The sequence below is a fragment of the Salvelinus alpinus genome, chromosome 3, assembly GCF_045679555.1.
Source record: "Salvelinus alpinus chromosome 3, SLU_Salpinus.1, whole genome shotgun sequence".
NCBI classification, from domain to species: Eukaryota; Metazoa; Chordata; class Actinopteri; order Salmoniformes; family Salmonidae; genus Salvelinus; species Salvelinus alpinus.
In genome coordinates this window covers 71,404,838-71,659,560 of record NC_092088.1, presented here as the reverse complement: position 1 = coordinate 71,659,560, position 254,723 = coordinate 71,404,838, and the positions used below count along the sequence as shown (strand labels likewise).

General features: G+C 42.4%; 1 protein-coding gene across 1 annotated transcript; it reads left to right on the top strand.

Annotated features, from left to right (window-relative positions):
* Nucleotides 1–14,511: 14,511 nt before the first annotated feature.
* On the top strand, nt 14,512–236,017 carry LOC139571246 (calcium-activated potassium channel subunit alpha-1a-like). The gene is made up of 29 exons (XM_071393917.1): nt 14,512–15,587; nt 64,267–64,422; nt 119,865–119,926; nt 145,647–145,740; nt 148,342–148,453; nt 161,837–161,912; nt 165,667–165,742; nt 166,581–166,751; nt 169,263–169,354; nt 171,756–171,866; nt 172,421–172,526; nt 182,794–182,876; nt 183,155–183,224; nt 183,418–183,573; nt 183,895–184,004; nt 184,197–184,265; nt 185,380–185,466; nt 185,889–185,965; nt 203,300–203,393; nt 214,938–215,061; nt 215,628–215,852; nt 216,264–216,456; nt 217,639–217,755; nt 223,016–223,146; nt 224,226–224,420; nt 224,780–224,907; nt 225,127–225,348; nt 230,795–230,823; nt 232,360–236,017. The coding sequence occupies exons 1-29, from the start codon at nt 15,351–15,353 to the stop codon at nt 232,533–232,535; spliced, it is 3,579 nt and encodes a 1,192-aa protein (XP_071250018.1). The 5' UTR covers nt 14,512–15,350; the 3' UTR covers nt 232,536–236,017.
* The last annotated feature ends 18,706 nt before the right edge of the window (nt 236,018–254,723 follow it).

Here is a 254,723-nt window from a genome sequence, read left to right as displayed (position 1 = left end):
GCAATTTTATGAATTGTTCAGCAGTCTTATGGCTTGGGGATAGAAGCTGTTGAGGAGCCTTTTGGTCCTAGACTTGGCGCTTCGGTACCGCTTGCCGTGCGGTAGCAGAGAAAACAATCCATAACTTGGGTGACTGGAATCTCTGACAACTTTATGGGCTTTCCTCTGATACCGCCTATTAATAAGGTCTTGGATGGCAGGAAGCGTGGCCCCAGTGATGTACTGGGCCATTCGCACTACCATCTGTAGCGCCTTACGGTCAGATACCATACCAGGCGGTGATGCAACCGGTCAGGATGCTCTCGATGGTGCAGCTGTAGAATCTTTTGAGGATCTGGGGACACATGCCAAATCTTTTCAGTCTCCTGAGGGGGAAAAGGTTTTGTCGTTCCCTCTTCACGGCTGTCTTGGTATGTTTGGACCATGATAGTTCGCTGTTGATGTGGACATCAAGGAACTTGAAATTCTTGACACACTCTACTACAGCCTCGTCGATGTTAATGGGGGCCTGTTCGGCCCGCCTTTTCCTTTAGCCCACGATCAGCTCCTTTGTCTTGCTCACATTGAGGGAGAGGTTGTTGTCCTGGCACCACACTGCCAGTTCTCTGACCTCCTCACTATAGGCCGTCTCATCGTTGTCGGTGATCAGGCCTACCACTGTTGTGTCGTCAGCAAACTTAATGATGTGGGTGAACAAGGAATACAGAGGGGGACTAAGTACACACCCCTGAGGGGCCCGAGTGTTAAGGATCAGCGCGGCAGACGTGTTGTTGCCTACTTTACCACCTGGGGGCGGCCCGTCAGGAAGTCCAGGATCCAGTTGCAGAGAGAGGTGTTTAGTCCCAGAGTCCTAGCTTAGTGATGAGCTTCGTGGGCACTATGGTGTTGAATGCTGAGCTGTAGTCAATGAACAGCATGGCGCTGAAGAACATGGCTGATGTTTTACATTCTCCCAACCAGTTGTGCTATTTTGTTATTTTTTTTGCGTTTTGTGTAACTTATTTCTTTACTTATTGTGTACATAATGTTGCTCCTACCGTCTCTTATGACCGAAAATAACTTCTGGACATCAGAAAAGCGATTACTCACTGTGGACTGGAAGAAACATTTTCCTTTAACGAGTGCAACGAGAAGGATATCCTGCTTTCACTGGAACAGGCCCAGATCCACGCCTTTTGCATGAAGAAAGGACGCCTGAAAAGGGGCTGCAGATTGGGCATCCTTCTGAGAATCCAGAGGCGAGCGAGTAAACTCCCACTGCCTTCCTTTCTTCTTGCTAACGTGCAATCATTGGAAAATAAAATTGATGACCTACGATTACAATTATCCTATCAAAAGGACATTAAAAACTGTAACATCTTATTATTATTATTTATTTTTATTATTTATTATTATTATTTCACCGAGACGTGGCTGAACGAAGATACAGACAATATAGAGCTAGTGGGATTTTCCATGCACCGGCAGAACAGAGACGCTACCTCTGGTAAGACGAGGGGTGGGGGTGTGTCTTTTTGTCATTAACAGCTGGTGTGCAATGTCTAATATTAAAGAAGTCTCGAGGTATTGCTCACCTGGGGTAGAGTACCTTATGATAAGCTCACCCCAGATGATTCTCATCTGTATTATTGGTAGCCATCTATTTACCACCACAAACTAAGCTGGCACTAAGACCGCTCTCAACCAACTCTATAAGGCTGTAAGCAAAGAAGAAAATGCTCACCCAGAAAATGCTCACCCTCTTAGTGGCCGGGGACTTTAATGCAGGCAAACTTAAATCAGTTTTACAACATTTTTACCAGCATGTCACATGTGCAACCAGGGAAAAAATCCTAGACATGTACTCAAAGCATGCGCGTACCAACTGTCAAGTGTCTTCACTGACATTTTCAACCTCTCCCTGACCGAGTCTGTAATACCTACATGTTTCAAGCAGAACACCATAGTCCCTGTGCCCAAGGAAGTGAAAGTAATCTGCCTAAATGATTACCACCACGTGGCACTCACGTCGGTAGCCATGAAGGGCTTTGAAAGGCTGGTCATGGCTCACATCAACAGCATCCACCCGGCCACCCTAGACCCACTCCAATTAACATATTCCAGCAGCATACCACCCTGCATCCCACTGCTGGCTTGCTTCTGAAGCTAAGCAGGGTTGGTCCTGGATGGGAGACCAGATGCTGCTGGAAGTGGTGTTGGAGGGCCAGAAGGAGGCACTCTTTCCTCAGGTCTAAGAAAATATCCCAATACCCCAGGGCAGTGATTGGGGATGCTGCTCTGTGTAGGGTGCTGTTTTTCAGATGGGAAGTTAAGCAGGTGTCCTGACTCTCTGAGGTCATTAAAAGATCCCATGGCACTTATCATAAGATTAGGGGTGTTAACCCTGGTGTCCTGGCTAAAATCCCAATCTGGCACTCATACCATCATGGTCACCTAATAATCCCCAGTTTACAATTGGCTTGTTCATCCCCCTCCTCTCCCCTGTAACTATTCCCCAGGTCGTTGCTGTAAATGAGAACGTGTTCTCAGTCATCTTACCTGGTTAAATAACAATAAAATGGATATATAAAATACTGCCAAAACAGATCCACAGATGATGCAATCTGAATTGCACTCCACACTGCCCTTTCTCACCTGGACAAAAGGAATATCTAGCAGTAGCATAGCCAGAAATGATATTCACTCTCATTGGTGGCCAATAATAACTGACTGAAATGAGAGTGAATGTCATTTGATTTCATCTGAATGTCATTCCAGTGCACTGCAAGCTATTCATTCTATCTGATGGTGTTTGCATGTTTAGATAAAAATACATATAATGTCCCCTTTGGAACACTGACAAGTAGAGAGCATTCCATGTTTTTTTGGTATTTTTTTGATGCTCAATCTGATTGGATGGGCCTTGGGCTTGGTGATAGCACAGTGATGATCAATGAATTGATTGTTTTTGAAAACATTCCAAATACACTTGAGCTATGCAATTGTTGGTCATAGTTGAAAAGTCATTACTAATTGATTGTTTCAATACTGATCCTGATATGGTAGCCGTGCTTCTACACCTGCATTGCTTGCTGTTTGGGGTTTTAGGCTGGGTTTCTGTACAGCACTTCGAGATATTAGCTGATGTACGAAGGGCTATATAAAATAAACTTGATTGATTGATTGATAGCCTGTTCCTCTGAATAGCCATTCCATTATCAGTCCATGATGTACCAACTTTACAATGAAGATAACAAAGAGACAATGGATATGTAGGTCAAACAGGATGTTGTGTGTGTTAGCTAGTTTTTTCAGAATGCCGTCCCACGGTCTTGATTGAATGGATTTTAAGTAAAAACCTACAAGTGCCAAGCTGGACGTGAATCAGACTATCCCGCAGGTGAAAAAGCTGGATGTGGAGGTCCTGGGCTGGCGTGGTTACAGAAGGTCTGCAGTTGTGAGGCTGCAGACCTCATGGAATGAGATTCGAAATTGCTATGAGATTCGCAATTGAGCTCAGGTGCATCCTGTTTCCATTGATCATCCTTGAGAAGTTTCTACCACTTGATTGGAGCCCACCTGTGGTAAAAGCCTACTTTTTGAAGTGATTTGTTTGATTATCAGATTAAAATATCATCACACAACACCCATGATATGTGAAACTGAGCCTGTGCAGACCGCTAAACAACAGTAAACGCACTAAAATATGTACATGCCACAGTATCCCATCTTCGATCAGCTCAGTCTCTCCCCCACTACAGGGCTTAGAGCTGGTAGTGTACTGTAAGGCCCAGCCTCTCCCCCGCTACAGGGCTTAGAGCTGGTAGTGTACTGTAAGGCCCAACCTCTCCCCCGCTACAGGGCTTAGAGCTGGTAGTGTACTGTAAGGCCCAACCTCTCCCCCGGTACAGGGCTTAGAGCTGGTAGTGTACTGTAAAGCCCAGTCTCTCCCTTGCTACAGGGCTTAGAGCTGGTGGTGTACTGTAAGGCCCAGCCTCTCCCCCGCTACAGGGCTTAGAGCTGGTAGTGTACTGTAAAGCCCAGTCTCTCCCTTGCTACAGGACTTAGCGCTGGTAGTGTACTGTAAGGCCCAGTCTCTCCTTCGCTACGGGGCTTAGAGCTGGTAGTGTACTGTAAGGCCCAGTCTCTCCTTCGCTACGGGGCTTAGAGCTGGTAGTGTACTGTAAGGCCCAGCCTCCCCCTCGCTACAGGGCTTAGAGCTGGTAGTGTACTGTAAGGCCCAACCTCTCCCCCGCTACAGGGCTTAGAGCTGGTAGTGTACTGTAAGGCCCAGTCTCTCCTTCGCTACGGGGCTTAGAGCTGGTAGTGTACTGTAAGGCCCAGTCTCTCCTTCGCTACGGGGCTTAGAGCTGGTAGTGTACTGTAAGGCCCAGCCTCCCCCTCGCTACAGGGCTTAGAGCTGGTAGTGTACTGTAAGGCCCAACCTCTCCCCCGCTACAGGGCTTAGAGCTGGTAGTGTACTGTAAGGCCCAGTCTCTCCCCCGCTACAGGGCTTAGAGCTGGTAGTGTACTGTAAAGCCCAGTCTCTCCCCCGCTACAGGGCTTAGAGCTGGTAGTGTACTGTAAAGCCCAGTCTCTCCCCCGCTACAGGGCTTAGAGCTGGTAGTGTACTGTAAAGCCCAGTCTCTCCCTTGCTACAGGACTTAGAGCTGGTAGTGTACTGTAAGGCCCAGTCTCTCCCCCGCTACAGGGCTTAGAGCTGGTAGTGTACTGTAAAGCCCAGTCTCTCCCTTGCTACAGGGCTTAGAGCTGGTGGTGTACTGTAAGGCCCAGCCTCTCCCCCGCTACAGGGCTTAGAGCTGGTAGTGTACTGTAAAGCCCAGTCTCTCCCTTGCTACAGGACTTAGCGCTGGTAGTGTACTGTAAGGCCCAGCCTCCCCCTCGCTACAGGGCTTAGAGCTGGTAGTGTACTGTAAGGCCCAACCTCTCCCCCGCTACAGGGCTTAGAGCTGGTAGTGTACTGTAAAGCCCAGTCTCTCCCTTGCTACAGGACTTAGAGCTGGTAGTATACTGTAAGGCCCAACCTCTCCCCCGCTACAGGGCTTAGAGCTGGTAGTGTACTGTAAGGCCCAGTCTCTCCCCCGCTACAGGGCTTAGAGCTGGTAGTGTACTGTAAGGCCCAACCTCTCCCCCGCTACAGGGCTTAGAGCTGGTAGTGTACTGTAAGGCCCAGTCTCTCCCCCGCTACGGGGCTTAGAGCTGGTAGTGTACTGTAAAGCCCAGTCTCTCCCTTGCTACAGGACTTAGAGCTGGTAGTATACTGTAAGGCCCAACCTCTCCCCCGCTACAGGGCTTAGAGCTGGTAGTGTACTGTAAGGCCCAGTCTCTCCCCCGCTACAGGGCTTAGAGCTGGTAGTGTACTGTAAGGCCCAACCTCTCCCCCGCTACAGGGCTTAGAGCTGGTAGTGTACTGTAAAGCCCAGTCTCTCCCCCGCTACAGGGCTTAGAGCTGGTAGTGTACTGTAAAGCCCAGTCTCTCCCCCGCTACAGGGCTTAGAGCTGGTAGTGTACTGTAAAGCCCAGTCTCTCCCTTGCTACAGGACTTAGAGCTGGTAGTGTACTGTAAGGCCCAGTCTCTCCTTCGCTACAGGGCTTAGAGCTGGTAGTGTACTGTAAGGCCCAGCCTCGAGCCTCTCCCCTCCCAGGGACAGCTGGCACTCAGCTGATGACAGAGAAGGCTTAGCTTCAGTCAGATCCTCTCAATGTTCACTGCTGCCACTGCATCAGTGTGTGTGAGAGAGACAGAGAGTGTGTGTGTGAGCATGTGCGTGTGTGTGTGTGTGTGTGTGTGGGTCAGTCAGAGAGAGGGAGCGTGTGTGTGTGTACACGCGTCCATAGAGAACCACAGTGCTTGTTTCAGCAGATTTAATCTTTCCTCCAATTACAAAGGAAAATGTCAACCAGAGATCTTCAGTGATTCACAATTATGCTGCCTGCACTAGCCAACGCAGGTGGAGTAGAGAATTGTCGGCTAGGCCCATTTTAAATTAATTATATTTTAATCACTTTGATTAATCAGATTTGGAACGTGTCCATGATGTGAATGAATCTGAGATAATCAAGTTGTGGATAATTTAATAACTCATTTTATAGAAATGGAAGTGCACCTAGACTGTCACAGAAAGACAATTAGACATGTAGACAATAATAGACTACTGTTAGTCAACTGTGAAAACAGCGTGGCAGTAGATGAGGTAATGGTAGGAGTTTTTCCAACCTAGCCAATACGCTTCTGCTTGGCCGTTGTGATGTAGGCTGAGGTACTGTTAAGCACTTTGTGACAACTGCTGATTGTAAAAATAGCTTTATAAATGCAGTTGATTGATTGATGGCATTGTTATTGGTAACTAGGGTGTTCTTTAGGGGGACTAAAGTAGATTCATGACAATAGGGAATTCCATGAGGCAAAATACATTACAATACCCCATAATATCAAAGTGGAATTATGTTTTTAGACATTTTAGAAATTAATAAAAATGTAAAGCTGAAATGTCTAAAGTCAATAAGTATTCAACCCCTTTGTTATGGCAAGCCTCAATAAGTTCAGGAATAAACATTTGCTTAACAAGTCACATAATAAGTTACATGGACTCACTCTGTTTGCAATTATAGTGTTTAACATTATTTTTAAATGACTACCTTATCTTTGTACCCCACACATGTAAGGTCCCTCAGTGGAGCAATGAATTTCAAACACAGATTCAACCACAAAGACCAGGGAGGTTGTCCAATGCCTCGCAAAGGACACCTATTGGTTGATGGGTAAAAATAAAAAAGCAGACATTGAATATCCCTTTTAGCATGGTGAAGTTATTATTACACTTTGGATGGTGTATCAATAAACCTAGTCACTACAAAAATACAGGCGTCATTCCTAACTCAGTTGTCGGAGAGGAAGAAAACCGCTTAGGCATTTCACCATAAGGCGAAACAGGTACAGTGTTTAATGTCTATTATAGGATAAAACTAAGGATGGATCAACAACATTGTAGTTACTCCACAATACTAACCTAAATGACAGAGTGAAAAGGAAGCCTGTACAGAATAAAAAATATTCCAAAACATGCATCCTTTTTGCAATAAAGCACAAAAGTAAAACTGCAAAAAATGTGGCAAAGAAATTACCTTTATGTCCTAAATACAAAACGTTATGTTTGGAGAATATCCAACACAACACTGAGTACCACTTTTCATGTTTTCAAGGTGTGTTGGTGGCTGCATCATGTTATGGGTATGCTTGTTATCTGCAACAAGGAGTTTTTTTTTATAAAAAGAAATGGAATAGAGTTACGCACAGGGAAAATCCTATAGGAAAACCTGGTTCAGTCTTCTTTCCAACAGACACTGGGAGATGAATTCACCTTTCAGCCAGACAATAACCTAAAACACAATGCCAAATATACATGGAATGCTGCTGAGTGGCTTAGTTACAGTTTTGGCTTAAATTGGCTTGAAAATCTATGGCAGGACTTGAAAATGTCTGTCTAGCTGTAACGTTCGTCGTCTGAAGATGAGGAATCATCGGACCAAAGCACAGCGTGGTAAGTGTTCATGTTAATTTATTAAAACAGAACACTAAACAAAATAACAAAGATAATGAAATGAAACAGTTCTGTCTGGTACAGACACAAAGACAGAAAACAACTACCCACAAAACCAAAATGGGAATGGCAACCTAAATAGGATCCCCAATCAGAGACAACGATAAACAGCTGTCTCTGATTGGGAACCAATTCAGGCCACCATAAACCTACATTCCCCTAGACCAGGGGTCGGAACCTTTTTGACTAAGAGAGCCATGAAAGCAAAAAATGTGGAAATTTATTTCAGTGAGAGCCATATAATATATTTTAAAAGTGAATTCAACTAAATGTCAGTATAATAAGCCTCTGAATTTATTCTTAAATAATGTTGTTATAATACTCACCATTAATGCGACTTCTGGTGCTGCATGGATTTGCTGATGTCTTTGTAGTCTGGTTGGTACTTGGTGAGGTTAAGCTTCATGCAAGCGTTGAGGCTTTCATCCGTTAAACGTGATCGTAGGTTGGACTTGATGTTTTTAAGATGTGAGAATGACTGCTCACATGCATACGTAGATCCAAACATGGTCAATACAGCAATACTCACACGCTGCAATGTGTGGTATGTGACAGGAAGCGCGTTCCAAGTTTTGAGAATCAGCTGGTCTTCGGGTTGAAGTTTTTTCATTTCTGTCCACATGTGCTTGCTCGCCAACTCCGCTTTCTGTCGTGTGATTCTTTCCAAATCTTCATTCAGTGACTTGAACCTATTCACCCACATGTCTGAGGCCTTCAGGTCAGCCACTCCTGCTTCAAAATCTCTGACGGAGACACCAGGAATGTAACTCAGGTCGGCTGTGTTCAGTGAACACTCGTTTGGAAGGGTGATGAACTTAAAAAGACGAGTGTGCTCACGAAATTCTCCAAAGCGTGCTTTGAAGGACTGTAGGAGACTGGATGTGCAGCGAGCTAGCTGGTGGAGATCAAAGTTTTGAATAGGCTCACTTGCTGTGCATGCATCTTTAAATTGGCTCAGTTTTTCAAAATGTAGTAAACGACCTGTTTCAAGATCCATGATGAAAAGTTCTAGCTTGTTTTCAAAAGCAAACACAGCTTGTTGAAGGGATAACACTGTATTTCCAATGCCTTGCATTTTCACGTTGAGCTGGTTCAGATGTTCAGTCATATCTACGAGATAGTAAAACTTGAGGAGCCACTCAGTTTCGGCTAGCTCAGGATGCTCGATGCCTTTCATTTCAAGGAAAGTCCGGATTTCTTTCAGGCAAGCCGCAAAACGGCTAAGCACCTTCCCTCTTGACAACCAACGCACATTGCTGTGCAAAAGCAGACCAGGATAGTTATTTCCAACTTCATCCAGCAGTGTTTTAAACTGGCGATCATTTAAGGCTCGAGCAACAATAAAGTTGATCACACGAATGACCAGCGACATCACTTCCCCAAACTGCCTGTCACACATCTGAGCACAAAGTGCCTCCTGGTGTAGAATGCAATGGAAATTTAGGATGGGTCTATTTTCATGTTCACGGAGAAGCGCCACAAATCCTTTTTTATTCCCCACCATACACGGAGCACCATCAGTACACACTGAGAGAAGTTTATCCATAAGTAGATTTTTTTCTTGAGCAAACTCCATGAAAGACTTAAATAAATCCTCACCACTTGTGGACCCTTTTAATGGCAGAACTGCAAGACTTTCTTCGCACAGTGTGTCACCAACAGCATAAATTGCAATCACGCTGAACTGCGACAAATGGCTCACGTCTGTTGACTCATCCAAAGCCAGGGAAAAGAACGGCGCTGCATTTATGTCCTTCACTTGCGTTTCCTCCACTTTGTTTGCCATCACGATGGTACGATCATGAACAGTTCTTGCCGACAGAGGCATGTCTTGTATCCATTTAATTACCTTGTCTTTGTTCGGAAGATCATCAAAAAGTTCATTGGCTACATCCAGCATGAACGTTTTAGCATACTCGCCATCTGTGAATGGTTTTCCGTTCCTCACTATTGCTAAAGATCCAGCAAAGCTAGCGGAATTATAGTCACCTTGCCGGGTCCATACGCGGAGTTGCTGCTGGCTAGCTTGCACCCTGCTCAGTAGCTCTTGGCACGCTTTCTTTCTGCTGTCTCCCGCAGGGTATTTTGATGCAAAGGTAGCATGGCGCGTGTCGAAGTGCCGCTTTACATTCGACCGTTTCATCGATGTAATTTTGTCATTGCAAATTAGACACACCGCAGAACCTGCTCTCTCCACAAAGGCGAATTCTTCGGTCCATTCGTCCTGAAATGTACGATACTCGTCATCTTTTTTTCTTTTCGCCATCTTCTTCGTCGAAGGGTTAGCTTTGAGCTAATGACCGAGCAGACTGATTCAAAAGGAGGCGTTTACCTGTTTTACCTAGCAACGGCCAACGTAGGCCAGTATCATTTAATTAAAATAATGGACAATTGCTCCTGCAGCCCTGAACAGGACATGAGCAGTGAAAAATCGATGGATGGATTAAAACAAGTGAGAATATTTTGTTTTATCTGCGAGCCAGATGCAATCATCAAAAGAGCCACACCTGGCTCGGGAGCCATAGGTTCCCGACCCCTGCCCTAGACAATACAACATCCCCATAAATAAACAAAAAAAACCTAGACAAGACAAAAACCCCTAGACAATACAAAAACTAAACAAACCACCCTTGTCACACCCTGACCTAACCAAATAAAAAATAAAACAAATATAACTAAAGTCAGGGCGTGACACTAGCAATGATCAGCAATTACACTTGTAAGCAAAGTCATGGTGCAGTTGGCTAGCTAATGCCGTGTTCAAAACAACTGGGAACTTGGAAATCTCTGACTTCCGACCTCAGTGAGTCCAATGTTGAATGTTTATGCTTTTAAGCTTGGAAAATTGACCCCCTTAAATCCAGACCTGGACCAAATCAAATCAAATTGTATTTGTCACATGCACCGAATACAACAGGTGTCGACCTTACAGTGAAATGCTTACTTACAAGCCCTAATCCAATGATGCAGTTTTAATAAAATACCTAAAAAATAAAAAGTTTAAAAAAGTAAGAGATAAGAAAAACAAATGATTAAAGAGCAGCAGGAAATAACAATAGCTGGGCTATATACAGGGGTACCGAGTCAATGTGTCAATGTTCGGGGGCACCGATGTCGAGGTATTTGAGATAATTATGTACATGCAGGTAGGGTTGTCAAAGTTATAATAACAGAGAGTAGCAGCAGCGTTGTGGGCTAGCCATTTCATTAGCTGTTCAGGAGTCTTATGGCTTGGGAGTAGAAGCTGTTTAGAAGCCTCTTGGACCTAGACTTGGCGCTCCGGTACCGCTTGCCATGCCGTAGCAGAGAGAACAGTCTATGACTAAGGTGGCTGGAGTCTTTGACAATTTTTAGGGCCTTCCTCTGACACCGCCTGGTATAGAGGTCCTGGATGGCAGGAAGATTGGCCCCGGTGATGTGCTGGGCCATACGCACTACCCTCTGTAGTGCCTTGCGGTTGGAGTCTGAGCAGTTGCCATACCAGGCAGTGATGCAACCCGTCAGGATGGTCTCGATGGTGCAGCTGTACAATCTTTTGAGGATCTGAGGACCCATGCCAAATCTTTTCAGTCTCCTGAGGGGGAATAGGTTTTGTCGTGCCCTCTTCACGACTGTCTTGGTGTGCTTGGACCATATTAGTTTGTTGTTGATGTGGACGCCAAGGAACTTGAAGCTCTCAACCTGCTCCCTGTCGATGAAAATGGGGGTGTGCTCGGTCCTCTTTTTCCTGTAGTCCACAATCATCTCCTTTGTCTTATTATGTTGAGGGAGAGGTTGTTGTCCTTGCACCACATGGTCAGGTCTCTGACCTCCTCCCTATAGGCTGTCTCATTGTTGTCGGTGATCAGGCCTACCACTGCTGTGTCATCAGCAAACATAATGATGGTGTTGGAGTTGTGCCTGGCAGTGCAGTCATGAGTGAACAGGGAGTACAGGATGGGACTGAGCACGCATCCCTGAGGGGCCCCAGTGTTGAGGATCAGCGTGTCGGATGTGTTGTTACCTACCCCTAACACCTGGGGACGGCCCGTCAGGAAGTCTAGGATCCAGTTGCAGAGGGAGCTGTTTAGTCCCAGAGTCCTTAGCTTAGTGATGAGCTTTGAGTGCACTATGGTGTTGAACGCTGAGCTGTAGTCAATGAATAGCATTCTCACATAGATGTTCCTTTTGTCCAGGTGGGAAAGGGCAGTGTGGAGTGCAATAGAGATTGCGTCATCTGTGGATCTGTTGGTGCGATATGCAAACGTATGATCTCTGTAATTGCAAACAAAGGTTTCTGTACCAAATATTACGTTTTTAAGTAATTAATTTGCATTTTATTGCATGACATAAGTATTTGATACATCAGAAAAGCAGAACTTATTATTTGGTACAGAAACCTTTGTTTGCAATTACAGAGATCATACGTTTCCTGTAGTTCTTGACCAGGTTTGCACACACTGCAGCACGGATTTTGGCCCACTCCTCCATACAGACCTTCTCCAGATCCTTCAGGTTTCGGGGCTGTTGCTGGGCAATACGGACTTTCAGCTCCCTCCAAAGATTTTCTATTGGGTTCAGGTCTGGAGACTGGCTAGGCCACTCCAGGACCTTGAGATGCTTCTTACGGAGCCACTCCTTAGTTGCCCTGGCTGTGTGTTTCGGGTCGTTGTCATGCTGGAAGACCCAGCCACGACCCATCTTCAATGCTCTTACTGAGGGAAGGAGGTTGTTGGCCAAGATCTCGCGATACATGGCCCCATCCATCCTCCCCTCAATACGGTGCAGTCGTCCTGTTCCCTTTGCAGAAAAGCATCCCCAAAGAATGATGTTTCCACCTCCATGCTTCACGGTTGGGATGGTGTTCTTGGGGTTGTACTCATCCTTCTTCTTCCTCCAAACACGGCGAGTGGAGTTTAGACCAAAAAGCTCTATTTTTGTCTCATCAGACCACATGACCTTCTCCCATTCCTCCTCTGGATCATCCAGATGGTCATTGGCAAACTTCAGACGGGCCTGGACATGCGCTGGCTTGAGCAGGGGGACCTTGCGTGCGCTGCAGGATTTTAATCCATGACGGCATAGTGTGTTACTAATGGTTTTCTTTGAGACTGTGGTCCCAGCTCTCTTCAGGTCATTGACCAGGTCCTGCCGTGTAGTTCTGGGCTGATCCCTCACCTTCCTCATGATCAATGATGCCCCACGAGGTGAGATCTTGCATGGAGCCCCAGACCGAGGGTGATTGACCGTCATCTTGAACTTCTTCCATTTTCTAATAATTGCGCCAACAGTTGTTGCCTTCTCACCAAGCTGCTTGCCTATTGTCCTGTAGCCCATCCCAGCCTTGTGCAGGTCTACAATTTTATCCCTGATGTCCTTACACAACTCTCTGGTCTTGGCCATTGTGGAGAGGTTGGAGTCTGTTTGATTGAGTGTGTGGACAGGTGTCTTTTATACAGGTAACGAGTTCAAACAGGTGCAGTTAATACAGGTAATGAGTGGAGAACAGGAGGGCTTGTTAAAGAAAAACTAACAGGTCTGTGAGCGCTGCAATTCTTACTGGTTGGTAGGTGATCAAATACTTATGTCATGCAATAAAATGCAAATGAATTACTTAAAAATCATACAATGTGATTTTCTGGATTTTTGTTTTAGATTCCGTCTCTCACAGTTGAAGTGTACCTATGATAAAAATTACAGACCTCTACATGCTTTGTAAGTAGGAAAACCTGCAAAATCGGCAGTTTATCAAATACTTCTTCTCCCCACTGTACATGGCATTTCAGCAACTTTGAAAAAAATACGTTATATCAGAGTTGTGGCTGTTGTCATAGAGATAAAGGTCTCATCATGGATATAACCCATTTTAGCATGGACTTTGCCATTGAGGGCTTCCAGCATTTTGAAGTAGTCAACTGGGTGGGGATTTTTAGGCGCAATCAGCCAATGAAAAATGTAATTTAAAATGGACTATTTTAACATGCTGTCACAGATGCCAAATAGCACAGATACAAAGATGTTCTTCGTGCGTATCTGCCCTCTCATTGGCTAGAATGGTACTACCTGATCCCGCCTCCCCCTGCACCTCTTTCATTTTTGAGGCCATGTATTTCCATTGTTAGAGCGGCCACTCGACTATCTTGTCAATATAATATACAATTAAGAGGCGTCACTACAGTCCCTGGTTCGATTCCAGGCTGTATCACATCTGGCCGTGATTGGGAGTCCCATAGGGCGGCGCACAATTGGCCCAGCGTCGTCCGGGTTTGGCTGGGTTAGGCCGTCATTGTAAATAAGAATTTGCTGACTTGCCAAGTTAAACAAAGGTAAAAAAATAAATAATCTTTGCTAGCTCAGGCTCACGATTAGGGGATCGATGCAATATGTGACCACCAGGGAGAGCAGAATCTCCACTTTATAAATGAGTACATTGTAAAAAGTAAAACAGTTGTTTTTAAACCTGACTGACGATAACGGTCAGAACAAGACGTTATATATTTAAAACGACAATTGGCGCTGCATAATTTCCGAGCTATGAATGAATTGATTTAATTGCTTAATTTCATCATCATAATTCATCTTTAAAATCAATAAATGTAATCATGCTTTAAATTATACATTTTGTATGGATATCATTATACATGTGACAAAGCTACGTATTTCCACTTAAATTCTAGGTAGCCTACTTGTTTTCTTGACATGAAGAACGTTAAAAGAGCAACAGATTGCTTTTGTGTGGCTTGTCAACAGGTCCTATTCAAGCCGATGTGTGGACAACATATTTCTGCTGTATTCTTTTCGGGAAAAAGTAATCCTCTCCGTCTCCCTCAGACGCAAAACGCTTTCAAGACATTGGGTTTAGTGCATATTTGTGTAAGGATGTACGGATGAGAACGGTCGCCACCATGGACGTGGAATCACCAATAAGAGAATAATGTTTGAGGATCGCCGAAACGCATGAGTTGGCCGGATCTTGTTGATGGCTCCACCCCCGCTACCTGTAAATCGCCCTCCCAGTTCCTTATCATCTTCCAAATAGATCTGACAGTCAGCCGCTATCATCTGGTCACCACTGAAGCAAGAAGATGACTAGAAAACCTATGGAAAGCGTTATTGAACAGCTTTAATGAACGGAAATAAACAAGTCATCTGCGGTCATAAAGAGAGAAAGTAGTATTCAACACCTAGCGAGAGCGCTAAATGGACCAGAAATAACGGACTCAGAAAGCGGCGGTTGGTTCTCAACAAGGTGGAGTTTTGTGAGTGAGGGCGAGGGTTACCATCGATTGCCTTTACGCGATTTGGTTACCTGATGGAGAAACCAGAACGACAGGTGACTCGAAGATAATTGCTGCCTTTCCTGGAAATATTGAACTATTACATCAAAAGAAACAAACAAAGAAGAACAGCAACGGGATTTTCAATATATAATTATGTGAACGAGTTTTGAAGAAATATCTGATTTCGCATACAATTCGCATATAACTTATTGTACGATCTGTGAATGACTTAATGAATGACTTAATGGGACGATCATATCCTGTCCTTTGAAGTGCAGTTTCTGCGTCACAGGTCGCTGAGAACACAACATTTACATTGAAGGACTGATGTAAACGAACAGGGTAGAGTACAGGAAGGAAGGGTGGTAGTTAGTTGAAGCAATATGACTGAATTGTGGGGTATGGGGCACTGGCTGGAACTACCCAAATCGTCTGGATACTAGTTATAGAACATGGAAACCTATCCCTGGGCTTCGGTAGCCTCAGAATAATGCCTAAAGGTAAACATAGTTACTACCCGGACTCTCCCTCTATCCGCATATCCAAGATGGATGTGATCATCCCGTTCTCCCCAGATGTGCCCTGTGATAGCAATGGGCAGCGCATGTGGTGGGCTTTCCTTGCCTCCTCCATGGTCACGTTCTTTGGGGGTCTCTTCATCATTCTGCTCTGGAGAACTCTCAAGTACCTGTGGACCGTCTGCTGCCACTGTAACACCAAAAAGAAGGTTGGTCATATTCACATGTCCACACACAACACATTTCCAATGCCTTCATAACTTGTGACAGAAATTGACTAATGTCTATGTTGCTGTTTTAGTGTGGCACTTTGGCTTCATACCATTGTGATGCATATAGAATTGGGTATTTTCTTTACTATAGGCCTGTGACAGTCTGTGCAATAATGCTTCCCCACCAAAAATCACTGAGCCACATTATTACCTTTCCCCCAAATGAAAAAATAACAGTTATAACATTACAATACAGTTATAACACCTGCATAACATTGTAACAGTGATACTTGTGTGAGTTATTACATTCCAAGTGTATTTTATTACGTGTGAATTAGAGTATATGCGTTTTAGATGTGCAGATTTTTTGTGTAATGATTTGGCATAATATTACTGAAGCTCTTGAGCTCTGCCTGTATTCTTGACACCTGTTGTTCCAAGTGAGAATTATTTGACCTGTCAGAAATCAAACATCTAATCATCATATCAAATCATTTCAATACCGAAAGTAGATTTTTTTTTCATTTATTCATTATCAAAATGTTTGTTGGGAATTTTAGTTTTGTTTTTAGGGAATGTTTGTTTTGTTTTGAGGTAGGACACCATTTAAAAAAAAACACTCTGTGGCATATTTGGCCTAATGTTGAATGAACACACACAGATGTATCACTTACAACCGCGTGTCATCTCGTTTCTTCATTGTCTGAAATTACACGAGCAGGTTTAGAACCAAAGCAACTTGTTAAAGCCATTGACATCTGTAGGCCTGTCATGTAGGCCTGTCATGTAGGCCTGTCATGTAGGCCTGTCATGTAGGCCTGTCATGTAGGCCTGTCATGTAGGCTTGTCATGTAGGCCTGTCATGTAGGCCTGTCTTAGCAGTTGATGGATGAAAGGCAGCTGTGGTACTTCATACTATATATACATGCAGTATGTATATTCAGTTTATTTAATAGAAGTGTAACTCGATCAGACTGTGACAAATACACTAATTAAGAAAAGGTGAGATTGCATCTGAAGAAATACATTTTAGACACCTCTGGATATAATTACAAACTTTTCCATGAAGCAATGTTGTCCACACACACACACACACACACACACACACACACACACACACACACACACACACACACACACACACACACACACACACACACACACACACACACACACACACACACACACACACACACACACACACACACACACACACTGTTAGTTGACAGGATTCCAACAGTTAGTCAGGAATAGTTTTCCCCAGTCTCTACCCTGGACACACCCCCACCACTGACAGCTGCTGTTCTATTACACCAGTCCAGCATTGTTCTGTCTCAATGAGACATTCTTTAAAAGCATCATAATTTGCCAGAACCATACTGTGTGTGTCACTAGAGTGACCAAATCTCTATATCAATAGTTGATAAAGGTGGCAGCAACACTAACAAGTTGCTGTAAATTTACAGCAAAACTTTTACAGTTAGCTACTGTAATTCTATATTACAGTACAGTACTGTAAGGAGCAATGCATTTTGTGGGTTGAATGGCATTCCACTACACTTCACAGTAAAGTACTGTATTACCTGTTTTGCTGTATATTTACAGCAGCATACTGTGAGTTGTGGTGCATTGTGGGAAAATATTGTGGGTGGCAAAATAATCTAGGCTACATTAACATATTTTGAGGCATGCCTTGTAAGATGCTATATTTGTTGCATTTGTGAGAATACTGTACCACAGAATACAGTATCATACCATATTTTTTAAATAAATTATATTTGGCCTGTAAATTGACAGTAATTTACTGGCTACTGTGCTGCCAGTAATTTACTGTAAATATTGCAGGATTTTATTTACAGTGAATGCAGGCTCACCACTAGCAGTGCAAACCTTCATCCTACTACTGCAGTCTTGACATTCCCATGGCTGTGTATGGACTGTGTTTGCAGTCTTTACATTCCCATGGCTGTGTATGTACTGTGTTTGCAGTCTTTACATTCCCATAGCTGTGTATGGACTGTGTTTGCAGTCTTTACATTCCCATGGCTGTGTATGGACTGTGTTTGCAGTCTTTACATTCCTATGGCTGTGTATGGACTGTGTTTGCAGTCTTTACATTCCCATGGCTGTGTATGGACTGTGTTTGCAGTCTTTACATTCCCATGGCTGTGTATGGACTGTGTTTGCAGTCTTTACATTCCTATGGCTGTGTATGGACTGTGTTTGCAGTCTTTACATTCCTATGGCTGTGTATGGACTGTGTTTGCAGTCTTTACATTCCCATGGCTGTGTATGGACTGTGTTTGCAGACAATTCTCTTTGTATAATGCTGCTGTAAGAAGGGCAGCAGGCACCCTAGCGGTTAAGAGCGTTGGGCCAGTAACTGGTTGCTGGTTGCTGGTTTGAATCCGTGAGGCGAGTAGGTGAAAAATGTCCCCTTGTGTAACGCTCGTCTTCCTCCTCGTCTGAAGAGGAGCAAGGATCGGACCAAAACGCAGCGTGGGTTGAATACATAATAATTTTAATAATAATAACGAAGACGAAAAAAACACTTGAACAAACTACAAAATAATAAACGACGTTAACAGACCTGAACTTGAGAACACATAAAACATGAACGCACGAACAGGTAGGAACAAACGAACGAACGAAACGAAACAGTACCGTGTGGTGAAACAAACACAGACACAGCAACAATCACCCACAAACAAACAGTGAGAACAGCCTACCTAAATATGGTTCTCAATCAGAGGAAACGTAAAACACCTGCCCCTGATTGAGAACCATATCAGGCTAGTTGAATGAACCCAACATAGAAACACATAACATAGAATGCCCACCCAGCTCACGTCCTGACCAACTAAACAAGATTAAACAAAGGAAAATAAGGTCAGGAACGTGACAGTACCCCCCCCCCCCCCCAAGGTGCGGACTCCGGCCTCAAAACCTGAACCTATAGGGGAGGGTCTGGGTGGGCATCTGTCCACGGTGGCGGCTCTGGCTCTGGACGTGGTCCCCACCCCACCATAGTTAATCCCCGCTTCCGAGGCCTCCTCCTAATGGCTACCCTCCATATTAACCCCACTGGATTAAGGGGCAACACCGGACTGAGGGGCAGCACCGGACAGAGGGGCAGCTCCGGACTGAGTGGTAGCTCCGGACTGAGGGGCAGCTCCGGACTGGCTGGCGGCTCTGGCAGATCCTGGCTTGCTGGCGGCTCTGGCAGATCCTGGCTTGCTGGCGGCTCTGGCAGATCCTGGCTTGCTGGCGGCTCTGGCAGATCCTGGCTGGCTGGCGGCTCTGGCAGATCCTGGCTGGCTGGCGGCTCTGGCAGATCCTGGCTGGCTGGCGGCTCTGGCAGATCCTGGCTGGCTGGCGGCTCTGGCAGCTCCTGGCTGGCGGGCGGCTCTGGCAGCTCCTGGCTGGCGGGCGGCTCTGGCAGCTCCTGGCTGGCGGGCGGCTCTGGCAGCTCCTGGCTGGCGGGCGGCTCTGGCAGCTCCTGGCTGGCGGGCGGCTCTGGCAGCTCCTGGCTGGCGGGCGGCTCTGGCAGCTCCTGTCTGACGGACGGCTCTGGCGGCTCCTGACTGACGGACGGCTCTGGCGGCTCCTGACTGACGGACGGCTCTGAAGGCTCAGGACAGACGGGCGGCTTTGACGGCTCAGGACAGACGGCGCTGGGCAGACGGCAGACTCTGGCCGGCTGAGGCGCACAGTAGGCCTGGTGCGTGGTGCCAGAACTGATGGTACCGGGCTAAGGACACGCACCTCAAGGCTAGTACGGGGAGCAGCAACAGGGCGCACAGGGCTCTGGAGACGCACTGGAAGCCTGGTGCGTGGTGTAGGCACTGGTGGTACTGGGCTGGAGACACGCACCAAAGGGCGAGTGCGTGGTGTAGGCACTGGTGGTACTGGGCTGGGGCGGGGAGGTGGCGCCGGATATACCAGACCGTGCAGGCGTACTGGCTCCCTTGAGCACCGAGCCTGCCCAACCTTACCTGGTTGAATGCTCCCCGTAGCCCGACCAGTGCGGGGAGGTGGAATAACCCGCACTGGGCTGTGTTGGCGAACCGGGGACACCATGCGTAAGGCTGGTGCCATGTATGTCGGCCCGAGGAGACGCACTGGAGACCAGACGCATTGAGCCGGCTTCATGGCACCTGGCTCAATGCCCAATCTAGCCCGGCCGATACGAGGAGCTGGAATGTACCGCACCGGGCTAAGCACACGTACAGGAGACACCGTGCACTTTACCGCATAACACGGTGTCTGCCCGTACTTTCGCTCTCCACGGTAAGCTCGGGGAGTTGGCGCAGGTCTCCTACCTGACTTCGCCACACTCCCTTGTAGCCCCCCCCCAAGACATTTTTGGGCTTGACTCTCAGGCTTCCAGCCTCGCTTCCGTGCTGCCTCCTCATACCACCGCCTCTCGGCTTTAGCTGCCTCCAGCTCTTCACGAGGGCGGCGATATTCTCCAGGTTGTGCCCAGGGTCCCTTACCGTCCAGAATTTCCTCCCATGTCCAGAAGTCCTGTGTATGCTGCCGCTGCTGTCGCTGCTGCCCGTTACCACGCTGCTTGGTCCTTGGTTGGTGGGTGATTCTGTAACGCTCGTCTTCCTCCTCATCTGAAGAGGAGCAAGGATCGGACCAAAACGCAGCGTGGGTTGAATACATAATAATTTTAATAATAATAACGAAGACGAAAAAAACACTTGAACAAACTACAAAATAATAAACGACGTTAACAGACCTGAACTTGAGAACACATAAAACATGAACGCACGAACAGGTAGGAACAAACGAACGAACGAAACGAAACAGTACCGTGTGGTGAAACAAACACAGACACAGCAACAATCACCCACAAACAAACAGTGAGAACAGCCTACCTAAATATGGTTCTCAATCAGAGAAAACGTAAAACACCTGCCCCTGATTGAGAACCATATCAGGCTAGTTGAATGAACCCAACATAGAAACACATAACATAGAATGCCCACCCAGCTCACGTCCTGACCAACTAAACAAGATTAAACAAAGGAAAATAAGGTCAGGAACATGACACCTTGAGCAAGGCACTTAACCCTAATTTCTCCTGCAAGTCGCTCTGGATAAGAGCTTCTCGTAAATGTAAGAACCGGTTCATCTCCATTTCTGATTCTATAGATTTGCTCTGGATTATGTCATCTGGCCGATCATGAATAACGTTACATTACTTAATACTGTTTGTTTGATGAATACACCTAGTATCGCTTTATTGTACAACTAATGAGGTGAGCAGTTAGTAGTCAGGTTACTTTAGCAGATTATTAGATCACAAATTAAGTGCAATCAATAGGGATACCTCCCTGTAGTGCACTACTTTTGACCAAGGCCCATAGGGATCTGGTCAAAAGTAGTGCACTATATAGGGCATATGGTGCCATTTGGAACAGAGCCTTATTCTCATCCTCCAAACTTGGAGAAAAACTCTAATGCGTAAAACTCTACAGTACAGGTAACAATGCATCATAGATGTGGCTAGACATTGAGTTCCGTGTGTAATCATCCAGTGCAGTAATCACCTCCCAACCTAATGCAGATCAGTGAGAGAGATGGCAAAGAGAGGGGAGGACTTGGACCTTCAGTTCTGTCTCTCTGTCTCTCTCTCTGTCTCTCTCTCTGTCTCTCTCTCTGTCTCTCTCTCTGTCTGTCTCTGTCTCTCTTTCTGTCTGTCTGTCTCTCTCTCTCTCTCTCTCTGTCTGTCTGTCTCTCTCTCTCTCTGTCTGTCTCTCTCTCTCTCTCTGTCTGTCTCTCTCTCTCTCTCTCTCTCTCTCTCTCTCTCTCTCTCTCTCTCTCTCTCTCTCTCTCTCTCTCTCTCTCTCTGTCTCTGTCTCTGTCTCTGTCTCTGTCTCTCCCTCTGTCTCTGTCTCTGTCTCTGTCTCTGTCTCTGTCTCTCTCTCGCTCTCTCTCTCTCTCTCTCTCTCTCTCTCTCTCTCTCTCTCTCTCTCTCTCTCTCTCTCTGTCTCTCTCCAATCATCGTATCAACCATGTCTAATATAGAGGATTCAATCACTCTAATGAGCATGGATCTATTTGACAACACAGATTTGAGTTAGTCAAGAAAATAATAATCTTGTTTTGATGAATTATAGTAGCTGAGATGACCACTGCTGTATGAGCCAACAGTAAGATAACTAGACCAGTGAGAAGAGTAGTGTGTGAGGTGTGACCCAGTATGAAACAAGACCAGTATGAGATTACTGTAGTACTCTCACTCATGTTTGCATATACAGCTGGTGAGTAAAATACCCATCTAAAAGTCATTATCCTCACTAAGCTCTTTCCCATCGCCTGCCTGGACGGTTAATATGAAAATCATGATTATTACTACTACGAGGGAAATAATGCTTTGTAGACATTACTAAGGGAAAGGGGTTCTTTGACTATCAACCTGTTGCACTATAGTCTGGTTCAAAACTGTATGTGCTGCTTGCAGCCCACTGCAAAGCGTTTTAACTAGTTTACAGATATGAAACAAACAGACAATCATATCTCTCAAAAATATCAAATTACCAGTTTATGCTACAAAACCATCTTTATAAGAGGCTTTAAAGATATGTTCTATTTGACAAAAAAAATTCATGACGTAGAATAAGGCGTTGTTGGCAGAATAGATGGATGCAGTTCAATGCCTGGTTAATATAGCATATTCACCAATACATTTCTTGGTAGTTCAACAAATATTGCTATCAGGTTGTAAATCACAGCTGACCTGGTATATTGTTTGCTGCAATCAGTCCTTCGGAGAGAGAGAAGGAATAGAGAGAGGGGGGGCGAGAGAGAGGGGGGTGGAGGGGAGAGAGAGAAAGAGAAAGGGGAGAGGGGGAGAGAAGGGAGAGAAAGAGGAGAGAGAGGGAGAGAAAGTGGGGGGAGAGAAAGAGTGGAGGCGAGAGAGAGGGGAGACAGGGGGGAGAGACAGAGAGCGAGAGGGTGGAGAGAGAGAGGGGGGGGAGGGAGTTAGAGAGAGGGAAGTAAAAGCTGCTGGGGGGATGTCATGTCATTGGTTACAGCTGGTGATTTAAGGTTTGATACCGGAGCTCTGAGGCATGCGTCGAAATCGCTGAACAGTTTATCGCTTTATCAGAAGCATGTGATCAAGCTTTGTTTCATTGAACAGCCACCTGATTGGTTTGGTATTGGTTTGGCAGAAGACAAAAATGCTATCCTGTGCAGGCGCTATGGGGTGTGGGACGTTGTCTATAATAATTTGGCTGCTCTAAATTATTTTGATCAGCAGGTGCCAAAAGTGTACACTGTGTGGCTCAAAGCCTGGAGTAATTAACTTATTTTTGACACAATTGGCTGGAAATGCTCAATGCATTTCACAAGCTCAATGCATTTCACTCAATCACAGGCTAGAGCTAGAGATGCAGGTGTCATCTGGTTAGCTAGCAAGAAATGGGAATCAGTTTGCTAGCTATTAAGAAATGGGAATCCATTTTCTAGCTAGCTATGCTGAACTTGAAAGACTGTTATCCACAGTTAGCATATCTCTTAGTTGTCAATCAAATGTATTTGGCATCAATCAAATGGGAGGGCAGGCATGTTTGCATTCAGTTGTCAAAACGTAGGTTGGGAAAACAATACATTGGCAGGCAAGCTGCAGAAGGGCGAGCAGTCTACTATTCCTATTGTTTATCAATGCAATTTTGTCTGCCGACTACAAGCTCATTTCTTGGGGGGAGGGTTTATCTATCTGTTCCCTCGTTAGATTTGAGCTCATTATGCTCTGGCTAACATTAGTTGTTGATCTTGTTGTTATTGTTGTTCTTGATGATGATGTTGTTGTTGATGGTGTGCATAGGCAACTGAGGGAGCGACACCCTACCTGTTCATGGTTGTTTGATCAATAGAACTGTAAAGTTCCCAAATGTAAGGCACTCCCATGGTATTTACATATTTGCAAAAATCCACTATTTTGTGGCTTTTGGCGAATGCTTTCTAACGATCTAAAGTCACGCTGGTGCTACTGCCTGTAAACATACAGTCCAGTTCAAAGGGAATGATGACAGGCCTATGTGGCAAATGGCTTATTTAGCTCTGATTGGCTATGGCACCCCAGTCTGTGTAGAGTCTATCCTGAGGTGTGTTCAGTTCACTTGAACGTTTTCTACGTTACGGAATGGTTTGTACTGAATGACACATTCCCCAAAAACATTCTTGTACGTTCTTGAACAGACTTTGAGGTACTTTTGTTCCTGTTTGTTGGGTGTGACGAGGTGTACCTTGAAGCAATGAGTGACGTATTTAAAGGACAGTGGCTGTGCTGACAGCGCTCCCCAACCCACAACCCAACCTCTCCCCTCTTTTCAACTGGTCGTTCAGTACAGCACCGTTTCCGTTCAATTGAACGTTCCAGAACGTAAAAACATACTGAACATAACCCTGGACAAGACTTGACACATTTTTATTAGGTTTTATTTACTGTAGTGTCTATTAATTGTCCAAACGCACGGCCGCTTTCCCACTCTATATTGCTATAGAATTTTCACAAATGCCTTGCTTTCATTCCCAAACATTCTATCAAAGTATGAAAATGTGAAAATGTCTATATCTAAGTGCTCGCTTCTCATACATAAAAAAAAAGGCCTGATATTCTTTCAGCGGGTGTATATGAACTGATTTTATTTCACGTTGCTAAAACGCTGTCAGTTCCACTTTAAAGCACAATGAGAGACTGGAACACTAGGTAATGATGAGTAAGCCAGCGTTTTTTTTTTTACCAGATCGAACCAATGGAACGAACATTAATCACTCTTCCTCTCCCGTGTGTCATCCATCTCTCCCTTCCTTCTGCCCTCTCCTCTTTTGCATGTCACTCACTCACTCACTCACTCACTCACTCACTCACTCACTCACTCACTCACTCACTCACTCACTCACTCACTCACTCACTCACTCACTCACTCACTCACTCACTCACTCACTCACTCACTCACTCACTCACTCAATCACTCACTCACTCACTCACTCCTGTCTTCCTCTATCCTCTCTCCCCCAAGAATCACACACCCACACACACAGAAGTAATGTCAATCAGTCGACAGGCAACTGGCACGTATGTATGTATACAATGTGAATCCGTTTTTTTTGGTTGCTAAGCAACAAGCAAAGTAATTCATTTTAAGTGAAAATCCTTCCCCTTATGCAATTGTCTAGGCTCAGGATGTAACAGAGAGCTGGTTAGTGTAGGAACAGGAACACCGTTTCCCACCCAATCTGTGCATGTGATTAGCATCACAAACAAAGCACCTAGAATAGAGCAGGTACTTTTAGCGTTTCATAGATGGAGGCTGATAATCTGTTCTGTTTCTCCTTGTTGTTTTTAAGTTGGCCTCTCTCTGTTTATGAGGGAGATATCTCCCCCCACTCGCCCACTGCAGTGTCCTGAAAGGGGAAGCTCCAGGCTGCTCTTTGAGCTCTAGGCTGCATCCCAATTGGCACCCTATTCCCTTTATAGAGCAGTACTTTTGACCAGGGCCAATAGAGCGCTGGTCAGAAGTAGTGCACTATATCGGGAATATGGTGCTATTTGGGACACAACCCTAGATTGACTGTATTCTCTGCCCTCATTACCTCCCTTTTAACATGTCTGAGACAACTGGATAGGTCAAAACAATCTCTCACATTGATTTCACTTAGACCTATACAGTCCAATCAGATCTGTGAAGAGGAGTGAAGGAGGGTAGAGGGGAGGGAACATCTATCCTGGAATGGAACAAAGCCAGATCTCTTCTCTCCTCTCCTCTTCTCCTCTTTCGCTCTCGCTCTCTCCCCCTTCCCCTCACCCTCTTCCTCCCATGGATGTAGTTTCCTCATCTGATGACAATGCTGTGAGATTAATGAACTGCTGATGAATAATGCCCATTATCAGACTAACTGTCAGGTCAGCGAAAAGAAGAAAGTGGTGTTCATGGTGAACACCACAGTGTCTGCGTCCCAAATGGCACCCTATTTCATAAATAGTGCACTACTTTTGACCATGGTTCTGGTCTAAAGTAGCACACTATATAGGGAATAGGGTGCCATTTTGGATGCAAACTATACCTGGCAATGGGAACCTGCTGCTACTGGTGAGCAGGATTGGGTAGGCAACTTTCAAAATGTAATCTTTTACTTTTGGTAATGTTTTTTATTTTATTTATTTGTTTTTAATTTCACCTTTATTTAACCAGGTAGGCTAGTTGAGAACAACTTCTCATTTACAACTGCGACCTGGCCAAGATAAAGCAAAGCAGTGCGACACAAACAACAACACAGAGTTATACATGGAATAAACAAGCGTACAGTTAATAACTCAATAGACAAAAGAAAGTCAATATACAGTGTGTTCAAATGGCATGAGGAGGTAAGGCAATAAATAGGTCATAGTAGCGTAGTAATTACAATTTAGCAAATTAACACTGGAGTGATAGATGTGCAGATGATGATGTGCAAGTATAAATACTGGTGTGCAAAAGAGCAGAAAAGTAAATGAAAACAATATGGGGATGAGGTAGATTGGATGGGCTATTTACAGATGGGCTACGTACAGCTGCAGCGATCGGTTAGTTGCTCAGATAGCTGATGTTTAAAGTTAGTGAGGGAGATATAAGTCTCCAGCTTCAGCAATTTTTGCAATTCATTCCAGTCATTGGCAGTAGAGAACTGGAAGGAAAGGCGGCCAAAGAGGTGTTGGCTTTGGGGATGACCAGTGAGATATACCTGCTGGAGCGCGTGCTACGGGTGGGTGTTGTTATCGTGACCAGTGAGCTGAGATAAGGCGGAGCTTTACCGAGCAAAGACTTTTTAGTGTAGTGTAACTGTATGTGGACACCCGCTGGTCGAGCATTTCATTCCAAAATCATGGGCATTAATATGGAGCTGAACCCCCTTTGCTGTCATAACAGCGACCACTCTTCTGGGAAGGCATTTCACTAGATGTTGGAACATTGATGTGGGGACTTGCTTCCATTCAGCCACAAGAGCATTAGTGAGGTCGGGCACTGATGTTGGGCGATTAGGCCTGGCTCGCATTCGGCGTTCCAATTCATCCCAAAGGTGTTCGATGGGGTTGAGGTCAGGGCTCTTTGCAGGTCAGGCAAGTTCTTCTAAATAGATCGACAAACCATTTCATTATGGACCTCACTTTGTGCACAGGGGCATTGTCATGCTGAAACAGAAAAAGGCCTTCCCCAAACTGTTGCCACAAAGTTGGAAGCACAGAATCATCTAGAATGTCATTGTATGTTAAGATTTCCCTTCACTGGAACTAAGAGGCCTGAACCATGAAAAAATGATTCCTCCCCCACCAAACTTTACAGTTGGCATTATGCATTCGGGCAGGTAGAGTTCTCCTGGCATCTGCCTAACCCAGATGTCTCTGTCGGACTGTCAGATTGTGAAGTGTGATTCATCACTCCAGAGAGCATGTTACCACTGCTCCAATGGCGGTGAGCTTTATACCACTCCAGCCGACGCTTGGCATTGCACATGGTGATCTTAGGCTTGTGTACTGCTGCTCGGCCATTGAAACCCATTTCATGAAGCTCTCGATGAAATGTTATTGTGCTGACATTGACTCCAGAGGCAGTTTGGAACTCGGTAGTGAGTATTGTTTTTATGTGCTACGTGCTACGTGCTTCAGTACTCTTAGGCCCTGTTCTGTGAGCTTGTGTGGCCTACCACTTTGTGGCTGAGCCTTTGTTGCTCTTAGACATTTCTACTTCGCAATACCAGCACTTACAGTTGACCGTGGCAGCTCTTAGCACAGTAGAAATTTGATAAACTGACTTGTTGGAAAGGTGGCATCCTATGACGGTGCCACTTTGAAAGTCACTGAGCTCTTAAGTTAAGTCATTCTACTGCCAATGTTTGTCTATGGATATTGCATGGCTGTGTGCTCGATTTTATACAACTGTCAGCAACGGGTGTGGCTGAAATAGCCGAATGAAGGTTGGTCCGCATACTTTTGTATATATAGTGTAGTTGTCCAAAATCTTAATCAGTAATGTAACTTTTGGATTACCCAAACTCAGTAACGTAATCTGATTACTTTTCCCTTAAGAAGAGTTAGAACAAAAATGTATATTACCAATTGAACAACATCTATTCCAGGATAAATCAATGTTAAAGTTTACATAATTGGCCATAAATGAATGTTGCATTTTACTTTATGGGTTGGTTATGTGTGCTTCTTATATTCCAGAGGAAAAGGACCCATCGTCTTGACAGTTTATACTGTGAGTCCCAAATGGCACTTTATTCCCTTTGTAGTGCAGTAATAGGATGCCATTTTGGACGCAGCCTTAAACTGATGGTGGTCTGGGTTATGTGCAGACATGGCTCCATCCATGCCCCTTCCATGCCCTCACTAATCAATGTGCATCACTGCTGGGTGTCTCAGTCTGTCTAGTGCAGCGGTTCACAACCTTTTCCATTCCGGTGACCACCAAATCACCAGGTGTCAGTATGAGGGTTAACAGACAGTAGTCAGGCTTGCCTTTAAGTCAGGTGTCAGTGTGAGGGTTAACAGACAGTAGTCAGGAATGATCTTCAGTCAGGTGTCAGTGTGAGGGTTAACAGACAGTAGTCAGGCTTGCCTTTCAGTCAGGTGTCAGTGTGAGGGTTAACAGACAGTAGTCAGGTTTGATCTTCAGTCAGGTGTCAGTGTTTAATTTTTTTAATTTCACCTTTATTTAACCAGGTAGGCCAGTTGAGAACAAGTTCTCATTTACAACTGCGACCTGGCCAAGATAAAGCAAAGCAGTGCGACAAAAACAATAACACTGCGTTACACATGGGGTAAACAAACGAACAGTCATAACACAATAGAAAAATCTATATACAGTGTGTGCAAATGTAGTAAGAGTAGTGAGGTAGGGCAATAATTAGGCCATAAAGGCGAAATAATTACAATTTAGCATTAACACTGGAGTGATAGATGTGCAGATGATTATGTGCAAGTAGAGATACTGGGATGCAAAAGAGAGAGAAAAAAATAACAATATGGGGATGAGGTAGTTGGGTGGGCTATTTACAGATGGGCTGTGTACAGGTGCAGTGATCGATAAGCTGCTCTGACAGCTGATGCTTAAAGTTAGAGAGGTAGATATAAGACTCCAGCTTCAGTGATTTTTGCAATTCGTTCCAGTCATTGGCAGCAGAGAACTGGAAGGAAAGGCGGCCAAAGCAAGTGTTGGTTTTGCGGATGACCAGTGAAATATACATGCTGAAGCGCGTGCTACGGGTGGGTGTTGCTATGGTGACCAGTGAGCTGAGATAAGGCGGGGCTTTACCTAGCAAAGACTTATCGATGACCTGGAGCCAGTGGATTTGGCGACGAATATGTAGCGAGGGCCAGCCAACGAGAGCATACAGGTCAGGTGGTGGGTAGTATATGGGGCTTTGGTGACAAAACGGATGGCACTGTGATAGACTGCATCCAATTTGCTGAGTAGAGTGTTGGAGGCTATTTTGTAAATGAGATTGCCGAAGTCAAAGATCGATAGGACGGTCAGTTTTACGAGGGGATGTTTGGCAGCATGAGTGAAGGAGTCTTTGTTGCAAAATAGGAAGCCGATTCTAGATTTAATTTTGGATTGGAGATGCTTAATGTGAGTCTGGAAGTTGAGTTTACAGTCTAACCAGACACCTTGTTATTTGTAGTTGTCCACATATTCAAAGTCAGAACCGTCCAGAGTAGTGATGCTAGACAGGCGGGCAGGTGCAGGCAGCGATCGGTTGAAGAGCATGCATTTAGTTTTACTTGCATTTAAGAGCAGTTGGAGGCCACGGAAGGAGTGTTGTATGGCATTGAAGCTCGTCTGGAGATTTGTTAACACAGTGTCCGAAGAAGGGCCAGAAGTATACAGAATGGTGTCGTCTGCGTAGAGGTGGATCAGAGAATCACCAGCAGCAAGAGCGACTTCATTGATGTATACAGAGAAAAGAGTCGGGCCGAGAATTGAACCCTGTGGCACCCCCACAGAGACTGCCAGAGGTCCGGACAACAGGCCCTTCGATTTGACACACTGAACTCTAACTGAGAAGTAGTTGGTGAACCAGGCGAGGCAGTCATTTGAGAAACCAAGGCTGTTGAGTCTGCCGATAAGAATGCAGTGATTGGCAGAGTCGAAAGCCTTGTCCAGGTCGATGAATACGGCTGGACAGTATTGTCTTGTCTAGTATTGTCTTTTATTGATGGCGGTTATGATATCATTTAGGACCTTGAGCGTGGATGAGGTGCACCCATGACCAGCTCAGAAACCAGATTGCATAGCGGAGAAGGTACGGTGGGATTCGAAATGGTCGGTGATCTGTTTGTTAACTTGGCTTTCGAAGACCTTGGAAAGGCAGGGTAGGATAGATATAGGTTTGTAACAGTTTGGGTCTAGAGTGTCTCCCCCTTTGAAGAGGGGGATGACCGCGGCAGCTTTCCAATCTTTGGGGATCTCAGACGATACCAAAGAAAGGTTGAACAGGCTAGTAATAGGGGTTGCAACAATTGCCGCAGATAATTTTAGAAAGAGAGGGTCCAGATTGTCTTGCCCAGCTGATTTGTAGGGGTCCAGATTGTGCAGCTCTTTCATAACATCAGCTATCTGGATTTGGGTGAAGGAGCAATGGGGGAGGCTTGAGCAAGTTTCTGTGGGGGGTGCAGAGCTGTTGACCGGGGTAGGAGTAGCCAGGTGGAAAGTATGGCCAGCCGTAGAAAAATGCTTATTGAAATTCTCGATTATCATAGATTTATCGGTGGTGACAGTGTTTCCTAGCCTCAGTGCAGTGGGCAGCTGGGGGGAGGTGCTCTTACTCTTCATGGACTTTAGAGTGTCCCAGAACTTTTTGGAGTTTCTGCTACAGGATGCACATTTCTGTTTGAAAAAGCTAGCCTTAGCTTTCCTAACTGACTGAGTATATTGGTTCCTAACTTCCCTGAAAAGTTGCATGTCGATGCTAATGCAGTACTTCACACAATGTTTTTGTGCTGGTCAAGGGCAGTCAGGTCTGGAGTGAACCAAGGGCTATATCTGTGCTTAGTTCTACCTTTTTTCAATGGGGAATGCTTATTTAAGATGGTGAGGTTAAGCACTTTTAGAATAAACAGGCATCCTCTACTGACGGAATGAGGTCAATATCCTTCCAGGATACCTGGCCCAGGTTGATTAGAAAGGCCTGCTGGCTGAAGTGTTTTAGGGAGCGTTTGACAGTGATGAGGGGTGGTGTTTGATCGCGGACCCATTACGGACGCAGGCGATGAGGCAGTGATCACTGAGATCCTGGTTGAAGACAGCAGAGGTGTTTTTAGAGGGCAGGTTGGTCAGGATGATATCTATGAGGGTGCCCGTATTTACGTATTTAGGGTTGTACCTGGTAGGTTCCATGATAATTTGTGTGAGATTGAGGGCATCTAGCTTAGATTGTAGGACGGCCGGGGTGTTAAGCATGTCCCAGTTTAGGTCACCTAACAGTACAAACTCTGAAGATAAATGGGGGGCAATTAATTCACATATGTTGTCCAGGGCACAGCTAAGGGCTGAGGGGGGTCTATAACAAGCGGCAACAGTGAGAGACTTATTTCTGGAAAGGTGGAGTTTTAAAAGTAGAAGCTCAAACTGTTTGGGCACAGACCTGGATAGCATGGCAGAACTCTGCAATTCTGTCACTCTGCTATCTCTGCAGTAGATTGCAACTCCACCCCCTTCGGCAGTTCTTTCTTGGCGGAAAATGCTGTAGTTGGGGATGGACATTTCTGAATTTTTGGTGGCCTTCAGACACAGCTAGGACATCAGGGTTGGCGGAGTGTGCTAAAGCAGAAAAAAATAACTTAGGGAGGAGGCTTCTGATGTTAATATGCATGAAACCAAGGCTTTTACGGTTACAGAAGTCAACAAATGAGAGCGCCTGGGGAATAGGAGTTGAACTGGGGGCTACAGGGCCTGGGTTAACCTCTACATCACCAGAGGAACAGAGGAGTAGGGTGAGGGTACAGCCGACGGCTATAAGAACTGGTCGTCTAGTGCGTTGGGGACAGAGAATAAAAGGAGCAGATTTCTGGGCGTGGTGGAATAGATTCAAGGCATAATGTACAGACAAGGGTATGGTAGAATGTGAGTGCAGTGGAGGTAAACCTATGCGTTGGGTGACAATGAGAGAGGTTGTCTCTGGAGGCATCAGTTATCCTAGGTGAGGTCTTTGCATGTGTGTGGGGTGGGACGAAAGAGCTATCTAAGGCATTTTGAGCGGGAGTAAGGGCTCTACAGTGAAATAAAACAATAAAGACTAGCCAAAACAGCAGTAGACAAGGCATATTGACATTCAAGAGAGGCATAAAGCAATCACAGGTGTTGATCAGGAGAGCTATGACAACAACAGGTGAATGGCGATGAATGGGCCAGTTAGGCATCAGCTGTATAGCCGAGTGATCATAGGGTCAAAAGAGCAGCAATAGGTGAGTCAGGGTGCTGTTCGGTAGTCACTACTACGCTAGGCGAGCAGGGGACAAAGCATTCAGAAAAGCTAGCGGGCCGGGGCTGGTAGATGGTTTTTCGGCAATATCGTAACAGAATAGCCTGTTGAGACCACATCGGGCGATCACGTCGGCACCGTGTCGACAATAAAGGGTCCATGCCAATTGGCAAGGGAGGTATTGTAGCCCTAGAATTAGCTGGTATATGGGCCTAGCTCAAGGCTATCTCAAGGCTAGCTGGTGCTTGCTTCGGGACAGAGGCGTTAGCTAACAGTAGCCACAAGCTAGCTGTGATGATCCGGAGTAATGATCCGGTGTAATGATCCAGAGCGGCAGGAATCCGGTGATATGATAGAGAGAAGCAGTCCGATATGCTCTGGGTTGATATCGCGCTTTGCAGACTGGCAGGTGATTGTCTAAGCTAAGGCTGACTAATGCCGGGGAAGAAAAAGGCGAGGACCGCTAGCCGTGGCTAACAAAAACTAGCAGCTGGTTAGCTGGCTAGCTCCTGATGGAAGTTCCAGTTATAAGGAATAAAAATAGCAGATCCGTACCACATTGCGTGATGCGAGTTGCAGGAAAGTATATTTAGTTCGTAGGTAGAAAGAGAGATTAAGATATATACAAAAAAGACCGGCTATTTACACGGGATAAGACATAGGATAAGACAAAGACAGATATACACGTCCTACTGCGCTGCCATCTTGGAAACCTATGTTACCTACTAGAGGTCGACCGATTATGATTTTTCAACGCCGATACCGATTATTGGAGGACCAAAAAAGCCGATACCGATTAAATCGACCGATTTTTATATATATGTATATATATATATATTTGTAATAATGACAATTACAACAATACTGAATGAAGACTTCTTTTTTAACTTAATATAATACATCAATGAAATCAATTTAGTCTCAAATAAATAATGAAACATGTTCAATTTGGTTTAAATAATGCAAAAACAAAGTGTTGGAATAGAAAGTAAAGGTGCAATATTTGCCATGTAAAAAAGCTAACGTTTAAGTTCCTTGCTCAGAACATGAAAACATATGAAAGCTGGTGGGTCCTTTTAACATGAGTCTTCAATATTCCCAGGTAAGAAATTTTAGGTTGTAGTTATTATAGGAATTATAGGGCTATTTCTCTCTATACCATTTGTATTTCATATACCTTTGAATATTGGATGTTCTTATAGGCACTATAGTATTGCCAGTCTAATCTCGGGAGTTAATAGGCTTGAAGTCATAAACAGCGCAATGCTTGAAGCACAGCGAAGAGCTGCTGGCAAATGCAAGAAAGTGCTGTTTGAATGAATGCTTATGAGCCTGCTGCTGCCTACCACCGCTCAGTCAGACTGCTCTATCAAATCATAGACTTAATTATACTATAATAACACACAGAAATACGAGCCTTAGGTCATTAATATGGTCAAATCCGGAAACTATCATTTCGAAACAAAACTTTTATTATTTCAGTGAAATACGGAACCGTTCCGTATTTTATCTAACGGGTGGCATCCCTCAGTCTAAACATTGCTGTTACATTGCACAACCTTCAATGTTATGTCATAATTATGTAAAATTCTGGCAAATTAATTACGGTCTTTGTTAGGAAGAAATGGTCTTCACACAGTTCGCAACGAGCCAGGCAGCCCAAACTGCTGCATATACCCTGACTCTGCTTGCACAGAATGGAAGAGAAGTGACACAATTTCCCTAGTTAAAAGAAATTCATGTTAGCAGGCAATATTAACTAAATATGCAGGTTTAAAAATATATACTTGTGTATTGATTTTAAGAAAGGCATTGATGTTTATGGTTAGGTACACATTGGTGCAACGAAAGTGCTTTTTTTGCAAATGCGCTTGTTAAATCATCACCCGTTTGGTGAAGTAGGCTGTGATTCGATGATAAATTAACAGACACCGCATCGATTATATGTAACGCAGGACAAGCTAGATAAACTAGTAATATCATCAACCATGTGTAGTTAACTAGTGATTATGTTAAGATTGATTGTTTTATATAAGATAAGTTTAATGCTAGCTAACAACTTACCTTGGCTCCTTGCTGCACTCGCGTAACAGGTAGTCAGCCTGCCACGCAGTCTCCTCGTGGAGTGCAATGTAATCGGCCATAATCGGTCCAAAAATGCTGATTACCGATTGTTATGAAAACTCGAAATCAGCCCCAATTAATCGGCCATTCTGATTAATCAGTCGACCTCTATTACCTACCCTTACCACCTGGGGGCGGCCTGTCAGGAAGTCCAGGATCCAGTTGCAGAGGGAGGTGTTTAGTCCCAGGGTCCTTAGCTTAGTGATGAGTTTTAAGGGCCCTATGGTGTTGAACTCTGAGCTGTAGTCAATTAATAGCATTCTCACATAGGTGTTCCTTTTGTCCAGCTGGGAAAGGCCAGTGTGGAGTGCAATAGAGATTGCATCGTCTGTGGATCTGTTGGGGAGGTATGCAAATTGGAGTGGGTCTAAGGTTTCTGGGATAATGGTGTTGATGTGAGCCATGACCAGCCTTTCAAAGCACTTCATGGCTACCGACGTGAGTGCTACGGGTCCGTAGTCATTTAAGAAGGTTACCTTAATGTTATTTGGCACAGGGACTATGGTGGTCTGCTTGAAACATGTTGGTATTACAGACTAAGGACAGGGAGAGGTTGAAATATCAGTGAAGACACTTGCGAGTTGGTCAGCGCATGCTCGGAGTACACGTCCTGGTAATCCGTCTGGCCCTGCGGCCTTGTGATTGTTGACCTGTTGGGATATGTACGTACAGTCACTGTGGGACGACGTCATCAATGCACTTATTGATGAAGCCAGTGACTGATGTGGTCAGGCTTGATCTTCAGTCAGGTGTCAGTGTGAGGGTTAAGAGACCGTAGTCAGGATTAATCTTTTCCATTCCGGGGACCACCAAATTCACCATCAAAAGCTCTTGAAGATCACCATTTGCGGAGTCGGGCATCTTTTAAACATGAAGTATCTTGGCGGTCAAATTTTGAGTTAGTGTTATCAGTGAATGCAACAGATTAAAAAAATATTAAAGGTCCCAAACAGTAGTGATGGGGAAAATAAGTTTCCTGAAGCATTGAGCATTTCCAGCCAATTGTTGAAAATACTTTAGGTTCATTAAGCGAGGCTTCGATCAACACAGTGTTCACTAGTGGCACCTGCTGATCAAAATAATTTAGAACAACCAAATTATTATAGAGGACTTCGCATACGCCTTTTGTCTTGTACCGAAACCAATACCAAACCGATCAGGTGGTTGTTCGACAAAACAAAGATTCAGACATCATTGATCACGTGCTGTTTCGAAGCAGACTTCTTAGCGATTTCGACACATGCCTCAGAGCTCCGGTATCAAATGTAACATCACTACCTAACAGTCATTCCGATTCCCGTGTAAAAATGCCCTTTTTAGTGACAAAAACATCACCCACAATATTTTCTACCAGTAGAAAGTGATTTTAAAATTTTTTAAACATACTTTTTCTTTGTCAAACTACTGAAAAGACAGACTTAGTGGGAGGGGAGCTTACCTTGACTTTTTTTTTTACCTTGACATTTATTTGAAATCGCCTTGGACTCTTCCGTTTGGCATGCCTCTTGTAATAATGACATGACAGCTGCATTGGAGTTTTGGGCAACCCTTCCCCTGACACACTGCAGTTAAATTTTGGTACCAATAGACTAGCTATCCAGCTATGTAAACCACGCACCTCTGCGAACACGCCTTCTGCAATGTTGGTTAAAAGACGGTACTTAAATGAGGTAAGAGAATAAGATGTTACCATTGGTGTTTTAAATTGAGAAACTTTTTGTGACGTCACAAAAAGCAGTTAACAATCCCGCCTCCTGAAGTGTTTGACACGGGGGAGGGGACCAGTAACTTTATGATCAAACTCTATCAATTTAGAAGCAACAGTAATTTTTTATACTTTTGTAGTCCTACTTTGATCTGGTTTCATCCAAATATCATCTCATAAAAACCTGATTTTGACTGTGCGGGACCTTTAAAACATTTCAACTTTTTATAGACCACCTGCAGTACCCCTGTGGACCTCAGGTTGAAAACCACTGGTCTAAAGATGTGGAGGGGGGAGTGAGGAGGAGGGTGGTTTGATGGAGGAAGAGGAGAGGGAATGAGGAGGGTGGAGGGCATAGAGAGGGGAGGAGGGAGGATGGAGGAGAGGAGGGTGGGGAGAGTGGAGGACTGGAGAGGAGGGGGACAATTATGGGCGGAGTGTGTGGTGATGGATCTGTCTGGTCATAGAAGCATAAACACAGAGAGGAAGGTGAATAGACAGGAGGACGGGGGAGGAGAGAGGAGGAGGGCTGGATGGAGGAGGAGAGGGGGCGATCTGTGTCTGGTCTGCCAAAGGGATCAGACCATGTACACACACGTAGTCCCATTATCACACCATAGGCATGCCATAACATTAACACACTGATACTTTAGCTCAGGAAGTCAACTGACCACACTGTTAATCCTCTCAGTCATTCTCTGAGAGAATACTCAAACTCTGTTATGGATAATGTTTGAAGATGGTTGTACCATGGATAATTTATTATTTGATTTAGAATTTTTTGGACCCCTGTAGGTATATAAAATATAGAATTTTGGCTTTACTACGATAGTACATTGAATTACACATTCATAATCAGCAAAAAATAAAATAATGAATATGGTTTTGAAGTGTCTGTCCTATATCAAGGAGATAATAAGAAACACATAACTTCCTCCATACTTCCATTTGTTTGTATGGGTTACCTTCAGATGAGTCCCGTAGAGCAAAACGGAGAACACTATTGTGTTCGTGACAGTCTAATTTTTCCAGAGAGTGGCTAAACCGTTCAGACGCTACAGACGTTTTCATGAGAAGGCCGATTTTCGGATGTCTCATGGTTTGACAAACACCGTTGGAGCTCGGCCACCTTCCACCGCAGGTGCGGAAGGCCGACATAGGAGGATGCAGTGGATTGAGAGGCAGCCCATTCAAAAAACAGATATCTGTAGCTTAAATTGATGGATTTTGATGAGGATTTCTTTATTATGTTACATACACTACCGTTGAATAGTTTGGGGTCACTTAGAAATGTCCTTGTTTTTGAAAGAAAAACAAATTTTTTGTCCATTAACATAACATCAAATTGATCAAAAGTACAGTGTAGATATTGTTAATGTTGTAAATGACTATTGTAGCTCGAAACAACAGATTTTTTAATGGAATATCTACATAGGCGTACAGAGGCCCATTATCAGCAACCATCACACCTGTATTCCAATGGCACGTTGTGGTAGCTAATCCAAGTTTATAATTTTAAAAGGCTAATTAATCATTAGACCCCAGCCATCCTACAATCTAAACTTGATGCCCTCAATCTCACACAAATTATCAATGAACCAACCAGGTACCACCCCAATTCCGTAAACACGGGTACCCTCATAGATATCATCCTAACCAACTTGCCCTCCAAATACACCTTTGCTGTTTTCAACCAAGATCTCAGCGATCACTGCCTCATTGCCTGCATCCGTAATGGGTCAGCGGTCAAACAACCCCCACTCATCACTGTCAAACGCTCCCTGAAACACTTCAGCGAGCAGGTCTTTCTAATCGACCTGGCCGAGGTATCCTGGAAGGATATTGATCTCATCCCGTCAGTAGAGGAGGCCTGGATATTTTTTTTAAAATGCCTTCCTCACCATCTTGAATAAGCATGCCCCATTCAAGAAATTTAGAACCAGGAACAGATATAGCCCTTGGTTCTCTCCTGACCTGACTGCCCTTAACCAACAGAAAAACATCCTATGGCGTTCTGCATTAGCATCGAACAGCCCCCGTGATATGCAACTTTTCAGGGAAGCTAGAAACCAATATACACAGGCAGTTAGAAAAGCCAAGGCTAGCTTTTTCAAGCAGAAATTTGCTTCCTGCAACACAAATTCAAAAAGGTTCTGGGACACTGTAAAGTCAATGGAGAATAAGAACACCTCCTCCCAGCTTCCAACTGCACTGAAGATAGGAAACACTGTCACCACCGACAAATCCGCTATAATTGAGAATTTCAATAAGCATTTTTCTACGGCTGGCCATGCTTTCCACCTGGCTACCCCTACCCCGGTCAACTGCACTGCCCTCCCCTCTGCTACTCGCCCAAGCCTTCCCCATTTCTCTTTCTCCCAAATACAGTCAGCTGATGTTCTGAAAGAGCTGCAAAATCTGGACCCTTACAAATCAGCCGGGCTAGATAATCTGGACCCTTTCTTTCTAAAACTATCTGCTGAAATTGTTGCCACCCCTATTACTAGCCTTTTCAACCTCTCTTTCGTGTCGTCTGAGATTCCCAAAGATTGGAAAACAGCTGCGGTTATCCCCCTCTTCAAAGGGGGGGACACTCTTGACCCAAACAGCTACAGACCTATATCTATCCTACCCTGCCTTTCTAAGGTCTTCGAAAGCCAAGTCAACAAACAGATTACCGACCATTTCGAATCCCACCATACCTTCTCCGCTATGCAATCTGGTTTCAGAGCTGGTCATGGGTGCACCTCAGCCACGCTCAAGGTCATAAACGATATCTTAACTGCCATCGATAGGAAACAATACTGTGCAGCCGTATTCATTGACCTGGCCAAGGCTTTTGACTCTGTCAATCACCACATCCTCATCGGCAGACTCGACAGCCTTGGTTTCTCTAATGATTGCCTCGCCTGGTTCACCAACTACTTCTCTGATCGAGTTCAGTGTGTCAAATCGGAGGGTCTGTTGTCCGGGCCTCTGGCAGTCTCTATGGGGGTGCCACAGGGTTCAATTCTTGGACCGACTCTCTTCTCTGTATACATCAATGATGTCGCTCTTGCTGCTGGTGATTCTCTGATCCACCTCTACGCAGACGACACTATTCTGTATACTTCTGGCCCTTCTTTTGACACTGTGTTAACAACCCTCCAGGCGAGCTTCAATGCCATACAACTCTCCTTCCGTGGCCTCCAATTGCTCTTAAATACAAGTAAAACTAAATGCATGCTCTTCAACCGATCGCTGCCTGCACCTGCCCGCCTGTCCAACATCACTACTCTGGACGACTCTGACTTAGAATATGTGGACAACTACAAATACCTAGGTGTCTGGTTAGACTGTAAACTCTCCTTCCAGACTCACATCAAACATCTCCAATCCAAAGTTAAATCTAGAATTGGCTTCCTATTCCGCAACAAAGGATCCTTCACTCATGCTGCCAAACACACCCTTGTAAAACTGACCATCCTACCAATCCTCGACTTCGGTGATGTCATTTACAAAATAGCCTCCAAAACCCTACTCAATAAATTGGATGCAGTCTATCACAGTGCCATCCGTTTTGTCACCAAAGCCCCATACACTACCCACCACTGCGACCTGTACACTCTCGTTGGCTGGCCCTCGCTTCATACTCGTCGCCAAACCCACTGGCTCCAGGTCATCTACAAGACCCTGCTAGGTAAAGTCCCCCCTTATCTCAGCTCGCTGGTCACCATAGCAGCACCTACCTGTAGCACGCGCTCCAGCAGGTATATCTCTCTGGTCACCCCCAAAACCAATTCTTCCTTTGGCCGCCTCTCCTTCCAGTTCTCTGCTGCCAATGACTGGAACGAACTACAAAAATCTCTGAAACTGGAAACACTTATCTCCCTCACTAGCTTTAAGCACCAGCTGTCAGAGCAGCTCATAGATTACTGCACCTGTACATAGCCCATCTATAATTTAGCCCAAACAACTACCTCTTTACCTACTGTATTCATTTATTTATTTTGCTCCTTTGCACCCCATTATTTCTATCTCTACTTTGCACTTTCTTCCACTGCAAACCAACCATTCCAGTGTTTTTTTTACTTGCTATATTGTATTTACTTCGCCACCATGGCCTTTTTTATATTTTTATTTATTTATATATATATTTTGTTTGCCTTCACCTCCCTTATCTCACCTCACTTGCTCACATTGTATATAGACTTATTTTTCACTGTATTATTGACTGTATGTTTGTTTTACTCCATGTGTAACCATGTGTTGTTGTATGTGTCGAACTGCTTTGCTTTATCTTGGCCAGGTCGCAATTGTAAATGGGATGTGTTCTCAATTTGCCTACCTGGTTAAATAAAGGTGAAATAAAATAAAATAAAATAAAATAAATTAGAAACCCCTGGCCAAGAAGGCTAGCATCCCAGAGTCGCCTCTTCACTGTTGACGTTGAGAATGGTGTCTTATGGGTACTATTTAATGAAGCTGCCAGTTGAGGACTTGTAAGGCATCTGTTTCTCAAACTAGACACTCTAATGTACTTGTCCTTTTGCTCAGTTGTGCACCAGGGCCTCCCACTCTTTCTATTCTGGTTAGAGCCAATTTGCGCTGTTCTGTGAAGGGAGTAGTACACAGCGTTGTACGAGATCTTCAGTTTCTTGGCAATTTCTCGCATGGAATAGACTTCATTTCTCAGAACAAGAATAGACTGATGAATTTCAGAAAAAAGTTATTTGTTTCTGGCCATTTTGAGCCTGTAATCAAACCCACAAATGCTGATGCTCCAGATACTCAACTAGTCTAAAGACGGACAGTTTTATTGCTTCTTTAATCAGATCAACAGTTTTCAGCTGTGCTAACATAATTGCAAAACGCTAGGTTTTGGGCGTCTTTAAAATGTGCTCTGTAAATGCTTTTCCTGATCAGATTTTCACACAGAGAGAGAGAGAGAGATTGTGTATGACAGTTATATTCTTACATGGAAAAAGTTATTCTTGTTATCTATGTGAATTACATGTTTTACTCACTGTTATATTACTCTTCTCTATCTTCTGAATTTGCACATTCAGAACATTCCCTTTCATCCCATTCTTGCTTAGAATATCCTGTATCTTATAAGAGTTATGCCTACACAGTCTCTGATTGAAAATTATTATGGGCAAAACAAAAATGGGATGAATGGAGATATTCTGGTAATGTCCAAGTTTAGCAGTTACAGAAGTGTAAAATTATATGAGTAAACACTAAGCAATCTGTGTGAGTTTTTTGTTAATTAACTGCCAAAATATTGGCATTTATTGGATTATAGCCCAAACAGTGCTAATAACAGGTACTTTAATACCACTTTTGAATTTTTTGAGATTCTTCCATATCTTTTAGTTTTCACCATAGAGAACGGATTAATTTATAATTGAGATCTTGTGACATATGTATTAATATGTTTTTGAATAATGCAAAGACTTCTGCAGAAATTGTATCAAGGGCCGCATGTTCTATTCCTGTTTAATGTCTTCTTCCTTTAAGAAATGATGTTGAAGGATCCAGAGATTATAGTGCTGATCAATCATGTCTAATGTCCGATGTGGTAGAGGCTAGATTTAGTTTGGATGAAAGTGTAACCTAAATTTAGAAGTGACTGCATAATGTATCAAATAGTCAGAAAGCAGATAATTTACAAAGCTAATGATATTGCAATGATTAATGATGTATAGTGTTACGAGAATATATAAAAATTGCAGTTTAATGTTCAATTGATGTTACTAATTAACAAAGTAATTTTTCTAAACAATTTGTTTATACCCTGGCTTTCATCTATGCAAAATGTACATAAAAACTGCAAACACTACAGAACGACTCACAAACAGGAGTGAAATAGGCTTACCTGAGAGCATACAATTGTCCATACACGACCAGCCCTTTCAACTTAGAATAGATAGAGGGCTTCATGGGTCCACCCAAACTCAAATACCCAAGATCCGGGTCCAAAGTTCAAACTTTTCCCCCGGGTCCGGGTCAGTCCTGTTTGATTGTCATCAGGTCTCGGTTCTATGTAACTACAGCTGATAGACCCGAGTGGACCCAACCACGGCTCTGCATAGCCTATACCATATTTATTTTACTCTATTAAATTTCCTTATAGAAGGGATATCCAACATAGTGGCTTGCGAAAGTATTCACCCCCTTGGCATTTTTCCTATTTTGTTGCCTTACAACCTGGAATTAAATAGATTTTGGGGGGGTTTGTATCATTTGATTTACACAACATGCCGACCACTTTGAAGATGCTTTTTCTTGTGAAACAAACAAGAAGTAAGACAAAAAAACAGAAAACTTGAGTGTGCATAACTTTTCACCCCCCCCCCCCCCCCCAAATCAATACTTTGTAGAGTCTCCTTATACAGCAATTACAGCTGCAAGTCTCTTGGGATATGTTTCTATAAGCTTGGCACATCACTGGGATTTTTGCCAATTCTTCAAGGCAAAACTGCTCCAGCTCCTTCAAGTTGGATGGGTTCCACTGGTGTACAGCAATATTTAAGTCATACCACAGATTCTCAATTGGATTGAGGTCAGGGCTTTGACTTAGCCATTCCAAGACAATTAAATGTTTCCCCTTAAACGACGGGAGTGTTGCTTTAGCAGTATGCTTAGGGTTGTTGTCCTGCTGGAAGGTGAACCTCTGTCCCAGTCTCAAATCTCTAGTAGACTGAAACAGGTTTCCCTCAAGAATTTCCCTGTATTTAGCGCCATCCATCATTCCTTCAATTCTGACCAGTTTCCCAGTCCCTGCCGATGAAAAACATCCCCACAGCATGATGCTGCCACCACCATGCTTCACTGTGGGGATGGTATTCTCAGGGTGATGAGAGGTGTTGGGTTTGTGCCAGAAATAGCATTTTCCTTGATAGCCAAAAAGCTACATTTTGGTCTCATCTGACCAGAGTACCTTCTTCCATAAGTTTGGGGAGTCTCCCACGTGCCTTTTGGCGAACACCAAACATGTTTGCTTATTTTTTTCTTTAAGCAATGGCTTTTTTCTGGCCACTCTTCCGTAAAGCCCAGCTCTGTGGATTGTACGGCTTAAAGTGATTCTATGGTGTCACGTTCTGACCTTAGTTCCTTTGTTTTGTCTTTTGTTTTAGTTGGTCAGGGCATGAGTTGGGTGGGTAATCTATGTTTTCTATTTCTGTGTTGGTTTTCTGTGTCTGGCCTGATATGGTTCTCAATCAGAGGCAGCTGTCAATCATTGTCCCTGATTGGGAACCACATTTAGGTAGCCTGTTTTCTGTTGGGTTTTGTGGGTGGTTGTTTTCAGTCTTTGTGTGTCTGCACCAGATAGAACTGTTTTCGGTTGTCACTTTTGTTGTTTTGCATTTTGAGTGTTCACCTTTATTAAAACAAGATGAACAATTACCACGCTGCGCATTGGTCCTCCGATCCTTCTAACTTATCCTCCTCAGACGAGGAGGAAGACAACAGCCGTTACATATGGACAGATATTCCAATATCTGCTGTGGAGCTTTGCAGCTCCTTCAGGGTTATCTTTGGTCTCTTTGTTGCCTCTCTGATTAATGCCCTCCTTGCCTGGTCCGTGAGTGTTGGTGGGTGGCCCTCTCTTGGCAGGTTTGTTGTGGTGCCAAATTCTTTCAATTTCTGATATTTTTTTATAACCCAACCCTGATCTGTACTTCTCCACAACTTTGTCCCTGACCTATTTTTTCCAACAATTGTTTACAAACAGATTATTTCACTTATAATTCACTTGACACAATTCCAGTGGGTCAGAAGTTTACATAGACTAAGTTGACTGTGCATTTAAACAGGAAAAAATTCTGAAAATGATGTCATGGCTTTAGAAGCTTCTGATAGGCTAATTGACATAATTTGAGTCAATTAGAGGTGTACCTGTGGATGTATTTCAATGCCTACCTTCAAACTCAGTGCCTCTTTGCTTGACATCATGGGGAAATCAAAAGAAATCAGCCAAGACCTCAGAAAAAAAATTGGAGACCTCCACAAGTCTGGTTCATCCTTAGGAGCAATTTCCAAATGCCTGAAGGTACCACGTTCATCTGTACAAACAATAGTACGCAAGTATCAACACCATGGGACCACACAGCCATCATACCGCTCAGGAAGGAGAAACGTTCTGTCTCCTAGAGATGAACGTAATTTGGTGCGAAAAGTGCAAATCAATCCCAGAACAACAGCAAAGGACCTTTTGAAGATGCTGGAGTAATCCACAGTAAAACGAGTCCTATATCGACATAACCTGAAAGGCCGTTCAGCAAGGAAGAAGCCACTGCTCCAAAACCGCCATAAAAAAGCCAGACTATGGTTTGCAACTGCACATGGGGACAAAGATCATACTTTTTGGAGAAATGTCCTCTGGTCTGATGAAACAAAAATAGAACTGTTTGGCCATAATGACCATCGTTATGTTTGGAGGAAAAAGGGGGAGGCTTGCAAGCCGAAGAACACCATCCCAACCGTGAAGCACGGGGGTGGCAGCATCATGTTTTGCGGGTGCTTTGCTGCAGGAGGGACTGGTGCACTTCACAAAATAGATGGCATCATGAGGCATGAAAATTATGTGGATATATTGAAGCAACATCTCAAGACATCAGTCAGGAAGTTAAAGCTTGGTCACAAATGGGTCTACCAAATGGACAATGACCCCATGCATACTTCCAAAGTTGTGGCATAATAGCTTAAGGACAACAAAGTCAAGGTATTGGAGTAGCCATCACAAAGCCCTGACCTCAATCCTATAGAACATTTGTTGGCAGAACTGAAAAAGCGTGTGCGAGCAAGGACCTGACTCAGGTACACCAGCTCTGTTAGGAAGAATGGGCCAAAATTCACCCAACTTATTGTGGGAAGCTTGTGGAAGGCTACCCGAAACGTTTGACCCAAGTTAAACAATTTGAAGGCAATGCTACCAAATACTAATTGAGTGTATGTAAACTTCTGACCCACTGTGAATGTGATGAAAGAAATAAAAGCTGAAATAAATAATTCTCTCTACTATTATTCTGACATTTCACATTCTTTAAATAAAGTGGTGATCCTAACTGACCTAAGACATGGACTTTTTAGCAGGATTAAATGTTAGGAATTGTGAAATACTGAGTTTAAATGTATTTGGCTAAGGTGTATGTAAACTTCCGACTTCAACTGTATGTTTTGGGTCTAGGTCTAGTTATCGTCAGGTCCATTTGGGTTCGGGTCGGATTGTTCGGGTCCAGGTCCACCTTTTTAATAAAATGATTGGGTCTGTTCGGGTCTGATTATCCTTCGGTCCATTTAGGTTCGGGTCAACTTTTTGGATCAGAGAAGACCTCTAAACAGGAAATGGTCCCATTGGAAATACCAATAACAGGTGGAACCATTCCTATCCTCACATGAAACAAAAAAAGACACCTCAAAACAAGATACAAAAAAAACTTTTATTTTACTACAACAAATATGATGGTAACTGGTAATAATATTTTACATTTTAAATAGCATGAAATGTAATATTATGTCACTGACATTTCAAAATAGATTATTCCAGATGAAGGAAAAAGGAAACTGCAGACTGTTCTTGATAGTATCACTGATCTTTGATAAGCTTACGTATCGGCCTCACGGCCTTCGTCAGAGCTCTGCAGCTGTAACCAGGCACCTGCAAAAAGGATTGCTCAGATGTGCGAATGCCTTTTGAATTTTAAAATAGATTATTCTAACCACTGCACGCGCACTACACAGATAAAGTAGTGGACGCGCTCTGTAGAACACCCCGCCATCATGTCATGAGACTCACGCAGGATAGTTACGGTAGAAGTGTTACAAACTAAAACATGTTTTTTAGTCAAAATAAGCAACGTAATGACTCGATATAAGCCTGGATGTAAAGAACCACCATTGCTAACACGTATAAACACAAGCTGTCATCTGAACATGAATAAATAGGCAATTTAAGTTTAAAAACGTGTATTTCTGGCGCGAGTCTGCATCCTCACAAGTTACATCCATCAATGCAAATTTCACTGATATGTTCACTTCATTCATTCTATATTAATTAGTGGTATTATAATCTAGCCATTTTGCCATGATTGGGAAGTTGGGAATCCAGTAGAAATGAAAGGATCTTCACATTGGAGTCCACTTTGGACTCCTGAAGGTGAGAACAGTCATCTTGGTTCCCCGAGGAATAAATCTTTGATTTATGAGGGGATCTTTTCACTATACTAATTGGTCTGAGGGATGTCTAATATCACCACTGGCCATTTATCTCTGAACTCTGGCATTTCTGCCATACAAAATTCATAGAGAACGGCTTTTTCATGCTACATTTTTAGACTTAGTCATTAACTATCTGAGAGGGTCACAGTTTGAAGCCAATTATATGAATTTAATGCCACTTTTTTACTTTTCCTTCATCAGATTCTCTCGTTGACTACTCAGTCATTATCTCTGTGAAGTACGTTCAGGGTACAATTTAACCAGGTGCTGTTTGAATGTCATATGTGTCAATCAAAAGCAACAACATTTCCCTGACCTTGGCATAGAACTATGTGTAAAGAACCATGTGTATCTGATAGAAAGAGCTCAACTGAAGGTTCATACGTGTATTAGTACTTCTTTCTATGTAACACTATGACTAAAAACATGTTTTTTTAATTCTAATAAATCAATGGTTGTGAATGACTCCTCAGCTATATTGAAGACAGGTTGCACTAGACTAAATCAAAATGGCTTCAAGCTTTACAGAGTACCATGGCCAGAAGGGTAATTCAGAGTGTAGTGTCACCAGAGATGGGCAGTATTTCTGTTACATGTATTTAAAATACGTATTTCATTACTTCTGAACTACAGTCCAATGTATTTTGTAACAAGATACTTCAAGACCTGTAATTTGTATTTTCAAAATACAAAATACTTTTCTATACCATGTTTCATAACGGTTCACAATTTAGTGGCTCTCTTTCACCCTGCATTAGTATCAGAAGTCTGATGGCACTATGGTGTGATAAGAGTGTCTGCTAAATAACCTAAATGTCAATGGTATTTGTATTTTATATTGATACATTGGTCTTTAGAGTATTGTGTAATTGTAACAAGATACATTACATATCTTTGCACATCTCTGAATGTAGCAGTGTGTAGCATTGTATACACTCTCAGAAAAAAGGGTACGTTTAGTGTGAAGTATTGTGCCCGGGGGTACAAAAATATCAAATTACACATAGTGTACAGGTGCACATATAATCTGTTCGGTACCTTTTAGGGTACATGTGTGGATAATCTAGTATATTGGTTAATTTTTTAACCCAATATCTTGAATTTAAAGGTACAATCATCACACATTCTCAAAACACGCCCCTCATTATCATATTTCCCAGCATGCTCCATTGCAGGTAGATTTTTAGAGTTGTTTGTATCAGTACAGTATGCGTGTTTTTGCATGTACCTTGATTGATTGATTGGATTGATCTTAAGCTACACAAAGATAAATAACAAATGTTTCTAAACTAATCTAATTTGTTTGTAGTTGGATTTATTGCACCCGTTACTAACATGGCTAATCCCATTTAGATGGTCTCATCTAGCAAATTTCCCCATTTTGGCAGTCATTTTAAATGCAGTTTGCCATTGACTAAAAGTAAACATTTTGGGATATCCTAACTCTGATTGGATTTCTAGTGAGACCCACAGTGGAGGTGTCATAATATCCATAAAACCTAGTAGTCAAACAGGAAAATGGTTCCAATTGTTTTTCAACCATTCATTTTTCCCATAGGGAATTTTAAAAACACTTCAAATATGGGCTGTGTTTTGGTTAGGCTTACCCTGGGATTCTTTTTTTTATAACCATGCAAATCTCTCTCGGACTAGGTACATTTCAACAATATATTTGGCTCTATTTACTCTGATTTGAAAACGCTAACTAGCATCAAAGTAGACATCATGCAAGACTACAAATCCCTGCAAGCTCCTGCACGTCATCTCTAGCTGACATCTTTGCTAACGGGTATTGTGTCAATTTAAAGACATTTTGCCAGTTTATTCATTACTAAATGTAGCTAACAATAGATAGTTTATCCGAAGTTTCTTACTTTTGCCTCGATTCAGCAGTCTTGTTCAGATCATCATGGCATTTCTTTATGAGAGCCACATTAGCAGCTAATTAGCATGGCGGGTAAATATTGGCCAATATATTGATACAAGTCACATTGTCTTAGAGAGATTTGCACGGTTATCAAAACGTCATGCAAGGGTAAGCCCACATGAAACACAGCCATTATTTTAAGTGTTTCTAAAATCCCGTATGGGAAAAATGAATACTTGAAAAACGATATGGAATCATTTCCTTGTTTAATTGCTAGGTTAAGGTCATTTCAGATTGAGCCTACATATGCAGTGTTTACAGTGAATGCAGTCTCCGCTAACGGGGGAACATTGTCTTTAAATTTCAATCAAGCTATTCAATCTGATAAGGCTCCACAGAGACCACACAAACAAACATCTTCCCCTCTCACTAGTGTCTCACTTTCACCCTAACACAGATCCACTTATCCTGATCCTCTTAGCCAGATACGACTAACTGGGATTCAATTGAAATGCCCTCTCCTCCCTTCCTCCTCTACTGTTCTCTCCTCCACTCCTCTCCGACTCAGTAACTAAGCCAAGCTGATAGGAGATACAAACAAAACGATAACCTACACTAGAGGTCGACCGATTATGATTTTTCAACGCCGATACCGATACAGATTATTGGCGGACCAAAAAAAGCCGATACCGATTAATCGGACGATTTTTATTTATTTATTTGTAATAATGACAATTACAACAATACTGAATTAACACTTATTTTAACTTAATATAATACATCAATAAAATCAATTTAGCCTCAAATAAATAATGGAACATGTTCAATTTGGTTTAAATAATGCAAAAACAAAGTGTTGGAGAAGAAAGTAAAAGTGCAATATGTGCTATGTAAAAAAGCTAATGTTTAAGTTCCTTGCTCAGAACATGAGAACATATGAAAGCTGGTGGTTCCTTTTAACATGAGTCTTCAATATTCCCAGGTAAGACGTTTTAGGTTGTAGTTATTATAGGAATTATAGGACTATTTCTCTCTATACGATTTGTATTTCATATACCTTTGACTATTGGATGTTTTTATAGGCACTTTAATATTGCCAGTGTAACAGTATAGCTTCCGTCCCTCTCCTCGCTCCTACCTGGGCTCGAACCAGGAACACATCGACAACAGCCACCCTCGAAGCAGCGTTACCCATGCAGAGCAAGGGGAACAACTACTCCAAGTCTCAGAGCGAGTGACGTTTGAAACGCTATTAGCGCGCACCCGGCTAACTAGCTAGCCATTTCACATCGGTTACACCAGCCTAATCTCGGGAGTTGATAGGCTTGAAGTCATAAATAGCGCAATGCTTGAAGCATTGTGAAGAGCTGCTGGCAAAATGCACGAAAGTGCTGTTTGAATGAATGCTTACGAGCCTGCTGGTGCCTACCATCACTCAGTCAGACTGCTCTATCAAATCGTAGACTTAATTATGACATAATAACACACAGAAATACGAGCCTTAGGTCAATAATATGGTAGAATCCAGAAACTATCATCTCGAAAACAAGACGTTTATTCTTTCAGTGGAACCGTTCCGTATTTCATCTAACGGGTGGCATCCCTAAGTCTAAATATTCTTGTTACATTGCACAACCTTCAATGTTATGTCATAATTACGTAAAATTCTGGCAAATGAGTTTCGCAACGAGCCAGGCGGCCCAAACTGTTGCATATACCCTGACTCTGCGTGCAATGAACGCAAGAGAAGTATCCCAATTTCACCTGGTTAATATTGCCTGCTAACCTGGATTTATTTTAGCTAAATATGCAGGTTTAAAAATATATACTTCTGTGTACTGATTTTAAGAAAGGCATTGATGTTTATGGTTAGGTACAGTCGTGCAACGATTGTGATTTTTTTCGCAAATGCGCTTTTGTTAAATCATCCCACGTTTGGCGAAGTTAGCTGTCTTTGTTAGGAAGAAATATTCTTCACACTATTCGCAACGAGCCAGGCGGCCCAAACTGCTGCATATACGCTGACTCTGTTGCAAGAGAATGGACACAATTTTCCTAGTTAAAAGAAATTCATGTTAGCAGGCAATATTAACTAAATATGCAGGTTTAAAAATATATACTTGTGTATTGATTTTAAGAAAGGCATTGATGTTTATGGTTAAGGATACACATTGGAGCAACGACAGTACATTTTCACGAATGCACACCGCATCGATGTGTAGTTAACTAGTGATTATGATTGATTGATTGTTTTTTATAATATAAGTTTAATGCCAGCTAGCAACTTACCTTTGCTTCTTACTGCATTCGCGTAACAGGCAGGCTCCTCGTGGAGTGCAAAGTAAGGCAGGCGGTTAGAGCGTTGGACTAGTTAACCGTAAGGTTGCAAGATTGAATCCCCGAGCTGACAAGGTAAAAATCTGTCGTTCTGCCCTTGAACAAGGCAGTTAACCCACCGTTCCTAGGCCGTCATTGAAAATAAGAATGTGTTCTTAACTGACTTGCCTAGTTAAATAAAGGTGTAAAAATACATTTTAAAAAATCAACCAAATCGGTGTCCAAAAATACCGATTCCCGATTGTTATGAAAACTTGAAATCGGCCAAAATTAATTGGCCATTCCGATTAATCGGTCGACCTCTAGCCTACACATCTCATATTTTATTGGTCATATTAAATGGTAGCGCATTCCTTACATTCTTGTCAATAGAGACAGAAATATGTCTGAGAGTGACAACCTGTATTGAAACCTTTCCATCTCCATCCATCTTACATCTCCACAGCTGTATGGAAGAACTAGAGTGCTCAGAAAGTATGCCCCAGTGCTCTCAAATTCAACTTTGGACCTCGAAGCCAGTTCCACTGCTTTTTTAAATTGTTCCCCTCATCTTCTTCGATGACGTTTAACGCCGGTTGGCATCCAATAAAATGTTGCATTACCACCACCTACTAGACTGGAGTATAACTCCCTTATACTTTGCTTGAAAAAAATTGTAAAAATTCAAAAAAATAAAATACAATAAATACCTTACCATCTAACATTACACTCACAAAAAGTATTAATAAATACCCTACTCCACTATTTAAATCTATTTAGTGCTACCGCAGACGAACAGCCTGAAAGGATGGGACACCACCACTTAACACACCCTGTAACTCTTCTGATGTCAAGTCTCGCACACCCAAATACCTCTCTGCAGCTTCCACCACAACCTCTATTTTTTGCGAGTTATGTTCCATCCCTGCAGTAGTTGATAACTATTACTATAAATGTCAAAAATCCAATCTTAACTGAAACATACAGTACCAGTCAAAAGTTTGAGACACCTACTCATTCCAGGGTTTTTCTTTATTTTTACTATTTTCTACATTGTAGAATAATAGTGAAGACATCAAAACTATGAAATAACACATATGGGATCACTCTTGACATTCTCTCAACCAGCTTCAGCTGGAATGCTTTTCCAACAGTCTTGAAGGAGTTTCCACATATGCTGAGCACTTTTTGGCTGCTTTTCCTTCACTCTGCAGTCCAACTCATCCCAAACCATCTCAATTGGGATGAGGTCGGGTGATTGTGGAGGCCATGTCATCTGATGCAGCACTCCAGGGGCCTTATGATTTCCGTGATGCGAAAAAACGTGGACGGAATCGCGGAATTTGGTAATAAAAATGGAAATAACTGAAAAACGAGGAATATTGCAGAATTTTCCATAATTTGGCTGAAATTGATAATTGTTTTTAATCAAAAGTGGGCCTAATTATTGTAGTAACCAAAATGATTTCATAATTGTAAAATTACAGACGAGTAGGCCTAGAGAAATACTTCTGTTTTCGAGGGGGGTCGGTCGTGCGTAGGACTCTTACGTCACCTCACAACTTGGCTGTCACTTTGAGAAACATGTCGAAGAGGCAATCTGAGACGGCCAAGTCGTAAAAAAGTACTCTAACCCCTAAATTCAGAGCAGAGCAATACCCAAAGGACTATTATGAGTCAGGCGATAAGCTGTTTTGCAAATTCTGTCAACATACTATTGATTGGACCCGTAAAAATATGTGTGATGACAACTTAAAGTCTAAAGCCCATGTGAAGAACAAGGAAAAGCACCGTGTTAGCCAGAGCATACCTCTTCAAACGACCATTACCAGTGCAAGCTCATCAGCAGATTCAAGACGAGAATTTATTCAGGACTTTGTGGCTGTGTGCACCGAGTCTGACATCCCCTTAGAAAAGCAAAGAAAGCTACGGCTTGTTTCTAGTGAAGCATTGCAAACAGGGAGGAGCGTTGCCCGAAAATGACAGCAGCCTCCGTCAAACTCACCTGCCCCGTGTGTTCAACCAACATATGAGTGCCGTTCTACAGAAGATCCGTGGGCAGGCTCCAGCCATGGAAAAGCAATAGAGTCTTGCATGAATCTTTTGGTATTTTTTTTCATTTATAATGAAACACTTATGTGAAGCACTCTATTTTACAAAAAACAATGAATGCAACGTTATTATTATTTTTTTTTTTACATAAGTATAACTCTAGGTTTTGCCTATTGCTTGCTGCATTGTTGCCTAGATTCTTGTATTACTTTTTAAAATTTATAATGGAACACAGTAGAAACTCTGCATTGAAGCACTTGCCTTGATAAAAAAATAGTGCAATGTTGTTATATCATTACACATTTACTGTTATTCATTCACATTATTAGACACTCTTTATGATGATAACATTTGCATAAATCGTAAAACACAGAATTCAGAAAAATTTACAGAAAAAACGGAATTTGTGAAAAAATAAAACGGAATTTGGAAAAAAAAAAAATCTGAACGGGTGAATGAGAATATGTACATATAAATATATGGCAGCATAGGCAAGGTGCAATAGATGGTATAAAATACAGTATATACATATGATATGAGTAATGTAAGATATGTAAACATTATTAAAAGTGACATTATTTAAAGTGGCATTGTTTAAAGTGACTAGTGATCCATTTTATTAAAGTGGCCAGTGATTGGGTCTCAATGTAGGCAGCAGCCTCTCTGAGTTAATGATTGCTGTTTAGCAGTCTGATGGCCTTGAGATAGAAGCTGTTTTTCAGTCTCTCGGTCCCAGCTTTGATGTACCTGTACTGACCTTATCTTCTGGATGGTAGCGGTGTGAACAGGCAGTGGCTCAGGTGGTTGTTGTCCTTTTTGACCTTCCTGTGACATCGAGTGCTGTAGGTGTCATGGAGGGCAGGTAGTTTGCCCCCTGTGATGCGTTGTGCCAACCACACCATCCTCTGGAGAGCCTTGTGGTTGAGGGTGGTGCAGTTGCCGTACCAGGCGGTGATACAGCCCGACAGGATGCACTCGATTGTGCATCTGTAAAAGATTGTGAGGGTTTTGGGTGACAAGCCAAATTTCTTCAGCCTCCTGAGGATTATGGGCGCTGTTGCGCCTTCTTCACCACACTGTCTGTGTGGGTAGACCATTTCAGTTTGTCTGTGATGTGTACGCCAAGGAACTTAAAACTATCCACCTTCTCCACTGCTGTCCCTTCGATGTGGATAGGGGGGTGCTCCCACCTGCTGTTTTTTGAAGCCCACGATCATCTCCTTTGTTTTGTTGACGTTGAGTGAGAGTTTTTTTTCCTGACACCAAACTCCGAGTGCCTTCACCTCCTCCCTGTAGGCTGTCTCGTCATTGTTGGTAATCAAGCCCACTACTGTTGTGTCGTCTGCAAACCTGATGATTGAGTTGGAGGGTTGCATGGCCACTCAGTTGTGGGTGTACAGGGAGTACAGGAAGGGGCTGAGCACGCACCCTTGTACCCCATGTTGAGGGTCAGTGAAGTGGAGATGTTGTTTCCTATCTTCACCACCTGTGGGCGGCCCGTCAAATTCCAGGACCCAATTCCACAGGGCAGGGTTAAGACTGAGGGCCTCCAGCTTGATGATGAGCTTGGAGGGTACTATGGTGTTGAATGCTGAGCTGTAGTCAATGAACAGCATCCTTACATAGGTATTCCTCTTGTCCAGATGGGATAGGGCATGTGCAGTGTGATGGCGATTGCGTCGTCTGTGGACCTGTTGGGGCGGTATGCAAACTGAAGTGGGTCTAGGGCGGCCGGTAAGGTGGAGGTGATATGATCTTTGACTAGTCTCTCAAAGCACTTCATGATGACAAAAGTGAGTGCTACGGGGCGGTTGTCATTTAGTTCAGTTATCTTTGCCTTCTTGGGTACAGGAACAATGGTGGCTATCTTGAAGCATGTGGAGACAGCAGACTGAGATAGGGAGAGATTGAATATGTCCGTAAACACACCAGCCAGCTGGTCTGCGCATGCTCTGAGGACGCGGCCAGGGATGCCGTCTGGGCCAGCAGCCCTGCGAGGGTTAACACGTTTATATGTTTTACTCACGTCGGCCACGGAGAAGGAGAGGGGGGGGGGGGGGGGCGCAGTCCTTGTTAGCGGGCCGTTATGGTGGCACTGTATTATCCTCAAAGCGGGCAAGAAGGTGTTTAGTTTGTCTGGGAGCGTGACATCGGTGTCTGTGACGTGGCTGGTTTTCTTTTTGTAGTCTGTGATTTCCTGTAGACCCTGCCACATATGTCTTGTGTCTGAGCTGTTGAATTGCGACTCCACTTAGTTCCTGTACCGGCATTTCGCTTGTTTGTTTGCCTTGTGGATGGAATAACTACACTGTTTATATTCAGCCATATTCGCAGACCTCTTTCCATAGTTAAATGCGGTGGTTTGCGCTTTCAGTTTTGCGTGAATGCCGCCATCCATCCATGGTTTCTGGTTAGGGTAGGTTTTAATAGTCACAGTGGGTACAACATCTCCAATGCATTTCCATTTAAACTCACTCAACGAGTCAGCGTATAGATCGATTTTGTTCTCTGAGGCTGACTGGAACATATCCCAGTCCGCGTGATCAAAGCGATCTTGAAACGTGGATTCTGATTGGTTAGACCAGCATTGAATGGTTCTAGTCACTGGTACATCCTGTTTGAGTTTCTGGTAGGAGCAAGATGGCGTCGTGGTCGGATTTACCGAAGGGAGGGCGGGGGAGGGCTTTGTATGCATTGCGGAAGTTAGAGTAGCAGTGACCGAGTGTATTACCGCCACGAGTACTGCAATCAATTTGCTAATAGAATTTAGGTAGCCTTGTTCTCAAATTTGCTTTGTTAAAATCCCCAGCTACAATAAATGCATCCTCAGGATATATGTTTTCCAGTTTACATAGAGTCCAGTGAAGTTCCTTGAGGGCCGTCGTGGTGTTAGCTTGAGGGGGAATGTACACAGCTGTGACAATAACTTAAGAGAATTCTCTTGGGAGGTAATATGGCTGGCATTTGATTGTAAGGAATTCTAGGTCTTGAGCAGAAGGACTTGTTATGATTTGTTATGATTATACTATGAGTCGTTAATCATGAAGCATACACCCCCGCCCTTCCTTTTCCCAAAGAAGTGTTTATCTCTGTCGGCGCGATGCATGGACAAGCCTGGTGGCTGAACCAATTCCAACAACATATCTTGAGAGAGACATTTTTCCGTGAAACAGAGAATGTTGCAATCTCTGATGTCTCTCTGGAAGGCAACCCTTGCTTGTGTCATTGTCCTGTTGAAAAACAAATGATAGTCCCACTAAGCGCAATACAGATGGGATGGCGTATCGCTACAGAATACTGTGGTATCCATGCTGGTTAAATGTTTTCTAAATAAATCACTGACAGTCTCACCAGTAAAACACCTCCTCCATGCTTCACGGTGGGAACCACACATGCGGAGATCATCCGATCACCTACTCTGCATCTCACAAAGACACAGCGTTTGGAACCAAACATCTCAAATTTGGACTCATCAGACCAAAGGACAGATTTCCAACGGTCTAATGTCCATTGCTCGTGTTTCTTGGCCCAAGCAGGTCTCTTCTTCTTATTGATGTCCCTTAGTAGTAGTTTCTTTGCAGCAATTCGACCACAAAGGCCTGATTCACACAGTCTCCTCTGAAAAGTTGATGTTGAGATGTGTCTGGTCCTTGAACTCTGTGACGCATTTATTTGGGCTGCAATTTTTGAGGTGCAGTTAACTCTAATGAACTTATCCTCTGCAGCAGAGGTAACTCAGGGTCTTCCTTTCCTGTGACGGTCCTCATGAGAGCCAGTTTCATCATAGCGCTTGATGGTTTTTGCGACTGCACTTGAAGAAACGTTCAAAGTTCTTGACATTTTCCGCATTGACTACCTTCATGTCCTATATAGTGCACTATTACAGGCCCTGTTCAAAAGTAGTGCACTACATTAGACATAGGTTTAATCTGGGATGGAGCCCTTGCCTCATGCGAGCAGGAGCATGTCCCTGGCCAGACAATAGGACATGGGTAAGCAACCCTGGTCCTGGAGGTCCGCAGGTGCTTCGTGTTTTTGATTTAACCAACCTGGAAGACCAGGTGTGTTGAATTTAGGCAATCACTGAACTGATCAATTATCAAATCAAATTTTATTTGTCACATGAGCCGAATACAACCTTATCGTGAAATGCTTACAATGCTTACAGGCCCTTAACCAACAATGCAGTTCAAGAAATAAGAACATATTTACTAAATAAAGTAAAAAATAAAATAAAGGTAACACAATAAAATAATGAGGCTATATACAGGGGGTACCGGTACCGAGTCAATGTGCGGTGGAACAGGTAAGTCGAGGTAATTTGTACATGTAGGTAGGGGTAACGTCACTATGCATAGATAATAAACATTGAGTAGCAGCAGTGTAAAAACAAGCGGGGAGGTGTCAATGTAAATAGTCCGGGTAGCCATTTGATGAATTGTTCAGCAGTCTTATGGCTTAGAGGTAGAAGCTGTTAAGGAGCCTTTTGGACCTAGACTTGGTGTTCCGGTACCGCTTGCCATGTGGTAGCAGAGAGAACAGTCTATAACTTGGCTGACTGGAGTCTTTGACAATTTTTCGGGCCTTCCTCTGACGATTAGCTCAGTTGGTCTCATGTGGTATCTAGTTGTGACAAAGTATTGAAGTACCTGCAGCACTCCAGGAACAGGGTTGCCTACCCCTGCAATAGGATATGTATCATGGTTCGTCTGCTCGTCTGCTAGAGGACGCCTGGCTTTGCTCTGAATAATAGCTCCTACTAACACGATTATGTATGCTTGCCAAAAGGCACACTGTTACCTATATAGCGCACTACTTTTGACCAGGGCTCATAGGGATCTGGTCAAAAGTAGTGCACTATGTAGGGAATAGGATGTCATTTTGGACGTGACCTAGATTTCACAGCATTAGACTGACTCTAAATAAGACTAAATATGCTGTTTTCCGTTCCACAACTGTTACGGTACCTCCCTAAAGACGATCTGCTGCAACAAAAACACAAACAACCACAACAGCAACAAGCTGGGTTTGTTCATTATGGGGGTTTTCTACATATTATTATCAGTGCCAGTATTACCACTTCAGTTTGGTTTGAATCTCCTCATGAAAGAGCCACAGAATATTGCTAACCTCTTTGATAATATAACCTAATTTCAGAAATGTCCTTTATATCTGTTCACATATTTTAGAGTTATTATGCTTTATTGTCTGCTGTTCACAGACATACAAACAATTGAGCGCGATTTTGTTTCTGTGTTAGTAGCCTTTCCATTCATACATCCTGTGCTTTGCGTGAGTGCCATCGGAACAGTGCCGATCCCCCAGCTCTCTGAAGGTTTATGGTTGAAGCAGAGGCACAGCACATAATGCTTGCTACATAGTTACATGCCAGGAGAGCTCTGAAGTCGTGCTAGCCATTCAGTGTAGACACACAACAACCCCAGTGCATGTTGGGAGCACGGCATGCTGAAATCCTGGGTATTAACACTGCAACAAATGGACGACAGTCACAGCAGTCTGACTCTAATAAACGTAGCATTGTTTAACCAGCTGTTGGAAGATGACGCAGATAGGTATACGCTCGAGCGCACCCACACACAGTGCCATCATCTGTGAGAAAACAAGGTCACAATCACCACAGCGTCTTGTTGTTGTATTCTATTCTTTCCCCATCAGTGAACATGTTCATATTGGCCTCTAGACCTTCTCAGAACCCAGTGAAATTGCATCAAGCGATTCTTCATAAGTCTTGAGCTCCTGTGAAAATAGGGATGCATCCCAAATGGCACCATATTCCTTTTATAGTGTATTACTGCCCTATGGGCCCTGGTCAAAAGTAGGGCACTATATAGGAAATAGGGTGCCATTTGGGACGGAACCAACATCTGACGGCGTGACGTGAGGTCATTGGGCAGTGGGGTGCAGGCTACGAGGGTTGTTATGGGTAGAAAAGCAAGGAGCGTCATGTGGTGGTGCTGCAGGACCGCGAGACGCTTCACCATGTAGTGAACACAAATGATTTTGTTCTTCTAAATAGTACCAGATTCTTTGGCTTGTAACCATAGCGGAAACTTTTTTGGTGCTGAAGTATATAGATTCCTTTTTTGATGGTTCTATAAAGAACCATGGATGATTGAGGGGCAGCTCTTGGGGAACTGGGGGGGGATCTTGGAGGGCTGGCGTTTGGGAGCATGGGCCGGTGGCTGATGGATCTCTGGTTGGGCTCCCCGTTTTTGACCTTGTGGGGGATCTGTCAACGTGCCCTTGAGCAGGGCATTGACCCTGGTTGCTTCTGTGTGTCGCTCTGGATGTGAGTTTGTTAAATGACTAATGTGATGTAGTTGTTGAGCGGCTTCACTGCAAGTATATTGTATGTTTTAAATATTCAAGAAATAAAAAAAGGAACATGTTCTTAATGTTCTCATTTTGAAAGGTTGTTTGTAGAACTCTTTGAAGAACCATACAGTTCTTTTTTATGGTCAGCCATATTATATTGTTAAAATTCTATGGGTGTTATAAATGTGTTAATTGACAAGATAAATCAAGTAGAACCCTCACGAAGAACCCTCTGGTTACAGGGTTTTGTAATCTGTCCCTATGGGGGAACCATTTTGAGGGCCATATACAACCCTTTCATCAGGGATGGGCATAAATTATGAATTACAATTACAAAATACCCTAAAGAACAATGTGTCAAAATAAAATATAAGATACTTTTGCAAAGTATTGTATATCATTAAAATATATGTATTTTGTATTTTAAAATCCCAAACTACATTTGCAAGTAGCCCGTCAAACGGCATCAACATTCTCAGTAACTGTAACAGAAACTTCTTACTTGCTATGACTGTGATATGTTGTTGTTTATCTACCTTAGTTGAATGCACTGTCACTCTGGATAATAGTGTCTGCTAAATGACAAAACGGTAAATGTGAAAATGAACAACTGCAAAGCACACTGGCTATTGTCATTTGCCTTGTTTCGGGGCAGAGCTCATTAGAGTAATACTCAGCATGGTTTGCAATTGTTCATTTTTACATATACATTTATATTTAGTTAATTCAGCAGACACTCTTATCACTCCATAGTGCCATCAGACTTTTGATACCAATGTATGGTGAAAGGGGGCCACAAGATTGTGAACAGCTAGAAATGGTGTAGAAAAGTATTTTGTATTTTGAAAATATACATTTAAGCTTTCAAAAGTATCTTGTTACAAATATAATTGGAGTGTAGTTCAATCCAGTCTAATACAACATACAAAATACTCAGAAGTAATTAAAATACGTATTTTAAATACACGTAACAGAAATTCTGCCTCTCATGAAGAACTCTCTGGTTCCAGGTAGAACCAATGACAGGTTCTACAGTTATACTTACAGGATACTTCAGATGCGCTTATGGCACACACTGTTAAGTATTCGCACAGCAGACATCCTAGCCCATTTACTGAGGCAGAAACTCACTGAGGCAGCAGACAGCCCAGCCCACTCAATGAGGCAGAAACTCACTGAGGCAGTAGACAGCCCAGCCCACTCACTGAGGCAGAAACTCACTGAGGCAGCAGACAGTCCAGCCCACTCTCACTGAGGCAGCAGACAGTCCAGCCCACTCACTGAGGCAGCAGACAGTCCAGCCCACTCACTGAGGCAGCAGACAGTCCAGCCCACTCACTGAGGCAGCAGACAGTCCAGCCCACTCACTGAGGCAGCAGACAGCCCATCCCACTCACTGAGGCAGCAGACAGCCCAGCCCACTCACTGAGGCAGCAGACAGCCCAGCCCACTCACTGAGGCAGCAGACAGTCCAGCCCACTCAATGAGGCAGAAACTCACTGAGGCAGCATACAACCCAACCCACTCACTGAGGCAGCAGACAGACCAGACCACTCACTGAGGCAGAAACTCACTGAGGCAGCAGAGAGCCCAGCCCACTCAATGAGGCAGCAGACAGCCCAGCCCACTCACTGAGGCAGAAACTCACTGAGGCAGCAGACAGTCCAGCCCACTCACTGAGGCAGCAGACAGTCCAGCCCACTCACTGAGGCAGCAGACAGTCCAGCCCACTCACTGAGGCAGCAGACAGTCCAGCACACTCACTGAGGCAGCAGACAGTCCAGCACACTCACTGAGGCAGCAGACAGTCCAGCCCACTCACTGAGGCAGAAACTCACTGAGGCAGTAGACAGTCCAGCCCACTCACTGAGGCAGAAACTCACTGAGGCAGCAGACAGCCCAGCCCACTCAATGAAGCAGAAACTCACTGAGGCAGCAGACAGCCCAGCCCACTCACTGAGGCAGCAGCCAGCCCAGCCCACTCACTGAGGCAGAAACTCAGTGAGGCAGCAGCAAGCCCAGCCCACTCACTGAGGCAGAAACTCAGTGAGGCAGCAGACAGCCCAGCCCACTCACTGAGGCAAAAACTCAGTGAGGCAGCAGACAGCCCAGCCCACTCACTGAGGCAGAAACTCAGTGAGGCAGCAGACAGTCCAGCCCACTCACTGAGGCAGCAGACAGTCCAGCCCACTCACTGAGGCAGCAGACAGTCCAGCCCACTCACTGAGGCAGAAACTCAGTGAGGCAGCAGCCAGCCCAGCCCACTCACTGAGGCAGAAACTCAATGAGGCAGCAGAGAGCCCAGCCCACTCAATGAGGCAGCAGACAGCCCAGCCCACTCACTGAGGCAGCAGACAGCCCAGCCCACTCACTGAGGCAGAAACTCACTGAGGCAGCAGACAGTCCAGCCCACTCACTGAGGCAGCAGACAGTCCAGCCCACTCACTGATGCAGCAGACAGTCCAGCCCACTCACTGAGGCAGCAGACAGTCCAGCACACTCACTGAGGCAGCAGACAGTCCAGCCCACTCACTGAGGCAGCAGACAGTCCAGCCCACTCACTGAGGCAGAAACTCACTGAGGCAGCAGACAGCCCAGCCCACTCAATGAAGCAGAAACTCACTGAGGCAGCAGACAGCCCAGCCCACTCACTGAGGCAGCAGCCAGCCCAGCCCACTCACTGAGGCAGAAACTCAGTGAGGCAGCAGACAGTCCAGCCCACTCACTGAGGCAGCAGACAGTCCAGCCCACTCACTGAGGCAGCAGACAGTCCAGCCCACTCACTGAGGCGGAAACTCAGCGAGGCAGCAGCCAGCCCAGCCCACTCACTGAGGCAGAAACTCAGTGAGGCAGCAGACAGCCCAGCCCACTCACTGAGGCAGAAACTCAGTGAGGCAGCAGACAGCCCAGCCCACTCACTGAGGCAGAAACTCAGTGAGGCAGCAGCCAGCCCAGCCCACTCACTGAGGCAGAAACTCAGTGAGGCAGCAGACAGCCCAGCCCACTCACTGAGGCAGAAACTCAGTGAGGCAGCAGACAGCCCAGCCCACTCACTGAGGCAGAAACTCAGTGAGGCAGCAGACAGTCCACCCCACTCACTGAGGCAGCAGACAGTCCAGCCCACTCACTGAGGCAGCAGACAGTCCAGCCCACTCACTGAGGCAGAAACTCAGTGAGGCAGCAGCCAGCCCAGCCCACTCACTGAGGCAGAAACTCAGTGAGGCAGCAGACAGCCCAGCCCACTCACTGAGGCAGAAACTCAGTGAGGCAGCAGACAGTCCAGCCCACTCACTGAGGCAGCAGACAGTCCAGCCCACTCACTGAGGCAGCAGACAGTCCAGCCCACTCACTGAGGCAGCAGACAGCCCAGCCCACTCACTGAGGCAGCAGACAGCCCAGCCCACTCACTGAGGCAGAAACTCACTGAGGCAGCAGACAGTCCAGCCCACTCAGTGAGGCAGCAGACAGCCCAGCCCACTCACTGAGGCAGCAGCCAGTCCAGCCCACTCAGTGAGGCAGCAGCCAGCCCAGCCCACTCACTGATGCAGAAACTCACTGAGGCAGCAGACAGCCCAGCCCACTCACTGAGGCAGAAACTCACTGAGGCAGCAGACAGCCCAGCCCACTCACTGAGGCAGCAGACAGCCCAGCCCACTCACTGAGGCAGAAACTCACTGAGGCAGCAGACAGCCCAGCCCACTCACTGAGGCAGCAGACAGCCCAGCCCACTCACTGAGGCAGCAGACAGTCCAGCACACTCACTGAGGCAGCAGACAGTCCAGCCCACTCACTGAGGCAGCAGACAGTCCAGCCCACTCACTGAGGCAGAAACTCACTGAGGCAGCAGACAGCCCAGCCCACTCAATGAAGCAGAAACTCACTGAGGCAGCAGACAGCCCAGCCCACTCACTGAGGCAGCAGCCAGCCCAGCCCACTCACTGAGGCAGAAACTCAGTGAGGCAGCAGACAGTCCAGCCCACTCACTGAGGCAGCAGACAGTCCAGCCCACTCACTGAGGCAGCAGACAGTCCAGCCCACTCACTGAGGCGGAAACTCAGCGAGGCAGCAGCCAGCCCAGCCCACTCACTGAGGCAGAAACTCAGTGAGGCAGCAGACAGCCCAGCCCACTCACTGAGGCAGAAACTCAGTGAGGCAGCAGACAGCCCAGCCCACTCACTGAGGCAGAAACTCAGTGAGGCAGCAGCCAGCCCAGCCCACTCACTGAGGCAGAAACTCAGTGAGGCAGCAGACAGCCCAGCCCACTCACTGAGGCAGACACTCAGTGAGGCAGCAGACAGCCCAGCCCACTCACTGAGGCAGAAACTCAGTGAGGCAGCAGACAGTCCAGCCCACTCACTGAGGCAGCAGACAGTCCAGCCCACTCACTGAGGCAGAAACTCAGTGAGGCAGCAGCCAGCCCAGCCCACTCACTGAGGCAGAAACTCAGTGAGGCAGCAGACAGCCCAGCCCACTCACTGAGGCAGAAACTCAGTGAGGCAGCAGACAGTCCAGCCCACTCACTGAGGCAGCAGACAGTCCAGCCCACTCACTGAGGCAGCAGACAGTCCAGCCCACTCACTGAGGCAGCAGACAGTCCAGCCCACTCACTGAGGCAGAAACTCACTGAGGCAGCAGACAGTCCAGCCCACTCAGTGAGGCAGCAGACAGCCCAGCCCACTCACTGAGGCAGAAACTCACTGAGGCAGCAGACAGTCCAGCCCACTCAGTGAGGCAGAAACTCAGTGAGGCAGCAGACAGCCCAGCCCACTCACTGAGGCAGCAGCCAGTCCAGCCCACTCACTGAGGCAGCAGCCAGCCCAGCCCACTCACTGATGCAGAAACTCACTGAGGCAGCAGACAGCCCAGCCCACTCACTGAGGCAGAAACTCACTGAGGCAGCAGACAGCCCAGCCCACTCACTGAGGCAGCAGACAGCCCAGCCCACTCACTGAGGCAGAAACTCACTGAGGCAGCAGACAGCCCAGCCCACTCACTGAGGCAGCAGACAGCCCAGCCCACTCACTGAGGCAGCAGACAGCCCAGCCCACTCACTGAGGCAGAAACTCACTGAGGCAGCAGACAGTCCTGCCCACTCACTGAGGCAGAAACTCAGTGAGGTAGAAACTCAGTGAGTTGGCTGGGCTGCAGCAGCAGAGGTGCTCTTTGGCTGCTTGGCTACCATGGAGACACTCCTCACACATACACTCGTTCTCCCAGAGACACACATACACACGTTCTCCCAGACACACATACAGACACAGGCCCACACAGAGAAAGACACGCACTCACATGCATGCACACAGTCTCCCAGGCCCGCGTTAGGTTCAGTGTTTGTCTTACTCTCCTGTCTCCTGCTAACGTGTGTGTCGACGTATTGAAAGCAAAACAGGCTGCTATGGTCTCGACCATGTATTGTTCTTTAGGGCTTGAGACCGGTGGAGCGTGATAGTACATTCGATACATTTGCTCTGAAGATCTTATACCCTGATTAGTAATGCTGATTCCCTCTATCTCTGTCTCTATTCCTTGCTCACCCCCGTCTCCATCTGTTTCTTTTAATACATCTCGCTCTCTCTCTCTTTCAGAATGCTCAGCGGGTCCACAACCCTACCTCCCATGGGGATGGGATCAAGCACACCAAGGAGACGGTGGCTGCACTCAGCGAGGTGGGCTGGATGACCTCCGTCAAAGACTGGGCTGGGGTCATGATATCAGCCCAGACACTGACGGGCAGAGTCCTGGTGAGTCCATGTTGCATAGTCATCTCTATGGTGTCCCTATTAGGACCGAGTCCTGGTGAGTCCATGTTGCATAGTCATCTCTATGGTGTCCCTATTAGGACCGAGTCCTGGTGAGTCCATGTTGCATAGTCATCTCTATGGTGTCCCTATTAGGACCGAGTCCTGGGGAGTCCATGTTGCATAGTCATCTCTATGGTGTCCCTATTAGGACCGAGTCCTGGGGAGTCCATGTTGCATAGTCATCTCTATGGTGTCCCTATTAGGACCGAGTCCTGGGGAGTCCATGTTGCATAGTCATCTCTATGGTGTCCCTATTAGGACCGAGTCCTGGGGAGTCCATGTTGCATAGTCATCTCTATGGTGTCCCTATTAGGACCGAGTCCTGGGGAGTCCATGTTGCATAGTCATCTCTATGGTGTCCCTATTAGGACCGAGTCCTGGTACTACAGTATCCATATAAGGGCAGAATCCTGGAGGGTCCATGTTTTATAGTTACCTGTATGGTGTCCATATTAGGACAGAGTCCGGGTGAGTTAGTGTCTCATATTGTTGTTCTGGGTTGCTTTATGTTTTCACAAGGCGTGGTACACGTGAATGTCACCTGTCAGGAAAAGTCGATAAGGAATATAGAGGACTCGTTGAAAACCAGCATTCCATTTTTATGAATATTCTTATACAAATGGCTTGAATATGCCATTTGTTCTGTAGGCCTGTTCATTTCCTGCATGAGTCATTATGAAAAGTTAATTATTGAATAAATTTGGCAAGCCACATCAGCTCACTCTCAGGGCTGCAAATGAAATACTTGCTGTCGATACAAATGAAAATGGAAGTTGCACATGCATGTCTGCTTGTTGTGGATTTACTTGACCAACATTTAGGCTAAATAATTAATATTATATTTTTATCAAGAGCCTTCATCAAGAACCACCAATTACAGTGTCTCCCTCAGTCTTATGCTTTTACAGACCATAACCTAACATGGTCTCACACACAAAGAGCTACACCGTCCATCAGTCACAACAAAACCAGGGTGACGTCTGACAAAGTGGAGAAGTAGATCTGAGATAGGACAGTATTAAGGCCATACCCCCCCCCCCCATCCCATCCCGTAATACCCTTATCCTGAGAGGGAGAGCGAGAGCAAGAGAGCACATTTGATCCGTTTACATTTTGGTGAGCCAGCGGACCTGGGTTCAAACAATATTTGAAATATTTCAAATACTTGGAGCATTTGCTCTGGTCTGCCTGGAGTGCCAGGTAGGAGGGGTTTGCAGTTTTTTAACTACTCTATTGGTCTGTTATACCAGACTAGCTCACACAAGTACAGATCAAGTATTTTAAATTATTTTAAATAGTATTTGAAGAACCCAGATATCATCAGCCAAACCGGTGGAAGTGCTCACCAAAGTGTGTGTGTCACATGACCCCCCCCCCCCCCACTCCGCTCCATCCTACGTTATCCTCATTATATTGTATGGTGAGATTAAGAGAAGAGACTTAACCAGCATCAGATTAGAGAGACGCTCCTCATTTCCCTTTAACCCCGTCCCATGCCCCGAATGGCACCCTATTCCCTTTATAGTGCCCTACGTTTGACCAGGGCCCATACGGAAACCCATAGTGCACTATATGGGGAATGGTGCCATTTGGGACCCATCCTGTGTATCCTGCCAGCCCAGGCGGCCTATAGTTAAGGACAGTCCTCTGTCCTTAGTCATCCTCTGCAAGGTGCAAAATCAGCTTGGCATCAGAGCGGTCGCTGTTGGCAGTACATCTTCTCCTTATAAGGGTTGATTCCATCGTTGATGATTTGGCTATCAGTGCTTATCAAAGCTAGTTTAGGGACGGGTGATGATGGGGGAGGACTGGGGAGGAAGGGCTAATGAAATGGCGTGTGTACGTTGGAGTGGTGTGCCAAGGGCTGCTGTAGGCTGGATGCAGTGCTTAAAGGGCATTATCCCCTCTGCCACCCCCTCCATCCTCTCCATCCCCACCCTGCTCCCCAGTCCCAATTGTAGTCCAACCTCCAGCTGGCCTGGCCCACTGTACTGTCTACATGGATGGAGGGAGGCTGTCAATCATGATTTTAGCAGCATGGACCAGGAAGGAACTCTCATTTTATTCACTGTCAGAATGGTGCAGTTTCACCTAGGCTTAGTGAAGCAGAACAAAGTCACCAGCTACCCTTACCGTTTGAAACAGTGGTGGCTGGTGGCACTTTAAATAGGAGGACGGGCTCATGGGAATGGCTTTATCAAAATGAACGGAATGGGGTCAACCACATATTATTCCATTCCAGACATTATTGTGAGACATCCTCCCCTCACCAGCCTCCTCTGGAATAAAGATGATGGTTATTGAATCATTTCTAACACTGTTAAGCTAGCTACACATTGTAAACGGTTTGAATGATTCTTTTCAGGCCATTACATTGTCCAAAAAGAGGGTTGCAGACAGTTTCTAGTATAGAATGTGTGTCTCCCAAATGGCACCATATTCCCTATCTAGTACACTACTTTTGACCAGAGCCCCATGGTCAATAGTGTGCCATTTGGGACACAGCCTAGGGTTCTATTTTCGGCTGGCGTTAAACTGGCGCTAGTGTCAAACGCACACTCTTTGGCAATTTTGACTTGTAAAAGCCAGCGCTCTGCTATTTTCAGAACCTGGCGCCAGGGTTGGTCATTTACCTGTCTTATATCAGCTCGCTTGTACTGAGGTGGGAGGGGTGGAAATGTTTGTGTCCTTAAAAACGTGCGACAATGTGCCAATTTCAACCAGTGCTAATGGTGATATTTAAGACCCGCCAAAAGCTGTAACACAATTGGTTATGGCATCCATTTTGCCAGCAGAGGTGCACAGTAGGCTTTAACCAATGTTTTATAAAAATATCACAAGCAGCAAAACAATGAACAGGCATTCTTGTTTCTTCTTTATATTGGACAAGATTTTTGTCCATGCAGCTTCTGTGAAAAGTTTGAGAAAAGTTGTCAGTGACTGTAGGAAGTCTGTTCACAATAGACAGCTTATTTTTAAAAATGGCATCTTTCACTTAAATTTGTTGGACCTAACTGTCAAATTGTGGGAATTCCGATCACTGTCTTTGGTGCTAAATCCGCTTGTGACCTAGGCTATTTGCCTGTTTGTTTGTTTACCTTTCATGTGGCGAAGTCACTAACAGGCAATCCCACTGGGCACAGACATCAGTTCAACGTCTAGTTTTGATTTACATCTGGTTGAGTGGTCAACTAACATGAATTCAACATGAAATCAATAACAAAAATGACCATGTCATTGGATTTACGTTAAAAGTTGGGTGGAAAAGACGAAATGCCTTTATGTTGATTACTTTTTGCAAATCCAATTCGTTTTTTAGATTTGTTTGTTGTTGAATTGACGTGAAACAACGTTGATTCAAACAGTTTCTGCCCAGTGAGATGTCAACAGCGATGGTAGTCTAATCTAATTAGAATGTTTGAGCCATGTCCACTTGTCCATGGCTCGAACATACAGTACATTTTCGAAATGCGAATCCAATGTGTGTAGACAAATATTTCCAAACGTGATTGGCTACATGTTTGTTATAACTAAGCCTATTGTAGTGTTATTGTATACTATTTAATAAACTATATTCAAATGATAGGATTAACCTCCATGTCTCCTGCCGAAGAGCCCTTACGCCTACGTGTGCACACATTGCCTTATGCTCGTGGAACGAGAGATGCGATTTATGATATCATGCTTCTGACCCGATCCTATTTAGAAATATTGATTGTTTTTCATTTAATTTGATTAAAAAAACGAATTTATTAGCAAGATTTACTGTCCATGGGCTTATGGTGAGACCGTACATGGCTTGAATGCAATGCAATTTCACCTGCTATTTCTGGAGAAATGCAAATATGATGTGTAATATTGTTCCATGATGTTTGTAAAACATTTGCACCAGTATATGAATGGACATCCCCCCTTTCTCTTTATATTGGATCTTTATCCAGCTCATGTGAAAGGTTTGTATGTGTGTATACCCTCCATAGCCCGTTGCCTTGTCTATATTATATGACCACGGGGTGCAATTATGGTGCCTGGAACTGTATTTAGACACAGCCTATTTAAAACAAGTTGTTGTTTCGTTTTTATTTGGTTTGATCAGAATTGTAGGCCTTACCAATAGCCTAGTCAATGTAATCTTGCTTATTGACTATGTTTGGCATGTCCATATGCAGACTGCAATTTACAGTAGGCCTAGCCCCTATATCCGTGTGAATAGTATAGCCTATGTTTAACAATGTATTTCCATATTGAAACAATGCAATTAGAACAAGGTAGACAGCATACATATTGAAAACATTTAGCAAATATGTGGTAGGCTATTTAACGAACTAGGCCACAACGGACTAACATTCCAATTGGAGTTGATAACAACACAATAAATACACAACTTGAAGCAGCCACATAAATATATAAATACACAGCTATGAAGCATGTTCTGATTGGCCAGTGAGGTGTCTAGCCTCGACACACCCACAACTTTTTTATTCATCAAAACTTAGCACTTTTGCGCCACCGGCAGCTTCTGCGCCCATAATTCCGGTTGTGAAAATTACAAAAATATTTCTGACACCCCCTGAACCTATAACGCTACCACCAGCGCTAAGAATTACCATTGCGTTAGGTTTGTTAAAATAGAGCCCCTATGTCTCAGGTCATGCTGGTACTGTTTGTCCTGTTCTCTAATCTGTGTGGTGGCTGGAAATAAAAGAGGATAAAGGCTCCTAAATGAGGATTTAGCCAGATAGCTTCCTAGTTCTCTCCTCTATGATAAAGGCTGATTCTGAAATGGCACCCTGTTCCCTATATAGTGCACTACTTTTGACCAGGGTCTATAGGGCTCTGGTCAAAAGTCGTGCGCTATGTAGGGAATAGGTTGCCAGTTGGGATGTAGCCAAAGACAGAGCAGGAGGGGAAGTCATCTGATCGACATATCACTATGTGAATAATGTCCCTCTCTGGTTGGTTTTGGCAGCTGTGATGATTTAGAGAAAATAAGTGTCATTGTGTGTGTGTCAACGCGTGTATGTCAATGTATGTTTGTGTGTGTGTGATCATATAAGGACGAGTGTGATCTCTACGAGGGTTCCAATGCAGCTTAACAATAATAGCACAGTGGAGCCAACCGCCACTGTTTAGCAACTAGACCCTGACTGTCACCATGGCAACAACAGCTTGCCTAAGCATGGCAGATGTGTGTATTCTGTGTCAGCCTGTTTAGGGGGCAAATTAAAGCCTATTTCTGGGCCATCTGAGGGTGTATTTCGGGTCTTGAGTTCATGAGAGAATAGAATCGGATATTAATGTAACATTTCTGTCTGCGCCTCAGACAGAAACTAAAATGTCTGTTAACGTTTTGACAGCAGGAGCATGACTGACTGACTGACTGACAAATAGGTGTCCCCTCAGAATGCCAGTCTTAATATATCTGTTATTTTGCAGCAGGGAAGCCTGGAGCCCGTCTTTACAGATAGTAAAAGATCAAACAAGGTTTATTTGATAACAATATCCTTCCTGAGCTCGTCTCTAACTCTAAAAAGCGTATCTGTTTATGATCAACAGTATGCCCTCCCTGTGCACCCAGATAAAACAGAAGATGCAATGCAGAGTTCTCTCTCTCTCTCTGAGAATTCTTCTCTCTCGCTCTCTGATAATTATTTTCTCTCAATTCAATTTCAATTTCAATTTAAGGGGCTTAATTAGCAGAAAACATATTGCCAAAGCAAGTGAAATAGAAAATAAACAAAAGTGAAATAAACAATAACAAATGGAAGTTAAACATTTCTCTCTCTCTGAGAATTATTCTCTCTCTCTCTCTCATTCATTCTGAATGGAGGCTAATGACTGTTTCGTCCAAATGACACTATAGTGGACTGGAAATACGATGATATTGCTAAAATAGGCAAATAATTAGTAGGAAAAACTTTGCCCCTTATTATCTTGTCAAATTTACTTAAGAGAGATAGCAATGTTGCCATTAGCTAGCAAAGTTCGTAAAAAATAGCTAGTAATGCTAATGTTAGCTTCGGTACAATTCAGTGATGTCCGCTCAATCTTATCTAGCTAGCTAAAGTTGTACTGCATCTAAAGTCAATCTGGCGACATAACAAAGATGACAAAAGGTTTTCCTACTAATTATTTGGCTCCTTTTGAAAAGTCATCGTGTTTCAAAGCCACAGTAATGCACTTCAGACTAAATCTTCTTCAGCGCCCACTGAGAATGCATTGAGTAGAACGTTCAGTTGGGCATCAATCCTAAAACAAATGTTCAAAACAATATTGTAACGAAACGTGCAAACCCATGAAAACCTTTTAAGATTCCCTTCTCCTTTTCCGATTCTCTGTAATCAACCATACTGTTGTGTATGAGTCAAAACCATTTATTAGAGGTGTCATTAAGCTGCTGTTCTCTGGGCTGAACAGGTGGCTTGTGTTTCTGTCTGTTTGCAGTCCTGACAGAAAACTCTGCAGGCCGCTTGTAGTAAGTGACATGTTTTTATTTCCAATTTAGTATTATTCACAATGTCGATGTCATTATTAGGCGTAGTTGAAAGACAGTTGAAATGTGTTTCTTTGGGTGGAGGATTTTACATTGCTGGCCGATTTGGTTTCTCAGTAAAGCATGTTTTGTCTAATGTGACAGTCCCCTGCTGAGTGACATTTAGAGAGAGGAAGAAAGAGAGAAAGGAGGAAAGAGGGAGAGAGGGAAGGAGAGCGGGAGATTGGGAGGAGAGAGAGAGAAAAAAGGCAGAGATAGGAGAGAGAATGAGGCTTGGCTGGCCACTGGGAAAGGTGTTCTATTATTGGAAGCGTAGAACTAGAACTACCCCTGCACTATGACCTCGACCTTAAGCCCAATCCCAGTCATGTCATGGATGTGAGGAACACATTTATACAGTCCATATGAGTGATGGTTAAGGTCATGGAAACCTACACTGTAAAAAAGCCAACTTAACCAATGGCTTAATCAACGTTTATTATGTGATTTGAGTGGACTTCAAAAGGACAAGAATTTGAGCTAATGTGTAAAAGTTTGTTTACTCAAACTCTGCTCGAAATGAGCTGAATTTGAACCAGCTTCCTGAGTAAAATTACAAACATATGTTTGCTCTAAACCACGCCCATCATTATTATATTTCCCAGCATGTTCTATTGCAGGTTATGCAAATATGGTAGAATAATTTCTCAAGTTGAAGTGAATGTTCACTCAATTAAAGTTCAAAGTTGAGTGAACATACAATTCAACTCGAGAATGTATGTTGGTTCAGCTTTATGCCCAAATGTTGAGCAAACTCACAATCTTATTGCAGCTGGTTGCCTTACAATTGTAGTAGAATCAATATACAGTATATTTTTTACAGTGTGTTATATTGTTTAACCCTTTCTTTATTAACCTTTGAGCATTGTTTTGTAACTTGTAGCAATAATTATAAAGTATGTGGAATGTAGCTTATAGTTGAGAATGAGACAAATGATGATCATATTCCTAGACCAGACTAATGGGGGGTCAGTGAGTTGAAGCTGTGTAGATGATATGAACAACAAATTTGTTTCTTGTTGTTTGATGTTTTATTGAAACATTTTTATTTAACCTTTATTTAACTAGGCAAGTCAGTTAAGAACAAATTCTTATTTACAATGACTCCCTACCCCGGCAAAACCCGGACAACGCTGGGCTAATTGTGCGCCGCCCTATGGGACTCCCAATCACAGCCGGATGTGATACAGCCTGGATTCAAACCAGTAGTGTTGCCTTTTGCACTGAGATGCAGTGCCTTAGACCGCTGAGCAACTCGGGAGCCCACAGTGTAGCAGGCAGCTCCACACGCACGCGCACGCGCGCACACACACACACGCACGCGCGCACACACACACACACACACACACACACACACACACACACACACACACACACACACACACACACACACACACACACACACACACACACACACACACACACACGGACACACACACACACACACACACACACACACACACACACACACACACACACACACACACGGACACACACACACAGGGACACACACACACACACACAGGGACACACACACACACACACAGGGACACACACACACACACACACACACACACACACACACACACACACACACACACACACACACACACACACACACACACACACACACACACACACACACACACACACACACACACACACACACACACACACACACAGGGACACACACCAGAAGAGCGTTTTCATCAGAAGGACTAACGCTTCTCATCCTCAGAGAGCATGAATGACCTGCAGCTGAGAGAAAAGCACTACAAGGAGAATCTTTCATTCTGAGGAGCAATCCGCTAGAGAGAGACAGAGGGACAGAGAGAGAGAGCCATAGCAGAACAGTCTACCCCTGACCAATGCGTCGCAATCACAGCGGGACAAACAAATGAAGAACCGAAAGCCCAGGGGATCTCACCCCTTCTGAGCATCCCGCCTGTCAGCCACCCTGATAGCCCTCCTGACAACCCCCCCACACCCACCAAGGAAATACACAAGACACAGATTGTACTCCTTATGGACTAAAACAGGGAATATATACAAGAAAAAATGACTTTTTCCCAAACATAGGGTGTCCAAACACCCAGCGCACCCTAGACCTTCTGTCTGAGGACCAACTAGGGTCACCCAGCCACATAATTATACACACAGGCACAAAAAAACCTGAGAGCACAGCAGGAAAGGGTGGCCACAGCACTCAAGGGAGTGATTGAAAAAGCTTCTTCTACTTTCTCCAACGCACAAGTGGTTATCTCCACCCTGCTACCACGAAAATACTTCCACCCTGCTACCATACAGCGGGTAAACGCAAGTATTTCCCGTGACTGTGCCTCAAAACCAAATGTTTACCTGGCCCACAACTCCACCCTGGACTTGAACAGCCTTTACGACCAGGTCCACCTACACAAGGCAGCAGTGCCCATCTTCGCCCGGACCCTAAAGGACATCGCTCTCAAACGCAGCCCCAACACTTTACACAGGAGCAACAGATCAATAGACACCCCGCCCAGACCAGCTAGACACTCTCCCAGACCTGCGGAACCCCCTGGACCTACACATAGAGGACACACGCCGAGAGGACCTACATCCAGACCACAACACCACCAGCCACATCCACCCCCCCAAGTCAACCATGCCCACACCCCATTTAGGCCCCCTCAGATCAGACTTATGCCCCTCCTGCCCACCCCATGCCCCCCACTCCCGCAAAGAGGGCCTCAACTAGGAAGTCACACATACGCCCAGGCCGTGAGCGGGCAAACAGGCCCAACCCACACTCTTACACTAGTCCAAGCAATGGAATGTACCAGATGCTCAGCAGGCTCTGCTCACACTTACTGGCCTGAGGCCAAACCACACAACCAACAGCATTGGACACTTTATGGAACACAAAGCCTTCACTATCTCATCCTGGAATATTCAAGGCCTGAGGTCATCTTCCTTTGGCCTAAAGAGCAGGAACCTGGACTTCATCAAAGAAATCAGAAATACAGACATTGTCATCCTACAAGAAACATGGTATAGAGGAGACGGACCCACTGGTTACCCTCCAGGTTACAGGGAGCTGGTAGTTCCATCCACCAAACTACCAGATGTGAAACAGAGAAGGGACTCAGGGGGTATGCTAATTTGGTATAGAGAAGACCTAACTCACTCTATTAAATTAATAATTTAACATTTGGCTAGAAATTCAAAAGGAAGTGATCTTAACAGAGAAAAATGTCCTCCTGTGTGCTACCTATATCCCCCCACTAGAATCACCATACTTTAATGAAGACTGAATTCCCCCTCCAGGATGGAGAAGCTATAATTTCCAGGCCCAGGGACATGTACTAGTCTGTGGCGACCTAAATGCCAGAACCGGACAAGAACCTGACACCCTCAGCACACAGGGGGACAAACACCTGCCTGGAAGTGACAGCATTCCCTCCCCCATATGCCCGCCTAGGCACAACTATGACAACATAACCAACAAAAAACGGATTGGAACTCCAGCAGCTCTGTCGCACGCTGGGTATGTACATAGTCAATGTTAGGCTTCGAGGGGACTCCTATGGTAGGTACACCTATAGCTCAGCTCTTGGCAGTAGTACTGTAGACTACTTTATCACTGACCTCAACCCAGAGTCTCTCAGAGCATTCACAGTCAGCCCACTGACACCCCTATCATATCACAGCAAAATCACAGTCTACTTGAACAGAGCAATACTCAATCATGAGGCATCAAAGCCAAAGGAACTGAGTAATATTAAGAAATGCTATAGATGGAAGGAATGTAGTGTGGAAACCTACCAAAAAACAATTAGGCAACAACAAATTCAATTCCTTTTAGACAACTTCCTGGACAAAACATTCCACTGTAATAGTGAAGGTGTAAACTTGTCAGTAAAAAATCTTAACAGTATATTTGACCTCTCAGCTTCCCTATCAAATCGAGAAATTTCAAACAGAAAACCGAAGAAAATGAACAACAATGACAAATGGTTTGATGAAGAATGCAAAAACCTAAGAAAGAAATTGAGAAACCTGTCCAACCAAAAACATAGAGACCCAGAAAACCTGAGTCTACGCTTTCACTATGGTTAATCACTAAAACAATACAGAAATACACTATGGAAAAAGAAGGAACAGCACGTCAGAAATCAGCTCAATGTAATTGAAGAATCCATAGACTCTAACCACTTCTGGGAAAATTGGAAAACACTAAACAAACAAAAACACAAATAATTATCTATCCAAAATGGAGATGTATGGATGAACCACTTCTCCAATCTTTTTGGCTTTATAACAAAGAACAAAGAACAAACAGCAAAACATATACATGATCAAATACAAATCTTAGAATCAACTATTAAAGACTACCGGAACACACTGGATTCTCCAATTACCTTGAATGAACTACAGAACAAAATAGAAACCCTCCAACCAAAAAGGCCTGTGGGGTTGATGGTATCCTAATTTAAATGATAAAATATACAGACCACAAATTCCATTTGGCTACACTAAAACTCTTTAACATCATCCTTAGCTCTGGCATCTTCCCCAATATTTGGAACCAAGGACTGATCACCCCCAATCCACAAAAGTGGAGACCAATAACTACCGTGGGATATGCGTTGACAGGAACCTTGGGAAAATCCTCTGCATTATCATTGACAGCAGACTCGTACATTTCCTCAGGGAAAACAATATACTGAGGTAATGTCAAATTGGCTTTTTACCAAATTATTGTACGACAGACCACGTATTCACCCTGTACACCCTTATTGACAAACAAACAAACCAAAACCAAGGCAAAGTCTTATCATGCTTTGTTGATTTAAAAAAAGCCTTCGACTCAATTTAGCATGAGGGTCTGCTATACAAATTGATGGAAAGTGGTGTTGGGGGAAAACATACAACATTATAAAATCCATGTACACCAACAAGTGTTAAAATTGGCAAAACACACACATTTCTTCCCACAGGGCCGTGGGGTGAGACAAGGATGCAGCTTAAGCCCCACCCTCTTCAACATATATATCAACGAATTGGCGTGGGCACTAGAACAGTCGGCAGCACCCGGCCTCACCCTACTAGAATCTGAAGTCAAATGTCTACTGTTCGCTGATGATCTGGTGCTTCTGTCACCAACCAAGGAGGGTCTACAGCAGCACCTAGATCTTCTGCACAGATTCTGCCAGACCTGGGCCCTGACAGCAATTCTCAGTAAGACCAAAATAATGGTGTTCCAAAAAAGGCCCAGTCGCCAGGACCACAAATACAAATTCCATCTAGACACAGTTGCCCTAGAGCACACAAAAAACTATACATACCTTGGCCTAAACATCAGCGCCACAGGTAACTTCCACAAAGCTGTGAACGATCTGAGAGACAAGGCAAGAAGGGCCTTCTATGCCATCAAAAGGAACATAAAATTCGACATACCAATTAGGATCTAGCTAAAAATACTTAAATCAGTTATAGAACCCATTTCCCTTTATGGTTGTGAGGTCTGGGGTCCGCTCACCAACCAATAATTCACAAAATGGGACAAACACCAAATTGACACTCTGAATTCTGCAAAAATGCACAATTCTGCAAAAATATCCTCCGTGTACAACGTAAAACACCTAATAATGCATGAGCAGAATTAGACCCATACCCGCTAATTATCAAAATCCAGAAAAGAGATGTTAAATTCTACAACCACCTAAAAGGAAGCGATTCCCAAATCTTCCATAACAAAGCCATCACCTACAGAGAGATAATCCTGGAGATGAGTCCCCTAAACAAGCGGGTCCTTGGGCTCTCTTCACAAACAGACCCCACAGAGCCACAGGACAGCAACACAATTAGACCCAACCAAATCATGAGAAAACAAAAAGAGAATTACTTGACACATTGGAAATAATTAACTAAAAACTGAGCAAACTGGAATGCTATTTGGCTCTAAACAGAGAGTACACAGTGACAGAATATCTGACCACTGTGACTGACCCAAAATTAAGGAAAGCCTTCACTATGTACAGACTCAGTGAGCATAGCCTTGCTATTGAGAAAGGCCGCCGTAGGCAGACCTGGCTCTCAAGAGCCATGTGCACACTGCCCACAAAATGAGGGGGAAACTGAACTGCACTTCCTATCCTACTGCCAAATGTATGACCATATTAGAGAGACATATTTCCCTCAGATTATACAGATCCACAAAGCATTCGAACCCCCCCCGATTTTGATAAACTCCCATATCTACTGGATGAAATACCAGTGTGCTATCACAGCAGCAAGATTTGTGACCTGCTGCCACAAGAAAAGGGCAACCAGTGAAGAACAAACACCATTGTAAATACAACCCATATTTATGTTTATTTATTTTCCCTTTGTACTTTAACCATTTGCACATTGTTACAACACTGTACATTTCCATAATATAACATTTGTAATGTCTTTATTCTTTTGGAACTTCTGTGAGTATATTGTTAACTGTTAATTTGTTATTGTTTATTTAATTTTGTATGTTATCTTCTTAACTTGCTTTGGCAATGTTAACATAAGTTTCCCATGTCAAAAAAGCCCCTTGAATTGAATTGAATTGAGAGAGAGGGGGGGGGGGGTGAGAGAGCGTGACACTCTATAGCACTATTGCAAAGAGAAACATCCTTGGTGTCATTGGAAAGTAATGGGAGGGGAAACTCAGCGTTACCTGAAGAGAGATGGTAGATGATACAACTGAAATGGGTTGTTATCATCAAACCATCTATGTTCCATTCATCTCAGTACAAAGTCACCATAACAACACTCTCCTCTCCTCGATGAGTCAGGCAATACTGAGTTTACCATCCTCTCCTCTCCTCTCCTCTCCTCTCCTCTCCTCTCCTCTCCTCTCCTCTCCTCTCCTCTCCTCTCCTCTCCTCTCCTCTCCTCTCCTCTCCTCTCCTCTCCTCTCCTCTCCTCTCCTCTCCGAGTCAGGCAATACTGAGTTTACCATCCCTCTCCTCTCTTCTCCTCTCCTCTCCTCTCCGAGTCAGGCAATGCTGAGTTTACCATCTCGCTCTTATCCTGCTCTCCCCTCCCCTCTTCTCTCCTGTCCTCCTCCTCTTTTCTCCTGTCCTCCCCCCTCCTCTCCTGTTTCTCTCCTCTCCTCTCCTCTCCTCTCCTCTCCTCTCCTCTCCTCTCCTCTCCTCTCCTCTCCTCTCCTCTCCTCTCCTCTCCTCTCCTGCCCTCCCCTCTCCTGCCCTCCCTTCTCCTCTCCTCTTCTCTCCTGCCCTCCCCTCTTCTCTCCTGTCCTCCTCTCTCCTGTCCTCCCCTCTCCTCTCCTGTTCCTCTCCTCTCCTGCCTTCCACTCTCCTCTCCTGTTCCTGTTCCTGTTCCTCTCCTCTCCTGTTCCTCTCCTGCCCTTCCCTCTCCTGCCCTCCCTTCTCCTCTCCTCTCCTCTCCTGCCCTCCCCTCTCCTCTCCCGCCCTCTCCTCTCTTCTCCTGCCCTCTCCTCTCATCTCCTTTCCTGCCCTCTCCTCTCCCCTCCTGCCCTCTCCTCTCCTCTCCTCTCCTCTCCTCTCCTCTCCTCTCCTCTCCTCTCCTCTCCTCTCCTCTCCTCATCTCTTCTATCCTCTCCCCTAAATATCTGAAGCATGCCCATTTGACTCTTGCCTCTACAGGGTAGTAGTGCTGCTGGCATATGTAGTGGAGAGTGGAGTCCTCATTGGTGTCACACATAGTCGCCAGCTTCAGTGCCCTTTGGCAGTAGAGATAAGGCCAAGTGCCACCTGTGGCCTGTGATGCCAGTGGGATTGGAAAGTGTGTGTGTGTGTATATGTGCGTTCTTCTGTTTGTCCGTCCCTGCGTGCGTGTGTTTATGTGTGTACACGTGCAGACGTGCATGTGACTTTCAGCTCTCTAACTGCTCCTGGCCTTCCTCCCACCACAGTGCAAATAAACCCCTAGTGCCCAGCTAGCACCACCACTGTGTGTGTGTGTGTGTGTCAACCCTCCCCAGCCTGCTATTTTAGGTTGGTGGCAGCTGCCTGGACTGGTCTGTTGTCTTAGGGAAAACAATTCCATATGGGACACAATCCCTGGGTTGCCATCACTGTCTCCTCCTAGTTTTCAAACTGTATGAATAAACACATATAATTATCTCAATTCAAAGTTGTATCCTATAATACTGTATATGTTTGTTTTTATGCAAAGAAACAGTCTAAAGCTCTTCTTCATAGTATATTTTGCCTACTGATGCGGTAGCTGTGAATAGTAGCTGTGGTTCTTAGTATTTCTCACCTATATATAATATGTTGATGTCAGTCCTATTTTGTGGCATAACTCTCAGATCGACCCTACAAAGACACAGTCGGGCAGTGACTTGTTTTTCTGACACATTTAGATTTATAAACGCTGCGTTTCTGAAAAGACTGCACACACACAAAAATATTAAGATTGATCAATTTGGCGCACGCCATACAGTATTATAATTTCGCCGGAAAAACACAGAAAAATGATTAACCAAATAACGCTCTTATTTGCTGTATACTTAACAAAGTATTGTAATCAGGCCGAGACAGTATCTAAAGGAAAAAGCAATTGCGAACTTGATCAAATGTCTTTGGAGGTGTATCTGACCATTTTTCTGAAAGAAAAAAACAATTGCAAATTGTGTTGGACCTGTAAACAGATCATTTGAATTCAATAATGTTTTCATTTACTTTCCCCTGAACCTAAATATGCTGCACTGCCTGTGAATTCTGAAACATTGACTACACACTTCAATGCAAAAGATATACTGTCTGTTCACCTATTCAATTCTACTGTATATTATAAACTGCGCTCCCTTTCGGATGCATAGAGCAAAACTAGAAATTAGAATAGCCTATTTAATAGGCCCAATTAAATGAGAGATGCGCATGGTAATTTGTTTTATGGCTACTTTGGGAATATGAACTCATCATGGCCATAAAAGATGAGGAATTTATTCTGCAATGGTTATTATATATTATATTATGATATACAGTGGATTCGGAAAGTTTTCGGACCCTTTGACAATTTCCACATTTTGTTACGTCACAGCCTTATTCTAAAATGGATTAAATCGTTTTTTCCCCTCATCAATCTACACACAATACCCCATTACAACAAAATAAAAACAAGCTTTTAGATATTTTTGCAAATGTAAACAAAAAAAACAAAAATATCACATATACTGTACATATGTATTCCGACCCTTTATGTAGTACTTTGTTGAAGCACCTTTGGCGGCGATTACAGCCTCGAGAGTTCTTGGGTATGACGCTACAAGCTTGGCACACCTGTATTTGGGGAGTTTCTCCCATTCTTCTCTGCAGATCCTCTCAAGCCCTGTCACAATGCGATGATGAAACTTTGACCCTACTCTGACAGACTGACACATTCTAACAGACAGCACCGCCAGCTAGCTTCTTCCCTCTCCAGTCTTCTATCTTGACTGCATCCCAAATGGCACCCTATTGCTTTACATTGCACTCCTTTTGACCAGGACCCATAGAGGTCTGGTCAAAAGTAGTACACCATATAGGGAATAGAATGCTAATATGATTCCATTTGGGACGCAGTCCAGTCATAGAGAACTCTCTTCTACAGTGGAACTAAAGTAATACAATTTCAGTTTGGTAACAAACCTTATTCCAAGATACAACAATCCCCTATAAAGCACAAATATACTGTATACAACTGTATGTGCAAAGATATAAAGATATACTGTACACTAAGCACAAAGATGCAGTGCATTCGGAAAGTATTCAGAACTCTTGACTTTTTCCACATTTTGTTATGTTACAGCCTTATTGTAAAATTGATTAAATTGTTTTTCCCCATCATCAATCTACACACCATACCCCATAATGTCAACGCAAAAACAGGTTTTTAGAAATGTTTGCAATTGTATTAAAAATAAACTGAAATATCACATTTACATAGTATTCAGACTCTTTACTTAATACTTTGTTGAAGCACCTTTGTCAGCGATTACAGCCTCGAGTCTTCTTGGGTATGACGGTACAAGCTTGGCACACCTGTATTTGGAGAGTTTCTCCCATTCTTCTCTGCAGATCCTCTCAAGCTCTTTCAGGTTGGATGGGGAGCGTCACTGCATAGCTATTTTCAGGTCTCTCCAGAGATGTTCGATCGGGTTCAAGTCCGAGCTGTGGCTGGGCCAGTCAAGGACATTCAAAGACTTGTCCTGAAGCCACTCCTGCGTTGTCTTGGCTGTGTGCTTAGGGTCGTTGTCCTGTTGGAAGGTGAACCTTCACCCCAGTCTGAGGCCCTGGGCGCTCTGGAGCAGGTTTTCATCAAGGATCTCTCTGTACTTTGCTCCTTTCATCTTTCTCTCGATGCGGACTAGTCTCCCAGTCCCTGCCGCTGAAAAACATCAACACAGCATGATGCTGCCACCACCATGCTTAACTGTAGGGATGGTGCCAGTCAAGGGGTGTGAATACTTTCTGAATGCACTGTACTGTACAGTGAGCTCCAAAAGTATTGGGAAAATGACACATTTTTAGTTGTTATGGCTCCATCACTTTGGATTAGAAAATATACAATGACTATAAGGTTAAAGTGCAGACCGTCCACTTTTATTTGAGGGTATTTGCATCCGTATCGGGTGAATTGTTTAGAAATTTCTGCACTTTTTGTACGTAGTCCCTCCATTTTAGTGGACCAAAAGTATTGAAAGTAGTCAAAAGTTTATTAAAGTAGTGTATTATTAAAGTAGTCAAAAATTTAGTATTTGGTCCCATATTCCTAGCATGCAATGATTAAATCAAACGTCTGACTCTACAAACTTTTTGGATGCATTTGCTGTTGGTTTTGGTTGTGTTTCAGTTTATGTTGTGCCCAATATAAATGATTGGTAAATAATGTATTGTGATATTTTGGAGTCACTTTTATTGTAAAAAATAACATGTTTCTAAACACTTCTACACTAATGTGGATGCTACCATGATTACTAAAAATCGTGTTTAATGATGAGTGAGAAACAGATGCACAAATATCATCTCCCCTGTTATTGTAATGGTGAGAAGTTAGTGTGTCTTGGGGGTCTGATATTTGTAACATTTCTAACTCATTATTATTCACAATTCATTCCGGACTATCCGTAATGGTAACATCCACATGAATGTAGAATTGTTTAGAAACATATTCTACTCTCATTTACAATAAAAGTGACACAATACATTATTTACCATTCATTTCTATTGGGCACAAAATAATTTAAAACGTAACCAAAACAAACAGCAAATGCATCCAACAAGTTTGTAGAGTCATAACCTTGATGTAATCATTGCGTGCTATGGATTTGAGACTAAATACTAAACTTTTTGGGATTAAATAATACACTTTCTACTACTTTAATACACATATAAGTGAATTTGTCCTGTAAAATGGGGGGACTATTTACAAAAAGTGCCGTAATTTCTAAACGATTCACCCGATGTGGATGAAAATACCTTCAAATAAAAAGCTGACAGTCTGCACTTTAACCTCCTAGTCAGTGTATCATTTGAAATCGAAAATTGTCTACGTCTATCAATCCAGTACCTTAGGGGTAAGGTGACTAGGATAGGATAAAGTAATCCTTCTAACCCCCCCCTCCCCCTTAAAAGAGTTAGATGCACTATTGTAAAGTGGTTGTTCCACTGGATATCATAAGGTGAATGCACCAATTTGTAAGTCGCTCTGGATAAGAGCGTCTGCTAAATGACTTAAATGTAAATGTAAATGTAAATGAAAGCGCTGGAGTACAGAACCAAAAAAACTAAATATTTGTCACTGTCCCAATACGTTTTTTTATCCAACTGTATTATGTCATATGTATTATGTTTATAAATTAAATATTCTCTACTCGAGAAATTTGACATTAGAGTATTCAGACGTGGCCTACGAACGTCAATGGAAAAGGTGAACCGCCTGTTGTACCGTTAAACTTCGGATCAGATCCCATGGAGCCAAATAGTTGAACAGTTTATGTATTTACTACTGTGAAGTGGGTCCAATTAAATGACTGATGGGATTAATGGTAGCCTAGCCAAACTTGTTGTAGGCTTATAGGCTATTTTACCAGTATGAAACCATCACAGTCAGAAAATGAATTTATTCTTCAATAATCATGAAAATTAAATAAATAATAGGAAAGATATGCCTTCTAAGCATTGTTGAATGCTAAAATAAAATGTAACAATTTAATGCTGTTCTCACTAATGGTAAATTATTGTTATTATATTTAACTAAATGTTCCTTTGTTATGAATTAGAGTGTCATCATATATTCCTGCACAAGGCTACTAGGCTACTTTTGCCTTCTTGCAATGCAATAATTCAACCACTAGAAAGTGTGATTACACGTGGTCTAAAGTTTGCGGGAGTATAAGAACAAACTCACTTCAACTTCAGTTTTTATAAATGCCAAGGGCATTTTGGGTCATATTATGTGCGTACGCAAAAAAACACACACACACACACACACACACACACACACACACACACACACACACACACACACACACACACACACACACACACACACACACACACACACACACACACACACACACACACACACACACACACACAACGTGTAATAGTAGGTGTTAACAGGCAAGGTGGCTTCCTGATTCAGCAGCTGTCATCCTCCTTCTAACGCATCGCCACTTTACACCAAACTGATGAGCTTTTCCCAAAGCAAGTCTGAATTGAATTAACACTGCGACCACTTTAAGATTATGAATAACTTTAGAGGAGAGAGAGAGTCTGTGTGTGTTTGTACCAGTGTTAATATACACTATGTTGTGTCAATATTCCATCTAGGGTACATAACTGTCTTAGCTCTGTCAAGGTTCTCTCAGCCTATTTGGTTAATTGCAATCAAGCTAAAAACTTCCTTTAGAATAAGTACTTCTATTGAGTATGATATATGAACTGATATAGGCTATTTAAGTTAAAGCTGTTTTATATCTTGAAGTCTTTAATTCTGAGATGCTTAATCTCTCAGACTGATAGTAGTGTGATGTATTAGAACATTATACTTCATCTCAACAGAATAGGGTGCCATTTGGGACACAGTCCTAGTCAGCTCCCTCACTGTACACTGTGTGACACTGCGTGACCTTAGCCAAACAAAGTGTATTGTGTTTCAGGCTCTGAGTAGTTACAGTATTACACCACCACATGAAATACAACCTGAACAGTTCAAGATATCAGCCAAAGCTTTGATTGAGCGTCCAATTTCTAAGTGCTTCAAGGTTTCTGCATCACTTACTGTAAGTTAAGGGCAATCTGTCAAAATGACACACAAAATGTATTCAATGCCAAAGAATGAATAGGTTGGTTTTGTTGAATACATTTGGACAGAGTCCAGTCAAGTAATGCTTTAAGGTTCTGGTTGAGGTGTTTCATTCAGGCTGCATTTACCTGAAAAAGCATCAACTGTTATCCTTTTTGTTGGAAATGTATGTTAACCTTTTACTGTACTGGGCTAAATCAGGGTCACACAGAGTGTTTCTTGGTAGTCTTAAACAAATCTCCTTTGAAACAAAGGTATACACCTCACACACATGATTATGGGCTTAAAAATAAGACACCTGTACCATGTCAGATATAGAGTTGAAATGTATAACATTTTGAGTTTGCATCCCAATATTACACTTTATATACATCACAGAAGATATAACAAAACTGATTGATATAGAAACACCAGATTGTCGTTTATTTTTTGATATTTTTTATAATGTTTAATAAAAATATTTATAACATTTCACACTAAAGGGTGATTTAGTCTTTTGACTGCAGCAAAGGGTGTACCATTGATGCTATGGTAACATCGCAAAACCTTTAGAAAACATTAAACCAGTCATTGCCTTTGGCCATTAAGGCCCTCCGGGATAGCTAGTTACCCTTAGGCTAGCAGCTAGCTTTATACTCCAAAGCACAGCAGAGATGCTGGTAACCGTTTCCCCTGTTGCGTTGAATGCCTGGCACTCGACTGGAAAAATAGGCCGAAGGGTCAGTCTCATATGGCCTACTTGTCATTTTGACATCCTGTTGAATCCTGTTGAACTGCTGACTGCTCATAACATGCAGATGATTGTTGACACATCAACCAGGATTAACTGGCAGGGCAATTTGGGACTGTTGTTGTTTTCGTAATCAGTGGCTGTATTGGAGGGGGAGTGGTTTCACCTCTCCTAGGCAATCAGCAATTAGTACAGGGAGGTGTGCTCTTCACCTCTGCTAGGCAATTATCAATTAGAGTTAGTACTTCAGTCTCCCCTGGTTTCTCAGTGGCAGCTGTAAGCAGTGGTGGTGTCAGTCTTGTCAGCACAACTAAGCCCGTCGCCGAAACAAAGCCAGTTCTGCAGAGTTCTTTGAAGAAGGCTCCACACCACTCTCTCACCTAGTTATTTTCTGATCTTATTTGCTCTTTTGTAGCTTTGACAACTGTGTGTGTGAATTCTTTTCTCTCTTGATATTTTGGGTGGTGCATTGGGTCCGTTTTGGCTGGGTTGGAAGTAGAGGTCGACCGATTAGGATTTTTCAACTCCGATACCGATTATTGGAGGACCAAAAATAGCAGATGCCGATTTATATATATATATATATATATATATATATATATATATATATACCTTCATTGTTAGTATTACTGTATTATAACAATGTAATAATGGGTTTGATTTTAACGGTGTAGAATTAGGGTATTTAGACAGCCGTTTCTACTGTAGTAGGACACACGGTCTGAATGCTGTGGCTGAAACATGCAGCTAATTCTGACCTTCATTTGTACATACTTATGTCAATGATGAAATCACATGTTCAATGTAATAATGGGTTTGATTTTTTGGGTTATATATATATATATGTAATAATGCCAGTTACAACAATACTGAATGAACACTTATTGTAACTTAAGATAATACATCAATAAAATCAATTTAGTCTCAAATAAATAATGAAACATGTTCAATTTGGTTTAAATAATGCAAAAACAAAGTGTTGGAGAAGAAAGTAAAAGTGCAATATGTGCCATGTAAAAAAGCTAATGTTTAAGTTCCTTGCTCAGAAGATGAGAACATATGAAAGCTGGTGGTTCCTTTTAACATGAGTCTTCAATATTCCCAGGTAAGAAGTTTTAGGTTGTAGATATTATAGGACTATTTCTCTCTATACCATTTGTATTTCATATACCTTTGACTATTGGATGTTCTAATAGGTACTTTAGTATTGCCAGCCTAATCTTGGGAGTTGATAGGCTTGAAGTCATAAACAGCGCAATGCTTGAAGCACAGCGAAGAGCTGCTGGCAAATGCAGGAAAGTGCTGTTTGAATGAATGCTTACGAGCCTGCTGCTGCCTACCACCGCTCAGTCAGACTGCTCTATCAAATCATAGACTTCATTATATTATAATAACACACAGAAATACGAGCCTTAGGTCATTAATATGGTCAAATCCAGAAACTATCATTTCGAAAACAAAACGTTTATTCTTTCAGTGAAATATGGAACCGTTCCGTATTTTATCTAACGGGTGGCATCCCTAAGTCTAAATATTGCTGTTACATTGCACAACCTTCAATGTTATGTCATAATTATATAAAATTCTGGCAAATTAATTACGGTCTTTGTTAAGAAGAAATGGTCTTCACACAGTTCGCAACGAGCCAGGCAGCCCAAACTGCTGCATATACCCTGACTCTGCTTGCACATAACGCAATAGAAGTGACACAATTTCCCCAGTTAAAAGAAATTCATGTTAGCATTCATGTTAAATTCATGTTAAATTAATGTTAGCAGGGAATATGCAGGTTTAAAAATATAAACTTGTGTATTGATTTTAAGAAAGGCATTGATGTTTATGGTTAGGTACACATTGGTGCAACGACAGTGCTTTTTTCACGAATGTGCTTGTTATATCACCCGTTTGGCGAAGTAGGCTGTGATTCAATGATAAATTAACAGATACCGCATCGATTATATGCAACACAGGACAAGCTAGATTAACTAGTAACTAGTGTTAAGATTGATTGTTTTTATAAGATAAGTTTAATGCTAGCTAGCATCTTACCTTGGCTCCTTGCTGCACTCGCATAACAGGTAGTCAGCCTGCCACGCAGTCTCCTCGTGGAGTGCAATGTAATCAGCCATAATCGGTGTCCAAAAATTTCAATTACCGATTGTTATGAAAACTTGAAATCGGCCCTAATTAATAGGCCTTTCCGATTAATCGGTCGACCTCTAGTTGGAAGGGAACGGTGGCTTGGGAGGTTTTTCGGGGGGGGGGGGGGTGTCTTAGATGGTTGAGGGGTAACTCTCAAGGGGAACTGTGGAGGGATCTTGGATGGTTAAGAGCTTGGGCCGGTGGCCTAGAGGTCGCTGTTTCGGGTCCCTGATTCGACTGGGTGGGGGATCTGTTCTTGTACCCTTGGGTGGGGCGTTTGACCTTGGTTGCTCTGAGTTGCTCTGGATGGGAGTGTCTGCTAGGTGACTGAATGTAATCTAAATGTTGAGCGGCTTCACTGCAGGTAGATTGTATCTTTTAAAATTCAATAATACATTTTTTAAACATTTTTTTTTATACCTGTTCACTCCTCTCCCTGTAGGCTTTACAGACCCCCCCACCTCTTGGGAGCTACTCTTATAATTTAGTGTACCCTGCGTGCGCAAACCATGTGGAATTCCGGGTCTCTGACAGCATTTGGAACTGCCGATCTGCAGTCAAGAACGCAGAGTTCATCTCAGCCTATGCTGCCCTTCAGTCCCTTGACTTTTTGGCTCTGACGGAGACATGGATCACCCCAGAGAACACTTCTATCTGCTCTCTCTTCATGTGACTACTTCTCTCATAGTCCAAGAATATCTGGTCTGTGGCACGGTGGTGGCACAGGATATTCTCTCTCACCTGTCGTCTCCTCATTTGAATTCCATACTGTCACTTGTCCACTCAAGCTTAACATTGTCATCTATTGCCCACCAGGTGCCCTTGGAGAGTTCCTCAATGAGCTTGACACTTTAAGCTAATTTCCTGACAATGGCTCACCACTCTTCGTACTTGGCGACTTCAACCTCCCGATGTCTGTCTTCGATTAACTTCTTTCCAACTCTTTCCCCTCCTTGTCTCTTTTGACCTCACCCTTTCCCAATCCCCTCCAACTAAGAAGGCAGGGAAAACGCTTGACCTCATCTTTACTAGAGGATGTTCTCCTACTAATCTCACTGCAACCCCACTCCAGGTCTCTGATCACTACTTTGTCTCCCTTTCCTCCAACCCTAGCCACTCATGCCCTACCCAGATGGTCATCTGCCATTGCAATCTTCATTCTCTCTGTCTCTCTCACCCCTACTCTATCCTCTCTCCCTTCTGCTAAATCATTCTTCCTCCTGCCCTGATTTAGCCTCTTTTTGACCCTACACTCCTCCCTTTCCACATCCTATGACTCGCACTGTCCCCTTTCCTCCTAGCTGGCTCGGCCCTCCCTTCATGCTCTGGCTGAGGGACTTCATTGCGAGCATTCAGAACAGGGCTGCAGGTAGCTGAGTGAAAATGGAGGAAAACTAAACTTCTGGAGAACCTATCAGCCTTTCACTCCCTCTCTACCTTCTTCAGAAGGTTGACGACATCCACTCCAAATCATTCACTTAGCCTATTGAGCCCACTTGTCCCAGTCACACAGAACTACCCTACGCTTTGACCTCTTTCTCCCCTCTCTCCATATGAAAACCTGCGACTAGTGAGGTCTGGCCGCTTTCAACCTGCCCGCTCGACCCCATCCCGCCTTCCCTTCTCCAGACCATCTCCCTAGACTTTCTCCCATTCCTCACCTCCATCAACTGACCACTGGCTGCATCCCCTCTGATTTCAAAATGGCTTAAGTCGCTCCCCTCCTCAAAAAACCAACACTAGACTCATCTGACGTCAAACTATAAACCTGTGTTCCCTTTCTTTCCAAAACACTTGAGCGTGCTATCTCTGATCAACTCTCTTGTTATCTCTCTCAGAATGACCCTAAACAGTCAGGCTTCAAGACGGGTCACTCAACCGAGACTGCTCTTCTGTGTCACGGACACTCTCTACACTGCCAAAGCAGACTCTCTCTCATCTGTTCTCATCCTCCTAGATCTATCCGCTACCTTCGACACTGTGAACCATCATATCCTCCTTTCCACCATCTCCTCCTTTCCACCATATCAAGGCTGGGCGTCTTAGGCTCTGTACACTTTTGGATTGCATCCTACCTGGCAGGCCGCTCCTACGATCTGTGTCTGCACCACCTACTCTCACTACTGGTGTCCCCCAGGGCTCAGTTTTAGGCCCTCTCCACTTCGCTATACACCAAGTCACTCGGCTCCGTCATATCTGCGCATGGTCTCTCCTATCATTCCTATGCGGATGACACAACTAACACCCCCTTCTGACACCCAGATGGTGACACACATTTCTGCATGCCTGGCAGATATCCCCGCTTGGGTGGCGGCCCATCACCTCAATCTGGACAAGACGGCGCTGCTCTTCCTCCTGGGGAAGGCCTGCCCGCTCAAAGACCTCCGTAACGGTTGACAGCTCCACAGTGTCACCATCCCAGAGTGCAAAGAACCTTGGTGTGACCCTTTACAACACCATGTCGTTCTCTGCAATCAAAGCAGTGACTCACTCCTGCAGGTTCATGCTCTGCAACATCCGGAGTGTACGACCCTACCTCTCACAGCAAGCGGCACAGGTCCTAATCATGACACTTGTCATCTCCTGTTTGAACTACTGCAAATCGCTGTTGGCTGGGCTCTGCTTGTGCCATCAAACCTCTGCGACTTATCCAGAATGCTGCATCTCGCTTGGTTTTCAACCTTCCCATTTCACCCTGCTCCTCCGCACACTCCACTGGTTTCCAGTCGAGGCTCGCATCCACTACAAGACCATGGTACTTACCTACGGAGCAGCAAGAGGAACTGCCCCTCCCTACCTTCAGGCTAAGCTCAAACCCTACACTCAACCAGAGCACTCCGTTCTGCCACCTCTGGTCTCCTGGCCCTCCGACCCCTTACATGAGGGCAGCTCTCGCTCAGCCCAGTCCAAGCTCTTCTCTGTCCTGGCACCCCAATGGTGGAACCAGGTTCCCCCTAGGACAGCAGAGCTGGGCAGGGCAGGGACTGGGCAGGGACGGGCAGGGACTCTATCTGACACAGTACAGGTGTCTTTTTATTTTATTTTTTTAAAGCCCATAACCATGTGTGAGGTGTATGATTTTGTTTCAAAGTAGAATTGTTTAAAGACTACCAAGATCACAGTCTACTGCAGTAATATGTTTTAAGATTAATGCGCTAACTCTAAGTGGCTCTGGAAAAGTGTGCTAAATGTAAATACAAATAGTATTATATATCTCTTTGTGGGTCTTACTTGTGTGTGTGTGTGTCTCTCAGGCCAAACTGCTTTCCTCTGGAGTGTTCGATTTCGTTGTTCCCTTTAATCAGTGGCTCATGTAGCCAGGACTTAAGAGCTGTTCCTGTTTGCTTGGTCGACTCTCCTTGCGTCCCAAATGGCACCCTATTCCCTACAGAGTGCACTACTTCTGATCAGAGCCTTATGGTCCCTGGTCACCAGTAGTGCACTGTATGGGGAATAGGGTGCCTTTTTGAATGCATCAGGGTTTAATAGCTGTTCCTGGTAGTCTCTATGGACTCTGCATCTGCCACACAAACCCCCATCAGGGCTCTACAGAACAGGAAGGCCAGCAGGATGTTGGAGTCACATGAATAACTATTTAGACTGTCATTTCCCTGTGTTTGGTTAGTACTTTACCCACCAAGCTGGACTGTAATTTGGGAACCAGCTGTCGGGAAATGTAGATTCTACTTTGTCTCAAAAAAAAAAAAAAGTCAGCTTGTGAATTTCAAGATGTTGTAAATGTGTTAGGGCTATTCAGTCTTGGTTATGGACTATCAAAAAAGGTGTGAATATGACTCTTAACTGGATGTGTTCAAGTTTTGGGATTTACAGTACAGCAACTTTGTCTTGTATTTTAGAGCTCGCATTATAAAGCTTCTGACATAACAGAACAGACACGAACTGGTCGGTCTCTTATCTGTTTATTCATTCCTACTTCTCTGTATTGTGTTGCTGCTGTAGCCGTGACAGTCATCATAGAGCTATTCAAATATTTGAAAGGTAGTTGTGTTTGTATAATCTCATAAAGGAAATGCTGTACATTAATTAATATTATATACTTACCAATATCTCATGTAACTCCTGACTATTTTATTTTAGAGACTTTGTTCTGCAACTGATACTTTGTTCTGTGGAATGGCTTTAAATAAATATTAGTGTTTCCAAATTTTGGTTCAGAATTTGTGCCAACTTGTCCCTAGTGTCAATCTGTGAGATTCCGATAACATTTTGGCTTTATATTCCTAAAGGCAACAAGCAAAAACACACACGATATAGGGCAGATGTTGTGCTTGTTAAAGCTGATCAGACAAAATATTTGACCATGGAGGGGGCTGGGTCATAAACACCACACAGAAGAAAAATGAGCAAATCAGCTGCGTCTCTTTTTTCCACCCTGGTTCCATGCAGCGCCTTCTGTTGACTGAGTAACTCCCAATGACGTCACTGAGGGAGCCTGGTCTCTGTGTGTGTGCGCATGCATCCTCCTTAGTTTAGCATCCTTTCTGTAAACAGCAGCTCAAGGCATGGATGATTAGCAATTAGCCATGTCTCTACAGCCAGGCATCATGTCTCCTATAGCAGATAAATGCATTAACACGCTTTTAATCAAATGTATTTATCAAGCTTTACATTTTTTTTTTTTACAACAGCCCATAAAGCCTTTTTTTTATGCATGCTTTTGTCTTTGGTACCTCCCAAATAGCACCCGTTCCTTATAGTGCACTACTTTTGACCAGGGCCCGTAAGGCTCTGGTCAAATGTAGTGTACTCGATATGGGATGCTGTTTTGGGATGTAGTTATTGACTCCCATAATTACCAAATGTATGACCCTCACATGTTGCTGCTGGGTTTATTATACCATTAAAGTTGACTATCAAAAGTTATAAGAACATATTTGGAATCATAAATTGGAAACGCATCAAATATTTCAATGTGGACATTTGTCTGATGTTATTTCCTTATGCAAGATAATAGGGTATTCTCTGTAGAATTAAAGGCCACATTTTTTTTAAAGGCATTGAATATTGAAGCTATGATTCTGTAAACATTAAAATACAGTACGAAGAGGATGAGGCAACAGCGCCATGGAATAAAAACACAGACAGACAGAATAATTAATTGACAACATAAGAGAGAAATCCTCTTTCCTCAGCGAGAGATTTTACACCCATGTGTCCAGCACATCACGTCATAGACGATGTTTAGGATATACTTTTTCTGTCTGTCTTGTCTGTGTATCCGTATTACGTTGTCATCCTGTAATACAGGGGGTAGACATTGAAGTATATGCATTACTGTAACAACATCCTATTGTCTCATATTGTGATTCATCCTAAATGATTACGTAACATGCCGAGGAATCAACAAACCGAGGAATCAACAAATATCAAGCTGATATATGGCATTATATTATAACTTCAAGTATTTGAGTCAGTAAATGGTAAAGTGCTAAGGGAAGATTTGTCTTATTTAGCTTCTGTATTTATTTGCAGTCTATGGTTGTAATTGAACCTGCTTAGAGTATGTTAAGGAGCACTTCATTATAATCTGTTGTGAGAAACTACAGGTGTAGAATCTTAATTTGATCACCCTGTTGCAGGAAATGTCCTGCTGTGCAGGACATTTCTGGTATTTCTGGTGTATGGTATTCAAGGTTTAAAAATGCTTCTAAAGTTTTTGATTTCACTTAAATGTCAGACTTGATTTTCTCTAACTATGAATGTATCAACCCCTACAAAAATGTCCATTAATTATAATCTACATAATAATATCCTGTTACTGCAGGATTATTTTCCTGCTGTGAAAAACTGGTCAAATTAACATCCTGCTGTTGTATATGGACAAGAACAGCCATGCCTAAGGAAGGGGAAACTAGTTGGTATCTGGTTTTGCTTAGTATCTTTTTGTGCATACAGTGCCTTCGGAAAGTATTCCTTCCCCTTTTCCACATTTTGTTAGGTTACAGCTGTATTCTAAAAGTGATTAAATACATGTTTTCCCTCGTCACTCAACACACAATACCCCATAATGACAAAGAGAAAACAGTTATTTTGACATTTTTCCACATTTATTAAATATCCAAAGAGAAATGCCTTATTTACGTAATTTACATAAGACTCTTTGCTATGAAACTCGAAATTGAGCTCAGGTGCATCCTGTTTTCATTTATCATCCTTGAGATGTTTCTACAACTTGATTGGTGTCCACCTGTGGTAAATTCAATTGATTGGACATGATTTGGAAAGGTTGGGGAAGGGTACCAAAACATTTCTGCAGCATTGAAGGTCCCCAAGAACACAGTGGCCTCCATCATTCTTAAACGGAAGAAGTTTAGAACCACCGAGACTCTTCCTAGAGCTGGCCGCCCAGCAAAACTGAGCAATCGGGGGAGAAGGGTCTTGGTCAGGGAGGTGACCAAGAACCCGATGGTCACTCTGACAGAGCTCTAGAGTTCCGCTTTGGAGATGGGAGAACCTTCCAGAAGGACAACCATCTCTACAGCACTCCCCCAATCAGACGGAAGCCACTCCTCAGTAAAAGGCACATGACAGCCCGCTTTGAGTTTGCCAAAAGGCACCTAAAGACTCTCAGACTAGGGCTGGGTGGTATACCGTATTTCATGATATACCGGTATTGATGCATGGACTGGTTTGGGTTTTTACTTTACCTTCTATATCGGTATTTGAATGTTTGGTTTGTTAAATGTGATACGCTATGTGTAATGTCCATTTTTATAGTTTACTTCGCTACTTCAGTCATCTCTCTCCGCTCTTTCTCTCCATGCCACTTTCCACAGACCTAGCCACGCCCCCTGTCATTCAAGGAGCACATTTGATGTTCCTCAACCACGAGACACTTGCGTTCAGTCTGCATGGTCAATGCAGCACATGCAACAATGTTGATGACAACAATGCTGTTTTCACTTTGCTTCTTAATATAAATCCACTAGCGTACTATAATGACACTATTATTTTGTTTCTTACATCAGCAAACAGCTAGTTTGTCTTTTCATAGCAAGTTGCCCTAAATCTTGTGAGACGCTAGTGTTAGCCACTAATGCTAATAGCTAGCTAGCTAATAAATGTATTGAGTAAGAGCAAACGTAGCTAGCTAATACAGCCTGATAATACCAGTGATAGTGTAGACCTAAGTCAGCATATTGTTTGTGCAACAGTATCTTTTAAATCAAAGAGGAATATGCAAAGCAAGAATATGTTAGCTACATGAAGTAGCTAAGAGAAAACATGCAATGTAGCCAAAGCTTAGAGGGTCCCCTAGGAAACACTTATCAACACTTTAGTTCCTACCCTGTCACAATAACTCCTCCCTGGCATTTTAATTCGTTGTCATCTCAAACAACACTGTATTCAAAGTGCCCACTATTATATTCTAACTATATAATTAGAATAGTCATTCTATTTCCATGATTCCAATAGTTTTGCTCTAATTCGCAAGTCAAATCGCAATTGCAACATTTGGTTAAAAATAAGTCCTAGATAATTTGGGCAAATAATCTCAATTGAGCAGTGGTGTAAAGTACTTAAGTAAAAATACTTTCAGGTACTACTTAAGTCGTTTTTTTTGGTATCTGTAGTTTACTATTTTCATTTTTGACAACTTTTACTTTTACTTCACTACAATCCTAAAGAAAATACTGTACTTTTTACTCCATACATTTTCCCTGACATCTAAAAGTACTCGTTACATTTTGAATGCTTAGCAGGACAGGAAATTGGTCCAAATCACACACTTGTCAAGAGAACATCCCTGGTCATCTACTGCCTCTGATCTGGAGGACTCACTAAACACAAATGCTTTGTTTGTAAATTATGTCTGAGTGTTGGAGTGTGCCCCTGGCTATCTGGAAATAAAAAAAACAAGAAAAGGGTGCCATCTGGTTTGCTTAATATAAGGAATTTGAAATTATTTATACTTTTACTTTTGATACTTAAGTACATTTCAGCATTTCCATTTACTTTTGATACTTAAGAATATTTAAAAACAAATAATTTTAGACTTTTACTCAAGTAGTATTTTACTGGGTGACTTTCACATTTATTTGAGTAATTTTCTATTTACGTATCTTTACGTTATGACAACTGGGTACTTTTCCCACCACTGCAATTGAGTGCAGGAAATGCTGAAATTTATAAAAGTGCTGAAATTTGTTTTGGTTGAAGTTTAATTGAACAGTATAAAACAATCAGAATGGAGAAAGACTCATTGAAATCACTTAGAATGTATTTGTTGCCACCCGAGGATCACTCACTACCCATAAAGCAAATGTAGAACTTTTATTATTCAAAAACTAAAAATACCGTCAAATACCGTCATACAGTCCAATTTTTTTTAAATACAGTGATATAATATTTTGGCCATATCACCCAGCCCTATCTCAAACCATGAGAAACAAGATTCTCTGGTCTGATGAAATCAAGATTAAACTCTTTGGCTTGAATGCCAAGCGTCACGTCTGGAGGAAACCTGGCAACATCCCTTCGATGACGCATGGTGGTGGCAGCATTATGCTGTAGGGATTTTTTTTCAGTGGCAGTGACTGGGAGACTAGTCAGGATTGAGGCAAAGATGAACGGAGAAAAGTACACAGAGATTCTTGATGAAAACCTGCTCCAGAGCGTTCAGACTGGGGTGAAATGTCACCTTCCAACAGGACAACGACCCTAAGCAGACAGCCAAGACAATGCAGGACTGGCTTCGGGACAATTCTCTGAATGTCCTTGAGTGGCCCAGCCAAAGCCCGGACTTGAACCCGATCAAGCACCTCTGGAGACACCTGAAAATAGCTGTTCAGCGACGCTCCCCATCCAACCTGAAAGAGCTTGAGAGGATCTGCAGAGAAGAATTGGAGAAACTCCCCAAATACAGGTGTGCCAAGCTTGTAGCGTCATACCTAAGAAGACTCGAGGCTGTAATCGCTGCCAAAGGTGCTTTAACAAAGTACTGAGTAAAGGGTCTGAATACTTATGCAAATGTGATATTTCAGTTTATTTTTTATTAGCAAAATTTCTAAAAACCTGTTTTTGCTTTGTCATTATAGGGTATTGTGTGTAGATTGATGAGGAAAAATGTTTGAATCTATTTTAGAATAAGGCTGTAACGTAACAAAATGTGGAAAAAGTCACATCACGGGGTCTGAATACTTTCCAAAGGCTCTGTATGTAACATTCAAAACACAGAAATCATCCCAGAATGATCCATTTTGCATCATACGGGGATGACAAGCAAAACATTTTGTGACTATGTCAACAATGGACAAATGAAACAAATACCAAAATAGTTTTTGGGCGCAGTTTTCCTTTAAGGCCTCTAGAATAGTGATAGAGAAACTTGAGATTTTTGAAAATGGGTTCATTACGCGAGACACCTGCTGGTCAAAATAACCTAAAACAGCCAAATGATTATATGATGTCCCACACCCCGTAGCGGGTGCTCAGCGTAGCCTTTTTGTCTTCTACCAAACCAATCAAGTGGTTGACGTCCAACGCTTTGTTTTGTCAAACATTGATCATGTGCTCCTGATAAAGTGATATAGGCATCGGCACACCGCTTTGAAGTACACTGCATAGCGATTTCTACGTATTCCCCTGAGCTCCGGTGTCAAACGTAACATCACTGTTCTAGAAGTGCAAGTGATATAAAATACCAAAACTTTTTGCATGTTAGCAATACTTTTTTCAAGATACAGGACTTTCAAATAGAATATTGTAACTTGTGAACACATTCCTTCACTCTGCGGTCCAACTCATCACAAACCATCTCAATTGGGTTGAGGTCGGGTTATTGTGGAGGCCAGGTCATCTGCAGCACTTCATCACTCTCCTTCTTGGTCAAATATCCTTTACACTGCCTGGAGGTGTGTTGGGTCATTGTCCTGTTGAAAAACAAATGATAGTCCCACTAAGATCAAACCAGATGGGATGGCGTATTGCTGCAGAATGCTGTGGTAGCCATGCTGGTTGTGTGCCTTGAATTCTAAATAAATCACAGACAGTGTCACCAGCAAAGCACCCTCACACCATCACACCTCCTCCTCCATGCTTCACGGTTGGAACTACACATGTGGAGATCATCCGTTCACCTACTCTGCGTCTCACAAAGACACGGCGGTTTGAACCAAACATCTCAAATTTGGACTCATCAGATTAAAGGACAGATTTCCAACGGTCTAATGTCCATTGCTCTTGTTTCTTGGCCCAAGCAAGTCTCTTGTTATTGTGGGTGTCCTTTAGTAGTGGTTTCTTTACAGCAATTTGAACATGAAGGCCTGATTCACGCAGTCTCCTCTGAACAGTTGATGTTGAGATGTGTCTGTTACTTTAATTCTGTGAAGCACTTATTTGGGCTGCAATTTCTGAGGATGGTAACTCGAAACAACTTATCCTCTGCAGCAGAGGTAACTTTGGGGCTTCCTTTCCTCATGTGAGCCGGTCCTCATGTGAGCCAGTTTCATCATAGCGCTTGATGGTTTTTGCAACTGCACTTGAAGAAACTTTCACAGTTCTTGAAATGTTCCGCATTGACTGACCTTCATGTCTTAAAGTAATGATGGACTGTCGTTTCTATTTGCTTATTTGAGCTGTTCTTGCCATAATATGGACTTTAACAAATAGGGCTATCTTCTGTATACCACCCCCCTAACTCGTCACAACACAAGCGATTGGGTCAAACACATTAAGAAGGAAAGAAATTCCACAAATTAACTTTTAAAAAGGCACACCTGTTAATTGAAATGCATTCCAGGTGACTCCCTCATGAAGCTGGTTGAGAGAATGCCAAGAGTGTGCAAATATGCAAAGGGTGGCTACTTTGAAGGCTCTCAAATATATTTTGATTTGTTTAACACGACCTCATGAAGATTACCTTCGGACTCCCGAGTGGCGCAGTGGTCTAAGACACTGCATCTCAGTGCAAGCGGCGTCACTGCAGTACCTCGTTCAACACAGGCTGCATCACATCCGGCTGTGATTGGGAGTCCCATAGAACGGCTCACAATTGACCCAGCGTTGTCTGGGTTTGGCTGGGGTAGGCCATCATTGTAAATAAGAATTTGTTCTTAACTGACTTGCCTAGTTAAATAAAGGATAAATAAATAAAAAGCTGGTCAAGAGTGTGCAAAGTTGTCAAGGCAAAGGGTGGCTACTTTGAAGAATCTCAAATATAAAATATATTTTGATTTGTTTAACCCTTTTGGTTACTACATGATTCCATATGAGTTATTTTGTAGTTTTGATGTCTTCACTATTATTCTACAATGTAGAAAATAGTACAAATAAAGAAATCCCTGGAATGAGTAGGTGTGTCCAAACCTTTGACTGGTACTGTATGTAATGCACTGGCTGTAGGTTACTGTAAAAACAACAGGAACTGTTTTACAGTATACTTACCCAGAATCAGATGAACTCATGGATACCATTCTATGTATCTGCGTGCAGTATGAAGGAAGTTAGAGCTAGTTTTGCGAGCCAATGCTAACTACTGTTAGCGCAATGATTTAAAGTCTACAGGTACAGTAGCGTCTTTGACTGAAGCAACATTTTATTATAAATGTTCCATTAATGATTTATTTACGGTAGTAGTTGTACTTTATAATCAATGATACTTTGGTATTGGCATTGTTTATTTTAAGTTTATTCTAAGAACATTAACATTTTATAGAACTTTCTTTAAGGATTCATTTATGCAGTGTTACTTTCTTTCAGATTTACTTTAGTATTGGCATGGTTGTTAAATACTATTAAGCATCTAATTTACTAAATGGTTTGTACTGCCCTCCATTTTATTTATGTGATTATGAAGATTCTAGAATCTAGATGAAGATTCCAGAGTGACTTGAATATCAGTGAACCTGTTCTCTCCTATTTTCCTTTGTTATGTTATTACTGGGTCTGGGTGAAATAAGTTGTTTATGAAACACATGCTGTGTAGATTATATTAAGAGCATGTTTGAGGAAGCCAGGGTATGCGTCCCAAATGGTGCCTTATTCCTTTTATAGTGCTACGGGCCCTGCTCAAAAGTAGTGCACTACATAGGGTGTCATATAGGAGGCACTACAGGCCTGTGGAGCCGAGTGTTGTTGTGTTGTTCTACAGGTCCTATTAGTATGCAGGTTGTGTGTACTGCTGTCACTACCGGCACACAGGGCCTAGGCAGATAGTAATACCTTGCAGTCTGGGGGTTTAATTCTCGGTCTGTGTCGGCATGCCACACACAGTAGCTGTTCCTCTCTGTAGATTTTATCCTCAATAATCTCTTTAGTCTTTGCATAAAATAAGAGTTTATTTGCAGAGAGAGGTAAAAGGAAAGAAAGCAGGTGTTAATGAAAGAAAAGAGAGGTGGAGGAAAGAGCAAGTTTAATGCTAATGTACCTTTGTCGTCTATTCCAAAAGTCCATGGACTGTAGGTTTTGACTGTATAGTAATGTATATACAAATATGTAATGTGTACAAATATTGAAGGATAATTAAAATGTGCCATGTACAAACTTATCATGATGAACAGGAATTACTATTGGGGGCGTGCCTATTGGGGTGTGCCTATTAGGAATGACATGTACTCATGGCCACCCATGAGTACATGTCATTCCTCTTTATCATGTTAAGTCTGTATACTGAATATTTCACTTTGCCTTCAATATTTTTGCACATTACATATTTTAATATAAAACATTATTTCAATATGGTAACTCTCCCAACTCTGGGATATACATAGGCAGTTGAGGAACTCATACTCTTGTGTAAGCCTCATAAATGCTATGAAAGTGTCAGCTCTTAACATACAGTTACAAATACAACAGAACAGATTAACTGGAATGACATTTACACTCACAGATGGCCAAAAAGAACTAGCTGAAAGACACGGCCCTACTAAGTCACACTTCCAGTCTTCTGATCTGACCCGGTAGGTCCTAGCGCAGTAACCCAGCATCATTAACCCAACAACCCAACTAAGTGACCCAACTGGCTGGGTCAAAATAACTCAACGTGCGTTCTGTCCAATATTTACCCCAATATTATATATCTTTTTAACTCAGCATTTTCTTTTGTGTACCATTGTCATTTTCAATCAACAACAACAACAACAGAAACAACAGCAGAAGCAGCAGCAGTGTTGCTTGGTGACATGGTGTTACTGTTGTAAAACCTGAAGAAAGATGCCTGTCATTTCTGAATACCAATAACATTTCCTGTGTCAGGTTGGAGAGGGATCTTCAAGCCTCACGGTAATGGTGTTGTAAATGTCTCAGATGCTCGTCGGATGTCTGCCAGAGTCTGCCTCGTGACACTAAATCATGTTAATCACTACATCATGTTTATGATTGTTGTCATAAAGATGCTAAGGGCTCTATTCAATCTGTATCGCTGAAGTTCAGTGTTACAGCATGATTGAAATTTAAAGGTAATATTGCCACACTAGCAGAGATTGCATTTACGCTAAACGCTGCGTACATTGCATGTTGTATCAATCGGAAATGACCGTAAAATGTTTATTGCACAACATGTAACGCTTCAGTTGTACAGAACACTAACTTGCGGTTATCACTTGGTGGTTGGAAGCTGTGGGCATAGTGGTGTAGCTGTTGCCACGTCTCAAATGGCACCCTATTCCCTACTCAGTGCACTACTTTTGACCCGGGCCCATAGGGCTATAGTCAAAAGTTGTGCACTATAAAGGGAATATGGTACCGTTTGGGACTTAGTCAAAGTTTCCCTGATGGATACAATGGAACAGCTGCCTACTGCTGTAAAAGGAAGGCTTTGTGTCAATAGACTAGTTAGGAAGGACCTTTCATATGCTCCACTTTTCTTGTACAATAGAAACTTACCAAATTACTGTTCCACTAGCTTTTGCACTATTGGTTATAGCCTGTAAGTAAGCATTTCACTGTAAGGTCTACACCTGTTGTATTCAGCGCACGTGACAAATAAACGTTGATGTGATTTGATTTGATTCTGCCATTGGACTGTGCTACTGTGTGAGAACACAACAAATTATTTGAAAGTATCCACTCTTTATTTATGTCACTTATTATTATTTTTTAAATATGTATTTTATTTTACTAGGCAAGTCAGTTAAGAACAAATTCTTATTTACAATGACGGCCTACCCCGGCCAAACCCACTGGGCCAATTGTGCACCACCCTATGGGACTCCCAATCACGGCCAGATGTGATTCAGTTTGGATTCAGACCAGGGATTGTAGTGACACCTCTTGCACTGAGATGCAGTGCCTTAGAATGCTGTGCCACTCAGAAGCCCAAGTGTAATTAGTTTATTTTAGTGTCAGTGACATTGACTCACAATAACATTGTCCTGTTATTGTCCTGGTATGGACTGTGATTTCATCACAAAGGGAGTCATTTGAATAGGTACTGTGTTACTGTCTTAAAGGACAAGGGGATCTCTCCAAACTAGATGAAGCAACATTCAACAGTCAGAGGTCAGTGCTCAGTTATTTTCCATATTTTTTGTATTTGTTTGTATTTATTATGGATTCCCGTTAGCTGCTGCCATACTCCACCACTACCAGGACAGCGGAGTCAATCACCACCTTCCGGAGACACCTGAAACCCCACCTCTTTAAGGAATACCTAGGATAGGATAAAGTAATCCTTCTGACCCCCCCCCCCCCCCCCCCTTAAAAGATTTAGATGCACTATTGTAAAGTGGCTGTTCCACTGGATGTCATAAGGTGAATGCACCAATTTGTAAGTCGCTCTGGATAAGAGCGTCTGCTAAATGACTTAAATGTAAATGTTAAATGTACCACATATCTACAGTACTAAATCCATATGTATGTATTGTGTGTGTGTGTGTGTGTCTGTGCCAATGTTTGTGTTGCTTCACAGTCCCCGCTGTTCCATAAGGTGTTTTTTAATCTGTTTTTTAAATCAAATTTTACTGCTTGCATCAGTTACTTGATGTGGAATAGTCATAGCTCTATTTAGTACTGTGTGCCTCCCATAGTTTGTTCTGTACTTGGGGACTGTGAAGAGACCTCTTGTGGCATTTATTTTGGGGTATGCATGGGTGTCCGAGCTGTGTGACAGTAGTTTAGATAGACAGCTCGGTGCATTCAACATGTCAATACCTCTCATAAATAAAAGTAGTGATGAAGTCAATCTCTCCTCCACTTTCAGCCAGGAGAGATTGACATGCATATTATTAATATTAGCCCTCTGTGTACATCCAAGAGCCAACTGTGCTGCACTGTTCTGAGCCAATTGCAATTTTCCTAAGTCCTTTTTTGTGGCACCTGACCACATGACTGAACAGTAGTCAAGGTGTGACAAAACTAGGACCTGCCTCGTTGATAGTGCTGTTAAGAAGGCAGAGCATCGCTTTATTATAGACAGACTTCTCCCCATCTTAGCTACTACTGCATCAGTATGTTTTGACCATGACAGTTTACAATCTAGTGTCACCCCAAGCAGTTTAGTCATCTCAACCTGCTCAATTTCCACATTATTTATTACAAGATTTAGTTGAGGTTTGGGGTTTAGTGAGTGTTTTGTTCCAAATACAATGCTTTTAGTTTTAGAAATATTTAGGGCTAACTTATTCCTTGTCACCCACTCTGAAACTAACTGCAGCTCTTTGTTGAGTGTTGCAGTCATATCAGTCGCTGTAGTTGCTAACGTGTATAGTGTTGAGTCATCCGCATACATAGAAACTCTGGCTTTTGTGGTGGTTAATTTCTTTACTATCAAATGAGGAGAGACAAACTTATCACACCAGTCAGAGTTATACTTCAACTAAATATTTAATATTAAGAGCTTTGCAAAAGCAATGACTTTCAACTATTCACCATTTCTAATGAACCGTTGAGTGACAACACAAGGGCTACTGAGATCTTTTATAGCAAAGATCCACCCCCTGGTTGACATGACAAACCACAGATATTAGGAACAGTTCAAAAAGTGAGACTTTATAAATGAGAAAGGAGTATCCCGTAGCCAGATAGCATTCGCTATAAATTATCGTTCAGTTTGGCCCCTAAGACGAGGTTCTAATCTTGTTCCTGGTACTTCATAGTACAAAAACACCAACTCATCCAATGGCATAACTCCATTGTCAACTCTAGATACTCTCATCTCAAGTAAAACCCCTTCTTGACCCCACTCCTGGACAAGCTCACTGAGAGGAGTGAGCCTCTAGGTCATACACTATCCCAGGATAAGTGCAACATCAGAGAGGACATACAATGGTTCCAGACACTGCCATACACCTCCCCCCAATGCCAAAGGAGGGAGTGACTTGCGCACAGACATTGTGGAGACAAGTAATTGGTTCCCCATTAATCACGCCATCCCTTCACATGGTTTAAGAATAGGTAAAGACACATTCACATATGAAGACAATGTTCCATCCTGTCCTCTTCCCTTTCTGATATTCTGCATGGCACCAGGGATATGTGAAAGACAAGCCTGACCTTAGTGGCACGTTAGCGGCATGTTGTTAGTAAAAAAAATTAAAAGCAAGGGGCCTGAACAGCTACCCTGGGGAATTCCTGATTCTAACTGGATTATATTTTATAGGCTTTCATTAAAGAACACCCTCTGTGTTCTGTTAGACAAGTAACTCTTTATCCACATTATAGCAGGGGGTGTAAAGCCATAACACATTCATTTTTCCAGCAGCAGACTATGATCAATAATGTCAAAAGCTGCGCTGACGTCTAACAAGACAGCCCACGCAATCATTTTATCATCAATTTCTCTCAGCCAATCATCAGTCATTTGTGTAAGTGCTGTGCTTGTTGAGTGTCCTTCCCTATAAGCATGCTGAAATTCTGTTGTCAATTTGTTTACTGTGAAATAGCGTTGTATCTGGTCAAAATACATTTTTCCAGAAGTTTACTAAGGGTTGGTAACAGGCTGATTGGTCGGCTATTTGAGCCAGTAAAGGGGGCTTTACTATTCTTGGGTAGCGGAATGACTTTAGCTTCCCTCCAGGCCTGAGGGCACACACTTTCTAGTAGGCTTAAATTGAAGATGTGACAAATAGGAGTGGCAATATCGTCTGCTATTATCCTCAGTAATTTTCCATCTAGATTGTCAGACCCCGGTGGCTTGTCATTATTGATAGACAACAGTCATTTATTCACCTCTTCCACACTGACTTTACGGAATTCAAAAGTACAAGTCTTGTCTTTCATAATTTGGTCTGCCATTTGGGACTCAAGGATAGAGCTCAGGGATGTCCTGGCTGGGAAATACTCAGCTAGTATTACACTACCTATTCATATACAGTACACCTCCCTTTGTGAAACCAGTGTCACTAACTAATGGACCGAAGAATTGGATTTAGTGTGTGTTCTTGTTCCTTTCTAAGAACACTCATTGAGTTTATATTGTTAATTGTGTTCATGTTCATAGTTGTAGTTATTGCATTTCCCATAAAAGTGTGTAATTTCCTTGGAATGGTAACCCCATTTGGTGTTGTGGTTGAAGATCCTGCTAGTGTTGTGGTAAAAGTTTGTCAATCAACTCTCCTGGCATAAAGTGCCCAAGGAGAGATGCTGTTCTCATATTAGCTAAATTAGCTTGGAGATTTGAAAATCCATTGTTGCCATGTCAGTATACTACAAGGGAACAGGTGTTCCCTGAGATAAATTTTGAGACTCCCAATCCTCCTCTAAAAGATAATGTGGTTTATTTTGTATGGTTTCTCTGTGGACAATGTTGCGATGCAAATGTTTTGAACATACTGAGTGCAAACATAATGGGGTGGCTCTACACTCTTGAAACTTTTGGGGTTTTACAAATTGCCACACAGGGGGAACCTTTCCAGTTCAAAAAGGTTCTTTGAGGAATCCCTCTGAAAAGGTTCTTTGAGGAACCCCTCTGAAAAGGTTCTTTGAGGAATCCCTCTGAAAAGGGTCTTTGAGGAATCCCTCTGAAAAGGGTCTTTGAGGAACCCCTCTGAAAAGGTTCTTTGAGGAATCCCTCTGAAAAGGGTCTTTGAGGAATCCCTCTGAAAAGGGTCTTTGAGGAATCCCTCTGAAAAGGTTCTTTGAGGAATCCCTCTGAAAAGGGTCTTTGAGGAATCCCTCTGAAAAGGGTCTTTGAGGAATCCCTCTGAAAAGGGTCTTTGAGGAATCCCTCTGAAAAGGGTCTTTGAGGAATCCCTCTGAAAAGGGTCTTTGAGGAATCCCTCTGAAAAGGGTCTTTGAGGAATCCCTCTGAAAAGGGTCTTTGAGGAACCTCTGTGCAAAGTGAAATGCTTACTTACAGACTCTAACCAATAGTGCAAAAAAGTATTAGGTGAAAAATAGGTAAGTAAAGAAATAAAACAACAGTAAAAAAACAGGCTATATACAGTAGCGAGGCTACTGCAGTAGCGAGGCATATATGATGAACAGAGAGTAGCAGTAGCGTAAAAGAGGGGTTGGCGGGGGGGTGGGTGGTGGGACACAATGCAGGTAGCCCGGTTAGCCAATGTGCGGGAGCACTGGTTGGTTGGCCCAATTGAGGTAGTATGTACATGAATAAAAAGTTAAAGTGACAATGCATATATGATAAACAGAGAGTAGCAGCAGCGTAAAAAGATGGGTTGGGGGGGACACACAATGCAAATAGTCCGGGTAGCCATTTGATTACCTGTTCAGGAGTCTTATGGCTTGGGGGTAAAAACTGTTGAGAAGCCTTTTTGTCCTAGACTTGGCACTCCGGTACCACTTGCCATGCGGTAGTAGAGAGAACAGTCTATGACTGGGGTGGCTGGGTCTTTGACAATCTTTAGGGCCTTCCTCTGACACCGCCTGGTGTAGAGGTCCTGGATGGCAGGCAGCTTAGCATCAGTGATGTACTGGGCCATACGCGCTGCCCTCTGTAGTGCCTTGCGGTCAGAGGCCGAGCAATTGCCGTAGCAGGCAGTGATGCAACCAGTCAGGATGCTCTCGATGTTGCAGCTGTAGAACCTTTTGAGGATCTCAGGAACCATGCCAAATCTTTTTAGTTTCCTGAGGGGGAATAGGCTTTGTCGTGCCCTCTTCACGACTGTCTTGGTATGTTTGGACCATTCTAGTTTGTTGTTGATGTGAACACCAAGGAATTTGAAGCTCTCAACCTGCTCCACTACAGCCCCGTCGATGAGAATGGGGACGTGCTCGGTCCTCCTTTTCCTGTAGTCCACAATCATCTCCTTAGTCTTGGTTACGTTGAGGGATAGGTTTTTATTCTGGCACCACCCGGCCAGGTCTCTGGCCTCCTCCCTATCGGCTGTCTCGTCGTTGTCAGTGATCAGGCCTACCACTGTTGTGTCGTCTGCAAACTTAATGATGGTGTTGGAGTCGTGCCTGGCCATGCAGTCGTGGGTGAACAGGGAGTACAGGAGGGGACTGAGCACGCACCCCTGGGGCGCTCCAGTGTTGAGGATCAGCGTGGCAGATGTGATGCTACCTACCCTCACCACCGGTGGCGGCCCGTCAGGAAGTCCAGAATCCAGTTGCAGAGGGAGGTGTTTAGTCCCAGGATCTTTAGCTTAGTGATGAGCTTTGAGGGTACTCTGGTGTTGAACACTGAGCTGTAGTCAATGAATAGCATTTATTGAAGGCTATTAGCATTGGGGCAGGTATCATTGGGGGCACGTAGCTCTTCATTAAGGCCATTCCACTGCCAATGTTTGTCTGTGGAGATTGCATGGCTGTGTGCTCTATTTTATACACCTGTCAGCAACGGGTATGGCTGAAATATCTGAATCCACTCATTTGAAGGGATGTCCACATACTTTTGTATATATAGTGTATCACAATATCAATGAAGCCAACCCATTATAATATCTCAGAAGTAGCATTAGCCATGGAATGTAAAAAATTCAATAACCAAAAAGATTTACTCGATGGACAAAGTTTTTCATTTACCTGAAAACTAGTCTTCCCGCTGGCCTTGACTACATATGGAAATTGTCACATAAGTCTTCCAACTCTTTCTTTCTTTCCTTCCAGTAATTGTTATTTTCTCCACACTCCTCTCTTTGATCAACAAAATCTGATTGATTTTCTTGTAATATTTCTGAATTCGAAATGTCAACTGTGTAGACAGCTGTGAAGGCTCCTGAACTGGCTCCTTATAAATGTGCTTGTAAATTGCCATTTGAGGAAAGTTTCAAGTCTGCATAGTAATACACCTAAACACTCTTGTCTATAGGTTCTGAAGAGAACATCACCATTTCTTCTCATTTAAAGCTTTGGAATGCTAACTTTTCATAATCTGTCATATACTGAATTATTTATTCTTCTTCATACATGTCCCATACATGGCCATTTAAAAAAAATATCCTGACACTGTGTCTCAATCCAGTAAACACACAGGTTTTTCTGCATTAACCAGTTTTATTACATTTTAATCATAGGTGCTTCTTCAGAAACAGTAATCTGCCCTGTCATACTCTGTGTTCTTATTTAATTCGACAAGTGGAATAGTGACTGCCACCATACTTCTTCAGCTACCCATCACCAATGAGCACATATGATTTCTCAGTCAAGAGAAGTTCACTGTCTTTTCCCTGTTCACTGTCTTTTCCCTGTTCCCTGTCTTTTCCCTGTTATTTCCCTGTTCCCTGTTATTTCCCGGTTCCCTTGTCTTTTCCCGGTTCCCTTGTCTTTTCCCGGTTCCCTGTCTTTTCCCAGGTCCCTGTCTTTTCCCGGTTCCCTATTCTTTCCTTGTATTTTCCCTGTCTTTTCCTTGTCTTCTCCCTGTTCCCAGTCTTATCCTAGTCTTTTCCCTGTTCCTTTCCTTTTCCCCGTTCCCTGTCTTTTTCCCTGTTCCCAATATTTCCGCTGTTCTTTCCATGTTTCCTGTTTTTCCCTGTTCCCTGTCTTTTCCCTGTCCCTGTCTTTGCCCTGTTATTTCCCTGTTCCCTGTCTTTTCCTTGTCTTTTCCCTGTTCCCTGTCTTTTCCCTGTTATTTCCCTTTTCCTTTGTCTGTTCCCGGTTCCTTGTCTTTTCCCGGTTCCTTGTCTTTTCTCTGTGTTTTCCCTGTTCCCTGTTTTTTCCTTGTCTTTTTCCCTGTCCCCTTTCTTTTCCCTGTCCCCTGTCTTTTCCCTGTCCCCTGTCTTTTCCCTGTCCCCTTTCTTTTCCATGTCCCCGTTCCTTTCCCTGCTCCCTGTCTTTTCCCTGTTCCCTGTCTTTTCCCTGTTATTTCCCTTTTCCTTTGTCTTTTCCCGGTTCCTTGTCTTTTCTCTGTCTTTTCCCTGTTTCCGTTTTTTTCCTTGTCTTTTTCCCTGTCCCCTTTCTTTTCCCTGTCCCCTGTCTTTTCCCTGTTCCTTGTCTTTTCCCTGTCCCCTATCTTTTCCCTGTTTCCTGTCTTTTCCCTGTTCCCTGTCTTTTCCTTGTCTTTTCCCTGTTCCCTGTCTTTTCCCTGTTTCCTGTCTTTTCCCTGTTTCCTGTCTTTTCCCTGTTCCCGGTCTTTTCCTTGTCTTTTTCCCTGTCCCCTTTCTTTTCCCTGTCCCCTGTCTTTTCCCTGTTCCTTGTCTTTTCCCTGTCCCCTATCTTTTCCCTGTTTCCTGTCTTTTCCCTGTTCCCTGTCTTTTCCTTGTCTTTTCCCTGTTCCCTGTCTTTTCCCTGTTTCCTGTCTTTTCCCTGTTTCCTGTCTTTTCCCTGTTCCCGGTCTTTTCCTTGTCTTTTTCCCTGTCCCCTTTCTTTTCCCTGTCCCCTGTCTTTTCCTTGTTCCCTGTCTTTTTCATGTCCCCTTTCTTTTCCCGGTTCCCTGTCTTTTCCCTGTCTTTTCCCTGTCCCCTTTCTTTTCCCTGTCCCCTGTCTTTTCCATGTCCCCTGTCTTTTCCCTGTTCGCTGTCTTTTCCCGGTTCCCTGTTCTTTCCCTGTCTTTTCCAGTTCCCTGTCTTTTCCCTGTTCCCTGTTTGTTCCCTGTCTTTTTGCTGTTCTTTCCCTGTTCGCTGTATTTTCCAGTTCCCTGTCTTTTCCCTCTTCCCTTGTCTTTTCCCTGTTCTGTGTCTGTTCCCTGTCTTTTCCCTGTTCCCTGTTTGTTCCCTGTCTTTTTCCTGTTCTTTTCCTGTTCCCTGTCTTTTCCTTCGTCCCCTGTCTTTTCCCTCTTCCCTTGTCGTTTCCCTCTTCCCTTGTCTTTTCCCTCTTCCCTTGTCTTTTCCCGGTTCCCCTGTCTTTCCCTGGTTCCCTTGTCTTTTCCAGGTTCCCTGTCTTTTCCCGGTTCCCGTGTCTTTTCCCGGGTTCCCGTGTCTTTTCCCGGTTCCCGTGTCGTTTCCCGGTTCCCGTGTCGTTTCCCGGTTCCCTTGTCTTTTCCTGGTTCCCTTGTCGTTTCCCGGTTCCCGTGTCGTTTCCCGGTTCCCTTGTCTTTTCCCGGTTCCCTTGTCTTTTCCCGGTTCCCTTGTCTTTTCCCAGTTCCCTTGTCTTTTCCCAGTTCCCTTATCTTTTCCAGGTTCCCGTGTCTTTTCCCAGTTCCCTTGTCTTTTCCAGGTTCCCTGTCTTTTCCCTGTTCCCTGTTCTTTCCCTGTCTTTTCCCTTATCTTTCCCTGTTCGCTGTCTTTTCCGGTTCCCTGTCTTTTCCCTCTTCCCCTGTCTTTTCCCTGTTCCGTGTCTTTTCCCTGTTCCCTGTTTGTTCCCTGTCTTTTTCCTGTTGTTTCCCTGTTCCCTGTCTTTTCCCTGTCTTTTCCTTCTTCCCTTGTCTTTTTCCTCTTCCCTTGTCTTTTCCCTCTTCCCTTGTCTTTTCCCGGTTCCCTTGTCTTTTCCCGGTTCCCTTGTCTTTTCCCGGTTCCCTTGTCTTTTCCCGGTTCCCGTGTCTTTTCCCGGTTCCCGTGTCTTTTCCCGGTTCCCTTGTCTTTTCCCAGTTCCCTTGTCTTTTCCCCGTTCCCTTGTCTTTTCCCCGTTCCCTTTATTTTCACTGTTCCCTTTATTTTCAATGTTCTTTCCATGGTCCCTGTGTTTTCCCTGTTCCTTGTCTTTTCCCTGTTCCCTGTCTTTTCCTTGTCTTTTTCCCTGTTCCATTTATTTTCTCTGTTCCCTGTCTTTATTTTCACTGTTCTTTCCATGCTCCCTGTCTTTTCCCTGTTCCCTGTCTTTTCCCTGTTATTTCCCTTTTCCTTTGTCTTTTCCCGGTTCCTTGTCTTTTCTCTGTCTTTTCCCTGTTTCCGTTTTTTTCCTTGTCTTTTTCCCTGTCCCCTTTCTTTTCCCTGTCCCCTGTCTTTTCCCTGTTCCTTGTCTTTTCCCTGTCCCCTATCTTTTCCCTGTTTCCTGTCTTTTCCCTGTTCCCTGTCTTTTCCTTGTCTTTTCCCTGTTCCCTGTCTTTTCCCTGTTCCCTGTCTTTTCCCTGTTTCCTGTCTTTTCCCTGTTCCCGGTCTTTTCCTTGTCTTTTTCCCTGTCCCCTTTCTTTTCCCTGTCCCCTGTCTTTTCCTTGTTCCCTGTCTTTTTCATGTCCCCTTTCTTTTCCCGGTTCCCTGTCTTTTCCCTGTCTTTTCCCTGTCCCCTTTCTTTTCCCTGTCCCCTGTCTTTTCCATGTCCCCTGTCTTTTCCCTGTTCGCTGTCTTTTCCCGGTTCCCTGTTCTTTCCCTGTCTTTTCCAGTTCCCTGTCTTTTCCCTGTTCCCTGTTTGTTCCCTGTCTTTTTGCTGTTCTTTCCCTGTTCGCTGTATTTTCCAGTTCCCTGTCTTTTCCCTCTTCCCTTGTCTTTTCCCTGTTCCGTGTCTGTTCCCTGTCTTTTCCCTGTACCCTGTTTGTTCCCTGTCTTTTTCCTGTTCTTTTCCTGTTCCCTGTCTTTTCCTTCGTCCCCTGTCTTTTCCCTCTTCCCTTGTCTTTTCCCTCTTCCCTTGTCTTTTCCCTCTTCCCTTGTCTTTTCCCGGTTCCCCTGTCTTTCCCTGGTTCCCTTGTCTTTTCCAGGTTCCCTGTCTTTTCCCGGTTCCCGTGTCTTTTCCCGGGTTCCCGTGTCTTTTCCCGATTCCCGTGTCGTTTCCCGGTTCCCGTGTCGTTTCCCGGTTCCCTTGTCTTTTCCTGGTTCCCTTGTCGTTTCCCGGTTCCCGTGTCGTTTCCCGGTTCCCTTGTCTTTTCCCGGTTCCCTTGTCTTTTCCCGGTTCCCTTGTCTTTTCCCAGTTCCCTTGTCTTTTCCCAGTTCCCTTATCTTTTCCAGGTTCCCGTGTCTTTTCCCAGTTCCCTTGTCTTTTCCAGGTTCCCTGTCTTTTCCCTGTTCCCTGTTCTTTCCCTGTCTTTTCCCTTATCTTTCCCTGTTCGCTGTCTTTTCCGGTTCCCTGTCTTTTCCCTCTTCCCCTGTCTTTTCCCTGTTCCGTGTCTTTTCCCTGTTCCCTGTTTGTTCCCTGTCTTTTTCCTGTTGTTTCCCTGTTCCCTGTCTTTTCCCTGTCTTTTCCTTCTTCCCTTGTCTTTTCCCTCTTCCCTTGTCTTTTCCCGGTTCCCTTGTCTTTTCCCGGTTCCCTTGTCTTTTCCCGGTCCCGGTGCCCGTCTCTTTTCCCGGTTCCCGTGTCTTTTCCCGGTTCCCGTGTCTTTTCCCGGTTCCCTTGTCTTTTCCCCGTTCCCTTGTCTTTTCCCCGTTCCCTTGTCTTTTCCCCGTTCCCTTTATTTTCACTGTTCCCTTTATTTTCAATGTTCTTTCCATGGTCCCTGTGTTTTCCCTGTTCCTTGTCTTTTCCCTGTTCCCTGTCTTTTCCTTGTCTTTTTCCCTGTTCCATTTATTTTCTCTGTTCCCTGTCTTTATTTTCACTGTTCTTTCCATGTTCCCTGTCTTTTCCCTGATTCCTGTCTTTTCCCTGTTAGCTGTCTTTTCCCGGTTCCCTGTCTTTGTTTGTTCCCTTTCTTTTCCCTGTTCTTTCCCTGTTCGCTGTTTTTTTCCCTGTTCCCTGTCTTTTTCCTTGTTCCCTTTCTTTTCCCTGTTCATTGTCTTTTTCCTGCTTGTTATTAATACAGAGTGGGCCTAGAGTCATATCTCAGACAGACCCAGAGGCTAATGAGTGTGTTGTTTGTGTATGCGTGTTCACCAATTTCTGACTGGAGGAGTTATCAGGGCTCTATAGAGGAAAGCATTATCATAGGAAAGGATCATTTCAAAATGGGCAAGTCAAACCTACCGAGGGGTTTAATTCAGGATAATAGTGCTTTGGTGTTTATTTATGAACGTGAGTGTGTCTCAATGCTCTGCATGTGTTTTGAATCATGGTGTAGGGATACAGTACAACTTGGCTCTGTCCCAAATGACACCCTTTTCCCTATATAGTGCACTGCTTTTGACCAGGGGACCTGGAATAGGGTGCCATTTGGGACGCGGATTTGGGTGCCATTTGGTACGCACTCCTTGTCTTTCTGATGGTTTTCGTTCAGTGAATAGTAGGAATTGTCTGTAAACCAGAGCAAGTAGAAAGCATTGTAGCCTATACATCCACATTGAATAGAAATGTTTCCTCATACAGAGTATTTTGTGGAAATCAGTCTGATTTGTAGTAGAAAATACCAGCATGTGTAGCAGAGTTGTTGACTTGAGACTTGACAGAAAATTAAATGATTTGACTTGGAGCCTCAATTCGGGACTCAACTTTGACTTGAGACTGATGACTTGAAATTATCTGGACAGGTTTTGTAATGTTTTGTCACTCATTTTGTGGCACAGAGTCTCTGTGGATTACTCTCCACGCAGCCAGAGACAGTAGCCGCAGCATAGCCCTTATAAAAAAAACAGAAAACTGTCAATCAACACAGGTCGGGTGAGCTGGCGAACAGATTGCTGATTCGCTTTACAGCTATAGGATTGGGTGCAGCGCAAATGTCAAATTGTAGGTAGAGAGGTTTGCCATAATTAAATATGCAGCTCTAAAAATAGTTTGATCAATAATATTAACTGTTTACTTTGCAAGTTGACAAACAATGGGGCAACACTTACTAGCATAGGCCTGCTGGTCTTTTGGTATGTACGCCTAACAATTGCTTGAAACTGATAATTTATTTATGAAGCTTGCATTTGCAATTTGTTGTTAAAGTTAATTATTACTGTGGCGAAGACTCTCTTCGCTCTCTGAACTCCCGCCAGTGAAGAGAGCTTTTTTCTCTTGTTGAAATGTTTGCTGTTGCTTTCACTCCTTTGAAAGCATAGGCCCTGTGTGGTAAATCTAAATCTATCACTCCGTCCGGGTACCGTTTATTGCAACACCTAGACATTTCTGTTTCATGTTTGATAGGCCTACGACACATTTAGCCAACCATTTCTTAGCCTGCTCTGAGTGGGCGCGATATTTATAGTGCACATGAACGTTCGCAAGACCAATGAGGTAGAAGTTCTGTTTATTTAATTCAATTTGTGGTTTCCTTTGTTCATATTATCCGGGTTAGGTCGTGGTTCCGTGTGTCTGTGTCTTTGTCTCTGTCATTTTTGTTGTGCGTAACAGGAGTGCGCACTCGTCTCAGTGCCCATAGAATGCTTTGGAGTCATAACATTGAGAAAGAGAAAATGATTGTTCCATCATGTATGGTGTTGAAATATCATTACAAATAATTATGTCTGAATAAGATGAATGTGCCAATGTAACAATGGATGTGGGAATTGCCTTTTACATTGAACAACCAGTTTATTGGTTGTAGTTGCTAATTGGGTAATTGTATGGTCCTGGGGGCCAAGTGCTTATATTATTTAGGCCTACCTGTTTGAGCTCCTGTTAGACAGATTCAATTTGGTTTCTCAGAGGGAGGCTGTACAGTCTTGCCCTCTATCTGTGTCTGTTCAGATAGGACAAGTTAAGCCTGATACAGAGGCTATGTCTTTTGGGCTGTTGCCAGTGTATATTTTGTTTGATTTGGCTCTTTAACCATTGGCTCACTAAGACCTGTAAATAGGTTCATATTTTACAATTACATATTTTAATCAAAATGTGTTGTAGACAAAATAATGAAAAGGAATGTCTGGTAGCCTCAATAAATAGACAAATATTTGTAGTTTTTTTTTTTTTTTACTTGACTTGAGACTTGAAATCTTGTGACTCGACTTGACTTGCTCTTAGAATGCACGACTTGGACTTGACTCGAGTCTTGACCCAATCTACTTGGGACTCAACTTGAGACTCGGACCTTGTGACTTGATATTTACTTGTGCCTCGAATAATAGTGACTGGAGTATACTGTAGTCTTATACTGTAGCTGTACAAAACATGAATAATAGTGACTGGAGTATACTGTAGTCTTATACTGTAGCTGTACAAAACATGTTCCTGTTATCTAGCTGGGTTTCCTCATTTGCATACACAAGACAGTTGTATATCAAGAATCAGGTGCATAAAGTTTCTGTTTCTGAAAGCCCATTGTATCCTCATACAAATCTAGCCTGGTCCCCCATCAGTTTTGTGCTAGTTTGACAATGAACATAAGAGCACAGATGTGAAACCAGGATAATGAGTGTAAATCTGTTACAGTATATTACTTTTCTAGGCAGGTTTCTTAGTATGTAAAGGGGTACATGCTAAGCTGTGTCCCAAATGGCAACTATGTAGTGCACTTTATTTGACCAGGGCCCATAGGATTAAGGATGAGCTAGCCAACTGGGCCCTCTTGTGGAAACACCCATCTATCAACTTCTGGTGGCCCATCCACCACTATATTGAAAATGGCAGGTTTGACCATGCATGATTATGTAATGATTAATAATGACTAACATAAATGATACAGGCTGCCATAGACCCTCATTGACAAACTTTGTAGATATTGTTTCGTCTTGTTACAGAATGAGTGAGTTGGCACATCTACCTGACTGCCAATACTACATCTGTTTCTCATTTGGTTTTATTATGACTTGTGGGTTTCGGGGTGTTGTTTCTGGCTGCCATTTTTTCTAAATTGGATTGCTCAGAGACAGAGAGAGAGAGAAAGAGTGTGAGTGAGTGAGTGAGTGAGTCAGTGAGTGAGTGAGAAAGTGAGAGAGAGAGAGAGAAATCCCCAGCTCTGCTTTTAAAAAGGAAGCTAAGGACAGGAAATAAAAAATTCATGAAGGTGTTTTCTCATCATGGGAGACGTCAATGGACACACTGACAATACAATGTCACATCATCATGGAAATTAATGAGTTCTGAGCTACTAATCTATTATGGATGGCTAGGGCTGCTGCTGGTTCAGGCTGTCATTTACTAAATAGACAAAGGCAGGCAGGGTCACTGCTACTTCGTACAACATTATGTAAAACGTGGCATGTCAGAGGTGTGTTCAAATACTAAAGTGGTACTTGATAGAGCTTGTATGTTGGAATGGAACCAATAGAAAAGCATTCAAAAGTGCAGACCCCGCCCACCTGGCAGTCTAAAATAAATACTATAACATTTTTGAAGATTTGAACCCGGGTCTGGATGCTGAGAGGAGTTAACTTCTGATGCTTTTATCTCACCTGTGCTTCTCAGGATTACAGTACTGTAGTGTACTGGCCCCGACCACATTAAATGCACTGCGGTTTTAATTTAATAAGGAATGTGGGTTGTTCATTTTGTAGCAATGACAATATGCTTGATAGTGGCCTGGTGGTCTAAGCCGCTGCCTTCAGAATACATGTACCTGCGCGGCGTGGGTTTGAATCCGATCCACTGCTATTTACCACTCTCCTCCTACCTTTCTTGTCCTATCTAATACACTGTGGGACTGCCCCACTCTTTTAAGAAGAAATAAGATTATTATTGTCCCTAATGGGCTTTTTAATAACGTTTAATGTTGTGTGGCGCATTTCATACTTTAGGGAAAATAGTTATATAAAAAAGCATTTATTTATATACCTAGAGCTTCAAAAAGCTATATTATCAGTCTCATCAAGTTGATTTCCTTCTTCCCTGTTTTCCTGCCAATGGACTACGCAATTAATAAGAGAGTTTGCCCTCAAATCTTGTCCAATTCTTGGCCTTATTTGACTGGTTTAAATATGCTAAGTGGTGCTGGGTATCACCGTTTCTTCTGCAATTGACTGCTTGCTTTCTCAGTTTACCCCAAGCCACTCTCCGCCTCTGTCCCAAAGGCACTCTATATAGGGCACTACTTTTGACCAAGGCCCATACGGCATGGTCCGTGCTGGTCGGATGCTGGTCAGACCAGCATGGTCTAGTTTGTTATGCTGGCAGATCATCCTTTGTTGTGTTTTTGCTGGTAATCCTCCGTCGTTAGTGATGTTATGTTTGATACCACAGCTCTGAGGCATACTTCTAATCAGTGTGCCAATGCCTGCAAAATTTTATCAGAGGCACGTGATCAATGCCTTTCAAAACTTTGTTTCATCAAACAGCCACCTGATTGGTTTGGTATTGGTTTGGCAGAAGACAAAAATGCTATCCTGTGCAGGCGCTATGGGGTGTGGGACGTTGTCTATAATACTTTGACTGCTCTAAATTATTTTGATCAGCAGGTGCCAATAGTGTACACTGTGTTGATCAAAGCCTTGCATTATGAACCTATTTTTGACATAATTGGCTGGAAATGCTCAATGCTGTAGGACGCTTTGTTTCCCCATAACTAGCCTTTGTGGTGTTTTGGACACTGGTGATGTGACCAGCATCAGCTAAAGCAAAACCAGCATCAAAAAATATTATACTGACTAGCAAAGTGATGTTTCCAGCCAGAGTGGACATACCCAATCTGCATTCAGAATGACTAGTAGGATTAGAAAGGTGGTGAGGACCTAAACCATCTAAACTGGAACAACCATTTCAGTAAAGGGTGCAATAAGTAGCCTAACAAATTGGATTAGTTTAGAAAAATTTATGTTGTTTATCTTTGTTTAGCATAAGATAAATTAATTGATTTAATTTATCAATCAGTCTACATGCAAAAATACAGATATTGAAACCAAACATTTCAAAAAATTTAACTGCAACACAGCATGCTGGGAAATATGACAATGATTGGAGTGGTTTTGCAGACCAGCAAAATTATGATTACTTTGGAGTCAACCTCACTTGGGATTTAAACTCACGACTTCTTGGTTGCCAGCCACCTGACTTTCCTGCTACACCACTGGATCTGTGGGTGTGATAAAGATTGTTAAAACATTAGAACCAATAGACATTCTGTCATTTGTTCCTATGGGGGAACCCTTTTAGATGCCATGTAGAACCCTTTGATTTGTAGCTGTAAGTAGGGAAACCCTTTTGTGTTTAATTTAGAACCCTTTCATGAAGAACACTCTGGTTCCAGTTAGAACCAATGACAGGTTCTACAGTTATACTTATAGGATACTTCAGATGTGCTTATGGCACACACTGTTAAAAATTACCTGTAATTTGACAGTAAGTTACCATATACTGAGTTGCAGTAAAAATACAGTATTTTTACAGTTGATAAAGGTGTTATTGTTGTAGAATGACGTTGTTGTTTACCTTACTTTCACTGCACTTTGAAATGTTGGATGGAGCAATGTGCTGGGGGGGTTTCATTAGCATATCTGGGGGCATGGTCTAAAATATGCCGTGTTTGTGGAAGTGTACCCGTTTAAGTGGTTTTATTGTTATGTTCATGAAGGTGGAGCACCTCATTTGTATACACTCTGTTCTACAATCTCTGTAAATAGTATCAATCAAGAGCTGCATTGGTAAGAGGTTACTGTGAATTCTCCAGTAACTTAATTGTAGTTGAGCACGGTGTCATTCATGTTTAATTTTTGATACATAACATCACTAGTTGCAAGTACATTACTGTGCATTTTACAATAACATATTGACAGTTAAACTGCCAGTGAGTTACTGGATATTGAAGGGCCTGCACAGTCATTCTGAAAATTATTTTTTCTCTCATGGTTAACTACCGGGAAGTTTGAAAAGAAAAGGCTGAGCGGGCTGGGAGCTGATACTCATGAGCTTGCCTTGACTGACAGCTATTTGGAACACATATTTCAAGCAACTTGGATGCGGTGAGCAATGCTGCAGTAAAATAATTTCAAGCTAATTTGGTGATACACAAAGCAACTCAAACAACATTGAAGTTGCATCAATAATATATACATTTTCCGTTTGGCATGTCTCTTGTGATGTGGTTCACAGCAGCACTGACGGATGTGTTGACATGACAACTGCGTCAGAGTTTTGAACGACCTCCGCCGGCAGAGAAGAGGAATTTGGAGCGGTCTTCTAGTCAGACTTAGGAGGCGCGCACACCACCCACCTCTTCCGAGTATATTATTCGCTAAGGTTCAGTCCCTGGATAAGTTGACGAGATCATGGCAAGGGTTTATTTCCAGAGAGACATCAGGAATCGTAACATACTCTGTTTCATGGAAACATGGCTCTCTCGGGATATACTGTCGGAGTCGGTATACCACGACTCCATTTTGCTCCTCCCTTCCTATAGGCAGAAACTCAAACAGGAAGTACCCATGCTAAGGACTATTCAACGCTGATCTGACCAATCGGAATCCACGCTTCAAGATTGTTTTGACCACGTGGACTGGGATATGTTCCGGGTAGCTTCCGAGAAGAATATTGACGTGTACACTGAGAAGGCTACTGATTTCATCAAGAAGTGTATAGGAGATGTTTACCCACTTTGACTATTAAAACCTACCCTAACCAGAAACCGTGGATAGATGGTAGAATTCGCGCATAACTGAAAGCGCGAACCACCGCATTTAACCATGGCAAGGTGACTGAGAATATGGCAGAATACAAACAGAGTAGTCATTACAATGATTTTCTACACTACAGTATACTTGCTTGTTATGTCACATAAACTGAAATTAGGCGAACTATGGTGGAGCGGTTTCTGCACAGTGCATCTATAATCTGTAGTCTCTTCCAATGTGAGCCTAGATCTGTTTTTTTTTGTTTAGTCAACTCCCATGATCCTTGTAATCCTGAACACTAGGCATAACATCAACCATAAATGTTGCTTAACAGTACTAACATATCTGGGAGCAGGCTTTAGATGGACTACATGTTCAATTGTATTCAAAGGCCCTCCCCTATTAGACAGACAGAGAGAGAGAGGGTGTCACTCAATGTCCTTGTTTTGTTATTGTGTTAGCTATATGACTAGGCTCAAGGCTTCGCTGTATCTCTGTTTATCCCCCGCTATACTGTCGCCTCATCTCACTGTATTGACATGATGAGCCAAGTACTTGTTTACAGTTCTGTGTGCTGTATTCCCTTTCAGCTAGGGTGTAGCATACTGCTCTATTTACAGTTCTCTCTGTGTTTGTGTGTATTCCCTTTGCGCTAGGCTAGTGTGTGTGTGTGTTCCTGGGTGTAGTTGTAGCCTAGCACTCTCTTTTATAACCCTGTCAGAATGAGATGATGTGATGTGTAGCTACTCACTATGTATATTCTAAAAGTGCCAGTTAGGAATGATTTATCCTTGGCCTTAAAGCTGAGTTCTGCGATAGGCAAAACAGCACCACTGGCCACCAGAGGCACACTTGTTATTGCTTTGAGGAAATGAGCATCCAGCATTGTGGTAAAAAAAAATTGTATAGTACATACTCTACTGTTCTATTGCGTGTTCAATGGTGTGCAATGATGTCAGAGGGATAAAACAGTATTCGGTGAAACGGACGTGGCAGTTTCACCGCTCTGTATTCCAGCTTTAATTAACATATTATCTGCCTCAGTAAATGTGATATCCCCAGAGTAGGCTAATTACTGGGACCTTTATGTTACCTCTCAGTGTGTTACTTAATAACATTGAATGCATTAAATAGTCTTTATTAATAGTGCAAAGCTTAGAGACCAACTTTTCCTCTCTCTCCTCTTCAGGTGGTGCTTGTCTTTGCCCTCAGCATCGGAGCCCTTGTAATATACTTCATAGATTCCTCTGAGTAAGTATTCTTTTTTTGCAACACATTACAGCTGTAACCTACAGTGTATCGTGCTTTTTGTTATGATAATATACTGGAAGCTATTACACTGTGACAACAGAGCTCTACTAAACAATGAGATAATTTGTTTGTCAATGGGATCCAAATTTAATCTGGCAAATTATGTGGTACAGGTGGACTAATGTGGTTATAACCTGATTTATAGAGAAGCTGTAATAATATTTATTTAACCATTATTTTTCCAGGTAAGTTGACTGAGAACACATTCGCATTTACAGCAATGACCTGGGGAATAGTTACAGGGGGAGGAATGAGCCAATTGCAAACTGGGAATAATTAGGTGACCGTGATGATATGAGGGCCAGATTGGGAATTTAGCCAGGACACCAGGGTCAACACCCCTACTCTTACAATAAGTGCCATGGGATCTTTAGTGAACACAGAGAGTCAGGACACCCGTTTAACATCCCATCCAAAAGACGGCACCCTACACAGGGCAATGTCCCCAACCACTGCCCTGGAACAATGGGGTATTTTTTTAGACCAGAGGAAAGAGTGCCACCTACTGGCCCTCCAAAACCACTTCCAGCAGCATCTGGTCTCCCTTCCATGGACTGACCAGGACCAACCTTGCTTAGCTTCAGAAGCAAGCCAGCAGTGGCATGCTGCTGGCACTGAAATATGATATCTGAAACAAAATATATTCTCCTTACATATATTAAACATTTTTGATGGCCTGCAAAGTGGATAATACAACTGTAACTGTAGATGTGGCAGATTATGGCAGTTATGGTTGGTTTCCTGTACATTCAAAATCACGTATACACTAAAAAATGAGGGTTCCTCCAGGTTCTTTGGGAAGGGTGATGTTTCTATGTGGAACCTAACTGACCAAAATAACCATTTGAGCTCTTCAATGGTTACAGTTCACAAAAGGGTTATTTGCTCTTTTAGTGATAATAATGTAGAGGAGGTGGCTTATTAGAATATTTTAAGGCGGGGTTTGCGCACAGCTCTATTTGTGCGACCATGAATGAGTGCCATTCCAGTATATCTAATTTGTTGTGCTATTCCCAATCTGGCCCTCAAACCATCACGGTCACCTAATTATTCCCAGTTTGCAATTGGCTCATTCCTCCCCCTCCTCTCCCCTGTAACTATTCCCCAGGTCGTTGCTGCAAATGAGAACGTGTTCTCAGTCAACTTACCTGGTAAAATAACGGTAAAATAACGGTAAAAAAAATAAATAATAATTCCCTTACATATTATAAATGACTATGGCCAATGATGGTGTCTTTTGTCTATTGAGAGTAATTACTAAATCAGTCAATGGTTATTAATTCTCTCCTCAAGGACCCCCAGCTGTTCCAGCAGTAGCTCACTTGATTCAACTTCTCAATTCAAATCACATGAACTTTTATGTCACAAACTTCGTAAACAACAGGTGAACACTAGCAGTTAAATGCTTACTTACAGGCCCTTCCCAACAATGCAGAGGGTAAAGAGAAATAGTAGAAAAATAATAACACAAGGAATAAATACTCAATGAGTAACAATAACCTGTCTATATACATGGGGTACCAGTACTGAGTCGATGTGCAGGTGTACAAGGTAATTGAGGTAGATGTGTACTGTACATATAGGTAGGGATAAAGTGACTAGGCAACAGGATAGATAATTAACAGTAACAGCAGCGTATGTGATGAGTCAAAAGAGTTAGTGCAAAAAGGGTCAATGCAGATAGTTAAATATTTAACCATTTGCTACCCGGACTAAACCAGGGTACTTAGTGGCCTGTAGTTGGTAAATCCCAAAATGTTCCCTTTGGTTTAACAGTTTAAGACGGTCCCCTTTTCTAATTGAGGCCGGAACATGATCAATACCCATAGCTTGTAAGGAGGCAGGGTTACCATGTTGTAATGACTTATAGTGCCTTGCCATGGGGTAGTTTTCATTGCCTACCCGTATGGCGTACTTGTGTTCCGCTAAGCGGTCTTGAACGCGTCTTTATCTGTCCGATGCAGTTAATTAACTGCTTAACTTGATACTCCATTTTAGAAGCTGTGTCAACAAAAAACTTTTTCTGTGCAATATTTCTGCACTGGTTGCATTTAAAAGAGCCCTTGGGTTTGTGGTCTAGCTAAGTTTTTTGAGAGTCACCAGGAAGATAGCTGTTGTCGTGTCTTTGGCATCATTAAACTGAAGATTTATTTATCAAATAACTCTCTGTAATTATTATTACGCGATTAAACTGATTAATCATGTAACTGTAATTAACTAGGAAGTCAGGGCACCAAGGAAAATATTCAGATTACAAAGTTATAATTTTCCTAAATTAACTTTTCAGATATTTTCATATCTGATCAATTCGTCTTCTTAATTAATGAATTATTTACTTTACCTCACGTTAGTCTCATTCCAAACGTCGTAAATTGTTGGTTATCTGCACGAACCCAGTCTTCACTATGAGTCATCCATACATCAATTGTCTTAAATCATTTATTTATTACTAACTAAGTAATTCACAGAAATGCATAAACAAACAAACTAAGTAAATATGGTTACAAGAAATTATAGGAGAATGTGCCCTAGTTGGCTAAACCGGCATGGTGGCTTGTTAGACCAAAGGGAAGTGGGGTTCGACTGAGAAGTCACTACAGAGTTAATTATTATAACAATTGAAATGCTAATCCTTTGCACATGAACGCTCACTCATTCGGGAACAATTGCAATCAATCAATATATTTACGCTCAGTGTGTCGTCTTGATCGCTGTTGAAAAGTTAGTTTCTGTTGGAGAGTTTCTGTCCTCTCTCTCTCTCTCTCACTGTCGTAGGTAGTTCAGAGTGACATTCATTCGTGTTGTTGTAGAATGGATGTTTCGGCGGTTGTCGTTCTTCGCGTTCAACGATACCGAATTCCTAGCTGCAGACTAGTAATTAATATCAAAGACTTGTTCTTATTCTGTCGGTATCGATAGTCTAAGAGGTTAACCACGTGGTATGGTTAACTTCTCTAGGATAGGGGGCAGCATTTTCACATTTGGATGAAAAGCATACCCAAATTCAACTGCCAGCTACTCATCCCCAGAAGATAATATATGCATATTGTTAGAAAACACTCTGAAGTTTCTAAAACTGTTTGAATCATGTCTGTGAGTATAATATAACTTATTTAGCAGGCGAAACCCAAAGGACAAACCATTCAGATTTGTTTTGTTGAGGTCACTCTCTTTTCAATGGATTTTCATTGGGAGACCAGATTTCTAAGGGACCTGCTTGCAGTTCCTACCACTTCCACTGGATGTCAACAGTCTTGAGAAATTGGTTGAGGTTATTCCTTTGTGTAATAAAAAAAGTACGGCCATCTTGAACGAGAGTCACATGAAGTGTCCTGTTAGATAGAAGCGCGTGACCAGAAAGCTAGCTATAGTTGGTTTTAATCCTGTATTGAACACTGATCATCCCGTCTTCAATTTGATCAATTATTAACGTAAAAAAAATTCTAAAGTTGTATTACAAAAGTAGTTTGAAATTTTTGGGCAATGTTTACAGGTAACCTTTGAGATATTTTGTAGTCACGTTTGAGCAAGTTGGAACCGGTGTTTTTCTGGATCAAACGTGCCAAATAAATGGACATTTTGGATATATATCGACGGAATTAATCGAACAAAAGGACCATTGGTGATGTTTATGGGACATATTGGAGTGCCAACAACAGAAGCTCGTCAAAGGTAAGGCATGAATTATATTTTTATTTCTGCGTTTTGTGTCGCGCCTGCAGGGTTGAAATATGCTTCTCTGTCTTTGTTTACTATTGTGATATCCTCAGATAATAGCATCGTTTGCTTTCGCCCGAAAAGCCTATTTGAATTCTGACATGTTGGCTGGATTCACAACCAGTGTAGCTTTAATTTGGTATCTTTCATGTGTGATTTAATGAAAGTTAGATTTTTATAGTAATTTTCATAGTAATTCATTTGAATTTGGCGCTCTGCATTTTCTCTGGCTTTTTGCCAAGTGAGACAGTAGCATCCCGCCTAAACTCATATTTTTGGATATGAATATGAACTTTACCGAACAAAACATACATGTATTGTGTAACATGAAGTCCTATGAGTGTCATCTGATGAAGATCATCAAAGGTTAGTGATTCATTTTATCTCTATTTCTGCTTTTTGTTACTCCTCTCTTTGGCTGGAAAAATGGCTGTGTTTTTCTGTGGCTATGTAGTGACCTAACATAATCATTTGGTGTGCTTTTGCCGTAAATCCTTTTTGAAATCAGACATGTTGCCTGGATTCACAACAAGTGTAGCTTTAATTTGGTGTGTGTGATTTCATGAAAGTTTGATTTTTATAGTAATATATTTGAATTTGGCGCTCTGCATTTTTACTGGCTTTTGGCCAAGTGGGACGTTAGAGTCCCACATATCCTAGAGAAGTTAAAAGATTCAGCAGTCTGGTCTCAAACCTTGGCCCTCTCGTTATCGAGGTAAGCTGGTCTGCTGAGAATTTCTCAAAGTTGGGTTTTATTCAGAATTGCAGAAAAGGGCTGTCCCAGGATGCCTGACCCTAACTGGGGTCATGGGCGGTCTTCTGATTTAGTTCAACTCAAAAGGGAATTGGAGTTTCCTTCATTAAACAGTCCAAAATCACATTACACACTTTTACAAACAGTATCATACTCACTCATTCATCTTATACAACAATTAGATGTAAACCTCATATATGAGGCTATTATATAAACAGCGTTATGGTAATGTGGCCGCACCGTCTCCCATGAGCTTCCCCAAGTTGTAACAAACGGACCTGTTCGTAGCTGGATTCTTCACCGATCTTTTATACCTTCTCCAGAACGTAAATGTTGTTCGGACCTCAAGTTCTGTGAGGTGGAAGAAATTCCTTTGTTCTCTATGAAAGCTCACTCTGTCTCCTCATGCACACAGTATAGAGACAATCTCTTCCAGGAATTTTCGACCTCTCTGACCACAGCAGCCTAGTTGTAGGGGGCAGGGAGAGGCAGGGAGAGGGGGGTGGGGCTTGCTGTACCCAAAGAGGGCAACGTCATGACACTGTGGACTAATTTGTCATTTAGGGTAGGACATGTCTTAAAGCTTATGACTGGTGGCTCAGGGAAGACTTGGTGTAGTAGTGTATCACTTTGGATGATTCCCCAATTCATTTTAATTATTATTTTAATGTTCTCTGCTTCAGTGCTGTATTTTGTAACAAAGTACACTCTCTCTGATGCATCACGAGGCGCTCCCCTTCGCAACAAGTTCTCTCTGTCAAGTTGTCTGGCCCTTATACCTGAATCTTTCAGGACCTGAGCGCTGTAGCCCCTATTCAAGAAGCGATTCTCCAATTCAGCAGATTTGACACTGTAGTCTGTTTCCTGATCGCAAATCCACCTTCAAGAAAAAAATAAAAGAACATCTAATGCGATAGAGCATATGACTGGACAGGAAATAGAAAGCATCAACTGAATGTTAAATGTGTTTCCTGTCAGGTATTTTAATTGTCTGTATTGTTTACTTGTTGAATGTTTGAAGTCTTGATTTGTGGTTGTTTGTAATATCTTGTTAATTGGTGTTGGCCCCCAGGAAGATTAGCTAACGCCGTAACGCTAGCTAATGGCGATCCTAATAAAAAATGACAGAATTACATTTATGGAGAATGGTTACTGGCTTAAAGGCACAGTCAACTTAGTGTATGTAAACGTCTGACCCACTGGAATTGTGATACAGTGAATTATAAGGGAAATAATCTGTCCGGAAACAATTGTTGGAAAAATTACTTGTGTCATGCACAAAGGAGATGTCCTAACCGATTTGCCAAAACTATAGTTTGTTAACAAGAAATTTGTGGAGTAGTTGAAAAACGAGTTTAAATGACTCCAACCTAAGTGTATGTAAACTTCCGACTTCAACTGTAATTGAAATAGCCTATATAGGCCCATGTAGCCTACTGTATGTAGGCCTATCTTTTTAATGTAGTCATCTCGGTTTTCGTTTGCATCTAACGATGCATTTTGGCTGCTCTACAAGTGGTCTGAATCCCTCGTACACACAAAAAAATAAGGATTCCTCAAGGGTTCTTTGGGAAGGGTGATGGTTCTATGTGGAACCATTGTGATACAAAAATTACATATTTTCCTGATTTGTTTAATATTAATAGTTAGCAATTAATACTTAACAAATGGGACATTTGTTCTGTTTAATTCTGTGTTTCTGTAAAGAGATGGTTTCCACTCTAGCTTCCTGCAGTTAGTCTGCTAGAGATAGCTTGAGCTGACTATGACTTGGTGATAAAAACCTAAAAGCTGGCATTCCATAGACATGATGTGGTGTGTGTGACCCGAGATAGAGATCGCCTGGAAGAGTTTAGGACAATAACTCATTATCTCGTCTTCCTGGCATCTGGGAAATTTAGCCAGGTTGGAAGTAAAACATAATCTCGTGTTGATAACCAGGACATGAACCAAGGTGGCTTATGGGAAGGTTGGAACCAGGCTGATTAAGCATTTTAGGTCCTATATAACATTTGTTTTTTCATTATCAGTTAAGCACTCAGCAACACACTTCAGAGTGTGAGGTCAACGGTTTGATTATTGCAATAATTAACCAATATTAAATAGATGATTGTTTGAAGAAATGAAAAAGTCTCTCTCAGTACTGAATTTCCACGACACCATACTGACCCAATGAACCCTTTGAGCCCTTCAATGGTTCTTTGCAGTTCAAAAAAGGGTTCTTTCATCTTTTAGTGATATCTCAAATGTAGGAGTATTTGTATTTATCAAGGATCCCCGTTAGCTGCTACTAAGCCGGCAGCTACTCTTCTTGGGGTCCAGCAACATTAAACAGCTTGGAAAATTCCAGAAAATGATGTCATGAGTTTAGAAACTTCTGATAGGCTAATTGGCATCATTTGAGTCAATTGGAGGTGTACCTGTGGATGTATTTCAAGGCCTACCTTCAAACTCAATGCCTCGATGTTTGACATCATGGGGAAATCAAAAGAAATCAGCCAAGACCTCCATAAATCTGGTTCATCCTTGGGAGCAATTTCCAAACGCCTGAAGATACCACGTTCATCTGTACAAGCAATAGTACGCAAGTATAAACACCATGGGACCATGCAGCCGTCATACCGCTCAGGAAGGAAACACGTTCTGTTTCCGAGAGATGAACGTACTTTGGTGCCAAAAGTGCAATCCCAGAACAACAGCAAAGGAGCTTGTGAAGATGCTGGAGGAAACAGGTACAAAAGTATCTATATCCACAGTAAAACGAGCCCTATATCGACATAACCTGAAAGGCAGCTCAGCAAGGAAGAAGCCACTGGTCCAAAACCGCCATATAAAAGCCAGACTACGGTTTGCAACTGCACATGGTGACAAAGATTGTACTTTTTGGAGAAATGTCCTCTGGTCTGACAGAATAGAACTGTTTGGCCATAATGACCATCGTTATGTTTGGAGGAAAAAGGGGGAGGCTTGCAAGCCGAAGAACACCATCCCAATTGTGGAGCACGGGGGTGGCAGCATCATGTTGTGGGGGTGCTTTGCTGCAGGAGGGACTGGTGCACTTCACAAAATAGATGGCATCATGAGGTAGGAAAATTATGTGGATATATTGAAGCAACATCTCAAGACATCAGTCAGGAAGTTAAAGCTTGGTAGCAAATGGGTCTTCCAAATGGACAATGACCCCAAGCATACTTCCAAAGTTGTGGCATAATGGCTTAAGGACAACAAAGTCAAGGTATTGGAGTGGCCATCACAAAGCCCTGACCTCAATCCTATAGAATATTTGTGGGCAGAACTGAAAAAGCGTGTTCGAGCAAGGAGGCCTACAAACCTGACTCAGTTACACCAGCTCTGTCAGGAGCAATGGGCCAAAATTCACCCAACTTATTGTGGGAAGCTTGTGGAAGGCTACCCGAAACGTTTGACCCAAGTTAAACAATTTGAAGGCAATGCTACCAAATACAAATTGAGTGTATGTAAACTTCTGACCCACTGGGAATGTGATTAAATAAATAAAAGCTGAAATAAATCATTCTCTCTACTATTATTCTGACATTTCACATTCTTAAAATAAAGTGGTGATCCTAACTGACCTAAAACAGGGAATTTTTACTAGGATTAAATGTCAGGAATTGTGAAAAACTGAGTTTAAATGTATTTGGCTAAGGTGTATGTAAACGTCCGACTTCAACTGTATATTGAATCGATGTCATGTTCAATCAATAGAGTTATATTTTGTGACTAGGCTACTGTCTGTCATTTTTGCCTCAAGGTGGTTCATGATGTGTGACAACATGTGCACAATGATGTGCCAAATCTGTGATTTAATGCATTATTATTGGGTAAGCATAATAAGTCGCCTCAATAGCCTATTTGCAGCCATTGGTAATATCTCTAGGAGCTGATCCGTTGTCAGTATTGTGGAATAATTTGAATGTTTAGGTAATATCTGAATGGAGTAAGCTGATCCGAGAGCAGCAACGCACTTAGTGAGCACTACGTGCTTGTTTGGGAAACTTAAAAAGTTGGTACGATCATCGTAATGTTAAGTGACTGGAAAACAAGGCCCAGAAGTATATATTGATTATTATTACCCTGAGACCTTTAGAAGCTTTCACACGCCTGTACATACTGTACTGTATGATTCAGTCATCACCATATGCTGTTAAAACCCTGAGCACGGATCCTGCCTCCTGCTCTGTTCTGTCTTTCCTGTTCCTGCCCTTTCCTGTCCTGCCATGTCCTTTACCTCCTGTCCTGTCTGTCCAATCCCTGTCATGTTCTTTCTGTCCTTTACCTCCTGTCCTTTACCTCCTGTCCTGTCTGTTCAATCCCTGTCATGTTCTTTCTGTCCTTTACCTCATGTCCTGTCTGTCCTATCCCTGTCATGTTCTTTCTGTCCTTTACCTCCTGTCCTGTCCCTGTCATGTTTTTTCTGTCCTTTACCTCCTGTCCCTATCATGTCCTTTACCTCCTGTCCTGTCATGTTATTTCTGTCCTTTACCTCGTGTCCTGTCTGTCCTATCCTTTCTGTACTTTACCATCTGTCCTGTCCTGCCATGTCCTTTCCTGTCTGTCCTTAATATCCTGTCCTGTCTGTCCTTTACCTCCTGTCCTGTCTGTCCCTGTCCTGTCCTTTCTGTCCTTTACCTCCTGTCCTGTCTGTCCCTGTCCTGTCCTTTCTGTCCTTTACCTCCTGTCCTGTCTGTCCCTTTCCTGTCCTTTCTGTCCTTTACCTCCTGTCCTGTCTGTCCCTGTCCTGTCCTTTCTGTCCTTTACCTCCTGTCCTGTCTGTCCTCCTGTCTTTTCCTGTCCTTTCTTTCCTGGCCTGTCTTTCTGTCCTGTCCTTTCATGTCATCTCTTCATTTGAGAGATAAATCCTTTCCAGGTAACTGCCGTTGCCCGCCCAGGCTTACAGTAAATTTCAACGACCACACGACGCCAACAATCCTTTATTCACAGATGAAATTGCTTAATAATCTCTATAAGGCAAGGATCAGAGCCTCTCTCAGACGGAACAGAACAGAACAGACAGGAAATACCACATTTCCTGTTCTAGAACAATCAACATCACTCATTAAGCACTAGGAAACACCAACGGAACGCCCTTTCAGATTTTTGACGTGTTTTGCATTAAAAGGGCTATATTGCTATTATTTAGCCTACTGATGTGCCATTAGGAAGTAAAGGAAGGGCGCCTAAAAGCTTTTTTTATTGCCCAGAGAACAGGGGGGAGGTGTGGCCAAACTTACGTTTACATTTTTTGTCAAACAGTAGACACACTTATCCAGAACGAACATTTTTCGTACTGGTCCACTATGGGAATTGAACCCACAACCCTGGTGTTGCAAGCATCATGATCTACCAACTACGGACTTTATAGAGAGAAGTCATTAGCCTTCTGGTCTCAGGAGATTGTGCCCAGCTAGGCACATACAGGCATTGGAATATTGTTTCATTACACAAAATATAACTTTTTACAACGCATTTATACTTTACAATCCCTTTGTGCATTCAGTCTGAGAGAGTTATTCTGTGAGCAGTAAACGTGTGGCTGTGACTGTCCTGTCAATGCCTGTCATCACTGTTTGATATCTTTTACTAAAGATTAAAAAAAACTGAAGTGTGGGTGTCTGTGTGCCTTTCTTCTGGCTGGCTATATGAAGTTGGATACAAAATAGCACAATCTGCCCCAAGTACCCCTTCACAATGCACCCCCTCATGTGCAAGTGATCATTAAGCCTACTCTATGTTCTTATGAGTTTTCCCAAGTAGCCCATGTGGATGAGCCAGTACAGAGTACTAGTACTAGTACCACTACACTAGAGTACTATGGTTAGCGCTGTCTGTTTTTTGTGAGTGATTGTCCAATTTCATTATCTAAACGAACGCAGGTAGAGTTACGTCCTATGCAATACCATGTGTACTCCCACCCTGTCATCCATGTTACGACCTGAAATACCTTTTCACCTGATGAAGAACATATGACCTTTGACCTGACCTTTAATCTTTTGACTTGCAAAATGAACCGTGTTGTGGTACTTCCCTTGTCAGTTTTTCTTAAGGTTATGATTATTATATTTCAATAACATTTTGTATATAAATTAATTTAAGAAGTGTGTATACTGTATTATCCCTCTGTCCATCGCCTGAAGCATTAGCTGACCCAACGTCATTAGTCTACCCAATGTCAACAACAAGGCTCTCAGCTTGCCTCAAGTCACACTTTGACTCACAGCTGCAGCAACTTGTTGTGTAGCGTGTCGTCTGTTAAGTGACAGCTGGTTGTAATAGATATGGGCCCTTCCTGTAATTAGCCTTGTAGACCTACTGAAGCATTATTTTTACACAATGTACAGTGTACATTTTAGGACATCCTCAGCCTCAATCATCCTTGAGTGAGTAGTCAATCTCTAAAGGCTTAGGGTGTCCTTAAATGTACACCGTAGTCTTGTAGGCAGAGATGGGCAAAATATACATTTCTATGTACCTTATTACAAATACAAGATACTTGTTGTGGAAAATTACATAATTAATCTTGTCTTTTTCGACTTTGTCATAAGCATAAAACTTGTCTTTGTGGGATTTATAGCTAATATAGCTACGGTCCGTTTGGGTGCGACCGCAGCATGTGACATCCCGTGGGTTTACTATCTACAAAAAGTCAACTTGCAGAAATGAGCACATTATAGTGTTTGCTGTTGTGAATGCAGTTAGACGGTTGAGCCCTCAGGTTGTCAACGTTGTGCTATCTTAAATCTGCACAGACAACTAATTGCCTTTAACACACTATCTGCTGACTGCCACGTATACAAAAAGGATGTATTTTTCTATAAAAGCAGAGACCCGACTATGTTTGTTAACCTCTCTAGGGTACGTGAGACGGTAGCGTCCCACCTCTTCAACAGCCAGTGAAACTGCAGGGCGCCAAATTCAAAACAACAGAAATCCCATAATTAAAATTGCTCAAACATACATGTATTTTACACCATTTCAAAGATACACTTGTTGTAAATCCAGCCACAGTGTCCGATTTCAAAAAGGTTTTACGACGAAAGCAAACCAAACGATTATGTTAGGTGAGTGCCTATTCACAGAATAACACTTCTCCTTAATGCAACCGCTGTATCAGATTTCAAAAAAGCTTTACGGAAAAAGCAAACCATGCAATAATCTGAGTCAGCGCTCAGAGCCCAATCAAGACACAAATATATCTGCCATATTTTGCAGTCAACAGAATTCAGAAATAACATTTTAAACATTCACTTACCTTAGATGATCTTCATCAGAAAGAACTCCCAGGAATCCCAGTTCCACAAGAAATGTTTGTTTTGTTCGATAATGTCCATAATTTATGTCCAAATTCCTCCTTGTTGTTCTAGCGTTCAGTACACTTTCCAAACTCACGACGTGCGGGCAAGTCCAGCGGAAAGTACTGACGAAAAGTTACAAAAGTTATATTACAGTCCGTAAAAACATGACAAGCGAAGTATTGAATCAATCTTTAGGATGTTTGTAACATAATTCTTCAATAATCTTTCAACCGGAGAATTCCATTGTCTTCAGAAGTGCGATGGAACAGAGCTCGCTCTCACATGAACGTGCATGGTCAGAGCATGGTCAGCTCATGGCAGACCTTACTCATTCCCCTCTCCTTCGACCCCACTTCACAGTAGAAGCATCAGACAAGGATCTAAAGACTGTTGACATCTAGTGGAAGCCTTAGGAAGTGCAACATTACCAATATCCCACTGTATCTTCAATAGGAGCTGAGTTGAAAATCGACCAACCTCAGATTTCCCACTTCCTGGTTGGATTTTTTCTCAGGTTTTTGCCTGCCATATGAGTTCTGTTATACTCACAGACATCATTCAGTTTTAGAAACTTCAGAGTGTTTTCTATCCAAATATACTAATAATATGCATATTCTAGCTTTTATGGCTTTGTAGCAGGCCGTTTACTCTGGGCATGCTTTTCATCCGGACGTGAAAATACTGCCCCTACTACAAAGAAGTTAAGCCTTAAACTCTGAACCATTGTTGGTGAATGGTTCAGCCTTGAAAGCATAACAAACATAGTTGGGTCTCTGCTTTTATAGAAAAATCATATAAAATTGTTGTTTGAAAGAATCTGCAGTCTCTCTCTTCCTATAGATTTGCTACCACATACTCGAGACCATTGTATCAAACTAAAATACAAAATACTTTTGGAAAGTATTTTATTTACATAAGACACAGGTATATTGAGGTATTTTGTCATTTCAAAATACAAATACATTTGCAACGACACGCCTTCACTGGAAAAACATTCTCAGTAATGGTAACAAAAAACATGTTACTTCCTATGACTTTGATATATGGTTGTTTACCTACCTTGAATGCACTGACTGTAAGTCACTCTGGATAAGTGTCGGCTAAATGACCAAAATGTAAATATACAAATGAACACTTGCAAACCAGGCTGGGTATTATTCCAATGAGATCCACCCCCAAAATAAGGCCAATCATTTCAGGGGCAAACTCATTAGAATAATACCCAGCATGCTTTGAAGTGTTAATTTGTACGTTTACTTTTACATTATGGTAATTTAGCAGACACTCTTATTCAGTGGCAGTCAGAGGACAATTGTTTTTTCATGAGCATGGCCCTATTTTGATTACAGCATGTTGGATGACTGTCATTCATATTCCATTCACCTAGTTCAATGTAACAGCGATAGGTTTAGGCTACAACATGATACTTAAAATTTCCCTCTACCCATCATGAGGTTGCTACAACCTAGCCTATGAATTCAAGTTTACAACGTAGGTGCACACAGGTCGATCATTAGTCCAACAGTTGCAAACAAGAGTTTCTATTTTGCAAATTTAGGTATGTTCATCCCCGTTTTGTTCCGTTTAAGGAACTTTTTCAACAGAATCAGCGGAATCAGCGGAATGAATACACCCCTGATCACCCCTGATCACAGTTCACTTTCATAACAGCCACCTTGTATTCCTTCTCGCATCTATGCGCTCTCCTCCCATCTTTTCCCTTCGTCCCTTGTGGACATCAATGCACAAAACATCAGCTGTATGTGACCAGGTGAAAAAACCTTTCCAAGCCAAACTATATCATAACTGCTACACACAGCCTACAGCATTGTCACCATATTAGCTAAAGTAACATTATAGTCAACATAGCTAATAGAACTAACGCGTTAGTAAACCTGCTACAATCATGCTGTAACGTTACAGTGTACACTCAGTAAGCAGTTTAGCACTTACACCAGCAGTCCCCGATGGCAATAGATTTGTAAAACCAAAAGCTTATCTTGAGTTCTAGTGTTGTGTTGGATAGTCATAGCCAGCTAGCTAACATATCATCCCTCTGTTTGAGCAGGGTGTTTGAGTAGGCTAAACTGGCTAGCTAAGTAAATGAAACTGAAAAAAATGTCTCTCTCTTGCTCAAAAACTGTTTAACTATTGTCTTTCTCTGTCTTTGAGTCAACTACTCACCACATTTTATGCGCTGCAGTGCTAGCTAGCTGTATCTTATGCTTTCAGTACTAGATTCATTATCTGATCCTTTGACTGGGTGGACAACATGTCAGTTCATGCTGCAAGAGCTCTGAGAGGTTGAACAACGTCATAATTACTGTGTAAGTCTATGTAAGGGGGTGAGAACCATGAGCCTCTGCAGTTTTTACATTGAAGTCAATGTACCCAGAGGAGGACGGAAGCTAGCTGTCCTCCGGCTACACCATGGTGCACCCTACAGAGTGCTGTTGAGGGTACTGTAGACCTTCATGCAAAATAGTATGTTTTAATCAATTATTTGGTGACGTGATTATATTAAGTATTGTTTTATCTGAAAAGGATGACTTTTTAAATGTAAAAAATGTAAATCACTGCGGAGGATGGTCCTTCACTTCCTCCTCTGAGGAGCCTTCATTGCTCTTATCACACCAGAGTGGTATAGTACGATGCGATATAGAGGAGTTCAACTCTGAATAACTGGTGACATGAAAGTGGCTCACCTTTTAGACAGGTACATTTCTATGGCAATGAATCCTTAAGGGATAGGCATCCCGCTAGCGGGACACCAGCCAACAACATCCGGTGAAATTGGAGGGCGCGCAATTCAAATAAATGATCGTAATATTAAACATTCATGAACATACAAGTGTCATATCATTTAAAAGCTTAAATTCTTATTAATCTAACTGCATTTTCCGATTTCAAAAAGGCTTTACAGCGAAAGCATACCATGCGATTGTCTGAGGACGGCACCCCACAACATATTTTTCAACCAGCACAGGGTTCATAAAAATCACAAATAGCGATGAAATAAATCACTTACTTTTGAACATCTTCCTCTGGTTGCAATCCCAAGGGTCCCAGCTACAACATGAATGGTCGTTTTGTTAGATAAAATCCTTCTTTATATCCCAAAATGTCTGTTTAGTTGGCGCCATCAATTTCAGTAATCCACTCATTCAACATGCAGACAAAGGAGTCCAAAAAGCTACCGCTAAACTTCGTCCAAACAAGTCAGACGTTTCTATTGAATCGTCAGGTACTCTAAAATGTAAATACACTATAATATTTCATACGGAAAGTAGTATGTTCAATAGGAAAGGAAAATTCGTAAGCGTGCGCCCTCTCCCTCGCGCGCCGAAAGACTGATATTGTTCAGGTGGCCTCCTAACCAAAACTCCAAATACTTGTTCGTTTTTAAAAAAGAAGCCTGAAACCTTGAATAAAGACTGTTGACATCTAGTGGAAGCCATAGGAATTGTAATCAGGGAGATGGATTTACATAGAAACAATTGGTTTCCATAATAAGAGCCTGGGACCAAATTATTTTTTCCCCCGGTAGGATTTCCTTTGGATTTTCGCCGGATTTCTTTCAATTCTGTTATAGTCTTAGACATTATGTTAACAGTTTTAGAAACTTCAAAGTGTTTTCTATCCAATGCTACTAATTATATGCACATCCTGGCTTCTGGGCCTGAGTAACAGGCAGTTTACTTTGGGCACATCAGTCAGGCGGAAATTCATTAACTTTTTAGTGATCCCTTCGCGCGCCAATCCCGTTAACGGGATTGATTTGACAACACCCAGTGAAATAGCAGCGAGCCATTTCTGCAGAAATGTTTTGGTACCCTTCCCCAGATCTGAGCCTCGACACAATCCTGTATCGGAGCTCTACGGACATTTCCTTCGACCTCATGGCTTGGGTTTTGCTCTGACACGCGCTGTCAACTGTGGGACCTTATATAGACAGGTGTGTGTCTTTCCAAATCATGTCCAATTCAATTTACCACAGGTGGACTCCAATCAAGTTGTAGATACATCTCAAGGATGATCAATGGAAACAGGATGCACCTGAGGTCAATTCAAGTCTCATAGCAAATGGTCTGAATACTTATGTAAATAAGGTATTTCTGTTTTTTATTTTTAATAAAAAAACGTTTGGCACCTGTAATTAATAACATTTCACCCATGAGGCCACTAGGTCATTTGACTGTAGGAAAGGGCTACAGTATTGTCTAAATGTAACTGTATTCAGCATAATTCAGTCTTATCGACTGCGAGCATAAATGAAATTAATCAAATCAAATCATAAGCTCCCCGCTAACTCAGCCTGTCTTTTCAGACTTCCTGTTAGTTTGACATGAGAGAAAAAGTTACTTTTCACACATTTTGAGCATTTTTATCTGGAAAAAATATTTTTGGTGATGTTTTAGTAAGTCAAATGGCTATTTTAAACGGGAATCAGAATGACTGTTCAGGACCTTTAAATATTTGAATTAATCAAATGTTTTTTTGTGTGTTAAAATACCTATCACATTATACATTTACTAATGACAGAATGCATTTCAAACTTTGCGCACTGTAAAACTTTTGTATGACTTAATAGAATTAAGAGGGGAAAAAGGTGCTTGTGCATTGATAAGCACACCAAAGATGATATTAACGATACGTAATAAAATAAAGCCGACACTTCTAAAAGCCTATTTCACATCATAGCCTGATGAATTGGCAAGATTACTTTTATTTAATTTGGATTTTGGTACAAATAAAAATGTTGCACTGACTCGCCAATGTATTAATGTGTCAGCATTCAACTAGCCTCGTGCGACATGAACATGCAGTTGCAAGCCCAGGTCGTGCAGGCTCGAGGGCAGGTACACGATCAATATCCACCTTCGTAACATGGTAGTCTAACATGCTGACCAGACCGCACGCGTGCGTGCGTCTGCCATCACGTGCATGTTTATTTTGTCCCCGCACACCAGACGCGATGAGGACACGCAGATTGAATTATCAAAACAAACTCTGAACCAATTATATTAATTTGTGGACAGGTTCAAAAGCATTAAACATTTATGGCAATTTATCTAGCTAGCTTGCTGTTGCTAGCTAATTTGTCCTGGAATCTAAACATTGGGTTGTTATTTTACCTGAAATGCACAAGGTCCTCTACTCTAATCCACAGATAAAATGGTAAACCGAATTAGTTTCTAGTCATCTCTCCTCCTTCCTTCAGGCTTCTTCCTCTTCTTTGGACTTTATATGGCAGTTGGCAACCAACTTTAAGGGGCATTACCACAACCGACTGGAGTGTGGACCTCAGTTCATCTTTCAATCACTGACGTGGGTATATGCTCCTAAAAACCAATGAGGAGATGGGAGAGGCAGGACTTGCAGAGCGTTGAGCATCACAAATAGAACCAAGTTCTAAATAGAACCAAGTTCTACGCTCACAAGCAGTGTGGGTGCAAAGAATGAGTAACATGTATGTGTAAATGTATTTTGCGACGCTCGCGCACGCCAAGTGTCTGGTCTGGTCAGCATGTAAGATGGAATCTGACGCCAACTGAAGCTGGCTAGCTTTATAAAACCCTGAGTAGATCTAGCTTGAATTGTAGTATACCCCTCAGGAAACAACTCAGAAAAGTCAATGTGCCAAACTGGATTTATTAGAGACAGATACTCTTCTGATAACATTCGCCGTCTTTTTGATATTATTGATCAAGTAAACGCACAGAAGACCCCTGTCCTGCTGGCTTCACTGGATGCTGAGAAGGCGTTCGACAGGATGGAGTGGAGCTTTTTGTTCTCAGTCTTAGAAAAGTTCAATATGGGCCCAAACTTTATTAAATGGATCAAATCACTATACTCTCATCCAAATGCCATGGTGACTACTAACGGACTGAACTCTGACAGATTCCCTTTGGGACGGGGCACAAGACAAGGGTGCTCGCTATCCCCCCTGCTCTACTTGTTGGGGGCGGAGCCTCTGGCAGAGTTGATAAGGAGCAATCCAAGTATTACAGGTGTTCCTGCAGGCGGCCTGCAGCACAAGATTTCGCTTTACGCGGATGATGTCTTGCTCTACATATCCAACCCTGAGAAATCCCTTCCTCCCATTTTAGACACAATTGCTCAGTATGGCACGTTTTCAGGTTATAAGATCAATTTTAACAAATCCACTGTCTGCCCTCTCAATATTACACTCACCAGTTCTATGAAGACACTATGCCCATTCCAATGGAAGACACAGGGGTTTCAATACCTTGGGATATTCATAACACCAGATCTGAATAGGCTTTTCAAGGAGAATTATCTTCCACTCCTGGATCGAATCAAAAACAACCTCCAAACCTGGATCTCCCTCCCAATTAGCTTAGTAGGAAGAATTAATGTAATCCGTATGAACATCCTCCCTAGACTGAACTATTTATTTCAGATGCTCCCATGCTATCTCCCAGCTTCCTTTTTCAAAACAATTAACCAAAGCATCACCAAATTTATATGGGGCAATAAAAAACCTAGGATCAAGCTCTCCACTCTATCGAAACCTGAATCTAAGGGCGGTCTTGCCCTTCCCTCCCTTCAATTGTACTACTGGTCTGCCCAAATCCGCAACATGCTAACATGGATCACAAACAGACAAGAGTCAACGTGGATCCAGATAGAAGCCCAATCCTGTGGTTCATTGCCACTAAGCTCAACTATATTCATTAATGACTTTAGTGAAGTGGGCAACATAGCCAAAACATTTGTGATTTACAGCACCCTACTAGCGTGGAGGGACTGTAAGAAATACCTGGGCATCTCCTCCCAAATATGCTCTCACTCGCCTATAGTAGGCAACCCAGACTTGCCAAAAGCCCTGAGGGATGCCAACTTTAATCTTTGGCATACTCTAGGAATCAGGACCTTTTCAGACCTATTTCATCAGAAGACCACTATACTGAAATCCTTTCAAGAGCTCTGCAGTGAATTCAATGTGCCAAGATCCCATTTTTTTAAATATCTTCAAATTAGACATGTCATCTCCTCATTTACTTCCAAGAGGAGGTTTAGAACTCAGTTGAACGAAGTTGAAACCCTTCTTGTCACAGCACAATCCATTAAAGGCAAAATATCCTATATCTATAGACTCCTTTCTGAGAAAGGAGGCTCCTCCTTTACTCCTTTGAAAATAATCTGGGAAAAGGACCTTGGTCTGACTATCAGTGATGAGTTATGGGCGGAGGTTTGCGACAGGGTATACTGCTCCTCTACTAATGTAAAAATGAAAGAATCGAATTACAAATTTTTGTACAAATTTTATTACACTCCCTTGAGACTCCATAAAATGAAAACAGACATTTCTCCTAACTGTAAAAGATGTACCTCTGAAAGTGGAACCTATATGCATGTATTTTGGAGCTGTAGAGAGATTGCCAGATTTTGGCAATCTATACATACTGCTGCACAGAAAATACTAGATGTACATGTCAGAGCTACTAGGAGTACTGGGTGGATGGAGTCAAGCGCAGAGAGCAGGTTTAAGGAACGTGGATTTATTTCCCAATGCACAGGGAAAACGATCATGCCTTAAAACACACGGGCGCATGAAACGATGAGTCCAAAAACACCGGACTAAACTGTTCCGAGAAAATAACAAAATCCACTTCACAATCCAACACCAACATAACAGAAAAACAAGCCCGCACAACAGCCAGCGGGCTACCTACCCTTAAATAGCCTACCCACCAAACTAAACTCAAAACAGGTGCACCCAATCAGCCCAAACTAACAGAAACAAAAGAAACGAATCGATGGCAGCTAGTAGGCCGGTGACGACGACCGCCGAGCGCCGCCCGAACAGGAAGAGGCACCATCCTCGGCGGGATTCGTGACAGTACCCCCCCTCTGACGCGCGGCTCCCGCAGCGCGCCGACCCCGGCCTCGAGGACGACCCGGAGGGCGAGGCGCAGGACAATCCGGGTGGCGACGGTGGAAATCAGCCAAGAGGGAAGGATCTAAAATGTCTCTCCCCGGTACCCAGCACCTCTCCTCCGGACCGTACCCCTCCCAGTCAACGAGGTACTGCAAGCCCCTCACCCGGCGTCTCGAGTCCAGAATAGCTCGTACAGCGTACGCCGGGGACCCCTCGATCTCCAGAGGGGGCGGAGGGACCTCCGGTACCTCACCTTCCTGAAGGGGACCAGCTACCACCGGCCTGAGGAGAGACACATGAAACGAGGGGTTAATACGATAGTAAGAAGGGAGTTGTAATCTATAACACACCTTGTTTATCCTCCTCAGGACTTTAAATGGCCCCACACACTGCGGCCCCAGCTTCCGGCAGGGCAGGCGGAGGGGCAGGTTTCGGGTCGAGAGCCAGACCCTGTCCCCTGGTGCGAACACAGGGGCCTCACTGCGGTGGCGGTCAGCGCTCCTCTTCTGCCGCTCACTGGCCTGCCTGAGAGAGGCCTGAACTGCCCGCCAGGTCTCTCTAGAGCGCTGTACCCACTCCTCCACCGCAGGAGCTTCGGTCTGGCTCTGATGCCACGGAGCCAGGACCGGCTGGTACCCCAATACGCATTCAAATGGCGACATGTTAGTTGAGGAGTGGCGGAGTGAGTTCTGGGCCAACTCTGCCCACGGGACGTACCTTGCCCATTCTCCCGGCCGGTCCTGGCAATACGACCTCAGAAACCTACCCACTTCCTGGTTCACTCTTTCCACCTGCCCATTACTTTCGGGGTGATACCCAGAGGTAAGGCTGACCGAGACCCCCAGACGCTCCATAAACGCCCTCCTTACCCGGGACGTGAACTGGGGACCTCGATCAGATACGATGTCCTCCGGCACCCCGTAATGCCGGAAGACGTGGGTAAATAGAGCCTCCGCAGTCTGTAGGGCCGTAGGGAGACCAGGCAATGGAAGGAGACGACAGGACTTAGAAAACCGATCCACAACGACCAAAACGGTAGTGTTCCCCTGAGACGGGGGAAGATCAGTCAGGAAATCTACCGATAAATGAGACCATGGCCGTTGTGGAACCGGGAGGGGTTGTAACTTCCCTCTCGGCAGGTGCCTAGGAGCCTTACTCTGTGCGCATACCGAGCAGGAAGAGACATAGAGTCTCACGTCCTTAGCCAAGGTGGGCCACCAGTATTTCCTCCTAAGACCCCGCACTGTCCTCTCAATCCCCGGATGACCCGAAGAAGGTAGTGTATGAGCCCACCGAATCAAACGATCACGAACACCAAGCGGTACGTACCTAAGGCCAGTTGGACACTGGGATGGCACAGGTTCTACCCTTAACGCCCGCTCGATGTCCGCGTCCACCTCCCATACCACCGGGGCCACCAGACACGAGGCTGGAAGGATGGGAGTCGGATCGATGGGCCGGTCATCCGTGTCATAGAGACGAGACAGCGCGTCGGCCTTAGTGTTGAGGGAACCTGGTCGGTAAGAGATCGTAAATCTAAAACGAGTAAAGAACATGGCCCACCTAGCTTGACGCGGATTCAGTCTCTTCGCCTCTCGGATATACTCCAGATTGCGGTGGTCAGTCCAGATGAGAAAAGGGTATTTTGCCCCCTCAAGCCAGTGTCTCCACACCTTCAGGGCTTTTACCATAGCTAGTAACTCCCGGTCCCCCACATCATAGTTCCGCTCCGCCGGCTCCAGCTTCTTAGAAAAGAAAGCACAGGGACGGAGCTTCGGTGGCGTGCCCGAGCGCTGTGATAGCACGGCTCCAACACCAGCCTCGGACGCATCCACCTCCACTATGAACGCTAACGAAGGGTCCGGATGCGCCAACACGGGAGCCTCAGTAAACCTTGCCTTCAACTGGTTGAAGGCTCCATTTGCCTCGGCCGACCACCGTAGACGCACCGGCCCCCCCCTTCAGCAGTGAGGTAATGGGTGCCGCCACTTGGCCAAAACCCCGGATAAACCTCCGGTAGTAATTGGCAAACCCTAAAAACCGCTGCACCTCCTTTACCGTGGTTGGAGTCGGCCAATTACGCACAGCGTTAACGCGGTCACACTCCATCATCACCCCCGAGGTGGAAATGCGATAACCCAGGAAGGAAACGGCTGGTTTGGAGAACACACATTTCTCAGCCTTGACGTACAGGTCATGCTCCAGCAGTCGCCTAAGCACCCTGCGCACCAGGGAGACATGCGCGGCGCGTGTGGCAGAATAGATCAAGATGTCATCAATATATACTACCACACCCTGCCCCTGCAAGTCCCTGAGAATCTCATCTACAAAGGATTGGAAGACGGCTGGAGCATTCTTCAACCCATACGGCATGACGAGGTACTCATAGTGGCCTGATGTGGTACTAAACGCTGTTTTCCACTCGTCTCCTCCCCGAATACGCACCAGATTATACGCGCTCCTGAGGTCCAGTTTTGTGAAAAAACGCGCTCCGTGGAATGATTCCATCGCCGTAGCGATGAGAGGTAGTGGATAACTAAATCCCACTGTGATTGAATTTAGACCTCGATAATCAATGCACGGACGCAGTCCTCCCTCCTTTTTTCTCACAAAAAAAGAAACTCGAAGAGGCGGGTGACATGGAGGGCCGAATGAACCCTTGTCCCAGAGCTTCCGTGACATATGTCTCCATAGCCAACGTCTCCTCCTGTGACAATGGGTACACGTGACTCCTGGGAAGTGCAGCGTTCTCCTGGAGGTTTATCACGCAATCCCACCGTCGATGAGGTGGTAATTTAGTCGCTTCTTTCTTACTAAAAGCGATAGCCAAATCGGCATATTCTGGGGGAATGCGCACAGTGGAAACCTGGTCTGGACTCTCCACCGATGTGGCACCGATGGAAACTCCCACACACCTACCTGAACACTCATCTGACCACCCCTGAAGAGCTCCCTGTCGCCAGGAAATGAGGGGATTGTGAATGGCTAGCCAGGGAACCCCCAACACCACTGGAAACCCAGGTGAATCAATAAGGAAAAAACTGATCTGCTCCCTATGATCCCCCTGGGTTACCATGTCCAGCGGAATCGTGGCCTCCCTGACCAGCCCTGACCCTAACGGTCGGCTATCTAGGGAGTGCACGGGAAAAGGTGGGTCTATCTGCACCAGCGGAATACCCAACCTACGGGCGAGTCCGCGATCCATAAAACTCCCAGCTGCGCCTGAGTCGACTAGCGCCTTATGCTGAAGAGAGGGGAAAAACGCAGGGAAAAAAATAACCAAAAACATGTGACCAACAGGGAGCTCTGGGTGAGTCTTGTGCCTACTCACCTGGGGTGGCCGAGGAGTATTCCGCCTGCCATCCCGACTCCCAGATGGACTCCTCCAGCACCGGTCCGAAGTGTGTCCTCTCCGGCCACAATAGGTGCAAGAAGAGCCACCTCCTCCGGTCCCCCTAGATGCAGCTCCTCCCAACTCCATCGGAGTTGGAGCGGGAGGGCTGGGAGGTGGAATGGACAGGACCCCCTCTGAACGCCCGCGGGCAGCTAGCAAGTTATCTAATCGGATCGACATGTCGATCAGTTCATCGAGAGAGAGTGTGGTGTCCCGACAAGCTAGCTCCCGACGGACGTCCTCCCGGAGGCTACAACGGTAATGGTCTATTAAGGCCCTGTCATTCCACCCCGCACCAGCAGCCAAGGTCCGGAACTCTAAAGCGAACTCCTGGGCGCTCCTCGTCTCCTGTCTAAGGTGGAACAGACGCTCACCCGCCGCTCGGCCCTCTGGTGGGTGGTCGAACACAGCCCGAAACCGGCGGGTGAACTCTGCGTAATGGTCCCGAGCCGAGTCTGGGCTGTTCCAGACTGCGTTGGCCCAGTCCAGGGCCCTCCCCGACAAACAGGAGACAAGGAGGCTTACACTCTCCTCCCCCGAGGGAGTCGGACGCACGGTAGCCAGGTAAAGCTCAAGCTGGAGCAGAAATCCCTGGCAACCAGCCGCTGCTCCATCGTACACCCTCGGAGGGGTGAGACGCAATGAGCTGGTCCCAGCCGATGACCCTGTGGGAGTGGGTTGTGTCGTCTGCAGGGGAGCCGTAGGGGGCGTCGGGAGACCACTCCTCTCCCATCGTTCCATCCTCTCCATCATCTGGTCCATCGCTGACCCGATACGATGAAGTACAGCTGTATGATGATGGACACGCTCCTCCATAGTTGGGAGAGGGGTGGTCGCTGCTCCTGCTGACTCCATAAGTGGTGCGGGCTTCTGTCAGAGCTACTAGGAGTACTGGGTGGATGGAGTCAAGCGCAGAGAGCAGGTTTAAGGAACGTGGATTTATTTCCCAATGCACAGGGAAAACGATCATGCCTTAAAACACACGGGCGCATGAAACGATGAGTCCAAAAACACCGGACTAAACTGTTCCGAGAAAATAACAAAATCCACTTCACAATCCAACACCAACATAACAGAAAAACAAGCCCGCACAACAGCCAGCGGGCTACCTACCCTTAAATAGCCTACCCACCAAACTAAACTCAAAACAGGTGCACCCAATCAGCCCAAACTAACAGAAACAAAAGAAACGAATCGATGGCAGCTAGTAGGCCGGTGACGACGACCGCCGAGCGCCGCCCGAACAGGAAGAGGCACCATCCTCGGCGGGATTCGTGACAGTACAGTTTGATATGACCCCGTGTCTCTATCTTCTTAATGCCCAGCAGGACTTTGTTCTTGATCCTGACAGAGAAAATTTGCTCATGACCATTACATACTTTGCTAAGAAATGTATCCTTCTATTGTGGGCCTCTAGTACCTCTCCTACATTTAAAATGTGGATTGACCAGATTGTTGACTTTCTCCCTCTTGAAAAGCTCACTTATGACCTCCACAAGAGACAGCCCAAGTTTGATAGACTCTGGTCTCCACTACTCCACTATATCTCAAATTGGACAGAGTGAATGGGGGGATCGGGGAGGTGAGCAGATGCGTGTTGTGTAAGGTGCTGTAAAATCTAAAAACTAATCATTGGCTCGTCATCTCAGCTAAGGCTGGAAATAGCAAATAAGAACCTTGATAGTGCTGCTGCAAGTTCTACATTTTAAATTTTGTTATAATTATTATTTGTGTGTATGTGTGTATGTATGTATATGTAGGTATGTATATATGTGTATATATATATATATAACATTTTTTTATTTTTTTTAATTATTATTATTATTATTTTTTTTTAAGTCTGTCACATCTGTGAATGTGGAATGTGTTTGGTTGGTTGTTTGAAAACTTAATAAAACTTTAAATTGAAAAAAGAAAAGTCAATGTGAGGACTGATGAAGAAATACCATTAACTAAAGAAAGAGAAGGAGGGGAACTGTCTAGCTGCCAGGCTGGACAGTGGACACTTGATCCAGAATGAGTGGAGCTTTATGTCAGAACCAAGTGCAGCGGTGTCCTCTCTATGTGTTTGTCTTGTTACATAATCATCTCAAACTGTGTTTTGGTCCAATTGTTTGTTCTTCCCTAATCTCGGTTTGGATTTAATTACATTGAATTGATATCCTAAGATTACCATTTGTGTACAACAGCGTTGTTTTTTTCTGTATTGTGGAAATGAAAATGAATCTGAGCCAATAACTCCACAGTTTGGCCAAAATGCTATGACTTTCAGTGACTCTGGATAAGAGCGTCTGCTAAATGACTAACATGTAAATGTGAGTTTCAGAAGAATAATGTACACACAGTTCTTTAAGGGTTAATCAGGGGTATATCAACATGTTACAATTACATGCTTGTGTGACTATTTATGCATGTTATTTGCGCTACAGACATCCATTGGAAAATACAAACTTTTGCACCTTCAAGTTCTTTCATTCCTCTTCATTTTTTCACCTTTTTTTACATCAGGGAAGAAGAATGCATCTTCAATAAGTGAGAAATTTCTAACATTTTAGTTTTCTGTGTGTTTTTGACAGCCCCATTGAGTCCTGTCAGAACTTCTACAAAGACTTCACGCTACAGATTGACATGGCTTTCAACGTCTTCTTCCTCTTGTACTTCGGTCTACGGGTAAGTAAAGAAAGTACAAGGCTACATAAGACTTGTACACAACAAGTTGTTACGCTAGTAAAGTTTCAATCATGTCATGAAACAAAAACCGATAACAAAATCATTCAAGTCGAAACATCGCACTCATTAAAACTGTGGAAGCATTCAACAGTTTACGGGTATCTGTCATTCTTTCATAACTTTAATGCCTTTTTGTACCCTGAACAAACAACAGTCATGTATCAACATTAAAAGGGGGATGGTTGGCAGAGTTGTGATCAATTCCAGTTAATTTTGAAATTTCAATTCTTCAATTTCTTTTAAATATTTTTTATTTATTTAACCTTTATTTAACCAGGTAGGCTAGTTGAGAACAAGTTCTCATTTACAACTGTGACCTGGCCAAGATAAAGCATAGCAGTGTGAACAGACAACAACACAGAGTTACACATGGAGTAAACAATAAACAAGTCAATAACACAGTAGGGGGGGAAAATGAGTCTATATACATTGTGTGCAAAAGGCATGAGGAGGTAGGCAATAAATAGGCCATAGGAGCGAATAATTACAATTTAGCAGATTAACACTGGAGTGATAAATCATCAGATGATCATGTGCAAGTAGAGATACTGGTGTACAAAAGAGCAGAAAAGTAAATAAATAAAAACAGTATGGGGATGAGGTAGGTAAATTGGGTGGGCTGTTTACAGATGGACTATGTACAGCTGCAGCGATCGGTTAGCTGCTCAGATAGCAGATGTTTAAAGTTGTGAGGGAAATAAAAGTCTCCAACTTCAGCGATTTTTGCAATTTGTTCCAGTCACAGGCAGCAGAGAACTGGAAGGAAAGGCGGCCAAATCAGGTGTTGGCTTTTGGGATGATCAGTGAGATATACCTGTTGGAGCGCGGGGAAGTGGAATATTTACGGTGAATTCGACTCCAGTTTCAATAATCTCCAAATTATGGAATTGGAATTAAACTGTTTGAATGGTCATTTTAAAACATATTTTTTATTTGGAATTGAATTGGAATTCAATATTTGTACATTTCCCAGTTAATGGAATTAATGCACTTAGTATAAAACATTTACTCCAGGATTTGTTTTAAATCATTTAAAACATGTATATGTATTTCTGTATTTCCACTATAGCTAGGCTGTCTGAGCAGTGACAGGATCAGCCTGAAAGCCTGATGGAATGGAATTTGAATTTGTGTAATTGTTGGGGATAATATTGGATTGGGGATGGAATTCTTAGAATGTACCTAACATTGGAAATAAGATTAATTGAATTATGTCTGAATTCAAATTTACAGGGAGAGGGAATTTAGTTAGAATTGAATTTGTGGAATTAACCCCAACCCTGCTGGTGGGTTATTGAAGGAGTTCCCACATATGCTGAGCACTTGTTGGCTGCTTTTCCTTCACTCTGCGGTCCAACTCATCCCAAACAATCTCAATTTGTTTGAGGCCCAGTGATTGTGGAGGCCAGGTCACCTGATGCAGCACTCCATCACCCTCCTTCTTGGTCAAATAGCCCTTACACAGCCTGGAGGTGTGTTTGGGTCATTGTCCTGTTGAATAACAAATGATAGTCCCACTAAGCGCAAACCAGATTGGATGGCGTATCGCTGCAGAATGCTGTGGTGGCCATGCTGGTTAAGTGTCCCTTGAATTCTAAATAAATCACTGACAGTGTCACCAGCAAAGCACCCCCACAACATCACACCTCCTCCTCCATGCTTCATCCGATCATCCGTTCACCTATTCTGCGTCTCACAAAGACACAGCGGTTGGAACCAAAAATCTCAAATTTGGACTCATCAGACCAAAGGACAGATTTCCACCGGTCTAATGTCCATTGCTCGTGTTTCTTGGACCAAGCAAATCTCTTCTTCTTATTGGTGTCCTTTAGTTGTGGTGTCTTTGCAGCAATTCAACCATGAAGGCCTGATTCACACAAGTCTTCTCTGAACAGTTAATGTTGAGATGTGCCTGTTACTTGAACTCTGTGAAGCATTTATTTGGGCTGCAATTTCTGAGGCTGGTAACTCTAATGAACCCATCCTCTGCAGCAGAGGTAACTCTGGGTCTTCCTTTCCTGTAGCGGTTCTCATGAAAGACAGTTTTGCTTGACGGTTCTTGACATTTTCCGGATTGACTGACCTTCATGTCTTAAAGTAATGATGGACTGTCATTTCTCTTTGCTTGTTTGAGCTCTTCTTGCCATAATATGGACTTGGTCTTTTACCAAATAGGGCTTTCTTCTGTATACCACCCCTATCTTGTCACAACACAACTGATTGTGTCAAACACATTAAGAAGAAAATACATTCCACAAATGAACTTTTAACAAGGCACACCTGTTAATTGAAATTCATTCCAGGTAACTACCTCGTGAAGCTGGTTGAGAGAATGCCAAGAGTGTGAAATAGAAAAAGGGTGGCTACTTTGAAGAATCTCAAAAAGATTTTGATTTATTTAACACTTTTGGTTACTACATGATTCCATCAGTGTTACTTCAGAATTTTGATGTCTTCACTATTATTCTACAGTATAGTAAAAATAAAGAAAAACCCTGGAATGACTGGTACTGTAGTTAATTGGTTTATTTTCCCTTTCAGTTTATTGCAGCCAATGACAAGCTGTGGTTCTGGCTGGAGGTGAACTCAGTGGTGGACTTCTTCACTGTTCCCCCGGTGTTCGTGTCCGTTTATCTCAACAGGAGCTGGCTTGGTAAGTACAGAATACCTGTATACATTTACACCTCTAAAGGTCTATTATATGGGCCAGTACTAATGTAGTAGTCTTGGTCCTGGTTGGATTGCTCAGACCTCCAAAACAGCCTACAGGTTGGCCAAATATGGGAGTGGTGTTTTATATTTCAACCTCGATGGTGATCAGGTCAGCACCGCCCCCCAGTGGATTATATTTGTATTACAGTGGTTTAGATGGATTGTTGAATTAAATCATTGTTTTCTAGTTGATCCTGATGGATTCCTTTTTGGTCTGGTTTTACTTTGGTTAGCTTATGTTGGACCCTACCCTCTTTTCAACATCCGCAGATGCTGGGAGTAGCTGCTGGGGCTGACTGTAATAATGGTATTGGTTGTTCATTGACAGCAATCATTTGTTTACTTACCAGTGATGGTTTCTGGTTCCTGTCAATGTACATTTCACAATGTTGTGATATTACACTGCTGTCAGTCTTGTATTAGGTTGCCATGATGGAATACAACAAGTAATTTCAATACCTTTCATGTCATTGAACAAGCTTTTATGTTTTGCTTGCCACAGTACCTGGAATGATGATTGAAGTGATTGAAATTGGTCTATGATTGAAAGTACATGATGAATGGGATATTAAAGTTAATAGGCTTTTGTTGAGTGGCGCCTGCCTGATTCACTGCTTTAATATAGAAATCAATCTACTAAATGAATGTGTGCCTGAGTCCGCGTCCCAAACGACAACCTATTCCCCATGGGCCGTGGTTAAAAGTAGTGCACTATATAGGGAATAGGGTTCCATTTGGGATGCAGAAGACTGGCTAATCTCCAGGAGAGAGTGAGAGGTCTATAGGGGATTACAGATAAAGGTGATTTTCTGCTTCATCACATGTAGGTGTTGGTTAGGGCTTTATCTTTATCAGCTGTCAATCAGTTGTCAATTAGCTGTCAATAAGAGCTCAGGACCACGCCCCCATCTCAGTCCTGATCAGCATCTGACTGTAGCTTTAGCTCTGTCTGTGTCCCAAATGGCAGCCTATTAACTTTATAGTGCTCTACTTTTGACCAGAGGGGTATCCTACGAAGGATGTTTCAGCATTGAGACAATGCTGAAACATCAATCCATGGCAAGTCAGTGCCACATTGTCATGAAATGAAAGAAAAGTTATCTTGCAAATTCAGCAGGATATGGTGTGAAATAGACTTTTAGAAGTGCCATCCTTATTTGATTACTTATCGTTAATGTCGTCTTTGGTGTGCTTATCAATGCATCAGCACCTTTTTTCCCCAAAAGTCAGCTGATCGTCCTCGCAGTGGCAGACCTCATGTAACAACACCTGAACAGGATCGGTACATCCGACATCACACCTGCAGGACAGGTACAGGATGGCAACAATTGCCAAAGTTACACCAGGAACACACAATCCCTCCATCAGTGCTCAGGCTGTCCGCAATAGGCTGAGAAAGGCTGGACTGAGGGCTTGTAGGCCTGTTGTAAGGTAGGTCCTCACCAGACATCACCAGCAACAACGTCGCCTATGGGCACAAAGCCACCGTCACTGAACCAGACAGGACTGGCAAAAAGTGCTCTTCACTGACGAGTCGCGGTTTTGTCTCACCAGGGGTGATGGTCAGATTCACGTTTATCGTCGAAGGAATGAGCGTTACACCGAGGGCTGTACTCTGGAACGGGATCGATTTGGAGGTGGAAGGTCCGTCATAGTCTGGGGAGGTGTGTCACAGCATCATCGGACTGAGCTTGTTGTCATTGCAGGCAATCTCAACACTGTGCGTTACAGGGTAGACATCCTCCTCCCTCATGTGGTACCCTTCCTGCAGGCTCATCCTGACATGACCCTCCAGCATGAAAATGCCACCAGCCGTACTGCTCGTTTTGTGCGTGATTTCCTGCAAGACAGGAATGTCAGTGTTCTGCCATGGCCAGTGAAGAGCCCGGATTTCAATCCCATTCAGCACATCTGGGACCTGTTGGATCGGAGTGTGAGGGCTAGGGCCATTCCCCCCCAGAAATGTCCTGGAAATTGCAAGTGCCTTGCTGGAAGAGTGGGGTAACATCTCACAGCAAGAACTGGCAAATCTGGTGCAGTCCATGAGGAGGAGATGCACTGCAGTACTTAATGCAGCTGGTGGCCACACCAGATACTGATTGTTACTTTAGATTTTTACGCTCCCCTTTGTTTAGGGACACATTATTCCATTTCTGTTAATCACATGTCTGTGGAACTTGTTCAGTTTATGTCTCAGTTGTTGAATCTTGTTAAGTTCATACAAATATTTACATATGTTAAGTTTGCTGAAAATAAACGCAGTTGACAGTGAGAGGACGTTTCTTTTTTTGCCAAGTTTATATTCATGATTATTAATGGAGTTAGCCCTGACTTCGCCTACCCAGGAGCAAGTTAGTTCTGAGTGATTCGTTGCCATAGAAATGTACCTGACTAAAAGGTGAGCCACATTCGTATGACTCGTTATCCCGAGTTGATCTCAGAGTTTAACAAAGTTACCTCGCTAAGTCCTCAAACCTGATTCGTAGGATACCCCTCAGGGGCCATAGGCAGATAAAGCACTGTATCCAAAATGATACCATATTCCCTAGTTAGTGCGCTTCCTTTGACCAGGCCCATAGGGTAAGATAACCCTACAAGCTGTCCATTGTCCAAAGAAACGACTGCCATCTGCTGGGCCTTAATGTGCATCCAACTAAGACATGCTTTAGCACTCAGTGGCTTTTAAAAATAGATGGAGATTGATGGTGATGACCTGGCAATGCTATGACAATGCTATATCTGAATTAACAGCGGGGTTTGCAGTTTTGGAACTATTCTATTGGTTCATTAAGCCAGGCAAACTCAATCAAGCCCAAGTAAAGTATTAGATATTATTTTGAATAGTATTTGAACCCAGGTCATGCTGTAACTTCTGTGGTTAGAGCTTAGCACTACTGCCCTCACTGAATGAATACACTCTCATATCCCTAGTCAGGCTCAATCTCTCATTGACCAAAGAGCCTTTTCCCAAATCTTCTGTCTGAACATTCTGACATAGATACACACAGACACACACATCCACAAATACGCACTCAAACACTAAAGACCCAGAAAGCACTCAGGACTGTTATGTTAGTTGGAAGTAAACATGCACAGATGCCAAGTTACTACTGTAGCTACCTGCTTATAGGCTACCTTAAGTGCTACTACTGTAGCGAACTGCTTATTGGCTACCCTAAGTGTTACTACTGTAGTCAACTGCTTATAGGCTTCCCTCCAAGTTACTACTGTAGCCAACTGCTTATGGGCTACCCTCCAAGTTACTACTGTAGCTAACTCTGGCAACATACCAAGTAATTCTGTTGAGTGATGTTGCCTAGCTACCCTGCAAGTGGAGTTTCCATGTTGACTAAGTCTTAGTTGGAAGTTCAACTGTTTTGGTTTTTGATACCTTTGGATGGATAAATAAAACCAGTTTGTCATTCAAATTCAAACCTCCATTGCTGCTTTAGTAAGTAATTTGTGAGAGCTTTTCGGGGACGAGTGCCAGGGAGCAGCAGAACATTGCCCAAAAAGATAAGATAGCAGCTAATTCCTGCTCCAAATGCTCCAGCTTTTTACTCACGAGCTGTACAAATAAACACAGAAAGAGGCTTTTAGTGTTAAGCTGTCGACTGATACTAGCCTTAAATGATTGCACTTATGGATATTGAAAGAAAATAAGAGATGTTTTTTGAGAATGTTATTCTGTAATCTCACTGGAAAGGTTTTATCTTTTGTGTTGATTTTGGACATTGGGATTTCACTGAACATCTGAATGTTTTGAAATTACTTTCATTGCACACATTTTCAATAGCAAGTGTACCTCAATTGATATACTGAATGAATAGATGAACTATTATGTAAGCTTTCCATCAATAGAATGTAATGCTTTTCCATCTGTTGTACAGTAGCATTGCTGCCCTTTCCTGCTTTGAGCTGCTATGTGGAATGTAAAAAATTCAGCTTGAATGTACAGTAGGTAGCAGTCAGTTTTTGTTACAGCAGTTGTGATTAATTCAGGATCATTGTTCTTTCACTAAATCCAGAGAAATTCATTAATGATTCCTAAATCTTCTCAGATACTGTGCCTTGTAAAACTATTCATCCCCCTTGTGGTTTTTCCTATTTTGTTGCATTATAACCTGTAATTTAAATGGATTTTATGTACTGGACATACACAAAATAGTCAAAATTGGTGAAGAGAAATGAAAAAATAACTTGGTGCGTGCATAGTATGTATTCACCCCCTTTGCTATGAAACCCCTAAATAAGATCTGGTGCAACCAATTACCTTCAGAAGTCACATAATTAGTTAAACAAAGTCCACCTGTGTGCAATCTAAGTGTCAGATGATCTCAGTATATATACACCTGTTCTGAAAAACAACAGAGTCTGCAACACCACTAAGCAAGCGGCACAATGAAGACCAAGGAGCTCTCCAAACAGGTCCGGGATAAAGTTGTGGAGAAGTACAGATCAGGGTTGGGATATAAAAAAATATATGAAACTTTGAACATCTCATGGAGCACCATTTAAATCCGTTATTAAAAAAATAAAAAAATATGACACCACAACAACCTGCCAAGAGAGGGCCGCCCACCAAAACTCACGGACCAGGCAAGGAGGGCATTAATCAGAGGCAACAAAGAGACCAAAGATAACCCTGAAGGAGCTGGAAAGCTCCACAGGGGAGATTGGAGTATCTGTCCATAGGATCAATTTAAGCCGTACACTCCACAGAGTTGGGCTTTACAGAAGAGTGGCCAGAAAAAAGCCATTGCTTAAAGAAAGAAATAAGCAAACATGTTTGGTGTTCGCCAAAAGGCATGTGGGAGACTCCCCAAACACATGGAAGTAGGTACTCTGGTCAGATGAGACTAAAATGTAGCTTTTTGGCCATCAAGGAAAACGCTATGTCTGGCGCAAACACAACACCTCTCATCACCCAGAGAATACCATCCCCACAGTGAAGCATGGTGGTGGCAGCATCATGCTGTGGGTAGTTTTTCATTGGCAGGGACTATGAAACTGGTCAGAATTGTAGGAATGATGGATGATGCTAAATACAGGGAAATTCTTGAGGGAAACTGGGACGGAGGTTCATCTTCCAGCAGGACAATGACCCTAAGCATACTGCTAAAGCAACACTCGAGTGGTTTAAGGGGAAACATTTAAATGTCTTGGAATGGCCTAGTCAAAGCCCAGACCTCAATCCAATTGAGAATCTGTGGTATGACTTAAATATTGCTGTACACCAGTGGAACCCATCCAACTTGAAGGAGCTGGATCAGTTTTGCCTTGAAGAATGGGCAAAAATACCAGTGGCTAGATGTGCCAAGCTTATAGAGACATACCCCAAGAGAGTTGCAGTTGTAATTTCTGCAGATGGTGGCTCTACAAAGTATTGACTTTGGGGGGGTGAATAATTATGCACGCTCAAGTTTTCTGTTTTTTTTGTCTTGTTTTTTGTTTGTTTCACAACAAAAAAATATTTTGCATCTTCAAAGTGGTAGTAGACATGTTGTGTAAATGAAATGATCCAAACCCCCCAAAATCCATTTTAATTCCAGGTTGTAAGGCAACAAAATATGAAAAATGCCACTGTATGCCCAGAGCTTGACTCGGCACTGCCACATCACGTGGTGATACACTTTCTTTCTGGTGACAGTTTTGAGGAGTTAAAATACCTTCTACCCTAAAATGACTGTCTATGACAGAATGTGGCCATCCTATAGACTATCTGCAGTCTGATGAGATGTACTGTAAATCGTCTGGTAGTAATAGGACATACTTGCCTCACCGTCTGTCTGGCCTCTGTCTTTCTCTGTTTTGGCGAATCCTAAAGGAGCTTATAGTGTAATATTCTGATGGATCAGAAGAGGGGCTTGCTTTAAGCTTGCCGTACACCAGTGATGATCACAACGAGCACGCTACAGTATGAGTGTCTGTGGTAAATCTGATCCCAACACACCTAAATCTCTTCCTGCTGGACACAGACATGTTGAGCCCACCTGCTCGTCTTTTCTCTGCTGTCCGAGATGGACACTGAAAGCCTTTGATTGATGTGCCTTGTGATAAAGAAAGGGAAACGAAGCAGTGGATAGATAGAGTAAGCTGTTGTAAGGAATTGGAAAACGCGGTTCCAGAGGATGTTGTGAAGCCTTGAACTGAGCAATGTTTGGACACTGACTGACGAGAAGCAACAACTGGGCAACTTACTTTTGATTTCGAGAAGCTTTTGCCGACTTGCCCGTCATTTAGCCAAAGGTATTTGTCAGTCTTGGAAGACAGACATCATGATTCCGACTAAGATGTTAGTGTACCGAGGGCCCGAAGGGGGCACACGCTCTGAGAAGTTTCAGAACACGTGGAGACGTAAGAAGTCTTGCGGGGAGCTCTTTCAGAATGGCTACAGGGTCAAGATCGGCCAGCGACGGCAGGCCGTGGAGAAAGAGGACCGGGACAACCTGTGTCACACCTTGACTTCCTGTTTTCATTTAATCTCTTACTGGGGTAAGAACTTAAGACGTTGCTAGCCGATGTAGGAAATAATAGATAGGATCTAATATAAACCCAGAGACTGGCTGTCTGTGCCTGGTCCAAATTCCATTGGCGGCTATCGTGTCAGCTGGAGAGAGAGAGAGCTCAGGTCCAGGGTTTGTGTTGTGCGTTGTGTTGCCATCTGGACGAAGCTTCTGTAACATCAATATAAACATTTGTGGGGAGGAAGTGAGACGCTGAATGGTTTATATATTGTATTTATAGATTATAGATATTTGATTTACCGTAACATTTTTGTTACCAAAAGCATGATTTACTGCACGTCTATGGAGATGAATTTCACTTGATTGTTTACTCTTGGGGCTTACTCATTTTACTCATTTCAAGAGAGGATATGCTTTGGAGTCTACAAGTACTTTAGAGTAGAAATTACTGTAAGAAATTATATTACAGTCTACCTGGGATACTTATATTCACTACATATACCCAGGACTAAATCAGAGTGAGACATTGACACCCTGGTTAATACCTCTAGTGCTGGTACATGTAGGAGGTTTTAGTGGCCTTGAATCATGCATTACGATAATGTTTTTTAGTTACTTTCCAGGATTGAGACAGTCAAGCTTTTGAGGGCATTTGTTTCTACATAGAGTTGGTGCTATTCTCACAAGCATGTGGGGAATTTTAAAAACTCTTAGTACCAAACTCCAAACTGGTAACACTTGTAACACAGCAAGTCTTATATTCAAAACCTTTTATTGTGCATTAATCTTTCACCAAACAACCATTGATCCAAAATATATGTTTACTGTGAAATACCATGAGAACATTGATTTAATCACCAAAAGAAAACATGATATCTTCTCAATTTAGTTGTTTTAACAACCAGTTAATCCAATAGCAAAACATTTCAAAATGTCCCTTTAAATGTAGTATGCTACAGTACTGTAAATTACAAGACATTACACTGTTTTCACATTAGGCTATACACGTGTTCAATATGGAATTGGTCCGATGAAGTGGATGATAAGCTACAGGACTGTTTCGCTAGCACAGACTGGAATATGTTCCGGGATTCATCCGATGATTCATCCATTAATAAGTGCATCGATGAAGTATTCCCCACAGTGAACATATATACATATCCCAACCAGAAACAATGGATTACAGGCAACATCCTCAGTGAGCTTAAGGCTAGAGATTCTGCTTTTAAGGAGGACACTAATCCGTACGCTTATAAGAAATCCCGCTATGCCCTCCAATGAACCATCAAACAGGCAAAGCGTCAGGACCAAGATCGAATCCTAATACAACTGTGTGATCACGCTCTCCGACCTTTAACCTTTAAACAGGTTAAAGGTCATGAACAGTCAATCATGTTTTTCATAACGTGATTATTTGAAGGAAACCAGATCAAAGTATGATGACCCAAGTATGAATAATAACTGTTGCTTCTACACTGATAAAGTTTGATGATAAAGTTAATGGTACCCTCCCTCATGTCAAACCCTTGGATTCATTACTAAGGGGACAAGGCAACATCACCTTAACTCTCATTTTAATACACCAATGATAACATGATATTCTAATATTCTGATCTGCTTCTGTTCTGTGGGTGGCACTGTGTGCTCTTTTCGAAGGATGGATCCCGGTCTCCCCGGGGCTATGGGATCCGGGGGGTCGGGGGTGGTCTGCCGGGCATTGGGATGACAACCCAACTTGGGATGAAGAGGGCTTTTAGCGGGTGGAATAGTGGGGACCAATTGGAGGTTTACTTAGTAGCAATGCAAATATCATGGTACAGCTATATAGACACTCAATCATCGTGTTACTTTTTAATGGTATGTTTACAAACATATATTTTGATAAATAGAATTGAAACTTGTGTCTCATTATGGTAAGTGGTGAAATAAGTACAGCCAGTTATAATTGTAATGACTTAGCAGATAATATGAAAAGACGATCAGTATTTACCTGGCTAAAAGAGAAGTAATATAATATCTATTGTTTACAGGAAACTCTTTCAACAATTTTAGATGAAGTTTTGTGGAAAAAGGACTGGGGGGGTGACATTTATTTCTCCCATGGGCAAAGGGGTGACAATATTGATTAACAGTCATTTTGATCCAAATGTGCAAATTGTCCAAACAGATCATCAAGGTAGATGGATTATTTTAAATATGTTATTAGACAATAAACAGATATGGCTTATTAATCTGTATGGTCCAAATAATAATGATCCAAGCTTCTTTGAAAATATATATAAGAATTGATCAACTCTACAAGCAACACTAGATTATATTATTATGGTGTGGGATTTTAATACAGTTTTAAATACCTCTATGGACCGTAAAGGAAATCACACTACAAACTATCACCCCCAGGCACTTAAGGAAATCATGAATGTCATGGATATATTGGAATTAGTGGATATATGGAGGCTTAAATACCCTGACCTAGTGAGATATACATGGCGGAGGCTTAATCAAGCTAGTCGTCTTAATTACTTTCTTATGTCATTCTCTCTCGCATCAAAAGTTTAAAAACTGTTGATAGGGGACAGAATGCGGTCGGATCTCCACATAATTGGCATATATATTACTCTTACAGAATTTCCACATGGTTGAGGATATTGGAAATGTAATCAAAGCCTACTGGATGATAACTTGTTTATAACTAACTTGTTTATAACTTTTTCCGACATAACATAGGTACAGCAGATCCCCTTATTGTATGGGACACTTTTAAATGTGCCTTTAGAGGCCATGCAATTCAGTACTCATCTATAAAACAAAAGCAATTTAGATCAAAAGAGTCCATATTAACAAAGGAAATTGAAGAACTAACAGTACAGTTCCCGTGTAGCTCAGGTGGTAGAGTGGCTCAGTTGGTAGAGCATGGCGCTTGCAACGCCAGGGTTCATTCCCCACGGGGGGACCAGGATGAATATGTATGAACTTTCCAATTTGTAAGTCGCTCTGGATAAGAGCGTCAGCTAAATGACTTAAATGTAAATGTTCGATAGCAATAAAAACTGCACCATAGAGGCACAGGATAAGTTAGAGGAAAAACAAAAAGAAATGGAGGAACTTATTCAAGAAAGATCCAGTGTAATATTTTATAAAAATAAAGCGAACTGGATGGAATATAGGGAAAAATGCACCAAATTCTTTTTCAATCTTTAACATAGAAATGCTACCAAAAAATATATATTGAAACTTGTTACAAATGATGGAGTCATGAATGATTCACCAAATGATATTTTGAAAGAGGAAGTAAAGTACTTTAAGAAAATGTTTTCGCGTCAGTCTCCTCCATCTCCGCAAACCGAAGCTAATTGTAAGGATTTTTTTCCTATTAATAAGGTAAAATTAACATCTGTACAGAAAGACTCATGTGAAGGTCAAATTATAGAGGAGGAACTTCTTAATGCCTAAGTGCCTAAGCCTAAGTGTTATTGTTTATTAGTTTACTCCAATTGGGGGAGGGGTGGTAGGATTTGCGGGGAATAATAAAGGTATATTCTAAAAAAAGTATGTATATGTATGAATGTTTATGTATGCATACAGTTGAAGTCGGAAGTTTACTTACACTTAGATTGGAGTCATTAGAACTCATTTTTCAACCACTCCACAAATGTCTTTTTAACAAACTATAGTTTTGGCAAGCCCTCTCCCACCTGGATAAGAAGAACACCTATGTGAGAATGCTGTTCATGAAACGTTTGTGGTCATGTCGCAGCAGTGTGTAGGAGCGAGATTCCAAGATATGGGAAGTGTGCAGGAGGGCATGGGACAGAGGATTGTGTAGTCTTGGTGGATAAAGTTGTGTGTCAACTGTAGGAATGGCCACGATGCTGGGGATTGGAATTGTCCGGTACAAAAGAGGTAGGTTGAGGGGACCAGAGTCAGAGTAGTGCCGGTGTCATATGTTGAGACAGTGAAGAAAGTAGAGGAGGATGGATTAAGTTGACACACAACTTTATTCATCTGCATTGCTTGCTGTTTAGTGTTTTAGGCTGAGTTTCTGTATAGCACTTTGCGACATTGGCTGATGTAAAAAGGGCTGTATAAATACATTTTGTAGTAGTAGATCTGTGCCAGCACAGAGGGTTTGGCCAACGAGTGATATATGCTTCAGTAAGGTTGGCTTCTTAGGGTTCATAGCAATGGTTATCAACTGTACAGCAGAAATGGAATGCAAATCACAGAAAATAGATGTGGTGGTGGCAGCTGCAGAGACGTATTTGCGTATACAAGATTTGACTTCATAAGAGTTACAGGGTGTGTTGAGGTGTGGGGTCCCATCCTCCCAGGCCGTTGGCATGGTGCAGGAGCAGATAGGGTCAAAGTAGTGGGTTTATAATGTAGGGTTAGTTGTAAGGGTGTTTTCCTTTTTCCTTTTCCCATTTTGTATCACAGTGTATAATGGATTTATACTATAGTGTAGTTGGGGGTGATAATGCAACATATTGGATTCAGCAGTTAAACCCTACCGAAGAAGAAGAAGAATGCTGTTCATTGACTACAGCTCAGCGTTCAGCACAGGAACCTGAGATTAAATACCTCCCTCTGCAACTGGATCCTGGACTTTCTGACGAGCTGCCAGCTAGTGAGGGTAGGCAGCAACACTTCCGCCACACTGACCTTCAACACGGGGGCCCCTCAGAGTTGCGTGCGTAGTACCCGCCTGTACACCATGTTCACCCACAATTGCGTGGCCACGCATGACTCTAACACAATCAATCAATCTGCCGATGACGTGACGGTGGTAGGCCTAATCACAGATGATGATGAGACAGCGTACAGGGAGGAGGTCAGAGACAACAACCTCTTCCTCAACGTCAGCAAGACAAAGGAGCTGATCGTGGACTACAGGAAACAGAGGGCCGAGCACACCCACATCAACTGGGCTATAGTGGAGCAAGTCGAGAGCTTCAAGTTCCTCGGTGTCCACATCACCTAAGGAATTATCATGGTCCACACACACCAACACAGTCCGGAAGGGGGCACGACAACACCTCTTCCCCCTCATGAGGATGAAAAGATTCAGCATGGGCCCCCAAATCCTCAAAAGGTTCTACAGCTGCACCATTGAGAGCATCTTGACTGGCTGCTTTACCGCTTGGTAAGGCAACTGCTTGGCATACAAGTTGCTGTAGCCATGCTCCCTGCCATCCAGGACCTCTATACCAGGCGGTGTCAGAGGAAGGCTCTAAAATTTGTCAAAGACTCCAACCACCCAAGTCATAGACTGTTCTCTCTGCTACCTCATGGCAAGCGGTACCTATGCACCAACTCTGAAAAGGACCGCAGCTTCTACCCCCAAGCCATAAGACATCTAAATAGTTAGTCCAGGTAGCTATTGGTTAACCGTTTAACTATCTGCATTGAGCCTTTTTTGCACTAACTCTTTTGACTCATTACATACGCTGCTGCTACTGCTTATTATCTACCTTGTTGCCTCATCACTTTACCCATAATTATATGTATAAGGGATAAGGGATGCTTACTGTATAAGGGATGTTTTTGTTACATGCAGTACATTTCTGTTCCTGTCAACATCAGATTTAAAATCATAATAGTACATTGCCGTATATATCCTACTTTATACTTTACAAACATACATTTTAGTTCTGTAGGTGTCCACATATGTATATAGCAGACAAAACAGTTTAAAATATATGTTTACCAAACGGGTAAGGGATTATCAATATAGAGAAAATGGATTAAGTATGAGTAAAATGTATTTTAATAAATGAGAAGGCAGTCATATCAAAAGTAATGTGAGCATTGCATTGTGAAAGCAAGTTTTCTATATGAACATGTATTGATTGCAATGTGGATTTACCAAATAAGAGGTTACCACATACTTGTAAAAAAGCGATTGAAAAAATTGTATTATGAGTAACATAATCTGATTTTATAATTTAGGAAATGATGGACAATAATCATTGAAAATGGAGGAAAATACAATATATTGTAATTTTTTAAGCAAATGTAATTATATATTCTAGGTGACACAACATTGACAATACACTAGTCTACATCTACTGTACATGTGTTGTAGTACACTTAGTTAACCCAGGGGATTGTGGTATTGACATACTGAAACAAACTTTTGTGCTATAAAAATAAACAATTCATTCTTTCACATCGATCTGTTGGATGATTAGATTGTACTGGTGAGCACGACTAGCCACAGGCTGTTTGGTTTCGTGTGGCACAGGCCACACACACACATGCGACAGCATTTGGCAATTCACCAGTGCACCTTTGTCCTTAAACTCTTGGAAGGGTACTCAGATTTAGCAGATTTAAAAAACAAATGGCAACAAATTTGGGATTATTTGACGTAATGCGACTGTTGACCCATCTAACTGGGCCTGTCCACATGTCTTTGGTCCGACTAATCCAGGTTTTCATCTCTTGCTGTTTTCGCTCTTTTAGTTCTTATGCCGGTGCTTTGTGACTTAGTGGTCTCCTGATATTAGCATTGTATTTATTTTCTCCAGAAGATTATTTGATGCAGAGTTTGTTGTTCTTAGTAAGTTTTTTGTTGTTGCAGTTGCTGCTACTTGCTTCATCGCTGCTGTTTTGTTTTTTGAAAGGTCAACATTTTGGTTGTGCTTTTCCGCTGCTATTTTTGTTTATTTGAGAGGCCTTTTATTTTCTATTAGGTATGAATCCATTGAAGCTTTTAAAAATGCATGAAGGCTTCAAAGGTATGCAATTATGTTGGTTTCCTGTGTTTTTCCGGATTTACAGTGGGCGGATTTATGTAAATAACATGCAAATAATTCACTCTGAATAACTTATACTTTGACTTTTCTCTCACACAGGCTTGAGGTTTTTAAGGGCGTTAAGGTTGATACAGTTCTCAGAAATCTTACAGTTTTTGAACATATTAAAAACAAGGTAAGTGCATTATTATTTTCTCCAACTTCAGTGTATTCAATTTCAGTCAAATTTGGTGTGTATTAATTCTAGTTAGTAGTATTCAAAGCATTTGCATGTACTATGTTATGACAATGTTTGTAATTCTGGCTCTATGATGAATATTGATACATTTACAATTATACAATACGCTCACAGGCTCTTCTAATACAGTGGCATTTTAATGTACTGTAGCTACTGCAAAATGTTAAATATAGAACCTCCTCTCAAAAATGTGTAATAATTCTTGGAAACTAGTCAGCTGATCATGGCCTACTTTCAGTCTTGGTGGATTACTTGGGAACAGTTTGGTTTATTGCTGTCATATTTGGGGAATGAAAGAAGTTACCATATTATACTGTACTTATGTGATAACAAGTAAATCATTTTTGTCACTTTTAAAAACTGAAATGCTAACATGTTAGGTATTGTTCTTTAGGATGTATAACATATCCTATATTCAATTTAATTTCAATATTTTTCATTGGAATTCCAAATTGTGCACATGTTCTGCTCTTTGAAACCTATTGGACAGCATGCATCATGATGAATTCTACAATTTACCACACTGCTTAGAATTAAAGCTTGTGCTGCACAGATGTCAGAAAGAGATTATAGCTCAACATTTTTTTTGAATAATCCCCAGACTCGTTTACTGTAATGGAGGTAAGGCCAGAACAGAACAGAACACACAGTACATGAACGGCCAGAACAATGCAAGTCACTGTAACATTACCATAGAAATATACAGTTAACTGACAAAATAAAGGAAACACTTGAGTAAATGAGGATTCTGTCAACTCTGTTATGGTGTGGGGTATATTCTCCTGGCATGGTTCCCCTTACAGCAGCATTTCCAATACTCGGTCCTCAAGTTTTTTTCCCCAAACACTACACAACTGATTGAAATTATCAAAACTTGATTAGTTGATTATTTCAATTAGCTGCGTAGTGGTGGGGCAAAAACCAAAGCGTGTACCCCTGGGGTCCCGAGTTTGGGAAACCCTGCCTTAGAGGGCAAGGTAAACGTCAATAAATACACCGCCATTGTGAGTGATCACCGTCAACCTATGGTGAATCATTTCTATCCTGATGGGAGTGGTCTCTTCCAGGATGACAGTGACCCCATCCACAGGGCAAGGGGGGTCACTGAATGGTTTGATGAGCCTGAAAACGATGTTAACCATATGCCATGGCCGTCTCAGTCACCAGATCTCAACCCAATTGAACACTTATGGGAGATTCAGGAGTGGTGCCTGAGACAGCGTTTTCCATCACCATCAACAAAACACCAAATGATGGAATTTCTCATGGAAGTACTGTATGGTGTTGCATCCCAACAACAGAGATCCAGATATTTGTAGAATCTATGCCAAGGTGCATTGAAGCTGTTCTGGTTAGTGGTGGCCCAATGCCTTATTAACTTCTACTTGGTCACAATCCCGGATCCGGGAGCACCCTCATCAGTAAAAAAGCTGACTAGCATAGCCTAGCATAGCGCCACAAGTAAATACTAGCATCTAAATATCATGAAATCACAAGTCCAAGACACCAGATGAAAGATACACATCTTGTGAATCCAGCCATCATTTCCGATTTTTAAAATGTTTTACAGGGAAAACACAATATGTATTTCTATTAGCTAACCACGATAGCAAAAGACCCAACCGCATATTTTCACAATTTTTTTACTGCATAGGTACCTATCACAAATTCGACCAAATAAAGATATAAATAGTCACTAACCAAGAAACAACTTCATCAGATGACAGTCTGATAACATATTTATTGTATAGCATATGTTTTGTTCGAAAAATTTGCATATTTCAGGTATAAATCATAGTTTTACATTGCAGTAGTCTCACCAAAGCAGCTAGAATAACTACAGAAACCAACGTGAAATACCTAAATACTCATCATAAAACATTTATGAAAAATACACGGTGTACAGCAAATGAAAGACAAACATCTTGTGAATCCAGCCAATATTTCAGATTTCTTAAGTGTTTTACAGCGAAAACACAATATAGCATTATATTAGCTTACTACAATAGCCTACCACACAACCGCATTCATTCAAGGCACGTTAGCGATAGCGAATAAACCAGCAAAATATATTAATTTTTTCACTAACCTTCTCAAACTTCATCAGATGACAGTCCTATAACATCATATTACACAATACATATATGGTTTGTTCGAAAATGTGCATATTTAGCGGTACAATTCGTGGTTGAACAATGTGAATACTAGCCAAACAGCACAAAATAATCCGGATATATTTCTGACACTCACATCATCTAATCAAATAACTAATCATATACTTTACTAAAAAATACAGGTTGGACAGCAAATGAAAGATACACTAGTTCTTAATGCAACCGCTGTGTTAGATTTTTTTAAATAACCTTATTACGACATCCAGCTTACGTTATAGCGAGACAGCGCCCAAAATCTGGGTGGAATATAGTCTAAACATTTTTGACAGAAATACGAAATAATATCATAAATGGTTCCTACTATTTGATGAGCTTCCATCAGAATCTTGTACAAGGTGTCCTTTTTCCAGAATAATCGTTGTTTGGTTGTAGAATGTCGTCTTCATCTGTCGATTTAGCTAACAAAGATGGCCATGCGGCACGGAAGTGTCCAACTCACAATAACGCATAACAAAGGAAATACCGAAAATCGCAATATACTGATATAAACTGATATAACTCGGTTTAAAATAACTACCTTATGATGTTTTTAACACATATATCAAATAAAATCAGAGCCGGATATATCTAACTTCTAAAACGAAAGCTTTTCTGAACGCAATGCAGAGGTCCCTCTTGCGTCAGGCCAAACGGTGAAAAGACCAGACCCTCCGTTCCAAGACGTCTTGTTCGGCCTCAGATCTAGCTAGACACCCCATTCCAACTTTCACTGCCTACTGACATCTAGTGGAAGGCGTATGCAGTGCATGTAGACCCATAGATTCCATGCAAATTAATAAACTGACCCTGGAACAGAGCCCTCGATTTCAGATTTCTCACTTCCTGACAGGAAGTTTGCTGCAAAATGAGTTCTGTTTTACTCACAGATATAATTCAAACGGTTTTAGAAACTAGAGAGTGTTTTCTATCCAATAGTAATAATAATATGCATATTGTATGAGCAAGAATTGAGTACGAGGCAGTTTAATTTGGGAACGATTTTTTACAAAGTGAAAACAGCGCCCCCCCTATTGAGAAAAGGTTTTAACACACTTTGTGTTGGTGTTTCCTTTATTTTGGCAGTTACCTGTATATACCTTAGGAACATTTGTATTCACAGTTGATTCTGCATTGAAAAGTTAACGGCCATGAAAGCTAGTTCGTCATTAGTTTAACATTTTGGATTTTGAAATAATATTCCCCAAAACTTTTTTACCAAGTTTTTGGTTTGTTGCTGTTACATAATATTGTAGGCTGAGCAGCTCAGACTGTAATCAGCTATCATCCGTTATCCCAAAGGATGTTCTTCAGACAAAATCACCATTAGGCACTTATACAGCAATAACTACTTTGTGATATGTAATGTTTTGGCACTGTTTTGACATAATAGTTCAAGTTAGTGTTACCAATGATTCATTGTGTTATCAAAAGGGCATCCTTTACTGGTGTTCTTCTTTTGAACTCACACAAGGCAGGTGTTTTGGTGTTGCACACTAGCATTGTTAATTGATATTGTCTGGCTCTCTTGTTTTCAATAGCAATTCCATAAAACTGGTGAACTTATGTTCAATCTTCATAAGTACATGGCTAACAGCGGCAGGCTTCATACATCTGGTAAGTTACAGAGAGCCATAAAGGCAAAACAGAAGGACTAAGTACTGTATTATGGTAAATACTCCGTCTCTGACACATATAACAGATAGGTGGACATAATGTTAAGTAAAGCATTGTACAACCTAGCCCCTTCAAAGTATTCCTCACTTGATGGATGATATAACTGTGGAATATTTTCGGGTCTGTTTTTAAATGAGCAGGACCACTAAATGGTAGCATGGTAATTGCTTCTGAAAATGTAAACGTTTATTACGGTTCTGAGAACAGTAAATAATTGATACGGTGTGAATAAGTCTGTAAGTAAACAATAAAGTAAATAATGAAGTGGCCGTGTCCAAAATCTGTCTTGACTACTACTTACTAAAACTGCATGCTGTGTACTAATTGTACTACATACAATTTGGAACGTATTGTTAAGTAAAAACGAATGCAGTACAGCAAACAAATATCCTACTGAGAATGCGGCATCTAATGCGCAAATTGCGTTGATTCTCGCCATTCGTCATTCGTTTATTTTGGTACAGCACGTACCCTCAGCTGATTGTCAGCTGTTCTCAGACACATGTGGACGATTCTATTCCTCAAAAGTATGCAACAAATTTACTAAATGAAAAACTGAAATGAGTATGACATCCTGGCATTTAAACCATACTCAATTTTCTACATTTCACATACTATAAAACTTTTTTCACTTACCCAAAATGCCTACTATTTAGAATACAAGTATGGGTATTCGGGGACGGCCATTGAGTAAGTATGTAAGCAAGTCAGTAAGTTGTAATACAATGCTCTGCATGTTCCTCTCTGTCAATTTCCATTATTGTGACCTCTGTTCTAGGTGGAAAACTCAGGGGATCCTTGGGAAAACTTCCAAAATTCCCAAGCACTTTCCTACTGGGAATGTGTCTACTTACTCATGGTTACTATGTCCACTGTGGGCTATGGAGACGTGTATGCAAAAACCACCCTGGGACGACTTTTCATGGTCTTCTTCATCCTTGGTGGTTTGGTAAAAATCCCTCTCTTATTTCATTTACTCCTAACCTGCTTCCGTCCTTCATCCATACGATCACACCTGCAATCATCATGATTCATGTCCCTGCTGCTGTTACCAACAGCTGGAAAGTCTTTGCACTTCAATGCCTGTTAAAATCCAAGCTCCATTGTTGTCTTGTAGTTGTTTTTGTGGTTTGTTACCTATGGCAGTTTATTGTCAAATGTATTATTATCTGTAAGTATTATACGCCTATAATATTTATTATATAATAATTGTACTGAAGGTATATACATGTATATTTATTATTATTATATAGTTTTATTGCATTTCTATATTTTTCAAACCGAGTAAGATTTGTTTTCTAATGGTTCGCAACGTTAACTAAAGTAATGTGCGGTTTCAGGTGACCCAATCCTTGAGCTTCCCCTTCCCCAAATTCCAACAAACACAGTGAAAGGAGTGATCTATAGACCAGCTTGATGATTAACATGGCACAACAGTGTATGCCAGTAACACCCATTGATACACAACAGTCAGTTAGCATGATATGCAACCAAAACCATTGAACTTTTAATATGTTAATTTGACTTGATCATTTGTATTTGGGATAACAATGTAAGAAGGCTTAGTTTGTACATTAGTACAGTACTACTACAGTATTTCGGAGGTTCATGGGTTGCTGAAAGGCCTCTATTATCCTTCATCTCTGGCAATGTACCTGAGTATTATCAGAGTGACATTAACAATATGATGCATCACTCTCCTACCCAAGTTTATATACGTTCATGTAAGTTATATTATATAGTTTATATAAATGTATACAATATATAAGTTGTATATAAGTTGTATATACTGTCAAGTCAAATGTAAGTATGCACAAGGCTTCAAATCTATAGGATTGACATAATTCAGGTAATTTTTCAGCAATTTAATGAATTGATGCAATTTGCAGCTATGTTACATTGGGTTGTACTATTCAAATCAACCTGGCATAAGTGTTTGTTGGACAAAACATGGCGCATAAGGGTTTTTTTCTTCCTTTTTATTACTTTAAACTTTTTCTTTTCAATCACAGCTTGGCATACAGATATAGTCAACTGTAATTTTTTCCTGCTTTTTTCCTAAATAAATATCCGTAAAAGCTGGTTAAGTTAAATATTTCCTGTCATTTTTTTCTTCTTCATTGCTTATCATACCTTTTTTTTCTCAAATCTGAATATGATAACCTTTACATAATTTCAGATTGTGGTATAACTTTTACTGTAGTGTAGTAATCTAACTTTGTCTGAGTGTATAAAACACTAAGAACACCTTCCTAATATTGAGTTGCAACCCCTTTTGCCCTTAGAACAGCCTCAATTTGTCGGGGAATGGACTCTACAAGGTGTCCAAAGTGTTCCACAGGGGTGCTCAGCCTGGTCTCATAGACTAGATGTAACATAGTAAATGTAAATCCGAGACATATGGTTACGTAAGACAGATGGTTACTTAAGGCAAAAATGAAAGTAGTTTGTGAGTTCGAATCTCATCATGGAAAACCTTAGCATTTTAGCTAATTAGCAACTTTTCAACTACATACTACTTTTTATCTACTTTGCATGTTAGGAAACCCTTCCCTTTAACCTAACCTTAACCGTTTTAGCTAACTACCTAACCTTAACCCAAAACCATAACCCCTAGCCTAGCTAACGTTATCCAGCTACCTAACATTAGCCACCTAGCTAGAATTTGTAACATATCATACGTTTTGGAAATTCATAACATATAATACAAATTGTAATTCATAACATATCATACGAATTGGGTGACGGACATCCACAAATTAAAACATACCATACGAAACGTAACATATCATACTATATGGAATGTTTCAGATTTACATACAGAATAATACGAAAGGCTCTGACACCAGGTTGGGATGCTGGCCCATGTTGACTCCAATGCTTCCCACAGTTGTGTCAAGTTGGCTGGATGTCCTTTCGGTGGTGGAACTTTCTTGATACACACGGGAAAATGTTATGTGTGAAAAACCCAGTAGCGTTGCAGTTCTTGACACAAACCAGTGGGCCTGGCACATACTACCATACCCCGTTCAAAGGCACTTACATTTTTTGTTTTGCCCATTCACCCTCAGAATGGCACACAGACACAATACATGTTTTAATTGTCTCAAGGCTTAAAAATCCTTCTTTAACCTGTCTCCTCCCCTTCATCTACACTGATTGAAGTGGATTTAACACATGACATCAATAAGAGATCATAGCTTTCACCTGGATTGACCTGGTCAGTCTATGTCATGGAAAAAGCAGGTGTTCCTAATGTTTTGTGCACTCAGTGTGTAACCTACTGTATCCAGAACAATATTTTTTTTAAACATTTTCTATTCAAATATTTTTTCTCTCTTAATTTTTCATATTTTTTTGTTGATTTTACGGATATCTTTTAAGCAAAAATAGACGCCCTGCTCTCTCTTTTGCGTATCTTTTTTTTAGTATTTTCTTCTGTCTCCTATCTTCTCCTTAGGCCATGTTTGCGAGCTACGTCCCTGAAATCATAGAGTTAATAGGAAACCGCAAGAAATATGGTGGTTCCTATAGTGCGGTTAATGGGAGAAAGTAAGTATTACTGGGAGGCTCTACTGCCTCTGCCGCAGTAGAACCATCCTCTGCATGCCCTTTTCTTTTTTCTGTTCCATGCATGTAGGCCATGTTTGCTCGCTACGTGCCAGAAATTGCTGCTCTCATCCTTAATCGGAAGAAATACGGAGGGAGTTATAACTCAACACGAGGCAGAAAGTAAGTCAAACAAATATACAAAACAAAAATGATTCTAAAAAGTGTGGTTTTGGTGTGACTACTCAAGTCCCCCTCTCCTAAAGAGGGGCACCAGTAATTATCCAGAAATGATTGATATTAATACTTTTATACATTTCGGGGAATAAACTCATACTGGTGACTGGAGAGCTTGGCCATGAAAGCTTACGCTATTGCTTTGTACCGGTATTTGTGTGCTAGCTGTCATTGCTTCTTATAATGAATACATATTTTTTTGTGATGTGTCAAATGCATTATTTGCTATATGCTTGAGTGTTTTACTTGCTTATTTACTAGAACACTTACATGTTTGTGTCTGTGTTTCGTGTTTGCCAATCATATGCATCTTGCCACCCACCACAAAGTAGTTGTATTTGTTTTTATTATTATCTTTTTTACAGTAAAGTCATGACTGATTGCAGATATAGCTGTAGTACCTTCATAGTATTTCAAAATAAATGTTGAACATTATGTCTTATATCTTGGTGACAGAGATGATGTCATAGAAAATACTGCACAATAGCAAAAGAGTGTCCTAAGAAACTACAAGAAGGGATTACCTACAGTTAAATAATCAGCTATTTTAAATATAATTCTCTTCCAGATAATTTGAAATGCGGTTACCTTTTACATCTGCTTCGTCCACACATGATCTTGCATGTACCTCGCATGCTTTTAGTTAGTTATTCTTTTGCCTTTTATATTTTGCCTTTAATTTCCTGTTTTGTCTCTTCTGGATTATGTATTTTTTGTCTAGTACCACCAGTTCATTTTTTTTCCCAAGCCCTGCTACATTCCTGCCCTTAATCTTCAGTCAGACCTACACCCTAAGGCCCAAACACATAATCAATGCATGGATCACACTGAAATTCAAGTTTAAAACATGTTTCTTAAGGTACAATAGGATTCTGCCCTAAATCCTGCTTCCACCCTCTGAACAAACTTTGATTTCTTTTGGCTCGCATTTAGAATTTTGTTTTGTTTACTTTGTTATGTAGAATTGTTGTACTTGGATTTAGTCCAGTCTCTATAACTTTGTTTTGGCCATTTATTCCCTCTTTCCTTCTGCATGCTGATGTATCTGTATTTCTGTTTCAAGTGATTCATATCCTTATGTCTCAGTTATACTGTCAATACATTTTAATACCTTTTCATCTACAAATATAAATATAGCATCTCTGTAATATTCAAGTAATAAAAGCCCCAATAATATAAAATAAATATGATAATAATTAACAAATGTAATAATTATTATTTCACACGTACAAATTGGAAATTCATTTTTTGCATATCCCACTTCTACAGAGTGGGTTTTCCCTGGAGCAATTAGGGTTAAATGCCTTTCTCAAGGGCACTTTGACAGATTTGTCACCTAGTCGGCTCAGGGAATTGAACCAATGACCTTTCAGTTACTGGCCCAACACTCCTAACCGCTAGGCTACCTGCCGCCCCTAACTCTAATAAGATACAATATTAAAGAGGTATTTCAAAACAATGTACAGTATGTGAGGTGTCAGTATGTATATATTACTTGTAACATCTACAAAATCAAATGAATTGGTTTGGAAAATGCCCTTCTTAAACCGATCCTGAGTTCATCTCACGATGAAGCGTTATCTCACAATCCTGCATGTACTATCCTGTAGCAGGGATACAGTCTGTCGGAAAACTTCCCTCACGTGGAGGCAAGATGTCTCTAGCTAAAGTTAAGCTCTTTCCTGGATTGTACAATGTAGTAATCACATCATAATCGCCAACAAAGGAAACCTTTTTAATCTGTTACTGGGAATCCAGAACATGCTCGGCTCTGTGATCTCTCCTGTCCTTCAGGCACCACATAGGACTAAAGATGCTAAAGAGCTCTTAGGACTGACACCTGTTCACATAAAAATGGACTCCTGTTCATCACAGAATATGTACAAACCAGGGAGAATTATGTCTTTTTGGGGCTAGTAAACAGTGGCAGTGTTAATTTTCTACACAGAAACCACATTTTTGAGGTCCTTTTTTTATTGACTATACTGTGGTGTGGACAATACTTTTTTTGTCAGATCCAACGTATATTTTCATTTTATTTTCAGAATCAAGAAGGAATGTGACACTGACATCTGTCAGCAGTTTATCAGCGTCTTTATTTTGGCTGCAGCTTTTAGCAAACCATAGCTTAAATCTTATGACTATTCCTGGATCTTATTTCCTATAGGCACATCGTGGTCTGTGGTCATATAACACTTGAAAGTGTGTCCAACTTCCTTAAAGACTTCCTACACAAGGACAGGGATGATGTCAATGTAGAAATTGTTTTTCTCCATAAGTAAGTGTACCATGTTTTTTCCTTACACTTTACAGGCCAGTTTTCAGGACCCAGATTAAGCCTAGTCCTGGACAAAAACCATACTCAATGGGAAATTGAAAGTGTGTTTAATTCCACGACTATGTTTAATCTGGGTCTGGGAAAATGGCCCCAAAACTCATAACAATACTGAGTGTTTCAGAGAAGGAAAGGTGATAGCAGCTCCCAAAAATGACTCCAACAACCTTTTGGGAACTGCCACCACCGTTCCTTTTTTTGGAATACTCAGACTCTACAATGACTATATCCTAAAAAGCACCCAGATCCATGGAAACCGTTGGTAGCGCTGGGCCTGCCCGGTACACCAGCATACTACTATAGCAATACATTAGAATAAATTACATTTCAAATACTACACAATAAATTGCACTTTGATTTGCTGAGGAGAGGAGACCTCACTCAGCCCCCTAACATTAACACATAGATCGCTCTCTTGTCTGTCCCAGTACTAAACCGAATCTTGAGGTGAAGTGGAGGCCTTGGTTAACATTAACAAACTCTACTTTGTGTCCCAGTATTTCCCCTAATCTTGAGCTGGAAGCCTTGTTTAAACGCCACTTCACCCAGGTGGAGTTCTACCAGGGATCTGTTCTCAACCCACATGACCTGGCCAGAGTCAAGGTAACCGGCCTGTTTTAATGAGTATTAACCTGACTTATTTCTTTCAGCTACTAATGGAGAAAAGGGCCTTGACAGTCCAACTCTTCAATAAGTATACCAGGTCCTTGTTGTATAAGAACATTTGGTCACACTTTACAATATGGTTACCTTTTATAAAGCGGTTACAAGGGTTTTTATATATATATATATATATATATATATATTTATATATATTCTACCGTTCAAAAGTTTGGGGTCACGTAGAAATGCCTTGTTTTTGAAAGAAAAGCAAATTTTTCGTCCATTAAAATAACATCAAATTGATCAGAAATACAGTGTAGACATTGTTAATGTTGTAAATGAATATTGTAGCTGGAAACAGCTGATTTTAATGGAATATCTACATAGGGGTAAAGAGGCCCATTATCAGCAACCATCATGCCTGTGTTCCAATGGCACATTGTGTTAGTTAATCCAAGTTTATCATTTTAAAAGGCTAGTTGATCATTAGAAAACCCTTTTTCAGTTATGTTAGCACAGCTGAAAACTGTTGTCCTGATTAAAGAAGCAATAAAACTGTTCTTCTTTAGACTAGTTGAGTATCTGGAGCATCAGCATTTGTGGGTTTGATTACAGGCTCAAAATGGCCAGAAACAATGAACTTCCTTCTGAAACTCATCAGTCTATTCTCATTCTGAGAAATGAAGGCTATTCCATGCGAGGAATTGCAAAGAAACTGAAGATCTCGTACAATGCTGTGTACTACTCCCTTCACAGAACAGCGCAAACGGGCTCAACCAGAATAGAAAGAGGAGTGGGAGGCCCTGGTGCACAACTGAGCAAGAGGACAAATACATTAGAGTGTCTAGTTTGAGAAACAGATTCCTCACAAGTCCTCAAATGGCAGCTTCATTAAATAGTACCCGCAAAACACCAGTCTCAACGTCAACAGTGAAGAGGCGACTCCGGGATGCTGGCCTTCTAGGCAGTGTTGCAAAGAAAAAGCCATATCTCAGACAGGCCAATAAAAAGAAAAAAGAAAGATGGGCAAAGAACACAGACACTGGACGAAGGAACTCTGCCTAGAAGGTTTGTCAAAAGTTTGGACACACCTACTCGTTCAAGGGTTTTTCTTTATTTTTACTATTTTCAACATTGTAGAATAATAGTGAAGACATCAAAACGATGAAATAACACATATAGAATCATGTAGTAACCAAAAAAGTGTTAAACAAATCAAAATATATTTAATATTTGATAGCCACCCTTTTCTTTGATGACAGCTTTGCACACTCTTGGCATTCTCTCAACCAGCTTCACCTGGAATGCTTTTCCAACAGTCTTGAAGAGTTCCCAAATACAGTTGAAGTCGGAAGTTTACATACACTTAGGTTGGAGTCATTAAAACTCGTTTTTCAACCACTCCACACATTTCTTGTTAACAAACTATAGTTTTGGCAAGTCAGTTAGGACATCTACTTTTTCCAACAATTGTTTACAGGCAGATTATTTCACTTATAATTCACTGTATTACAATTCTAGTGGGTCAGAAGTTTACATACACTAAGTTGACTGTGCCTTTAAACAGCTTGGAAAATTCCTGAAAATTATGTCATGGCATCATTTGAGTCAATTGGTGGTGTACCTGTGGATGTATTTCAATGCCTACCGTCAAACTCAGTGCCTCTTTGTTTGACATCATGGGAAAATCAAAAGAAATCAGCCAAGATTTCAGAAAAAAATGTGTAGACCTCCACAAGTCTTGGGAGCAATTTCTAAATGCCTGATGGTACCACGTTCATCTGTACAAACAATAGTACGCAAGTATAAACACCATGGGACCATGCAGCCGTCATACCGCTCAGGAAGGAGTCTGTCTCCTAGAGATGAACGTGCTTTGGTGCGAAAAGTGCAAATCAATCCCAGAACAACAGCAAAGGATCTTGTGAAGATGCTGGAGGAAACAAAAGTATCTATATCCACAGTAAAACAAGTCCTATATTTACATTTACATTTAAGTCATTTAGCAGACGCTCTTATCCAGAGCGACTTACAAATTGGTGCATTCACCTTAATGATATCCAGTGGAACAACCACTTTACAATAGTGCATCTAACTCTTTTAAGGGGGGGGGGGGTTAGAAGGATTACTTTATCCTATCCTAGGTATTCCTTAAAGAGGTGGGGTTTCAGGTGTCTCCGGAAGGTGGTGATTGACTCCGCTGACCTGGCGTCGTGAGGGAGTTTGTTCCACCATTGGGGTGCCAGAGCAGCGAACAGTTTTGACTGGGCTGAGCGGGAACTGTACTTCCTCAGAGGTAGGGAGGCGAGCAGGCCAGAGGTGGATGAACGCAGTGCCCTTGTTTGGGTGTAGGGCCTGATCAGAGCCTGAAGGTACGGAGGTGCCGTTCCCCTCACAGCTCCGTAGGCAAGCACCATGGTCTTGTAGCGGATGCGAGCTTCAACTGGAAGCCAGTGGAGAGAGCGGAGGAGGGGGGTGACGTGAGAGAACTTGGGAAGGTTGAACACCAGACGGGCTGCGGCGTTCTGGATGAGTTGTAGGGGTTTAATGGCACAGGCAGGGAGCCCAGCCAACAGCGAGTTGCAGTAATCCAGACGGGAGATGACAAGTGCCTGGATTAGGACCTGCGCCGCTTCCTGTGTGAGGCAGGGTCGTACTCTGCGAATGTTGTAGAGCATGAACCTACAGGAACGGGTCACCGCCTTGATGTTAGTTGAGAACGACAGGGTGTTGTCCAGGATCACGCCAAGGTTCTTAGCACTCTGGGAGGAGGACACAATGGAGTTGTCAACCGTGATGGCGAGATCATGGAACGGGCAGTCCTTCCCCGGGAGGAAGAGCAGCTCCGTCTTGCCGAGGTTCAGCTTGAGGTGGTGATCCGTCATCCACACTGATATGTCTGCCAGACATGCAGAGATGCGATTCGCCACCTGGTTATCAGAAGGGGGAAAGGAGAAGATTAATTGTGTGTCGTCTGCATAGCAATGATAGGAGAGACCATGTGAGGATATGACAGAGCCAAGTGACTTGGTGTATAGCGAGAATAGGAGAGGGCCTAGAACAGAGCCCTGGGGGACACCAGTGGTGAGAGCACGTGGTGCGGAGACAGATTCTCGCCACGCCACCTGGTAGGAGCGACCTGTCAGGTAGGACGCAATCCAAGCGTGGGCCGCGCCGGAGATGCCCAGCTCGGAGAGGGTGGAGAGGAGGATCTGGTGGTTCACAGTATCAAAGGCAGCCGATAGGTCTAGAAGGATGAGAGCAGAGGAGAGAGAGTTAGCTTTAGCAGTGCGGAGCGCCTCCGTGACACAGAGAAGAGCAGTCTCAGTTGAATGACTAGTCTTGAAACCTGACTGATTTGGATCAAGAAGGTCATTCTGAGAGAGATAGCAGGAGAGCTGGCCAAGGACGGCACGTTCAAGAGTTTTGGAGAGAAAAGAAAGAAGGGATACTGGTCTGTAGTTGTTGACATCGGAGGGATCGAGTGTAGGTTTTTTCAGAAGGGGTGCAACTCTCGCTCTCTTGAAGACGGAAGGGACGTAGCCAGCGGTCAAGGATGAGTTGATGAGCGAGGTGAGGTAAGGGAGAAGGTCTCCGGAAATGGTCTGGAGAAGAGAGGAGGGGATAGGGTCAAGCGGGCAGGTTGTTGGGCGGCCGGCCGTCACAAGACGCAAGATTTCATCTGGAGAGAGAGGGGAGAAAGAGGTCAAAGCACAGGGTAGGGCAGTGTGAGCAGAACCAGCAGTGTCGTTTGACTTAGCAAACGAGGATCGGATGTCGTCGACCTTCTTTTCAAAATGGTTGACGAAGTCATCCGCAGAGAGGGAGGAGGGGGGAGGGGGAGGAGGATTCAGGAGGGAGGAGAAGGTGGCAAAGAGCTTCCTAGGGTTAGAGGCAGATGCTTGGAATTTAGAGTGGTAGAAAGTGGATTTAGCAGCAGAGACAGAAGAGGAGAATGTAGAGAGGAGGGAGTGAAAGGAAGCCAGGTCCGCATGGAGGCGAGTTTTCCTCCATTTCCGCTCGGCTGCCCGGAGCCCTGTTCTGTGAGCTCGCAATGAGTCGTCGAGCCACGGAGCAGGAGGGGAGGACCGAGCCGGCCTGGAGGATAGAGGACATAGAGAGTCAAAGGATGCAGAAAGGGAGGAGAGGAGGGTTGAGGAGGCAGAATCAGGAGATAGGTTGGAGAAGGTTTGAGCAGAGGGAAGAGATGATAGGATGGAAGAGGAGAGAGTAGCGGGGGAGAGAGAGCGAAGGTTGGGACGGCGCGATACCATCCGAGTAGGGGCAGTGTGGGAAGTGTTGGATGAGAGCGAGAGGGAAAAGGATACAAGGTAGTGGTCGGAGACTTGGAGGGGAGTTGCAATGAGATTAGTGGAAGAACAGCATCTAGTAAAGATGAGGTCAAGCGTATTGCCTGCCTTGTGAGTAGGGGGGGAAGGTGAGAGGGTGAGGTCAAAAGAGGAGAGGAGTGGAAAGAAGGAGGCAGAGAGGAATGAGTCAAAGGTAGACGTGGGGAGGTTAAAGTCACCCAGAACTGTGAGAGGTGAGCCATCCTCAGGAAAGGAACTTATCAAGGCTTCAAGCTCATTGATGAACTCTCCAAGGGAACCTGGAGGGCGATAAATGATAAGGATGTTAAGCTTGAAAGGGCTGGTAACTGTGACAGCATGGAATTCAAAGGAGGCGATAGGCAGATGGGTCAGGGGAGAAAGAGAGAATGTCCACTTGGGAGAGATGAGGATCCCAGTGCCACCACCCCGCTGACCAGAAGCTCTCGGGGTGTGCGAGAACACGTGGGCAGACGAGGAGAGAGCAGTAGGAGTAGCAGTGTTATCTGTGGTAATCCATGTTTCCGTCAGTGCCAAGAAGTCGAGGGACTGGAGGGAAGCATAGGCTGAGATGAACTCTGCCTTGTTGGCCGCAGATCGGCAGTTCCAGAGGCTGCCGGAGACCTGGAACTCCACGTGGGTCGTGCGCGCTGGGACCACCAGGTTAGAGTGGCAGCGGCCACGCGGTGTGAAGCGTTTGTATGGTCTGTGCAGAGAGGAGAGAAGAGGGATAGACAGACACATAGTTGACAGGCTACAGAAGAGGCTACGCTAATGCAAAGGAGATTGGAATGACAAGTGGACTACACGTCTCGAATGTTCAGAAAGTTAAGCTTACGTTGCAAAAAATCTTATTGACTAAAATGATACAGTACTGCTGGCTGGTGAAGTAGGCTAGCTAGCAGTGGCTGCGTTGTTGACTTTGTTTGAAAGTGTAGCTGGCTAGGTAACCTCGATAACTGGCTAGGTAACCTCGATAACCTCGATAATTACTCTAAACTACACAATTATCTTGGATACAAAGACAGCAAAGACAACTATGTAGCTAGCTAACACTACACTAATCAAGTCGTTCCGTTGTAATGTAATAGTTTCTACAGTGCTGCTATTCGGTAGAAGTTGGCTAGCTGGGTAGCTAGCTAGCAGTGTTGACTAGGCGCGGCGGACGAAAATAGCTGGCTAGCTAACCTCGATAATTACTCTAAACTACACAATTATCTTAGATACAAAGACAGCAAAGACAACTATGTAGCTAGCTAACACTACACTAATCAAGTCGTTCCGTTGTAATGTAATAGTTTCTACAGTGCTGCTATTCGGTAGAAGTTGGCTAGCTGGCTAGCTAGCTGGCTAGCTAGCAGTGTTGACTACGTTAGAAGGACGAAAATAGCTGGCTAGCTAACCTCGATAATTACTCTAAACTACACAATTATCTTTGATACAAAGACGGCTATGTAGCTAGCTAGGAAAAAATTGCTCAGATCAAACAAATCAAACCGTTGTACTGTAATGAAATGAAATGAAATGTAATACTACCTGTGGAGCGAAGCGAAATGCGACTACATTTTGATTCCCATGCTTTAGCACTATATGGACATAACCTGAAAGGCCGTTCAGCAAGGAAGAAGCCACTGCTCCAAAACCACCATTTAAAAAGCCAGACTACGGTTTGCAATTGCACATGGGGACAAAGATTGTACTTTTTGGAGAAATGTCTCCTGGTCTGATGAAACAAAAATAGATCTGTTTGACCATAATGACAATCGTTATGTTTGGAGGAAAAAGGGTGATGCTTGCAAGCCGAAGAACACCATCCCAACCGTGAAGCACGGGGGTTGCAGCATCATGTTGTGGGGGTGCTTTGCTGCAGGACGTACTGGTGCACTTCACAAAACAGACAGGCATCATGAGGTAGGAAAATTATGTGGATATATTGACGCAACATCTCAAGACATCAGTCAGGAAGTTAAAGCTTGGTTGCAAATGGGTCTTCCAAATGGACAATGACCCCAAGCATACTTCCAAAGTTGTGGCAAAATGGCTTAAGGACAACAAAGTCACGGTATTGGAGTGGCCATCACAAAGCCCTGACCTCAATCCTATAGAAAATGTGTGGGCAGAACTGAAAAAGCGTATGCGAGCAAGGAGGCCTACAAACCTGACTCAGTTACAACAGCTCTGTCAGGAGGAATGGGCCAAAATTCACCCAACTTATTGTGGGAAGCTTGTGGAAGGCTACCTGAAACGTTTGACCCAAGTTTTAAAAAAATGTAAAGGCAATGCTACCAAATACTAATTGAGTGTATGCAAACTTCTGACCCACTGGGAATTTGATGAAAGAAATAAATGCTGAAATAAATCATTTTCTCTACTATTATTCTGACATTTCACAATCTTAAAATAAAGTGGTGATCCTAACTGACCTAAGACAGGGAATTCTTTCTTGGATTAAATGTCAGGAATTGTGAAAAACGGAGTTTAAATGTATTTGGTTAAGGTGTATGTAAACTTCGGACTTCAACTCTATGCTGCCCACTTGTTGGCTGCTTTTTCTTCACTCTGCGATCCAACTCATCCCAAATCATCTCAAATGGTCTTCTAGGCAGAGTTCCTCTGTTTAGTGTATGTGTTCTTTTGCCCATCTTAATCTTTTATTTGTATTGGCCAGTCTGAGATATGGCTTTTTCTTTGCAACTCTGCCTAGAAGGCCAGCATCCCGGAGTCACCTATTCACTGTTCAAATCAAAGTATATTTGTCACGTGCGCCGAATAAAACAGGTGTAGTAGACCTTACAGTGAAATGCTTACTTACAGGCTCTAACCAACAGTGCAAAAAAAAGGTATTAGGTGAACAATAGGTAAGTAAAGAAATAAAAACAACAGTAAAAAGACAGTGAAAAATAACAGTAGCGAGGCTATATACAGTAGCAAGGCTAAAAAAGTAGTGAGGCTACATACAGACCCCGGTTAGTCAGGCTGTTTGAGGTAGTATGTACATGTAGATATGGTTAAAGTGACTATGCATATATGATGGACAGAGAGTAGCATTAGCGTAAAAGAGGGGTTGGTGGGTGGCGGGACACAATGCAGATAGCCCGGTTAGCCAATGTGCGGGGGAGCACTGGTTGGTCAGGCCAATTGAGGTAGTATGTACATAAATGTATAGTTAAAGTGACTATGCATATATGATAAACAGAGAGTAGCAGCAGCGTAAAAGATGGGTTGGGGTGGGGCACACAATGCAAATAGTCCGGGTAGCCATTTGATTACCTGTTCAGGAGTCTTATGGCTTGGGGGTAAAAACTTTTGAGAAGTCTTTTTGTACTAGACTTGGCACTCCGGTACCGCTTCCCATGCGGTAGTAGAGAAAACAGTCTATGACTGGGGTGGCTGGGGTCTTTGACAATTTTTAGGGCCTTCCTCTGACACCGCCTGGTGTAGAGGTCCTGGATGACAGGCAGCTTAGCCCTTGCGGTCGGAGGCCGAGCAATTGCCGTAGCAGGCAGTGATGCAACCAGTCAGGATGCTCTCGATGTTGCAGTTGTAGAACCTTTTGAGGATCTCAGGAACCATGCCAAATCTTTTCAGTCTCCTGATGGGGAATAGGCTTTGTCGTACCCTCTTCACGCCCGTCTTGGTGTGCTTGGACCATTCTAGTTTGCTGGTGATGTGGACACCAAGGAACTTGAAGCTCTCAACCTTCTCCACTACAGCCCCGTCGATGAGAATGGGGGCGTGCTCGGTCCTCCTTTTCCTGTAGTCCACAATCATCTCCTCAGTCTTGCTTACTTAGGTTGTTATTTTGTCACCACCTGGACAGGTCTCTGACCTCCTCCCTATCGGCTGTTGACGTTGAGACTGGTGTTTTGCGGGTACTATTTAATGAAGCTGCCATTTGAGGACTTGTGAGGCATCTGTTTCTCAAACTAGACACTCCAATGTACTTGTCCTCTTGCTCAGTTGTGCACCGGGGCCTCCCACTCCTCTTTCTATTCTGGTTAGAGACAGTTTGCACTGTTCTGTGAAGGGAGTAGTACACAGCATTGTACGAGATCTTCAGTTTCTTGGCAATTTCTCGCATGGAATAGCCTTCATTTCTCAGAACAAGAATAGACTGACGAGTTTCAGAAGAAAGTTCTTTGTTTCGGGCCATTTTGAGCCTGTAATCGAATCCACAAATGCTGATGCTCCAGATACTCAACTAGTCTAAAGAAGAACAGTTTTATTGCTTCTTTAATCAGGACAACAGTTTTCAGCTGTGCTAACATTGGCTGTGCCTGAAATCTGTGCTGCATTCTAAAACTGCATAATATGTACAAATCTTACTACATTAGAACCAAATCAAATCAAATCAAGTTTATTTTATATAGCCCTTCGTACATCAGCTAATATCTCGAAGTGCTGTACAGACACCCAGCCTAAAACCCCAAACAGCAAGCAATGCAGGTGTCGAAGCACGGTGGCTAGGAAAAACTCCCTAGAAAGGCCAAAACCTAGGAAGAAACCTAGAGAGGAACCAGGCTATGAGGGGTGGCCAGTCCTCTTCTGGCTGTGCTGGGTGGAGATTATAACAGAACTATGCCAAGATGTTCAAAATGTTCATAAGTGACAAGCATGGTCAAATAATAATCATGAATAATTTTCAGTTGGCTTTTCATAGCCGATCATCAAGAGTTGAAAATAGCAGGTCCGGGACAGGTGGCGGTTCCATAACCGCAGGCAGAACAGCTGAAACTGGAATAGCAGCAAGGCCAGGTGGACTGGGGACAGCAAGGAGCCATCACGCCCGGCAGCCCCGACGCACGGTCCCAGGGCTCAGGTCCTCCGAGAGAGAGAAAGAGAGAGAGAAGGAGAGAATTAGAGAGAGCCAAGATTTTCAAAATGTTCATAAATGACAAGCATGGTCAAATAATAATCAGGAATAAATGTCAGTTGGCTTTTCATAGCCGATCATTAAGAATTGAAAACAGCAGGTCTGGGACAGGTAGAGGTTCCATAACCGCAGGCAGAACAGTTGAAACTGGAATAGCAGCAGGGCCAGGCGGACTGGGGACAGCAAGGAGTCATCATGCCCGGTAGTCCTGATGTATGGTCCTAGGGCTCCGGTCCTCCGAGAGAGAGAAAGAAAGAGAGAAGGAGAGAATTAGAGAGAGCCAAGATTTTCAAAATGTTCATAAATGACAAGCATGGTCAAATAATAATCAGGAATAAAAGTCAGTTGGCTTTTCATAGCCGATCATTAATAGAAGGTCTGTTTTTAGTAAAATCTAATGCAGTAAGCAACAAATATCAACATAGTAGGCTCATCCATACTGAGAATGCATAATGTAATGCACAATTGCGTTGATTACCGCCATTCGCTCATTTTGGGTACAGCGTGAAACCATATCTGATTATCAGCTGTTGTCAAACACACGTGGATCTCGAAAGACTAATCTCTTCCTCAATAGTGTGCAGTGAATTTTACTAGATGAAAAGCCAACATGAGTATGACATCCTGGCATTTAAAGCATACAACATTTTGGGAATTTCACATAGTATAACATTTTATATTTTCGTAAACCCAAAATGCCAACTATTTAGTATGGGTATTCGGACACGGCTATTGATAGCTATAAAGGGTAAATAAGAGAGCAAAAGACTTTGTCTGAAGTTAGAAATGAATGCACTGTGACGTACAATGCTGTTCATAGCTCTGAGTGAATGTAGTTATGATTTCTGGTGTCTCTACAGATGGAGCACCTGGGTGGTTGGCATCGGTCTAATGTCCTGAGTCTATCTGCCTCCCAAATGCCACCCTATTCCCCTACGTATAGTAGTGAACGCCTTTTGACCAGTGTCAAATGTAGTGCACTATGTAGGGAATAGGGTGCCTTTTGGGACACAGCCTCTGTCTGTATAGAGTCAGGTCTTATGTTTCTGTCATCTCCCGCCCTCAGATAGAGTCAGCAGACGCCTGTTTGATCCTAGCTAATAAATACTGTGCAGACCCTGATGCTGAGGATGCCTCCAACATCATGAGGTACAGAGCCAACTTAACCAAGCTGTGTTGTATGACTGTATATTGGAAATATGGAAATGTATTCTGATATACAAAAGTTATTCAATTTTCTATTACCTTGATAAATTACGCAAGTACAGTATGCTTGAGCGCACGTGAAAATGTATTCTGGAGAAATGCATTGATAATACATACCAATGTCTAACCTCAAGTTCCCTAAGTAAGAAACCTGTGTTACTACTACTGTGTCCTAGATTTGTTAGATGGGTCTTATGTTGTTTCTTGTAACAATATTCCAGGGTGATATCCATCAAGAACTACCACCCAAAGATCAGAATCATTACCCAGATGTTGCAGTACCACAACAAGGTGTGTACAGTACAAACCCTTCAGAGTGCTACTTATTACACTGTGTCATTGAACTCCAGCGGAGGCAGGCAAACAGGAGTTCTCTACTGATGCTCTTCCTGCACCTCCCTTGTATAGAAGGGTTGCAAAATTCAGGAAATGTACGAGAATTTTATAACCCCAATCTCGCTCCATCTTTCCCGTGTGTCCCCAGGCCCACCTTTTGAACATTCCCAGTTGGAACTGGAAGGAGGGTGACGATGCCATTTGCCTTGCTGAGCTGAAGCTGGGCTTCATAGCACAGAGCTGTCTGGCTCAGGGCCTGTCCACCATGCTGGCCAACCTCTTCTCCATGAGGTCCTTCATCAAGGTACTCGTTAGGGAGAGCCAAAGAGACTGTAATCGTTAGGTCGTCCGTTTAAATCCGTCTTGAAGGACCAGGAAGAGCCAGAGATATTGAACTAACTATTCTACTTTTCCACAGCCTTTAGTACAGTAATGTTCACAATTTGTCTGACTGTATTTGCAATTTCAAAATACTTGTCTTATATTTAAGTTTACACCATAGATTTAAATACTCTTAAAGTGTTATTTGCTTTATGGTCACTTTGTTAACTTTTGTGCGAGTGAAATATGTTTATGATAACATACTGTACCTTTGCAAGCCATGTTTTATCTGTTATTGTTTCAGATTGAAGAGGACACGTGGCAGAAGTATTACCTGGAAGGAGTAGCCAATGAAATGTACACTGAGTACCTGTCTAGTGCCTTTGTGGGCTTATCCTTCCCGACCATTTGTGAGTAAGTATGACCCTCTTTTCTGAAGTACCCTACTATATCAAGTATATTCTCTCTCCCCCTCTATCTTTTTATTTTTTCTCTATCTCTATCCCTCTCTCTCCTTTTCTTTCTCTACGTCTGTCTGTCATTCTTTCTCCTACTCATCCTTTTGATTGTGTATAAATATTTCTGATTTTGAATGCTCCTCTCTAGGCTCTGCTATGTGAAGCTGAAGCTGCTACTGATTGCTATCGAGTACAAGTCTGATATAAGGGAAAGCAGGTAAAGTTCACTCCTACTTGTGTGTTGTACATTGCCAATTGTACAATGTGATGTTTGTCAGAAATTGTATTGTAAAAATCATGTTGAACCAAGTCGTATGCAGCACAATACAGGTTGTCCATTTGCCAGATCTTTACATGCAAAACTCAATATCCAGACTGCCATGACAATACAGCTGTCCAGACTGTGATCTATTGTAATGGATTTCAACTTCAACTTAATACACAGTACTCATCACTAATTGGCATTTTTGACACACTTTATGGTTTACAGATAGTTGACAAAGTTTGACAAAGAAAGTGGTATGCCCCCGACATCCATATTCTTTATTTTTACCTTCAATACTTTCAAACACACCCACAGTCATCCATGTCACATTTGTTATTAAGATTTGTATTCATATTTATAGTTTGATGTTTCCACCATCCAATTTCAGATTACTGTTTGATGTGTATGCAGGTGTGAAATTATGCAATTAACTCTTCTTTTATTACAGCATGGCTGGTGTGTTTGGCCTAATTACTGTCACAGTCTCAATGGAAAAGAAACATCAATGACTACTTCCCATCTAAAATCATTAAAGACTGAAAACATTGCCATCTACCATCTTAACCTAATTACTGAGGATTGATGTGGCGTGTATGTTCCTCTTAAAGAGCCAGTGCTTGTTTACTGCACCATCAGGTTTATACAAATAGCCTGATCGCCCCAAATCTGTTTGTGCTGTTTGTACACAAACAGTTCTGGGGTGATCTGGCTAGTTAGTATACAAGTATCTTCCCAGCTGACAAAGCTGGTTGAAATGGTGTCATTACAACCCGTTTTGGCCACTGGTTTAGCTCTGAAGATGTTCATATTGTCCCTTCCATTCTCTATAGGTGGAGGTTCTCTAATCATTACTTGTCACTGTTTAATTATCATTGGGTGATGGCAGCCATTTTATAATACCAGTTTTTAGCTTGATTTCCAGGAACTACAGTACCTCACCAAACCGTGTTTGTCCGAAAGGCGTACCATGTGTACCATTCCTTGTGATTAGTGCATTAGGATGTTAAATGTAACAGAAAGATTCTCCTCATTGACGACCGTGTATATTTGTTTGTATTGACAACAGCACCCTCATCAACCCTGGGAACCATGTGAAGATGCAGGAAGGAACCCTGGGGTTCTTTATCGCCAGCGATGCCAAAGAAGTAAAGAGGTATGTAAATGTTTTGAGTTTCAAGTTTTAATGTCACATGCACAAGTACAGTGAAATGCCTTTCTTGCAAGCTCTAAACCCAGCAATGCAGTAATAAATAACAATGATGCACAAAAAATAACAAGGTAGAACAAAAGCTCATGAGATTAAGAAATAAGAAGAACACAATGAAGTAAGTAAGTATACTATATACAGGGTCAGTTCCAGTACCATATTTCCAATGTGCAGGGATAGTGGAGTGATAGAGGTAAATTTGTACAGGGGTAAGGTGACTAGGCATCAGGATAAAATGTACTGCAAATGTAGGAAAATGTACCTAATTGCCTCTGTTAGAAGAGACAGAAAGCCCCCAAATACAGTTTGACATCAAACTAGTCTTACTGATGATTTAATACTGAAATATGTTTGTGCTGTTTTCTTAGGGCACTTTTTTACTGCAAAGCTTGTCACGATGACATCACAGATCCCAAAAGGATAAAGAAATGTGGATGCAAACGATGTAAGTATTTATTTACTGTTCTTTAATGCACATGCATATTTTAATATGCGTATGTCGATACTGTATAAAACTGTGCCTTACGCCTCGATCACATCTACTTTGTTATTGTGCAAAATGGTACGCAGCATCACCTGGATATGTGTGCAACAAAAGTTCAACATTCAATCTCTGATACCGTTTCTGTTAAGCCGTCTACGCATACAGTTTGACGCATACGTTCGATAAATCCAACGTATGCACCACACAGAATGCACTGCAACTGCCTCTGCGATGCAATGCTGCAAGGCAAACGCGTCGTTGCGTTGGAAATGAATGTACTTCTCGTGTACCAAAATGCAATGACGCTGTCGGTGTGATCGAGGTGTTAGTATGTTTTTTAAATAAAATATATTTGAACAATGTGTATACTGTACATGTATTATACTGTACTGTATGTTCTACTATACACATTTCTATAATTATTAGATATTATTAATGTAGAATAACTACCAAAGTTGTTGAATAAACACCTCTTCAGATGCCCGTTGACAGGTATTTGTTTAGAGGTTTGAGCAGAGCCCAACATTAGCATAAACAGCGTCACTACATTGTCTGTGTCACATGTGACACCCTGTTCCCTTTATAGTGCACTACTTTTGACCAGGGCCCATAGAACTATGGTCAAAAGTAATGCCTTATATTGGGAATAGGATGCCATTTGGAACACAGCCATTGTCTTTACACGATCTACATAGCCATTTGTCTAAACCAGTTATGTCCTTTATTAATAATCCACAGGATAAAAGCCTGTAACCTCTGCCTCAGGAAAGACTATATGATTACTTTAAACAACCATCGAGTGCAGAAATAACTGTACAGAAAATAAATCACCATCTATGTTCTTAGGTTGACTCCCAAATTACACCTTATTTCCTATATAGTGCACTACGTTTGACCAGATCTCACAGGGCCCTGGTCATAAGTAGTGGACACAATAAGGAATTTGGGTCGCACATTTATTCATATTTAATGTAGCACTCAATAAAGAGAATGAGGATATAGAAACATATAGCCTGGTCCCAGATCTGTCATGTTTGGCATTGCAATGACTATAGAAGTTGGGAAAACAGTGCGAACAGATCTGGGACCAGTCATGACAACAACAAAAACAGTGTGATCTGTCTTAAATCTGTTTTTATTTTCTCCTTTCAAGATTTCAAACAGGCTTCTTCTATATTGTGCCTAGTCTAAAGAGGCTTGTCTCATATAACTTTGATGACCATATCTACTGACGCTAATGTTTGATGTATTCTCTTTCTGCTGCCTTGGAACATGAAACAATGTTTTAACTGTTCACGTATAGTGCTTTATTGTGAGTAATATAGGTGCCCTACCCCTACCCTCCGTAGTACAGCCTGCTACCCTTGAGTTCGATCTTTTTGTTATTGTTGAGTGTACTGCACATGTTGCATGTGGCGATGGTGGACACTTCTGCCTGCATCCTTCACGTTCACTCACATCTCATTTGCACGCTATACTCTCAGGTCAAGGAGAACACAAAAAACGTGATGATTGGTCGATTTGTTGATATATACATTAGGGTAAATACCCGTCAACCTTAAGTATTTGATAAAGCCAAATATACAATGTAGCCTTAAACGAGTCCAATTACATAACAATTATTTTTCCTGTGGTACACAAGAGAAAAAAAGGGTGCTAGTTAGTACCAATTATATATATATTTTTGTCCCTGTAAGGAACCCTTTTTTGTCCTTTTTACATCAGTTCTTCGAATAACTCTTGGTATAACCATGTGTATAGTTCTTAATTACATTGACAGAACCAGAGGGTTCTTCATTACACTGTAACAACCAGAGGGTTCTTCATTACACTGTTCAACATTTTCTGGCTACTGGTTGCAGTGAAAATTCGGTAAATATTCAAAAAGTTGTATTACTGTATTTTTAGAGCTTGATTAAGGTATTATTGCTGTAAGGGACAGTTTGCTGCTTCATTCTGATTACTTTGGAGTGAACCAAAGATGGCACCAAAGAACATGGCTGACGTTTTACATTCTCCCAACCAATTGTGCTGTTTTGTTAGTTTTTTTGCAATTTGTGTAACTTATTTTTTTAAACTTATTGTGGACATAATGTTGCTGCTACCATCTCTTATGACCGAAAATAACTTCTGGGCATGAGAACAGCGATTACTCACCGCGGACTGGAAGAACATTTTTCCTTTAACGAGTCCGACGAGAAGGATATCTTGCTTTCACTGGAACAGGCCCAGATCCTCGCCTCCTTCTGAGAGTCCGTAGCTGAGTGAATAAACTCCCACTGTTATCCGTTCTTCTTGTTAACGTGCAATCATTGGAAAATAAAATTGATGACCTACGATTAAGATTATCCTACCAACGGGACATCAAAAACTGTAACATCTTATGTTTTACGAGATGTGGCTGAACGACGATACGGATAATATAGAGCTGGCGGGATTTTCCATGCACCGGCAGAACAGAGACGCTACCTCTGGTAAGACGAGGGGTGGGGGTGTGTGTCTATTTGTCAATAACAGCTGGTGCGCGATATCTAATATTAAAGAAGTCTTAAAGAAGTACCTTATGATAAGCTGTAGACCACACTATCTACCAAGAGAGTTCTCTAATATATTATTCGTAGCCATCTACTGTATTTACCACCACAGAACAAAGCTGGCACTAAGACCGCTCTCAACCAACTCTATAAGGCCATAAGCAAAGAAGAAAATGCTCACCCAGAAGCAGCGCTACTAGTGGCCGGGGACTTTAATGCAGGCAAACTTAAATCAGTTTGGCCAAATTTTTACCAGCATGTCACATGTGCAACCAGAGGGGGAAAAAATCATACACTTTGGACGCAACCATAATCGTGCGATTATCTGACCAACGAACACCAACGAAAAAGTATCAGTGCTTAGGGACACTTGACATTAAGGCCTAGATTCAATCAGATCAAGCATATTGGTGATCCAGGCTGTATCACAACCGGCCGTGATTGGGAGTCCCATAGGGCGGCGCACAATTGGCATCCAGGTTTGGTAGGCCGTCATTGTAAGTAAGAATTTGTTCTTAATGTTCTTAACTGACTTGCCTAGTTAAATAAAGGTAAAATAAATATGGAGGTGTTGGAGTTGTAACTCATTAGACCTGTCAAATCGGTGAGCGGCTGCTCATGTGGTCATTGTCACAAAGCCACACCCATCCTAATCACGTTAGAATTTCATAATGAGAAAGTGTAGGCTATATAGAAATAATGAAACTAAAATAAAAAATACAAATTCTATCAGCCTAATTGAGCTGTAGATTACATAGCACAGTCCGGTGTTCCAAACTGCTCTGTGCAGCCAATTGCAATGTCCTCTTTAGGTATAAGGCCGGGAACTGCTTGGGGATTTGACAGCTCTAATGCAGTTCCACCTCCGACACTGCCAAAACAACCACTATGCAGGTGTCCATTAGTGCAGATCTTATAGAATCTAGCCCTGTGTGCATAAATGCTCTTGGCACTTGAACTTGCAACCTTTTTGTCGGGAGTGCATTAATGTCTCTGGAGGCAAACCAGATGGTTATTTGTTAACATGAACATATCTCCACACACTATCAAATATGAAAGTATGTATGGTTACAGTACAATGTTGTTCCCTGGTGTACAAAAAGGGTACATGTGCAGAGAATCTAGTACAATGGTACATTTTTCTACCCAATATATTCAATATGGTACTGCATTAGTAACCATGTGGGAGGTGGGAATTTACCAATTGTGAAGTCAGAAATACCAGTTGGATGCATTCAGGTGCTTTAAAGTCATTGGGAAACAGCAATTGGCTAATGGCCAACATTTGACCACTCCCCCAAATATGCTATTGAGCCCCAACCAGTACTTTTCCACCACACAGTGATGCGTAAAAAATTACAAAATACAATTACAAACTTCCATAAAGATCAATGTATCAAAAATATTCTACAAAATACTTTTATTTTGAAATGTATTTTATTGAAATACATGTAGTTTGTATTGTAAAAATCCAAAAATACATTTACAAGTAGATGGGCTGTACAGCAACAGCATTCTCAGTACCGGTTACAGAAAATTTTACTTGATATGATATGTTGTTGTTTATCTACCTTAGTTAAATGACTGACTGTAAGTCACTCTGGATAAGAGTGTCTGCTAAATGACAAAATGTAAATGTATGTGAAAATGAACCAAAATGAACTGCAAAGCACACTGGGTATTATTATTATTATTATTATTATTATTATTTTGGGGTAATGTCTAGATGGGATACAGTTTAACCTAATTATCCTAACCTGCTACGTTAATTAAATTAACCTGATGCGTAAACTTTCCAAAACCTGCTACGAAAAGTCAATTTTGACAAAAGCTGTATCCCTTCTCGACCGAACATTCTTTTGTAGCAGGGCTCATTAGAATAATACTCAGCATGCTTTGCAATTGTACATGTTTACATACACATTTATATTTAGTACATGTAGCAGAAGGTCTTATCCCACCATAGTGCCATCAGAATTCTGATACCAATGCAGGGTGAAAGGTGGCCACAAAATGGTGAACCACTATAAAAAAATAAATGGTGTAGAAAAGTATTTTATATTTTCAAAAAACAAATTACAGCACTCAAAAGTATGTTGTTACAAAATACATTGGAGTATAGTTCAGCCCAGTGTAATACAAAATACTCAGAAGTAATTGAAATACATACTTCAAATACATGTAACAGAAATACTGCACATCTCTGCCCCACCTATATTTTAAAGTGTAATAATGATTGTACCTTATATTCAAAATATAAACTGTACCATGTGAGTTTATATGTGTACCTTTGAACTTTTTGTACGCCAAGGAACAACACTGTACCTTAACCATACCCTTATTTTTTGAGTGTGTTAGTATATGTAGGTCATCATCGTAAATAAGAATTTGTTCTTAACTGACTTGCCTAGTTAGATAAAAAATGTAATAAAAATATCTTCCAAGTAATTAGTATGACCCTGCTGGCACTGCAGAAACATCGATGCACTCCCTACCAAGAGGTTGCAAGTTAAAATCCCCAAATGTATACTGTAGTGTCCTTAAGCCCTGCATAGTTTTATGTTGATGTTACGCTGGTTTTGATAAATGTACAATTATTTACTTGATTCTGGGAAGCTTTTCCCAAATGTGTTCACAGTACAAAATTATACAAGATTTTACAGTAATTGAAATCAGAATATAGCAAATACTGTCATTTTATAGAAATAACACTTAAGTTGTTGTGCATGTTTACTTTATTTGTACTGCAACTTTAGGCAACATGCAGAAATGTATTATTGGCAATAAATATATAGCCAATCTCTGCAGTATACAGTCCTTTAACATAACACCTTAATTTAGCTGTAAAATAGAGTAACTAGTTTTAGATTTACCTTATTTTAGACAAAAACCTATAGGAAACCATAACACAACATTCTGAGAACGTCCTAAAAACATCCTTGGGGTCATCCCTGAAACAAACTGGGAACTAGACAAAAGCTGCAGGGAACCATGACTGTTTAAATTGAATGAATGTCAATAATGCCTTTTAAAGTATTCTAAATGGCATTTGACATATAGGCTTTCACATGTGCTCAAATGTTGTCACATGTAATTAATGGTATCACATGTTGAAATGTTGCATCCCCATGATGTAAAAACAAATTCACATGATCATGTTTTCACATGCTCAAATGTTGTCACGTGTAGTTCTAATGTTTGCACATGTTTAAATGTTGCATCCTCATGTTGTCACATTTATTTCACATGAAATCGTGTTCTCACATGTGCTCACGTTGTCACTTGTAGTTTCATGTTCTCATGTTGAAATTTTGCATCCCCATGTTGTCACATTTTTTTCACATTAATTTCATATGAGATCATGTTCTCACATGTTGTCATGTGTAGTTTTATGTTATCACATGTTGTCACATGCTATCACGTTATCACATTAACTTCACATTAAATCACAAGTGATCACAAAGGATCACGTGTTCACATGTTAAATTCATGTGTTTTTTCCATAAGGGTTAAGGTTACTGTGCATTTTCCAGTAACTTAATGGCAGTTGGTCACCAGGTACTGTAGTTCATGTTAATTTTTCAATATTTTACTGTCAGCTTGCTTCAAGTAGTTGTAAAATTCACAGGAACTTACTGTGGCTGACCTCTGTCACTCTCACTGACCTGATGGTGTGGCAGGAAGGTCTGTTTGCGGCCAGGTGAGGTCCCAAGTGTGTTCACCACAAAGAATGATTAGCAGATGTCAACTAATATTACGCTATCTTGTAATCAGAAAAGTCCAGGTAAAGTACAGTAAGTTACTGACAGCTGGTTGACAGTTACAGTACCAGTCAAAAGTTTGGACACACCTACTCATTCAAGGGTTTTTCTTTATTTGTGCTATTTTCTAAATTGCAGAATAAAAGTGAAGACATCAACATTATGAAATAGCACATATGGAATCATGTAGTAACCAAAAAAGTGTTAAACAAATCAAAATATATTTAATATATTAGATTCTTCAAAGTAGCCACCCATACATACCTTGATAACAGCTTTGCACACTCTTGGCATTTTTTGACATTTGTATTATTATTATTTTTTATTTCACCTTTATTTAACCAGGTAGGCTAGTTGAGAACAAGTTCTCATTTACAACTGCATCCCAGGCATTTAGTTTTGCTTGCATTTAAGAGCAGTTGGAGGCCACGGAAGGAGAGTTGTATGGCATTGAAGCTCGTCTGGAGGTTAGTTAACACAGTGTCCAAAGAAGGGACAGAAGTATACGGAATGGTGTCGTCTGCGTAGAGGTGGATCAGAGAATCACCAGCAGCAAGAGCGACATCATTGATGTATACAGTGAAAAGAGTCGTTCCGAGGATTGAACCCTGTGTCACCCCCATAGAGACTGCAAGAGGTCCAGACAACAGGCCCTCTGATTTGACACACTGAACTCTGTCAGATAAGTAGTTGGTGAACCAGGCGAGGCAGTCAACCTGGCGAGGCAGTCATTCTCTCAACCAGCTTCATGAGGAATGCTTTTCCAACAGTCTTGAAGGAGTTCCCACATATACTGAGCACATGTTGGCTGCTTTTCCTTCACTCTGCGGTCCAACTCATCCCAAACCATCTCAATTGGCTTGAGGTCGGGTGATTGTGGAGGCCAGGTCATCTGATGCAGCACTCCATCACTCTCCTTCTTGATCTAATAGCCCTTACACAGCCTGGAGGTGTGTTTTGGGTCATTGTCCTGTTGAAAAACAAATGATAGTCTCACTCCACGCGAACCAGATTGGATGACGTATTTCTGCAGAATGCTGTGGTAGCCATGCTGGTTAAGTGTGCCTAGAATTCTAAATAAATCACAGACAGTGTCACCACAAAAGCCTCCCCACACAATCACACCTCCTCGTCCATGCTTCACGGTGGGAACCACACATCCGTTCACCTACTCTGCGTCTCACAAAGACACGGCGGTTGGAATCAGAAATCTCAAATTTGGACTCATCAGACCAAAGGACAGATTTCCACCGCTCTAATGTCCATTGCTATTGTTCCTTTGTCCCAGCAAGTCTCTTCTTCTTATTGGTGTCCTTTAGTGGTGTTTTCTTTGCAGCAATTCGACCATTATTAAGGACTGATTCACGCAGTCTCCTCTGAACTGTTGAACTGAGATTTACTTGAACTCTGTGAAGCATTTATTTAGGCTGCAATCTGAAGTGCAGTTAACTCTAATGAACTTATCCTCTGCAGCAGAGGTAACTCTTGGTCTTCCTTTCCTGTGGCGGTCCTCATGAGAGCCAGTTTCATCATAGGGCTTGATGTTTTTTGTGACTGCACTTGAAGAAACTTTCACATTTCTTGAAATGTTCCCGGATTGACTGACCTTCACGTCTTAAAGTAATGATGGTTTGTCATTTGTCTTTTGTTATTTGAGCTGTTCTTGCCATAATATGGACTTGGTATTTTACCGATTAGGGCTATCTTCTGTATACCACCCCTACCTTGTCACAACACAACTGATTGGCTCAAACGCATCAAGAAGGAAAGAAATTCCACAAATTAACTTTTAACAAGGCACACCTGCTAATTGAAATACATTCCAGGTAACTACCTCATGAAGCTGGTTGAGAGAATGCCAAGAGTGTGCAAAGCTGTCATCATGGCAAATGGTGGCTACTTTGAAGAATCTCAAATATATAATATATTTTGATTTGTTTAACTATTTTTTTGGGTTACTCAATGATTCCATATGTTATTTCATAGTTTTGATGTCTTCACTATTATTCTACAATGTAGAAAAACGTAAAAAATAAAGAAAAACCCCAGAATGAGTAAAAATTAGAGGAACTTTTTAACAGTGTAGTACTTCATGGCATAAAGGCATTCATGTTGGGGGGGAAGGAACAGGATGGTCCTTCACAACCATCACAGCAGTAAAGAACCCTTCCTGAAATGCAAAAACTATTGTTACACTTATCACCCTCACACCTGACAAAGAACCTCTCAATAACCTTTTTTTAGAGTGGTATTTACATGATACTGTATTTGACTTCTGTAGAAAAAGAAGCAGTTCTACTGCAACTAACCACCAGATGTCCTCCAAACTCTATAAACTAGTAATTGTTACATTACAGCACCATTTGAAATCTGAAGGTGCCATTTTTTTCTACCCAAAAGTCACTACACCTTCACTTTTTACGAATCCAACAAAGTGAACCCAATTCTTTCCCATGCAGGCCAAACCAGTACCCAGTCCCATCCTCTTACGTGTGTACTGTACTGTATGTGGCTAACATCTCATCCAGTGGCTACATCATGTGAACTTTTCTGAGGATCTATGTCAAGATGACAAAGATATACTGTAGCGTTATAGCCTTTGGCATAACATTGAGATTCCACAGTCCTGCTTTGCTTGGGTTGTCAAATGCTTACAGTTCATGTTCATCACAAAATCAGCAAACTGTTTTATTTAAACCTTTAGGCTGCATACTATATCATGTGATATACCTTTGGTGTAACTGTGATACTATAACTGTGATACACTACACACTGAATACAGTAACCCATCCACTCACCTTTTATATGCTAGTATTGAGTACAGTGTATTTCACCTCAGGACATCTATCATCCATGACCTTGAGTGTCATCATTGACCCTTTGATATTTACATCCACTAGTCTCAGAAGATAGCGACTGACTGAAGATCCTCATTTTATGTGCATACGAACACAAGTTAGCATCAATGAATGTTTTCAAACTAAAGCCCACAATAGGATTTAGCTACAGGTATAGGTCAGTTTTAGATGATAGAATAGTAGTACCAGTCAGTGACGTGGTAGTTAGAGTCTGACTCCCCAGCTACTCCCTTCCCAAGTATCCCCCAGCCCCATCCTCCTCCCTATGTACAGAATAACCTTGCGTTGCCATTAACCTGCTGCCTTTCCTCTCCTCCTCTCATCCTGCCATCCAACCAACCAACCACCCTACCGTCCCATGACTGTAGCCAAGATGTCCGTCTACAAGAGAATGATCCTGGCATGTTGTTTTGATTGCGGCCATTCAGAGTGTGACTGCTCTTGCATGTCAGCCAATGTGCATCATGATAGTAACACAAAGGACACCCTTCAGCAGCGTGGCTTCCCTCTCTCTCCTGTCTCTCTTAATGATTGCTCAACCACTTTAAGTGCCTGTAAGTTGTCACCGTGACACAGCATGTGTTATCCATGTTCGTGATGTTCACTGTATGTATGTTCATGTGGTACAAAGTCTGGCTCGTGTGTTTTCTGTATGGTTTAAAAGGAATCGATAGTTTAAATATGGCAGTTTTGTTAGCTACTGGCGTGATTGTTGATGTTGTTGGATATTCGTGTTATGATTTTAGGTATTGTGTAGTGTCTTTGTCCTGCTACTAGTGAAGATGGTAGTTGTCTTCTAGAGCATGCTATGTTAGTCTAGCGTGTGTTGTGCTGGTGTTTCTTCATAGTTTGTATTTTGGTTTTACTTTAGCGTCAGATAATTTACGGCTTTGTTGTTGTTTTAAAAATGTATAATTTATATGGATTCTTTCAAGATGGGTATGAAATGATGTATCATTATTTTATTGAATTATGAAATGTTTTTAGTTGGTTGCAGTACATCTTTTACATTTGAATAAGCTTATGAATGAGTTTATTGACAAAATTCTATATTTCTGCTAATATTTTGATATTTTGGATGGACAAAACCAATTCTCCTTGCCTTTATTATTTGGACATTGTTGAAGAGTTTCATAATGCTGTGGCCTATGTGGTACATTTACTAGTGACCTGGATCACTCATCACTTAGATGCTTTAAGAGCCGGGGCTGTAAGACACAACCCAGCTTGCCAAGAAACAAGCCCCTACAGACAGGGACACTGACATGGAACCAAGGGAGCTTTGTTCCTGATAACTCAGGCATTTTATATCTCTCTGAGGTGTCGGCGCATGACATCATCACCCGACACTAGTGCATGTTGTTGTTTGTGTCGGGGGAAAATAAGTCCTGAGAAGAGCAGAATATGCAATGTGTTGTTACATGTTACTTTGATATATTAAGTCAGTCCAAATTTGTTTAAGCAAACGTCTTTTGATCAAAAGCAGATCTGCAGCACATAGTTACATCTCTGGGGCTATCCTCTCCCCTCCAGCTGCATCATGTCTTCCATGGCTGTTGTGGATGTGACCAGCTGACTAGCCGTAGTCTGGCTGCATGGATAAGATAGCAGAGAATGCTCCAGAGTCACTGTCTGCACGGTGTGCGGTACGCTGAGGGCAGGGACTTACGCAGGCTGACATGGAAATTATGTTTGCATTTTAATTTTTTTGGGAGTGCTACCGGTTGTCATGAAACTCAGGGTGACAGTTCCTAACCGCTAGGCAACCCAGAGCACCCTCGCTCCCCCTCTCTCTCTCCCTTCCTCTCCCTCTCTTCTCTCCCCATCTCTCGCTCGCTCTCTCCTCCCCCAGGGCCCCCTCTCTCCTCCTCTCTCTCTCCCTTCCTCTCCCTCTCTTCTCTCCCCATCTCTCGCTCGCTCTCTCCTCCCCCAGGGCCCCCTCTCTCCTCCTCTCTCTCATCCTTCCTCTCCCTCTCTTCTCTCCCTCTCTCCCCATTTCTCACTCCCTCTCCCCCCCCCCCCCCCCCCCTCGCTGGGGGACAGATGCTAGTCTCTTAGACCTGTGCCGGCCGATCGCAGGCGACAGATGCCAGGACCAGCATGCTCCCTGGTTGAACATGTCCTGTCACAGTCCTCCTGCCTTTAGCCCAAAGCCTGACCTTTATATTGTACTATACAGGGATGGGGATTCAATGCGTAAGGTACTTATGAACATGTACTTTCTCTGGGTCCAAAAGCCGAATCACTGACTCACAGAAAGTAACTTCCATGCATCCAGATGTTCCCAGGCAATCCTGTGGAACCGGGGTTATCCCATTTATTTTTCAAGGGGAGTAGGGAAAACCATTCCTTTGTAAATGTAGACCATTCTGCTATAGGCCTCTGTCATCGATGTATGCTGTACTGTATATGCAGTAACTACAACTACGTTGCGCTGTAAGAATAAGGTTTATCATTTTAAGTTAACCATTCATAATTTCAGCTTGCTGACGGCATCACCGCAAATCATTGAAACATTCTTCTTTTTCTTAATATTTTTTTATTTTTTCCATTGCTTTGTCTATATGGTCTTCAAGGCACACCACAGTTCAGTAGTGTCTTAAAGAGATTCCACCCAACAGCGGCTTTCTAACCAACATTGTAGCCTTCAGTCATAACCTGTATTATTATCCTATATAATTTGCTCTCATTGCAACAACCCTGTAACCTCTCATTGTATCTGCATTTTTCTCAGCAAAAAATAACTATAACGGATATATCAAATCAAGTAAGTTTTGATTTCAATTAATGTTTTTATTTGTTTCTTAAGTCATCAACTCCCAGTCCCCTGTCCATTCCCTGCCTCCATCCTTCTGACTGTGTCTACCTCATATTTTCCTGTTTGCTCGTCAGTAGGGTTGGGGTCAATTCCATTTCAATTCATTTCTTTAATTCAGGAAGTACACTTAAATTCCAATTCCAGTTTTCCTTAATGGTTATTTTTCTAATGGGAGAAAAATTGGAATTGGAATTCCAGTTTACTTCCTGGATTGACTGCATTAAATATAAATAAAAATGTGTTAATAACTACTTGCCTAGTCAAATAAAGGTAAAAAAAATAATTACTAAAATACATTTACCTCAACCCTGCTTGTCAGTCACTCCTGTGTTTCACTGCTCAATAATACCACATCCTCAACCACTGATGTTGATAAAGCGACTATGTATTATGTCCCTCTGGACTGGGTTGTGTATCTTTGGGAGGGGGGCTAGTGTCTGTCTGATGTTGCCCTGTGATAAAAACATTGCTGTACAGTAAGCCTAACATGGTACATGAGGCAAGTTAACTTTGTATAACTCTCATGATGACATTTTATTGTATCACTTTATTTATCGATTTAAAAATATTTATTTGTGGAAAATACAGACCGATACCTCTTTTTCAGTTTTATATTCCAATACTATATGTTTCATTAAGTATTAGTTGTAATTTGAGCAGTAGATGGTGCTACGGCTCTAAGGTATCTCTGGAGTTCACTGGACTGTAGAGTATAGCACTCTAGTTCTCAGATAACACTTATGTCTGGAGAATTTCAAGAGAACTTGGAAATAGCTATTGGATCAATTGTTTTCATTTGGGGGGGGGGGGGGGGTTGACAATGAGAACACATAATCTTCTACATTATTTAGGAGGGGTATAGTGCAGTGAGAAAATATTACTATAGACCATCTACAGAGTTGAGGGCCCTAGACAATGATTTATACATACACTAGATGACTGATAGGGGGCGCTATGTTGAAACCACTGTGCCTCCATCTTGGCAGTCCCCCACCATTGTTAAACATTTTTAGGAAGCTATAGAAATGTTATTTTGGAAGCTATAGAAGTTATAAACGACTATATTCATTTTTGCCAAGTGAATTCTATTACAGCTTAAGGCATACATTCAATTATGTTATGTGAGCTAAACAAAAGAAATCCAAAATATAAAAACCTTTTCCTTAAAGTATAATTTTGAGGTGACTAATATTACTGTCCCCACTACAACAACACAAATATTTAAATACATGTAAATCCTTGAAACATTTAATTATAATACTGTAGAATTACATTAATGTCCTATGGAGGTCTGATCCTACTGGGTAGTGCCAATACCGACTGGTGTCTTCAAAGGCTCTCAATGGCCAATACATAGAATCAACAATCCATGGCAAATATTTTACAGTGCATTCGGAAAGTATTCCGACCCCTTCACTTTTTCCACATTTTGTTACGTTACATCCTTATCCTGAAATGTATTAAACATCCTCATCAATCTAAACGCAATACCCCATAATTACAAAGCAAAAACAGGTTTTTAGAAATGTTTGCAAATGTATTACAAATAAAAAACAGATACCATACTTACAAGAGTATTCAGACTTTCAGAATGCATTGAACATCATTGGTCCTAGATAGCCAGCACATCTGCCACAATGTGTTGTCCCTGCTGTAAAGCTGTGTGGGTTTGACGTGGGACAGATGAATGCAGGAGGTTTGGAGCTGGGACGGTAATGTATTAGACAGCTGACCAGTTAAATAATCATCTCTACACCCTGGCTTCACTGGCTTCTGTTCCCAGCTAGCTTTGGGCGAGGTGGAAATATCTTCCTCCTGATGGTATTATTAGATTTGAGTCATATTTACAAATGTTGTCTATTTTAAACACTAGGAAATTAGATAAGTAAATAAACAAATCAACGGCTTTGATTAGGGATTAAAATTGTTGATTTATTAGATTTATTGTGATAAACTACGTTTAGTTCATCCTCATTCAGCATTATGCTATTTTTCCTTTTTAGACACTGGTTGTAAATGTCCGTTGTCATACCGTTGTTCTTATAGTACAACAATCCAAGTAACACCTGAAAGCCCTGCTGTTGATTAATTCATGTTTATTATGAATATCAAAGTAAATGTCATATCTAACATTTCATTTTAAGAGTCTACTGGTTAAGTGGTGTTTAATAACAATGAGCTCCTTAATTATTTAACTGTTAGTATTCTTGTGCCATATCCCGTACTTAAAATAATAATGAATGACACGACTGTGGAAAAAAAAAAATCCACTGATATCCAACCCATTATAAAGTCATTTTAATTCAACCCCATAGTAACTAATGTGAGGACAGACTACATTTCATAAACTGCGATTATTATTATTTGCTAATTTTCATTATTTTCTATTTGGCAGTTAAAGACAACACCCTTATCAAAAGGTCAACCTATCAGAACAAGTCTATTAAATTGAACCACAACTCCACGGCCAACGCGACCCACCATAACGTAGCAACGCCCCACAGTGGAGTAGTACTGCCTGGCTCTGGGTCCAGCTCTGGGTCAGTTCCTCTAGTCAACAACCGTAAAGGAAGCCTGCAGCCTTCCAGGGGGCCCTCAGTGCTGAGGCGTAGCCTCCTGGGTTCCAGAGAGCTGGTCGGGGTGGCGAGGGGACCAGGTGGACCAGGGGGGCTGGCAGCAGAGGAGGCCAGCAGGCTCCAGAGGGCACGCAGCCTGCCAGTGAAATACAGATACCAGCCCAGTCACTCCAGTAATGCCACCCTGCTCAACATGAGACACTGTACATGTAAGAAGCCCTCTCACATAGAACCACAGCATGGTGTGGCTAGCTAGGCTACAGTAACTAGGCCCCTGCTCACCACTACTAGATAACAACACACAGGTGCATGTGTTTGAGACCGTGGCTGGGGTTGAGTGAAGAGATTGCAAGCCCCCTCGTGTTGCCCTTCCTTGCGGCACGGTGTGGCTAGGCAAGCTAGGCCCGGCTCAACAATACTAGCTAGCATCATAACGCATGTGTTTGTGAGTGAGGCTGTTGCTAGGCTCGAGTGGAGGGGTTACAAGCCCCCTTTGCGTTTCGCCTCTGTGCGGCACGGTGTGGCTAGGCTAGCTAGGCCCTGATCAACAGCTAACGTCACAACACATGTTTGTGACTGAAGCTAAGGCTGCTGTACTGCTGGGGTGGAGTGGAGTGGTTGCATTGTGTAGCATTCCTTACTAATGACCCAGTGTGTGCAGCTGTCAGCTGGGAGCTATTAAATATTGAACAAACTGACTGAGGAAGATGTGAACAAACGACCAGCCATCTCCAGCAGTGTGTATGTGTGTCTGTGTGTGGGTGAGCAGCATCCCACTCTGCTGAAAGCTCCTTACTTACAGTGCTTCGTCCCTGTTTCCATTATGCTGTCGTAGGTAGACATGCCAGCAGCGTTGCGATTGAACGTGTAGCCCAACTTCAAAGGACCAGGATATTTGAGATGTTATTCATTTGAATGTAGGAGTTACATTCTAGATTCCTTTGTAAAGGAAGGTCAGGTTGAAACACGTTGTGTCATGTTGACAGTCTGACACATCATTTAAAACCACTTAGCTGCTTCTCCTGGTTTTGTCTGAGTGTGTCCCAAACGGCACCCTATTCCCTAGTGCACTACTATGGTCCCTGGTCAAAAGTAGTGCACTATATAGGGAATAGAGTGCTATTTGGGACGTTGTCCTGGTTTTGTATATCTAACTCGTTATAACTCAACATGGCTGCTAACATGGCTAGTTGTGTGTTAAAGATAAGTGAATAGAAACGCTAACATGCAATGAGAGGATTTTAGTAACAGTCTTAGTTAGAAGCTGTCAACTTGCTGTTTTTCTTCAATTTCATTTTCACTCAACTGGCACAGAGGAGCTGTTTTTTCTTCTTCCTTTTTTTGTGTGTAAATGTGACATCAGCTAAATTTATTTCTACTCGAGGGTGAAACTTGTAATTTATTTTTCCGCAAAGAGAAGAGCCTGGGTCAGTGCATGTAGTTTCACGTAGTGTTAAAAGACAATGTCCAAGGGGAAGCTGAGCGGTGGATAAATCATACTGGCACTCAGACCAACCTAATTACACGAGCCAAGGGCATCGCAGTCAATGTCGTCAGGCCCCGAGACGAGAGGAAACTAAAGACCAGCCACCTCAGATGCATTCAGACATTAGAACAAAGGGGCCATATTTCCGATGTCATCTCCGTGATATTTATGCTTTATTATCTTAATTAGATGAACGAATATTGTGAGTGATTTTCATAGCCGGCAGTAGAAGCATCTTAAGTGTTTCTAATATAATGAGTAGTTGCTAATAGGACATGGCCATATGGAATTTTAAATAATATTTGCCTATACTGGGTTAATGCATGTGTTACAGTCAGTCACACACTCTTAGTGATACTAGGGGCTCGATTCAATCCGTATTGCTTAAGTTCAGCACTATAACGAGATTGATTTCCGATTAAGCCGACATATGCAGTGTTTACCGTGAATGCAGTCTCCGCTAACTCGGGAACATTGCCTTTAAATTTCTATTACGCTATGGATTGAATCGAGCCCTAGCTAATTCTATGGGTTGATTCCATACTGCATTTTTAAACTACAATGATTCAGCAATTGTTTGCTTTATGAGGATAATTTCAATTTGTATATTTCTAAAGAACGAGAACAAGATATACAGTATTAAAGTAGAAACGTTTGACAAGGAAAAGAGAAGGTATCATTTGTAAATGCCCTTCTAGTGTGGGCTTGGTTTTTATGGTGATTTTTGTACAGTACTGTGTTGTGCCATTTTTGTCATAGAATATTCTATGCACAGTATGAAAGCTACAGTAAGAGCTAAAATGAGCACTTATCAAAGTTTTACAGTAAGTCTGTTTTACTGAAATTTAATTTTACACTAAGTCAGTTTTACAGTAAGTCAGTGATACATTATATCAGCAGCATGATGGGGATGGCACTACAGCATGTTGGATCATTATGTTCACACACACGGACAATGTGCACCTGCATTTTGGTTGAGTTGCATTTTGGGGATTTTGGACTGTTTGTCAAACATGTCAGGTTGTACTTGCATACCATGTGCCCTCCTGTCTTGTCCTTACCCCACATCACCCTTTCCTCACCCCTTTCTCACCTCCTGGTCTCCCATTCCTTATTCTAACCTCTCTTTGGGATCTTCTCTGACTTTTGAACTGATTGTGTTGTCTTGGTGTTGTTACTTACATACAGTAAATGTATGACTTACTGTAAGTGTTCTCACTCAGCCATTCCTTTGTTCCTCACACTCTTGCCTGTGCTTGCAGTCGAAGAGGAGCAGCATTCGACACTGTCGCCTAAAAAGAAACAACGTAATGGAAACACAAGGAACTCACCCAACGGTTCACCAAAAATGATGAGGTAGGACAACTTCAAGAGAGCACTATATATCAGTAATATTATTTTCTATTTCTTTAACCTAACAACTGTGTGACGATAAGTGTTGCATGGAATGAGACATAGAAAAAGAAGGGACAGAACTCTCTAACGCAGAAGCATTTTTACTCTGTTTTACTCTGTCATCAGCGGTTAATGACACATAGAGCTTCAATAGTTATTTAATGAGAGGAACAGACGGACCGACCATGATAATCTGTTTGAGAAATACTCTAGTTTTAAGGCCTCAACTGTCACCCTCCTTGTCCCATCCACATATACTGGAGCCTTTAAACAGCAGTGACACTAATGACATCACCAACCAATCAGAAAGGCTCCTGTGGTTCTATCGCCTGGGGCTACTCCTCTATTGTAGCGATCCCTTTGAGTTCTATTTTTGGTTCATAAGGCCACGAGTGATGTGCACCATCACCATCCAAACTGAAAATCAAATGCTACCTTGCTTTTATCTTGTCCCATGGAATTAAATGAGTGTTTATTGATTTTGACAGGTGATAGGGACTGTTATTCAACACATGAGGCCATTAGAGGGAATAGAAGAATCCTTATCATTAAAGGGGAAAGGTAATAGATGAACCAGGTCAGAGAGAAGTCGCGCAGCAGTGTATGGAACAACTCCAAACCTCTCTGTATAAAACATGATGGAATTCTACTGTATATTACTACTCTATATACTTGTGTAAAAGTAAGTTGAATTGAAGGTACTTCCGAGCAAGTTATAATAATACTACACTTTACAGTTACCCACAAACATTTGTTCACCCTCTTACATGAGGAAATCACCTTTATGCAGAGTGTCCCTGTTTGTCACATAATTTACACATGTTTTCGTTGATCTGTTTGACTGGACATTTTTCTTAGCAGGCATTTGCCCTCTTTTGATTTGCTTCAAAGTGGTGTCAGAGCTTTACAGTACCACTTTAGGAGGTTTCCCTGGCTCCTGGGAAGGTAGTTGAAGACCTGGGGATCTGTAATGTTACTCAGACTAAGGCCTTTTCATGTTATAGCCCTTAGCTAAACGGACGCTAACGCACCAGACTCACACCAAAGTGTGTAATGTACAGTGTTTATTTTGTATACAGCAGTACTGTGTGTCTAAGCCAATTTCCCCCTCGGGGACATTGAAGTTTATCCTATCGTATTCTCCTCCTCTGTTAGTCATGTTAATACTGCTGGATATACAGGTGGATCTGATCCTTCATATATGAACTACTTTTAAGAGCTACACGGTGCATCGCCTGACTGCCTGGCTGTATGTGCTGTGGAGAAGGGGGGATTGTTTGGGTTAGCCTCAGGGATACTTTATTTCTACAAGCGGAGAAAAAAACCCATCTGGTTATGTATACTATATCAAATGTGTTTTCTACAGGACCTGGGGGCCCCACGGCCTCTGTAAATAAGTAATGATCAACAGATTGGCTGTGGGTTTTTGAAAAGCATGCCTTTGTCAGTTTGTATGATGGGGGGAGCATTTTCAAAGCCATCGCCTGCTTTCATTGCCTGCTGGAGTGGAGCGGGACAGAGTGAGTGTTCACCCACAGCTAGGAGCTGCTGTAGCTACATTACTCTTACTAAAGGGAATGCTGGAAGAGGAAATTTGACACAAATAAAATGCCCAGCTTCTAGCAGAGTTTCTTCTCAGTTGAGCTGTCAACTCCTATGCTCTAGAATTCATTGATTTTATACGCTACTGATGTATTATCTTTCATGTTGAAAGTGAATCTAAATTAATCCATCACTGTGATAGGCTTACAAGCTAGGCAGGAGAAATATTACTAATTAGAATGTTAAAAAAAAACACCCCAAAATTTTCTTGGTTCACAGATGGATCTGAAACCTATGGCATTCATAAAGATTTCAACTCTGCTAAATCTACACAGTGTAAATAATTAAACCCATAGCCTACAGTATGTGTTGATTAAAGCAATCAGCTGTGGAGATACTAGGAGATATAGGATGCGTCTCAGATGGAACCCTATTTCCTAAGTACAAAGTGCCCTTCATTTTGGTCAAAAGTAACACACTATGTAGGGAATAGGGTGCCATTTGGGACGTAGACATGGTGATATAGTCATCTCCTGATGAAGGCATAGAGAGAACGTGACATGTCACTGAAGTAACAAGCCACACCTCACCTCCTCTTCCACTATCCTCCTTGACGATTTCCTCCTCGCTGAAATTAACACCATTTCCATACCTCTTGATGGGCCATGAGACACATCTAATTGTGGAAAGTCACAAAGCATTTGCTTATACCCGTCTGCACCGTGACACACATGTCATGTTGGGTACATCGCGGCTGAGGTGAGTGGCGGTGTAGGCTAGTGACAGGCAGCCAGGCCGTCATGGTTGACAGTGTTTGCTTCCCAAATGGCACCTTATTCCCTACATAGTGCACTACTAATGATCAGAGCCTCATGGGCCCTGGTCAAAAGTAACGCACTATATATAGGGAATAGAGTGCCATTTGGATCGCTCACAGTGTGTCTGTGAGACTGTGAGAGATAGCTCTCTTGGCAGACAGTCTCTGCCTCAATCACCAGTCATGGTGGGGAGTGGAGATTGAAGTGACAGGCCTCCACTGAGTGAGTGGTGAAACATGCAGCTCGTAATGAAATATTTAGCTGGGTGTAAAAGCACTAAATGCTTTCACTCTTATTAGCACCTGTTCTGGTCTTCCTTTCAACTTCCTACAGATTATTAAGAACACAACATGTCAGGTCGTCATTGTAAATAAGAATTTGTTCTTAATTGACCTGCCTGGTAAAATAAAAAAATGTATAAGGTAAATTGATAATGTTAGATCAGCCCAGCCAAAATGTACATATGAAGGAGCTAATGGTTTATACTTTGAACTAGAGGTATATCCACATGCAGGCAACTACTGAGAATAGATGATAAAATAAATTGAGATAGCCAATTGCTAATAGAAGTGGTTGTTTCTGATGATCAACCATTGTGAGAACTTGGCATATTTCATAAATGTTATTCTCTTAAAATGATCTGTTCAACATACACTACATGACCAAAATTATGTGGACACCTGCTCGTCGAACATCTCATTCCAAAATGCTTGGCATTAATATGGAGTTGGTCCCACCTTTGCTGTTATAACAGCCTCCACTCTTCTAGGAATGCTTTCCGCTACATGTTGAAACATTGCTGCGGGGACTTGCTTCTACTCAGCCACAAGAGCATTAGTGGGGTTGGACACTGATGTTGGACACCAAAGGTGTTCGATGGGGTTGAGGTCAGGGATCTGTGCAAGCCAGTCAAGTTCTTCCTCACTGATCTCAACAAACCATTTCTGTATGGACCACGCTTTGTGTATGGGGGCAGCTCTAGCATGGCAGAAATGTAAAAACTGACTTGTTGGAAGGTGGCGTCCTATGACAGTGCCACGGTGAAAGTCACTGAGCTCTTCAGTAAGGCCATTCTACTGCCAATGTTTGTCTATGGAGATTGCATGGCTGTGTGCTCGATTTTATACACCTGTCAGCATAGGGTGTGGCTGAAATAGCCGAATCCACTAATTTGAAGGGGTGTACACATACTTTTGTATATACAGTATCTGGAAAAAGTTTGGACACACTTACTCATTCAAGGGTTTTTCTTTATTTTTACTATTTTCTACATTGTAGAATAATGTAAAACCGCTGCGCCACTCTGATTCTTCAAACTAGCCACCCTTTGCCTTGATGATAGCTTTGCACACTCTTGGCATTCTCTCAACTACCTTCACCTGGAATGCTTTTCAGTCTTGAAGGAGTTCCCACATATGCTGAGCTCTTGTTGGCTGTTTTTCCTTCATCCTGCGGTCCAACTCATCCCAAACCATCTCAATTGGGCTGAGGTTGGTTGATTGTGGAGGCCAGGCTATCTGATGCAGCACTCCATCACTATCCTTCTTGGTCAAATAGCCAATAGGTCATTGTCCTGTTGAAAAACAAATGATAATCCCACTAAGCGCAAACCAGATGGGATGGCGTATCGCTGCAGAATCCTGTGGTAGCCATGCTGGTTAAGTGTGCCTTGAATTATAAATAAATCACAGCAAAGCACCCCCAAACCTCCTCATCCATGCTTCACGGTGGGAACCAGACATGTGGAGATAATCCGTTCACCTACTCTGCGTCTCACAAAGACACGGCGGTTGGAACCAAAAATTTCAAATTTTGACAGATTTCCACCGGTCTAATGTCCATTGCTCATGTTTCTTGGCCCAAGCAAGTCTCTTCTCCTTTTTTTGTGTGTTTTTTTTTTACATTAAAATATTACCCCCTTTTCGTGGTATCCAATTGCTAGTAATTACTATCTTGTCTCATCGCTACAACTCCCGTACGGGCTCGGGAGAGACGAAGGTCGAAAGCCATGCGTCCTCCGAAACACAACCCAACCAAGCCGCACTGCTTCTTAACACAGAGCGCCTCCAACCCGGAAGCCAGCCACCCCAATGTGTCGGAGGAAACACCGTGCACCTGGCTCCCTTGGTTAGCGCGCACTGCGCCCGGCTGGTGCGCTGGTGCGCGATGAGACAAGGATATCCCTACCGGCCAAACCCTCCCTAACCCGGACGACGCTAGGCCAATTGTGCGTCGCCCCACGGACCTCCCGGTCGCGACAGAGCCTGGGCGCGAACCCAGAGTCTCTGGTGGCGCAGCTAGCGCTGCGATGCAGTGCCCTAGTCCACTGGGAGGCCCCAAGTCTCTTCTTCTTATTGGTGTCCTTTATGAGTTGTTTCTTCTTTGCAGTTCGACCATGAAGGCCTGATTCACGCAGTCTCCTCTGAACAGTTGTTGTTGAGATGTGTCTGTTACTTGAGCTCTGTGAAGCATTCATTTGGGCTGCAATTTCTGAGGCTGGTAACTCTTTATATATTAATTTGTACCCCTTTTTCTCCCCAATTTCGTGGTATCCAATTGGTAGTTACAGTCTTTTCCCATCACTGAAAATCCCATACGGACTCAGGTGAGGTGAAGGTCGAGAGCTGTGCGTCCTCCGAAACACAACCCAGCCAAGACACACTGCTTCTTGACACAATGCCCGATTAACCCGGAAGCCAGCCGTGCCAATGTGTCAGAGGAAACACCATACACCTGGTGACCATGTCAGCGTGCACTGCACCCGGCCCACCACAGGAGTCGCTAGTGCGCGAATGGACAAAATTGGGTCTCCCGGTCGTGGCCGGCTTCAACAGAGCCTGGACTGGAACCAGGATCTCTAGTGGCCTTAGACCACTGCGCCACTCGGGAGGCCCTAGGCTGGTAATTCTAATGAACTTATCCTCTGCAGCAGAGGTAACTCTGGGTCTTCCTTTCCTGTGGCAGTCCTCATGAGATCCAGTTTCATCATAGCCCTTGATGGTTTTTGTGACTGCACTTCTTTAAATTTTCCGGATTTACTGACCTTCATGTCTTAAAGTAATGATAGACTGTCATTTGTCTTTGCTTCTTTGAGCTGTTCTTGCCATAATATGGACTTGGTCACAACACAACTGATTGGCTCAAATGCATTAAGAAGGAAAGAAATTCCACAAATTTACTTTTAACAAGGCACACCTGTTAAGTGAAATGCATTCTAGGTGACTACCTCATGGAGCTGGTTGAGAGAATGTCAAGAGTGTGCAAAGCTGTCATCAAGGCAAAGGCTGGCTACTTTGAAGAACACTTTTTTGGTTACTACATGATTCCATAAGTGTTATTTCATAGTTTATGTCTTCACTATTATTCTACAATGTAGAAAATAGTTTAAATAAAGAAAAACCCTTGAATGAGTGGGTGTGTCCAAACTTTTGACTGGTACTGTAGAGTGTATCTTCACATATTTAAGTGTGAGTCGTGCACTACACTAAAACAACCAAGATTTTTCTTCCACTAACCCTGTTTAAACACAACCTTTGTGTCTTTCACGTACAAATCTGGGTCTTTTTGAATTGTCGTTTTGAATTGAGTTCTCCTGACAGATTTGAGTTTGAGAAGTAGAAAGCATTTTAAAGGGGCAATCTGCAGTTGCTTCATCCATTTTTGGACTTATAAATTAATGATATACACTGATTCTTGAAGATTATAATAAAATAAATGCCTCATGAGCTTAGTTGTCACACTCCATCAGAACCCTAAATATAAGCTTGTTTTACGCCAATGTTTGTAAACAATGTACATTTAAATAAACACTATATATCCTCAAAACATTGTTAAAAGTATAATTTTGTTATCATGGATGGTCTTTCCTTGCATCCATAGCTCTGTCCATGAATTTTAGAGTGGTTACATTTCTCTAGCCCCATCCCTCAGCTTTTTACCAAAACAGAGACGGGAGTTTGCTTTGTTATTGTTTCAACTGCTGATTGCTTCTTTAAATTAGACGTTTGCCAGCGTTATCCAACTACTTTCCTGAGAGAGAGGACATTATGACTATAGCCTTGGGTTAAACCCCCACAGGCAGACATTTTGGGTCTCCTGTCTGATGGAGCCTGAAGGATTGTACTTTCAGTTGACACCATCATGCATACTTAAAACCTTCCTTAGGGTGGCATTCTTCTAATGTCCATACAGATCAAAGATACAGTGCTTTTAACTGATAAAAGATATAAAGTATTTAAAAGGATGAAGACAGAGTATGTGTATATTTCAGAGGGTATTATCTTCAGGCAAATGTATTTGACTAATCCATGTTGTAACAAAAGCTAGGGACATGGAACTAGAAGTAGTTTTATTTTCAAAGATTAACATGGCAACAGGCATGCTTATTTTTCTAGGCCTGTAGCACTTGATGATAAGGCGTTATATCCTAAAACACAATTATTAATCCCATATAAAATGTGCTTTAACCCTCATACTACCGATTGGCCTTCTCCCCAACCTGTCTCCACAACCTGAATATTGCAACTGTTTTCAAAAGGACTGTAAAGATCATATCTGTTTTAGCGTCAATGCATGCACAGTACAACCGCAGGTACGCTTGTTTGGAGAACGTTTAGTGGTCAGTGTAGGATACCATCAAGCTCAGATGCTCATAACCGCACTCACTAGAAATTGGTTTGTTCGGTCCTGACACACACACTGCTCAGATGCTAAAACATTAATGACCTTCAGTTTGGAAAGCAAATATGATTGGGCAAATTGCTGAAATATTTAAAGTGTGGTCTGTTAAAGCTTTTACCGTGAGGAGTGCAGCGTCAGAAGCTGTATGCTGTAAGGAAGCCGTAATTGGTTGTCCATGCTCATGCCAGTCAGAGGGTTTGTCCCAAATTGCACCCTATTCCCTATGTATTGCACGACTTTTGACCAAGGCCCATTTGACCAGAGGCTCTTGGGCCTTGGTCAAAGGTAGTAGTGCACTATATAGGGAGTAGGGTGCAATTTATGAGGCATCCAGAAGCAGTGTATTGCTGCCATCTCCTTCCTTCTTCCTCCTCACCATTGATGTCACTCACTCTGATGACCCTGCAGTTTGTTGGTGTCTCCACTGATCACTTCTGACAGGAATAAGCAGGAAAAAAGAGTCTGGAAAAAAATAAGAATAAAAAAGCTTTGACTTCGACTTTGAGTAAAAGTGATTTGTTTGCAGATCCCCTAAAAGGTTTTTAATATCATATTGATGAGTGTGTTTTGAGGATGGAAACTGGAATTTTATGGGCAGTCCTGCTGATGGCTTATGTGAAAACCCGAAAGAGGTAAAGTGCTATATTGAGTGCAGGACACTTAACAATAGTGAAAGAGGGTGCGAACCAAAGGCACCCTTTCCCTATATAGTGCACTGCTTTTGACCAAGGCCCATAGTGCTCTTGTCAAAAGTAGTGCACTACAGTATATAGGGACTAGGGTGCCATTTGTGACACATACAGTGCCCTCACAAAGTATTCATAGCCCTTGACTTATTCCACATTTTGTTGTGTTAAAGCCTGAATTCAAAATGGATGATACATTTTTTCCCTCACCCATCTACATACAATAGCCTATAATGACAAAGTTAAAACATGTTTTTAGAATGTTTACACATTTATTGAAAATTAAATGAAGAAATATCTAATTTACATAAGTATTCACACCCCTGAGTCAATACATGTTAGAATCACCTTTGACAGCGATTACAGCTGTGAGTCTTTCTGGGTAAGGCTCTGAGAGATTTGCACACCTGGGTTGTACAATATTTGCACATTATTCTTTAAAAAATTCATCAAGCTCTGTCAAGTTGGTTCTTCATCATTGCTAGACAGCCATTTTCCAGTCTTGTCATAGACTTTCAAGCTGATTTAAGTCAAAACTATAAATAGGCCACTCAAGAACATTCAATGTCATCCTGGTAATCAACTCCAGTGTATATTGGCCTTGCGTTTTAAATTATAGAATTTGTCTCCCAGTGTCTGTTGGAAAGAAGACTGAACCAGGTTTTCCTCTAGGATTTTGCCTGTGCTTAGCTCTATTCCATTTATTTTTATTAAACAAAAAACTCCCTAGTCCTTGCCGATGACAAGCATACCCATAACATGATGCAGCCACCACCATGCTTGAAAATATGTGGAATGGTACTCAGTGATGTGTTGTATTTGCCCCAAACATAACGCTTTGTATTCAGGACAGAAAGTGAATTTCTTTGACACATATTTTACTTTGGTGCCTTATTGCAAACAGGATGGGTGTTTTTGATCCATCCCCCATTTTGTTCTATCACAGCCATTCAACTGTTTTAAAACCTCTGTGGGCTAGCGTCCCACCTGGCCAACATCCGGTGAAATTGCAGAGCGCGAAATTCAAAATACAAAATTCGTAATATTAAACATTCATGAAAATACAAGTGTCTTACATCGTTTAAAAGCTTAACTTCTTGTTAATCCAGCCGCTTTGTCAGATTTCAAAAAGGCTTTACGGCTAAAGCATACCATGCGATTATCTGAGGACAGCGCCCCGCATACAAAAGCATTACAAACATTTTCCAAACAAGCAGAGGCGTCACCAAAGGTCAGAAATAGCGATAAAATAAATCACTTTCCTTTGAAGATCTTCCTCTGTTTGCAATCCCAAGGGTTCCAGCTACATGACAAATGGTCCTTTTGTTCGATAAAGTCCTTCTTTATATCCCCAAAAAGTAAGTTTAGTTGGCGCGCTTGACTTAGTAATCCACCGGTTTCCATCGTTCAAAATGCATACACATGAATCCCAAAAGTTACCAATGAACTTCGTCCAAACAAGTCAAACAACATTTCTAATCAATACTCAGGTACCCTAATATGTAAATAAATGATCAAATTTAAGACGGAGAATAGTATGTTCATTACCGGAGATAAATAACGAAGTGCACGCTCTCATCCACGCGCTCCACAATACTACAGCCAAAATGGGAGCCACCTAGAACTACAAATTCTAGCTCATTTTTCAAAAAACAAGCCTGAAACTCTTTCTAAAGACTGTTGACATCTACTGGAAGCCCTAGGAACTACAATCTGGGAGGTATTCCTTTGATTTTCCCATAGACAGGCATTTTAAATGGTGTCACCTCAAAACAAAAGCATTTTGGATGGATTCTCCTCGGGTTTTCGCCTGCTATATCAGTTCTGTTATACTCACAGACATTATATTTTAACACTTTAGAGTGTATTCTATCCAATACTACCAATTATATGCATATCCTAGCTTCTGGGCCTGAGTAACAGGCAGTTTACTTTGGGCACCTCATTCATTCAAACTTCCAAATACTGCCCCCTAGCCGTAAGAAGTTTTAAAGTCACCATTGGTCTCATGGTGAAATCTCTGCGTGGTTTCCTTCCTCTCTGACAACTGAGTTAGGAAAGACGCCTGTATCTTTGTAGTGACTGGGTGTATTGATACACCATTCAAAGTGTAATTAATAACTGCACCATGCTCAAAAGAATATTCAATGTCTGTGTTTTTTGTTTTTACCCATCTACCAATAGGTGCATTGGAAAACCTCCCTGCTCTTTGTAGTTGAATCTGTGTTTGAAATGCACTGCTTGACAGATAATTGTATGTGTTGAGTACAGAGATGAGGTAGTCATTCAAAAATCATGTTAAACACTATTATTCCACACAGAGTGAGTCCATGCAATTTATTATGTGACTTGTTAAGCAAATGTTTACTCCAGAACTTATTTAGGCTTGCCATAACAAATGGGTTGAATACTTATTGACTCAAGACATTTCAGCTTTCCATTTTTTATTAAAAACATAATTCCCCTTTGACATTATGGTGTATTGTGTGTAGACCAGTGACACAAAATGTAAATTTAATATATTTTAAATTCAGGTTGTAACACAACAAAATGTGGGAAAAGTCAAGGCGTGTGAATACTTTCTGAAGGCACTGTACATACTGTAAGCAGCTGTCACGAATCCCGCCGTAGATGGTGCCTCTTCCCGTTCGGGCGGCACTCGGCGGTCGTCGTCTCCGGCCTACTAGCTTCCACCGATCCCCTTTTCTGTTTCATTTAGTTTTGTCTGATTTGTTGCACCTGTTTTGTGTTTAGGTTTGATTGTGGGCTATTTAAATCCAGTTGGCCCGCCGACTTTTGTGCGGGCTTGTTTTTCTGTTTGTGGTGTTTCATTTCATTCTTGTGGTGTCTGTTCCGATTCAATTTAGTCCTGTTTGTTTTGGACTGGGACTTTACGCGCCCTTGTGTGTGTGGCGTGACCGTCTCTCTGATAATTTTGGAATATTAAATCCACGTCCTTTCTGAACTACCCTGCTCTCTGCGCCTGACTCCTTCACTCACCACTTTTGGAACTGTGACAGCAGCAGTCAGGTTCCCTGATCTGAAATATGCTTTTCTGACATGTAGACAAAACATCCTTTAGTATCCTGATGTTCTTTATCTCTAGCTTGTAAGCATGATATACTATACCTCTGTAATGTGGTGCGTGCTGGTGGCAGGGAAGTCAGGCGCAGGAGAATAAACTTGGTAAAAACGGAGCTGTTTAATAAACATCAAAACCCCCGAAAACCAAAGTATACAACATAACAAATAGAGGGTGCAAAACCCGTCGCACACCAGAATTAACAATACACACCTACATACAACAAACAATCTCATGAGGGGAAACAGAGGGTTAAATACACAACATGTAATTGATGGGATTGGAACCAGGTGTGTAGGAAGACAAGACAAAACCAATGGAAAATGAAAAATGGATCAATGATGGCTAGAAGATCGGTGACGTCGACCGCCGAACACCGTCCAAACAAGGAGAGGGACCGACTTCGGCGGAAGTCGTGACAACCTCCATCTGCTGAGCTGAAATATAAACCAGATAAATATGTCTCGCCAACTTTCAGGTTATACGACCGCATGTAAATATTGCTCAACAATTTATTGCCTTTCATCTTGATGTTCAAATATTGACCAGCGGCTGCCGACCACGCGCCAGTTCATTACGTTTTAAAACGACACAACGACGACAAGCTTTCAATCCTCCCTCCAGGTCTATCTCTTATCCTTCCATTTCTCTCCTCCCTCATCTCTCTCCTCCCTCCCTCCTTCTTTTGTTTGATTAGGCATGACCCTCTCCTCATGCCGGGGAACGAACAGATTGAGAACATGGACATGAACGTGAAGAAGTACGACTCCACAGGGATGTTCCACTGGTGCCAGTCCAAAGACATCGAGAAGGTCATCTTGGTGGGTCCCTCACTCCCTCACGCTTCTCCATACTCCCTCCCGCTGAGGGGGTCATTCATCAGTGGCTGTGTCCCAAATGGCACCCTATTTCCTATATAGTGCACTACTTTTTACCTGAGATCTATGGGTTTTCTGTGGGTCCTGGTCAAAAGTAGTCAACTATAAAGGGAATAGGGTGTTATTTGGAACGTATCCGGTGACACGGTCCTCTCCCGCGACAGACGTGTCGTGTCACAAAAGGGCAGTTAAACACATTGTAATGAGGTGGTTGGCATGCCATTTGCTCCATGGGGGAGTCCTGTGTATAGGACATTTCTTATACCAATATGCTGTATTAGAAATGGCAAATTACAATCTAATAGATACTATATTACAGTCAGTAGGTGAATAATAATTTCAAGGGACACTTTGTTCAGAATAACTGAACTGAATAAGGATAGCATTGGTTAGTAATTTGCAGCCTGCAGGTATAATGCTTTATTACTTGTTATAAGTAAGAGCCTTTCTAATGTCCTTTTATAAGGCTTGAATTATATTATGTCACTGGATTTGTTTCCCTGTCTCAGACCAGAAGTGAAGCTGCCATGACTGTCCTAAGCGGCCACGTGGTCGTCTGTATATTTGGAGACGCGAAGTCGGCTTTGGTGGGCCTAAGGAACCTTGTGATGCCTCTGAGAGCTAGCAACTTCCACTACCACGAGCTGAAACCCATCGTGTTCGTGGGTTCTCTGGAGTACCTGAAGAGGGAATGGGAGACCCTTCACAACTTCCCCAAAGTCTCCATTTTACCTGTGAGTAGAGCTAAATCACATTTTGAAAATTGATGTCAGTTTGTTTTCCTCCAGAAGAAAGACACAAAAGGAATATGAGTTAATTGAAACAGAGTTAAATAACTGAGACTCAGCGATATGACGTGACCATTCACACTTTGTACAATGACTATCTTTGTTTAATGTTATATAGCTGTATATACCTTTACATTTTGGCTTTGTTCAACTACAGTGTTGTACAAGTTATTACACTGTAACAGATTACTGTGCTGCCAGTAATTTACTGTAAAAATTACAGGAAATGTTTTACAGTGTATAGAATAACTTTTTCACCTTTGTATCCCTCTCCTGTCACAGGGCACACCATCACATCTCTACTATTATCATTTATTATAGAATAATGTTTGTTCATCTTATATTCATATTTCACAGGGCACACCATTAAGCCGGGCCGATCTGAGGGCTGTCAATATCAACCTCTGTGACATGTGTGTCATCCTGTCGGCCAATCAGAACAATATTGACGACGCGTCACTGCAGGACAAGGAATGCATCCTGGCGTCACTCAACATCAAGTCCATGCAGTTTGACGACAGCATCGGGGTCTTGCAGGCTAACTCCCAAGGTAAGCAAGGGGAAGGAGTTGGCCTATCATAGTTCAGTGCTCTGCCCAGAGGGGACAGGCCCTGGCAGGAAGAATATCCCTGACCGGGTGTGTTTGACAGGAAAGCCTGGTGATTCATGTTCTTCAATGACTAGTTGGTTGGTTTCTTCATAATGTAATTGGTGATAATCTGGCATTATTCTGGCATAAAGCCTTACTTGAGGAAGCAAAGTCAATTAAATGTGTATTTGTTTGTAGATTAAAATGCAAATGAATAATAAGAATTATTATTATTATTCATATGTAATCAATCTGACAATTTCTATATATTTTTTATAGCAGATCATTTATCAATATTATATCAAACAATTCTCGTGTGAGGAGTGGCAGTGGAGTGAGATGGTCTTCAGTAATGGCCTGCCACTCCCTGGCATTGAATGTAATGTAAATGAGACCTCTTGACCTGAAAATACATTTCTGTGCACTTTGGTTGTGTCTCTAATACTTGTATGACCTAGCGGTTTTCCGTAGTCAGCAGCAAGACACAGATGCCAAAACAAGGACCATGTATAATGCATACAGCATCACTGAATTAATGTGTTTACTTGTCAGTTTGAGGAAAGCAAGAGATGTCAAGTCAATCTCACGTCACTTGTTTTATTATTTCGTGGCTTTAATGGAAACAAAATGGGCCACATGTAACATTTGTTATGTTTTAGGGATGGATGGAGGGACCTCTCAAGAATATTACACTCAACATTGTGTAATATTGTCTTACTACAAATTATTTGAATGTGACAAAGAATGGCTAAAATATATATCAACTTATTATAAATAAATCATTATTTGTTCCTTTCTACTGATATACCTTCCTCAGATAATAGATAAGTAAAGGGAAAGGGGGATACCTAGTCAGTTGCGCAGCTAAATGCATTCAACCAAAATGTTTTTTACGCATTTAGCCCAACCCCGCTGAATCAGAGAGGTGCGGAGGGCTGCCTTAATCTACACCCACGTCATCGGCGCCGTGGAACAATGGGGTTAAATGCCTTGCTCAGGGGCAGAACAACAGTGCTACATAGCAGGAATGTGTTTTGTAGTAACTCACAATGTACGCATTTATAAAGCCTTCATAACAGCTACATACAGCCTTTTAATATATGTCATAGGCAGTCATTAACGTCTATATATCTTTCCATGCAGGTTTCACTCCTCCAGGCATGGACAGGTCCTCTCCTGAAAACAGTCCACTTCATGGGGGGTTGGTCCGACAGGCTTCCATCACAACAGGAGCCAACATCCCCATCATCACTGAACTAGGTATGTCAGCAGGTATGAATGAAATGTCACTTTGACAAACTCTTTTAGGAGGGTGAAATGTGTGAAAAGGAAAAGTTTCATGTAATTCTATTAATACTTTTTTGTAATGATTGACGAAAAAGCACCAAAATGAATTGCCTCATTGAGAATATGAAACATTTTCTAATCTAATCTATAGTAAGAATGTTTCAGGTTTTGACAATGACAACCAACCAAAACCAAACAGAACATAATTCCTCAGTCAATTGCTGCTCTCTAACATTCTGAAGATGATTTTCATGTTTTTAACCATTCATGACTAATACATTCATCTAATCTTAATAACCTCTTGAACATGCTTCATCACGTAACTATTTCTCCCTAACACTTGTCTGTAGCAACATTATCAAAAACAGCAGGCAAAGTCCTGCCTGTGGTTTCATTCAGTCAGGATAAAAGCAGTGGGATCAACATACAAATAATAACAGAGCTGGGTAAGAAGCTACTGCCTCAGTGTTGCTCTACAGCCGCCTCCTCCTCCTCCTCCTCCATCAAGCTTCCTTTTGATTTCTCGTCCTGCCTGGCCCAAGAGGCTGTGGGTGCTTCCCAAATGACACCCTATTACTTATGTAGTGCATTACTTTTGACCAGGGCCCTGTGCCTTGGTCAAAAGTAGTGCACTATGTAGGGAACAGGGTGACATTTGGGACGTAGCCCTAGTCTGGTTCATTCCCATGGTATCACTTTGAGCACATTGTACTATGTTACTCTGGGTTCTTTTGTTGCAATTCACTGTTTTGGCCTATTTTTTTCTTCCTTTCTTCATGCGCCTGTTCTTTTCTTTCTCTTTTCTGAGAATCACAAGGACCTTTCATCCCAATACAAGTCCTTGTGGCTGTTTCCAAAGTAGCATCTTAGTTCTTCATAGATCATATCCTCTGGCCAATGACCTCCTTCCTTTCATCTGACTCGTCAAATCTGACTGACGTTTATTTTCGCACCCAGCTGGAAGTGTCTGATAGAAGTAACACTTCTGAAACAAAACTCAACATCAATACTTTCTTTTTTAAAAGCTTTGTGCTTTTTCTGGTCAAAGGCATGTAAAAAAAAGTGGACATAGTTTTGGGCAGTGAAAAGTATGTAACAAGACTTTTTAAAGGAATACCCTGAACAAAAATATAAAGTGTTGATCGCATGTTTCATGACCTGAAATAAAAGATCCCAGAAATGTTCCATAGGCACAAAAAGCTTATTTCTCTCAAATGTTGTGCATAAATTTGTTTACATCCCTGTCAGTGAGCATTTTTTCTTTGCCAAGATAATCCATCCATGATCATTATTCAGGTGCACCTTGTACTGGGGACAATAAAAGGCCTCTCAAAAATGTGTAGTTTTGACACAACACAGTGCCACATATGTCTCAAGTTTTGAGGGAGCATGCAATTGGCATGCTGACTGCAGGAATGTCCAAGAGAGCTGTTGCAAGAGAATTGAATGTTCATTTCTCTACCATAAGCTGCCTCCAACGTCGTTTTAGAGAATTGGCAGTACGTCCATCTGGCCTCACAACTGCAGACCACGTTTATGGCATCTTGTGGGGAAGCAGTTTGCTGATGTCAACATTGTGAACAGAGTGCCCCATGGTAGCGGTGGGGTTATGGTATGAGCAGGCATATGCTACAGACAACGAACCCAATTGTATTTCATGGATGGCAATTTGAATGCACAAGAAAACAGTGAAGAAATCCTGAGGCCCATTGTGAGGCCCATTTTTTTTTACAGTATCTGTGACCAACAGATGCATATCTGTATTCCCAGTCATATGAAATCCATATATTAGGTCCAAATGAATTAATTTAAATTGACTGATAACCTCATATGAACTGTAACTCAGTAAAATCAATGAAATTGTTGTATGCTGCTTTTATACTTTTGTTCAGTGTAGATATAGTTGGAACTATAGCTATATTTACAAGACAAAACGATATCTTATTGGTGTCGTTAATACTATATATTTAATCTCTTGAGGATTGTTTGCGTTGAATTTCAAAGCTTGAGGCTTTAAATATGCATGAATTCATGAGTGCATGAATGGCCTGGATATGGGTTGTAAGAGCTGACCACAAATCCAACCAGAGACAATACTCACAGATTCAATATACACTGAGTTTACAAAATATTAGGAACACCTGCTTTTTCATGACCAGGTGAATCCAGGTGAAAGCTATGATTGCTTAATGATGTAATTTGTTAAATCCACAGTGTAGATGAAGGGGTGGAGACAGGATAAACCTTTTCTGCAGTCAAATGACCAAAGCGCCCTCTAGTGGCATCATGGGTGGAATGTTATTACTATTTTTCATAATTAATAAACATTTATTGATTTTTACACCAAAAATCCAGTGTTTCTATGTCAAACGGTTTTGTTATATTTCAGTCTTCTGTAATGTACATTGGGGGAGTGCTGCAGAGATGGTTGTCCTTCTGGAAGGTTCTCCCATCCCCACAGAGGAACTCTAGAGCTCGGTCAGAGTGACCATCAGGTTCTTGGTCACCTCCATGACGAAGGCCCTTCTCCCCCGACTGCTCAGTTTGGCCGGACGGCCAGCTCTAGGAAGAGTCTTGGTGGTTCCAAACTTCTTCCATTTAAGAATGATGGAGGCAACTGTGTTCTTGTGGACCTTCAATGCTAAAGACATTTTTTGGTACCCTTCCCCAGATCTGTGCCTCGACACAATCCTGTCTCGGAGCTCTACGGACAATTCCTTCAACCTCATGACTTGGTTTTTGCTCTGACATGTACTGTCAACAGTGGGACCTTATATAGACAGGTGTGTTCCTTTCCAAATCATGTCCAGTCAATTGAATTTACCACAGGTGGACTCTAATCAAGTTGTAGAAAAATCTCATGGATGATCAATGGAAACAGGATGCACCTGAGCTCAATTTCGAGTCTCATAGCAAAGGGTCTGCATACTTATGTAAATAATGTATTTCTGTTTTTTATTTGTAATACATTTGCAAACATTTTTTAAAGCCTGTTTTCACTTTGTCATTATGGGGTATTGTGTGTAGATTCAAGAGGATTTTTTATTTTATTTAATCCATTTTGTTTAAGACTACCAATAAATTATTTGACCCTGATTTAGCCCACTGCAATAAAAAGTTAAAGAAGGATTTTTAAGCCTTGGGACAATTGAGACATGGATTGTGTTTGTGTGACATTCAGAGGTTGAATCGGCAAGAAAAAAAGATTTAAGTACCTTTGAACGGTGAATGGTAGAAGGTGCCAGGCGCACCGGTTTGAGTGTGTCAAGATCTGCAACGGTACTGGGTCTTTCACGCTCAACAGTTTCCTGTGTGTATCAAGAATGGTCCACCACCCAAAGGATATCCAGCCAACTAGACACAACTGTGGCAAGCATTGGAGTCACATGGGCCAGCATGCCTGTGGAACGCTTTCGACACCTTGTAGAGACACCTTGTAGATGGCCCAAAGAATTGAGGCTGTTCTGAGGGCAAAAGGGGTTGCAACTCAATATTAGAAGGTGTACCTAATGTTTTCTACACTCGGTGTATGTTTGGTTTCATCAAGGATGCCTGTAAAGATTAAGATCTTCTCCAAGTACAACAATGATTTGAATGTATACTTTTAAACCCCCTTTGATTCTCATAACAATCCATATCCCCTGCCATTGACTGTTTAAAGCAATCCCTCTGTGCTATCAGGCATTGTGTACGTTCTATCACTGAATATGTGATGCTTCATAGTCACTGTTGGATGTGAACCATGTCTTAGATTAAGTTGCACATTTATTCTGTATGTAAAAGTATATAGTATGCATGATAATTCTTTACTCCATATGGTTGAGCTTTTGATCAAATTGAGTTGTACTGTATTGTATATTCAGCAGCCTACACCTTGACCAAACCGGCCCCATACGCGCGTCCACCATTGTGGTCATGTTGATTTTTGTCTCTCCCCACCAGACACATTTATGACGCGTTTATGAAGTTAAAATATCAAAACCAACTGTGAACCAACTCTATTCATTTGGAGACTGGTCGAAACACACATGAAACATTCATGGACATTTAGCTAGCTTGTTGTTGCTAGCTACTTTGTCCTGGGAGATAAACATTGGGTTGTTATTTTACCTGAAATCCATAATGGTCCTATTTTTTGCTGGATCTCTGTAGAATTTTTACCCATTTTGAGTTAACACACAATTTTCTACTTTGACAATTATTTCACAGGTAAAAGGGAGACCTAGTTCGTTTTTTGTTCGTTTTCTTTGATTAAATCAAATCAAATTGTATTTGTCACATGCGCCGAGTACAACAGGTGTATTTATTTTACCTTACAGTAAAATGCTTACTTACAATGTAACGATCGTCTTGAGGAGAGAGATTGGACCAAGACGCAACGGGTAATGAAGACATGATGAATTTATTAAACAAGACGAAAACGAACTACACTTGATAATTAACAAAATAACAAAACGACGTAGACAGACCTGAACTGGAAAAACTTACATAAACACGCAGAACAGGAATAGACTACACAAACCGAAACAGTCCCGTGTGGCGCGACAAACACAGACACGGAAGACAATCACCCACAAACAAACAGTGAGAACATCCTACCTTAATATGGTTCTCAATCAGAGGAAATGAATTACACCTGCCTCTAATTGAGAACCATATCAGGTAACCCATTAACCAACATAGATACACATAACATAGAATGCCCACCCCAACTCACGCCCTGACCGACTAAACACGTACAAAAACAACAGAAAACAGGTCAGGAACGTGACATACAAGCCCTTAACCAACAATGCAGTTTTAAGAAAAATAAGTGTTAAGTAAAAAATAGATAATTAAAAAATACTTAAAGAGCAGCAGTAAAATAACAGTAGCGAGGTTATATACAGAGGGTACCGGTACAGAGTCAATGTGCGGGGGCACAGGTTAGTCGAGGATTAATCTCTCCACATTCATCTTTCAATCACCCACGTGGGTTAGTATGCTTGGGAAAACCAATGAGTAGATGGGAAAGGCGGGACTTACAGCGCATCAGCGCATCCAAACTGCCCGTTGACGCACGAGCAGTTTGAATGAAATTAGTGAATAACATGTATGTGTTGCAATGCTCACGCCTGGCCGGTCTAGTCGGCATGTTACTGGCAAAGTCAACAGCATGTGTTTCATGCTATACCATGATACTGTAGTAGCATACACATCAATAAGTTCCTATTTGTATGTCTTTCTCCACCAGTGAATGACTCCAATGTTCAGTTCCTGGACCAGGATGATGATGATGACCCTGACACAGAATTGTACCTCACTCAGCCCTTCGCCTGTGGGACGGCCTTCGCGGTCAGTGTGCTGGATTCCCTGATGAGTGCGGTAAGACACAAAACCCAGACCTGAAGGCTTGTGTTGGCTCCCCTGAGCGATTGGCTAGGCTTTCGCTCAGTGGGCTCGCCAGAGACCCGGGTTCGGACCCCAGTTGATAACGCAAAGTGCTTGTGGTTTAGACATTTCATAACCTAAATGCGTAATGAAAATATTGGTTAGGAAGGTGTAACTATAGATGTTTTTAACTAAAAGGTATCTATACAGACATCATCATATCAAGCAAGGTCTTAGTGGAATCCCATTGGTACAATTGCATTTTATGTCCCAGTGTTTAAAAAGCTCCAGGAAGACAGACACGAAAGCCTGGCACTTTACCTGGTATGATGGCTTCATCTGTCTACCTTTCACATTGACTGAGAAGCTGCCTTCAAGTGCGATTCACTGTAGACAAAGGTCATGCTACTTAATAGATTGGCCTCGTCCATCATTCTGCTCTGGAGCCCTGACAGCGGCCCAGCCAGGGGACATGTCCCTGTGTAGAACAAACAAGGACAGACAGACAGAGAGACAGCTGTAGCCTCTATAGTCTTCAGCGTTAGAAAGCGGCAGACATCACAGTACAGGCTCACTAATGGGGAACAAAGCAGTGATCAAGATGTGCATGATAGTAGGAAGAAGGGACAGAGAAATCAAAAGGCCTGAACATGTTCTCTAGTCTACATTGGTGTAACTGACTAAAAGGAGGTTGTTACATATTTATTATCCCACCACTGCTACTCTACTGTCGTCTCTTCTCTATCCAGCTAAACCTTTCGTTCCCGATCTTACCACTCCTAAGAGTACTTCAACAGCATGAATGTGTAGGAACAAGTCACTGTAGCTCTGTCTGATGGACGTGAATGGAGAGGAGTGAGAGAGAGAGTAACCTGCAGTAATTGGAATATCCTGTTTGTTCTGTCTGGGTGCAGGGCGACGTGAAGAGACAGGCCAGGGTTAGATAGCACTGTCTCTTCAGGCTGCATGGCACTTTGAGTGGATTCAGCTGTGACTTTGGCTGGGTTTGCTTTGCTTAAGGATACTCCCTCTCTCTCTCTCTCTCTCTCTCTCCTTCTCCTTCATCCTTTCAGACATACTTCAATGATAATATCCTCACCCTGATCCGGACGCTGGTAACAGGGGGGGCCACTCCGGAGCTGGAGGGTCTGTTGGCGGAGGAGAACGCATTACGAGGAGGCTACAGCACGCCGCAGACCCTCGCTAACCGGGACAGGTGTCGTGTGGCACAGCTAGCCTTGTACGACGGGCCTTTCGCTGACTTGGGAGTAAGTGACTGGTTGTGTTTTGTCACCTCGGCTTGCAGTAGAGAGAAGTCCTTCAGGGCTGTTTGCTCATCGAGGCCAGTAGGGGAGAACAAGGCATGTGGAGATGGCTGGGTGATATGATATATCCAGGCCTGTGACCCCTATCATAGCAAATGCTGAACCATACAAACAGTGGACATGTTTATAATGAAATTCATTTTGAGGGAGATATACTATGTTCATATGTAAATACACCTTTTCATTCACATTAAGAAATATATGTATTTTTATCAGATTTTTTATTGAGATCTGTATCATTTGACAAACGTGTGTGAAATATCAAAACTCCGTATGAAATGTTCTGCTTCTCTGCCTTACAGGATGGTGGTTGCTACGGTGACTTATTTTGTAAAGCTTTAAAAACTTACAACATGCTGTGCTTCGGAATTTATCGATTAAGAGACGCACATTTAAACACACAAAGTCATACAAGTCAATGCACTAAACGGTGAGTATGTTGTAGCTTAAATTACTGTTGGCAGAATGTCCACTACCCAGAAGGCAAAACTGGTTGCAACGACATCATTACAACTAGATGTCAACCGTTGTAATATGGTTGTAATTACGTCATTTCAACCAGCTTTGGCATCTGGTTGATAATTTTTGGGGATAAATCAATAGTAGATCATCTGTATTGATGACTCATCACTGGCTCTTTCCTCTTTAGGTATGTGATAACCAATCCGCCATATGGTTTTGAGTTGGTGCCATCAGACCTGATCTTCTGCCTGATGCAGTTTGACCACAATGCGGGTCAGTCCAGGGCCAGCCTCTCCCACAGCTCCCACTCCTCCCATTCTTCCAGCAAAAAGAGCTCCTCCGTCCATTCTCTCACTGCCACCAACCGTACCAACCGCGCCAAGAGCAGGGACTCGCGGGACAAACAGAAGTATGTACCCCTCTAAAGATGGTTGCATCCAAAATGGTACCCTATTCTCTATATAGTACACTACTTTTGACCAGAGCCCTATTGGCCATTTCATTTATGGTACAAAAGGTTAATAAAATAAAGAGTGTTACTGCTTGACAGTTAGTGTCTCTTTTAAATCATTACCAATTTGGGGGCAAAAAAAGAAAAAAGATTGTTGCTTTTAGGGTTCAGGGAATAGGGTGCCATTTGGGACGTAACCATGTTTGTCCGATTCTCTGTGTTTGTGTTTGTTGAGTAATGCAATGTGAACTGTCTTAACTGTTGTCAAGTGTCCTATCCGGTTTCTTCTCACTGATCGACATCAATGGGTCTATAACATAGAAATCAAAATGGCTACCGAAGTGCCTTAAGTCGATGATGACAGCCAGTGCTTGACTTGGGCCAGAGCTGTCCGGAGCGCTGTACCGGCACTTCTAATTTTTTGGGAATTGCGTACCGGCTCCTCTATAAAACAAAATAGCATGTTGCCGGCCCAGATTCCCACACCAAGGCAAAAAAGTTTGATCAAAGTGGAATGCAGGCAGGATCTGCATTGAATAATAGCAAGGGAGAGTGGGCATTCATTTTTCTGATTCCTCTTTGTTCAAGTCTATTTGCCGCTAGTCAGTGAATCTGCGTGTGACAGTAGACTTGTGCAGATTGAAAATGTGCCAGGCTGAATGGCATGATGCGCAGTTCCAAGTTGTCAAATTAAGGTTTGTAAGGTCATGGAAATTAGTTTCATAATTGTTGTTAATGTAAATCATGAAAGCACACTTTTAAATATGAGCACTCAATTAAAAAATGACATATCAGCCATTATCTGAATGACCCTTCAGTGCATGTCTGTGGTGCTGCATGAGTGCCAGTGTGAGTCGGGCTATTGCCCGAGGAGAGAGAGCGCAACATTTCAGGAGCAGGTGTAAAATAATGACAGACAACAGACTAACTAGATGGCCAATTCAAAACATAACTTGTAGCAGTTATGTCGCTATTTAATTATAGCTAACTAAGCATTAATGTAGTTGTCGCCTTTCCACCGGCACTATAGATAGCCTAAATAGATCTGCACCGTAGGAAAGCTGGGATTCCCCTCTACGGTAAAGTATGAAAATGTATGCATTCCCTACTGTTAGTCGCTCTGGATAAGAGCATCTGCTAAATTACTTATATGTAAATGTATTAAACAGTTATCTCCCCTGAAACAGTCATATCTGAGCCTTATACAATACCAGTCAAACTACTCATTCAAGGGTTTTTCTATATTTTACTATTTTATAATAATATAATAATAGTGAAGACATCAAAACTATGAAATAACACATATGGAATCATGTAGTAACCCAAAAAGTGTTTAACAATCAAACTATATTTTGGATTTTAGATTCTTCAAAGTAGCCATCCTTTGCCTTGATGACAGCTTTGCACACTCTTGGCATTCTCTCAACCAGCTTCAACTGGAATGCTTTTCCAACTGTCTTGAATGAGTTCCCACATATTCTGAGCACTTGTTGGCTGCTTTTCCTTCACTCTGCGGTCCAACTCATCCCAAACCATCTCAATTGGGTTGAGGTCGGGTGATTGTGGAGGCCAGGTCATTTGATGCAGCACTCCATCACTCTCCTTCTTTGTCAATTACAATACACAAAGCCTGGAGGTGTGTTGGGTCATTGTTCTGTTGAAAAACAAATGATAGTCCCACTAAGCGCAAACCAGATGGGATGGAATGCTGGGGTAGCCATGCTGGTTAAGTGTGCCTTGAATTCTAAGTAAATCACTTCAATTTATGAAGCTGGTAACTCTAATGAACTTATCCTCTGCAGCAGAGGTAACTCTGTGTCTTTCTTTGCTGTGGCGGTCCTCATGAGAGCCAGTTTCATCATAGCGCTTGGTGGTTTTTGCGACTGCACTTGAAGAAACTTTCAAAGTTCTTGAAAAGTTCTGGATTGATTGACATTAATGTCTTAAAGTAATGGTGGACTGTCGTTTCTCTTTGCTTGTTTGAGCTGTTCTTGCCATAATATGGACTTGGTCTTTTACCAAATAGGGATATCTTCTGTATACCATCCCTACCTTGTCACAACACAACTTATTGGCTCAAACACATTAAGAAGGAAAGAAATTCCACAAATGTACTTTTAGCAAGGCACACCTGTTAATTTAAATGCATTCCAGGCGACTACTTCATGAAGCTGGTTGAGAGAATGCCAAGAGTGTACAAAGCTGTCATCAAGGTAAAGGGTGGCTACTTTGATGAATCTCAAATATATTTTGATTTGTTTAACACTTTTTTGGTTACTACATGATTCCGTATGTGTTATTTCGTAGCTGATGTCTTGTCTAGATGTCTTCATTATTATTCTACAATGTAGAAAATAGTCAAAATAAAGAAAAACCCTGCAATGAGTATGTGTGTCCAAACTTTTGACTGGTACTGTATATAAAGATGTCTAGTTAGATACCTTATCCATTTGATCCCTGATTCATTGAACGAGGGAAAAAATTTTTTAAGACAGAAGTATTTGGTTTTAATATTTCATATCAAGGATGGCAACAGTAAGCAGCCTTCCAGTGTCAATAATGCTAACTTTTTCATGTAGACTATAATAATAGTCATGCAAATTTGGTTAAAAGTCATGGAGATGTCATTGAAAATGTGTATGAACCCGTAACAGTGAATAATCAGAGGTCTCTATAGCATAATGTTTGTATAGCATAAATGTTTGAATTTCGCCGAACATGGTTTAATGGACCGACTTGGAAAAAGACAGCTCCTGCTCCTTTTTTCATCCCGATTCAAGCGCTGATAACAGCAGAAGGTAACACTTGATATTAGGATCCCTTAATAAACCATTTATAAACAGTTTACTTACATTTATTAATCATTGTTCCTATATTTGTAAATGTCAATAAGCAATCTGTAAATAGGCATTTAAGCATTTTAATTATTTATTACTGAGTTAAGATAATGAATAAGGTGTTTGATCATAGTATGTCACAATTTCAAAATAATTTATAATGTACTACCAGTGTACTAATAAACCAGTTATAAAGCAGTTATTGTCAACTCATCAGATTATTTATAAGGCATGTGTTAATGGTTGATTAATGGTTTGACTCACTATTTATAAACATATTTATAAATGTATTTATCTATGTCAGGTATTCCCAAACTGGGCAATGCCGTCGGGGGTACGCCAAATAATAATGTGATTTTAAATTTATTTTTAAGTCCATTTATATTATCCAAAGGGACTATACATTTGGGTGAGGTTTGAGTAGCCCCGTTTCACTGCCAAAAATAAAATTAAACCATCTCGTGTTCAGCGAAATAACAGCACAATGTCAAGTACAGGTAGCCTAGTTAAATAATTAACATCCAATCACATTAAACGTTACTTTTTCGCGGGAATTCCACTAACGATCCGTATGTAGCCAAACGTAGCTGCTGCTCAATCCATTTGCTCGAAAATTGATAAATGGTTAAAAAAAGTAAGGCCTGTGTCCATAGAGACACATACCAGCTCTACTGGTAGTACTGCTAATACCAGCAGTACTGCACCTGTCAATGACACAAGTTGTTCTGCTTCCACGAGCACATCCAATGCTAGCATCAGTAATTCTACATGTGTTGTTCGCCCAGCTAGCATGGACACTGACAGTTGTGAATCTGATGCAGCCGAAGAGCTACTGCTCGCTTACCCGGGAAAGCATCGAACAACAGACAGGGACGTTGGACCATCGAAGAGGCACAAATATGATGAGAACTGATTTGGGGTTCACTTATATTAGGAGTAGTGCCTTTCTTCAGCCACAGTGTGTTATATGTGCAAAAGTACTATCTCACAACTCAATGAAACTCTTGTGCAGACATTTAGAAACAAAACATGGCAATTTGAAAAATAAGCCACGGGAGTAGTAAGACGTGTATAAAAGCAACAGATACCATTAATAAGAAGGGTCTAGAAGCGTCTTATATGGTAAGCTACCGAGTGGCTAGGACAGGCAAGCCCCATGCTATTGTGGAGTACTTCATTCTTCCTGGCTGGGACAAAGCTGGGTGAAAAGGCCCAAAAAACTATACAGGTCAAAACGATCATATGCCACTATGTTTTCACTGCAGGATGGAAGGTGTCACTGGACTCCTAATTATCCCATTATCCAATCCACGAAATCGAGAAGATTGAAATAAATCTCGTTTTTTTATTAAACTGCCTTTTCCATCAGCATGCTAGGCTAACTAATGCTAAAGCAGCCCATTGGATTCCAGAACACTCCCGACAGCAACTCACCCCAATGCTAGGCGTCACATGCTGTTTATAAATGGTTTATTAAGCCAAGGCTCCTTAATATAAAGTGTTACCCAGCTGAATATAATGCAATACTACACTTGTAATCTCTAAACAAGGAACTACTCACACATACTGCATACTGAGAGATCATTTGTGTGTGATCTCCTTGAGAATACTGAAGTTTAAGTGTGGGTTTACAGGATATCTTTAACAGTTACTGAGGTTGCTGAGTGAGTGCTACAATGGTTAGTACTGTAGGTGAGACTACAAATATACTTACAAGCTTGTTTTTATTTATCTTGCATATTTTTTGGTCTTACATAGCATACTTATTTTAGTGTTTTAATATAGGCGAATGCCTATTTTAGATATATTAAGTTTGGATGTTGCATGCTTTTCATATCTTTTTTTAATTACAGTGAAATCAAAAAGAGGACCATTTAAACAGTAGCATGGAGAACTCTCTGAACGCTGTGGAAACAAGCATGGACATTCTATAGTTGCTTTGCATTTGTATACCAATGTAGCGTACATGCTGTAACATCAATTTATCAAATTATAAGCAAATGAATTGGAACCATGTTACCGTAATACACTTTGATGTGTTCAAACGTTTTTAGGGATGGATATTAAGCTAGCCTGAGGCTCAAACTTTTTATACTGGGCTAGTAGAAAATATGACAAACTAGCCAGCCAGGCCAGTGAAATGTTCAAATATCGCAAGGCACAGATTTTGGACATGAATTTGTGATCTACTAGCCTGGCTGGTCAGTGCCCCAAATCCTTAAAGGAATACTTTGGGATTTTGGCAATGAGGCCCTTTTATCTACTGCTCCAGCGTCAGATGAACTCGTAGATACCCATGCTAGTAGATACCTATAGATTTCCAGGCATTGCGCTAACGCTAGTTAGCATTGGCTGTCGAAACTACCTCTAACTTCCTTCATAATGGACACAGAGACATAAACATGGTATACACGAGTTCATCTGACTCAGAGGAAGTAGATACAAAATCCTGAAGAACCCCTTTAAGTTTCATCCTAGCACATTTAGAATGGTTATTAGACATATGGTTATACAATGTATGATGTCTATTTGTCTTACATGCGTAGTTTACACTTGTTTTTCTAAAGTGCAACAAGGATGAATAAAATGGGCCAAGGTATGGATGTGATGAATGAATATGCATGAAGTAGATAATGCATCAAAGTCATGCACTTGTTGACTTTTTGTTTTGCTTTCTAAATGAAAGCAAAGAAGCTTCTGGTGTTTCCAAAATAAATGCTACAACGCCCGACAGCATCCCAGACCTGCATGACTATAAGCTCGTCATCAGTCCCTCTTAAATACTACATTATGGAGTAGTTCATATGATCACACCAAATGGTTTGATGCCACTTTGACTTGTTTTCAGACAAAGTAAACAGCAAACACATTTTCCAGATGGGGACAATAAAGTAAACAAGTAAAGTCAGTCAAGTAAAGTCAGTCAAAGTAGAGTAAATCCTTTCAGCCATTATGGATCTTTCTACACTAACCACCAGATACTTCAGCCATTATGGATCTTTCTACACTAACCACCAGATACTTCAGCCATTATGGATCTTTCTACACTAACCACCAGATACTTCAGCCATTATGGATCTTTCTACACTAACCACCAGATACTTCAGCCATTATGGATCTTTCTACACTAACCACCAGATACTTCAGCCATTATGGATCTTTCTACACTAACCACCAGATACTTCAGCCATTATGGATCTTTCTACACTAACCACCAGATACTTCAGCCATTATGGATCTTTCTACACTAACCACCAGATACTTCAGCCATTATGGATCTTTCTACACTAACCACCAGATACTTCAGCCATTATGGATCTTTCTACACTAACCACCAGATACTTCAGCCATTATGGATCTTTCTACACTAACCACCATATACTTCTGTGAAAGTACACTTGTTAGGACAATGTCATTGAATAAGTAATTTCATAATTTAATATATACAGTACGGCTTTCAAATCAACCGTCAGTTGGTCTTGTAGTTCTAATTTGATCCACACAAGGCAGGTTGCATCAAGCCAAAGCCTGAAGCCCCTCATAAAGCAATATTACTTTTGAATGATTTTAAATCTTGAATATAAACATTATCGATTTTGGGTGGATCCCAAATGGGACCCTATTCCCTTTAAAGTGCACTACTTTTGACCAGGGCCCATAAAGCTCTGGGTCAAAAGTAGTGCACTATATAAGGATTAGGGTGCCATTAGGGACGCAACCTATGAGTCCATTTCAGCCATCCCAGCTGACCCAGAGCTGAATGCATTGATTGTTGTAGACTATTGTACTGTGGCGGTACATTATGATATTTGCATTGCATGACCACTGACACACACAACAGCATGGTAAACTATTCTATAAAGATAGCTTGCTATCTGACATTAGGTCCCATTCAGCTTAAACAGTACTGATTTGGAATGCTTATGATATAGCCTTTTAATCACTTAGACATTTTGGTAAACAGTGATTGCATTCCAAGTGGCACCTTATTCCCTAGTGCACTACTTTTGACCAATCCCCTATGGGCTCTGGTCAAAAGAAGGTGCACTGTATAGGGAATAGGGTGACATTTAAGACGGAACCAGTAACATCCACAAACCATTAACTGTTTGATTTCTCTGTTGCTTCTCAGAAAAGACATGGTTTACAGATGAGCCTGAGAACGCGGCCTACCACAGGAACATTCACATCAAGCCAATGAGTACTAGTCACAGTAGTCACACAGCCAACCACCAGGTCAACCAGAACCCTTACAAATCCACCAACAACCATATTCCATCCATCAGAGAGGTGGAGGACGAATGCTGAACTACAGAACCCCATGTTGACACCTACAGTAGAACCCACCTGTAGAACACCTGGGGAAAACACTTGGAACTAGAAACCAAGAACATCTAGAACCCACCTAGAGAACACATGGAAGTACACCTAGAACCTGTGGAACTGGAACCTGAAGAACACCTTAAAGCTAGAATCTTTAGTTGCTTTAATGATATATACCCATTGAATCTTGAAGAATATAACTTAAACTTGCCTCATGAGCTTAGTTCAACTGTCGTACCCCATCAGAACCCAAAATATATGTTTGTTTTACTCCAATGTTTGTAAACAATGTAAATGTAAACAAATACTGTATAGCCTCAAAACATGGTAAAAACTGTAATGTTGATATTTTGGCTGGTCAGTCCTTCCATCTATAGCTCTCTCTCTGAATTTGAGAGTGGTTACATTTCTCCAGGCCCATCCCTCAGCTTTTTTTACGCCCCCAAAAAAGGGTTGACCGCTTTATTATTTCAAGTAAAGATTCTAGCTTTAAAGGGATACTTTGGGATTGTATATATTTCCCCCAGAGTCAGACGAACTCGTGGATAACATTTTTATGTCTCTGTGTCCAGTATGAAGGAAGTTTGAGGTAGTTTCACGAGCCAATGCTAACTAGCGTTACACATAGACTCCCAGTCATTGCGCTATCTGCGCTATCTGCTAGCGTGCTAGCATGCTAGCAGATAGCCATAGACTTTCAGTCATTGCGCTAACGCAAGTTAGCAACTTCCTTCAAACTGCATGCAGAGACATAAAAATGGTATCCACTCTGAGGAAGTAGATATAGGGCCTCATTGCCAAAATCCCGAAGCATTCTTTTAACATAGAACTCCAGAGAACAAAGGAATAGTTGGGCCGAATGGGGTGTTTGCATGGGAAAACATCATTCAGTATTCTCCCTCAGATTCCTTCTTCATCAGTCACCAGTTACTGATCACATCAGTACAAACTAACCTCTTGGAAAAGGACAACCTTTTTCCAGTTCATATGTACAGTACATACAGTAACATAATAGATATATTTATATATAAATGAAGCAACGTAATATAAATAAATACAATCATATATCAATCAAATGTACAGTCAGTCAGTCACTAACGTTAACACTCAGCCATGTAGTTTGCACAGCCAGTTCCTCCTTAGTGACCAGACTCCATCATTTACCCATTTTGGAGAATGAGGGTCGCTTCAGTCAGAATAGATAGCAACGCAACACAAGATTACATATGATGAAACATTATATTAGATTGTTATGAATCGGGACAAATTATTTGCCATTGAAAGCATTTTCATTTTTTTACTTTCATTTGTAGAATGGTGTTTCAAGACTGACATGTATCCAGTATTGGAAAGTCGTACGCTTTGGGTCCATGTGTTTTTGACATGCCTGGTAAGATACAATACATAACAAAGTTTGCAAAAGGGTATATGGTATTTTTTGTTAAATGCAGTCCCACCAGAATTATATTGTTATCGATTTTGATTTCCACTTTGTGGATCGTCATTTAATAAGAGTAAATTCACAAGACTATATTTGTGATTGATTGTCAACATTCATGTCAAAATAGTACATTTTATTGTATTGGCCCAAGCCTTATTTCGATTGGCCAGTTTGTTTTTGCTTCTTCTAATCTACAGGATGCTTCCTGCCTTTTTAGCTTTGATATCAATGTCCAACAAATATACTGGAATATGAGATGTGGGTGGAATGACACTGGAAATACAAAATAAACCATATTCCCAATACATTTGACCTGTCATTATAGCGACATAATGCTATAACCCAAGTATGATGAAGCTGTTTTGGAGGATGTTCAGTAAGCTAACAGAGCAGCTAATAAGATGAACGGACCTTAATTACCTTAACTAATAGGCCTACCTATTGGATTAGGTTATACTGTATAACCCTACCTGTATAACCCTACCTATACCTTAATTACCTTAATAGACTTACCTGGAAGCACAGGGAGGGTTATACTGTAAATTATGTTAATATCACCAGGAATTAGGTGAAAGAATGAGAAAGCCACATATCGTATGAAGTGGGTATATATATCTGTAGCTCTGGTACCATCGCGCAACTACAACAACCCCTGACCCCTGAACCCACTCACCAATCTTACAGCCTCTCTCTGCAACTCTCTGTTAGTAGAGGAATGCGCATTAACCCCCTGGACCAGAGCTATACCTGTAGACGGATCCTCCTTTGGCTGTAAGCACTGCTTAGCATGGAGGCACTAGAGTAGCTTGGATGTTCTCCATGACCAGTCCCAGTGCTATACTCAGACTGTAGAAGAAGGTCAAGGATTTTCTGTAGATATACCCCAAAACAGCTGAATCATAAAGGAAGCATTTGGCTAACTACAGTACAAAACTTTTTAATGCCAGTTTCTCATGTTTTGGTGTAACACAACTGACACTCAAACTGTTCACCAATTTGTCATGTCCATAAACCATAACCATATGTGTTAATCTATTTTCTGTCTGCATACAATACAAAGCAGTACATGACTCTAAAGAGACAGAAAAGTCAGTAATCTGAAGAAAGAAATGGTGTGGCATTTTGCTGACATGGGGGAACACCCAAGATTTCCGTGCCTCTGTGCCAGCAATGTGCCGGGCAGTGTTTAGGTCAAAGGACAACTCTGGCTAAAGACCCACTGTAGAGAAAGTGGTTTATTAAGATAGGGATTATATAGAAACAGGGCATGTATATTGCTATTGCTAAAGAAGGGCGTGTCATATCTAGTCATAGAGACATTTCAAACCGTATAAATTACATTTCAAATCATGTAAATTCTTGGAAATATGTGATATTTAATTGCAAAAGGTTATTGGGAATGTACAGATTCCCTGAAGATAATTAGCATTGTAACGAATAATGAGAGTTAAAAAGTCTTAAACTAACATTGAAATTAGGCATTTACTTAGTAACTGCGAAATAAAATGTTCTATGTTTACTTCTTGGTCCTTTCAAGAAGTCAATACAAAGCTTTAGTGAATTATTCCTATTGCGTTTATAGAATGTTGGGTGAAGAGGAGATTGGCATTGCAGTTTAGCTTGTTTTGTTTGTATATTTTAACACTTTGATTTGTGGACACGATGACAAGTGCTACATTTATATTTCTGACTATGTCATACAGATGTAGAATCTTAATTTGAGCCAGTTTGCTACAGCAACGAAATAATCCTGCAGCAAAAGGAAATGTGAATTATGTGTATTAGAATTCATGGACATTATGAAAATGTTGCTTTAGGGAAAATCAAGTCTGAAATTTCAAAGTGGAAACTACAAACTTCAGAAGCCTTTTTGAACCTCAAATACACTACTATCAAATTAAGGTCCTACATCTGTACATACAATATCCAATGCTAAATACAGTATATTGTCTTTTTAAGGATTGTAAATAAGTTGTACATGATTTAATTTTGTATTTTCACAAATTAAAAAAACTGATGTATTGTGTTCTATGTCATATTGTTATTTGTGATCTTGTATTTGTTTTTAGGTGGGAGGATCCCTAATAATTGAATTACTAATTATATTGTACATATGAAATATCAACTCCATTTTAAGAGCAATACAGTCCAGCATACTGTAGCTTCTAGGCTATATATTCTAGTATACACAAGGCATTTTGGGGCAAATTCGGATATAGGTAATGTATGTTTTTCCTACTTACACTTTCCAATGCACTTCTCAGTAGTTGGTATTCCAAATGAAATCAAATGTGCGTCGAATACACCTTACAGTGAAATGCTTACTATAACAATAGCAAGGCTATGCACAGGGGGTACCGGTACAGAGTCAATGTGCGGGGGCACCGGTTAGTCGAGGTAATTTAGGTAATATGTACATGTCAGTACAGTAGAGTTATTAAAATGACTATGCATAGATAATAAACAGAGTAGCAGCAGTGTAAAAGGGGGGGACAATGCAAATAGTCTGGGTAGCCATTTGATTAGATGTTCAGGAGTCTTATTGCTTGGCGGTAGAAGCTGTTTAGACCTAGACTTGGCGCTCCGGTACCGCTTGCCGTGCGGTAGCAGAGAGAACAGTCTATAACTAGGGTGGCTGGAGTTTTTGACAATTTTTAGGGCCTTCCTCTGACACCGCCTGGTGTAGAGGTCCTGGATGGCAGGAAGCTTGGCCCCAGTGAAGTACAGGGCCGTACGGACTACCCTCTGTAGTGCCTTGCGGTCGGAGGCCGAGCAGTTGCCATACCAGGCAGTGATGTAACCAGTCAGGATGCTCTCAATGGTGCAACTGTAGAACCTTCAGAAGATCTGAGGACCCATGCCAAATATTTTCAGTCTCCTGAGGGGGAATAGGTTTTGTCATGCCCTCTTCACGACTGTCTTGGTGTGTTTGGACCATGTTAGTTTGTTGGTGATGTGGACACCATGAACTTGAAGCGCTCATCCTGCTCCACTACAGCCCTGTCGTTGATAATGGGGGCGTGCTCGTCCTCCTTTTCCTGTAGTCCACAAGCATCTCCTTTGTCTTGATCACGTTGAGGGACAGGCTGTCTCGTCATTGTCGGTGATCAGGCCTACCACTGTTGTGGTCGGCAAACTTAATGATGGTGTTGGAGCCATGCCTCGCCATGCAGTCATGAGTGAACAGGGAGTACAGGAGGGGACTGAGCACACACCCCTGAGGGAACCCCGTGTTGAGGATGTGTTGTTTCTTACCCTTACCACCTGGGGGCGGCCTGTCAGGAAGTCTAGAATCCAGTTGCAGAGGGAGGTGTTTAGTCCCAGGGTCCTTAGCTTAGTGATGAGCTTTGAGGGCACTTGTGTTGAACGCTGAGCTGTAGTCAATGAATCACATTCTCACATAAGTGTTACTTTTGTCTTGGTGTTTCCAGGTATTCAGATTTACCTGATGCAGGTCTTAAAATGCTCTTTAAATATGGTGTACCTTTAATTCGAATTTTGTTGACAGACTCACTAGAATATCAAGAGAAGAGGTTCAGAATATTAGGGATCAATGAAAGAAACTATCTAAATATACGAATATTTGTCTCCGTTCCAGTATCAATTGGTAGATTTAAAAAATACTCTGATCTTGTAAATGATTTTAGGGTTAGGAAAGTATTTATGAATCATAAAAAACTGGTTTGTTGAGCCTTTATGAACAAAATATATTGATGAAGCAAAAGACAGTGGTTTGATTAATCCTGAAAGTTTCCATATTTAAGTTAAATCCATGAAATATTGGAAGGTGAGACAAGTGTACAGTACAATAGGGGTTAAACAGTCCTATAAATCTACCATAATAATCCTCACTAAGCATTGAACTGTAATGACAGCAGTGCAGTCGTCTTGAACCGTGCGCCAGGCTGCAGGTTCAAACTGCTATGTGTGATCTGAGTTCTATAATTATTGCGCAACGTAATATGATCCACTATTGCTAGCGACCCTCAGGAAAAACTACACGGACGTGACAAAGGAAAGAAAGGTTAACAGAATGGAATGGAATGATGCAAAATGTAGGCTACAAATTGAAGGACACTAAAGTGACAGTTATAAATGTATGTTGGTATTACTGTCTCCCAATAGTGGCTAATATTTAACATGATATAGCATATAGTTAAAACATTGTAGAGCGCATAAATCACCACGGTAGGTTGGGCGCTACAATATATCAATCAAATGTACTTATAAAGCCCTTTTTACATCAGCCGATGTCACAAAGTGCTGTACAGAAACCAAACAGCAATCAATGCAGATGTAGAAGCACGGTGGCTAGGAAAAACTCCCTAGAAAGGCCGGAACCTTGGAAGAAACCTACAGATGAACCAGGCTCTGAGGGGTGGCCAGTCCTCTTCTGGCTGTGCTGGATGGAGATTATAACAGAACATGGCCAAGATGTTCAAACGTTCATAGATGACCAGCAGGGTCAGATAATAATAATCACAGTCGTTGTAGAGGTTGCAATAGGTCAGCACCTCAGGAGTAAATGTCAGTTGGCTTTTCATAGCCGATCATTCAGAGTTAGAGACAGCAGGTGCGGTAGAGAGAGAGCATGTCCGGGACAAGCTAGCATGTCCAGTGAACAGGTCAGGGTTCCATAGCCACAGGCAGAACAGTTGAAACCGGAGCAGCAGCATGACCAGGTGGACTGGGGACAGCAAGGAGTCATCAGGCCAGGTAGTCCTGATGCATGGTCCTTGGGCTCAGGTCCTCCGAGAGAAGAAAGAGAGAGAGAAAGAGAAACAGAACAAGAGAGGGAGAATAAAAGGGAGCATACTTAAATTCACACAGGACACCGGATAAGACAGGAGAAATACTCCAGATATAACAGACTGACCCCAGCCCCCCGACACAAACTATTGCAGCATAAATACTGGATGCTGAGACAGGTTGGGTCGGGAGACACTGTGGCCCTGTCCGACGATACCCCCGGACAGGGTCAAACGGGCAGGATATAACCCCACCCACTTTGCCAAAGCACAGCCCCCACAACACTAGAGGGATATCTTTAACCACCAACCTACTACCCTGAGACAAGGCTGAGTATAGCCCATGAAGATCTCCCCCACGGCACAAACCCAAGGGGGGCGCCAACCCGTACAGGAAGATCACATCAGAAGCCAATGGATTGGATCTCCAAATTTCATCCCTGCAAATTATGAAGACAAACAATAACAATTCTGAATAACGGCACAGCTAGTTATAGCCTACTTCGCTGTGAAAAAGGGTTTGCAATACATTCCATTTTGATATGATTTTCAGTTTGCTTCCATATGACTGGTTTCACATGTCTCCAGTGATCATAAGAAAAAATCATCTAAAACAATTTCTATTTGTAATTACAATCCCCTTCTCCAAACAGATTACTAATTTACCTAGCGCTTATCAATTGTATACATTACAGTGCAAGGAGAATGCTGTTATTAAGTGTAGATGTTTTTCCACTTTGAACCGACAGGTGCTGGACCTTATTCATGGTTTCCTCACGCATAAAGGTGGTGGAATGAGGGAATTAAGTCCAGGTCAGAATACGGCGTATCTGTAGCCACACCTTTATTTCTTTAATCTCCACCCCAAAGGAAAAGCTGACTGTCACATGGGTTTCCTCATGCTTAAGTTCAAGGTCAGAATACGCGCAGAGAGAAAGCATAAAAAGGGAATACATTTCCATTTACAAGCGTGTAACTCTGTGTCTGAATTCCCCCCTTTGCGATTGCCAGACAAATCATCTGACAGGGGAGGCTTGGCTGTCTCAGTGCAGCCTGTGGATAATAGTTGATAAGACAGTCTCCACGTTCTCACCTTGGGATGAAGTGGGCCCATCATGTTGCTTATTAACGTTTTTACACACCCTGGCTCGGCGGGGGACTGTCAGCATGCCAATAATATTTACTGTCTGACACCTCAGAGGCTCGAGGGAACCGGAGGGGCTGTTGATTGCACTGATCCACCATGGCTGTCGCGGCTACTGAAGCACACTCAGTGTGCGTCCCCAAATGGTACCCTAATCCCTATGCACTACTGAAATACGGGATTGTTGGTTACTGAGATCACTGCCAGAGCAGCATCAGAGCACACACACACACACCAGAGCAGAGCTAGCCATGCAGCCTCTAGTGATAATAGTTTTCCATGACAATGCAGTAGGCGAGCTAGCTAGCTAGGCGGTGGCTCTTAGTGCATCAATGCCATCCTGGATAAACAGTGATCCTTTACCAAAACAAGGAGGTCATTACGCCAGGCTTGTCAAATCAATGTTGAGTGTCCTGCCTGATTAAGCCATCCTCCTCTCAGCCCTGACACAGTGTCAATAATGGCTGGCTGGCTGAGGGGGAGGGAGGGGAGGCCTATGGCTGTGCCTGCGTCCCAAATTGCACCTTATTCCCCATATAGTGCACTGCATTTGACAAGCCCTATGTGTTTCCCTATGGGCCCTGGTCAACAGTAGTGCACAGTGTAGGGAATAGGGTGCTATTTTGGACACAGACAGACACTCTGGTGATAGGCCTGAAAAGCCTATCAGTCAGACAGCTGAGCAGGACTAATGATTCCCTGTGCTGTCTATTAGAAGGACATGACAATTTAATCCTGTGGGGACCGGCAGCCCACAGAAGGAGAAAAAAAGGGGAAGGAAAAAGTGACCTTGGCTGCTTTATTTGAAGCTGAAGTAAATTGTCAACAGCAGATAAATCTTTACCTTGGGCTATTATTAACAGAAACACAGAAGAAGAACAACAACAAAGGAAGGAGGAGCAGGTTTCTATGAGGTTGTTATCGTTCACTGGTATTTCTTGTTCCTTTTTGTTTGGATTACAAACGCACATAAGCCCACAGATATGACCTTTATAAAACCACCCGTGTCTTTTCAGACCATGTTATTTCTTCTGAATGTCTGAAACTATTGTTATTCAATAGATCAAAGGTCTGCGTATCTTTATATTGACAATTAATTATATGCATTAGTGGAGAACTACACCACCTAAAATATTAGGAAGAAAATCCTAATATTGAAATAGTGTGGGGACATGTTTTTTACTGTACAAAGTCGACACTGTTTTTCGTTCATTAGACTAATAAGCTGAATGTTTAAGAAAATATTTTTATGAACAAAGACCCCAAATTAAGACCCAAGTCTTAATTCTACTGTACCCTGCTATAATGCTTGGATATTCCACTACACCCTACGATAATGCTTGGATATTGCAAGTAGATCTGAGTGTTTTACAGATGTTGAGTGCCAGCCTGGTACAGTAGAGTACTGTCATGTTTTGTCTTTGATCATGTCTTGTCCCTGTGCTTCCCTCTGCTGGTCTTATTAGGTTCTTTCTCTTTCTCTCTCTCTATCGTTCCGTTCATGCTCCCAGCTGTTTCTCATTCTCCCTACGACCTCATTTACTCTTTCACACCTGTCCCCTATTTTGCCCTCTGATTAGAGTCCCTATTTCTCCCTCTGTTTTCCGCTCCTGTCCTTGTCGGATTCTTGTTTGATGTTTGCAGTTCCTGTGTCTTGTTCCGCCCTGTCGTGTTCTTTTGCCTTCTTCAGATGCTGCGTGTGAGCAGGTGTCTATGTCAGCTACGGCCTGTGCCTTCCTGAAGCGACCTGCAGTCTGTGGTCGCGTCTCCAGTCGTTCCTCTCTATTGACGAGAGGATTTCAGTTTCCTGTTTTGGATTTCCATTGATTTATTTCCAGGAGTATCATTATTTGTTTTATACTGGAATAAAGACTCTGTTACTATTACGTCGCTTTTGGGTCCTCATTCATCTGCATAACAGAAGAATCCGACCAAGAATGGACCCAGCGACTACGGATTCTCTCAACACTGCCGTCGAGTTCCAGGGAGCTATGCTCGGCAGACACGAGCAGGAATTGTTTGCTGCTCGTCATGCCGTTGAGACCCTGGCCGCTCAGGTCTCCGATCTCTCTGGACAGTTTCAGAGTCTTCGTCTCGTGCCACCAGCTACTTCCTGGTCTTCCGAGTCTCCGGAACCTAGGGTTAATAACCCACCATGTTACTCTGGGCAGCCCACTGAGTGTCGCTCCTTTCTCACCCAGTGTGATATTGTGTTCTCTCTCCAGCCCAACACGTACTCAAGAGAGAGAGCTCGGATCGCTTACGTCATATCACTCCTTACTGGTCGGGCTCGGGAGTGGGGCACAGCTATCTGGGAGGCAAGGGCTGAGTGTTCTAACGATTATCAGAACTTTAAAGAGGAGATGATACGGGTTTTTGATCGTTCAGTTTTTGGGAAGGAGGCTTCCAGGGCCCTGGCTTCCCTATGTCAAGGTGATCGATCCATAACGGATTTCTCTATAGAGTTTCGCACTCTTGCTGCCTCCAGTGACTGGAACGAGCCGGCGTTGCTCGCTCGTTTTCTGGAGGGACTTCACGCTGAGGTTAAGGATGAGATTCTCTCCCGGGAGGTTCCTTCCAGCGTGGACTCTTTGATTGCACTCGCCATCCGCATAGAACAACGGATAGATCTTCGTCATCGAGCTCGTGGAAGAGAGCTCGCGTTAACGGTGCTTCCCCTCTCCGCATCTCAACCATCTCCTCCCACCGGCTCAGAGACTGAGCCCATGCAGCTGGGAGGTATTCGCATCTCGACTAAGGAGAGGGAACGGAGAATCACCAACCGCCTTTGCCTCTATTGCGGTTCTGCTGGACATTTTGTCATGTCATGTCCAGTAAAAGCCAGAGCTCATCAGTAAGCGGAGGGCTACTGGTGAGCGCTACTACTCAGGTCTCTCCATCAAGATCCTGTACTACCTTGTCGGTCCATCTACGCTGGACCGGTTCGGCTGCTTCCTGCAGTGCCTTGATAGACTCAGGGGCTGAGGGTTGTTTTATGGACGAAGCATGGGCTCGGAAACATGACATTCCTCTCAGACAGTTAGGGAAGCCCACGCCCATGTTCGCCTTAGATGGTAGTCTTCTCCCCAGTATCAGATGTGAGACACTACCTTTAACCCTCACAGTATCTGGTAACCACAGTGAGACCATTTCCTTTTTGATTTTTCGTTCACCTTTTACACCTGTTGTTTTGGGTCATCCCTGGCTAGTATGTCATAATCCTTCTATTAATTGGTCTAGTAATTCTATTCTATCCTGGAACGTTTCTTGTCATGTGAAGTGTTTAATGTCTGCTATCCCTCCTGTGTCTTCTGTCCCCTCTACTCAGGAGGAACCTGGTGATTTGACAGGAGTGCCGGAGGAATATCATGATCTGCGCACGGTCTTCAGTCGGTCCAGAGCCAGCTCCCTTCCTCCTCACCGGTCGTATGATTGTTGTATTGATCTCCTTCCGGGGACCACTCCCCCTCGGGGTAGACTATACTCTCTGTCGGCTCCCGAACGTAAGGCTCTCGAGGATTATCTGTCTGTTTCTCTCGACGCCGGTACCGTGGTGCCTTCTTCCTCTCCCGCCGGAGCGGGATTTTTCTTTGTTAAGAAGAAGGACGGTACTCTGCGCCCCTGCGTGGATTATCGAGGGCTGAATGACATAACGGTTAAGAATCGTTATCCGCTTCCCCTTATGTCGTCAGCCTTCGAGATTTTGCAGGGAGCCAGGTGCTTTACTAAGTTGGACCTTCGTAACGCTTACCATCTCGTACGCATCAGAGAGGGGGACGAGTGGAAAACGGCGTTTAACACTCCGTTAGGGCATTTTGAATACCGGGTTCTGCCGTTCGGTCTCGCTAATGCTCCAGCTGTCTTTCAGGCATTAGTTAATGATGTACTGAGAGACATGCTGAACATTTTTGTTTTCGTTTACCTTGACGATATCCTGATTTTTTCACCGTCACTCGAGATTCATGTTCAGCACGTTCGACGTGTACTCCAGCGCCTTTTAGAGAATTGTCTCTACGTGAAGGCTGAGAAGTGCGCCTTTCATGTCTCCTCTGTCACTTTTCTCGGTTCTGTTATTTCCGCTGAAGGCATTCAGATGGATCCCGCTAAGGTCCAGGCTGTCAGCGATTGGCCCGTCCCTAAGTCACGTGTCGAGTTGCAGCGTTTTCTCGGTTTCGCTAATTTCTATCGGCGTTTCATTCGTAATTTCGGTCAAGTGGCTGCCCCTCTCACCGCTCTGACTTCTGTCAAGACTTGCTTTAAGTGGTCCGGTTCCGCCCAGGGAGCTTTTGATCTCCTCAAGAAGCGTTTTACATCCGCTCCTATCCTTGTTACTCCTGACGTCACTAAACAATTCATTGTCGAGGTTGACGCTTCAGAGGTGGGCGTGGGAGCCATTCTGTCTCAGCGCTTCCAGTCTGACGATAAGGTCCATCCTTGCGCTTACTTTTCTCATCGCCTGTCGCCATCGGAACGCAACTATGATGTGGGTAACCGCGAACTGCTCGCCATCCGCTTAGCCATAGGCGAATGGCGACAGTGGTTGGAGGGGGCGACCGTCCCTTTTGTCGTTTGGACTGACCATAAGAACCTTGAGTACATCCGTTCGGCCAAACGACTTAATGCACGTCAAGCTCGTTGGGCGTTGTTTTTCGCTCGTTTCGAGTTCGTGATTTCCTATCGTCCGGGAAATAAGAACACCAAGCCTGATGCCTTATCCCGTCTCTTTAGTTCTTCTGTGGCTTCTACCGACCCCGAGGGGATTCTCCCTGAAGGGCGTGTTGTCGGGTTGACTGTCTGGGGAATTGAGAGACAGGTAAAGCAAGCACTCACTCACACTGCGTCGCCGCGCGCTTGTCCTAGTAACCTTCTGTTCGTTCCTGTCTCTACTCGTCTGGCTGTTCTTCAGTGGGCTCACTCTGCCAAGTTAGCTGGCCACCCCGGCGTTCGGGGTACGCTTGCTTCTATTCGCCAGCGGTTTTGGTGGCCTACTCAGGAGCGGGACACGCGTCGTTTCGTGGCTGCTTGTTCGGACTGCGCGCAGACTAAGTCAGGTAACTCTCCTCCTGCCGGTCGTCTCAGACCGCTTCCCATTCCTTCTCGACCATGGTCTCACATCGCCTTAGACTTTATTACCGGTCTGCCTTCGTCTGCGGGGAAGACTGTGATTCTTACGGTTATCGATAGGTTCTCTAAGGCGGCACATTTCATTCCCCTCGCTAAGCTTCCTTCCGCTAAGGAGACGGCACAAATCATCATTGAGAATGTGTTCAGAATTCATGGCCTCCCGTTAGACGCCGTTTCAGACAGAGGTCCGCAATTCACGTCACAGTTTTGGAGGGAGTTCTGTCGTTTGATTGGTGCTTCCGTCAGTCTCTCTTCCGGGTTTCATCCCCAGTCTAACGGTCAAGCAGAAAGGGCCAATCAGTCGATTGGTCGCATTTTACGCAGCCTTTCGTTTCGAAACCCTGCGTCTTGGGCAGAACAGCTCCCCTGGGCTGAGTACGCTCACAACTCGCTTCCTTCGTCTGCTACCGGGCTGTCCCCGTTTCAGAGTAGTCTTGGCTACCAGCCTCCTCTGTTTTCGTCCCAGCTCGCCGAGTCCAGCGTTCCCTCCGCTCAGGCTTTTGTCCAACGTTGTGAGCGCACCTGGAGGAGGGTCAGGTCTGCACTTTGCCGTTACAGGGCGCAGACTGTGAGAGCCGCCAATAAGCGTAGGATTAAGAGTCCTAGGTATTGTCGCGGTCAGAGAGTGTGGCTTTCCACTCGTAACCTTCCCCTTACGACAGCTTCTCGCAAGTTGACTCCGCGGTTCATTGGTCCGTTCCGTGTCTCTCAGGTCGTCAATCCTGTCGCTGTGCGACTGCTTCTTCCGCAACATCTTCGTCGCGTCCACCCTGTCTTCCATGTCTCCTGTGTCAAGCCTTTTCTTCGCGCCCCCGTTCGTCTTCCCCCCCCCCCCCCCCGTCCTTGTCGAGGGCGCTCCTATTTACAAGGTACGGAAGATCATGGACATGCGTTCTCGGGGACGTGGTCACCAGTACTTAGTGGATTGGGAGGGTTACGGTCCTGAGGAGAGGAGTTGGGTTCCATCTCGGGACGTGCTGGACCGTTCGTTGATCGATGATTTCCTTCGTTGCCGCCAGGGTTCCTCCTCGAGTGCGCCAGGAGGCGCTCGGTGAGTGGGGGGGTACTGTCATGTTTTGTCTTTGATCATGTCTTGTCCCTGTGCTTCCCTCTGCTGGTCTTATTAGGTTCTTTCTCTTTCTCTCTCTCTATCGTTCCGTTCATGCTCCCAGCTGTTTCTCATTCTCCCTACGACCTCATTTACTCTTTCACACCTGTCCCCTATTTTGCCCTCTGATTAGAGTCCCTATTTCTCCCTCTGTTTTCCGCTCCTGTCCTTGTCGGATTCTTGTTTGATGTTTGCAGTTCCTGTGTCTTGTTCCGCCCTGTCGTGTTCTTTTGCCTTCTTCAGATGCTGCGTGTGAGCAGGTGTCTATGTCAGCTACGGCCTGTGCCTTCCTGAAGCGACCTGCAGTCTGTGGTCGCGTCTCCAGTCGTTCCTCTCTATTGACGAGAGGATTTCAGTTTCCTGTTTTGGATTTCCATTGATTTATTTCCAGGAGTATCATTATTTGTTTTATACTGGAATAAAGACTCTGTTACTATTACGTCGCTTTTGGGTCCTCATTCATCTGCATAACAAGTACAGCCTCAGGGCAATGTATATTGCCCCAGACATCTATCTTAAGGCTATGAGAACATTGTCTACATCGTTGAAAAAAAGCCATGTGTTTACACAGATGTTCCAAGGCTTTTTGAACAGAGATCTTCTGTGCCAAGCTCTACCACCATTTATGCCATGGGCCACATTAATTTTGCATTAGGTTCCTGTCTGATACAGAAAGGAATGAGAACAGAAGGATCCTCTCTTGTCAGACCTGGCTGCACGCAAGCAGAGGGGTTGAACAATACGGGACCTGTACAGTAGTGGACCTTGCAACCATTTTAAAACAATTCAATAAACCCAACTTGAGTATAATTAGTAAAGTAAAATGATGTTTTCATTTTTATTACTTCCACTATCACTTCCTTTTCTCCTATTTTTGACTCTTATATTATATAAAAAAGAAAGCATTTATGAAAAAATAAATCTAAATAATAAAGGTGAAGCATACATGGAAGGAAAAAAAGAACGGTGTAGCAAAGACAGACAAGGAGATTCAGTTCTTCCCTTTTTCAACTGGTACAATTTGAGCGGTACAAACGGTAGCAGATAAACATTTGATCCCTGTCGTATGCCAAGTCCCCCCTGCTGGTTTAAGAGGGTACAGTTTGCCTTTGAGGCACCGTTGGTTGGCCCTGAACCCTTTGTGTTTTCTGTAAAGGTCAAAATGTTCCACTCCTTTGTTTCAGTGCTTGCATGCATAAATCGAAGCTCTGCTACCTCAATGCTTGAACCAGTGTCCTGGGGGTGTGTAAACCTCTTCAAATATAACATATAAACCCTATAGGGCGTACAGTAGGCATTTACAGTACAGTGAGATATAATGCAACATATTACACATTCAATAAAATTGAACATATCCAATACTACAGAGAAGACTACACTGCTTCACAGACAATATCAACCTCATAGGGTTACATTTTGGTTTAACAGTACATTACTGTAAAGGAAGTACTTTATAGTAAAGTACTGTTAAACCACAGTTTTGGGGGGAAATTACAGTTATATACTGTACTTTCTTTTACAGTAATTTACAGGTAACTTGCTGCCAGTAAGTTACTTACTGTAATTTTTTTTTTACAGTGTACCTTGAGAAGACAATGTGGGAAGTATATTTGTTTTACATATATAGGCTATTGTACATCTCCTGAAGTAATGATTTATCATGTTGCATTTGGACCTCTTGATAATGAATATTACTGTTTTAACTATACTGTACAGTCAATGTTCAAGTTATTTCGTATAATCTGGTCAAATTCACGGTAAAATTCAATGTGCCAAAGACACTATTCAGTACAAGTACATTAGTTAAATTCTGAATGAGTATATGCTAGATTGATTACACCAGTGCCCTCCATTTACCCTCCTTCCCAGTTGTTATTACTCCCAACCCTCTAAAAGACAACACTCCATTTTATTACTTACTACTGCGCTAAAAATAAATTAGCCATAACTGCAAACAGATGGCGGTATGTATCTAATAACATTTACCCCTCACCCTATGTAGTAGTAAACATGATTTATAATTTGTAAGATATGATATGATTCATGATTCATGCCTGTGTCAGTAGCACATTGGTGGGTTAATAGAAATGCCACCATGTTGGCTGATTTACTTAGTAAAATGCTCATTCCAAGGTTCAGGTTCAGGAGATTGGAGTCAGTCTGAGTTACACGATCCATGCATTATGTAGAAGAGAACTGACACGACCTTCAGACATCACAGTCTACTCTATATATTACCACCCAGCTTGACCCTCCGTCTCAAGGCCTTCCGGAAGGATTTAGAGATACATCTGATATATTTAACTGCTATTCCCATTAAATTATTGACTCACATTATTTATGAACTTGAGAAAGCATTCTGTTATGACCGGACATGAGAGGAGATGAGGCACTTTAATTTGGATGAAAACATTCGTTTGATACCCGTATTAACAATATATGTTTTGACATTTTCCAATTTCAACAGAAATGTATTAGAAAATATGACAAAGAAATAATGATACCACCAACACACACACACACACACACACACACACACACACACACACACACACACACACACACACACACACACACACACACACACTCTCTTGTATAACTAACCTTGTGGGGACACACAATTCAGTCCCATTCAAAATCCTATTTTCCCTAACCCCTAACCTTATCCCGAAGATCTAACCGTAACCCTAAACCTAAACCTAACCCTAGAACTAACCCTAATTCTAACTTTAACCCTAAACCCCCTAGAAATAGCATTTGACCTTGTGGCGACTAACAAAATGTCCCCAGCTGGTCAAATGTTTGTTCATTTGCTATTCTTGTGGGAACACGTCCACACACACACGTCCATACACACATGTCCACACACACACACACACGTCCGTACACACACATCCACACACACACACACACACACACACACACACACACACACACACACACACACACACACACACACACACACACACACACACACACACACACACACACACGCACACACACAGTATATTAGGCATTCTCAAATTAAATGTATGTTTGTGTTGACTGTACAAATACACGTAAGAACATGAGAACAGGGGGCTGGAACATAATTACAAATAATCTGTACACTGCACGTTGACCGCAAGAAGCAGATATGATATTTGACTAAAACATAATAATTTCGAACATTGCTTACATTTGTATACGATCACGTGTCTGTATTATGCGTGGGACAACATCAAAATCATTTGGAGCTGATTTCCTGGTGTTTTTAGTCTTTAATTTATTTTTAAAAATTCTCAGATAACTTTGGGGGCCAAATCAAACCACTGTCAGTTGGTGAACCCTGCCATATGGCTTTATTAGTCCCATATGTAGAAGGGGAAAAAATCGACCCTGTCTGCTAGAAGGGAAAGGATAGCAAATACAGTGCTTTTTTGAGAGCGCAGGGTCCATTCTGAAATAATTGGCTTTAGAATTATTTATGACATTAATTGCCACATTATCGACTGGCTGTCAGGTCCTTTGGCATGCAGTCCATCCTTCTTCCCGCAGAGCGCTAGCCGGGCGCTAGCTCAGCCTAAAGTAGACTGACAAGCTAATTATACCATCTTCTCTCACAGTGATAAATGTTGCTAATCTGAAACCAGGCTTGAAATCAGACTCGTACCAAATGGTAACCTATTCCCTATGTAGTGCACTACTGTATGTCTGACTCTTATTGATGGAGTAGGCCTACGACCTGGGGGATGATGACTGGGTCAGTTCTTCCATAAAGATGTAATTTTCATATTCTTTGTGAGATACAAGGCACATAGTGTATCCCTGACACAATGTGGGTGGACATAATATATATATATTTTTAGATTATTTAAAAAAGAAATTCTCCCCTATTTCGCGGTATCCAATTGGTAGTTACAGTCTTGTCTCATCATTGCAACTCCCGTACGGACTTGGGAGAGGCGAAGACCGAGAGCCGTGCGTCCCCCGAAAACACGACCCAACCAAGCCCCACTGCTTCTTGACACAATGCCCACTTAACCCGGAAGCCAGCCACACCAATGTGTCGGAGGAAACACCATACACCTGGCAACCGTGTCAGCGTGCACTGCGTCCGGCCCGCCACAGGAGTTGCTAGAGCACGATGGGACAAGGACATCCCTGCCGGCCAAACCCTCACTTAACCCGGACGACGCTGGGCCAATTGTGCGCCGCTCCATTGGTCTCTCGGTCGCAGCCGGCTGCAATAGAGCCTGGACTCGAACCAGCATCTCTAGTGGCACAGCTAGAATATTACAACTTTTCTCCAAAGAACATATCCCCTCAGCAAAATGTATGCTAATAGTCTATCCAATATTAGTACATTTGTTAAATGTTTTAACCCAAAATTAGGAAGGCATCCAATATAAATATATATATATATATATAAAAATCCTTAAACCATCTAGACGGCTTGGGTAGCAACCCTAGATTTGTGTCTGGACTATATCTTGTGCAAGGATGAAATAGTATGAATAAATTCATCAAAATAACGTTTTTGATGAAAATATGTCAATCATTATTTGAATATGTTGGCAACCCGTTGTATAAAAGTGATAATGCCCTGGAAGCCGGTGTTTGGAGGATATATTTGCACGGTTTGCCGGCCCTCGACTTCGACTTCCTCCAAACACTGGCTTCTCGGGTATTATCACTGAAATAAATCCTTTAACCATGTAATCTCTCAACAACAAAAAATGTCTCTTGGTAAAAACATGACCGTTTTAATGATGCTGTTTACGTACAGGAATACCTCTGCATCTTGTTGAGATGCGTGGCTGTGACAATGATAGGACGTGACACATACCAAATTTGGCATGTCCCAGAGTTATCTTCAGTGGCTCTGATGCTGTCATCTCTACCTACAATACATCACTACCACTGGGTCAATGCTACTGTGACACATGTCACAAACTTTTAAATGTCTGCTCTTTTCAGTAGAGTGCCTATTCAGCCAGACCAGGGCGTAGATTACATTTTATGTTTATATACTGTTATGCGTGTGTGTGTGTGTGTGGGGGGGGGGGGGGGGGGGGGGGTTGTGTGTGCATGTGCGCGTGTGTATGTATGGGGGAAAGAGGGGAGAGAGGGTGAGGTGCACATTTTGGTATCTTCCTTCTATGACTGTCTGTGCCAGTTGTCTGTAAACATAAGCCATGTTCCTCGATCAGACAAACACTAATAAAACTGCACTCCATAACACCTCTGATAGCACATCCAATCACTATTATAGTGATGAACCCAAAGACCAAGTACTCCAGCTCAGCTGTTCATGTTCACAGTTCACTTATTCAAAATGTGTCTTTGATCAAATTAACTAAAAAAGATACAAAATAAAGATTAAATAAACACATTCAATTCCAACATTCAATTCCAAAAACCAAAATTCATACAAATTCAGATTTCACTGAGTTTTTTGTAACAAGAGCTCCACTGCCTATCTAATTATTTCACATGCCCAGTGCAACCTATCTCTCTTGCACATGCTCAGATAGTGCAGCCCCAGATTTGACTTTTGACCCCCTTTGATCAGCAGTTTTGGCAGGGCAATCCATCATGGTGCTCTTACTGTCACAAGAGGTGCCTGGCCTGTCTGGCTGCAGCTGTGTGTCACTGATGATGAGAGTAAGGGAGGAGAGGAGGGGGAGGAGGAGAGGGCAGGAGAGGAGTAGGGGTGGAGGAGGGTAGGGGGGAGAGGAGGGGAGGGAAGGAGAAGAGCAGGGAGGAGAAGAGAGGGGAGGAAAAGAGAGGGGAAGACAGAGAGGAATAGAAGAGGGATGGGGACAAGAGGCGCTGCTTAAAGGCAATCATGTCAGCATCTACTTGACTGCTCAGCTCAGAGTGACTGTGAGATTGAAGCAACACTAGGAGAAGCTGACAGGGCCAGAGGAGTCAGGAGAGACAGGCAGAAGACACTAGAGGGCTGTGTCTGATTACTGAACACAGCATCTGTGTCCCAAATGGCACCTCATCCCCTATACAGTGCACTACTTTTATAGTACACTATATAGGGAATAGGGTGCAATTTGGAACACACATAGCCACAGTTAAGGGAATGATGGATTGTTTAATACTACTATGGAGAAGATTGTGTAGTAGGTAATCTCTGGGAATATGTAGAGCCCTCTATAAGAAGATCATCAGCCACCCAAGCCACAGCCTGTTCACCCCGCTATCATCTAGAAGGCGTAGACTGTACAGGTGCATCAAAGCTAGGACCGAGAGACTGAGAAACACCTTCTATCTCAAGGCCATCAGACTGTGAAATAGTCACCACGAGCCGGCCTCCACCCAGTACCCTGCCCTGAACTTTAGTCACTGTTACTAGCCGGCTACCACCCGGTACTCTACCCTGCACCTTACTGCCCTATGTACACAGTGTTTATATTCTGTTTAACCCACAATATATGTACAGTATATGCTATATTCTAGTCATGGCTCATCCTATATTACTGCACTGTTGGAGCTAGAAACAAACATTTTGCTGCACCTGCAATAACATCTGCAAATATGTAAACGCGACCAATGAAATGAAATTTTATATATATTATCTGTCTGTGGGTATACAGTTGAAGTCGGAAGTTTACATACACTTAGGTTGGAGTCATTAAAACTAGTTTTTCAACCACTCCATAAATTTCTTGTTAACAAACTATAGTTTTGGCACATCTACAGTGGGGAGAACAAGTATTTGATACACTGCCGATTTTGCAGGTTTTCCTACTTACAAAGCATGTAGAGGTCTGTAATTATTATCATAGGTACACTTCAACTATGAGAGACGGAATCTAAAACAAAAATCCCGAAAATCACATTGTATGATTTTTAAGTAATTAATTTGCATTTTATTGCATGACATAAGTATTTGATACATCAGAAAAGCAGAACTTAATATTTGGTACAGAAACCTTTGTTTGCAATTACAGAGATCATACGTTTCCTGTAGTTCTTGACTAGGTTTGCACACACTGCAGCAGGGATTTTGGCCCACTCCTCCCTACAGATCTTCTCCAGATCCTTCAGGTTTCGGGGCTGTCGCTGGGCAATACGGACTTTCAGCTCCCTCCAAAGATCTTCTATTGGGTTCAGGTCTGGAGACTGGCTAGGCCACTCCAGGACCTTGAGATGCTTCTTACGGAGCCACTCCTTAGTTGCCATGGCTGTGTGCTTCGTGTCGTTGTCATGCTGGAAGACCCAGCCACGACCCATCTTCAATGCTCTTACTGAGGGAAGGAGGTTGTTGGCCAAGATCTCGCGATACATGGCCCCATCCATCCTCCCCTCAATACGGTGCAGTCGTCCTGTCCCCTTTGCAGAAAAGCATCCCCAAAGAATGATGTTTCCACCTCCATGCTTCACGGTTGGGATGGTGTTCTTGGGGTTGTACTCATACTTCTTCTTCCTCCAAACACGGCGAGTGGAGTTAGACCAAAAAGCTCTATTTTTGTCTCATCAGACCACATGACCTTCTCCCATTCCTCCTCTGGATCATCCAGATGGTCATTGGCAAACTTCAGACAGGCCTGGACATGCACTGGCTTAAGCAGGGGGACCTTGCGTGCGCTGCAGGATTTTAATCCATGACGGCGTAGTGTGTTACTAATGGTTTTCTTTGAGACTGTGGTCCCAGCTCTCTTCAGGTCATTGACCAGGTCCTGCCGTGTAGTTCTGGGCTGATCCCTCACCTTCCTCATGATCATTGATGCCCCACGAGGTGAAATCTTGCATGGAGCCCCAGACCGAGGGTGATTGACCGTCATCTTGAACTTCTTCCATTTTCTAATAATTGCGCCAACAGTTGTTTCCTTCTCACCAAGCTGCTTGCCTATTGTCCTGTAGCCCATCCCAGCCTTGTGCAGGTCTACAATTTTATCCCTGATGTCCTTACACAGCTCTCTGGTCTTGGCCATTGTGGAGAGGTTGGAATCTGTTTGATTGTGTGTGGACAGGTGTCTTTTATACAGGTAACGAGTTCAAACAGGTGCAGTTAATACAGGTAATGAGTGGAGAACAGGAGGGCTTCTTAAAGAAAAACTAACAGGTCTGTGAGAGCCGGAATTCTTACTGGTTGGTAGGTGATCAAATACTTATGTCATGCAATAAAATGCTAATTAATTATTTAAAAATCATACAATGTGATTTTCTGGATTTTTGTTTTAGATTCCGTCTCTCACAGTTGAAGTGTACCTATGATAAAAATTACAGACCTCTACATGCTTTGTAAGTAGGAAAACCTGCAAAATCGGCAGTGTATCAAATACTTGTTCTCCCCACTGTACATTGTGCATGACACAAGTCATTTTTCCAACAATTGTTTACAGACAGATTATTTCACTTATAATTCACTGTATCACAATTCCAGTGGGTCAGAAGTTTACATACTCTAAGTTGACTGTGACTTTAAACAGCTTGGAAAATTCCAGAAAATGATGTCATGGCTTTAGAAGCTTCTGATAGGCAAATTTACATAATTTGAGTCAATTGGAGGTGTACCTGTGGATGTATTTCAAGGCCTACCTTCAAACTCTGTGCCTCTTTGCTTGACATCATGGGAAAATAAAAATAAATCAGCCAAGACCTCAGAAAA

What these genes read in the sequence shown, in the direction of transcription:
- LOC139571246 (XM_071393917.1), top strand. Translation starts at nt 15,351, where the DNA reads ATGCCTAAAGGTAAACATAGTTACTACCCGGACTCTCCCTCTATCCGC. An exon ending in ACTGTAACACCAAAAAGAAG is followed by an intron (nt 15,588 to 64,266) that starts GTTGGTCATATT and finishes TCTCTCTTTCAG; the next exon opens with AATGCTCAGCGGGTCCACAA. An exon ending in GATGCCTCCAACATCATGAG is followed by an intron (nt 182,877 to 183,154) that starts GTACAGAGCCAA and finishes ACAATATTCCAG; the next exon opens with GGTGATATCCATCAAGAACT.